At 37.0% G+C, this 273,464-nt stretch overlaps 5 protein-coding genes and 2 pseudogenes across 9 annotated transcripts; 4 read left to right on the plus strand and 3 right to left on the minus strand.

Annotated features, from left to right (window-relative positions):
• Window positions 1–14,489: 14,489 nt before the first annotated feature.
• Window positions 14,490–15,437, minus strand: LOC131407604 (transcriptional adapter 3-like; annotated as a pseudogene).
• A 7,816-nt stretch (window positions 15,438–23,253) lies between these two features.
• Window positions 23,254–144,312, minus strand: LOC131407218 (gastric triacylglycerol lipase-like). The gene is made up of 10 exons (XM_058543467.1): window positions 144,096–144,312; window positions 42,175–42,283; window positions 41,826–41,943; window positions 40,830–41,028; window positions 39,583–39,692; window positions 37,590–37,726; window positions 27,409–27,555; window positions 26,751–26,822; window positions 24,630–24,701; window positions 23,254–24,124 (listed from the first exon to the last, which is right to left on the minus strand). The coding sequence occupies exons 1-10, from the start codon at window positions 144,203–144,205 to the stop codon at window positions 23,891–23,893; spliced, it is 1,308 nt and encodes a 435-aa protein (XP_058399450.1). The 5' UTR covers window positions 144,206–144,312; the 3' UTR covers window positions 23,254–23,890.
• On the plus strand, window positions 73,467–73,930 carry LOC131407220 (transcriptional adapter 3-like; annotated as a pseudogene).
• Window positions 106,933–109,252, minus strand: LOC131407217 (transcription factor 12-like). The gene is given in 2 exon segments (XM_058543466.1): window positions 106,933–109,063; window positions 109,066–109,252. Coding segments are annotated over 2 exon segments (2,040 nt in total). The 5' UTR covers window positions 109,145–109,252; the 3' UTR covers window positions 106,933–107,102.
• Window positions 125,747–137,750, plus strand: LOC131407219 (gastric triacylglycerol lipase). 2 transcript variants are annotated; one of them, XM_058543468.1, is made up of 9 exons: window positions 125,747–125,872; window positions 126,042–126,159; window positions 127,026–127,224; window positions 128,296–128,405; window positions 130,196–130,332; window positions 132,218–132,364; window positions 134,191–134,262; window positions 134,688–134,759; window positions 137,514–137,750. In XM_058543468.1, the coding sequence occupies exons 1-9, from the start codon at window positions 125,768–125,770 to the stop codon at window positions 137,748–137,750; spliced, it is 1,197 nt and encodes a 398-aa protein (XP_058399451.1). In that variant the 5' UTR covers window positions 125,747–125,767. The 2 variants fall into 2 exon arrangements, with proteins under 2 accessions (XP_058399451.1, XP_058399452.1); XM_058543469.1 differs by having other exon boundaries at window positions 127,125–127,224.
• Window positions 144,313–164,350: 20,038 nt separating the features above from the next.
• Window positions 164,351–212,917, plus strand: LOC131407221 (lipase member K). 4 transcript variants are annotated; one of them, XM_058543474.1, is made up of 10 exons: window positions 164,351–164,666; window positions 182,793–182,908; window positions 184,990–185,107; window positions 188,844–189,042; window positions 190,288–190,397; window positions 192,077–192,213; window positions 203,543–203,689; window positions 205,544–205,615; window positions 208,020–208,091; window positions 212,787–212,917. In XM_058543474.1, exons 2-10 carry the CDS (start codon window positions 182,804–182,806, stop codon window positions 212,841–212,843), a joined length of 1,017 nt encoding a protein of 338 aa, XP_058399457.1. In that variant the 5' UTR covers window positions 164,351–164,666; window positions 182,793–182,803; the 3' UTR covers window positions 212,844–212,917. The 4 variants fall into 4 exon arrangements, with proteins under 4 accessions (XP_058399457.1, XP_058399454.1, XP_058399455.1 ...); XM_058543471.1 differs by having other exon boundaries at window positions 212,063–212,856; XM_058543472.1 differs by having other exon boundaries at window positions 188,943–189,042; window positions 212,063–212,856.
• Window positions 212,918–228,448: 15,531 nt separating this feature from the next.
• Window positions 228,449–243,149, plus strand: LIPN (lipase family member N). Its single transcript, XM_058542680.1, has 9 exons — window positions 228,449–228,556; window positions 229,180–229,297; window positions 231,476–231,674; window positions 233,493–233,602; window positions 236,005–236,141; window positions 237,934–238,080; window positions 239,522–239,593; window positions 240,134–240,205; window positions 242,454–243,149. Exons 1-9 carry the CDS (start codon window positions 228,449–228,451, stop codon window positions 242,685–242,687), a joined length of 1,197 nt encoding a protein of 398 aa, XP_058398663.1. The 3' UTR covers window positions 242,688–243,149.
• Window positions 243,150–273,464: the final 30,315 nt, after the last annotated feature.

Raw genomic sequence — 273,464 nt, forward strand, 5'->3', positions numbered from 1 at the left:
TTCTCCATGCGTCATTCTTACCCTGCTAAGCCCCTTATCTCGGGTACCCCTGCTGACCCACATTGTTCTGCCCTTCACCATAGCATTTTCCTGAGTCAAGTAGAGTAAATACCACCTTCCTTTTCCTTCCACACTCAAGTAAATGACCTTTTTGTCTGCTCTTATCATTTAGAGGCCCCTATCTAGTAGGTGAGAATGTGAACTGAGTTCATGCATTTAATCATTCTGAATACTCAATGTGTTCTCTGCCTACTAGATTTAGTTTACCCTTAAGATAAAACTGCATCATTCAGACACTTCCTTCAAGTCTTGCATCCAATGCCATGGTCTCAATGAAACTTTAACCTGAACATCCTATTAAAAATTATAACACAAGTCCTATACCATCTGTCCTCACCATATTTTTCTTCATAGCACATATCACTTTCTAACTGCCTATAGAATTGACTTGTTTCTTTTATTTATTGTCTGTCTCTGCCTACTGGAATTTACCGTCCCTTTGAACAGACTTTGTTTTGTTAAGGCTCTATCCCTGAGACTAGCAGAGCACTCAGCACAGAGTAAGTTCTCAATAAATAACTGTTGGATGAATTAATTAACCAGAGATGGGAGAAATTCTTATTGGGTCACTTCATGCTCACCACATAGGCCACAGCCTTTGTACCTGTTACGGCTATTAAAGGATGACCAGTTTTTAATTGAGCCTCCTCTCTAACTGTGCTGTTTCTACTGTACTCCAGGCCTTTCACTGTCTCTTGTCTGGATTGTTGCATCATTGCTGGCTCACCTTTCCCCAGGTTGGTCTCAGAAACAACCTTTCCTTCATCTCACTAGAAAAGTAAGATTTCTAAATTATAAAATTTAAAATATAAAACTCTTTTTTGCCTCTTTATTGTTTATAGTCTTAGCAGAAAGGATACTTCATGATCCTGCCTTTACTTCCTGTCTCTATGTGTTTCCCATCCAGTGGTGTGCTGGAACTGGTTTGTATCGGCTCTTGAGAACTGATTGTGTGCACTCCTTTCCAATTCTGGGTTCAGTGGCTCCACGGCAGTAGCTTGAAGTCAGTCCTATTAGGAATATTTACACCACAAAAATTGGCAAACTGTACAAATCAGGGTATTTTTCCCCCCTGGAGAAAAAATTGTTAAATATTTTCCAGCACACTGCTATTCCCATCCCAGCAAATACCTAATTCTCACCAGTGCGCTTCAACTCTAGATACATAGGAGAATGATTTCTTAACCCCGACACACTCTCACGAGATTTCTCAACTGAGAAGTTGAAGTTCTCAGTTTACTTTCAGCACTCACATGATTTTTGTATTGTAGTACATATATACACAGTAAAATAAAAATTTAAATGATTTACCATTTGTGTAAAATGGATGTACAGGAAAGACTTGAAAGTTTATCTGGTGACTTCAGATACTTCCTCCTTCATGTCTGCATGCTTTATGGGGTGTCATAACCCCAGTTCGAGAAGAACGGGCTCATAACCAGGTCCTCCTGAACTGACCATAGATACCCGAGAATATTAGGCTCTTTCCCATCTCTTTGGTGGGCTCCTGTTGTTCCCCAGGCTTGAAACTGTCACTTCCTCTGTGAAGTTTTCCTTTCAGTCATTCAGGACAAAAACTTTAAAGTCATCCTTCACTCTTTTTTTGCTCTCACATTGCACATTTAGTCAGGAAATCCTGTTGGCTCTTTTAAAGTAATACATTCATAAATCACCTACTTTTTAAAGAAGACTGACTTTTAGACCAGTTTTAGGGTCACAGCAAAATTGGGAGGAAGGTACAGAGATTTTCTGTATTCCCCAGCACACGCATAGGCTCCCTATTATCAACGTCCCCACCAGATCGGTTCATTTGTTACAATTGATGAACTTACATTGACACATCATAATCATTCAAAGTCCATAGTTTACATTACAGTTCACTCTTGGTGTTGTACATTCTACGAGTTTGAACAAATGTATAATGACATATATCTATCAATATATTATCATACAGAGTATTTTCACTGTCCTAAAAATCCTCTGTGCTCTGCTCATTCATCCCTCCCCTATGCCAACGTCTGGCAATCACTGATCTTTTTACTGTCCCCATAGTTTTGCCTTTTCCAGAGTGTCATATATTTGCAACCATAGAAGTATGAAGTCTTTTCAGATTGGCTGCTGTCATTTAGTAATATGCGTTTCAGTTTCCTCCATGTCTTCATGGCTTGATAGCTCATCTCTTTTTAGTGCTAAATAATATTCCATTGTCTGGATATACTGCGGTTCATTTATCCATTCACCTATTTAAGGACATCTTGGCTGTATCTAAATTTTTACAATTTGCTATAAATGTGTGTGAAGGTTTTTGTGTTGGTATAAGTTTTCAACTCCTTTGTGTAAACATCAAGGAGTGAGATTTCTGGGTTGTGTGGTAAGAGTATGTTTAGTTTCACTAGAAATGGCCAAACTATCTTCTAAAGTGTCTGTGCCATTTTACATTCCCAACAGCAATGAATGAGAGATGCTGTTCCTCCACATCACATCCTCACGATCATTTGTTGTTGATAGTGTTTCAAATTTCGGCCATTCTAATAGGTGTGTAGTGGTATCTCATTGTCGATTTAAACTGCATTTTGCTGATGACATATAATGTGTAGCATTTTTTCATGTACTTATTTGCCATCTGTATATCTTTTTGGTGCAGTATCTGTTAAGGTCTTTGGCCCATTTTTAAATCAGGTTGTTTGTTTCTCATTTTTGAGTCTGAAGACTTCTTCGTACATTTTGGATAACATCCTATACCATATGTGTCATTTGCAAATATTTTCTCGCAGTGTGTTCTTGTCTTCTCATTTCATTGACATTGTGTTTCACAGAGAAGAAATTAATTCTAATGAAGTCAGGTTTATTAATTATTTCTTTCATAGATCATGCCCTTGGTGTTGTATCTAAAGAGTCATCACACACCCAAGGTCATCTATGTTTTCTCTACGTTATCTTCTAGGAGTCTCATATATTTGCTTACTGGACTGTCTCTTCCAAGACTGAATTTCTCAGAATAGAGTCTCGTGCAAGATGTTCAGAAACTGTTTGAGGATGGCAGAAATGTATAGAAAAGATGGAAGAAATCGAAGAGAGACATATGATGTTAATTCTATTTCTGTTTCTTTATCTCCGGCACTTTTGTGTCTGGACTCTCTTACACTCCCATCAGATCCCTAACTGTATTTGTTCTTCTATCTTCTCACCTCCTTCAGTGACTGGGACTGTCATTGGTTATCTCTGTATTGAAGGCTGGGAATGGGGCAAGGAGCTGCAAACTAGAATGGTCAGATGATGTGTCTGGGGAAGATTGGGATAGGGGACAAAAAGTGTGATTTACAGAGCAGAGCTAGTATTTGACCTTCTCCTTCTGACTTATTTCACTTTGCATAATACCCTCAATGTCCATCCATGTTGTCACAAATGGCTGGATTTCATCATTTCTTATGGCTGAGTAGTATTCCATTGTGTATATATACCACATCTTCTTTATCCATTCGTCCCTTGATGGGCACTTAGATTGCTTCCAAGTCTTGGCTATTGTGAATAATGCTGCAATGAACACAGGGGCGCATGAATCCCTACGCATCGCTGTTTTCAAGTTCCCTGGATAAATACCCAGCAGTGGAATAGCTGGATCATATGGCAGCTCCATCCCTGATTTTTTGAGGAATCTCCATACTGTTCTCCACAGTGGCTGCACCAGCCTGCACTCCCACCAGCAGTGCATGAGAGTTCCCTTCTCTCCACATCCTCTCCAACACACGTTGTCTCCCGTCCCATCAACCATAGCCATTCTGACGGGCGTGAGGTGATATCTCACTGTAGTTTTGATTTGCATTTCCCTGATAGTTAATGATTTTGAACATCTTTTCATGTGTCTGTTGGCTATCTGTATATCTTCTTTGGAGAAATGTCTGTTCAGGTCTTTTGCCCATTTTTTAATTGGGTTGTTAGTTTTTTGTTGTTGAGATGCATGAGTTCTTTATATATTTTGGAAGTTAAGTCCTTATCAGATGTATGGTTTGCAAATATCTTCTCCCAACTCTTAGGTTGTCTTTTTGTTTTGTTGATGGTTTCCTTTGCTGTGCAGAAGCATTTTAGTTTGATGTAGTCCCATTTGTTTATTTTTTCTATTGTTTCTCTTGCCCGGTCAGACATGGTGCTTGAAACTATGTTGCTAAGACTGATGTCGAAGAGCGTACTGCCTATGTTTTCTTCTAGAAGTTTCATAGTTTCAGGTCTTACATTCAAGTCTTTAACCCATTTGGAGTTCATTTTTGTGTATGGTGTAAGGTAAGAGTCTACTTTCACTTTTTTGCATGTGGCTGTCCAGTTTTCCGAACACCATTTGTTGAAGAGACTTTCTTTTCTCCATTGTATGCTCTTGGCTCCTTTGTCAAAGATTAGCTGTCCTAAGTAGCGGTTTTTATTAATTTGAAATCCTAATCAACTCTTCTTTTAACTGAAATATCCCTCTGAGACTGAACTACATGACCCATATTCTAATACAGTAAAATCTTATAATTCTAATTTTATTCTGGCTTCATCAATTTATAAGGACTATCCAATATACTTCCATATGTACAAAAGCATGAATTTGAAAGTGGGAAATGAGTGCTCAGAGATCCATAAGCTGATGGGGTACTTGACCTGGCAAGAAAAGCTGAATGCCAGCACATTTCATCTCTGCTTCTAGTTACATATTACATATCATATGCCCTTGCAGTAACTGCTATTGATGTGATTGAGGAAGGGAAATTCAATAACTTGATGTATCACAAATATCTAAATATATTCTTCTCAAGAGTGTAAAGGGACAGTTGTATTTTACTTGCAATTATTTCAGTAACCACCAAATCAGACTAGTCAAAAGGAATGTAGACTGTTTTTTAATTGACTTGGATTTACTGAAGTGCCGAGATGGACAATGAAAGGTATGGAATGCTTTTCAATGTAGATAGATCATGTCTGATAGGTTAAACTGAATTATAGATATCCCAATATGGTTTTTGCTTTTATCGAAACTACATATTTACATAATTTTAAAAAATTGAATAGATGTATAAGATATATTATCCTACCTATTATCTCATTTACATTTTCTGCTCCCTGAAGACAACTGTTTCCATTGTTGGTATTACCAATGTGTAAATAATATGCTTTTACTGATACCGCCTGGTTGATTTTCCAGTATAGAAGATGAGGATTAACTCTCTTGTACCCTCAACCCCTAGCCCAATTGCTTCCATGAGGGTTTTGCCCTATCCCCATCAATTTTTAGTAGGCCAATTGTAAATTATTGGGACCATGTAAATTACACTCCCAGAAAAAACATAAAGTATTCTATGATTACCTTTACATTGTTATACAACTTCCTTTTTTCCGTGAGGTTAATAATTGTTTGGTGCTTTTGTTTATTTGTTTCCTTGCTTAGTTTTCTATGAATCTATCACCAAACTCTCTATTATACATCTATATTCTCTTTAAGTATGGTCAAGCAAGCTGGCTAGTCCATATCTCATATCATATTTCAAAAAGTGAACTCTGTACATGCCACTTTCCCCGCAGTCACCAGCAAGAAAACTTGGTGTTGCTTGAATCTTTCTACCTCAGTGGCAACTTTATTCTTCCTTGTGCTCAGACAAATATCTTGAAGTCATCAGTGACTCTTTTCTTTCACTAATATTTCAGATTCAATCTGTTCACAAATTATGTCAGTTCAACTTTCAAAATATAACCAGAATCTGGCCAATTTCATGACCTCCACTGCTATCACAATGGTCTGATCCATTATTATCTCTCACCTGGATTAATACAAAATGGCCTATTAACTGATCTCCTTGTTTCCACCACTGCTTCCTCATAGCCTGTAAGTGTAGCCACCAGAGTGACTGTGTGAAAAACATAACCACTTCAGGTCCTTCTTCGCTTTGAACTCTGCATCTCACACAGAGTAGAACCAATAATGATTTTTACCCAGCTTTATTGAGATATAAATGTTATATAACATTGTGTACATTTAAGGTATACAACATGTTGATATGATACACTTATATATTACAAAATAATTGCCACCGTGAGTTACACACACATACCACATCTTTATCCATTCATCCATTGATGGACAATTAGGTGTTTCCACATTTTGGCTGTTGCAAATAACGCTGCAGTAAACATGGGAGTGCAGATATCTCTTAGAGATTCTTATTTCATTTCCTTTGGATATATACCCAGAAGTGAGATTGCTGGATCATGTGGTAGTTACTTTTTTACTTTTTTGAGGAAACTTCATAGTGTTTTCCATAGTGGCTGAAACAACTCACATTCCTACCAGCAGTGGGCAAGGATTCCACTTTCTGCACATCCTCATCAACACTTGTTATCTCTTGTCGTTTTGATGATAGCCATTCCAGCAGGTGTGAGGTGATATCCCATTGGAGTTTTGATTTGCATTTCCCTGATGATAAGTGGTGTTGAGCACTTTTTCATGTACCTGTTGGTCATTTGTATGTGTTCTTGGAAAAATACCTATTCGGTTCCTCTGCCCATTTTTTAATTGGATTGTTCAGTTTTAACATTGAGTTGTATGAGTACTTTATATATTTTGGATATAAAGGCAAACGCCTTTTCATTTTGTTGATTATTCCTTTTACCATGCAGAAGCTCTTTATTTTGATGTAGTCCCACTTATTTCTTTTTGCTTTTGTTGCTTGTTCTTTTGGTGTCATATCCAAAAATCACTGCCAAAATCAATGTCAAGAAGCTTTTACCCTATTTTTCTCAGAGGAGTTTTATCACTTCAGTTCTTACGTGATGCCTTTAATTCATTTTAAGTGCATTTCATTTGTTTTAATTTCAGATGTACGCTATTATATTTCACTTTCTGTATAGACTGCATCGTGTTCACCACCAATAGTCTACTTTTTATCCACCACCATACATATGTGCCCTTTTACCACTTTCATCCTTCCCCCCACCCCTTTGGGGTGGCTGTCCAGTTTTCCCAACATCATTTATTGAAGATGCTTTCCTGTCTCCATTGTTTGCTCATGGCTTCTTTGTCAAAGATTAGCCGTCCATAGATGTATGGTTTTATTTCTGGTCTCTCGATTCTGCTCCTTTGATCTCTGTGTCTGTTTTTGTCCCAGTACCATGCTGTTTTGATTACCATAGCTTTGTAGCATGTTTTGAAATCAGAGAGTGTGATACTTACAGCTTTGTTCTTTTTTCTCAGGATTGCCTTGGCTGTTCGGTATCTTTTGTTGTTCCTTGTAAATTTTAGGATTCTTTGCTCTATTTCCACGAAGAATGTCATTAGGATCCTGATTGGGATTGCATTGAATCTGTAGATTGCTTTAGTTAATATGGACATTTTAACTATGTTTATTTTTCCAATCTATGAGCATGGAATATCTTTCCATTTCTTTATGTCTTCTTTGATTTCTTTCAATAATGGCTTATAGTTTTCAGTGTATAGGTCTTTTACCTCCTTGGTTAAATTTCTTCCTAGGTATTTTATTCTTTCTGTTGTGATTGTAAATGGGATTGTATTCTTGATTTCTGTTTCTGCTAGTTCATTGTTAGTGTACAGAAATGCAACTGATTTTTGCATGTTGATTTTGTACCCTACAACTTTATTGTGTTGGTTGATTATTTCTAATAGTTTTTTGGTGGATTCTTTTGGGTTTTCCACTGTAGAATCATGTCATCTGCCAGTAGTGACAGTTTTACTTATTCCTTTCCAATTTGGATGCCTTTAGTTCTTTTTCTTGCCTAATTTCTAGGAATTCTAGTTCTATGTTAAATAAGAGTGTTGAGAGTAGGCATCCTTGTCTCATTCCTGTTCTCAGAGGAATAGCTTTCAGTTTTTCACCACTGAGTATGATGTTGGCTGTGGGTCTGTCATTTATGGCCTTTATTATTTTGAGATACTTTCCTTCTATACTAATTACATTGAGAGTTTTTATAATAAATGATGTGGGATATTGTGTAATGCTTTCTCTTCATCTAATGAGATGAGCATGTGATTTTCACTCTTCATTTTGTTAATATGATGTTTCACATTGGTTGTTCTGTGCATATTGAACCATGCCTGCATCTTTGGAATAAATCCCACTTGATTCTAGTATATGATCCTTTTAATGTATTGTTGTATTTGATTTGCTAATATTTTGTTGATGATTTTTTGAATCTATGTTCATTAGCAATATTGGCCTGTAATTTTCCTTTTTTTGTGTTTTCCTTCTCTGGTTTTGGCGTCAGGGTAATCTTGGCCTCATAAAATGAGTCAGGAAGCATCCTGTCCTCTTAAATTATTTGAAATAGTTTGGGCAGAATAGGAATTAAATCTTCATTGAATGTTTGGTAGAATTCACCAGAGAAGCCATCTTGTCCTGGAATTTTGTTTTTTGGGAGATTTCTGATTACTGTTTCATTCTCTTTACTTTTGATTGGTCTATTCAAATTCTCTATTTCTTCCTGATTCAGTTTTGGGAGGTTGTATGATTCTAAGAATTTGTCCATTTCTCCTAGGTTATCCAATTTGTTGACATGTAGTTTTTCATAGGTTTCTCTTATAATCTTTTGTATTTCTGTGGTGTCCATTGTAATTTATCCTCTTTCATTTCTAACTTTATTTGAGCATTCTCTCTTTTTTTCTTATTTAGTCTGGCTAAGAGTTTATCTATTTTGTTTATCTTCTCAAAGAACCAGCTCTTAGTTTCATTGGCCCTTTCTATTGTTTTTTTAGTTTCTATTTCATTTATTTGTGCTCTGATTTTTATTATTTCCTTCCTTCTACTGGCTTTGGACTTTGTTTATTCTTTTCTTTCTAATTCCTTTAGGTGTACTGCTAGATTGTTTGAGATTTTTCTTGTTTTTTTTGACATAGGCCTGGATTGCTATAAACTCCCCTCTTAGTACTGCTTTTGCTGTATCCCCTAAGTATTGATATGTTGAGTTTTCATTTTCATTTGTCTCTGGGTATTTTTTAATTTCTCCTTTGATTTCCTCACTGATCCAATAGTTGTTCAGTAGCATATTGTTTGGTCTCCACATTATTGTAACTTTCTCAGACTTTTTCTTATAGTTGATTTCTAGTTTCATAGCATTGTGGTTGGAAAAGATGCTTGATATAATTTCAATTCCCTTAAATTTGTTGAGGCTTGCCTTGTTTCCCAACATATGGTCCATCTTTGAGAATGTTCCATGTGCACTTGAGAAGAATGTGTATTCTGCTGTTTTTGGATGGAATGTTCTTTACATATGTATTAAGTCCATATTGTTTAGCGTTTCATTTAAGGTCTCTGCTTCCTTGTTGACTTTCTGTCTGGATGATCTATCCATTGATGTAAGTTGGGTGCTGAGGTCCCCTACTATTATTGTGCTGCTGTCAATTTCTCCATTTAGGACTGTTAACAGTTGCTTTATATTCTTTGATGCTCCTATATTAGGTGCATATATATTAATAGGTGTTGTGTCTTTTGGTGTAATGTCCCTTTTATCACTAAATAATAGCCATCTTTGGCTCTTGTTATCTTTTTTGTCTTGAAGTCAGTTTTGTCTTATATAAGTTTGGCAACACCCGCTTGCTTTGCTTGCCATTTTCTTGGAGTATCATGTTCCATCCCTTCACTCTGAGTCTACATGTGTCTTTAGAGCTGAGATAGGTTTCCCAGAGGCAGCACATTGTTGGGTCTTGCTTTTTAATCCATCCAGCCACTCTATGTCTTTTGATTGGTGAATTCAATCCACTTACATTTAGAGTGATTATTGATATATGAGGGTTTTGTACTGCCATTTTATGTTTTGCTTTCTGGTTGTTCTATATTTCCATCTTTTCTTTTCCTTGTATTTCTCTCTACCATTTAAGTTTGGTATTTTTCTGTGATATTTTTCTCAATTTTCTCTTTATTTATAATTTTTGACTCTGCTCTGAGTTTTTGTTTTGGACTTGGCATGACGTTTGTATAAAAGATCTCACAGACGAAATAGTTCATTTTCTGATAGCCTCTTATCTCAGTTAGCCTATACAGATTCTGTCCTTTTCCTCTTCTTCTATGTTTTGTTGTCTCAAATTATTCTTTTTTGTGTTGTAAGTCTGTGACCAAATTGATGTGGTTATAGTTACTTTTGATATTTTCATTCTCTTTATCATTTATCTTATAATTAAGTGTTTACTATCCTATTCCAATTTAAAGCTGCAATTTTCTGATTCTGTCTATTTGTCTCTTTACTCAAAGCTTTGTAAATTTTTGCCTTTTTGCTTCAGTTAGGAGGTCTCCTTTTGACATTTCTGTAAGGCCGGTCTAGTGGCAATGAATTCCCTCAGCTTTCATTTTTTGGGGAAAGCTTTTATTTCTCTGTCATATCTGAAGGATAATTTTGCTGGATAGACTATTCTTGGCTGATAGTTTTTGTCTTTCAGTAGTTTGAATATATCATTCCACTCTATTCTAGCCTTTAGAGTTTCTGCTGAGAAATCCTCTGAAAAACTGATGGAGGGTCCTTTGTAGGTTATTTTCTTCTCTCTTGCTTCTCTTTTTATGTTTTCTTTGTCATTTGCTTTTGACAGTTTTAATAATATGTGCTTTGGAGAAGGTCTTTTTGCATTGGTGTAATTAAGAGTCATATTAGCTTCATGTACTTGCATGTCCAGTTCCTTTCCCAGGTTTGGGAAGTTCTCAGCTATTATTTCTTTGAATAAGCTGTCTGCTCCTTTCTCCCTCTCTTCTCATTATGCGTTACCTATAATCCTTATGTTACTTTTCCTAATTGAGTCAGATATTTCTCAAAGAATTTTTTCATTTTTTAAAAATCTTTGTTGTTTCTCCTCCACCTGAGGAATTTCTAGGTTTCTATCTTTGAGCTCACTAATTCTCTTCTCCATACAATCTGCTCTATTTTTAATGCTTTCTACATTATTTTTCATTTCATTAATTGTGTTCTTCATCTGCAGAATTTGTTTGTTATTTTTTTAGAGTGTCAATCTCTTTTTGAAGTACTCCTCTGTTCATGAATTTTATTCCTAAGTTCATTGAACTCTTTCTGAGTTTTCTTGTAACTCATTGAGTTTCTTTATGACAGCTATTTTGAATTCTCTGTCAGTTTGATTGTAATCTTCTGTGACTTCAACTTTGGTTTCTGGAGAGTTGTCATTCTCTTTCTGTTCTGCTGTGTTACTGTAGTTCTTCATGGTGTTTGACGGATCGATCCTCTGCTGGTGCATTTGTGGTAGTAACCACCTTTCTTAATTTAGGTACAGCTTTGGTTACTTTTGTTCTGAGCTGCTTCTGGTTGTATTTGAGAGCCTGCACTTTCCATCCTCCACTGCCTCTGCTAGAGACACTGTCAGTGCCCTTCTGTTGCCGCTTGTGCCTCTGAGGTTGCTGGTGCCTTGCTGCTTGTGATGTCACTGAGGTCTCAGGTGTTGCCACCAGGGTCACCAGGCCGTGAGCACTTCTGCTGCTTCCTGGGTTGCCTGGGTCTCATATTCCCCCACTGGCTCTCTATGGGCTCTCCCCCAACTCAGATGCTGCTGCCCCATGCACCACTTCTACTGCTACCCCTAAGTTGTCTGGGGGTGTTGTTTTAATTGATGCCAGGTATGCTGGGTTCACAAGTGTTGCTGTTGCTGCCAGAGTCCGAGAGACCCAGGGACTTGTATGGAGCCCCCACTGCTGGTGGAGCTGATGTCAGGGGTCCTGCCACTGGGGGCTCGGTCACCAGTTCTGCTGTTGTTCCTGAAGCCTCTAGTCATAGTTTCCACCTGTCATCACTGGGAGGGAGCAGGGGCTAAGCTGGGAGAGGTTGTTGTTGCTGCTCCTTCAGGCAACCTCTGGTCTCTGGTGCTAGCCAGTGTGTTTTCAAAACTCAGGTGACGGAGCCCTGACCCAGCTGGGAAAATCTGAGTTTTGTATACTATCCCTGCCGTTGTAAAGACCTGGCCACTGCTGTGAGAGAGAGAGGGAGCACGTGCACTGAATCCACTGGGATACAGGCAGGGAGCAAGTTGCGCCTGTTTTCTCTGCCCTTACAGTGACTGCTTGCAAGCGTGTGGGCTGGATCTACTGAGAGACAGACAGGGAGAAAGCTACACCTCTTTTTTCTGTTCCCACCATGTCCGTTCACAGTCACGTGAGGCACAGAACCCACTGCCTCTGTTCCACTTGCAGTTGCACAAGTCATGGCACCAGCTGTTTCCACTTCAAGCCCTGAATCACTGCTGCTAGGGGAGGGAGAAGGGGCTGCTCTCCTATTTCCTCTGCCTCTTGGGGGTCCAGTCCACCCACCTTCAGAAGTATAGACACATGAATCTCTTATGTGTCCTTTTGTGCTGTGTAGGGAATCCTCTGTCGGTCAACAGATGCCCAGTTGGATGTAACTTAGAGAGGAGTGACAAAGGGAACAACTCAGTCCACATTGATGCTGACGTCACTCTCTTGAGTTAATTTTTGTGAGTGGTATAAGACAGGGGTTCAATTTTATTCATCTGTATGTGAATATCCAGTTTTCCAATCACCATTTATTGAAGAAACTATCCTTTCCCCACTGAGTATTCTTGGCTCCCTTGTCAAATATTAGTTGAGTGTATATGTGAGGGCTTATTTCAGGGCTCTCAATTCTGTTGCATTGATCTACGTGTCTATTTTTTTGCCAGTACTATGTTGTTTTGGTGGTTGTAGCTGTGTAGCATAGTTTGAAATAAGGAAGTGTGATGCCTCCAGCTTTGTTTTTATTTCTCAGGATTGCTTTCACTATTTGGGGTCTTGTGGTTACATAAAAATTTTAGGGCGCCTGCCCGGTGGCATAAAGGTTAAGTTTGCATGCTCTACTTCACAAACTCAGGTCAGGGAGCCCTGATTTGGATCCTGGGAAGGTACCTACACACCGCTTATCAAGCCATGCTGTGGCAGGCATCCCACATATAAAGTAGAGGAAGATGGGCATGGATGTTAGCCCAGAGCCAAGCTTCCTCAGCAAAAAGAGGAGAATTGGAAACAGATGTTAGCTCAGGGCTAATCTTCCTCACAAAGAGAAACAAAATATTTTAGGATTGTTTTTTCTATTTCTGTGGAAAATGCCTTTGAAATTTTTATAAGGATTTCACTGAATATATAAATGGTTTTACCATAGAGTTTTTGTTTTTGTTTATGGTGAGGAAGATTAGCCCTGAGCTAACATCTGTGCCCATCTTCCTCTATTTTGTATATGGGTTGATACCAAGGCATGGCTTGATGAGCGGTGCATAGGTCTGTGCCCAGTATCCGAACCTGTGAACCCTGGGCCGCTGAAGGAGAGCACGCGAACTTAACCACTACACCACTGGTCTGGCCCCCACCATAGAATTTTTAATGACCTAAATCATGCTACACGACCTTGCCTCCAGTTCCCGCTCTGATCTGACATCTGATTCTTCCCCACTGACTCAGTCTATTCAAGTTACACTGGGCACCTAGCATCCTCATGTACTCCAGCTATGCCTCTCTCTCAGGGCTTTGCTCTGGTTCAGGCTTCTCAGAGTCTGGTCCCTGGATCTGTATTATCAGCATCATCTGGGAACTTGTTAGAAAAGCAAATTCTTCAGAGTTTCTCACCCACTGAGCCAGGAACTCTGTGGATGGGGCTTGGAATTCTGTGTTTAACAAGTCATCTAGGTGATCTTGATGTAGGCTAAAACTGTTCCCTCTGCCTAAAATACTTTCTTCTCTAGTGCCTTAGGTTGGGTTCTTTAGAAAATAAAGCTTGAGACAGAGTCTTATCTAACTGATTTGTTCAGGGTGTGCTCACAGGTAAAATCTGCAAGGGAAGAATAAGGAAGTGGATTATTAAAGGGAGGGATATGGGGGTGGGGGAGGTTGACAAAGGAGAAGAGGAAAGTCCTGAAAAGAAGCCACAATCATTGTGGAAACCAAGTAGAGTTTGGGCACTGGGCCAGCAGGGCCTCCACATCCTGGCTGTACAGAGCTAGGTCAAAAGACCTCAAGGAAACCACAGTCCTCTAGCGTTGTCGCCATCTGACAGGGCAGCCACGGGCTGTGGCTTCTGGCAGCCTTGGAAAACAGGTTTTCCTCTTCTCTTCACCTCTTCTCCTCCCCTATGCCAGAGAGGAGGCAGCCTGAGGCAGGAGTGCAGGCAATACATACATAGCTCTGGGGGGTTGCTCCAGTGCTCCTTCAGAGTCCTTCAGGCCTGGTTCATCTTGGTGAGAGTCAGCTTCTTCCACAGGGCAGCCATGGTCCTGTGCAAGGCTCCACGATCTTTGTGTCTGCTCTGCAAACCTGTAGCTTCAGCTCCTGTTGCTCCTTTGCAGCCTCAGCAAGTCAGGCTTCTCAGTGGTTGTGGATGCTCAGGGTCTGATTCAGCAGGCCTGCCGTTTGTGCAGCTAAGGTGATCTTATCCTCTGAGTCCTCTGTGGTCCTGAAACTCCGGCAGGCCCCGAGTGATCAGCTTGCCTTGATGTGGCTCTCCAGGAACTTGGTATATAGCACATGGAAGGGCCTCTTCTGATTGCGAGGAGAGGTGCTGGCTCCCTAGCCCTGGATTCTTTCTCAGATGTGTTAGGAACAAGAGAGTCCTCCTTATGGTAAATAACATTTTCCTCCACCTGGGGCTCTAGGAGGCATTGCATCAGGGTGCCAAAAGGGCACCAGTCTTCTGGCTGCTTACACTGGGCCTCAGACTTCTTCAGCAGGGCATGCACATCTTAGTGTCTAGTTTACTCAGTGGCCCTGCTTCCTTCTTGTCAGCCACTGAGCGGGCCCCTCCATTTCCTCTAGCAGGTCCTCCAGTGCCCAGCACTTGGATATGAGTTTCCCCAGGTATGAGATCCTGTAATGTCTCAGCCTCATCTTTTGGATGTTTCGGTAGCTTCTATAGCATGTACATGTCTTTGCTAGTGATATCAGTACAGTGAGGCTCTACCTAAGCCCAGAATCTGTTGGGGGTATCATTCTTGGAGATCCATGGCATGTGGATGGGGTAATCAGTGAGTTCATATTCCTGGATCTTGGAATAAATGTTTTTGGATTAGAGCTATTCATGGTGGAGACCAGGCCCGGGTCCCACCTTCCCTTCCAGTTTCTGCTTCTTGGGTTTCTCATACTGGGGGAAGCTCAAAGCACATGGCATCCACCTAGTCTCAGGAAGAAATAGCCACCTTTTTTATCCTGCCAGTGTGACAGGATCTGGGTTTCTACCTCCAGCGCCTACAGGCCTTGACTGGCAGAGAGGAGCAGGGTCTCAAGCTCCAGTGGCAGAGTGTCCAACTCCGTGATGCAGATGCCATCATCCTTGGAGTGGGCCAGCACTGCCCCATAGCCGGGATACACCTCCAGGAAGTCCACAGATTTGAAGTTGTGGAATTGCAAGTGTGAGTCTTTCAGCTCACTCATGGCCTAGGCTAAGACACCCTGTGGAGCTTCCCATGATGCCATGAGGATTAAGAGATGATGCCCATCAAAAGCTCAGCTCAGTGCCTGGCACAGAAGAAATGGATAAGTTATAATGTCTGGCTCCACCAGTGGGTTGCTTCAATGCCCCGCCTTCAGGGTCCCAGTCCTCAACAGCTTACTTTCAGGGTCCCCATCCTCTAGGACCCCTCAAGCCCCAGTTCCCTCTATCTCCTCACTGTGTTCTTCTATGACCAGAGACCCTATACCTCAGGCTGCAACTGTTCTCTCTACCATTTAATTATTAATATGAGAACTATAGTCCAGGTGTCTTGAAAATTGCACTAATGGACAAAACCTGAAACAACTTGTTCTAACCGAGGATATAAAGAGACAAGTTAAAGGCAGAAAATTATGACAATGACAAAAGGGAGTCTGAGTTTTGTGTTTGTAAGCACATGTAGGCTATACAGGAATATGTCAGAGAGAGAGAGAACTAGTGCTCATAGAATCCAAGATGCTAGAGCTCTAAGAGATCTTAGACATTATTCTCCTTCATTTTACACATGACAAAATTGAGTCCAGAGAGATTATGTGTATTCTTTTCTTTTTAGTAAGTATCTGTGGAATTAAGTAGTCAAAGAAGCAGAAATAAAAAGAAACCTTTAAGAAATCAACCTTGTTTCACAGTCCCCTGCAAGCTATTGCAAAAATTAATTTGGAGAGAAAGTATTCTTATTTTGGTGGATCAATTAGGTATAATTTAAATTAATTCTATAGTAGAACAGTTGATCTGTGCAATTTAAAAGAACATTCACTGTTTCGAAATGGTCCTCTTTGCTTCAATTTTCCTTGCCAAACCAATGTCCTTTTCTCTTTCTTATGTATAAATATTTGTGTGGCTTGTTTTTAAAAATAAACTTTTATTTACATTTTCAAGCAACTATTATTTGTATGCTTAAAACCCCAAGATGACAAATCAAGTATGGCACGAGTACTCATGTCACAAGGCTGAGCATCTTCTACACTCTAACCTTGGATTTCTAACTCCCCTTGGAAAACCTTTCGTCCTCCTCAGATTCAGCTTGCGTTTATCCAAAGTTCTAGAGTTCACTTGCTCTTTCCTTCAACCTCTGGATTGGGTTATATTTATATCACTCAAATTGTCACTATCCTCACGATTTTCTAAATATTTTTGAAAGAGATATTGCTTAAAAGCATTATAAAATGTATATTCTCTCTGTATTATTGCTTACAACTGCATGTGAGTTTACAATTATCTCAAATAATTTTAATTAAAAATTTATATATATGTACTATTTTATAAAGGAGAAATTAAAAATATTCTCATCTCTTCATTAACTGTTTTACTTTAATAGAAAACACGAACACTTAGATCCATGACAGTGTTTCTTTTCTTTCCTGAGAAATTACAATTGATCCCTGTTATTCGAAGTAGTGATGTTCTATAAAGTCAACAAAAAACACTGAGTTAGCAAATACTGAATTCAGTGATCTTAGGGGGAAATAGAGTTATGTTCCTGTGAACCTCTGGCCACAATATTTTCATCAAATAAGCAATACGTAACCTTGCTTTATGTGTGTGTCTTCTTAAAAACATCTCGTTTAATACACAGTGTTGATTCATTAACTTTGAACTCACATCCGACAGCACTGTAACTCATGTCTCAATGAAGCTTCTCTTAACCCATGCGTTTCTCTGTAAGGCACATCACAGCCTTCTTGTGCTCAGAAACACTAAACAACACTTCAGCATACAACTGAGGGACATTTTAAGGAAGAAAATCATCAGCAAAAAGCACCAAAATGTGAAAAATATGGCACTAAATTGCTAGTGAAAAAGATATTGTTTACAATATGAGAGCTGAAATAAGGCAGAGTGTCACCTTGTTTGACTGCAGCTGAGAACATGCACAACTGGCCACTCTAGTTTTTCGCTGCCCTCTGCATGTCCACAAATGACTATAAAAGCACCATATTGAGTTTGGTGTTATAAATAAATTTTAGCAGGCAAGCAAATTCTCAAATATGGAGTCTAGGTACAATGAGGATTGACTGTGGTTCCTAGCTGTCTAGATTTTTCTTTTTTCCATGTTAATACAATCAAACTTAAGCCATTTACTGACATCTGATAATGTATATAATACTATTTTATATACTATTGGTTCAGTTTGCAGAATTGTTTCCTTTTAGGAATATCTCATAAGCCTTTTCTTTCAATGACATTGCTATATCACTACCTATTCAGTTCCAAAATTATATTCTATCTAAAAAAAACAAAAATCCTGACATGGAGTCTTTTTACTGCTGGGCTTCTGCATCCTCCTTGGGCATGCTTCTTAGCTGTCTCTATGGCATATTTGAGTGGTCCTCTGAAAGCCACCCTTGCTTTGCTCAGGACAGGTTTCTCAGGTTCTTTAGATCTAGGCTTTTTATAAAGCTGTGAAGTAAAATGCAACTTAGAACTCATGAGTCAGTTTGTGCCAGTCGCAGTCTTAAAGTTAAAATATACTAACATTAAACTGAACGATAACGCCACATCACCTCAAAGGATAATTGCAGTGATGAAAAAATAGCTACTACTTATTGAGCCTTCATCGTGAGTGCCAAGGCTTTTACACAAATACAATATTTCAGGTAAGCTTCTCAAAATCCTTTGAGGCAGAATCCTTGATTCATGTATTTGAACCAGTATTCAGGAGCACTACAATAGGGGCCAGTCCTTGTGGCCTAGTGCTTAAGGTCAGTGTGCTCTGCTTCGGTGGCCGGGGTTCTGTTCCAGGCACGGACCTATACCACTTGTCAGTGGCCGTGATGTGGCAGCAGTTCACATACAAAATAGAGCAAGATTGGAAACAGATGTTAGCTCAGGGTGAATCTTCCTCAGCAAAAAAATAAAAAATAAAAAAAGAAGAACACTACAAAGGATGATGGAACCAAGGGGATCTGGATTTCAACCCCTTCTCAGCCATTTATTTCATCTTTGGCTTTTAGTGGGTTACCTGATGTCTATAGTTCTCAGAATTATAATTTATAGTGGTATAATGAAGATTAGTAATAAAAGCTACAAAAGATTCTATTTATAGCAATGACTAGACAAACGTGTGTATGTTTGCACGCAAACCCATATGTTATGTTTGTGGTTTGTGGGTTTGAGGTAGGAGCGGTGAGTTCCTAGTCTCACTATTCTCTACTTCCCTCTGGTAACTCTGCCTGGGAAATTTTTATCTCAGGGGAAATTAGACAAATTGAATGACATACCAGTTTTATTTATGGCTGGGGATTCCTCTATGTTTTTCCATGTAGCAGCTGTTCAGTCATTTTCATTGCTCTAGGAGTGTATTCCATTGTGAGAACACACAACAACCTATTTATCCATTTTATTGTTTATAGCACTTGGTTTATTTCCATCTTGGGATATTGTGAAGAATGTTGCTATGAACATTATTGTAGACAGATTTGGTGTACATATGTTTTGATTTTTGTATATTCCTAGGAGTTGAATTGCTAGGTAATAGGCTGTGTATATGTTCAGCTTTGATAGATATTTCTAGGCTATTCTCCAGAGTGGTCGCCCCATTTTGCTTCCATCAGCAGTGTATGAGAGTTTTGTTTTCCATTTATTGACCAAGTTTGTATTGTCAATTAATTTTATTTGGTTCATTCTAGTGTGTGCTTTAGGGTAATCCTATGTTGCCTGATAGCTAATGAGGCTGAGAACCTTCTTCTGTTTATCAGCTATTTGAATACATGATAAGCAGTGCCTCTTCAAGTCTTTTGCCCACTTAAAATTGGATTGTCTGTATCTTTAAAATCAATTTACGAAAGTTCTTTATGTATGCTGGATATGAGCAATTTATTGGTAATTGAGTGTTATTGGAACCATATATTTCCACACTATGGCTTGCCATTTCATTTTCTTAATGATATATCTTGATAAATAGAAGTTCCTAATTTTAATATAATCTAATTTTCTGATTTTCCCTTTATGATTATGTTTTTTGTGTCAAGAAATCTATGCCTGCTCCAATGGCGTAAAAATATTATATGTTTTCCTCTAGAAGCTTTATTGTTTTGCTTTTCACATTTTACATGTTTTGTCTGCAATTCTCCTGAACAGTTGTGTTCAGGTAAAATACGATTCAAAATTTATATATTTACATTTATATGTATGCAATTGATATATTTTAAGCCCCCAGTTATTTCTCTACAGTGCACTGTCACTTTTGTCAAAATCAGATGACCATACATATGCGGAGCTGCTTCTAGATTCTCTAGTCTGTTCCATTAGAATATTTTTCTATCTTTGCATCAATTTTTCACTGTCTTAATTACTACAATTTTACAATTTTTGATACTAGATAGTATAAATATTCCAATGTTCTTACTCTTTTTTAAACATTTTCTTCGCTATTTTTGACCATTTGCAATTCTATACAAAATTTAGATTCAACCTGCAATTTTCTACAAAAAAAGAAAGCTGTTTAGAATTTTAATTGAGATTGTATGAAATATATAATTCAATTTGGGGAAAACTGACTCCACGAAATTTCTTCTTGTGTTTTAATACTTTAGAGTCAATAGTTAGAAGACTAAACTAAATTAAACTCTGAAAGGTTATTCTACTAATCCATCACTTGCTATCACAATAATATGCTCCTCATACCACCAAATAAAAAAGTACTGAATTACTGAGCTGCTAAATGGGGAAGTAGTGTGTGTGTATAAAGAGAGAATTGAAGTGAGAGGTGTTGTTACAGTAGAGCAGTAACTCATTAGGAGAAAAATCATGGATAATGCCTCCTGGTCTTCCCCTATGTTACTTACAGTATAGTTAATCTTAATAAGAGTTAGGAAAATTAGTGTTTGGGACTATTCAGTTCTATTTGCAGACACATATATTTGCTGAAGAGTTTACTTGGAAAATATCAGGAGCTGGAGACAGTTGCCTCGTGTAGTTTAAAGAGTCTTGGATGGAGAATCAGAAGACCCACCAAGGTTGATTCCAGCTCTTTCATTTAATATCAGCATGACCCTGGTTGAACCATTTAATAATTTAACTGCAGCTTTCTAATCCTTAACTTGTAATTCCTTTCATTTTTCTTACTGATAGTACAAGGGTTTTGTGATAATCAAGTGAGCTATTCTCTGTCTAAATACAGGTGTCAAACAAGAATTTGCTGAGTAAAACAATGAATTAAAGGAAGAATGAAAGGTTATTTTTTTCTACCTTGTCTGAAGATCCCTCAGAATTCCTATAGATTTAATGGGGGACATCCAAATAATTTTTATTTGAGGAAGTTTTTTTTCTTTCTCAAGGCCTTGTATAGAATTTGAAACACATTAGCTCTTATTCTTTTAAAATCTTCTGTCTAGCATATTTTCATCAACATTATACTTCATTGAAACCTGTCCCCTCTCTTCTAGTATTAGGGTATGGGTCTGTCCCATCCAGGCCATGGTTAGCACCTGACATATTTTTAAGCAACCAGCCCAACCTGGCTAGGACACTCTTCAGTAGTTAAATGAATAGTCTCAGGCAAATAGCACTTTTACTGTTGCACCTATAAAGGGGAAGCTAAACTTTTCAAATGGTTAGAGCAGTTCCCCCTTCCCCTCAGAAGACTTCCAGAGGGGGTTGCCTTTATGACAGCTGTGAGATCATAACTGTAAAAGGTCTTATTTAGGACTATTCTCAAAGGTAATCTGACCAATGTTTGGTCCACCTTGGGAACTCTAGGATCTTAATTTGTGTTTTTAATAGAGTTGATTTAATTCATGTACAGAATGAAAAAGAATACTTTTAACTTGGAATTCATAAAGCATAAATGATTTGCTTGACAAAGATTAAATTTGCAATATGGAAGGAAGGTTATATTTTCTTAAGCAGTTTCTATAGATCAAATTTAGATGAATATCAACTTTAAATGTTAGCTATAGAAGTGTGGTTCTAATAGTGACTATGGATTTTTTCTCTATACGACAATGATGAAACCCTGAGCCCAGACTAATGGAAATGTTTCTTACATGTGAAAATATGGTACTTAATTCTCAGAGTCTGGAGGGAGACTCTCTGTGTCTAAACACAAGCCTTGCCACTCACAACTTGTGATATTTTCAGCAAAATTAATTGCTATGGACTGAACTGTGTCCTCCCAAATTCATGTGTTGAAGCCCTAACCCCAATATGATGGTATATGGAGACTGGGCCTTTGGGAGGTAATTAGGTTTAGATGAGATCACAAGGTTTCATGATGAGATTAGTGCCCTTCTAGGAAGAGACCAGGAAGATGTGCTCTCTCTCTTTCTCTCTGTCATGCGATAACACAGCAAGAAGGTGGCTGCCTGCAAACGAGGAAGAAGGACTGTCACCAGGAACTGAATTGATCAGCACCTTGATCTTGGACTACCCAGTCTCCAGAACTGTGAGAATTAAATATCTACTGTTTAAGCTACCCAGTCCATGGCATTTTGTTCCAGAAGCCTAAGAAGACAAGACATTACTATTTCTTCCCATAAAAGTAGGGATTTTTATCTGTTTGGGTCCCAGATGTATCCCACTGTTTGGTATAATGCCTAAAATTTTGTAAGTGCCCCATTAAATATTTGTTAAATGATTGAACTTCTCCAGACTCTCCTCTTCTTTCAATCTCATTTTGCTTTTTCATAATTCTTCTGATTCTTTCAACTTCCTACTCTGATATTCAGCCCACAGTGGCCAAAAATTTATTTATTTTTGCCCCTGATTAGAACATATATGTAAATATTAGAAAATTCTTTGCCTCTCTCTATTGTTTCTCAAAGTTCAATTTTTATATAAACAGTTTCCATCTGTATTATGTCTATAATAAATATTACTCTATTCTTATTTGCTATTTTACAAATCAAAAATGTTATACAAACAAATTTTCTTCATCTTCAAATATTTCTGCTTGAATTGTTGGTGAATTGTATGCAAAGCTGCATTGGAAGGGAATTTCTAGATCTAGAAAGAATTCTAATTCAAGGACAACATTAAAACAGGTCCCCTTAATACTCTGAAACCTTATATCATGGTTACTACTTTCAGAGTATCATCACAATTCTACCAATTACTGTGTGTTAAGTATATAATGTAGGATAGATACTTTCATGATCAGTATTAAGTTGCATCACACAATGTGGCTTTTTTGAGGGTATCTTCATATTTCCTGTGAGAATCTGTAGAAACTAAGACTCTATGCATCATTTTGGAAAGATTTTCACCACCTGAGTTAGTACAATGGCGAACAGTTTGAATTTTGCCAGCAGTATTTTCCAGTCCTTCACATCTGATACCATAAACCGTCTATTCTCCTTTTCTGCTTCCTTTGTGCATTTTTTTGTGGAATGTTCTAAATCTTAATAACTCTACTGTTTGCAATCTCCATGTTTTGCTCTCTTCTTTATCCAGAACTTTAAAAATTTCTGCAATGGGGGAAATGTTGTATATCTGTAACCAATATATCAGTAACCACATATGGCTATTGAGTACTTGAAATGTAGCTAGTGAGACTAAGGAAATGAAGTTTTAATTTATTTTAATTAATCCTGATTTAAATTTAAATAGCCATATGCAGCTACTGGCTACCTGATGCGACAGCACACTAGCATTGATAAATGAAAGAGGCCAAAACATTGTGATAACCTCACATTATTCTTGGGCTTTCAACACAAATGGAGTGACTCAATCCAACAGCATCATATGTTAATGACTCAGATACTTTTAGATCAATGTATGAGTAAACCCTGGAGTCAATAAATAATGTCTTTTCAGCCTTTGACACTTTATATTTATTACTGATTGGCAAACTTCTTGCGGGAACTACTAGTCCTGGGAAGAGCATTTTCCATAATAGAAAAGTGATACTCAAAAATTCCTCCTATTTTCCATACTAGAGAGTACTAATATAATCAGTTTCTTGAAAACAGTGACTGGTCCATATAGATGGTGAGACAAGAGAAGTCCTGGTCTCACTGAATTTCAGCCAAGAGGACTCATTGACAAGGTCTTATTTGGCTTCACTGCCAAAAAGTATGGTAGGCATTTGTATAGACCTTTCTCCAGATACCACACGCCCCAAATGCATACCATACAACTCAGTTTCTGCCTGCATAAATATTTCAGGATTGTTTTATTGCCCATAAGAAGTATGCTTATTCTTTAAAGAGCTCTCTTCTTGTCAAAAATATTAAAATTCTCATGGAGTGAAATCATTCACAAGATGAATGAAATATTTTATAAGTGCTCATTCTTCTTTGGACTAGTGCAAATGATTTAATAATATGATTCTGGCTTAAGAACCAGAAGCCATCTAAACAAAAAAAGACAAGCAAGAAAACTTTTGCATCTAGAAAAGCAAGGGGCCCTCAGAAGAGGTGGAAAAATATGTGTAAAGACAAAGAAAATTTCACCTTCACTGAGATTCATTCATCATTGTGATGATTTCAGTGTAAATCTGATCATAAACATCTAATCCTAATACAAAATCAAGATGATTGTAGGAAGGAATCTTCTTATGGTAAATGAGATTGGAGATTTTTCCTTCCAAATTCTTAACATCTATTGGGTCCGCCAGAATGTCCCGTCCACCACTCCAGATTGCCGTTGGAACCTTCATATCTTCCACATGGTATAACGGAGGAGTGGGCTAAAGGAAAATGAGGAATAGTAATGTGTATGTTACCAGCATATCAAACTATAAATAGTAAATTGACTGTTTTCTTCTCCCATGAAATGATAATGGTTATTACCTATTTATTAAGTCCATAGAAATTATCTATAGAAGCTCAACCTTTGTCAGACAGAAATGGACTATTTTTCAAGCCTTTAAATTGTACCAACCACATGATTTTCACAAACTAGAAACTCTGTGTTCCTTAGGTTCTTTATATGTGAAATGGTGATATTAATAAATATCTGATACATCTCATAAGGTTGTTGTGAAGTTCAAATGACATGATATACGAAGTTGTGCTTTGTATAGTACTGTGGTAAGAATTTATGCTTTATTATTTTGAACCCATTCTTAGGTCTATCTTTATCATCCTCCTTGGAAGTGTAAACTACTGCATAATCTTTTAAAAATAAGTGTTTTCTTATATCTTTAACATATTTTCATTTTTGTCTTTCCAAAAGGGTCAAAGTGACCTTACCTGATTATGGTGTAGAATATTTAGAAATGAATTTCCCCAGTCATAAGCTTGAAATGTACCTTTATTAATAACCTTAAATAAAGATTAAAAAAAATATTACTGATAAAATCTTATAAAATAAATAGAGCTAGAGATTGTTGAGTTTATTGCCTCATTTTACAATATGACCCATTGATTCAGATTCGATGTCCCCCATACATAAGTCCAGTACTCTTTCTACCACAATGCTATGTGCTCCTGGATGTATGCCTACTAAAACATATTCCTGGACAACTAGAAATCAGACAAATTAGCACAAATAACATACTTTTAAGAAAAACATTAAGTACATTTTAAACACATTTTAATAATGTTTAAACTATAGTAACTTATCATGCTATCTATTAAGGAAGCACCTAATAAACCAATGGAAAAAAACTATAATTTTATGGGAATAAATGGGTGTTTGTCAAGTTATTTTAAAACGCTAATTTGTTATATTATTACTCAATTTTTTGGTACAAAGTAAATTTCGGTTTGTAACTATTTAATAACCAAATATTTCAAATTACAAGGATCCAAGTTAATGAAGTCTTACAGCACAAATAAAATTTGCAGAGCCAATTTACCAGCAGTATGAAGACTGCTTCACTGCTTTGTAATCCAATTGACACCAAAACATATTTTCAAACAGATTAAATTAGTTAACATTTGCCTGGAAAATTGATATGCAGAAAAAATTTTATCCTTTATGTAGAATTTTCTTTTTATAAATATTTTCCCATGATACTCCAAGATAAAGTAATTTTTGCAACATAGTAAGAAAGATTTCTGTTGCAAAACAATTGTCTCAGAATTGGAAAGAGTAAGAAATGGGACTTTTGTAGCATTCTAATTGTCAGATATAAGTAATTCCAGGACTCTTTCTCCTACAAAGTAGAGACGCTAGGCAGTGGAAATGTTCCAACTAGGTTTCTGAAAACAAGAAAATGGAATGAAGCATTTCTTCTCAGGAGGTTACACATGTTGCTTTGTTGATTACGGGTCAATGGAGTAAAAAGTTTCATGGCAATGAGGGCACATAGAATCCAAAATTACCACCCATCTATAGATTTCAAATAGTAGATGCCTTGGAATAAGATGCTCTTGCACCCTGTGTATAGGCATCAGCTTACACCTTGGCAAATGGTATTAGCAAGGTGAGGTCATTTTATCCCCAATATTTCGGCTGCCACATGGGAAAGTCTTCTGGATGAGTAGAGAAGAAAATTATCACTATTTACACATATACCTGAAGGGCTCCTAGAATTTCCATCTATGATTAACCCCTGAAGATTGCCAAAATTGATGCTAAATTGACATGAAATACATTTATACCAGTTTTCCACTTTAAACGGAAAAGAAAGCTATCATTTTTGAGGGTAAAAGAAAGAATTCTGCCTTTATCACATTCCCCCTTTGTCCTCACACATGGCGGGCAGTATCTGTCCTTGGCATCAAAGTTCCCGTTTATGTCCTCAAACAGGTATGTAATACATTGGCCTCAAAACAAAAAAGATAGAGAATCACTGAGCCTTACCAAGTAGAAGAGTTTTCAAAAAAAGAGAGAGAGGAAAGGGAGCCATGGAGGGAGGATAGAAAAGAAGGGATGAAAGGAAGAATGGGGAAATGTCTAGGAAATTTGCCATTTATTATTGTCATCTGGTTGGAGATGGCATATGTAAATTATTGCTAATTTTAATGAGACTATGAAAACAAACGACAGAAATGTTATGGATAGGTTTATGAAACATTTTCCTTTTTTGTTAAAAAACTCAAACAGCTGCCTTGATTATGGGATGAAAATGTTGAGTTGTCTCATAAAATAGAAGATGCCAAATTAAAATGAATTTGGAATATCATAGTGGGCATACTTATACTAAAAACTTATGTATTTATCTGAAATTAAAATTTATTTGCTAAACCTGGGAAACCTAAAGAAAAGTCATTTAATTGAAATTTAAAATCTGCAATAAATTATCTTATTCTCCAAAATCATTTTTTAAACTACACCACATGACATAGTCATGATTTTTCCCCACGTTTTTTAAAAGATATTAGAAGCTCAATAAATACTGAGTGATAGAATTTGAAAAGTTATACCTGAGAATAGTGTAAAATATTCTGAACTGATGTTCCTGCTGGAATCTTTGTTAAATATACATCCAGACGATTCTAGAAGAAAGAAAAACAATATACACATTTGTGAATAATTAGTTTCTTTCCAAGAATGAGAATATTTCAAAATAGTAGAACTGTGTTACTTCTGTGAGTCAGACCCCTGTTTAATCAGTTTAGAAGGAAACGTGATTTTGTCCATAGCCAGAGGAATCTAAATCTCTTTGCGTTTTACATGATAATGTTTGATCGAAATATTTGATTGATGTCTTAAACTGAATGATCAGTGCCTAGATAAATAACACTAGATTTATTAAAATGGGGCAGACAGAGGAAAGAGATTGAAACTCTTCACATATGATATTCAGACATGCATTCCTATATGATGTGAAGGTTTATATTTGAATTTTCTACAGAGTCATATAGATTATTTCATCTCAGAAATATTGAACTTTAGAAATTATGTACACAATACATCTTGGATTATAATATAGTTTACCTATATGAATCAAGTTGAGATATATATTTTTTAGGTAAGTTAATTGTCCCTGGGTTTTAATTTTTACCTATCGAGATAATGATATAGCACCACTAACACATCATCAAGAAAAAACATTTATTTTAAATCATTATTGACACATACCTCATTTAGATTTTTTGGATTATATCCTGACACCAATGTGAGTAAATTGTTGCAAATTGTACCAATGACTGCATGGTTGCACACATCCTGACCGATGATTTTATTCATATTTGTATGGGGTAAAAATTCTTTTTCACCAAACAGAATCTGAAAATAACATATTTGAAGGATAATTTTTGATAAAAAATGTGTTTTCTCCAGTAGAAATCAAGAAAGATAGAAGAAATAGGAAATACAAAATTGCAACGTATTATTGAAAAATAAAATGAGTTAGTTCACTGTGATATTCTACACATTTTTCTAATATGAAAAAAGTTGCCAATAAAACAGTATGTGTTAGAAATGGTTTTTATTAATTCAACCAGAATGAACACTTTTGAGAGTAATGAACTTGATCTGACTTCAGATATAGAAAACAGAATTTACTTTAATATAGCTAATGAAAATAAAATTGTATATTTTTTGATGCTGTGCTACATATAAATGGAAAGAAAACACACCCACACTTACAATATATACAGACAGGTAAGCTGGAATAATTTGCTAATTTTACGACATGTCCATTATAACAAAAAGTAGTAAAATGGGATTTATAAAGTGAATTTTAAAAAAAAGAGAAAATAAATTTCCAGAGATAGTTAAGCAGGGAAGAATAAGTGAGTTAGATAAAGCACAATAGACTAAGAGATGGGGGAATAAACTAGCAAGAATAGACTGTGAAGAAAAAAATTATGAATGGTTATCATAAAAAAACATATTTTCTCTGAAATCCTTCAAGGAGAGGATAGCGAAAGTGTATTTGGAGAAGTTAATGAGGTAAAAACAAAGGAAATTATCTTAGACTAGAATTGAATCTGTCTCAGACATGGAGACTAAAAGAGAGGAAGATATAAAATCTGTAGATAAAAATAAAAGAATGAAAGTAAATCAAAAAATAAAGCATAGAATTTTACATAATGTACAATTATATTTACATGTATTTCTAGAAATGGAAAAACTAATCCTGGGTTTACACTATGTCAAAACTTATTGGACCATATATTTAAAATGGGTGCATTTTGTTGCATGAAAATCATTAAATTATGAAAAAATAACATAAAAAATCACAAATATGACAAATATAAAGTTAAAAGGAACATCATATAAGATAGATATTAGAAAGAAAAACCTATAGTACAAAGACACAACCTTTGGATGTTGAGAGAACTACTCTGTATGCATTTTCTTTGAAAGGGGCAAAACTAAATTATGAGTGAAATTATTTTCATAGAAAAGGGCTCTGTCTAGAGTATATCTGGGTAGTAGGTAATGCAAACAAAAATTACTATAATTATAGAGACTTTAAATAGCATAATAATTTGATTTATTTGAAATATTTGTAACATGGCCTGGGAAAATTAGAGAATCCACATTCTTTTCACGCATACAACAAAAATTTACAAAAATTGACCAGGAGTGTGACTTCTTTATTGGGAGCATAAAGACCTCTAAAAAGCCAACCCTCGATAATAGCAATAAGAACTGTCAAAATCAACTGTATGAAAATTCTGAAAATTAAAAGATTGCAACAATCCATAGAGTATATCTTTAATAAAACTCTTGAGTCTTGGCAAAAATAATGAATTGTGAGATGTTTTAGCTTGTGATATTCCTCTGTCCATTTCCCAGCTCTGCAGTTGCTTTGGAAAACAGGAGCCTTGCAACCAATGAAGCTTTGTAGACTAGCAGCTTAGCAGCCACTGGAAGACAATGAATGGGTTTGAAACTCCTCAAAATGCCCCCTGTCCAGTGAACTGTTATTATTTCACCTGTCTGGCAGACCTCAGAAAAACCCTATTCATAGAGCTTGTCTTTATTTGACTCAGATCTTACTAAGTGGGAAAAGCCCTATCCCATTTTTAGAGACCCATAAGACACCATCAAACATGTTAACATAGGCATAATTGGAGTCTAGAAGAGGAGGAGAGAGAGGGGCAGAAAGAATATTTAAAGAAAGAATGGCTAAAAACTTCCAAAATTTGATGAAAAACAATTTTCTTCATATAAAAAAAGGTGAACAAACTCTAAGTAGGATGAATTCTAAAGAGATCCAGAAGAAGACACGTCATGGTCAAATTGTCAAAAGACAAAGACAAAGAACTTTGAATGCAGCAAGAGAAAAGCAACTCATCACCTAAAAGAAATCATCAATACAATTAACAGATGATTTCACATCACAAACAACAGAGGTTAGAAGACAGTAAAATGACATATTTAAAGTTCTAAAAGAAAAAGACAATCAATCACAAATTCTTTATCCAGCAAACCTATACTTCAGAAACAAAGGAGAAATTAAGACATTTCCAAAGTAAGAAAAAATTAAAGAATCAGCCACTAGCAGACCTGATCTACAAGAAACACTAAAAAGAGTCTTCAGACTGAGTGAAAGGACACTAGCCAGTAGCTTGAATTCACATTAATAAATAAAGACAACCAATAAAGGAAAGTACATAGGTATTTATAAAAGATAGTAAAAATGTATTTTTGTTTGTTATTCTTTTTTCCCCCTCTCTGATGTAAAAAGCAATAATTGTAAAAATGTGTTGATGAACCCATATATAATTTATAAATATGTAATTTGTATAAGAATAGAATAGAGGGAGAAGAAATTGAGCTATATGGATCAAAGTGTTTATATCCTACTGAAGTCGTTAGTATTAATCTAAACTAGATTGTTTTAAGATGTAATTTTTAATCCTCAAGGCAATAAAAAAATAACAAAAGATATAGTATAAGAAACAGCAATAGAATTAAATGGTACACAAAAAATATCTATTTAACACAAAAGAAGTCAGTAATGAATAGATAAAGGAACAAAAAGGTATAAGACATATAGAAATCCAATAGGAAAATGGTAGGAATAAATCCTACTTTATCAGACATTACATTAATGTTAAATGGATTAAACACACCAATCAAAAGACAGACATTAGCAAATAGATTTTAAAAAACATGATCCAACTACAGCTTCAATGTAATCTCTGTAGAAATCCCATCTGCCATTTTTGCAAAAATTGGTATGCTGGTCCTAAAATTTATATGGAAATGTAAGGGACACAAAGTAGCAAAAACCATCTTAATAAAGAAGAAAAAGTTTGGAGGACTCACTCTTCCTGGTTTCAAAACTTACTATAAAGGTAAAGTAATCAAGATAGTGTGGTATTGGCTTAAGGATAGACATAGACAAACTAAGTAGAATTGAGAGTCCAGAAATAAACCCATATATATAAATACATATATATCCATATATCCATATATATATATGTATATGTGTACACATATGGTCAACTGATTTTCAACAAAGGTGCAAGGAAATTAAATAAGGAAGGAATATTTTTTGCAAACACCAATGATCTGTGATAATTGGTTGCCCATATCACAAAATGAAATTGGCCTCTTTCCTCATACCATATACAAAAATTAACGTAAAATGGATCACTAACATAAATGTAAGAAGAAAAACTATAAAACTTTTAGAAGAAAAGGAGGACATATTCGTGACCTTGGCTTAGGCAATGATTTTTAAAATATGACACTAAAAGCATAAGGGACAAAAGAAAAATGATAAACTGGACTTTATAAAATTAAAACTTTTGTGCCTCAAGGACTTCATTAAGACAGTTAAAATACAGTACATAGAATGGGAGAAAATATTTGCAAACCATATATCTGAGAAGGGACTTGTATCCAGAATATATAAACTCAACAACAGACAAATAACGACAAATCACCAAAGGATTTAAATAGACATTTTTCCAAAGAAGAGAAATAAATGGCCAATAACCACATGAAACAATGCTTAACATCATTAGCCATAAAGGAAATGCAAATCAAAGCATCAATGATATACCACTTCACACCCACTTGGATGGCTACAATAAAATGACAAGATAATAACAAGTGCTGGCCAGGATGTTGAATGCAGCTACACTGCTGGTGGGAATAAAAAAAAATGATATAGTTATTTTGGAAAACACTTAGGAATTTCTGAAAAATGTTAAACATAGAGTTATCATATGCCCAAGCATTCCATTCCTAGGTATATACCTGATAGAAAGTGAAAACATATGTCCACACAAAAACTTGTAAATGAAGGTTCATTGCAGGATCATTCATAATAGCAAAAAAATGAGAAACAACCCCAATGTCCACTAATAGGTTGGTAAAAGGAAAAACAAAAGTGGTATATCCATACAATGGAATATTATTCTGCCATCAAAAGGGAGTACTGATTTGTGGTACAACGTAGATGAATCTTGAGAACTTTATGCCAAGTGAAAGAAGCCAGACACAGAAGACCACATATTGCATGATTCCATTTATATGAAATTTCTCAAATAGACAAATCTATAGAGAAAGTAGATTAGTGGTGGCCAGGTGCTAGGGAAAGGGGACAATAGCGTGTTTCTTTCTGAGATTATGAAAATGTCCTGGAATCAGATAGTAGTCATAGTTCAAACAAATAAAAATGCATGAAACAAGAGTCTTCAAACACTAAATTTCAGGCAGCACAAGACAGTGATCTCTGAAAAAGGTAAAAAGTGAAACAAACAAATTGAGCCCCAGAGTTGCTCAGCTATTGCCTGAAGAGTATTCTCAGGCTGCAGCACAGGAACCCAGGCAAAGCTGGGCAAGCTATGTGAATTAATGAGGCAGGGTTGAGATTTTGGAGAAAGCCAAGGTGGCTAAAGTTACCATGGAAAAAAAAACAAAGAATGAGACAAAGAGACAGGGAGAGAGAGAGAGACAGAGAGAGATCCAGAGGTCTATGTAGATTCCACCTGGATTCTTCAGCTTAGTATTCATCTGTACATGTATTTGCGGAAACATACTCAAGGCCAGGAAATGAACCACCTGAAAGAGTTGGAGATAACAACCCCTGGAGCTCGAAGGTCTGAAATAGGGCCTGTCCCCACCCACCAGATTTGAAAATCTCATCATTAACCATTTTTAGAGTAATTAGTAGGAAATTGACTCAGAAGAAGGAAAAATTAGACCTAGACTAAAGGCTATTCTGGTTTCTACTAACAAAGCAAAAGAGCAAGCCTCAAAATGAGCAAACTGTTTCCAAGCAAGTTAACTGCATCACACAACAGAAGCTCAAAACGGTTTCTAGGAATATGGAAATATCTAGCATCCAATAAGAAAAACGTCACAACGACTGACAATCAAAAATTACCAGTCACACAAAGAAGCGGGAATTAGGCCCATATGGGGAGAAAAATAAATCAAGAGAAAGACTCAGAACACAGATGATATAATTAGTAGATGAGAATATTAAAAGTTATTTTAACTATATTCCAAATTTCTAAGACAACAGAAGAAAAAATGAGCATGTTAAGCAGAAAAATGGATGGTATGAAAAGACTGAAGTTGAAGTTTTAAAAATTAAACCTAAACTGTCTGAGATGTAAAACACACTGCACAGGATTAGTAGAAAAGGAAATAGTGCAGAAGAAAAGATTATGTAACTTGAAGACATAAAAATAGAAACTAAGCAAAAAGCAACGTGGAGAGAAAAAGTATTGAAAAGAATAAACATGTATCAGTGATGCACGGGACAACTTTAAAAGTCCTAATATACGTATCATTGTAGCCTCTGAAGGAGAGGTGGCCCTAGGAAATATATTTGAAGAAATAATTGCTGAAATTATTAAAGTTTGATTTTCCCAAACTATGTACCCATAGACCCAAAAAGCTTAATGATTTCCAAGCATAAGAAACATGAAAAAAATTATACCAAGGCACATAATAAAAAAAATTGCTTAAAACTAGTAATAAAAGCAAAAAATCTAAAAGTGGTCAGAAAAAAAGACATTACATAATAGAGGAAAAATCATAACAATAACAGACTTCTTGTTTGAAACAATGCAACCCAGGAAACACGGAGCAACTAAATTAGAAATAAACACTCCCGTTAAAAGTAAATACAATTTACTTTGATTGTAAAGTACCAATAAAAAATAGAAAAAACTATAAACCTAGAATTCTATCCCCAGCGAAAATATTTTTGACAAAGGCAAAATAAAATTATTCATAAATTTAAAAAACTGATAATTAATTACCAATATAAAAAATGTTAAAAGAAGTCCTGTAGTAAAAACGAAAATCATGTCAGATGGAAATCAAGTTCTACACAATGAAATGAAGAGCACAAGAAATAGTAAATATACAGGTAAATATAAAAAATGGCTCTTCTTGTTTTTTAATGAAGAAATAATTGAAAAGATAAATTACTGTTTAAAGAAAAATAATAATAATGTATTTTGGTGTTGGTAACATATGTCAACCTAAAAGGTATGACAAAAATATCACAAGTGCCAGGAGATGGGAAATGAGAGTTTACTGTTTTAAGGTTATGATACTATATGTTAAGTAGTAAATATTACTTGCACATAGACTGTGATAAAGAAATACACTATAAACCCAGAAGGAACCTTGAAAAAACAAAACAAAATAAATTGATATACTTAATAAGCCAATAGAGTAGGTAAAATGAAATCATAAAATATACTCAATTAATCCAAAATAAGGCAGAAAAAAAGAGAACAAAGAACAGATTGAGCAAATACAAATCGCAAGTTTTAAACCTAACCATTGTAATAACCATATTAAACTCAAACGGTCTAAACACAATAATTAAAAGGGTTAATAATCATATTAAACTCAAATGATCTGAACACAATAATTAAAAGACAGAGATGGTTAAATAGGATCAGAAAGAAAGGTCCAACTTTGTGCTTCCTAATAGAAACCCACTTTATATATAAAGACAAACAGGTTGAAAAAAAGGACGGAAAAAATATGCCACGATAATATCAGTCAAAAAAGAAATTAGAGTGCCTATATTAACCTTAGACAAAGCAGATTTTAGATCAAAAATATTAACAGAGATAAAGTGGATCATTTAATCACAACATGATCAATTCATCAAGAGAACATAAAAATCCTAAATGTTTATGTACCTAAGAAAGCTTCAAAATGCATGAAACAAAAACTGATAGAACTATAAGGAGAAATATGCAAATCCACAACTACATTTAGAGGTTTCAATACTCCTCCCTCAGGAATGGATATAACAAATATAAAATCAATAAAAATAAAGAAATCTTGACAATATTTTTACCAAGATGACCTAATTGACATTTAAAGAACACTCCACCCCATGGCAGCAGAATGCATATTCCATGTACATTCTTTTCAACACATATGAAATATTTGCCAAGATGGACCGTATTCAGGACTATAAAACAAGTTTCAATGAATTTAAAAGGATTCAGATTATATAAACTATGTTCTCTGGACAAAATAAAATTAGATTATAAATCAATAACAGAAAGATATCTGGAAAACCTCCAAATATTTGGGAACTATATGATACACTTTCAAGTAACCCAAGAGTGAAATAAGATATCAAAAGAGAAGTTGAGGTATTTTAACTTGAATGAAAATGAAATCATAATATATTCAAATTTATTCAATATCTCTAAGGCAGTGCCTAGAAAGAAATTTATAGCCATAAGTACTTAAATCACAAAAGAAGAAAGTTTAAAAAGCAATGATCTAAGAAACCAGGAAAGGAAGAAATTACTAAATCCAAAGTTAGAAAAAAGGAAATGATAAAGATCAAGTGGAAATCAATGAGCATTTAAAAAACACAATAGGGTAAATCAATAAAATCAAAGGCTAGTTCTTTGACAAGATTAATAAAACCAATAAGTCTCTAGCCAGACTGACCAGGGCAAAAAGAGTGATGCAAGAAATTACCAATAACTGGAACAGGAAAAGGGACATCGTACAGATTCTACAGATATTAAAAGAGTAGTAAGGAAATATTATGTATAATGTCATGACAATAAATTCAATAACAGAAAAAATAGGCACATTGTTTCAAGAGAGATTACCAAAGTTTTTTCAAGCATAAATAGATAACCTGTATAGGTTTTAAGCCTATTAAAGAAATTGAATTTGTAGCTAAGCACTCCCAACAGAAAATTCTAGGCTCAGATGATTTTACTGGTGAAATATATCAAATATTGATAAAAGCTAAAATGTCGATTGTACATGATCTCTTCCAGAAAAATGCAGCAAAAGGAATACTTCCCAACTCATTTTATGAGGCCAGCATTATTACTCTGAGACCAAAATTAGAGAAAGAGATCACAAGAAAAGAAACTATAGCCAATAGGCCTTATGAATATAGACGCTAAAATATTTTTAAAAATTTTTGCAAATTGAAGACGTTAATATAGAAACAGTATAATACATCAAGAAAAGGTGTGTTTTCCCCCTAGAATGAAAAATTAGATTAACTTTCAGAAAATCTATCAGTGTAATTCACCCTATTAACAGACTACTAAAGAAAAATCATGGGATCATCTCAACAGATGCAGAAAAAGCATCAAACAAATCCAACATTCATTCCTGATAGACATTCTCAGCAAACTAGGACTAGAAGGTAACTCACTTCAAGTGTGTCTATGAAAAACCTGTACTTAATATCATATAGTGGTGAAAGACACAATGCTTTCCCTCTGAACACAGGAAAGCATGTCTGCTCCTGTTCTTTATATTCAACACTGTTCTGGAGGTGTTAGCCAGTACAATAAGGCACACACACACAAATTACATTTAAAAAGTATCGACACTAAAAAAGTAAGTAAAACTGTCTTTATTCATAGAAAATATCATCCTCCAAATAGAAAACTCTATGAATCTAAAAAAAGCAATTAGAACTAATAAGTGTGTTTAGCAAGGTTGTAGGATATAACATCAATATGTAAAAATCAACTCTCTTCTATATACTAGCAACAAAAGAAATTATTACTTTTTAAAACCCAGGTGAAATTAGAGAACCCTTAAATAAATGGAGAGAGAGACTATTTTCATGAATTGCAAAATTCAAAATCCCAACAAGTTTTTGCTTTGTTTTGTTTGCTTAACAGAAATTGGCAACTAATTTTAAAGTTAAGTGCAGGTTACTATAATAGGAAAATAATTTTTGAAAACAACAGTATAGGTGGAGAACTCACAATTCCTGGCTTCCAGAATTACTGCAAAGATTTTCGTAAGGAAGCAATGTCTAACTAGTCTACTCAACAAAATCAGTGGGATATGCAAGTTACAGATAAGGTTAAGAAAGTCGTCGCTTCTAGACGTCGCTTCTATTTTTAACAACATGCCTAAGCCCAGAATGTTAATTAATACTTTTTATATAAAAGGAAACAAAACAAACACTTTGCAACATTATCTATATTTTTAAGAGTACGTATACAGGTAAATGCATAAAAATACCTCGAAGTATAAACAACAAACTAGTAAAAGTTATACGTTCCCAGGAGAGGGGATGGATGGATGCAAGTATACATATGAAGATATGCTCAATCATTAGTCGTTAGGTAAATGCAAATAAAACCACAGCAAGAAACCACTCCGTACCAATTAGAATAAGTAAAATTTTAACCTGAAAATATCAACTGATGGAAAGGATGCAGAGGAACTGTTACCATCACATTTCGTTGGTGGTGCAAAATGGAACAGCCACTTTGGAAAACTGACATTTCTCGTAAAGTTAAACATACACTGACCATATGATCATTGTTGTTACCATGAACAATACGATTTCCAATAATTTTATTTATCTTTCATTATTTCCTATATTTTCTACAATATTCCTGCACTAAATATATAATTAAAGTAATGACTGCAGGTGTAATGGAGAGACTTTTGTGTAGGCAGAGGCACGATGATGGCAAAAAAAAAAGGAAGTTGAAAGGGGAAAAAACACTTTCAACCTATTGAAATTTCAGTGTGCACAATTAAAAGATCATGATAGTAAACTTGAAAGAGAAACAGAGATTCTGGATTTGCATACAAAGAAACTGCATTAACAATGATTTGTAAAGATAGACAATACATATAAGGAAAAAAGGGAAAAAAACCTTGATGAGCTGGATGATGAAAGGCTGCGCACCATGCAGAATGCAACATCAAGTTGAGGAGAGAGCTACGTTACAGCCAAGCCAGTGAGGGACACTGAGCATTTTAATCCAGCAGGAGGTCGTCAGCATCTGTCTTCTTTAGCTTGGCTTACATTTCCTCATTCTGAAAACTATAAGCATATGCTATAAGGAATCACAAACCTTGAACAGTGTTGGGTGGATGGAAGCAAAAAGGCGCAAAATACTTGTTGTGTATGTAAGAGTGGCAGCTGGAGCCAGTGCAAAATTGATTTTAATCTTTTCAGCCAGTTGTGGGTTTGTTGCAAATGCTGCAAAAGCTGAAAGAAAACAAGAGAAGGGACTAGTTTCCCAGGGTTCTCTCTTGCTTCAAATTCCCATTGTCATTTGGCTAGTCCACCTAACATTATATAATGTGGCTGTTACCTTGGCCATATATCCCAGACTGGTCTCCAGGGATTTCCCTATAACTAGCCCTGCACACTGCCACCAGATTAATTTCTCTAAATCTCATTCAGTTTGTCTGAGAGGTTGCTGATTCCATAGCCTGACATTCAGTGGCCACTACTGTTTTATTTTATTAGTAAAAACTCTGGAAAAAATAAACCATTCCTCCTCCCATTGACCAATTTCTCTTTCACTTTCAGGATTCTAATTGTTACTTAGATGTTTTCCTCTCTGGGCTGTTTCACCTGTTTTTTTCTCTATTGATTACTTGGAATCTGGTTTACGTGTATTGAGGACCTAGATACATCCTCTACTCTTTGGGCCTCTTTTCCAGAGAGGTTGAGAAATCTGTCTTCCAAAAGACCACCTATATTTAAAGTTCAGCTCAACATTCTCTTTTTTGTCATAAAATCTTCCCTGATAAGTATGTTGAAGGAGATGTCTTCTTCCATGGCCACAGGATGACTTTCATGGACCCAGATACTTTTGCCTTCATGGGACTCTTCCTCCACACACACACACACAAATGTAGAACCACATTTTGTGATTGTGTTGAAGTAAAGATAAATATGTTCTAAGATGGATTATATTCATTATTTTTTCTGATTTTAAAAGAAATTAAATATGTTTTTTGATACCTAAATTCTCATGAACCCTAGGAACTTGGCCTCCCATGCCTAATGGGTTAGTCAGCACTCTCCTCTCTGCTCTCTTCTTTCCTGTCCACCTGACTGCCCATTAGCCTTCTGTAAACGCTATTCCTTTTGTGGTGATTCTCCAATAGTGGTTATTTTGCCACCCAAGGGACATTTGTCAATGACTGGAGACATTTTTCTCTGTCACTACTCCAAGGATGGAAGGGGGAGGGTGTGCTACCAGAATCTAGTGGGTAGAGACTGGAGATGCTACTAAGCATCCTTCTACGCACAGGGCAGTCTCCCACAGCAAAAATACGTGGCCAAAATATCAGCAGAGAGATGAGGGTGAGAAACCCTGCCTTAGTAGATTGTGTGCTTTGAGGAAATGAGATTTCTTTAGTATACTATATACATTGCAGATATTGGCCAGCAAAGTATATTTCAAATAGTAGGTACACTGCACAGTTAAACAAATGAATACTTGAATTAATTAAAAATGTTTTCCTGGCAAGTTGAAAGGTTTGGAAGCATCTAGTCTTCATTGGATTTTCAGTATAAAAATTAACAGTGCCTCATACTGCCTAGAGCAATACCTGGCAATCCTCAAAGAAAGCTCACTGGACAGCAGAATGTAACTGCTCAAAGAAGCCAAACTAGCAAGGCTATAGACTCTTCATAAAGAGTGCCAACAGGTCAGCTTTCTAATAAGAAAGCACTACAAGGAAAGGAAAAGAAAAAAAAAATACATGCTCAGTCCTCAGTCTTGGAAATTCCAGTTGCAGATAATCTCAAGTGAATCTAATCCATACATCTTGTTTAAAGTGTGTGGTCTGACTGGAAATATGATGTTAATATATGATGATATCCAGTACTGTTGTTACTTTTAAAAAGATTTATGCCCTTATATACCATAATAAAACAATTATCACTGGCTTTTAAATTTTGTTCCTTTTTGGCTTGTCTGTATGTTCTGAATAATTGTAGTGAATATGTATCACTTCTAAAAATGAAATTATTTTTTTTAAATGTTTCCTTTGTTGTTGTTTTTTAAAAATTATAGCATAATCAGATTTCAGTATCTCTTAGCTTACCAATAAGAGTGCCCTGGGAATGGCCTACATAATAAATTTTCTTTTCTCCTGTGTTCTTCACAATGAAATCAATAGTGGCTGGAAGATCATATTTCACCATTTCATCAAAACTGCATGAAATAAAAATGGATAAAACTGGTTTTAATTCTTTTTAGAAATCAAAAAGTTATTTTCATGTTTTAAATTATGGACTTAAAGAGCCCCTCTAAAGGGAGACCTAGGTAGTAGGAGCTAACATTGATTTAACACTTTCCGTATGTTAGCTGCTACTATGCTACCTGCGTCTAAGCACCACTTTATTCAATGCTCACAAAACACCTTTGAGATAAGTTTGTAACTATGCACATTGTAGAGCTGGGGAAACTGGAAACATGCCTGTGATGCTAGCCAATAGCTGATAGACTAAATTTCAGAGTACTCTTGTTCTAGAGGCCAACTTCTAAGACGCTACATTATATGGCTTTCCTATAAAGGAAATATGAGCAATATACTGTTTAAAATTGGGTAGCAGATGAAATAGTTGTTAGAGTTGCAAAGATGAAAATAGAAAGTTTATTTGTTTTAGCAAATGGACAAGGGCAGATGCTGTTATATTATTCTATGACTCTGTGGCACAGAGCAACCACGTGCTTTTTACCCTTGTCATCTCCTCCCTCCTCCATTTTTTTCTAAAACAGCAAGATTCACACCCAAAGTAAAAAGTAGTGGATGGAGGCTGGCCCCATGGCCTAGTGGTTAAGTTCAGAGCACTCCCCTTTAGTGGCCCGGGTTTGTGGGTTCGGATCCTGAGTGTGGACATACACCACTCATCATCCATGTAGTGGCAGCGACTCATGTACAAAATAGAGGAAGATTAGCATGGAGGTTAGCTCAGGGTGAATCTTCCTTAAGCAAAAGGGTGAGAATTGGCAACAGATGTTAGCTCAGAGCAAGTCTTCCTCAGCAAAAAAAAAAAAAGTAGTGGATGGGTTGGCAATGTGACTATATTTGGAAAGCTGGGGGAAAAACAGGAAATAATGTTTTCACATATTTTCATCTTAATTCTTAGGCACATTAACAACTATATAAAGAAAAATCTGGAGGAATTTTTCCATATAAATCTTTTAAAAATATTACTCAGTAGTTATATATTTTAATGAAATACCTTCATTTCAGTTCTGCAAATGCATTTAAATATTAATAATATAAATAAACACATTTAACCCATTTTTAAGTCAAAATAAAAGAATACAGACTTTTTTCCCTACCTGAAAGCCCAGAATTCTTTGGAATTTGTTTCCAGGTACAAGTGCTTCCTGGACCACCTATTTCCTCTGCTGTTACCCAGCCACACATCATAACCAGCATCTGCCAGAAGGAAGCCCAGGCTTTTGTCGGGAGGATTCAAAATCCAGTTACTGGCAGTTACTAGCAGACCATGCTGTAAATACACAACTGGCTTTTGGACTGAAAAGAAAGCATGGAAAATGTTTTATCACAGGAAAGTCCATTGCAAATCACAGCACAGATTTTCAAACTACCATAATATAGTTAGGACTGTTTGGCTTGTATCCCAAAGAAACGTGCTAACAATTTATTACATTTATTTTGTATGAACAAATATTATTCCATAATCCTCAGGGAAGAAGGATTGCTACATCCTTTTCTTGCCCCAACTCCTCAAGTATAAATTTCCTTAGTGGATGTTTTTAATTTCTAAGATTTTCAAGCTATATTATTTCTAAGTAAAGAGTTTATACTTCATGAAAAGCAAAAGAGATATATCCAGAAACAGGAATGTTTTGGCCCCCCAAAATTCATGTGCAGATTATTAAAGAAAAAAGTTATGCTCCTGAACTTGAACAGCATCTGCATCCTCTGAGTTCTTGGGCAGAAAGGAGGAGTGAACCAGATCTCTGTTGTTACACCATCAAGAGCAATTATGAATACTTCCTTCAGCAAACTGAAGCATCCTGGAGAATAATATGGTTGAAAGTTCTGTGGCTTCTATTCAGGGACTCTGAGTTCCCACCCAGTGCACCAAACAAAATTCATGGGCCAGTATATGCTCCACTTTCTCATCACAGAAGACAATGTAAATCAGGTGTCACTCAGACCCTCAGCTTTATCTCAGAGAGTCAAGGAGGTTCTAGGGTTTTTTATGAGTAACTTAATCTCATCTTCTCTGATTAGAAGGTATTTGACTATAATGTATTTGATTCAGGACTTGCGAGTTTCATTTTTTCCCCTCTTTCCAATCTTACCTAGACGATTAGCATCATTCTTCCCATGAGGAATTCGGTAGAGTGGAAGGATGTAACCATCTGCAGTTATAACTTCATGCATTTCATGTGGGTAACCCCAGTAGGAAATCATCTGACTCTGAATGGAGAAAAGACAAAACATTATCAGCTTCATGAGTTCACTTGGCCATTTTTCTGTTCTTAAAGTAGAATATCTCATTGGTTGGAGTAACATATACTATGTAAAGAGCACTTTCAGATTTTAAGAATAAAAGATATTAAAAGAGTGAATGAAAGTTAAAGTGCCAAAGTCTTTAGAAGTGTTTCTTTTTTTTTTTTTTTTTTTTAATTAGTGATAAGAGTAACTTACAATGTTCATATTGGCTTCAGGGTTCACAGGTTTTTTTCCAAATAAACAAAATGTATTTCCAAACATCTGGATCAAGCACACTGTTGTAAGTAGCCACCACATTTTGAACCTACCAGGGGGAAAAATTATTAGCATAATGCAGCAATGTTAAAAAGTAAAGTCATGTTATTGGCTGCCTTGCTATTTGCTTCACAGATTTTCTGTTTGTCACCTTATCCTCTGGTTCTCCCTGTGTCTTATTGCCTTTTTTATTAGATGGTTTTACAACACTTCTGTTATTCTGGTCATTTCTTTTCAGTTGTGTACGTGATTCTATTTCTCCAAAAGTCCTTTTATCTATCAACCTACACTTGTAGACAGGATGTCAGAGCTGCCATTTACTATCTGTTGTGGATTGAATTGTGTCCGCCCCCTGCCAAAAAAATATGTTGAGATCCTAATCTCCAGTACCTCAGAATGTCACTGCATTTGGAAAGAGGGTTATTGCAGATTAAGTTAAATTAAAATTATGTAAATTAAGATGAAGTAATACTGGAGTAGGATGAGCCCATAATCCTATATGACTGGTGTCCTTATGAGAAGACGGTCATGTGAAGACAGAGATACACAGGGAGAATGCCAGGTGATGATGAAGGCAGAGATTGGAACTATGCAGCTACAAGCCAAGGAGTAGCAGAGATTGCTGGTAAACCACTAGAAGTTAGGAAGAGGCAAAGGAGGGAGGTTTCAGCGGGAGCGTGGCTCTTCAAACACTTTGATTTCAGACTTCTAGCTTCCAGAACTGTTATAATCTTTGGTTATTTTAGCCACCCAGTTTGTGGTACTTTGTTACGACAGTTCTAGGAAACTGATACACCATGTATCAGGAAAGGGAAAGAAAATTAGCACTTGGACTGATCTTCTTTATTGAAATTGTGAATAAAACAAGGCAGTGCATTATTCACTGTCTGTTTTGTATGTGATAACTTCCTCTAATTACCTCAAAAAGGCAGAGAAAGTGTTATTCAAAGATTTACAATAGAGGGAAAGTTTTGTATTATTGCTTTAAAATGTCTAGATTCAAAGATGTCCTATTAAATAGCTCTTTTGTTCACTCACTGTACATGCATACTGCTTAACCAGTGACCACTGCTCTATTTCAAAATTATAGGTGTCCTGATTCCTCTCCATTCCTAGCGCAAAGATCTACACCAAGTCTTCCCTTTTCCCTAGTATATGTTTTTCCTAAGGGATGCCTGCACTAACACTATGCCCACTCTTAACCCCACCTTGGAAATACTTCACGTCTCCCATTTCCAGCCCCTTAATTTTTTCAAAGTTGTAGACTTTTAGCTTCCTCTACTCTCTACGTGAAACCCCTACATCCAAACTATCCTATAGTTTCCACGGCTGCAATCTTCAGCTCTAACCTTGACACACTCATTCAACAACAAAAAATTTTGCCTGAGGGATACATAAAGGAATGGAATGTTCTCTGCCTTCAAGGTGCTAACCACCTAGTGATCCTTCAGCAGTAACAGCTCCTTCTACTTGCTTTCTTACCTCTCCTGCCCAGGCACTTCTCAGTCCCTTCTACTTCTGGTCTACTCAGGGCCTATGTGCTTGCCCTTAAAATCCCATAGGTAAGCTGAAGCTTTAGACCTAGTTAAACAGAAGGATGACTGGGTAACAAGATAGTAACAGAGCATCTTGCTCAGTCCCTGGCTCCCTAGGCATTTGCTGCTCAATAAATGAAAATTAATTATATTATTAGTAGCACTTTTCAAATCCAATGTCTCTGTAATAGCTCCATGCCTTCTAAAGAATAGATAAAATGAAATTAAAAATAACTGACCCAACTATTCCTAAGAAGCCACCTGTCTCTCCTTGATCTTTTCATCAACAATTAAATAATAAAATTCATTCTCACTAGCTGTATGAATCTCATCAGAGGCTCCTTAAGACTTGCCCTAAAGAACCAAAATTAGTGTCTTTTGTTTTGACCAAAGACTATAAAGAGCTCAATTCAAAGCCCTCACACTTTGACTAGAGAAAGCTGAAGAGAAGGCGACAAGTAGGAGTGAGAAGGGGAGAGCAGAAGAGAATAAAAGCTCATATGATACTAGAATATGTGAAGTGTGAGGCACTTAATCTGGTCAACACTGCCAATCTAGCCTTGTTTGATAACTATAAACACCACATGCATTCCATTAATGTTATTTGAATTACTAAAATAAATGAATTTTCCAAAAGACTGCACATACATTGTTAATAAATAATGAATGTTTTCAAACTCTTTAACATTTCCCATTTTCTGATTAGAGTGCAATTCCATCGATATTGATTCGAGAATCACTCAGATTTCATTTCAAGTTAGAAAGTACATGGCTAAGGAGATAGACCCCAGTGGCAATGTGGTCTTCTCCTGTTACACATTCAGGGCATTACTTATCTTATTCCTTTTTTTTCAAATTCCCTGAAATCAAGACCCTAAAAAATAGAAAAAGAGAGAAGAAACTTCCTACAAAAAAATCTTTATATACAATATAATCAAAGTTGTAAATTTTAATGGAGAATTATACTTTACCTAAGATAGAAATAAACATCACATATAAATATATTAATTTTGAAGTATAGTAAATAAACTTTATAATGCAGAGTCATACTCACTGTCACCAAACGTAAATGCTTTCTGCTTTCTGGAAGGTAAAGGAAAAATGTAATTCTCCTTTTCCTACTCTCCCTATATATATATATATGGTGTACACGTGTGTATTTTGGGTGACCTTTCCTAAAAATTTACAGTAGTTACATTTCCAGAGAACTCTTATATTTGCCAATTAGCAAGTCAAGAATTGCATAAGCCCAACTCTTGATAGGATGAGGTTGCAAAATATCCTCAGAGGTTCGTTCTCTTTGATTTGTCAGCTGCTGAATCTCTGCCTCCCCACATCTTCACACATCCTCATTCTCTGCCCACATCCTTATTCTGCCTCCTCACATCCTCATTCTCTGAGTGTTCCAGACTCTAGCTGTCATCAAGTTTTCCCCCAGCACTTGCGTAGGAGCACTTTAACTTGTGAAGATGAGTATTTGTCTTGATACAATGAGCATGACCCACTGGAATAGTTTTCAATATTTGGGGGAAAAAAATTTATCAAAAGCTTTTGATTGTTGTTGGAGCTAGAGTTATAAAATGACTTATACCAAATCTTGCATATGTGAACAAAATGAAGTTTTATTTATTTACTGAAATTTTTATTGTGGTAAAAACACAACATAAGTTCTACATTTTCAACGAAATTTTAAGTGTATGATACAATACAGGGGCAGAACTGGCAAAGTTGGTCTTACCCTCTCCAATGTGTCCAAACATATCTTTTTTTTCTCCAAGAGATGTGCTGCAATCTCTCTTCCAAATGTGTGAACTTATACAAAGTCTTTCTCGTCTGTGAGTGTCTGCCCCAGTCAGCATTCCCCAGGTTTTCCCCAACTGTGGCTGATAGGGGTTGGGGCAGGTGAACCAGCTCCTGCTAGTTCCGTAGCCCTATGGAGCTGTGTCTGCCTATTGTCAGATGCACAGGTGGGTGAGACTTCTCCCAGGTCCTTTGGCATATGGTGCTGGATCCCACAACTCCCACAGAGGTATTTTTATTTATAGAGGGATGTTGCTTTTTAGTTGTTCAAAAAGGGGCCAAAAAGGAGGCACATCTTACACCAACTTCATGCTGACCTCAGTCAGTATTGTTAAGATGTCAGTTTTCCTCATATTTTTCTATATATTCAATGCAATCACAGTAAAAATTTCAATAGACTTTTTGGTAGAAGTTCACAAGCCTATGACAAAATTTATATGGAAAGCAATGGACCTAGGTTATTCAAAGAAAATTTAAGAAGGAAGAACAAGTTGGAGGACTTCTCCCTGGTTTCAATACTTAATCAAGTTACTGTAAAGTTACTATAATCAAGAGAGCCTGGTAAACAAAATGTATCATATGCATACAATGGAATACTAGGCAGTAACACAAATGAGCAAACTGCTATTACATGTAACTACATAGATAAATCTCAGAGTCATTCTGTGGAGTGAAGAAAGAAAAAGTCATCCAAATAAGAAAGGAAGAAGTAAAATTGTCAACATTTGCAGATGACATGATATTATACATGGAAAACCTTTAAGACTCAATCAAAAAACTGTTAGAACTAATAAACAAATTCAGTCAAATTGCAGGATGAAAAATCAATATACAAAAATCTGTTGCATATCTACACACTAATAATGAACTATCAGAAAGGGAAATTAAGAAAGCAGTCCCATTTACAATTGCATCAAAAATAATAAAATACTTAGGAGTAAATTTAACCTAGGAGGTGAAAGACCTGTACACTGAAAACTATAAGACATTGATGAAAGAAATTAAAGAAAACACAAATAAATGGAAAGATATTTCATACTGGTGGATTGGAAGAATTAGTGTTGTTAAAATAGCCATACTACTCAAAGTAACATACAGATTCAATGCAATCCCTATCAAAATTCCAATGGCATTTTTCACAGAAATAGAACAACCCTAATATTTCTGTGGAACCACAAAAGACCACAAATAGCCAAAGCAATCTTGAGAAAAAAAAAAGTAGGAGGCATCACAATTCTTGATTTCAAACTCTATTACAAAGCTATAGTAATCCAAATAGCATGCTATTGGCATAAAAACAGACACATAGATCAATGGAACAGAATAGAGAGCCAAGAAATAAACCCATGAATATATGGTCAACTAATTTATGACAAAGAAATCAATAATATACAATGGGGAATGGACAAGTCTCTTCAATAACCGATGTTGGGAGAATTCAACAGCCTCATGCAAAAGAATGAAACTGGATTACTGTCTTACACCATGCACAAAAATTAACCCAAAACGGATTAAAGACTTGAATGTAAAACCTAAAACCATAAAATTCCTAGAAGAAAACATTAGGTGGTAAGCTCCTTGACACTGGTGTTGGAGATGACTTTTTGGATTTGACACGAGAAGCATAAGCATTAAAAGCAAATCTAAACGAGTGCCTCTCCATCAGACTAGAAAGCTTCTATACAGCAAAGGAAATCATCAACAAAATGAAAAGTCACCCTATGAATGGGAGAAAATTTTTGCAAATCATATATCTGATAAGGGGTTAATATCTGAAATATATAAAGAACTCATACAACTCAACAACAAGAAAACAAACAATCCAATTAAAAAATGGGGAGAGGATGTTGATAGACATTTTTCCAAAGAAGACATACACATGCCCACAGGTATGAAAAGGTGCTCATTAAAAAATTTGATAGAGGTGTCCATGAAAAATGAATCACATTGCAAGAAACAAAAACTACCACCATCACAACAACAACTAGACAACCAACAAATATCACTTTAGATGATGAGTGTGGCAAATTAAAAATGGTCACAAATTATTTGAAGATCTTTTCATTAGGAGATGGAGTCTATTTCGAGTTCTCTTGAATGTGGGATTATCTGTGATTGTTTTGACCAGTAGAATACAACAGAAATAGTTATACCAATTTGGGCCAAGCCTTTAAAATGGTTAAAATCTCCTACCTTGTCTTGCGGATCCTTGAGCCTCCAAGTAAGAAGTTCAACCACCCTGAGCCTGTCCTACTGTAAGGAAGCTCCAACAGGCCACATGGAGAGACCAAGAAGAGAAAGAGGGAGGGGGGGGAGAGAGAGAGAGAGAGAGAGAGAGAGAGAGAGAGAGAGAGACCAGGCCACAGTTATGGGGTGTGAGTTTTCTTCATGTAATAATGAAAATGTTCTAAAATTGATTGTGGTGATGGTTGCACAAACCTGTGAATATACTAAAATCCATTTAACTGTACTCTTTGACTGGATGAATTATATAGCACATGAATTATATCTCAATACAGCTGTTAGTAAAAAAGACTACAAATATGCATCATTTAATTTATAAATATATAGAGCTATTCTAGTTATCTTTTTGTTAATAAATTTTAGCTAAATTCCATTGGGTTAGAGCATATTTTGTGCCTGATTTTAATCTTTTGAAATTTCTTGAGGCATGCTTTATAGACCAACACATGACTAAGTTTTATAAAAGTTCCATGTGTGCAGGGAAAAAAATACATGATCTGCAGTTGTTTTGTGGAACATTCTCCTTATATCAAATACAAGATATTTGATAATAATGCCATTCAGATTTATATTCTTACTTATTTTTTATCTGCTTGTTCTACTATTTAACTTAAAACATCAGTTTACTGCATCCCACCATGATGTGGATTTATCTATCTCTCCTTGTTGTTCTGTCCATTTTGGTTTTATATATATGTTAGTTTGAGTCTTCAGGGAAGCATACATCAAGAACTATAAGTGCAAGAGATTTGTTGGGGAAAATGCCTGTGGAATTTAAAGGAGAGAGAGCAAGAGTAGGCAGGGAGAGCTTTCAGATTTTGATGCAGGTCTGACGTGTTAAACGAGAGAAGGAAAGAAAGAAGATCAAGCATTGAAGTAGGTTGTCTATCTCTGCATAACAAATTTCCCCAAATGCAGCACTAGAGCTGGCCCACTTCTGTTCAAGGCAGGACTCCTCTAATGGCAGTATTTGCTCTGACTTGGCTGACCTTTTCCTAGATCTATGCTGCAATCTGAGACTGTATCTGGGGTAGTCAGCCTCCAGGATGACTCTTGAATAATCCCCAATCTCTACTTCCTGGTATAAACACCGTGGTGTAGTCTTCTCCCCCACTGTAACAGAGTTGGTCTGTGTGACCAAAAGGATATGGCAGAGGTGATAATATGTCACTTTTTGAGAGGTTATAACAGACACTTTGGCTTCTGTCTTAGTCTCTCTCTGTCTGATCATTTGCTTAGGAAAAGCCACCAACCATACTGTGAACAATTCTATGGAAATGCCACTAGACAAGAACCTGAGGATTATTTCCAACAACAATAAATGAATTTAGAATCATATCCTCCAGCGCCAGGCAAGCCTTTAGATGACTAAGTCCCTGGCCAACATCTTGACTGAAAATTCATGAGAAATTCTGACCTAGAAATACCCATCTAAGCCTGCAGCTACTAGAGACTGATGATAACTACAATCTTCTCTGCAAGCTCTCACCCTACCATTGTGCATGGACACCTGCCTCACATCACCAGCATTACAACTGAGACAAATAGATGGTTTGAAGAACCCTTCATCCCTACTGGGCTATAACTCCTCTTGCTGGACCACATGTCTTCACAGATGCTTTCTTCACATTGCTTGGCTTTCTACATTGCATCCCAGGTTGCCCCTTCCATGAATGCTTGACTCACACTCTCCTGGCCCTGACGCCTTTCCATGGGGTCCTCTACCCCTCCACTGAATACTGTAAAATACAAATTAAGAGCGAATTGACAAAAATAGGTTTTTAAAAAATATATTATTTTGTATTTTATTCTTCTCATTGGATTGTACAAACAGATCTAAAACTAAGTTTGCAATAAATGCCACATTATTTATGTATCACTTTTAATTTATGAAGCCTGTTACCATACCATCTCATTTGACCCTCACAAGAACCCAGTGGCAGCAGAGGAAGTCAAGATGTTCATGTAGGCAGACTCTGAATTCACCTCCTCCCACGGTCACAACAGACTTACAACTCTTCTTGGAACAATTACCCCTGAGAGAGAACTGAAAAAGAGGAGCTCCTGCAGCAAATGACAGCCCTGACTGAGGTGGAAGAGGCAGAAATTCCCTTCTGGAGGGGAAAAAAAGCCACCTTTACAACCTTCAGAGCATTGTGGCTGCATGGGAGCAATCCAAAGGTAGGCAGCCTTCCCTGGAGGAGCGGGGCACCTGAGCCAGGGAGCATTGCCACTATAAGCATTTTTTGCACCCTGAAAAACCAAGACAAGTGTCATAATGTCTGGCTTTGCTGGCTACTAACAACAATGGAGAATAGCCCCAGAAAAGCTGGGACAAAAAGAAATTAAAGCTGGCTTCTAAAGGGCACATGCACAAATTCACCCATTTTGGAAAGCAAACTAAAATCACCAGAAGGAAAGCGGCACAGTCCTTTGGTTTAAAGAGACTCACTTGATAGGCTCTGGGTGCATCTCGGTGAGAGGTGAGACCTCTCCAGGAACTGAGACATTGGCAGCAGCCATTTTTGTGACCTGGTGCATGCGTGCTGACACAGACGCTGGCAGACGCCGTTGGAATTCTCCCCTGGCCTGCTAGCCCAGGGTCTGCCCCATCCATTAGAGCACGGACTTAATCAGGCTCAGTCAGGGCAAGCAGCCTGCCCTATGGATGAGCCCCAGCCAACAACAAGCCCTCAGGCAGCTTGTGGGCCTGCATAGGCTAGGTGCCTGGATTCTCTGCAGCCTAGTGAGTGGGTACAACTCTGTGGGGCAGGGTGTGCACGAGGAGTGGGTGGAGTGTGTGGGGCCTCTGTCATGGGGTGACTAGGTCCACTTCAGGGAGTTGGAGCACGTGCATGGGGCAGAATTGTGGTGATGGTGTGAGTGGCCCTGTGGGCAGTGGAGATTGCCAGGCGTAGAAGATTTGTGCTTCTCAAATAGCCACATAGGGGATCAGCCCCACTTTCTAAAGCCTGAAACAATTGGGTGCTCCCATGCCTGAGGCCAGCCCCATTCAGCTGCCATCCTCAAAGAGCTGACAAGGGCCTTATAGGCTGGAGGCCTATAGCAATTGTAAGCCCCTGAGCTTAACAACCAGCCATGCTGGGGACCTACTCCCTCCACAGAAAAAATGCAGCAGGAATGTGCTATTAGACCTTGCAGCCAACTGTGCTGGGGCTCCCCATACTCAATAAAGAGACTGAAGGGTCCACAACAACCACACAGAGCTGAGCACTACAACCAGCTGGCCAGGGGGACTGCTCAGCCTCCCTGGACACCTACAGCAAGAACAATCCTGCCACAACAGAAGGACACACATAGCCCAGATGGGAATCACTCCTAGAACATTTGGAACTGGTGATGAGAGGGGAGCACACTGCTGGGCCGCATAAAGCATCACTTACATAAGGTCACCTCTCCAAGGTCAGGAGACATAGCTGACCTACCTAATACATAGATACAAGCACAGAGAAAGAAGCAAAATGAGGAAGCAAAGGAATATATTCTAAGTAAGGGAACAGGATGAAACCTCAGAAAAAGAATCAAATGAAACAGAAATGAGCAATCTACCTAACAAAGAGTTCAAACAAGGAGTCATAAGGATGCTCACCGATCTTGGGTGAAGAATGGATGAACTCAGTGAGAACATCAACAAAGAAAAGGAAAATATAAAAGGGAATCAATCAGAAATGAAGAATACAATATTGGACACGAAAAATTCACGAGGGGGATTCAAAAGCAGAGTAGATGATACAGAAGAATGGATCAGTGAGCTGGAAGAAAGACTAGAGGAAATCACCCAAGCTGAACAGATAAAAGAAAAAAAAATTAAAAATAGTGAGGACAGTCTAAGGGACCTCTGGGACAATATCAAGCACACTAACATCCATTTTATAGGTGTCCCAGAAAGAGAAGAGAGAGACAAAAGGGCAGAGACTCTATTTGAAGAAATAATAGCCAAAAACTTCCCCAAGCTAAGGAAGGAAACAAACGTCCAGGTACAGGAAGAACAGAGAGCACCAAAAACGATAATCCCAAAGAGGTCCACATCAAGACACATAATAATTAAAATGTCCAGAATTAAAGATAAAGAGAGAATCCTAAAAGCTGAAAGAGAAAGGCAACAAGTTACATACAAAGGAAACCCCATAAGGCTAACAGCTGACTTCTTAGAAGAAATCTTACAGGCTAGAAGAGAGTGGCACGATATATTTAAAGTACTAAAAGGAAAAAAGCTACAGCCAAGAATACTCTACATGACAAAGTTATCATTCAGAATGGAAGGAGAGATAAAGAGTTTCCCAGACAAGCAAAAATTAAAGGAGTTTATCACCAAGAAACCAGTCCTACAATAAATGCTAAAGGGAATTATTTAAGAGGAAAGAGAAGACCATAAATAGGAAAAAATTATCAACTTCCATGATAAAAGGGTAATGGATACAAACACACAAAAAAGAGGTTATATATGATATCAAAAATATAAAATGTGGGAGGAGGGGAGTAAAAGAGTAGAGCTTTTAGAAATAGGTCAAACTAAAGAGACCATCAACTTAAAATAGATTGCTATATACGTAAGTTATTATATATGAACCTTGTGGTAATCACAAACCAGAAACCTAAAATAAATACACAAAAAGCTAACAGAAAGGAACCCAAAAATAATGCTAAAGAAAGCCATCAAACCACAAGGGAAGAGAGCAAGATAAGAAGAAAGAACAGAGAAGAACTACTAAAACACCCAGAAAAAAAAATAACAAAATGGCAGTAAGTACACACTTATTAATAGCTACTTTAAATATCAATGTACTAAATGCTGCAATCAAAAGGTAAAGAGTGGCTGATTGGATGAAAAAACAAGACCCATATATATGCTGCATACAAGAGGCACGCTTCAGACCTGAAGACACTCACAAACTGAAAGTGAAGGAATGGAAAAAGATACACCATGCAAATGGCAAGGAAAAGAAAGATGTGGTTACAATACTTATATCAGACAGAATAGACTTTAAAACAAAAACTGTAATAAGAGACAAAGACAGGCACTACGTAATGATCAAGGGAATAATACAACAAGAGGATGTAACACATGTGACTATCTATGCACCCAACATAGGAGCACCTAAATATATAAAGCAATTATTAACACACAAAAAAGGAGAAATAGACAGTAACACAATAATAGTAGGGGACTTTAACCTTCCACTTCCACCAATGGATAGATCATCCAAACAGAAGATCAATAGGGAAACATTGACCTTAAACGATGCACTAGACCAGATGGACTTAGTAGATATATACAGAACATTCCATCCAAAAACCAAAGAATACACATTGGTTTCAAATGCACATGGAACATTCTCCAGGATTGATCACATATTAGGCCACAAAACAAGTCTCAATACACTTAAGAAGATTGAAATAATACTGAGCATCTTTTCTGAAAACAATGATATGAAACGAGAAATCAACTATACGAAGAAAATCAGAAAAGCAACAAATATGTGTAGATTAAGCAAAATGCTGCTGAACAACGATTGGGTCAATGAAGAAATCAAAGGAGAAATGAAAAAATACCTGGAGGAAAATGAAAATATGACATGCCAGAATTTATGGGGTACAGCAAAAGCACTTCTAAGAGGGAAGTTTGTAGCAATACAGGCCTACTTCAATAAACAAGAAAAATCCAAATAAACAATCTAACAGTGCACCTAAAGGAATTGGAAAAAGAAGAACAAACAAAGCCCAAAATCAGGGAAATAATAAAAATAATAAAAATCAGAGCAGAAATAAATAGAGACTAAAAAAAAAAAAATCAATTAAACCAAGAGCTGGTTCTTTGAAAAGATAAACAAGATTGACAAGCCTTTAACTAGACTCACCAATAAAAAAAAAGAGAGAAGGTTCAAATAAATAAAGTCAGAAATGAAAGAAGAGAAATTACAATGGACACCTCAGAAATACAAAAGATTATAAGATAATACTACTAAAATCTATATACCAACAAATTGGATAATCTAGAAGAAATGGATAAATTCTTAGAATCATATAATCTTACAAAACTGGACCAAGAAGAAATAGAGAATTTGAATAGACCAATTGCCAGTAAGGAGATTGAAACAGTAATCAAAAGCCTCCCTAAAAATAAAAGTCCAGGACCAGATGGCTTCCCTGGTGAATTCTACCAAACATTCAAAGAAGATTTAATGCCCATCCTTCTCAAACTCTTCCAAAAAATTGAAGAGGAGGGGAAGCTTCCTAACTCATTTTATAAAGCCAAAATTACCCTGATACCAAAACCAGACAAGAATAACACAAAAAAGAAAATTGCAGGCCAATATCACTGATGAACATCAAGGCAAAAATCCTCAACAAAATACTAACAAATTGAATACAACAATACATTAAAAAGACCATACACCATGTTCAAGTGGGATTTATTCCAGGGCTGCAGGGATGGTTCAGCATCCACAAATCAATCAACATGACACACCACATTAACAAAATGAAGGATAAAAATTGCATGATAATCTAAATAGATACAGAGGAGGCATTTGACAAGATACAGTATACATTTATGATAAAAACTCTGAATAAAATGGGTATAGAAGGAAAGTATCTCAGGCCATATATGAAAAACCTGCAGCCAATATCATCCTCGATGGTGAAAAACTGAAAACTATCCCTCTAAGTAGAGGAACAAGACAAGCATGCCCACTTTTACCACTCCTATTTAACCTAGTATTGGAAGTCCTAGCCAGAGCAATCAGGCAAGAAAAAGAAATAAAAGGGATCCAAATTGAATGAGAAAAAGTGAAACTGTCACCATTTTCAGATGACATGATTTTATATACAGAAAACCCTAAAGAATCCACCAAAAAACTTTTAGAAATAACAAATCCACCAAAAAACTTTTAGAAATAATAAATGAATATGGTAAAGGTGCAGGATACAAAATCAACATACAAAAATCAGTTGCATTTCTATACACTAACAACAAAGCAGCAGATGATCCCACAGGCTTGAGCTCCTCTCACTGAGTCAAGAATCCCAGGATAAAAGACTTGGATATCTTTCCCCTGTTCCAAGCTATTAGAGTGCAGGAGTGACCCACAGGGGAAAAAAAAAATAAGATTTGCAGGTGAAAAATAAGAAGCAGGAGAGGAGAACAGGTTGCTCAAATTACCATGGGAAATCAGTTAGAAGACAATGAGCAATAATTCTAGATCTTTGTCATTGCCACTAGATCAGTGTTGAAAATCCTCTGAAAGTGGTGGGTCAAGTTCTAATTTTTTTAAAGCTTCAGAATAGAGATGAAGATGCCCTCAGTGAAGTTATCATTGTATGATGCAGCTTAATATTCATGTTGTAAGGTTCCTAACTCGTAGTTATATGGGATTAAATGGGATGCACCAGAAAATTCAGATTTTAACCGTACATTCCACAGCTAAGTAGAAAATTGATAGTGTGATAAAGTAAGTTATGGTTAAAATAAATACAGGAGTTCTGAATATTGACTAAATGTGATTCAGTTTTCATTTTACCTTGAAAGTTCTCCCTTCTGGCCCATAGCTTGTCAGGTCTAAAAAGTCCCTCCTGACGAGGCTTCACAGAGCACAATCAAGCATCGAAATGGAATATTTGCAGAGAGAGAAACATCTCCTGTCTAGAATTTGTAAAGATTCTAGAAATAGCGAGATTCAATCAGAGTAATTCATTGTTAGAGTTGAAGATTTTAATCCAGGTACTTCATAAATGGGTGGATACATCAAGCTGACAAAATAAAATCAATAGAGATACAAGAGTATGTAACCAAATAAACAGCAAGATTGATCATAAATTCTGTGCCTATAATTATCAAACATATTATTTTCAAAAATTCATTAAACATTTATAAAAATTTAAGGAGATTATAAAACAAAAACATGAGCCTTCTTTTTGTGCAAAAACACTATTGCAATCAAATTCCATAGTGAGAGGAAGCTTCACTCTCTCTCTAAAGGTAATTAGCACTAACAGCTAACTGTATCTCTTTTCTTACTTTTAGGTACACATTAGTACATACAGTTTTTGATATATAAATTGGAATATTTTTGCTTAGTTTTCATTAATTTGGATTTTTCATATGAAAATATGTTTTTGGATATTGTATGTAATAAAAACCTACATTTTTTACTACCTAGTTTTATATCGTAGTATAAATATACATATAAATTATTAATATATAACTATTCTTCCATTGATGGACATTGAGATTGATACCTGTCTTTCTACCCTCCTTCAAATTTTCATGTATTTTTGTAGTAAATATCTAGAATTAAAATTGTGAGATCAAAAATATTTAGTTTAAAATTTAAGTAAATTATATAAAACTGTTTTCCTAACATTATACTAGCATTTACCCACATACCAAAAATGTATGAGAGTGCTCTTTTCCCTCACCTCTTTGTTAGCATTATATAAATTTCAATATTTAAACTGTAGAAAATTACTGTATTTTATTAATTCCTTCAAATTTTGGTTTCAGAGATAGAGTAACTTATTTCATCCCAAGTGATGTCATTATAGATATATTTGTATACACACACACATGCACATATCAGAATGCATTTATGTAAAATATCTGTAATTCCTGCTTGACGTCTTCCTTAACTAGATACCCAAATGATTCCCAATATGTTTCTAATTAGTATTATATTCATTTGTCCAATTTCTGTCCTATATTTAAATTAATAATAATATAAATATTTAAATACTTCAATTTCTATTTTCCCCTTTTTCTACCTTAATTAGCTAATAAATAATATTGCCTAAATTTTTCCCCAAGTCCTAATATTTGTGAGTAGAGAAAATGATGGCTACTTGCATGAATATTTTGTAAAATCCACTTAGGTCTGTGACATAGTATAACTTTGACTTTGACTGGTAAGGTATATTCATTCCCTTTTATACGAATATTTTTATATGCTGTCTATTCCTTAAATACTCCATACACTTAAAAAAATGAACGACAGCTAGAAAGAGGTAAATATTAGAAGTTAGGATGGGTGTACATATTCAGAAACATCATAATAAAATTTCTAAAAGCCAAAAGAAAGGAAAAAGTCTTGAAGGCAGCAAGAGGAAAGTGACTCATCACATAAGGGAATCCCCAACAAGATTAACAGCTGACTTATCAGAAACCATTGAAGCTAAAGGCGGTGGGCAGGCATATTCAAGGTCTTGAAAGAAAATAACTATCAACCAAGAATCTTACATTCAGGAAGGCTATCTTTTAAAAATGAAGATGAAATGAAGACACTGCTAAATAAAGAAAAACTGGAAGAATTTGTGGCTAGCAGACCCACATTGCAAGAAATACTAAAGTAAGTTCTTTAGCTTGAAAGCAAGTAAACAAAGGTGAAAATTTAAACCCACAAGATTAGAATATAAAGGTGATTATGTAATTATGAAAGACGGTATAGATGCTCATTTCTTCTTCTTACTTCTCTTAGCTAATTTAAAAATCAATTGCAGGGCCGGGCCTGTGGCATAGGCATTAAAAGTTCGGCATGCTCTGCTTTGGCGGCCCAGGTTTGCGGGTTTGGATCCCGGCGCGGACCTACACCACTCGTCAGCCATGCTGTGGTGGCAACCCACATATAAAGTGGAGGAAGATTGGCACAGATATCAGCTCAGGGCTAATCTTCCTCAAGCAAAAAAGAGGAATATTGGCAACAGATGTTAGCCCAGGGCTAATCTTCCTCAAGAAAAAAATAAAATAAAAAGAAATTGCATAAAACATCATGTTTTTAACTGTATTGATGGGTCTATAACATAGAAATATAATATAGTTAATTTTAGAATTAAGTCTAAATTACAAATAAACAGGAGACAGTTTAATATGATGTGACCGCATAAGACAATGTAGATAGATTGAAACCATTAAAAATGGTGGGGATGGACGAACCATACATGAAAATAATTTATTCTCAGCAATTGTTATTCTAAGACTACTGTATGTGTAATACAAATAGGATAAAGTAAATGATTAATTGTGGGATATTCTATCAACCCTTGTGTTCTTGATAATGAAAATTTTCAATGTAAAAGAAAGGAGATATAGATATAACACCAAAGTGTTTAAGTAAAAACATATGTAATCCTGAATTTTGTATAGAAAAATCTGTATAACTCATGTAGTTATGTTCTGGCTTCTTTAATGGGAATTGGTATTTCAAGACCACAATCTGGACATTAAGTATGCTCATTGCATGCACACACAAACACATACATGCATGTTATTGGATGTTTATTATATATGTTAATATGTTATAATATTATATTGTTGGAGAAACAGCTGATTATATATCTGTGGTGTTAAATGTACAAGATGAGCCTAGTATATCTTGTCATGCCCAATTGGTAGGAAGACTATATAGAGTCTGTCAAAAGCCAAATTGAAGATGCTCCTACTGGCCAAAGACAGGAAGATTTGAGCTTCGAAAAATAATAACAGCAATTTATTAAAATCTACTGATAACTTTTAATTCAAGAGTTCATAATAATATAAAACAAAACCAATAACAAATTGGCCATTTTAAAATTATAATAGGGGAACAATTATCTTGCTAACTGCTAAAAAAAGGGATTGAATCAAGCCTGTGTTTCCTTTCCTATACCTGCACAACTGGACTGGGTTGCCTAAAAATAAATGATGGAAAGAATCTCTTTAACAATTTCCAACTGATAAGTGAAAAAGAAATGCTAGAATTAGAATATCACTGTTTTGTAACCCCCACTACCAATAAATTTATTGATCTAGGCACTAAGTATTAAAGATGAAACAGCTAGACATTAATGTGTTATCAATGAATGAATTACACATTATATATATTCTTCCCAAGAATTAAACCTGGGTCTGATGAAGCCTCTGGATATATCTGGCAAATTGCAAGAAATACGAAGGTTAGAAGAACATATTGAACTGTATCATGATTATGCATTCAAGGAAATCCAGATTGTGAGAAACTCTCCAGGTCAAATGCCCCAAGATTTTCGGCAGACAAATTGTAAGAAGAAAGGGATGAAAAGAGAATTCTGTAGAGTAAAAGAGATTTAAATCTCACAAGTTTAAAAAATGGACAAGGCTAAACTAGAGTCTAGAGATGTACACTGGGTGAAAAAATTAATTAAATCCCACAACAAGTTAAAAAACGGACAAGACTAAACTAAAATATAGTCATATACATTTGGGTGAAAAATCTAAGAAATCTAAGGAAATGATTACTATAAAGCCAGTATAGTGATTACTTTTAGGGGAAGAGAGGAGGTTGAGACTGGATGAGGCTCTTGGAGAAGGTTCTGGGGTATCAGCCAATATTCTATTTCTGATTTAGGTGGTTTTGCAAGAGTGTTTACCTTATAGCAATTTATCAAACTTTTCTTTTGTTCATGTGGTTCTCTGTTTTCTTTTACACTAAGGAGAATAAAAGTATAAAGAGTATAAAAAGAGATTCTCCTTAAGTTGATAAAGTATATCTACCAAATAATTCAGGTAAACATGATACTTAATCGTGAAGTTTAGGAAACATTCTATTTAAAGTAAAGAACAGACAGAAAAGTTTTACCAACAATGTTTTTCAACATTATATGGGAAGTTCTTGACAGTAAAGACAGAAAATAGAATAAGAGCTATAGGATTTTAAAAAAAGGAACAACTGTCTATTTGCCAAACTATGATTTTTTTTAACACAAGTCCCAAGAGGATTTACCGATACTTCTTAGCACCTGTAAGTTCAGCAAACTTGGTAAATATGAGATTACACAAAATAAATCACATTCTAAACACAAACAAAAATATGTAGAGGATGTATTTTTAAATAATATTATTTCCAATGGCAAGAAAAACAATAATAATTCCATGGACAATTATACAAAAGATATATAAGAATGTTATAAAAAAAGAGAGACATTTCTGATAGACCCTAAAAGAACTGAATGACAAGTGAAGAATACAATGTTTATGAGAAGGCTCAATGTCCTGAAAATGTCAATTCTCTGCAAACTGATCTATGTATATATCTCAAAAAATACCCAACAATATTTTTTATAAAATTTGAAAAGAATTCAACTTTTAATTCAAAAGGAAAGAGTCAAGAATACATAAGAGAATTTTGAAAAGAAAGAAGAAAATGGGAGTTCCAATGTACCAGATGTCAAGATTTATTTTAATACCCCAATAATTTGGACAGTACATTATCATCACAGGGATAAACAATGAGGCCAATGGGATCAGACAAGCTATTGATATATCTGATACATATCAGAGATGGCATCAACCAGTGAGAAAGGCTATGCCATTCAATAGATGCAAGATTGATAATTAGTTATCAACATAAGAAAAATAAAATTAGATCTCTACCTCACATCAAACACAAGTTAAATTTCAGATTAAACAAATGAAAAACTGAACACTCATCAGTACCTTTTGCTGTGCTTCCTTTGCTCCAGGCAAAGAAATCCAAAAGCTAGACTCTCAAATCTTTGACCCCCATTTGTCTCTAAACTGGAGAAGAGTGACTACCAATAGTGTCAGACCTGGTTTATACATTAGTTAGCATGCCCTGCAAAGATAGTTTAGCTCTTTACTTTAGCATGTGGTGGTACCTGGCCTTTGAGGTTTCTGTCACATTTGACACAAAAAATGTTCTAACAGCTAACACAGTAATAATGGAATGCATATCAAAATTAAATTTCATTTATTACCAGATTGACAACATCTAGAAAGTCTGGAAATATCTAGTTGACCTTTATACAATACAAAGAAGCAAGCTCATGTGTACAATCTATTGTCTTCATCCTTCTGGTTGCTTGGATAGGGGTGGGACGAAAAGGAGGAGAAGAGTGAGTGGTAGGTATAAAACTTTGGCATCCTTCAGGTTTATTGCCCGGTGTGTATCATGTTCTCCAGTTACTTAAAGAGTAGAGAATATTGTGACCAGAATTAACATGCCTGACTAGAATACTGAAATAGGAAAATACATAGGAAACCATGATATTTTGACATATACATACTATATTTAAGCCCTGTAGATTAATTGCATGTAGAAAAAAGTTGATCTTGCCACATAAAATACCAAGGATTTGATTGCACACTTTTTTTGCTACCACTCTTTAAACAAAGGTCTGTGGGAGTACTCTGTTTTGAAGTAAACCTTACTGGAAATTTAACTTAAAGCTGGAGTTTGAACACATAGTTTATAATATTATACCCATAAGACGCAAAAAAGATACAGCACAGCAAAAGACTACAAATTCCATCCCTACAGAGCCAAGGTGAGGTGCCTAGAGGTGCTAAGCAAGGACAGACTTCCTGTCAGGAAACTGGTCATTCTATGTGTGATTTCTTGATGAGAGAAGAATATTAATTTTTTCAGCAACAGCATGTTGAAAGTGGAAATATTGTATTACCAAGTGCCTTGAATTTGAAGGCAGAACGCGTTTTCCTAAAACAATAAAATTTCTAAAAAATAATCATTCCTGGTCTATTCTATTAGTCTATTCTTTTGTTCGAGTAGACTGAGCTAACATTGTTCATACCAGCCTTCTGGTTCGCCAGGAGCTAAGCTGGCTTTTCAGAATGCGAGTTGAGGCAATAAAATGAAAACTTCCATTGAATTACGTTTTCCCATCCCTTTAATTGGTGTCATGTAATTCTGAGAATTACATTAAAATGAAAATTTTCATTGAAAACTTTCATTGAATCATGTTTTCCCTTTCCTTTAATTTGTGTCATGTAATTCTGAGAATTACATTGAAATGAAAACTGTCATTGAATCATATTTTCCCTTCCCTTTAATTTAGGTCATGTAATTCTGAGAATTACATTAAAATGAAAACGTCTATTGAATCCTATTTTCCCTTCCCTTTAATTTGTGTCATGTGATTCTGAGAATTACTAAGTGAAAAATTTATAAACATTTATTTTTTAAAATATTGATTCTTTTCAGTTCTTTTACCATTTTACATATATGTTGTCTTAGAGCTTCTGTTGATCCTTGTATCTATATTCTATCTATCATTATGACTTCTTACAATTTATGTTGTCTGAGTTTTCAAAATATCATGACATCTCCATTTGAACACAATCAAGTACTGCTATTGTCTTGTCTTGTTTCAAGAATAAAGTTACAGTTATACAAGAAGAGTAAGTTCCAGAGATCTACTTTATAACCTATAGTTAACAATAAGGTATTGTATACTGAAAAATTTGTTAAGAGGGTACATCTCATGTTAAGTGTTCTTACCACATACAAAAAAAATCCCACAATAAAAACAAAAACAAAAAGACAGAGAACCTTTTGGAGGCAATGGATACGTTTATTACCTGGATTGTGGTGATGGTAACACGAATGTATACATATTTCCAAACTCACCAAATTGTAAACATTAATTATGTACAGTTTTTGTATACAGTGATACATCACTAAAGCTGAAGAAAAGAAAAAAAAGAACATTTAAAAATGATAAGTTTGGAGTTTTTTCAGTATGACAAAAGACCATGGGTCAAGAATATCACAGAAATTAGTTAAACATGTGGTTCAGGATGAGAATTCCTGGGTAAATTTGTGAATCCTTGAAACTACAGGTAAGTTTATTAACTCTTTATTTGGATTATTTACTTTAACTCGCTAGTTTTCAAATCATACAAATTGTTCAAAAAGATGTGTTAATATATTTTATCAGAAGGATTGGGATATCTTTTCTGATAAAATTCTAGATTTGGAGAAAAAAGAGATCTCAATTCCAGGACAATAAAAGCGTAGAAATCAAAGTTATTTTGGACCACACAGATCAGTTAGTCCAAAGTACTAATTTACAGATGAAGACATTGAATTGAGGTAAATTGACCTGTCCAACGACTGCTCGTGACTCACAAAGTTAAAACCAGGTTCTAGATTCACTAACTCAGTAGTGTGTTCTTATACACTATTCTGTTAGGCAATATTAAATCTTCCAATCCGTGAGCATTGAATTTTTTCCATTTGTTTAGATCTTCTCTAATTTCTTTCAATTATGTTTTATAGGTTTCCATGTACAAGTCTTATGCTACTTGTGTTAAATTTATTTCTAGATATTTTGTTCCTTTTCATGTTATTATAAATGAAATTATTTAATTTTATTTTTGTATTGTTCATTGCTAGTATATAAAAATACAACTGAATCTTGTTTATTGATCTTGTATCCACAACATTGCTGAACTCGTTTATTAGTTCTAAAAGTTTTTTGTCTGTGGAATCCTTAAGATCTTCTATGCAAGATCATAACATCTACAAACAGAAATAGTTTTATTTCCTCCCTTACAATCTAGATGCCTTTTATCTCTTTTTCTTGTCTGATTTCCCCAGTAAAAACTGCAGCTCAATGTTGAATAGAAGTAGTTGGAGTGGACATCCTTGTCTTGTTCCTGATCTTTTACCATAACATATGATGTTAGCTGTGAGTTTTTTTGTAGATGCCCTTTAACAGTTTGAGGAAGTTCACTTCTATTCCTAGTTTGTTTAACGCTTTTATCACCCAAGGCTGATGGATTTTGTCAAATGCTTTTTCTGCATCTGTTGAGAGGATCATGTGGGTTTGGTCCTTCATTCTATTAATATGGTGAATTGCATTGATTAATTCTGGACTATTAAACAAATCTTGCATTCCTGGAATAAATACCACTTGGTCATGGTGTATAATTCTTTTTATATATTGTTGGATTCAATTTGCTAGTATTTTGCTGAGGGCTTTTGCATCTATATTCCTAAGAGATATTGGCCTGCAGTTTTCTTTTCTTGCAATATCTTTGTCTGGTTTTGGTATCAAGGTAATACTGGCCATATAGAATGAGTCAGAAAGTATGACCTATTCTTCTGTTTTTTAAAGCTTTTGTGAAAAATTAATATCAATTTTTCTTCGAACGTGTGGTACAATTAAACACATTTAGGCCTGTGCTTTTCTTTGTGAGTAGTTTTATTACTAAATCGGTCTCTTCAGTTCTTAATATTTGCCCTTGTTACATTTCAAGAGCTCAATAACTATTGTGGCTAGTGGTCACCATATTAGCACAGAACATTTGCTTAAGCATCTAGCCTAGCACTGTTGAATAGAACTTTCTATAACGATGGAAATTTTCTATCTAATAGACAGATATTTACTTATCATACAATGTATGCATTACATATGTAATACACAAATTTAACTCATCATACAGTAGTACTTAACTAGAGGGCTTGTCTGAGGATTAAATAAGATAATATATATAAAGTTCCTAGTAAATTGCAGGTCACAGAGTAGACACTCAATAAACAGTAGCTATAGTAATGCCAACAGCAACAACAGAAGGAGCAACATAATTGTGTTGTGTCATATCCCCGGTAGACATGTCTGGCGATATTGTTACACAAGACTCCTTGACTGAGCTGTTGAGGCTGCTAGTCTTTAACAATGATCACACAACTGTTACTGATGAGAGCTGTGTGGTGTTGTGCTGAAAGGCTCCTTGTTGTGAAAGATCCTCGGTGTCGCTAGGAACTGGCTAGCAGGCTTCCATCTTGAAAGCTTGGTCATGCATGTCTCTTGTCAAAAATACTGTTCTGTCTGGAGATATTCTGTCCTTAATCTTACGAATATGATATGATTCCTAAGTTTTTTCTGGTGGTTGGGAATGGCATGCTCTGTCGACATATTTTCTTCACAGAATCTGATTTTGTTTTCCTTGTATCTGTAGTCAAGATATGGTTCAATCTTCTATAGGACTTCCATCGGTCTATGCTCACTTTCAGCCATACTATTGCCTCTCTATATCGTGTCAAATGACCAGTTTGAATTCATGTTTTAATGACAGTGTTTAAGTATCATGTAATCTAATCTACAGAATATACAAGGGATTTGAGGAGATTGGTTTTTATAATTTCTAGAATGGATGTTCTATTTCTTAAGTGGAAAGAGAAAGCTATGGATCAGCAACCAAATGTAACTCATTTCCTTCCATTTCCATTTCTCCTTCCCCATGTTCCAAACAACCATTATCTCTTGTCCTCCTACGATCAAATTTCCCCTTTGTTTAAGACATCTAATGGCTTCCGATACACTTAGAAAAGAATCCAAATGCCTGTCTATGGCCCTTAATTTCATTTATTTATTTGTTTATTTAAGTATTAAATGTGAGGCAGTTATTACTTTATAAAAAGACTTATTTTTAAAATTTTATTATAAAATGAATTTTTAATTATGTTTTTAAATTTTATATAAGCTTATGTAAACATAAATTTAAATAGCCACACATGGCTAGTAACTACCATATTGGACAGCACAGGTCTAAGACCAAGTTCACATGGCTAGCAAACACCAGAAGTAGAGATTCAATCCTGAGACTATCTGGCTCCAAATTCATGCTTTTAAAATTAGTTCTAAGTGGGGCAACCTAAAGAATGTTACCATGTTTGCATCATTAGAGCTTTTCAGTTGGTGCTTACAGCTACTTTCTTGTCTACGAGCCTAGAAGACCATGAAATGCTGCTGTTCTGAGTAATCTGCCACTGAAAATTCTATATGCATAGGCAGTGCCACCGACTATAGACACTTTGGTATTAGAACTCCCTGATTATGTCCATCAGGCTAACCAAATGTAGAGGTAGGCAGCAACACTAATAGAGAAATTATTGGTGCTAAATATTTTCTGCTTGTCCCTCCAGATCTCCTCTCCACTATTCTCCACATTAAAAAAAAAAAAAATTCAATCTTTTCAAATTTGTTTAGGTCTATTCAGATTTCCTCTTTCTTCTTGAGTCAGTTTCATTAGTTTGCGTGTTTCTAGGAATTTTTCCAATCTCTTTAAGTTATCTAATTTATTGGTATACAACTGTTCACAGTATTCCTTTATAATGCTTTTTATTTCTATAAGGTTAGGATTTGTGGCCCCTCTTTCATTTCTTATTTCAGTGCAATTCTTTGTCTCTTCACAAAGTACAGATATTATGGAGAAAGAAAAGTTGATGTCTATATAATGCATTGCATTGACATATCAAGATGCACAGTTTGGACAAAGGACACTTGATCTCAATAATAGTCACACTTGATCTGAACTTTCAGTTTTCCCATAATCCTAGAATCTAAGATCAGATGGTACAAAGATAACAGAAAAAAATTGTTTGAGATAGGAGATCTTATCTTTGCAATTTTGTGTACTTTCCATAATCTTTTATTTTGCTTGACTTGGTACATATGTCAGATTCTGAATTTTGTTTGTTTGATTTGTGGATATACACACACAGGCACAGTTTATTTCTGGGAAGACCAAACATGTAAATATCCTCCAAAGATGTTTCTAAATTTCATTCTTAAATAGGAGGGCACTTCTCCAAAGCAGGAGATAGAAAAACATGTTCAATTGTGCAAGGATATCTTAAGCAGTGGGACAGCATCTTTTCTCCTCTTCCTCCTGAATGAGGGATTATGAGCTATTCCTTTCTTCTTAATTTAGTTTGCCTTCATCTCAACATCCTGTGACCTTCTTTTTTTTTTTCTTTCCCTTTTCTCCTTTTCCTCTTCCCTTCTCCTTCCCCAAGAACTGATGGATCAAAGTTGAGAGTTAAGTAGCTCATTTAAATTAAAGGAAAAGATGGCGAGAGGGTGATCTAGGAGAAGAAAAATTACATATATTACTTCTTCTTATCTTCTAATGTTTTTAGTGCCAATAGGTAAAAATGTAAACAAATACAAGTTTTCAAATTGTTTTTTAGAATTATTAACACTTCCCAAACAGGCTTCCATTACCAGCTAGATATGTGCTACTTAACTGTTAAATCAGAAAGTGAATATGTGTGTCGTCCACAGGCAGAATGGGAATGCTAGAGGAGAGCAGAACCCCACAGGGGGAAGGCTCATGGGTGATTCCCCGAGTGATTTTCTTACATTATTAATAACATTTATGTAAACTTTCAATTTGGAATTTAATTACTTACATTAATCTTAATAATGGTTCAGAAAATAAGAAAGGAATTTGGGAATATTTAGTTCTGTTTTGTAAATATACACCATTTTAGACGCATATATGGAAACACCCTTAATAATTTATCTGAAATAATCTCGACAATAAAATAAGTGTAAAGAAAACTTATGGAGAATCAAATACCTGGGTTATATAAGCTTTACCAGTTGTGATGTGTGTGAATTTGAAAGATTCACTTAAAATATTAGCTCTGGTTTCCTTTTGTCTCTAAAACCAGAATCTTAATTACTTACTGTTGACCTTACAGAGATTTGGGGCAACTTAAATAAGATATTATGTAATTTCAATTGATTATCAATAGATCATCATAAATGTTAAAGGATGTGAAATAAAATGAACACAAAACTTATTTCCCTACAAAAAACTTGAAAATATATCACTCCTTTATATATACATATAGGGGAGGAAAACATCTGGTTAAACTCTGAGAAGCTCTTTTCTCCTCACAGGAAAAAAGATATATAACAGGTCAATCACTCCTTTAAAGATTTTCTGCCCATCCTATATTTATGATCACTATGCTTCATTTAAATGAGTCGCCTCTCCTCTAATATTTCCACATGACTACCATTTGAGATGTTCATTAAGCATCCAGCTGACATCAGGTATCAATATCTTTGGTCATATGCCAGCTGAGCCTATTAAGTCAATTAAGTTTCAAAGGAATGAAACATTTCTACTTCCCACTTACAGAGAATAATTACATATAAGAAGATGCAGAGAAACACCTCAGGATGTTGATTTCATGTCCATAGGAAGAACATTCATTTTATTGAGTATTCTTTTCTCAGTTTAAAATGATTTATTGAATGTAGGCTAACAGTATTTAATAAGTGCCTGGGGCTGGTTATATAGAAAAGTGGTTGAAACACACTGTCTCTGTGTCTATGTGGGGGCCGGGGTAACAATTCAGGAAAGTCAATATCAACCTAGACTACCAACATCAACTTTGGGGAAGATCTTGCCATTTCAAAGAGATCATGGGCTCACTCTGGAATTTGGATGATGCAGTTCAATTAGCAACTATTATCTTTGCCTGCCCAAATGATTGTGGAATGGGGCAGGCTATAAATAATGAAAAAATACAGACCATCTCCTATATAACCGGTTCATGTGGAGCACTATTTGGGATTTAAAATACATCTATTATGTCATGTCCTCAAGAAGGGAATTGCACACAAAAGATGGCAAATAGCATACACAGCAATGTAAAGCAGTTAATACTTCCAGGCCCAGATGCTTATCCCAAGTTACAATTACAATAGGATCTAATAAGAGAGAGAACCCTTTTTGGCTAAAGTACTTAGGAAAGGAGAACGTCTTGCATTATAGTAGTCTCTTGATACAGTAGGCTCTTGATCTACAATCTTGTTTTTGAATGAACGAGAGAAATACTGAAATTCTACAACTCTATTCTTAGGATAGCAGAAAGCTGATGAAAGATTTTGAACAGGGGAGTGATAAAATTGGAGAAGGATATTAAAAGATTAATTTGGGATCAATGTGAAGATGCAGTTGGAGCCTAACATACAATTAAGGAGTTTACTGTCATAGTATGTTATAACACTTTGGAATAAGTCCATGTCAAGAAAAATAGAAAGGAAAGACCAAATATAAAATATATTCATTATTTTTTTAATCTCGAAAAGAAGTTGGGTGTGATAAGAAATAAAGAAAAGTATATATCAATGATGAATCTTTGTTACTTGTAAAATGTTGGTATCCAATGGCAGAAGTAAGAAATAGAGATTAAGAATTAAATTTTAGATTTGTTCAGCTAGGTATAAATACATGAAAAATTTCCTATGATTCATTTTTTCTCATTCCAGTATTAAAATTCATGCAAATTTAAAACATATGAATAAACATGGTTGAAATGGAAAGAAAGATTTTGTAATCTCATTACTCAGATTCTTCTGAAATAAGCAAAATTGCAAATAGATTCAACAGAATTTTATCATATTGTTGTCATAGCATCTGTCTATGATACAGCCAGACTTAAAATATTTTAACAACAGAGATGAACATTCTCATCAGAGACTTTAATTGACTCTGGAATGAAGGCCAGAAACATATCAGAACTACCTAGTTTATATTCTGGAACTTGGAATTCTAGACAACACTACCTTTTCTACAGAAAAATCTGCTCATATTGAATTTTGTCATGAAAGGAATGACTTCCTGAGTCAGTCAACCAACAATCTCAAAAGAAGAGTCCTAAGGAAGGTCACACTGCTGAAAATGTTCTACTTGCTGCAGAAATGCAAGCTGTTTCTAATGATTACAATATAGAGATAGAAAACTATTCATTTGAGAATCTTCAAGACCATCTTAATGAGACAGCATGGGCTAAACTTTGTACAGTTAATGACAAGATTCAATATTTGAGTGGATTTGCCAAGAAGAAATGGACTTTACTGAGAGCTAATAGCAGTGAGCTCCAGAAATGTGAACTTTAAGATCAACAACAGTATTTTTTTTGTGATGTAAGGCAGCAAATCTGCTTTTGGCTGAACATGTAAGACTACACAAAGAGGGTGACCAGCCAGAACATCACAGGCACTCATTTTAGTGACCATTTCTACTGGTGTGAGCAATGTGATGCATGATTCTCCTCAAACAGTGATCCCTAGCTCCATAGCACTGTGGCACAGTACTTACAATTCAGTGATGATGAAATGAGTGATCTGGAAGACTTGCATAGCTATGTGGTGAATAAGGAATGCATGTAAATTAATGAAGATACATAAAAACAATGGAGAACGTGATAGTACTGCCTCATAAACAAAAGTAGTTTCAATAAAAGTGAAAATTTCTTTGTATTTCTAGTATGTGGTTTTTGGAATAGACAAATGGTAACAGGCATGTTGTTATGAACTTCCTAAATGTTTTTGTAATGCTTATGATGATTATGGGAAAGGCATTAAAGTATGATGGAATATTGCAAACATTCACATTCACATTTGAAGATCTTTGAATTTAGAGAAAAGGAAAATAATATAGGTTAGCAACTCAGATCTACATAAGGAAAGGAGGATCATCAAAGACGGAATAAGTGAAGGTAAAATAAAAACGTTTTTCTTATTTTTAATTGATCTAACAGATAACAGTTTGTTCAAAATAATAATAGAAACAATGTATTTGATTATGTATGCTTATATATATATGCAACTATATCAATAATCACGGAACATCAATGGTCTAAACGTACCAACAATAAAATGGATAAATAGGTTGTAGTTTGTTCTCACGATGGAATACTCTCCTAGAGCAATGAAAATGACTAAAGAACTGCTACATGCAAATACACAGAGGAATCCCCAGCTATAAATAAAACTGGTATGTCATTCAATTTGTCTATTTTCCCCTGGCATAAAAATTCCCCAGGCAGAGTTACCAGAGGGAAATAGAGAATAGTGATACTAGGAACACACCACTCCTACCTCAAACCCACAAGCCACAAACATAACACACAGGTTTGTGTGCAAACATACACACGTTTGTTGAGTCATTGCTGTACATAGGATCTTTTGTAGCTTTTATTACTAATCTTTATTATGCCCTTATAAATTATAACTCTGAGAACTACGGAGATCAAGTTAACCCATCAAAAGACAAAGTGGAAATAAATGGCTGAGAAAGGATTGAAATCCAGATCCCCTTGGTTCCATCATCCATTGCAGTGCTCTTCTTTTTTTATTTTTTATTTTTTTCTGAGGATGATTCACCCTGAGCTAACATCTGTTGCCAATCTTCCTCTATTTTGTATGTGAGCTGCCACCATAGCATGGCCACTGATGAGTGGTATAGGGCCATGCCCAGAACCAAACCCGGGCCACCCAAGTGGAGCACACTGAACTTAACTACAAGGCCACCGGGGCTAGCCCTCATTGTAGTGCTCTTGAATACTGGTTCAAATACATGAATAAAGATTTCTGCCTCATAGGATTGTGAGAAGATTAACTGAAATAATGTATTTGTGTAAAAGTCTTGGCACTCACAATGAAGGCTCAATAAGTAGTAGCTATTTTTTCATCACTGCAATTATCCTTTGAGGTGATGTGGCGTTATTGCTCAGTTTAATATTAGTATATTTTAACTTGAAGACTGCAACTGGCACAAACTGACTCATGAGTTCTAAGTTGCATTTTACTTCACAGCTTTATAAAAAGCCTAGATCTAAAGAACCTGAGAAACCTGTCCTGAGCAAAGCAAGGGTGGCTTTCAGAGGACCACTCAAATATGCCATAGAGACCGCTAAGCAGCATGCCCAAGGAGGATGCAGAAGCCCAGCAGTAAAAAGACTTCAAGTCAGGATTTTATTTTTTCAGATAGAATATAATTTTGGAACTGAATAGGTATTGATATAGCAATGCCATTGAAAGAAAAGGCTTATGGGCTATTCCTAAAAAGAACTAATTCTGCAAACTGAACCAATAGTACATAAAATAGTATTATATACATTATCAGATGTCAGTAAATGGCTTAAGGTTGAATATATTAACACGGAAAAAAGAAAAATCTAGACAGCTAGGAACTACAGTCAATCCTCATTATACCCAGACTCCATATTTGCGAATTTGCCTGCCTGCTAAAATTTATTTGTAACACCAGACTCAATACGGTGCTTTTATAGTCATTCGTGGACATGCAGAGGGCAGCGAAAAACTAGAGCGGCCAGTTGTGCATGTTCTCAGCTGCAAACAAGGTGACACTCTGCCTTGTCAGCTCTCATGTTGTAAACAATATTTTTTTCAAAATCACTTTAGTGCCATATTTTTCATATTTTTGTGCTTTTTGTTGATGATTTTGCTGTTTAAAACGGCCCTCAGTCATATGGTGAAGTGCTGTCTAGTGTTTCTGAGAACAAGAAAGCTGTGATGTGCCTTACGGAGAAAAGCATGTGCTAGAGAAGCTTCACTGAGACGTGAGTTATCGTGCTGTTGGCCGTGAGTTCAACGTTAATGAATCAACACTGTATATTAAACGAGGTGTTTTTAAGCAGACACACACATAAAACAAGGTTACGTATTGCTTATTTGATGAAAATGTTGTGGCCAGAGGCTCACAGGAACATAAATCTACCTCCCCCTAAGAACAGTGAATTCAGTATTTGCTAATTCAGTGTTTTTGTTGACTTTATAGAACATTACTACCTCGAATAACAGGAATCAACTGTAATTTTTTAGGAAAGAAAAGAAACACTGTCATGGATCTAAGTGTTTGTGTTTTCTATTAAATTATACCAGTTAATAAAGAGACAAGGGTATTTTAAATTTCTCTTTATAAAATAATGTGTATACATAAATTTTCAATTAAACTTTTTTGAGATAATTGTAAATTCACATGCAGTTGTAGCAACAATACAAAGAGAATATACATTTTACAGTGCTTTTAAGTAATATCTCTTTCAGAAATCTTTAGAAAACTGTGAGGACAGTGACAATTTGAGTGATATAAATATAGCCCAATCCAGAGGTTCAAAGAAAGAGCAAGTGAACTTCAGAACTTTGGATGAACGCAAGGTGAATCTGAGGAGGAGGAAAGGTTTTCTAAGAGGAGTTAGAAATCCAAGGTTAGAGTATACCAGATGCTCAGCCTTGTGACATGAGTACACATGCCATACTTGATTCGCCATGTTGGATTTTTAAGCATGAACCAATAATGGTTGCTTAGAAATTTAAATAAAAGTTTATTTTTAAGAATAAGCCACACAAATATTTATATATAGGAAATAGATAAAATGACATTGATATAATCACTGACAAGGAAGATTGAAGCAAAGATGACCATTTCAAAACAGTGAAAGTTCTTTTAAATTGCACAGATCAACTGTTCCACTATAGAATTAATTTAAATTATACCTAATTAATCCATTAAAGTAAGCTATACTTTCTCTTCACACTAATTTTTGCAATAATTGCAGAGGACTGTGAAACAAGGTTGATTTCTTAAAGGTTTCTTTTTATTTCTACATCTTTGAGTGCTTAATTCCACAAGTATTTACTAAAAACAAAAGAATACATATAATCTCTCTGGACTCAATTTTGTCATGTGTAAAATGAAGGCGAATAGTGTCTAAGATCTCTTAGAGCTCTAGCATCTTGGATTCTATGAGCACTGGTTCTCTCTCTCTCTCTCTGACGTATTCCTGTATAGCCTACATGTGCTTACAAACACAAAGCTCAGATTCCTTTTTGGCATTGTCATAATTTTCTGCCTTTAACTTGTCTCTTTATATCCTCAGCTAGAACAAGTTGTTTCAGGTTTTGTCCATTAGTGCAGTTTCCAAGACATCTGGACTACAGTTCTCATATTAAGAATTAAATGATAGGGAGAAGAGCTGCTCCTGAGGTATAAGGTCCCTGGTCATAGGAGAACACAGTGAGGAGGTAATGGGAACCAGGGCTTGAGGGTCCTAGAGGATGGGGACCCTGAATATAGGCTGTTAAGGACAGAGACCCTGAAGGTGGGGCGTTGAGGCATCCCACTGATGAATCCACATATTATAACTGTCCTCCTGTTATAATATATAAGCACCGAGCTTAGCTTTTGATGGGCATCATCTCTTAATCCTCACGGCACCATGGGAAGCTCTACAGGGTGTTTTATGCTAGGCCATGAGTGGGCTGAAGGACTGCCCCTTGCAATTCCACAACTTCAAGTCTGTGGACTACCTTAAGGTGTGTGCTGGCTACAGGGCAGTGCTGGCCCACTCCACAGTTGATGGCATCTGCATCAAGGAGCAGGACATTCTGCCACTGGAGCTTGAGACTCTGTTCCTTTCTGCCAGTTGAGCCCTCCAGGTGCTGGAGGTGGAAACCCAGATACTGACAGACTGGCAGGATAAGAAAGGTGGCTGTTACGGCCTGAAACTAGGTGGAGGCCATGAGCTTTCAGCTTCCCCCAGCATGGGAAACCCAAGAAGCAGAAACTGGATGGGAAGGTGGGACCTGGGCCTGGCCTCCGCCATGGATAGCTCTAATCCAAAAACCTTCAGTCCAGGATCCAAGAATATGAACTTACTGATGATTCCATTCGTATGCCATGGATATCCAAGAATGACACCCCCAATAGATTCTAGGCTTAAGTAGAGCCTCACTGTGCTGATATCCCTAGCAAAGAGATGTACGTGCCACAGAAGCTACTGAAATATCCGAAAGATGAGGCTGAACTTTAGGGGATCTCACATCTATGGAAACTCATATCCAAGTGCGAGGACCTGCTAGAGGAAAAGAATGGGCCCACCCAGTGACTGACAAGAAGGAAGTGGGGCCATTGAGTAAACTAGACACTAAAGATGTGCATGCCCTGCTGAAGAAGTCTGAGGCCCAGCACAAGCAGCTAGAAGACTGTTGCTCTTTTGGCACCCTGATGCAATGCCTCCTGCAGGCCTGGGTGGAGGGAAATGTTGTTTACCCTAAGGAAGACTCTCATATTCCTGACACATCAGGGAAAGAATCTGGAACTGGGCTGCCAGCACCTCTCCCCACAATCATAACACGCCGTTCCCTGTACCACATATCAAGTTCCAGGAGAGGCACATCAAGGAGGAGCTGATCTACCAGGGCCTGCTGGAGTCTCAGGACCACAGAGGACCCAGAGGATAAGATCATTGCTGAGCTGCACAAATGGCAGGCCTGCTGAATCAGACCCTGAGCACCCACAACCGCTGAGAAGCCTGACCTGCTGAGGCTGCAAAGGAAGAGGTGAGTGGCAGAAGCTGAGGCCACAAGTCCACAGGGCAGACACCGAGGTTGTAGATGCCTTTCACAGGATCATGGCTGCCCCATGAAGGAAGCTGACTCCCCCACCAAGATGAACCAGGCCTGAAAGACTCTGAAGGAGCACTGGAACAACCCAGAGCTGCGCATGTATAGCCTGCACTCCTGCCTCAGGTTGCCTCCTCTCTGGCATAAGAGAGGAGAAGAGGCGGGGGGGGGGGGGGGGGCGGAGGAAAACCTGTTTCCTAAGGCTGCCAGAAGCCACAGCCTGTGGCTGCCCTGTCAGATGGCAAAAAGTCTAGAGGACTGTGGCCTTTCTTGAGGTCTTTTGGCCTAGCTCTGTGCAGCCAGGACATGGAGGCCCTGCTGGCCCAGTCCCCAGACTCCGCTTGGTCTCCACAATGACTGTGACTTCTTTTCAGGGCCTTCCTCTTCCCCTTCATCACCATCCCCTACTCCCATATCCCCTCCCTTTATTCATCCCCTTTCTTGTTCTTCCCTTACAGATTTTACCTGTGAGCACAGCCTCAACAAATTGGTTAGATAAGACTCCCTGTCTCAAGCTTTATTTTCTAAAGGCACTTTATTCTTCCTAAGGCACTGGGCAAGAAGTATTTTAGGCAGAGGGAATAACTAGGGCAGCAGTTCTCAAACTTTAGCCTGCATCAAGATCACCTGGAGGATTTGTTAAACACAGAATTCTGAGCCCCATCCACAGAGTTCCTTGTTCAGTAGGTCTAAAGTGGACCCAAGTATTTGCTTTTCTAACAAGTTCCCAGATGATGCTGACAATATGGATCCAGGGACAAGACTTTGAAAAGCCTGAACCAGGGCAAAGCCGTGAGGTAGAGGCATAGCTGGAGTAGATGAGGACACTAGATGGCCAGTGTAACTTAAATAGCCTGAGTCAGTGGGGAAGAATAAGAAGTAAGATCAGAGAGGGAACTAGAGGCAAGGTCATGCAGCATGATTTAGGTCATTAAAAACTCTATGGTAAAACCATCTATAGATTCAGTGCAATCCTTATAAAAATTCCAACGGCATTTTTCGCAGAAATTAAAAAAACAGTCCTAAAATTTTTATGTAACCATAAGACCTGGAATAGTGAAAGCAATTCTAAGAAATAAAAACAAAGCTGGAGGCATCACACTTCCTGATTTCAAACTATGCTACAAAGTTATAGCCACAGAAACAGCACAGCCCTGGCAAAAAAATAGACACATAGATCAATGCAACAGAATCAAGAGCCCAGAAATAATCCCTCACGTATACAGTCAACTAATATTTGACAAGGGAGCCAAGAATACTCAGTGGGGAAAGGATAGTTTCTTCAAGAAATGGTGATGGGAAAACTGGATATTTACATACAAAAGAATGAAACTGGACCCCTGCCTTATACCACTCACAAAACTTAACTCAAGAGAGTGACATCAGCATCAATGTGGACTGACTTGTTCCCTTTGTCTCTCCTAAGTACATCCAATCGGACATCCATTGATCAACACAGGATTCCCTATGCAGCACAAAAGGACGCATAAGAGATCCATGAATCTATACATCTGAAGGTGGACTGGACCCCTAGGAGACAGAGGAACTAGGGGAGCAGCCCCGTCTCCCTCCCCCAGCAGCAGCAATTCAGGGCCCAGAATGGAAACAACTGATGCTGCAGCTCACGCAACTGCAAGTGGAACGGAGACAGTGGGTGCCGTGGCTAGCATGACTGTGAGCAGACGCAGCAGGAACAGAAAAACAGGAGCAGCTTGCTCCCTGTCTGTCTCCCAGTGGATCCAGCCCACATGCCTGTGAACAGTCAGTGTTGGGACAGAGAAAACAGGTGCAGTTTTCCACCTGCCTCTCTCTCAGTGGATTCAGCATGTGCACTCCCTTCCCTCCCCTCCCCGGCAGTGGCCAGGTCTTTCTGACAGTGGGGATAGTATACAAAACTCAGATTCTCCCAGCTGGGTCAGGGTGCCCTGATCTGAGTTTTAAAAATACACTGGCTAGTGCCAGAGACCAAAGGCTGCACGACGGAGCAGGTTCCACAACCTCTCCCTGCTTAGCCCCTGCTCCCCACCCCCCAGTGGTGGCAAGTGGAACCCGTGACCAGAGACTTCAGGAACTACAGCAGAACTGGCGACCCAGACCCCAGTGGCAGAACCCCCCACACCAGCTCCACGAGCAGCAGGGGCTGCATACAAATCTTCTGGTTGCTAGACCCCTGGCAGCAACAGAACCACCTATGAACCCAGCATCCCTGGCAGCAGTGCAACCAGCACCCCCAGACAACCCTGGGGCAACAGCAGAGGTGGTGCATGGGGCAGCAGCATTCAAGCCCATGCAGAGCCCACAGAGAGCCAGTGGGGGAACATGAGACCCGGGCAACCCCAGAAGCAGCAGAAGTGCTCATGGCCTGAAGACCCTGGTGGTGACACCTGAGACAACAATGACATCAAAAACAGCAAGGCATCAGCAACCTCAGAGGCACAAGTGGTAAAAGAAGGCCACTGACAATGCCTCTAGCAGAGGCAATGGAGAGTGGAAAGTGCAGACTCTCAAACCAGAAGCAGCTCAGGACCAAAATAACCAAAGCTGTACCCAAATAAGAAAGGTGGTTAGTACCACAAATGCACCAGCAGAGGATCAATTCATCAAACACCATGAAGAACTATAGTAAAACAGCAGAACAGAAAGAGAATGACAACTCTCCAGAAACCAGACTTGAAGTCATAGAAGATTACAATATAACTGACAGAGAATTAAAAATACCTGTCATAAAGAAACTCAGTGAGTTACAAGAAAACTCAGAACAACAGTTCAATAAGGTCAAGAATAAAATTAATGAACAGAAGGAGTACTTCACCAAAGAGATTGAAATATTAAAAAAAAAAAAAAACAGAAATTTTGGAGATGAATAACACAGTTGATGAGATGAAAAACAATGTAGAAAGAATTAAAAATAGAACAGACTAGGGGCTGGCCCTGTGGCATAGTGAAGTCTGGCATGCTCTGCTTCAGCAGCATGGGTTCATGGGTTCGGATCCCAGGCGCAGACCTACACTATTCCTCAAGCCACGCTGTGGTGGTGACCCACATACAAAATAGGGGAAGACTGGCCCAGATGTTAACTCAAGACTAATCATCCTCAAGCAGAAAAAAAAAAAAAAAAGAGGAAGCTTGGCAACAGATGTTAGTTCAGAGAGAATCTTCCTCACCAAAAAAAAAAAAATAGAGCAGACCATATGGAGGACACAATTAGTGAGCTCAAAGATAGAAACCTAGAAATGATCTAGGTGGAGAAGGGGAGAGAACTAAGATTTTTAAAAAATGAAGAAATTCTTTGAGAAATATCCAACTCAATTAGGAAAAGTAACATAACAATCATAGGTATCCCAGAGAGAGAAGGGAGGGAGAAAGGGGCAGAGGGATTATTCAAAGAAATAATAGCTGAGAACTTCCCAAACCTGGGGAAGAAACTGGGCATAAAAGTACATGAAGCTAATAGAATTCTTAATTACCTCAGTGCAAAAAGACCTCCTCCAAGGCATACAATATTAAAACTGTCAAAAGACAAAGACAAAGTATTAAGAGCGGAAAGAGAGAATAAAGTAATCTACAAAGGAACTCTCATCAGTCTTTTAGCAGATTTCTCAGCAGAAACCCTAAAGGCTAGGAGAGAGTGGAATGATATACTCAAAATACTGAAAGATGAATATTATCAGCCCAAATACTCTATCCAGCAAAATTATCCTTCAGATATGATGGAGAAATAAAAGCTTTCCCAGAAAAACAAAATCTGAGGGAGTTCATAGCCACTAGAACAGATTTACAAGAAATGTTGAAAGGAGCTGTCCTATCTGAAACAAAAAGGCAAAGGTTTACAAAGCTTTGAGCAAGGAGATAGATAGAAAATTGCAGCTCTCTATCAGAATAGGGTAGTAAACAATTATAACATAAAGGATAAAGGGAAAGGAAGCATCAAAAATCAGTATAACAACTTCAATTTGTCACAAACTCACAATATGAAAGAGAATAATTTGTCATAGCAAAAACATAGAAGAGAAAGAGGAAAAGGATGGAAACTGCATAAGATAATGGAGATAAGAGGCTATCAGTAGAAAAAGGAATATCTCATCTATGAGATATTTTATACAAACTTCATGGTAACCACAAAACAAAAAATCAGAGCAGAGTCACAAACCATAAATAAAGAGAAAACTGAGAAAGACATCACAAAAACCCACCAAACTGAAATGGCAGACAGAAACACATAAAAAAAGAAAGAATGGAAACATAGAACACCCAGAAAACAAAAGATAAAATCGCAGTATTAAGCTCTCATATATCAATAATCATTCTAAATGTAAATGAGTTGAATTCACCGATCAAAAGACATAGAGTGGCTGGCTGGATTAAAAAACTAGACTCAACAATATGCTGCCTCCAGGAAACACATCTCAGCTCTAAAGACAAACATAGGCCCAGAGTGAAGGGATGGAAGATGACACTCTAAGCAAATGGCAAGAAAAAGAAAGCAGAGGTAGCCATACTTGTATCAGACAAAATAGACTTCAAAACAAAAAAGATGACATGAGACAAAGATGAGAATTATATAATGATAAAAGGGACATTCCACCAAGAAGACATAACACTTTTTAATATATATGCCCCTAAAACAGGAGCACCAAAGTATATAAGGCAACCAGTAACAGACTTAAAGGGAGAAATTGCTAGCAACACAATAATAGTAGGGAATTTTAACACCCCCTTTATTCCACTAGATAGATCATCCAGACAGAAAGTCAACAAGGAAACAATGGCATTAAATGAAACACTAGACTAGATGGACTTTTATATATATATACACACATATATGTAACATTCTGCACAAAAACAGCAGAATACACATTCTTCTCAAGTGCACGTGGAACATTCTCAAAAATAGACAATATGCTGGGGAAAAAAGCAAGCCTCAATAAATTTAAGAAGCTTGAAATCATATCAAGCATCTTATCCAATCACAATACTATGAAACTAGAAATCAACTCTAAGAAAAAAGCTGGGAAAGTCACAAATATGTGGAGACTAAATAACTTGCTACTGAAAAACCATTGGGTCAATGAAGAAATCAAAATAGAAACCAAAAAAATACCTGGAGACAAATGAAAATGAAATCACCACACACCAAAACTTATGGAATGCAGCAAAAGCAGTACTAAGAGGGAATTTTATAGTACTATAGGCCTACCTCAACAAACAAGAAAAATCTCCAATAAACAATCTTACAGTGTACCTAAAAGAACTAGAAATAGAAAAACAAAGTCCAAAGTCAGTAGAAGGACAGAAATAATAAGAATAATAAGAATCAGAGCAGAAATAAAGAAAATAGAGTCTAAAAAACCATTGAAAAGATCAATGAAACTCAGAGCTGGTTCTTTGAAAAGATAAACAAAATTGACAAACCTTTAGCTAGACTCACAAAGAAAAAAAGAGAGGAGACTCAAATAAATAAAATCAGAAATCAAAGAGGAGAAATTACAACAGACACCACAGAAATATAAAGGATTATAAGAGAATACTATGAAAAGCTATACACCAACAAATTGGATAATCTAGAAGAAACGGATAAATTCTTAGAATCAACCTCTAAAACTGAATCAAGAAGAAATAGAGAATCTGAATACATCAATCACAAGTAAAGAGATTGAAACAGTAACCAAGATCCTCCCAAAAAACAAAACTCTAAGATCAAACAGCTATTTTGGCAAATTCTACCAGACAGTCAAAGAAGATTCAATACCTAACCTTCTCAAACTCTTCTGAAAAATTCAAGAGAGCATGACACTTCCTAACTTATTTAAGAGGCCAATATTACCCTGATACCAAAACCAGACAGGGAAACACAAGAAAGGAAAATTACGGGCTAATATCACTGATGAACATATATGGAAAATTCCGCAACAAAATATTAACAAGCTGAATAATACAATACTTTAAAAGGATCATACACCACGATCAAGTGGGATTTATTCCAGGGATGTAAGGATGGTTCAACATCCACAAATTAATCAGTGTGATACACCACATTAACAAAATGAAGGATACAAATCACACAAGTATCTCAATAGACTAAGAGAAAGCATTTGACAAGATCCAATATCCATTTAGGATAAAAACTCTCAATAAAATGCGTATAGAAGAAAAGTACCTCAATATAATAAAGGCCAGATATGACAAACTCACACAAACATTATATTTAACAGTGAAAAACTATAAGGTATTCCTTGAGATCAAGAACAAGACAAGGATGCCCACTCTTGCCACTCTTATTTAACATACTACTGGAAGTTTTATCCAGACCAATTACACAAGAAAAATAAATAAAAGGGATCCAAATTGGAAAGGAAGAAGTAAAACTGTAACTATTTGCAGATGACATGATTCTATACATAGAAACCCTAAAGAATCCACCAAAAAACTATTAGAAATAATCAACGAATACAGTAAAGTTACATGGTACAAAATCAGCATATAAAAATCTGTTCTGTTTCTGTATACTAACAATGAAATAGTAGAAAGAGAAATCAAGAATACAATCCCATTTACAATCGCAACAAAAAGAATAAAATAAACAGAACAAATTTAACCCAGGAGGTGAAAGAACTATACACAGAAAACTATAAGACATTATTGAAATAAATCAAAGAAGATAAAAACAAATGGAAATATATTCCATGCTCATGGATTGGAGGAATAAATATAGTTAAAATGTCCATATAACCTAAAGTAATCTACAGATTCAATGCAATCCCAATCAGAAACCCAATGACATTTTTCACAGAAATAAAACAAAGAATCCTAAAATTTATTTGGAACAACAAAAATCTCCAAATAGCCAAAGCAAGCCTGAGAAAAAAGAACAAAGTGAGAGTTCTCACACTCCCTGAATTCAAAATATACTACAAAGCTGTAGTAATCAGTACAGCATGGTATTGGCAGAAAAACAGACAAGCAGATCAATGGAACAAAATTAAAAGCCCAGAAATAAAACCACACATCTGTGGACTGCTGATCTTCAACAAAGTAGCCAAGGAGATACAATGGTCTCTTCAATAAATGGTATTGTGAAAACTGGACAGACATATGCAAATGAATGAAAGTAGACCATTATCTTGTGCCATACACAAAAATTAACTCAAAATGGATTATGGACTTGAATGTAAGATCAGAAACCATAAAACTCCTAGAAGAACAGATAGGCAGTCCACTCTTTGACATCGGTCTTAGCAGTATTTTTTGAATACCATGTCTACTCAGGCAAGGGAAATAAAAGAAAAAATACACAAATGGGATTACATCAGACTAAAAAGCTTCTGCAAGGCAAAGTAAACCAAGAACAAAACAAAAAGACAACCCACCAACTGGGAGAAAATATTTGCAAATCATATATCTGACAAGGGGTTAATTTACAAAATATATAAAGAACTCATACAACTCAATAACAAAAAGATGAACAACCCAATCAAAAAATGGAGAAAGGATATGAACAGGCATTTTTCCAAAGAAGATATACAGATGGCCAACAGGCATGTGAAAAGACGTTTGTCATTAATTATTAGAGAAATACAAATCAAAACTACAATGAGATATCACCTCATATCTGTCATAATGGCTTTCATCAAAAAGACAAGAGATAACAAGTTTTGATGAGGATGTGGAGAAAGAGGAATCCTTGTGCACTGTTGATAGGAATATGAAATGTTTCAGCCACTATGGAAAACACAATGAAGATTCCTGAAAAAATTAAAAAGGAGCTACCATATGATCCAGCAATCTCACTTCTGGGTACATATCCAAAGGAAATGAAATCAGAATATCCAAGAGATATCTGCACTCCCATGTTTACTGCAGCATTATTCACAACAGCCAAAATGTGGAAACAACCTAATTGTCCATCAATAGATGAAAAGATAGAGAAGATGTGGTATATCTATACAATGGAATATGATTCAGCCATGGGAAAGAAGGAAATCCTGCCATTGCAACAACATGGATAAAACTCGAGGGCATTATGCTAAGTAAAATAAATCAGACAGAGAAAGACAAATACTATATGATATCATTTATATGTGGAATCTAAAAAGACCAAACTCACAGAAAAAAAATAGAATGGTATTTATCATGGTCTGGGGATTAGGAGAAATGGGGAGATGTGGGTCAAAGAGTAGAAACTTCGACTTAGAAGATGAATCAGTTCTGAGGGTCTAACATACAGATAACATGGTGATATAATTAATAATAATTATTATTAATTAATAATATTGTATTATATACTTTAAAGTTGGTAAGAAAGTAGATCCTAAATGTTTTCACCGTAAAGAGAAATGATGATTACGTGATGTGAAGGAGGTGGTAGCTAATTCAAGGTGGCAATTATTTTGCAATATACAAGTGTATCCTATCAACATGTATACCTTAAACTTTCACAATGTTCTACGTCAATTATATCTCAATAAAGCTGGAGAAAATATCACTATTGGTTCTACTCTGTGCGAGATGGAAAGTTTCAAGCAAAGACCTGAAGTGGTTATGTTTTTGATACAGTCACTTTGGTTGCTACATTTGCAGGTTATAGGGAAGCAGTGGTGGAAACAAGGAGATCAGTTAGGAGGTCATTTTGCACTAACCTAAGAGAGAGATAATAATGGCTTAGACCAGTTTGGTAGCAGTGGAGGTCATGAAATTGGCCAGATTCTGGTTATATTTTGAAAGTTCAGCTGGAATAATTTGTGAACAAATTGAATGTGAAATATAAGTATATTACAAAAAGTATAATATAAAAAAAAAAGAGTCAAGGATGACTCCAAGATGTTTTTATGAGCAAAAGGAAGAACAAAGTTGCCACTAATTGAGGCGGGAAGATTCAAGCAACACCAGGTTTTCTTGCTGTTGACTAGGGTGAGGTGGCATGTAGGGAGTTCCCTTTTCGATATAAGATACGAGATGGCTATTGGAACTTTAAATAGATGTACAGGTGGATATATGATTCTAAAGTTCAGGGGAGAGGTCAAAGCTGAAAACAGAAATTTGGGAGTCATCAGCATGAAGGAAATAATTAAAGCCATGAGAATGGATAAAATCATTTTGGGAGTGAGAGTCAATAAAAAGAGAAGTTCAAAGACTGAGAGCAAGGGTACACTGAGGAACTCTGACAAGGGGATCATTGGACATGATCGAGAACAGGGGGTACTCTGTTGGAATTAGGGAATTAAGCTTTGAAATTCCAAACCTCCTTCTTTGGCTTTTGGACTGCTGACACCAGAATGTATTTTTCCAGCAGGAGATATTCCTTTCTGGTGAATCTTACCATCCCAAAAGAAAAGACTTAAAGACACTCAGAGTCAGAATATGCCCACAATAGAACCCAGTTGAATGGATCACTTTACAGTGAGACAATCAAATGACAAAACATCTATAAGCACACAGAGTTTACAATAAAATTTTTAGTGTCTTACCTTTAAATAGAAACACAGAGCCAAAGATTAACAGCATTTGAGGAAAGTATCTGAGATGAACTGATACAAAAAACCAAAAATAAATAAATAAATAAAAAGGGACTTGGAATAAATAAAGTCAACGAAGGTGATGAATGAAGGAAGGAAGGTCAATGAAAGAAAAAACTATCATTAATACCATGCTTGAGTTGAGAAGATATTTTATACATGAAACAAGGAAAGATTGCCAGAAAAGGGAATTAGCCCAGATAACAATAAAAAGTACTTGTAGAAATCATGCGATAGCAGATATTATAAATTCATGGAAGATTAAAAAAACAAAAAAGCAGGGGAGAATGGGAAAAAGCAAAGAATGGAAATAATAAAAATAGGAGGAAAATTAGAAAATTAGAAGACCAGTACAAGAAGTTTATATTTGCAGAATATAAATTTCAGGGGAAAAAAGGAGAGAATAAAAGAGAGAAGACATTATCAAAGAAAGCATTAAGAAAATTTCCAAGACTGTATGACATGAGTTTGCAGATGCAAACAATCCTCTGAATTGGAAGCAAAATGGATAAAAATAAGTCCAAATCAAGGCACGTTATTATAAAATTTTAGAAATTAGGAGGAAAGGTAAGATACTAAAAGCTTACAGGAAAGAAAACAAATACAAGTAAAATACAAAGGATACATGGTCAGAGTGTCACCAACAACTTTGCAAACTGGAGGACAATAAAACAATGTCTTCAAATTCTGACATAAAATGTTTTACATTCTAAGTCTATACCTAGTCAAATTATCAATCAGGGGTTAGGCTAAAATATAGACATTTTCAGACACAAGCTCTCAAAGAATTTAATTGGTATGTATCTTTCTCTAGGAAGCTACCAGAAAAAGGGACTCTACCAAGAGAAAGGGAACACAAAAAAAAGAAGACATGAGATCAAGAAAAATGGATATTCTGCAAAAGACAGTGTGAAGAAAACTCCCAGGATAATGGAGAATGGAGATTTTTAAATGATTACTGTGGAGCAAACTCAGAAAACAACAAACCTGGATTGAGTAGGAGATATTAGAACTCTAGAAGAGATATTTCCCAGAAGACAAAATTGGTGGACTGCCCAGCTTACTTGACCATACTGAGAGAGAATGAAAATGTATAATGGAGAGTTTGGTGATAGATGCATAGAAAACAAAGCAAGGAAACAAATAAACAAAAGCACTGAACAATTATTAACTTCAAGGAAAAAAGGAAGTTATATAAGAATGTAAAGGTAATCATAAAACACTTCATAGCTTATCTGGGAATATAATTTACATCATCCTAATAATGTACAATTGGTCTACTAAAAATTGATAGGGATAGGGAAAAACCCTCATGGAAGTGATTGGGCTAGGGGCTGGGGATACAAGAGAGTTAATCCTCATCTTCTACAGTGGAAAATCAATCAGACAATATCAGTAAAATCATATTATTTATGGTTTTGTAATGCCAACAATGGAAATAGTTGTCTTGAGGGAGCAGAAAATGGAAGTGAGAAAATGGGTAGGAGAATGATATGTCTTATACATCTATTCAGTTTTTTTTTAATTATGTAAATATATAATTTTGGTACAAGTAAAAACCATAGTGGGATATCAACAACTCAGTTTAACTTTTCAGACATGGTCTGTCTACACTGAAAAGCACTCTGTACCTTTCATTGTCCAACTTGGCTCTTCAGTAAATCCCGGTCAATTTATAAAACAGTCTACATCCCTTCTGACTAGTCTGATTTGGTTGTTGTGGTTACTGAAATAATTACAAGTAAAATACAATTATCCCTTGACATTCTTGAGAAAAATATATTTAGATATTTGTGATAATCAAGTTATTGAATTTCCCCTCCTCAAATCACATCAACAGCAGTTACTGCAAGGGCAAATGATATGTAATATGTAACTAGAAGCAGACATGAAATGTGCTGGCATTCAGCTTCTGTCACCAGGTCAAGTGCCCAGTCAGTTCATGGGCTCTGAGCACTCATCTCCCACTTTCAAAATCATGCTTTTGTACATAGAGAAGTGTATTGGAAAGTCATTATAAACTTATGAAGCCATAATAAAATTAAAATCCCAAGATTTTACTGTAAAAGAATATAGATCATATGGTTCAGTCCTAGAGGGGTATTTCAGTTAAAAGAAGAGTTGATTAGGGTTTCAAATTAATAAAAACCTTTACTTAAACTTTCTCAAACACTGTGAAGGGAAAAATAGAGTCTCCCACAAAATACTTTTAACTGTTTGCCCTTCTCCCTGATCCAATTCAAAAACACTACAAACTGTTTCAGACTTTTTCCTGAATTCTTTTTTTGTTCCTTCTTTCCTTCTTGTTTCCTCACAATTCTTCATCATAAATCTTCATGTCCCAGGATGGCAACACAGGGCCCCCTTTCCTGAAAAGAGATTAAATCTTCTTGATAATGCAATGAGAAAAAGAAGGATGGGAAAATTCATAAATTAATTATCTTATGAAAATAAAGTACTTGTTCTGTTCCTAATAAGGATGTGTTGTAACAAATTCCTATCACTTAGTGAGTAGTTACCACTAAATCAACTTCAAATAACATATTTATACACGTCCACCATCTCCTTTATACTATCCAGAGACTTACTTAAGAATCACATCTTTTAAAAAGTAAAGTCTATATTTCCCTGATACCTTGCTGATTTTCAGCCTGTGTTTACTTATAAAACTACCCTTCTCTCATGTGTCTATCCTGCACCTCCCAAAGAGATAACAGACGAGTGCCTTGGAGAGGACTAGAGCCAGACATTTCCTAGCAGGCTGATATGGGATGAACAAGAGGAAGACAGCAGAACACGGACATCAGTGTTCGCAGGAGGTAAGTCAGATTGTGCAGTGTCATCATTAGAATTTAAGTCTTACGTAGAGTGAAATGAGGAGCCATTGTAATGGTGGTAGCCAAGAGGGACGTGGCCTAATAATGTCTTAGAAAAGATCACTTTGGCTGTGGCATTAGAATGGACTGGAGGAGACACAAGTGGGAGCAAGGAGACTAGTTAAGAGGACACAACCATAATCTATAGGAGACAGTGATGGCTTGCCAAGGTGGATGCAGTGAAGGTGTAAAAAGTAGATGATTGTCCTAGCTAATGGAATAAGACAATAAAACAAAACAAAAAGATTACAGATTGGGAGGGAAGAAATAAAACTCTCTTTGTTCACAGATGACATGATCGCCTATGAAGAAAATCTGAAAGAATAAAAAAAAAACCCTCTCAGAACTAATAAGTAATTATAGCAAGACTGAAGGATACAGTGTTAATATACAAATGTCAATCTCTTTTCTACATACAGTCACCCACCACATAACAACGTTTCAGTCAATGATGGACTGCATATATGACAGTGGTCCAATTAGATTATTACGACATAGCCTAGGTGTGTAGTAGGCCGTGCCATCTAGGTTTGTGTAAGTACACTCTATGATGTTCACACAATGATGAAATTGCTTAACAATGCATTTCTCAGAATGTATCTGTGTTGTTAAGGGACGCATGACTGTGCCAGCAATGAACCAGTGGAATTTGAAATTTAAAAAATGCAATATCATTTGCATTAGCATGCCAAAAATGAAATGTTTAGGTATAAATGTAACAAAATATGTACAAGATCTATATAAGGAACATTACAAAACTGGTGAATGGAAGCAAAGAAGAACTAAAAATGGAGAAATATTCCATGTTCATGAATAAGAAGATGTTGTCAAGATGTCAGATCTTCCCAACTTGATCTATACCTTCAATGCAATCTCAGTCAAAATCACAGAAAGTTATTTTGTGGATATTGGCAAACTGATTCTAAAGTTATATTATATGGAAGGGTAAAAGAGCCAGAGTAGCCAACACAATATTGAAGGAGAAGAACAAAGTTGGAGGTCTGACATTACCCAACTTCAAGACTTACTCTGCTTACTATAAAGCTACAATAATCAAGACAGAGTAGCATTGGTGAAAGAAAAGACAAGCAGATCAATAGAACAAAATAGAGAGCCCAGAAACAGACCTATATAAATATAGTCAACTGATCTTTGACACAAAAGCAAAGTCAATACAATGGGGCAAATATAGTTATTTCAACAAATGGTAGTAGAACAATCGAACATCCACAGGCAAAAAAATAAATCTATAAACAGACGTCATAAATCTAGACAAAACAATTAACTCCAAATTGATCATAAACCTCAATATAAAATGGAAAACTATGAAACTCCTAGAAGATAATAACATAGAGAAAACCTAGATGGCCTTGAGAGGGTCAGAACAGACAGGGAGAAAATATTTGCAAAAGACGTATCTGATAAAGGACAGTTACCCAAAATATACAAAGAATTCTTCAAACGCAACAATAAGAAACAAGCAACGTGATTCAAAAATGGGCCAAAGACCTTAACAGACACTGCAGCAAAGAAGATATACACATGACAAATAAGCATATGAAAAGATGCTCCACATCACATGTCATCAGCAAAATGCAATTTAAAACAACAGTGAGATACCACTACACACCTATTAGAATGACCCAAATCTGGAACACTGACAACATCAAATGCTGGTGAGGATGTGGAGAAACAGGAACTCTCATCATTGCTTCTGGGAATGTAGAATGGCACAGTCATTTTGGAAGACAGTTTGGCAGTTTTTCATGAAACTAAAGGTAGCTCTTACCACATGACGTGGCAATCTCATGCCTTGTTATTTTCCCAAAGGTGTTGAAAAATTATATCCACATAAAAACCTTCACACATGTTTATAGCAGCTTTATTCATAATTGTGAAAATCTGGATACAACCAAGATATCCTTAGTTGGTGAATGGATAAATGAACTGTAATATACCCAGAAAACAGAATATTACTTAGCACTAAAAAGAGATGAGCTAAGAAGCCATGAAGACATGGAGGAAACTTAAATGTGTATTACTAAATGACAGAAGCAAATATGAAAAGACTTCATACTTTTATGATTCCAAATATATGACACTCTGGAAAAAGCACAACTATGGAGATAGTAAAAAGATCAACGATTGTCAGGGGTTGTCATGGGGGAGGGATAAATGAACAGAGCACAGAGGATTTTTAGGACAGTGAAAATACTCTGTATGATAATATAATGATAGATACATGTCATTATACATTTGTTCAAATCCATAGAATGAACAACACCAAGAGAGAACTGTAATGTATACTATAGACTGAGTGATTATGATGTGTGAATGTAGGTTCATCAATTGTAACAAATGAACTACTCTACTCTACATGATTTATGAATGTATTGCTTTAAAAGAGTCAATAGGATTACCTGACAAAATGTGCAACGTGAGAGCAAGAAAAGAGTGAAGGATGACTTTGAAGTTTTCATTCTGAATGACTGAAAGGAAGACTTCACAGAGGAAATGACAATTTCAAGCCTAGGGATCAGCAGGAGCCTACCAAGATGAGAAAGAGCCTAATATTCTCAGGTATCTATGATCAGTTCAGGAGGGCCTGGTTATGAGACCATTCTTCTCAAACTGGGGTACTGACACCCCATAAAGCACGGAGACATGAAGGAGGAAGTATCTGAAGTCACCAGATAAACTTGTAAATCTTTCCTGTACATCTATTTTACACAAATGGTAAATCATTTAAAATTTTATAGTCCATAAATCTATATAGACTATAATGGAAAAGTCATATGAGTGTTAAAGTTAAACTGAGAACATCAATTTCTCAGTTGAGAAATCTTGTCAGGGTGTGTTGGGGTTAAGAAATCATTCCCTTATGTATCTGGAGTTGAAGCGCACTGGTGAGAGTTAGGTATTTGGTGGGATGGGAACAGCGGTGTGCTGGAAGATATTTAACAATTGTGTCTCCAGGAGGAAAAAATGCCATGATTTGTAGGGTTTGCCAGTTTTTTTAGTGTAAATATTCCTAGTAGGACTGATTTCAAGCTACCACCATGGAGTCACTGAACCCAGAATTGGAAAGTGGTACACATAATCAGTTCTCAAGAGCCAATACAAACCAGTTTCGGCGTAGCACTGGATGGGAAACACGTAGAGGCTGGAAGTAAAGGCAGGATCACGGAGTGTCCTTTCTGCTAAGACTATAAACAATAAAGAGGCAAAAAAGAGTTTTATATTTTAAATTTTATAATTTAGAAATCTTACTTTTCTAGCGAGATGAAGGATAGGTTGTATCTGAGACCAATGTGGGGAAAGGTGAGCCAGTAATGAAGCAACAATCCAGACAAGAGACAGTGAAAGGCCTGGAGTAAAGTAGAAACAGCACGGTTAGAGAGGAGGCTCAATTAAAAAATGGTCATCCTTTAATAGCTGTAATAGTTGCAAAGGCTGTGGCCTATGTGGTGAGCATGAAGTGACCCAATAAGAACTTCTCCCATCTCTGATTAATTAATTCATTCAACAATTATTTATTGAGAACTTACTCTGTGCCGGGTGCCCTGCTTGTCTCAGGGATAGAGCATTAACAAAACAGAAAAATTCTGTTCAAAGGGCCATTACATTCCAGTAGGCAGAGACAGACAACAAATAAAAGAAACAAGTAAATTCTATAGGCAGTTAGAAAGTGATATGTGCTATGAAGAAAAATATGGTGAGGACAGATGGTATAGGACTTGTGTTATAATTTTTAATAGGATGTTCAGGTTAAAGTTTCATTGAGACCATAGCATTGGATGCAAGACTTGAAGGAAGTGTCTGAATGACTCAGTTTTATCTTAAGGGTAAACTAAATCTAGTAGGCAGAGAACACATTGAGTATTCAGAATGGTTAAATGCATGAACTCAGTTCACATTCTCACCTACTAGATAGGGTGATAAAAGCAGACAAAAAGGTCATTTACTTGAGTGTGGAAGGAAAAAGGAGGTGGTACTTACTCTGCCTGAGACTCAGGAAAATGCTATGGTGAAGGGCAGAACAATGTGGGTCAGCAGGGGTACCCGAGATAAGGGGCTTAGCAGGGTGATAATGACGCATGGAGAAATCTGAAGGACAAATATTGCCTTTTAAACTCTGGCTAAGATTGTAACTGTGAGAGAGGTTTTCAGGAAAACAGTAGTTCAGATCTAAACTCAAGAATCTCACATGGGCCAGTTAACAGATTTGTCATGAGCCTTTTACATCTTTCCTCTCTCTGTCAATGGTCATATACCAGTTTCTTGTGCAATCGGAAATGAAAATGTCAAGTTATGGAGATTGATTATAGTGTGTGCTCCTCTCCACTGGTATTTGGGGATCCTTGGATCAGATAATTCACATCTTTAGGGACTTCTTAACTTCAGGTCAGAGGCTCCTGCTTCCTTCTCTCCATTGTCCCTTATCTCAGAAATATCAGTTCTCTCCTCCACAGTGGCTTTTCCCCTTAAAATTGGTGAGTATAGAGGATTTCTTATTCATTTAAGAATGAGATCCCTACACAGGTGTAAGGGACATTTCTGCACATTTCATAAGGTAAATATCATTACATTAGCTTTTACAGAAATAGCATTTCTTTCCAAAACCATCAAAAAAGTGAACAAGTTAAATAATTATTTAAAATTTTATGCTAAAAATTACTGACTTAGCTCACTATCATTCTGATTTAGGGCCAAAACATTCTAAAACTCTTATAGATTTTAGGTGTGAGTGAAATGAATACATAGGTAGAAAATGAAGAATGTATAATTTTCAAGCAATCTCAAGCCAGTCAGAAAGAGGCAGCTTAATAGACAGTGAAAGGAGCAATGACCTTTTACTGAGTCAGGAAAACTGGCTTTTCACCCTTTACAAGTAAGAGGTCTTTTTCTGTTCTATGATGACTTACCTGTCGTCAGGACTGTAGAAACTATGACCTTTATTTAGTTCTATATTTTGTTATCCAAGTTCCCTCTATTTTATTCTCTGTCTGTTATTCTAATCAGAGACTAGAATACGTGCCAAAGCAAATATTTCATGAGTCATTTTATAGTTAGAGAGGGGCTCACGGATATATTCATTGAAGTAGCATTTACTGTACCTATCTTATATTCCTAGAGTAATTCTAAAGCTTGCAAGGGAGACATGAATTTACTTGAAACACTGCTTTTCCTTGAGCAATCTAATATGAGAAAATACAGTAAACAACTCATTTATTTTATATCTGACAGCTTTTCCTAAATCAGAATGATAAAACTCATATGATATAATCAATCATATTTGCTTAGTGGACTGCATCTCCTCAGAATAGGGTCTCATGTAAGATGTTCAGAATTATGTGAGAGTGGCAGAAATGTAGAGGAAGGAATGAAGAAATCGGAGAGAGACATATGATGTTAATTCTGCTTCTAATGTTTCTTTATCTCCAGCACTTTTGTGTCTGGACTCTTTCTTACACCCCCATCAGATCCCTAGCTATATTTGTTCCTCTATCTTTCACCTCCTACAGTGACTGGGACTGTCATTGGTTATCTCTGTATTGAAGGCTAAAGATGTGGCGAGGGATCTGCAAACTAGAATGGTCAGATGTTGTGTCTGGGGAAGATTGGGGTAGGGGGCAAAAAAGTGTATTTACAGAGCAGATCTAGTCAAGGATTTCCAGGTCATGGGGTGGGTACAAGAGAAGAGCACCCATAGAGGCTGCAAGGAAGATTCAAACAGAAAGTGTCTGTTAGGCTTAAACTTTCATTTCTACTCCAAGGAAAAAGCAAATCAACTACGTCCTTCTTTCTATCCTTCATGAAATTTGAATTCTGCCAAACCACTCATAGAATTGCCACGGTTTGGAGTTTCAATCTGTCCATTTCTTCTCCATTTCTTCCATTTTTTTTTCTTTTTAGTTTCTAGCATATAGATCTTGCATCTATTTGTTTGAACTTACAGTTAAGCATTTCTGGTTTTGTAGTGTTATTGTAAATGTAATTTAAAAATATTTCCATTTGCTGATTACTGATATATAGAAAGACAATTGATATCATCATATCTTGTGACCTTATTAAACCTACATATTAGTTCTAATAGCTTTTTTGGTAGGTTCTTTGGGATTTTTAATGATGACAATTATCTATAAACAGTGGCAATTTTGCATCTTCCTTTTCAATATATAGGTCATTTTTCTTTTTGGTCTTTCTATATTTCACTAGCAGCGAACTTCTGGTATGTTGAATAGTGGTGGTGAAAGTGGGCATCCTTGCTTTGTTCCAGATCTCAGTAGGAAAGCATTCAGTTTTTCACAATGGAGAATTCACACCTATATCTATGAATATATACACTTGTAAATTAAAAACAAATTTAAGTTTTTAACCTTTAGCCAAATAAAGTAAACCTAGAATCAGAAATTAACTTAAAAACTTTGCAGGCATAATATCTTGCTAGAGATATCAAGACATTGCTATACCAAGATACCAAACAAGGCCATTAACCACTTGTAAAATTAGACTAATGGACTACTATATAATTTAAGTAATCAATTTAGCCTTTCCTGACCAACTGAGTTGGTTTTCTCATTTGTAAATTGAAGATGATACCTACTGGCTATGTCATAGGTTGGCTATAAGATTACACATAATAGAGGAAAGTTTGGAAGATGGTGGCATAGAAGGACCCTGAACTCACCTCCTTCCGTGGACATAACAAATCTGCAACTACATGTGGAACAGTTTCCACTGACGGAGATCTGGAAACTCGATAAAAAGAACCCTCACAACAAGGGACAACACTGACAGAGGTGGAGGAGACAGATACAGCCCTGCTGAGGGAAAAAAAACACACCCTAGCTGCAGCACTTCATGGCCAGGAGTGATCTCAAAGGTCCAGAGCTTTTCCTTGGAGGAGTAGGGGATCTGAGCTCCACATAAGGCACCCTAGCCCTTAGATTCAGCACAACCAAGATGAGATCCCATAATATCTGGCTTTGCTGGATTTGAAAACGAATGGGGAATAAGCCCAGGAAAACTATAGAACTTCAGAGAAAGAAAAACCTGCTCCTAAAGGGCCCACACACATATTCACCCAATCTGGAAACAAGCACTTTTCTGGAAGTTTCTATCTGGAAACAGATAAAAAAGTGCATAGTTGGTAAAAGATACTCACTTGCTAAGCTCAGAACACATCTCAGAGAGGCAGGAGGCAGCTGGGCCCACCCCTCCAGGGACCAAGACACTGGCAGCAGACAATATTGTGACCTAATTCAGTCTTATTGACAGACACTGGCAGCCACCATTGGATTCCTTCCTCTAGCCTGTTAGTGCTGGGGTCTGCCCTACCCACTAGAGCAACCAAGGCAATTAAGTACAGCCAGAACAGCAGGCCATCCCAGGGACTGGCCCTACCCATCAGCAAGCCTGGGGCTAAATTGTGGGCTCATGTAGGTGGGAGCTGTGGGACCTCTCTGGTGGGGCATGTGGGCCCACAACCGTAGGGTGCATGCCATCCGTCTGTAAACAGGCTGCAAGACATATGGGCCTCACAGCAGACTTGTGCCACTGGCCATCACAAACAGCCATACAGGTGATCTGCCCCGCCTTCCAACTCCTGAAAGGATAGAACACTGCCATGCCTGGGGCTGGCTCCACCCATCTACACTCCTGAGACAGCTAGGTACTGCAGGGCAGCATAGCGAGATCTTGCTAGAGGCCTGCCTTGTGCTAAAGAAAGCTGAAAACAAGCACATGCTGCAGGGAGCTGCATGGGAGACCTGCAGCAATTGTGAGCCCCTCAGCCTAGCAACAAGCCACACTGGGGTCCTGATTTGCTTAACAGCAAAACAGCATAGTTGTGTGCTATTAGACTTTGCAGCCAACTGTGCTGGGGCTTGCCCTGCCCAATAAAGTGACCATAGTAGCTGCACATGGCCGAGTTTTACAACCAGCCAGCCCGGAGTCCAGCCTAGCCTACCCATGTACCCACAACAATAGCAACCCTACCACAACAGAAGGGCACATGCAGCCCACACAGTGGACACTCCTGGAGCACTTGACATGGGTGATGAGAGGCGAGCACATTGCTGGGCCCCATAAGGTATCTCTTACAAAAGCCACATTTGCCAGATGAGGACATGTAGCTGATCTACCCAATATATAGATATAGCACAGAGAAGTAGTCAAAATGAGACAATGGAATATGTTCCAAATAAGGTAATAGGACAAATCCTCAGAAAAATAGCTAAATGAAAAAGAGATAAACAATCTACCTGATAATGAGTATAAACTAATAATCATAAGGATGCTCACTGATCTTGGGAGAAGAATAGAAGAACAGGGAGAACTTCAACAAAGAATTAGAAAATATAAAAAACAACCAATCAGAAATGAAGAATACAATGATGGAAATGAAATACTCACTAGAGGGAACCAACAGCAAAGTACAGAGGAATGGATGAGCAATTTGGATGAAAGAGTAGAGGAAATCATCTGAGCTGAACAGAAAAAAGAATGAACACAATATAAGGGACCTCTGGGACAACATCAAGTGTACTAACATCCACATTATAGGTGTCCCAGAAAGAGAAGAGATATACAAAGGAGCAGAGAACTTATTTGAAGAAATAATAACAGAAAACGTCCCTAACTTGGGGAAGGAAACAGACTTCCAGCTACAGGAAGCACAGAGACTACCAAACAAGACGAATTCAAAGAGGCCCACACCAAGACACACTATAATTAAAATGTCAAGAGTTAAAGATAGAGAAATAATCCTAAAAGCTGAAAGAGAAAAGCAATAAGTTACATACAAAGGAAACCCCATATTGCTATCAGCTGGCTTCCCAGCAGAAAACTTACAGGCTAGAAGGGAGTTTATGATATATTCAAAGTGTTTAAAGGGAAAAATCTACATCCAAGAGTACTCTACCCAGCAAGATTATCATACAGAATGGAAGGAGAGATAGAGTTTCCCAGACAAGCAAAAACTAAAGGAGTTTATCACCACTAAACTGGCCTTAGAAGAAATGTTAAGGGGACTCATTTAAATGGAAAATAAAAGACCACAAACAGGAATAAGAAAATTATCAAAGAAAAAATATCACTGGTAAAGACAAATATACAGTAAAGGTAGTGGATCAACCACCTATAAAGCTAATATTGAAGGTCAAAAGACAAAAGTACTAAAATTTTCTATTTCCATGGTAAGAGGTTAAAGGATATACACAAAACAAAGAGGTAAAATATGAATTCAAAAACATAAAATGTTGGGAGAGGGGAGTGAAAGTGTAGAGCTTTTAGTAAGAGGTCAAACTTAGGAAACCATCAACTTAATATAGATTGCTCTTTACATAGGTTATTATATATAAACCTCATGGAAATCACAAACCAAAAACCTATAATAAATACACAAAAAATTAAGAGAAAGGAACCCAAACATAACACTAAAGAAAGCCATAAAATCACAAAGGAAGAGAACAAGAGAAGAAGAAAGGAAAAAAGAAGAACTACAAAAATATCCAGGAAAAAATTAACAAAATGGCAATAAGTACATACTTATCAATAGTTACTTTAAATGTAAATGCACTTAATGCTCCAATCAAAAGATATAGGTTGACTGAATGGATAAAAATACAAGACACAGATATGCAGCATACAAGAGACAAACTTCAGACCTAAAGTCACTTACAAACTGAAAGTGTAGGGATGGAAAATGATACTCCATGAAAATGGAAACAAAAAGAAAGCTGGAGTGGCAATACATATATCAGACAAAATAGACTTTAAAACAAAAGCCATAGCAAGAGACAAAGAAGGGCATTGCATAATGATAAAGAGAACAGTCCAACAAGAAGACATAACATTGGTAAATATCTATGTGCCCAACATAAAAGCACCTAAATACATAAAGCAATTATTAACAAACATAAAAGGAGAAATTGATGGTAACACAATAATAGTAGGGGACTTTAACACTCCACTTAAATCATTGGAAAGATCATCCAAAACAAAGATCAATCAGGAAACTTTGGCCTTAAATGACACATTAGACCAGATGGACTTAGTAGATATATACAGAGCATTTCATCCAAAAGCTGCCGAATACACATTCTTTTCAAATACACTTGGAACATTCTCCAGGATAGATCACACATTAGGTCACAAAAGTAGTCTCTCTCCCTTATTAAGTAGTGGATAATAACAATAACAAACAAACACATAGAGACTGAGATTGGATTGGTGGTTACCAGAGGGGAAGGGGGAGGGACGAGAGCGAAAGGGATAATTCAGCACGTGTGTGTGGTGATGGGTTGTAATTAGTATTTGGGTCGTGAACATGATGTAATCTATGCAAAAATAGAAGTATAATGCTGTACACCTGAAATTTATACAATGTTACTGCAATAAACAAAATATTAAAACAAAAAAAATGGAAACAATAAATTTATTAAGATTATTGTCCAAATAAACTACCCTTTGAAAATAAAAATTAAAAAAAAGAAGTCTCAATAAATTTAAGAAGATTGAAATAATACCAAGCATCTCTTCTGACCACAGTGGTATGAAACTGGAAATCAATACAAGAAGAAAATTGGAAAAGCCGCAAGTAAGTGGAAATTAAACAAAATGCTATTGAACAACTATTGGGTCAATGAAGAAATTAAAGGAGAAATCAAAAAATACCTGGAGACATGTGGCTGGCCAAGTGTCACAGTGTTTAATTTCACTTCCTCCACTTCAGCAGACCGGGGTTTGTGAGTTCAGATCCTGGGTGTGGACATATGCACCACTCATTAAGCTGTGCTGTGGCAGCATCTCATGTATTAATAGAGGAAGATTGGCAGAGCTGTTAGCTCAGGGACAATCCTCTTCAAGCAACAAGAAGAAGATTGGCAGTAGGTGTTAGCTCAAGGCCAATCTCCCTCAACAACAACAACAAAAAAGATAAAGAAAACAAAACAAAACAAAATATCTGGAGACAAATGAAAATGAAAACACAACATACAAAAATTTGGGGAATACAGCAAAGTGGTACTAAGAGGGAAGTTTATAGCAAAACAGGCCTACTTCAAGAAACAAGAAAAAAAAATTCCACTTAAACAATCTAATAATACACCTAAAAGAACTAGAAAAAGAAGAACAAATGAAGCCCACAATCAGTAGAAGAAAGGAAATAATAAAAATCAGAGTGGAAATGAAATAGAGACAGGAAAACAAAAGAAAAAAATCAATGTAACTAAGAGCTTGTTCTTTGAAAAGATAAACAAAATTGGCAAACCTTTAGCTAGACTCATCAGGAAAAAAGAGAGAAGGCTCAAATAAATAAAATCAGAAACAAAAGAGGATAAATTACAATGGACACCACAGAAATACAAAAGATTACCACAGAAATACAAAAGATTATAAAAGAATATTATGAAAAACTGTACAACAACAAACTAGATAATCTAGAAGAAATGAATAAATTCTTAGACTCATACTACCTTCCAAACTGAATCAAGAAGAAATAGAAAATATGAATAGACCGATCACTAGTAAGGAGATTGAAACAGTAATCAAAAACCTCCTAAAAATAAAAGTCAGGACCAGATGACTTCTCTGGTGCATTCTACCAAACATTCAAAGAAGACTTAATACCTATCCTTCTTAAATCTTACAAAAAATTGAAGAGGCAGAGATGCTTCCTAACTCATTCTACAAGGCCAACATTATCCTGATACCCAAACCAGACAAGGACAACACAAAAAAAAGAAAATCACAGGCTAATATCACTGATGAACATAGACGCAAAAATCCTCAATAAAATACCAGCAAATCAAATACAACAATACATTAAAAAGATCAGACACCATGATCAAGTGAGGTTTATTCCAGGGATTCAAGGATGGTTCAACATTGGCAAATCAATCAACATAATACATCATGTTAACAAAATAAAGAATAAAAATTACATGATCATCTCAAAAGATGCAGAGACAGTGTTTGACAATATACAGCATCCATTTATGATAAAACCTTGAATAAAATGGGGATAGTAGGACAGTACTTTGACATAATAAAGGCCTTATATGACAAACGCACAGCTAAAATCATATTCAACAGTGAAAAACTGAAAGCTATCCCTCTAAGACGAGGAGCAAGACAAGGATGCCCACTTTCACCACTCTCATGTAACATAATATTGAAAGTCTTAACCAAACAAATCAGGCAAGAGAAAGAAATAAAAGGAATACAAATTGGAAAGGAAGAAGCAAAACTGTCACTATTTGCAGATGACATGATTTTATATATAGAAAACCATAAAGAATCCACTGAAAAACTATTAGAAATAGTAAACGAATACAGTAAAGTTGTGGGGTACAAAATGAACGTCCGAAAACCAGTTGTTTTTCTATACACTAACAATGAAATAACAGAAAGAGAAATCAAGAATATAATCTGACTTACAATCACAAAAAGCAAATAAAATACCTAGGAATAAATTTAATCAGAAGTGAAAGACGCGTACACTGAAAACTATAAAAAATTGTTGAAAGATATCGAGGATGACAAAAAAATTGAAAGCTATTCTGTGCAAACTGATTAGAATAATTAACATAATTAAAAGGTCCATACTTCCTAAAGCCATCTACAGATTCAATGCAAGCCCCACCAAAGTCCCAATGACATTTTTCATGGAAATAGAACAAAGAATCCTAAAATTTACATGGAACAACAAAAGACCCCAAATAGCCAAAGCAATCCTGAAAAAAAATGTGGAGGTATCACATTCGTTAATTGAAAAATATACTACAAAGCTACAGTAATCAAAACAGCATGGTAGTGGCAGAAAAATAGATACATGGATGAATGGAACAGAGTCAAAAATCCAGAAATAAACCCACACTTCTACAGAGAGCTAATTTTCGACAAAGGAGCCAAGAACTTACAATGCGGAAAGGAAAGTCTCTTCAATAAATGGTGTTGGGAAAACTGGACTGCCACATGCAAATGAATGAAAATAGACCATTATCTTTTGCCATACACAAAAATTAACTCAAGATGGATTAAAGACTTGACTGTAAGACCTGAAACCATAGAACCCCTAGAAGAAAATATAGGCAGTACACTCTTTGACATCGGTCTTAGCAGTATCTTTTTGAATACCATGTCTACTCAGGCAAGGGAAACAAAAGAAAAAATAAATAAATGGGACTACATCAAACTAAAAAGTTTCTGCAAAACAAAGTAAACCAGGAACAAAACGAAAAGACAATCCATCTACTAGGAGAAAATATTTGCAAATCATATATCTGACAAGGGGTTAATTTCCAAAATATATAAAAAACTCATACAACTCAATAACAAAAAAATGAACAATGCAATCAAAAAATGAGGAGAGGATATGAACAGATATTTTTCCAAAGAAGATATACAGATGGCCCACACGCACATGAAAAGATGTTCAACATGACTAATTATTAAGGAAATGTAAATCAAAATTGCAGTGAGATATCACCTTATGCCTGTCAGAATGGCTATAATTAACATGACAAGAAATAACAAGTGTTGGAGAGGATGTGGAGAAAATGGAACCTGCATAAGGGAACCTGGTGGGAACGTAAACTGGTACAGCCATTATGAAAAACAGTATGGAGATTTCTCAAAAAATTAAAAATAGAAATATCATATGATCCAGTCATTCCACTGCTGGGTATTTATCCAAAGAACATGAAACAAATAATTCAAAAGATTTATGCACCCCTATGTTCATCACAACGTTATTCACAATAGCCAAGGCTTGGAAACAACGTAAGTACCCATCAATGGATGACTGGATAAAGAAGATGTGGTATATATGTATATATAATGAAATACTACTCAGTCATAAAAAAAGACCAAATCTGGCCGTTTGTGATTACATCTATGGACTTTGGGGGAATTATGCTAAGCAAAATAAGTCAAACAGAGAAAGCCAAATACCATATGATTTCACTCATAGGTGGAAGATGAAAACAACAACAACAGTGAACAAACACATAGATATAGACATTAGATTGGCGATTACCAGAGGGTGAGAGGGCAGGGCAGAGGGCGAAAGAAGTAAAAGGGCACATGTGTACGGTGATGGACAGTAATTAGTTGTTGGGTAGTGAACATGATGTAGTCTACACAGAAATTGAAATATAATTATGTGTGCCTGAAATTTACATAATGTTATAAACCAATGTTACCTCAATAAAACAAAACAAACTTAAAAACAAAGATTTGAAAAGATTATACATAATAGCACAAGTGAAAGCGCACGTAACATAAAAAGTAGTGTCTAAAGCTAATGGAATCTTAATATACTTTAATCTGTTTGACCTACTCTGTGCATCACATGACACAGCCAAAGACAACTTAGTTCTCATGTTTCTGCCACATACTCAGACACTGATTGAGGCAGTAGATTCTGCCTATAAATTCTTAGTTAGAACATCCAAGAGTTTTCTCTCTCCAAAATAATTTTCCTTAATTCTATCCCAACACCTCTCTCTCTCTTGACCAAAGCCTCCTTGATTTCCTTCCATGACTCTTTACTTGCCTCCATTGTGTTAAGGACTCTTCTAAACTTGTTTTACCCAAGTCGGGTGGCAGGGGAGGAGAGGAACGGACGGACCTCAGTAGGATTAGGGCTAGAACTTGTTGAATCTAAGGGTGAGATTAGCACCCTTATCTCTAGACCTAAGGGATCAGTTCAAGACTAGTTGGCAAGATTAGGAAAATAGTCAGCAACCCAGACTGGTCCATGTCTAGAAATTCTAAAACACACCTATCTTTGTTTCTTTGAAAGAGTCAACAAAGATAATCTGGTTTGCTTTTCAATAATCTATTTTACTGTTTCCTTAAAGATTAGGAATAAAAATATTGTCTCTCCCCTAATCTCAGTCTGCGTGAAGAATGGCACTAAAGCTTGCCAGGTTCGGTGGAGCTACTCTGGTATGTGGCCTTTCTAGAAGCTATTCATTTCAAAGCGAAGTCACTAATAATATAATAACATAAATAAAATACACATTCTCTTCTAGTAAAGCATGGTTTTACATAGACCTAATGTTGCCTTTAAGTGTGAGTATTTGTTGAAAACTCTTTTCTTTCTTTGTATTCACTTAGCCTACCCCTCCACAGTACCATGTGACTGACGGGAAAATCCCAGCTGCACTGTGGATGGGAAAAGGGCTTACAACTTGACCCTAAGGATGCCAGCAATTTACTCTATGAAATCCCTAACCTATTTCAACTTCTGTCTCTGCCTGCTACAATCAATTGGATTTGATCTGGGGACATGGAACACTTCAGAACATTCACTATGAAATGATTGACACAATAAAGAAAACTTTCCTAGATGTAAAGCTCTGGGTTTTATTGAAAAATGAAATTGTTTTTTCTTAATGCTATTATTTATTTTTCATATTCTTTCACAATATTCCTTGTTTTACTGTAATATTTTAGTTCTATGAAAAGAGGTACAGAAATATTCATTACTACATTTATTACCTATTTCATTATTTTTCAATGCTGACATTGAATTCATAACACTTGTAAAATAACCTTTTGCGTCACATTATTTTTTCTATGTGTGGGAAAGATTAGCCCTGAGCTAACATCCATTCCCAATCTCCTTCTTTTTGCTGAGGAAGATTGACCCTGAGCTAACATCTGTGTCCATCTTCCTCTATTTTATGTGGGCCGCCTGCCACAGCGTGGCTTGATGAGTGGTGTGTAGGTCCGAACCCACTATCTGAACCCACGAACCCCAGGCAGCTGAAGCGGAGAGCACGAACTAAATCACTATACCACCAGGCCAGCCCCTGTACCACAATTTTTGCCTATAGGGAATCTTTCTATCATTGTGAGTATTCTTCCCTCTGGTTTTCATTGCCATTCAGTCTCATTCACCATTCATTTATTGAGAACTTTGTAATTTTTATATGAATGATTATTAGACATGACTCAGTCTTATTGATTTTTAACCTTTTTACAAGTTAAGGATAAATTTGAGAATCTAATGGAAAACATAGAGCTACTCACATTAGAAATGCACAGACATACAACAACAAACAATCACATAGATACAGAGATTAGATTGGTGGTTACCAGAGGGGAAGAAGGGAGAAGGGTGGGCGAAAGGAGTAAAAGGGCACATGTGTATGGTGACAGACGGTAATTAGTCTTTGGGTAGTGAACAGGATGTAGTCTACCCAGAAATTGAAATATGATGTGTGCCTGAAATTTATGTAATGTTATAAACCAATGTTACAACAATAAAAAAAACAAATACATAAAACTTAAAAGAAATGCCCAGACATAAATACACACACATTTACACAGGGCCAAGATTATGAACATCTATCCCTTACAATGTCAGGGTCAACTATTCAGAGTAGTAAGGGCCACTCTATGTTTCTTAAAGGAGTTGTAATGACAATTTAATCACTCCCAGTTATAAAGAAACTTTGGAATGTTATGAAGATAATCAAATAACCTCACTTCTTAAGTACCAAGAGTTATCTCATGTATTTGGGAAATGATGCAGGAGATAAGCTAATTCATTTCATATCTAAAATACTAAACACCTGCTGAGTGAAAAGCCCCACACCATGTTCTATAGTGATATAAATATGTGTTCTAACGAAGTTCATCTTCTCGAATAATAGGGCATGCTCTAAGGTCATTAAGAAGCAATGCAAAACAGCAGAGATATATGGGCCAAAATCAGCTTTATTATCAACAAAGTACAACAAGAGGTCAAAAGAAAAAGAGGGATCAGTTGGGCCTGGGAATTTTAGGAACACTCCATTCCCTGCAGCAGAGAAGATTCTCTAAAAATGCCTATTCATTGAATGAAATACATTCTTTTCTATTTGAACTCTGTTCTTGGGACAGTGGGAGTCATTGCAAGTTTTCAAGACAAAAGGTGTTAAGATTGGACTTGAACTTTAGGATTCAAATTGAGTGACAGTTTGGTGATGTATTTGAATAATGGAAGATTTAAGACTAGAATACAAGTTAAGAGTGACAGCAAAAAAAGCCTAGAATAGGATGATGAAGTTAGGAAAGGAAATCAATGAACAACAAAAAAGAGACATCTCAAAGATATAAATAGTAGGACTTGAGGACTGACTGAATTTAAAGACAGAGTAGGTGAGTTTATCAAAACTGATTCTAATATTTTGAGTTTACACATCTATGAAAATATTCCTACACACTGTCAAATAAGAAAAAGTAGAAAGAGAAACATAACAAATTACATTGTAAATCATCTGACTCCTAAGAGATGGTCCTTCAGCTAGAACAGATATTCTTAACATGTGGACTTCAGGGAATCTGCACAAACACTCAAAAATTATATGCAACATTTTGTACATGTATGTATGTAATGCATTGCTGGGGAAAGGGTCCATAGCTTTCCCCATGTTTTTATTTATTTTAATTATTTATTTTTATTTTTTAAAAAAAAGATGGCACATTTATTGCTACATAAATGTTATAAACATATTGTGTTTTCTGTTACAGTGACAGAAAAAATTTTGAACTTCTTGCTGCTGGTTGAAAAGGTTTATCAATAATACCTTGAATTTGACACAGGATACAAATCTGCAATAAACCAAAGATGGAAACTGGAGAACAAGATGAGAAGCAATTCATCTTGACAATTAGCTCTTACAATACTCCATAGGTACTACACGGTATGCTAGAATCCTACTATGGTCTTAAAATGCTATTGTAAATTTCTGATATTAATTAACAGGTTATGGTAAATAACCCTACATTTTTACTACCTAATATAATAAAATAAAGTAAGAAACTTTTTACTGAAAATTTTTCAATTTCAAAAATCTAGAAAGACGGGGCCGGCCCGGTGGCGCAAGCGGTTAAGTGCGCGCGCTCCGCTGCGGCGGCCCGGGGTTCGCTGGTTCGGATCCGCGGCGCGCACCGACGCACTGCTTGGTAAGCCATGCTGTGGCGGCGTCCCATATAAAGTGGAGGAAGATAGGCACAGATGTTAGCCCAGGGCCGTCTTCCTCAGCGAAAAAAAGAGGAGGATTGGCGGATGTTAGCTCAGGGCTGATCTCCTCACAAAAAAAAAAAAAAAAAAAAAAAAAAAATTCTAGAAAGAGTAATATTTAGAATTCAAGAAATTTTCTTACAAGATTATTGTATAAAAGACTAGCTACAGTGAAAAATAAGCCAAAAGTTTTTTTCTTTCTATTTTATGAAGGAAAGTTTTTGGGCATACTGCAAAGTCTAATATAGCGAAAAAGACAACAAGCTCCAAAGAAAAAAGGCCAGGCAGTGGCATATGTTCACTCACACATCATAAGCAACAACTTCTGTTTAGCTGATTAACACTGAAATGAAGAACAAGGCCACAGGTAGAGTCTGATGTAATTGGAGAATATATGCAAATTAAAGTAACCAAAAACTCCACTAAGTTCACAAAAGCCTGATTTGTTAGGAATTATCCTGATTGGAGGATCTGAAGTTCTGTCTTAATTGTTTTTGTTCTTTCAAATTAACAGAAATCTTTAAGTTACATAGTGATTTGTGTCCTTTCTTCTGTGTGCTGATTGCCACTGTTGATATTGGCTATAAGGAATTATTAAGCCAAGACAACCTTGTTTAGCATGTTTTTCTCTTCCAGAGTTGTTGTGGTGGAAGACAGATTTCATGGAAGTTCAAAGTGATTATTATGTCTTAAAAAACAACTCTTAAGGATTAGAGACAGAAGGGTACCTTAATGCACAGTATTGAGATGGACTGACAAGTACTGGTTTCATGCTAATCTGGCTCATCTTGGGATAGGGTAGATGGTTTGCAGTTGATTAAATCACCCATTGAATTCCTCCCCACTGACCAGCCATCCGAATGACAGAGAAATAAAGGCTAGGACAAGGAAACACGGGTGACCATTGCTCTTGTATTCCATTAGGTAATTAGCCTCAGAGTGGTGTGTTCATTTATCATACTACCTGCCTTGGTGTCTACTGGGTTTTGTAATGTTCACCATAATCACAGCCTGAAATCTTTGTATTTTAAATCCATACTGTGCTTACTTACAGCTAACACTTTACAAGTACTATATGTAGTACTTACTGTCTGAAAAACAAAGCAATTTCTAAAAAGTAGATTCTTCCCTTGTAATTTACACTTCTTGCTATTACAAGCTTTACTATGAAACCTAGAAGCTTGAAAAGTCTTGGTTATTATTAGAAATAAAGCAATGTTAATTTTAGGGAAAATCTAGGGGACAAAATTTCCCCTTTTAAAATCTTAGCTAGGCTATGGTCTCAGACGGTCTCTGCTTATCTTTGTAAAGTAAATATGCAAAGCACATAGGGCTACATGGAGGATTCTGGATGTGACCATAAACTATTCAGATTCAGAGACCAAATATAACACCCACAAAGTGAAAATAAAAATGAATGAAACAATGAGAGTGAGAGAAATGCTATACCAAGTAATATTTTCCTATTTCATGGAAAACACTATTCATATGGCAAAGGATAGGAGAGGGCAACAAAAGACTTTTCCCTTCCTTTTTAAGACACTAATAGGTATGCCGGGAATGCTAAGGGCCAATGGTTGTCACTGCTTTGTTCTCTGCACGTGAACAGATTTAACGAATGCTGGCATCAGCTGAGAGTAGATCAGCTTTCCACACTAACTTTTTCCTTTTATATGTAGACCTTACAGTTTCATAACAATAAATAGAATTTGTAGTTACAATGCATTTGTCAATTCAGTTTAGGCACAAGGCAACTTCCACGGTGAATGGAGAGATCGAGACAGTCTTTGATTGTGCAGAAGCGACACACTGCTTGCAACAAAATGATATGTTGCAAACATCTCATGGGCTGGTGTTCTATCTGATGAGCTTTCTAGCTTCACTTCTGATGGAAGTGTCGACCAGTTCCTTTGATCATAGGATTATATTTGAGTTTCTTGCTTCAAGTGTTTTGTTTTTTCTTCTGCCTCCTATCGGGTTTGTGTCTTCAGATAATCTGAGTTGTCCAAGTCCTTATGAGGAGAGGTCACCTTCTATCTAGCCTACTGATAACTCTGGAACTGGCTGATGTTTACATATGACCCATAGGGTTGGTAGTTTCACTAAGCCCAGGATGGGTTCCTGGCAGCGTGGTTGGTGGCTCTGCCCATACGGCAGAAACTTTTTCTTCTTCTCTTCTCTTAAGGCAGGCTGCTTTGGGGTTAAGGTTCCTCTCTCTGACTTGCTGTTCTAGACTAAGGATGACTGCCACAGCCTGATGAAGAATGAGGAGTTTTGTTTGGGGTTTTTCACTCTTTAAATGAAGCTGACACATTCGACCAAGCTCTTTGAATGCCTCATTAATATCTCGCACATGCAAGCGTTCTCTGGCATTGTTAGCCATCCGCCTTTCCTTCTCTCTTTCTATCTTCTGTTCTGGGTTCAAATCCTCATCTTCATTAGTACTGCTTGTTTTGCCTCTAGATGAAACCTTGATATCTTTTTGGGAGGATTCGTCATCTGATTTCATGTCATCTGATGAAGGAGGTTCATGAAAGTTTTCGTCTTTTTCTTTATTTTCAGTCTTGATTTCTGCTGGAACAATAGTTCCAGACTGACTTTGCAAGCCACCTGTATAATTTCCTTGTGTTTTATGGTTCAAGTCTGTGCTTGAAGTAGTGACTGTACTAGACAGGACCGAATGATTGCCATTGAGACTGACAGAGTCTTCTCGATGAGTTCCAACCATTGAAGCAGATCGATTGCTTGTAACAAGGCTTGATCCACCATATTTTGAACTGAGGCTTCCAATTGGTGCACTATGGGATGGTCCCAATAAACTGTGTATATCACTGTGACCAGCAGGCAAACTGGTGGAAGGTCCCACGGCATGGTTCCGCAGCACATGGATAGCATCATCCAGTCTGTCTAAACGATCCTCCATTCGAGACTGCAGGGAGTGAAGTGAGTTTTCATAGCTTGGGGATGAAGGAGCTTGCCCTCCAGGTCTGGGCCATTGACTGGTACCTGTGAGAGGTGAGGGTGATCCAACTGGTGTTGATAGATTTGATGGAAAACTGGTATGGTCAGGAGAATAAATAGATGCCAAAGCCTTTCCAAGTGCATCACCTGTCTGTGAGATTCCAGCAGCATTCCCTCTGGTTCCTAGAATGCTATCTGATCCATTGATGGGAGGAGTGTGTGAGGCAGCAACATAAGGCGAACTGCTGGTACTGCCGCGATGGAAGCTGGACACTGGTGGAAGACTTGTGTTTATGTCTGTTGGTGAACCTGAGTGTGGAGGATAACTCAAGCGGTCATGTGAATGAAGGCTGCCATAACTACTGGATTGAGACATGTGAGAAGTGGAGGTCCCCAGAATTCCACCAAAACCAGGCTGGCTCATCCCATTTGATAAACTCCAAAGGTCAGAAGACTTGTGGGTCCCATCTTGCATAAAGAAAGTGCTAGCAAACATACTGGTTGGTGGCTTGGGAGATGGATAACTAGGAGATTCATGGTTGAAATCATCTGAATTTGGGGATGGTGCATATACAGAAGGCGGCAAACCAGGAGGCACCTTTCTGACTTTCTTTGCTTGCAAAGGATCAAGTGCTGCAGAGTCATGGAGTGGTCTTCTCCTGGAACTTGTGGCAGAGAATGAGTAGTATGGTGTCCCAGGTTTTCCAGAAGAAGACAGCTGTGCTGGGCTTCCAAGCCCTAGATCTTGTCTCAGGAGACTAGATTGACAGCCTGGTAATCTGGTATCTCTGCTATACAGGGAAAATGAACCTCTCTCTGACATTTTTCCCATCAGATTTGAGTTCATGAAATGTGTTGGAGACAAGCCTTCAGGGACCCCTAATTGACTGTCATTCAAGCGATCACTGTAATGAGGGTTGTCTGTAAAACCTCTAGATGAGTCATAAGAGGGGCTTGGTTGACCACTTGTTCCCCAAGATGTTGTACTTCCACGTTCATCCATACCCGATCCACTGAACTGACTGCTTCCCAGTGTCGTTGGTCTGGTTTTCCCACTATTAACAGGGGGGGAAACATCTCACTGAAGTCCAGCAGGTCGCTCAGCTCCTTGTCGGTCCCTATAGCGGCCATGCGCTGCTGCTGGGGATTCATCTTCGGCCACTTCTAGCAGGTCCTGCCGCCCCGTCTCCGCATCCAACCGCCCCGATTAAAGTTCACTTTGGCCGAGAGAGCGGGCTCGGGCTTCCCCTTGCACCGCCCGGCGGCTCGGCTCGCTTTGCCCCGCGCGAGCTCTCGGATCCGGGTGGGAGAGGCGGCTCTCCGGCCTGGCCGCCACTTCCTCCCGGGGCGGGCTGGCGGTCCCCCCGAATAGAACTTGTGGGTCTCCTCAGGCAGACATTTTTTTCCCTCCCCATGTTTTTAAACTGTGCTTGTCACCCAAAGTGATTATGAACCAGAAGATGGTTGTGCAGTGTACACAGGCTTGGCCTAGCTTAACAAGGAAGTGTCCCCCCAGCGAGTTCTTGCTCAATTCTTCTCATATACATTGACTGGTTCAAAGTAGACTGGTGACCTTAAACTTACTGCCAATTCAAAACTGAGCTACAATATGTACGCTGAACCTTCAGTTACTAAGTTGAAAGCCCTTTTGAACTGGAAAGATCTGAATTAAGAATTGTGAAGGCTGGCAATGAATGTGGGAGGAGGCCGAGAAGTACACTACACTGCGTGTGAGAATTTGAAACATCTGTGAGAGGAGAGGTGTTTCTGGAGCAAATTCTTTCTTATTCTCTTGTATTCCATTTAAATGTCAAGGTAGAGTGGTAGTTCTTAGACTTTTTGATCCAACAAACAATTCTTGAAAGTGCTAAGGAATCATGAACCCTATACTTCTCTCACCTCTCCCCTCTTGTCACAACAGATAAAAGAAAAATATCTCAAAATATGAGGGAAGATTATGGCCACTTTTTAGAATATGGGTAATCAATAGGATAGAATAGAGCCCTGAAAACAGGCCCAAATCTTATTAATGATAGAGGTGACACTGCAATTCAGTGGGGGGAAGATTGCTGCAGCAATTAGGCATCTGCATAGAAAAAAATTAACCTTGATCCTTCCTCTCCCCAAATATAAAAATTAAATTGACATGGATCACAAACCTAAATATGAAAGGTAGAACAATAAAGTTTCTAGAGGAAAACATAATTTCATGACCTGGATGTAGGCAGATTTTTCACATGGGACACAAAAGGCACCATCCAAGAATTGAGAAATTGGGTTTCATTAAATTTAATTTTCTTTATACCAAAAGATACCAGTAAGAGACTCAAAGAAGCTACTGAGAAACTAGGAGAAAATATTCACAACACATGCATCTAACAAATGACTGACATCCAAAATATATAGAAAATTCCCGCAAATCAATAATAAAAAGAGACAATTCAATAAAATTGACCAAAAGATTTGAATAAGGACTTCATAAAGAGGATATATAAATGTCCGATAAATCTATGAAAATGTCTTTTTTTATATATCAGGAAAAGGTAAATTAAAACTTCAATGAAATATCACTTCACACCTACCAGAATGGTTAAAAATACAAAGAATGATAATACTAAGTATTGGAGAATGTATAGAAAAATTGGAACTCTCATTTATTGCTGGAAGAGGCATAAATTGGCATAAGTTTTGGGAAAACTCTGTGGCAGGATCTAATAAAGTTAGATGTGTGTGTATCCTAATGACACAGTAATTCCATCCCTAGGAATATGCCCAATAGAAGTGTAAACATATGTGCATCAAAAGACATGTACAGAATGATTATAGCAGCTTTTTTCATAAGTGCCAATAAATTGGAAACAATCCAAATATCTATCAACAGGAGATTGGATGAATTGTACTAAACACATACAATTGAAAACTAGGGAGCTATAAAAAGTACAAACTATTGATATATGAAATAACATGGATGAAGCTCACAGAAATAAAGTTGAGCAAAAGAAGCAAGACACAAAGAATACATACTGTAGAGTTCCATTTACAAGAAGTTTAAAAATGGGCCAAACTAACTCATAGCTGTATAAGTCAGAAAATCAGTCACCTTCTGGGGGTGAGGGAGATATGAACTGGGAAGGAGCACAAGAAAGCCTTATGGGTTGCTGGAACATTCCATATCTTGACCTGGGTGGTGGTTATTCCAGTGTGTACATGTACACAAAGCAATCAAAATGCATACTTCAGATGTGTACATTTTACCCTATGTATATTATGCTTCAATAGAATATAAATTTAAAAACACTCCATCTGTCTTCATCATACTTGGCCTCTTCATAACACTGAAACCAATTAGCCACACTTTTTCGAAACACTCTCCTCTCTTGAGGGGACCAGCTTTGTCTGTTTTCAGCCTACCTGGCCACTCCTTGTCAGTTCCTTTTGCTAGGAATCTTTAGGTCTCTAAGTACTGTACTGCCTCAGAATTCAATCTGGGACCATTTTCTCTTCTCTGTCTACAATCTCTACCTGAGTCACTAGTTTTCAGCTCTCATGAATGCATCAGAATTCATACGAAGGTATTTTTTTTTTTAGATACTAATGTTCAGTTAACCACCCTAAGGCCTTTGATTCAATGGATGGGGGATAGAGTTTAGACATTTGCATTTAAAAATTCCCCAGATGATTCTATTATTTAGCCAAAATTGACATCTACTTCTCTAGGTGATCTCGTCCTGTCCCAAGGTTTAAATACCATCTGCATACTAATCATGTCTACATTTATGTCTTCAATACAGGTATTCTACTTGAAGTCCAGACTCATATGAAAAACGGCCTACTTTCAATTTTCATCTGTGTCAAATATATCAAAAATGAATTTCTTGACTTCCTACCTTCAACCCCCATCTGTTCCCTCCTTAGACTTCTCTATCTATGTAATTGGCATCACCATCCACCCAGCTGGTCAATGCAAAACCTCTGAATCATCCTTGATTCCTCTTTTACCTTGACCCTGACCCCTGCTGAATCTAACGTGTCAGCAAGTTCTATCAGACTAACATCCAGAATATATCTTGAATTAATTCTTATTATCTTCTCTACCGTCATTCTGATCAAAGACTTCACCATCTTTCAACTGGAGTACTGCAAAAGCTCCTAATTGGTGTTCCTATTCCTATTCTTATTCTCATTCTTGCCTCCTTTTTTCCTTTTTTTTTTACACAGCTTCTAGGTTGATTTTTAAAAACATATAACAAGTTAAATCACTTCCAAGCTTAAAACCCTTCAACATTTAAACGAAATCAAAGTTCCTTGTCGTGGACTGAATGAGCCATGTGCTCCGGTCCCGTCTGCTTTTCCAACATCAGCTCAGACCACTCTCTCACGTGCTCTTCGTGCTCCAGCCACACTGGCATCTTTTCTGCTCCTTGAACCTGACAAGTCCTTTTCCACTTCATGGTCTTTGAACTTGCTCTTTCCTCTGCCCGGGATGCTGTTTCACTTGCTCTTCACAGGCTGCTTCCTTCTTTTCCTTCAGGTCTCGGTTTCCTCCTCAGAGAAACCTTCCCTATCCGCCCTATCCTAAGTAGTGTCGTTACTCTCTTTCATATAGTCCTTTGTTTCTTCAAAGCACTTTTCAAACTATATGAAGACTTTTATCAGATTCTTGATGGTCTCTCTGTGCCCTAAAATATAAGCTCCTAAAGGACATGCACCTGGTGTGCCTTAAGACTGTATTTCCAGCTTCTGAGACAGTTTCAAGCATATATTAAACACTCAATAAATATCTGATCAATAGATGAATGAGTCCTTGAGCAATTAGTCAAATTATTCATTTTGAAAAGTAAAAGTACCACTTACTAAATATCTATGCCATGCCTGATGCTAAGTAGATTGTATAAATTATCTTATTTAATTTTTATAAAAAACATCTGAGAGGCAGGCAGTGTTACCCTGATTTTGCAAATGAAGGAAGTGAGAAGTTGAAACTGATCTCAATTCATCCAGGCAATAGATGACAATGCAAGAATGTGAGCTCAGTTCATTTGACCCTAAAGCACATGCATTTAGACATAATGGTATTCTTCCCTCTGTCCTGAAACAAAGATGAAGACATTTCCACACCATATATAGGACAGCATCTGCCAGTGGGCAAGCTGTCATAGCCTTGTGGATCTTGTTTCTTCAGTAAGACCGACACAATCAAGTTGAGCAAAAGAAGCAAGACACAAAGATTACATACTGTAGAGTTCGTGCAGTAGAATACATACTGTAGAACTATTGAAAACACTGTCTTATTTTTACTTCTCTAGCTCTTTCAATCTTCCAAAGCATTTCTCTTGTATTATCTCCTTTGATCTCTATTCATGTGGTCATTCATGTATCTATCCATTATTTAATTCATCATATACAGTCTAAATAGGAAAACAGCTTATATTTAAAACATAGAAAGTGCTAGCACACGGGTACAGGTAAAGACTTAGGACAATGAGTGTTGTCCTAGAATCTATTAACTCTTCAGGGAGAGCCAGAGAATTCCTTACCATGAAGGTGACATTTGAAGTGAATCTTGAATCTTGAGGAAAAGATACCAAGCAACAAAAGGAAATAAGGGTATTGAGTGACGTCAGCATCATGGCGGAGTGAGCTTTCCCGTGAATTCTTCCCCCACAAAATACAACAAAAGTAACAGCCACAGACCAACAACGGAATCCCAGACAGTCAAAAGCTGGAGCGGAGGGATCCACACTGCCGCACATCTGAGAGCGGAACGTGCTGGGCCCCCGGAGGAAGTGGGGAGAGGTAAGGAGAACTCCGCTCCCTCCCCATCAGATCAGCGATCCGGTCCGCGCGGCTCCCAGAGAGGGGGGAGGGACGGCCCTCGGCAGGAAACTGTAGCTCTTCGGGCTCTCTCAGCCAGTGGGAAACTCCCGCACAGAGGGCTCAGAGGAGCCACAGGGCTACCATCAACATCTGAGCAACCCAGAGAGCGGATAAAGAGGGGCAAACGAGAAGCCTCCCACATCAGGGACCCAGAGGGCAAAAGAGAGAGCTCCCCCCTCCCCGCAACCCGGAGTCTGCAGCTCGACCAGATCTAGCGGTCCGAGGCAGACCTGAATAAACTGGACTGGACCCGTGGATCGCAGTGGGGAAAAGAAACAAAACAAAACAAAACAAAACTGCGGATCGCAGCAGAAAAACTGGGGCAGAGCGCAGGGGGCTTAGACTACACAGCCCTTTACCACCACACAGTGGCGGCAGGTGGAAATTGCAACCAGAGACTTCCAGGATGAGGAAAATCCAAACCAACACAGGAACCACAATGCAAAAATATATGAAATCACCAGACCAGAAACAAAATGACAAGCACCCAGAAATCAACCCCAAAGACACAGAAATCCATAAACTAAATGACAGAGATTTCAAAATAGCTATCATAAAAACACTCAACGAAATACGAGACAACACAGACAAACAATTAAATGAGATTAGGAGTTTCTTCACAAAAGAGATTGAAATCATAAAGAAAAACCTATCAGGGCTGATGGAGATGAAGAACACAATGGAGGAGATAAAGGAAAATCTGGAATCTTTAAAGAACAGAGCTGACAATATGGAGGAAAGAATTAGTACTTTAGAGGATAGGAATACAGATATACTCCAGATGGAAGAAGAGAGAGAACTAAGACTAAAAAGAAATGAAGAAAGACTCCGAGAAATATTGGACTCTATTAGAAAATGTAACATAAGAATTATAGGTATTCCTGAGGGAGAGGAGAGGGAAAGAGGAACAGAGAGCCTATTCAAGGAAATAATAGCTGAAAATTTCCCAAATCTGGGGAAGGAGCAGGAAATACCAGTAAGCGAAGCCAACAGGACGCCTATATATATTAACAGACAAAGGCCTTCACCACGACACCTAGTGGTAAGGCTAGCCAGGGTCAACGACAAAGAAACAATATTAAGGGCAGCTAGACAAAAACAAAAAATAACGTACAAAGGAACTCCCATCAGGCTCTCAGCGGATTTCTCAACAGAAACTTTTCAGGCTAGAAGAGACTGGAATGATATATTCAAAATACTAAAAGACAAAAACTTTCAGCCAAGAATACTCTATCCAGCAAAAATATCCTTCAAATATGATGGAGAAATAGTAACTCTCCCAGATAAACAAAAGCTAAGGGAGTTCATGGCCACGAGACCGCCACTACAAGAAATACTCAAGAAGGCCCTCAGGCCTGAAAACAAGAAGAGAAAGGGAACACAAAGCTTGGAGTAAGGAGAAAAGTAGGTAGACAAAATCAGAGAAATAGTAGATCTTTACCGGAATAGGTTAGCAACCACTTAAATACTAAACTCAAAGATCAAAGGAAGAAATTCACCAAAAATAAATTTAACCTCATCACTGTAAACACACAGCCACAACACAAGATAGAATAAGGTATAACAAGAGCAACTTAGAAGGGGAAGAGGAAAGTGACTGAATTGACTTAGTATAAGGAAATAGGAGGCTATCAGATAATGGACTATCTCATACAGAAGATTTTTCGCCCAAACCTCAAGGTAACCACTAAACAAATAATCAAATTAAAACCACATATGATAAACAAAGAGAAAACTAGAAGAATCATAAGACAGAACAACCAAACTGAATTGGCAGTCCAAAACAAATGGGACAAGAAACAAAGGAAATGCAAAAGAACCAGAAAATAAGTGACAAAACAGCAACATTCAACCCTCATATTTCAATAATTACCCTAAATGTAAATGGATTGAACTCTCCAATCAAAAGATACAGAGTGGCAGGATGGATTAAAAAGCAAGACCCAACAATATGCTGCCTTCAGGAAACACATCTTAGCACTAAAGACAAGCACAGGCTCAGAGTGAAAGGATGGAAGACAATACTCCAAACTAATGGCAAACAAAAGAAAGCAGGTGTTGCCATACTCATATCAGACAAAGTAGACTTCAAGATAAAACAGGTTAAGAAAGACAAAGAAGGGAAATATATAATGATAAAAGGGACACTCCATCAAGAAGACATATCACTTATAAATATATATGCACCCAACATAGGAGCACCAATGTACATAAAACAACTATTAACAAACCTAAAAGGAGAAATCAACAACAACACAATAATAGTAGGGGATCTTAACACCCCACTTACAGCAATGGATAGATCATCCAGACAAAAAGTTAATAAAGAAATATTAGACTTAAATGAAAAACTGGACGAGATGGACCTAGTAGACATATACAGAGCACTCCACCCAAAAACAGCTGACTACACATTCTTCTCAAGCGCGCGTGGAACATTCTCTAGGATAGACCATATGTTGGGAAACAAAGCAAGCCTCAATAAATTTAAGAAGATTGAAATCATAACAAACATCTTTTCAGACCATAAGGCTATGAAACTGGAAATGAACCAGGAAAAAAAAACTGGGAAAGTGACAAAAATGTGGAGATTAAACAACATGCTACTGAACAACCAATGGATCATTGATGAAATTAAAGGAGAAATCAAAAACTATCTGGAAACAAACGAAAATGATAACATGCCATATCAAACCATATGGGACGCAGCAAAAGCGGTCCTGAGAGGGAAACTCATAGCGATACAAGCCCACCTTAACAAACAAGAAAAAGCCCTAATAGGCAACCTTAAATTACACCTAACAGAACTAGAAAAAGAAGAACAAACAAAGCCCAAAGCCAGCAGAAGGAGAGAAATAATAAAAATCAGAGCAGAAATAAATGATATTGAGACCAAAAAAACAGTAGAAAGGATTAATGAAACAAAGAGTTGGTTCTTCGAGAAGATAAACAAAATAGACAAACCCTTAGCCAGGCTAACTAAGAAAAAAAGAGAAAAGGCTCAAGTAAATAAAATTAGAAATGAAAGAGGAGAAATTACAACGGATACCATGGAAATACAGAGGATTATAAGAGAATACTATGAGAAATTATATGCCAACAAATTGGACAATCTAGAAGAAATGGATAAATTCTTAGACTTATACAACCTCCCAAAATTGAACCAAGAAGAAATGGAGAATCTGAATAGACCAATCACAAGTAAAGAGATTGAAATAGTAATCAAAAACCTCCCAAAAAATAAAAGTCCAGGACCAGATGGCTTCTCCAGTGAATTTTACCAAACATTCAAAGAAGATTTAATACCCATCCTCCTCAAACTATTCCAAAAAATAGAGGAAGATGGAACACTTCCTGAATCATTCTATGAGGCCAACATCACCCTGATACCGAAACCAGACAAAGACAATACAAAGAAAGAAAATTACAGGCCAATATCGCTGATGAACATTGATGCAAAAATCCTCAACAAAATATTGGCAAACCGAATACAACAATATATTAAAAAGATCATACACCATGATCAAGTGGGATTTATACCAGAGACGCAGGGATGGTTCAACATCTGCAAATCAATCAACGTGATACATCACATCAACAAAACAAAGAATAAAAACCACATGATCATCTCAATAGATGCAGAGAAGGCATTTGACAAGATACAACATCCATTTATGATAAAAACTCTCAATAAAATGGGAATAGAAGGAAAGTACCTCAACATAATAAAGGCCATATATGACAAACCCACAGCTAACATCATACTCAATGGGGAAAGACTGAAAGCCATTCCTCTGAGAACAGGAATGAGGCAGGGCTGCCCACTCTCACCACTCCTGTTCAACATAGTACTGGAGGTTTTGGCCAGAGCAATTAGGCAAGAAAAAGGAATAAAAGGAATCCAAATAGGTAACGAAGAAGTGAAACTCTCACTATTTGCAGATGACATGATTGTATATATAGAAAACCCTAAAGAATCTGTTGGAAAACTGTTAGAAACAATCAACAACTACAGCAAAGTTGCAGGGTACAAAATCAATCTACAAAAATCAGTTGCATTTCTATATGCTAATAATGAACTAACAGAAAGAGAGCTCAAAAAGATAATACCATTTACAATTGCATCAAAAAGAATAAAATACCTAGGAATAAATCTTACCAAGGAGGTGAAGGACCTATACAATGAGAACTACAAGACATTATTGAGGGAAATCTACGATGACATAAAGAAATGGAAAGATATCCCATGCACGTGGATTGGAAGAATAAACATAGTTAAAATGTCTATATTACCTAAAGCAATCTACAGATTCAATGCAATCCCAATCAGAATCCCAATGACATTCTTCACAGAAATAGAAAAAAGAATACTAAAATTTATATGGGGCAACAAAAGACCCCGAATAGCTAAAGAAATCCTAAAGAAAAAGAACAAAGCAGGAGGCATCACAATTCCTGACTTCAAAACATACTACAAAGCAATAGTAATCAAAACAGCATGGTACTGGTACAAAAACAGACACACAGATCAATGGAACAGAATTGAAAGCCCAGAAATAAAACCACACATATACGGACAGCTAATTTTCGACAAAGGTGCTAAGGACATGCAATGGAGAAAGGAAAGTCTCTTCAATAAATGGTGTTGGGAAAACTGGACATCCACATGCAAAAGAATGAAAGTGGACCATGTGCTATCGCCATTCACAAAAATTAACTCAAAATGGATCAAAGACCTGAAGGTGAGACCTGAAACTATAAAACTCATAGAAGAAAATATAGGCAACACACTATTTGACATTGGGTTTAAAGGAATCTTTTCGGATGACATGCCTACCCAGACTAGGGAAACTAAAGAAAAAATAAACAAGTGGGACTTTATCAGACTAAAGAGCTTTTATAAGACAAATGAAACCAGAATCAAGATGAACAAACAACCAACCAGCTGGGAGAGAATATTTGCAAAACATACATCTGACAAGGGGTTGATCTCCATAATATATAAAGAACTCACACAATTGAACAACAAAAAAACAAACAACCCGATCAAAAAATGGGCAGAGGAAATGAACAGACACTTCTCCAAGGAAGATATACAGATGGCCAATAGGCACATGAAAAGATGCTCAACATCACTAATCATCAGGGAAATGCAAATCAAAACAACACTAAGATACCACCTCACACCCGTTAGAATGGCCATAATCACCAAGACAAAAAACAACAAATGTTGGAGAGGATGTGGAGAAACAGGAACCCTCATACACAGCTGGTGGGAATGCAAATTGGTGCAACCTCTATGGAAAACGGTATGGAGATTCCTCAAAGAATTAAAAATAGAGATGCCCTATGATCCAGCCATCCCACTACTGGGAATCTATCCAACGCACCTGAAATCAACAATCCAAAGAGGCTTATGCACCCCTATGTTCATTGCAGCATTATTCACCATAGCCAAGAAGTGGAAGCAACCTAAGTGTCCCTCGACTGACGATTGGATTAAGAAAATGTGGTATATATATACAATGGAATACTACTCAGCCATAAAAAAAGACAAAATCGTCCCATTTGCAACAACATGGATGGGCCTGGAGCGTATTATGTTAAGTGAAATAAGCCAGAAAGAGAAAGACAAACACTGTATGATCTCACTCATATGTGGAATATAAACCAACACATGGACAGAGAAAACTGGACTGTGGTTACCTGGGAAGTGGGGGTGGGGGGCGGGCACAAGGGGTGAAGGGAGTCATATATGGGGTGATGGACAAACAAAAATGTACAACCTAAAATTTCACAATGTTAGAAACCATTAAAATATCAATAAAAATCAAAAAAAAAAAAAAAAAAAGGAAATAAGGGTATTTATGTGATAAACCTACCAGGCAGTTGGGCAGATATTGTTTTCGTTATGTAGTTTATGACATAAACTAAGGCCCAGTGAGTAAGTGATTTTCCTAGAATCACACAACATATGGTTCTATAGGTACAACCATTCCTCCTACCCTTGACCTCTTCTCTCAGCGTTACAGCCTGATTTAAAGATGCTTTCCGCACTAGATTCATGTTTTCATTTGTCTTAATTAAAGCCTCAAGCATTAATTGTATCAGTGGTGTTTGTTAACGTCTATTCCAAAGATCATGGGGTCCAACTAGTTTTCAAGGAACAATTTGTACAACTCTTAAATGACATCTTTTCTTTCAGCTGCTTATAAATGTTTTTCTATTGTTATCAAAATTTCTTATCATCAGCATATGAAATAAGAGATAGTAATCCTCTAATATGTATTTGTATTCTCAGGTATATTGAAACAGCCTCCTCTGTGTTTTACTTCCATTAAATTAATTGCATAATTTTTTTTTATCTCCATCAGGTTGTTTACTATTGCAAAGTGCATATTTGGTATGCCTATGCATAAGTCTTCATAGGTGATTTTGCAATTATTTTTCTTTCTTTAATCATTTTTTCATCAAATACTTATTGATCACGTACTTTGTTCCAGGCAAATGGTAGGCATTGAGGATAGAACAGTGATTGAACAAACTGGAGTCCTTGCACTTAAGGAGCTTACTTAAGGAGTGTGTGCGTGTGTGTGTGTGCGTGTGTGTGTGTGTTAAGTCCAAGTGAAGAGACCTAACAAACAGCCTATCAAACAACAAGTCCTATAACTATAGGGTTCCGTGGTAATGCATACAAGGAGTCCCCGCCCCGATATGGAGAGATGAAGAACAGTGTCAGGGTGGTGTTCCTCGGGGACGAAATGGCTAAGCTGAGACCTAAAGATGAAGGAGAGTTAATAAGGAGAAAGGATAGGAGCAGAGTTAGGGAGGTTAGGGAGACTGTTATGAGTAGAGAAAGCATCATGTTTCCTCACAGGCCTTAGCTTACGTTGCACACTGCAAACTGTCCCCTTTACTAATTTATATGACTACCACAATTACCCCTAGCTATCAGAATTTAAGTTATTTATAAAGAAGCAAGAGTATGTTTGTCTGTTTGGCTGCATGATCATAGCAAGAATCATACACCTTTTTCAGAGACTACTAGGATTTATGTAAGTCCAGACTCTGACTCCAAGTCCTTTTCAATTACAGTAAAAAGCCAAAGAAACACTCCTGCATTCTCTTGTTTAAACATATACCATCGATGACATGAAGAAACACGGTTAATCTGCTCCCCATCTGCTAGTGAAGTAAATTCAAATTGCATTAGAATAGGTAATAAAACCCTCACCTTCCATATTGATCCTTATGAAAATGCATCAACATTTTTTCCTTTTAAAAATGCTATTGTCCGTAAAATCAACAAGAGTTGAGCGAAGGTGAGACATTAGTATCATAAAAATATGTAAATACACGTGGTGTTTGATATATCCTGAATTTTGTCCTAGTTTATTCAAACAGTGCACCTTCATTTAGTTGTATTAAGATGCTTGGTGGAAAGTTGTTGATTTATAGATTGCCATTTTGTTCTTTTTGACAATAATTATTTCTTCACTATTTCTGCTAGATGTTTAAGCCCTAATAAAAAAATGATGATTCCTAAAAATAAATTGCAAACTATTTTAACAAGTTCAAAATAGGATTCTCTTTTTCTTTCACTAGGAGCTACAGATGCTTATGGTGGTTGTAAAGGATCAACTACATTTTATTAAATAGAAATTTTTTAATGGCACAACTCATTTATAAATGTAACCGATCGCATTGTTCAAACTCCAACCAATGATTCTGTTTAATGAAAATGATACGACTCACCTGTTTTTAAAGGGCAGGGCTGAGTTTTGTACGTTAGCTAGACCATTATCAGCTGGCTAGAGACCCTAGTCAAAAACTACGATAAAACAAAAATCCTTGCTGATTACACTCATTTGCAGGAGGTTATCTGACCATCCAGTCAGAATAGTTTATGCTCTGTGTTTTCAAAAACCAAGAGGAAGCCTTTTGTTTTCTTAGGCCTCTTTATCTGAGCCATACTTCCTAATCACGCGCATTACGCTTTTGGTTCAACAGTTTTTACATGTTTAAGCGATCAAGAATCGCTTTTAACATTTCCTAAATCATTTTTAATCATCAAAACTCCTTTGGCCAATATTTGCAATTGTTAAAAGTTTAAGGTGTGAATTCAATACTTTGTGAAATTGTATGCAGTATTTGATTTTTAGGTTTGTCCTTTTACAATCAGATGATGTCCAGATAGTAAGACTTCATGGCAATTTAATCAGTGGATGAGTAATTCTGGCCATTGTTGAAGATTCTGTATATAAGAAGTAAATGTAACATTAACCGAAATACTAAACACCTAGAGAAACATAATCCTAACTGTTTCTGAGGAAACTGTGAGTACAACTTCTACTGAGCAAAATTAATGTTTGAATTATTAGATTCATGTTTTTTCTAACCTAATTGTTACATTTTTTAAAAGCCTAGATATTTGTTGTATGTTCATTTATATAAATGTGTCTTTTTGAATTAGGGCTTATTCTACTAGCATTTATTTTTCTTTTATGTTTTACCTATACATGAAATTCTTAATTATCAGATGACAAATTTGTTTATTAATTTAGTATTTTGTAATGAGTGTCTAATGTGAAAGTCTGATCTCTCTTAATCTCCCTTTTGAGAAGCAATAGACTAGTCCTCTAGCATCAAATATACTGGCTGTATTGATATGCTATATTGAATAATTGCATTTCATCCAAATCAACTTCTGTTGAATTAACCATTATTAATACTGTTGTTAAACTTCACAGGCCACTAATGTACGTCTTGAAATTATAAATCCCTTAAGACAAATTTCGACCAAATTCTGTAAATCTCTGTGGGGATGTGCCGAGTATTTCCTTATAGATGCTGGCCTAGGTCATCCTAAAGAAGAACTGCAGTGGAGAAGAGCATAATCTTTGGAGACAGACTACCTAGTCTCAAATATGGGCTCAGTTGCTGTCTACATACTTGTCGGGAAAGTCCTCTTTTAGCCTTGGCTTGCTCATTGGTAAAATAGGGAACATAATGCTACATACTTTGCAGAGTTATCATGAGAATTAAATGAGATGATAGTAATAATAACTGTATTTATCTAGTGTTTACTAGATGTCTAACATGTTGTTAAGAACTTTACTTCCATTATCTTAATGAATTGTCATAATAACTTCAGGACAAACACTGTTACTGGCCCTATTTTATAGAAGAGGAGACCATCTTAAGGAAGGTAACTCATTTGCACACACGACATGTTAAACACACTGCCCAGCACATAGTGAGCCTTCTGTAAATGTTAATTACTACTTTATCCTAGAACTTGCTATCAGGCATTTGGAGGATATTTATTCTGCCTCTGAACTACTTTGAGCCCGTGTATATGACGGGGTTGTTGGGATGTCCTTTAACTCAAACCATAAGTTGTGTCCTCACTTTACAATTGCAAATTACTTAATGGAGGCAATAGATGGTATAAAATGATGGGTTCCTGAAAGATTTGATCAAAGCCTTCTGGTTTGAATGTTGAAACACTGCTGGTTGGTCTTTATGTACTAGTTTGTTACTTGTACCAGTATGTAAAGACATACTTTAGTTAAAAATTCATTTTTAAGATAAGTGAATTTTATCTTATAAAAAATATTAAAATAAATCTAATACTATGCTAAATAAGAGGCCAAACTATCAGACCAATTGCTGTACAACTACAAAAAGCCTAACAACTTTGATGTTTTACTTTCACTTTTAAATGAAACATTTTTCTTTTCATAAATGATACTATATATACTATACTATATGTACTAAATGCACTGTATTCTTTGTCTTGTTTTTACAATCCATCTGGGATAATTTACCACACAAGCACATGCAAATCTACCTCATTTTTTTCTTTTAAATAATATGCATAGCCTTCCGTCTTATGATTGCACAATAGTTTATAAAATTATGTTCTCTACTCATGGGCATTTAGGTCATCCCCAGGCTTTCCTATTATAAACAATGCTGTAATGAATATATTTGTACATACATTTTTACACACATTTGTGAGGTTACACACATATTTGAGGTTAAATTTCTAAATGTGGAATGGAGGGATATGTATTTTAAATTTTCATAAGCATTGCTCCATTCCTCTTGAAAGACCTCGCAAAAATTCATATTTCTACAAACAGCATTTAAGCGTCTTTTCATCCAACTTTTCCATGTTGTAAATTGTCAAACTTTATTTGATAGATGGAAACTGCTAGAACATTATTGTTTGAATTTACATTTCATTAATTATAAATGCAATTGAGAATATTCGCAAATGTTTTTTTTTAATTTTTTGTTTATTGCAGTAACAATGGTTTATAACATTGTATAAATTTCAGGTGTACATCATTTGTTATACTTCTATTTCTGCATAGATTACATCATGTTCACCACCCAAATACTAATTAAAACCCATCACCACACACATGTGCCGAATTATCACTTTCGCCCTCCTCCCTCCCCCCTTCCCCTCTGGTAACCACCAATCCAATCTCTGTCTCTATGTGTTTGTTTATAGTTGTTATTATCTACTACTTAATGAAGCAAATCATACGGTATTTGACCTGCTCCCTCTGACTTATTTCACTTTGCATCTGGTAAAGTGTTAATCTCCAAAATATATAAGAACTCATGCATCTCAGCAACAAAAAAACTAACAATCCAATTAAAAAATGGGCAAAAGACCTGAACAGACATTTCTCCAAAGAAGATATACAGATGCCCAACAGACACATGAAAAGACGTTCAACATCATTAACTATCAGGGAAATGCAAATCAAAACTACAATGAGATATCGCAAATGTTTTTAAGTCTCAAGGTTTTAGCCTACTTTTCTTTCTATGAAAAGCTTTTTCATGTACTATACCAATTACTATGCATTTGTTGGTCTTTTTCTTGCTGATTTATAAAAGCTAATCAGATGTAAAGGAAATTAATCCTTTGTCATAACAGTTGCAGATATTTGATGATTAACGTATTTTTTATTTTTAATAGATTATAAAAGTCTAACAATTTTGATAGAGCAATTATATGAAAGACTGATCATTTAAACATTAGCACTAATTCAGTCTACTTGAAATTATCATTAAGTTATCTAAGAAGTGCGTTGCTATTTCCTACTGGTAAAACTTTAGTGGGTTGAATTGAAAAATCGCTATGATCTTTTCCAAATCATGACACTAATTTTCCTTTTTGTTGTTAAATATTTGCAAAAAAATATATTGTACTATGCAATACATTCTTAATTTATACTTATCAAGGCCTACCTAAGTAATTTCAATTTGGTAATATCTCAGCAAAAACTTAAAGAGCTACAATTTTCCTGAAATTATATTCACACTCTAGTTATAATAGCATTTTGAGAAGGTGGTGATAGATTTAAATCCACATAATTACCTTAAATCAATAGATATTTCTAGAGTAGCTATTATAAACAATATTAAAAGTATAATGATAGATTTGAATGCACGTTATATTGAGATTGACTCTAGAAGAGTCAAATGACCACGCAATGCTACAGCCCCCTCCACTTGAGACTCTCAGAGTAAGTTGGCAAAAGCCTTAAACATAAAGCATAATAGAATGTGATGTTATGCTAGACAATTAGAAGACTTTTTTTTTTTTATTAATTAAGCTTTGTTCAATATGACTTGAAGACCAAATGGGAAATGTTCTTAAACAAAAGGAATCAGTAGAGTGAAAACATGTTACACATTAAAATGCCTGTGCTGACATACACATGTCCCAGACTATTGCCCAACAGAATATAATCAAACCTAAGCATTTGTCTACTTTGCATGAAGGTGAAATAGGCACAAAATAAGAGCATTATGAAAGTGTAATAGGGTAACTATGGCATGGATTATTCTTCTGTTTCAGGCAGGACCAAAATGTGGTTGTTATTGACACTGGCAAGTTTGATATCTGCGCTTGGAAGTACACATGGTCTCTTTGGAAAATTAAACCCTGAAAGCCCTGAAGTGACTATGAATATTGTAAGTTACCAGGAGGAAAAACCTATAAAACTAAGACAAATTACTGTGATTTAGAATCATAGAGGATTTAAGGTTTTTCATCACCAATTAAAAGTAATTAACAATATCTACTTACTAGATACATATTAAAAGTCAACTAAAACTTAAAGTTTTGGATTTTTGTCATCAGAGTCAGATGATTTCCTATTGGGGATACCCAAGTGAAGAATATGAAGTTGTGACTGAAGACGGTTACATCCTTGAGATTAACAGAATTCCTTATGGGAAGAAAAATTCAGAGAATAAAGGTATAACCTTCTTCTCTTCCTTCTTTTTCCCCTCTTTCTCTTTTCCTCTTTCCCATTCCCTCTTTTTTCCTCCCTCCTTCTCTCTCTTTTCCTCCTTTCATCTCTTCCTTGTTTTTTCCCTCCCCTTGTTCCTCCTTCCGTTTCTTCCTAAGGACTTAATTAGTCTCGCTTATTTTGGAAATGCACCAATAATGAAGCCATATCTCTAGTCTTCAAGAGATCACCATCAAGTCAATGAGATAGATAAAAAAACAGATGGTTTAAATTAAATGTGATATAATAATGATGTTAGAACTGTGCACAGGATATTAAACTGGAAGTCCTGACAAAGGTACCTAACCCAGCTAGAGGAAGTTAAGGAAAGCTTGCCCTCAGAAATAATAACTGAGCTGAGTCCCAGAGGATCAAGAGGAATTAGCCAGGGTGTGTGTTACAGAGGGGAGAATGGGGAAGCAATTAGAAGCTCATTTCCTCAGCAGATAAATGTCCAATTTTTACAAATACTATTAAAAATTTATCTTTCTCACTGTACAAATATTGTGAAGTACAAAGGAATAAAATTAAAGACCACGCATAAATTGACCACTTAAATTAACATCATGCAGAATTTCCTTAGCATACAATTTTGTCAATAACTTTTTGATGTATAATTGGCATACAATAAACTGCACATATTTAAAGTGTACAGTTTGATAAATTTTGTCATCTGAGAAACGATCAATACAATAAGATAACATATTAAAATATATTCTACTCAATCAAGAAAATGTCTTCAATTCTTGTCATATGAAAACCTGTTTCTATCTTCATGTTTTTCTAAGAACAAGGAATGATTTATAAAGCTTTTAAACAATTTTCTTCTTTAGGTCAGAGACCTGTTGTGTTTCTGCAGCATGGTTTGCTCGCATCGGCCACAAACTGGATTTCCAACTTGCCCAACAACAGCCTGGGCTTCCTTCTGGCAGATGCTGGTTATGATGTGTGGCTGGGGAACAGCAGAGGAAATACCTGGGCCAGGAGAAATATATACTATTCACCAGACTCAGTTGAATTCTGGGCTTTCAGGTAAAGAAAAGGGACAATAGAAAATGGGCAATTAGAAATAAACAGTGAGTTTATCATTTTTAAAAATATTACACTCCAAGTAGGAAGAGAAGGAAGTCATTTTTACTCTAATATTTTCTTGGATTCTTCCACACACCTCATTCTAAGGGTAGCTTTTCCTTCAAACTTTCTATGATCTCAGTACCCATTGATAGGAGATTCCCTGAATATGCTCTTCCAAATAGAATGAGCAAAATGACTGAAGCAAGGAAATTCACTGCCCCTAGCAGGTTCTGACAGACACATATATGGATTCAAGAGGATGTTAAACCCAGTTGGGGGTTCAAGAACAGCAACCTGAGTCATCATCAACAGCAAGTGAGGGCAGGGGAGGATGAATCCAGACACCATGGAGAGATTATCGAAGGTTTTCTATCACTGGCCCTCTTCTGCCTTATTCCTGGAAATTGCTTACGGAAGTGGAGAAGAGAAGAGAATTTGGCTGATGATTCTGAGACACAAAAGTGCTCTGAAATTTCTAGGAGCTGAAAGGAAGCCTTTGTGTCCCAAGTATAGTGAGGAAGAGGCAGAGTGAGACGAGAGGAGACTGGAGATGCTGACAAGGGCCAGATGGTGAAGCCTTTAGAGCTCACTCTAAATGTAAGGAGAAGCCACTGAAAAGTTTAAACAGGGGAGTGGCATAATCCTGTTTTCATTTTCAAAATATCATTCTGGCTGATTTGTGAAGAATAAAATAGAAAGGGATAAAGTTCTTATTAAATAACAGTGGAACATCGCATAGAAATGATTATTAAATCTGATATTCAGTTTCAGAGATAGAAATAATCTCCAGCTACAGACACTATCTTGTTTGGTTTAAACTGCTGCTATAATGCTGAGCTTCAGAAATGACGTCAGCTGTTTATAAAAAGCCACCCCAAAGAGCGCCTGACACTCACTAATGATCTACACGCAGCAATGCTTAGAGAATATAGTTCTCTGTTTCTCAAAGGGAGCATTAGCTATAAATATGTTTGACTCTTAGAAGGTATAGCAAGGAAATATATTCAGTTGTTTTCTTTTTTCTTGTAGCTTTGATGAAATGGCTAAATATGACCTCCCATCCACGATCGACTTCATTTTAAAGAAAACTGGACAAGAGAAGCTACACTATGTTGGCCATTCCCAGGGCACCACCATTGGTAGGTAAAAGCAGTCAAGGCAGGTAGCTTCGTTTGTATAGACCCCTTTCCAGTGGTTATGCAGGCATGTTTGTCATTATGATAATTGCTTTCCATTCATTATACAAGGTACTACCTATAGCAAGCCAATGATATAGGGACAATAATTATTCTTATTGTATTTATATCGGAAACAAAACAGGAGGTAAATAAGTTATGCAAAGTAGCACAATTATTATAAATAGGGAAGCTCAGATACCAGCTCAGGCAACCTGACCCCCAAGCCCACGCTCTGAAACATTGTACCACACAGCCTCTGGACAACTTATTCCAGTCATTCAATCATATTGACGGAGCACCCACGATGTGTCCTACTTATCCTCCAGTAGGAGGAGACAGGGGAAATAACAAAGATCAAAAAGTAAAATATAGAGTATGTTAGATAATGGTAATGCTATGGAGAGAAAAATGAATCAAGGAGAGATATAGAGGAGAACTGGAGGGGAACACAGCAATTTTAAATAGAGAACACCACCAAACACTCTCTAAGTAAAGACATGAAGGAGGTCAGGGAGTGAGCCATGTGCATACCTGGAAGACTGATGTTCCAGGAGGAGGGAAGAGCAAGTGCAAAGGATTTCAGTTGTTTCTGCCTTCAAATTTACATCTTCTGTGCGCTGAGAAGTTAGATAATTATCCTTGCGAGAATTGTGTCTAAAATAGGATTAGGTTTAATCTGAGCAAGTTTATACAGAGAAGCCACCTGTCCTGAAAGTGCATGGACCTACTGATACCCACTCAGGCTGCTCGTGTGTGTTATTCTTACTTACTTACTTACTCTGATCTGCAGGCTGTAATCTGTAGAGTTGGGCAACCATATAAAGGATCCCTTATTAAGCACAGTGCCCCCAGAAAAAACATTCTTGAAAAAGAACAGGCTGTATATTATATAGGTGAGGTAGTTGTTTAGTTATTTCGAGCTATTCTTTAGTCTCATCAATATGCCATTATTAACAGTGGGGAAGAGATTGTCTTATGTAGTTCCACTGTACTTAAGTTCTTAAATGAAAATAACAATTTAATTAACTTATTTATTTAACTTAATAACTATTTGATTACATTCCAGTCTACTAATATGCTACTGTTCATAAAGCCATTTAATTACAGACACATTTACTGCACATAGATGTTTGAATTATCTTGGCTACTCATTTGTCAAGCATTTACTATGTGCCAAGTGTCCTGGTAAATAGTTTATATGATTCGCTTTGTTTAGTTCCTCAAAAACCTAATGAAGCATTCACTATTATCCCCATATTTCAGATGGGAAAACTGAGGCTCTTAGAATTTAAGTGACTTGTTGCAAAGCTGGTAAACCACAGAGCCAGGATTCAAATCTCGTTTGGACAGATATCAAACTGGTGCTTTTAACCTTTCCACTTATATACTCTACTTATATTAAACGTTAACTAATTATTTCACTGTGATGAGATGAATTTGAATTCATCAAAACCTATATGTAGTATAAATAACTCTTTTTTTGTCACCATATGATTATCCTAAAGTTGGCCTATTTTCTAAAGTCAGATATAAGAGCTTATTATAATTTTTTTAAAGTTCTAGCCTCAGCTCCCCATAAAGAATCTATGAAAATAAAAGAAATGTACTAAAAAATGATCACTTTGAACCAGCAGAGGTTGCCAGTTTCTCAGGTTGTCTCAGATGGCACTCTTAGTAAGCCCAAAATAATGTCACCTTTGTAAAACACACACACACACATTCTTCACTGCTTCCTTGTTGCTCTGTCTCAGGTTTTATCGCCTTTTCGACCAATCCCAAGCTGGCTGAAAGAATCACAGCCTTTTATGCGTTAGCTCCAGTTGCCACTGTGAAGTACACCAAAAGCCTGATGAACAAACTTGCGCTTATTCCGCCATTCCTCTTCAAGGTACGTGATTCTCCTTGACTGAATGTAAGATACCAAATTGTCCATGGATTTCAAAATGATGGAAAGAGAACAAACACACCTGGTGGACAATCATGTTTATATCCAAGAATGGAAATGTACATGCTTATATTATTTTGTGAACAGCACTGACCATGTCTAAATCCCCATTACAGCCTGTGAGAGTCCCACTTAGTTCTTTGTTCTTCATTTTATGTGGGTTAGCCACACCTAGGAGTGTTTTTGCTCCTTTGTAGATGTTTTATTTACCAAGCACTTCACATAGCTGTGTCAAGGCTATGATTCCATCTCTGAAGCAGGGAAGGGGAAACAAAAACAAAACAAAATAATCAAATATGAAGCCTAAACTACCTAGGCCAAGAAAACGGAGAAGAGGAAGGATAGGAAAGAAAGGGAAGGGAAGGGAAAAGGAGAAAGGGAAAAACAGTGGTTGAGTGAGACAAGGACTTTGAGACCCCTCATCAAAACTCTTGGCTTTCCAAGCCTTTTCCTAAGAGCTACTTCTTCTTTAATGGGGATTTCATAGGGCAGTAGCATAGATTTCAATAAACGATAAATATTGATTGCCTTGTACAGTAGGCATACATGGTAGGGAATTGATAATCTTTACTTTCTCTAATGCTTAATCACCGACTTCTCCCAGCCACTGAAACCAACACATACACACACGTACACAGTTTCCTGAAGAAGAGCAGTTTAGCCACAGGCTATAAAATGTAATGACGCCATTTCCTTTTACAGCTTTGTACTATTCATTTATTTTTACTCTGAATTAACATGTGTCTAAAGTCTAAGAGACCTTATCTACAGTCAAACTACATTTGTAAAATTTTTATTCAAAATGTAAAATTTTGTGATGACCCTGAGTATATTCATTACCTGCAGTGATTCAGAACTTGTTTATTTCCGTGTTGTACTCAGATTTTCTGATAGGCAATGCAGAGAACGGTTAGAAAAAAAGCATTAGACCTCAAGTCAGAGGCTTGGGATCAGGCTTCTAGCTATAATCTACTTCTAATTTGCCCAAGACCCTGACTATTTATCAACCCGATGTTTTCTCATGTATAACACTACACCTTGTAGTGTTTTTGCTCCTTTGTAGATGTTTTATTTACCAAGCACTTTGCACAGCTATGTCAAGGCTGTGATTCCATCTATGAAGCAGGGAAGGGGAAACAAAAACAAAACAAAATAATCAAATATGAAGCCTAAACTACCTAGGCCAAGAAAACTGGGAAGAGGAAGGATAGGAAAAATGGGAAGGGAAGGGAAAAGGAGAAAAAGGAAAACAGTGGTTGAGTGAGGCAAGGACTTTGAGACCCCTCATCAAAAACTCTTGGCTTTCCAAGCCTTTTCCTAAGAGCTCCTTCTTCTTTAAATGGGGATTTAAAGAAGAGTTGGGGCAAATCCTTTTAACTGTTAAACTACCTTGCCTCATTGTCTTTCTAAAGGCTTTGCTGAAAATATGGCTCAGAGTCACCATTTCCTCTTCTGATCTTTTCATGATTGTTACTGAAATCGCATATCTTGGCACTTAATTCTGACAGTCTACCATGTTGTTTTACGATTTTCTTCTATAACTCTTAGTACCCCAACTAGACTGTAACTCTTTGTGTCTTATACTTCTCAGCAGCCAGTACAGTTCTCAATGCAACAACCAATACCCAATATTGATATCTGCCCTGTCGCTTCCTAACTTTCTGGTGGGAATTAAATGAAAGGAAGTATTTGAAATTCCTAAAACAACATATAGAAATATGAAAGTATCATCAGCCCAATCACATCTGTACAAGCAGATTAGACAAATAAATAAGTCTTTTCTGCAACTTGATTTTTATAAACCTCTAATGATGCTTTTATTTTTCAGATTATATTTGGTAACAAAATGTTCTTCCCACACAACTTTTTTGATGAATTTCTTGCAACTGAAGTTTGCACCCGTGAGACATTGAAACTCGTCTGCAGCAATGCTTTATTTATCATTTGTGGATTTGACAACAAGAACTTGAACATGGTTTGTATGCATTGAAATTTCTAATCTGAAAATTTTGAGCAAAATTTTTGATTACTTGTCCTATCACCACTTAGAAATGGTACTTCATATGAACTAGGAGTAGCTTCAGAATTGCATCCATGATATTCAGATTAGCCCAAAAGAAATCACAAATCATTGCTCCCAGTTTTGTCCCCTGCAGCTCCCTTCCATCACCCTAAATGCTCCCTAAAGTAAACAATACATACAAAAAAATAACAAGTCACTGCACACTTCTGACCACCTAAGTAATTGGTGTGACAATTAAAATCTGTGAGATGAGGCATTCAACCATATATTTTGGTAGGCTCCTCTCTAGGAAAAAAATGTCTAGGAACTGAATAAATGTTCTGTTAAATATTTTTAATGCTGATGGTCATTCCCATAAATTTTATAAAACTTACTTTAGAGCAACTATTTATGTTAGATTTTGCCCACATTCTTTTCTGCTGTTTCACTTCCTTTGCATTGAGTTGGGTTTTTAAAATATATATGACAAAATGTGGCATCATAAAGTAGTTAAGAGTATGGATTCAGGTTAAGAGCCTAAATTCAAATCCTATCCTTGAAACTGACTTAAACCTCTCTGTGTTGGTGTCCTTATCCACAAAATGGGAGATTGTGAAGATTAAAGGAGCTAATATATGTGAAGCATATAGAACATAGTACAAAGCATATAGCTCATAGTATGTCATATGTTTTGCTACAAATACTGTTATACATTGACAACTATCCTCACTCAAAATTGTCAATTTAGTTATATCTCCTTGAACTCCCAAGAAAGTCAAGTTCACTGACAAGAAGGTATATTTCTGCCTACAGGTTGCTCATTAAACAGTATTTAGTGAGGCACTATTAAGTGTTGTAGTCACTGGGAACATGGTGGTGAAAAAGACAGATATGGCTCCCGAGATCATGGAAATCAAGGACAGTCAGTTCTCTTTCTCAATGCTGGACATCATCTCTGTGGATATTTTTAAATATATATGAGCAAAGGAAACTTTCCCTACTCTCATTTTGGATGGTAAATAAGAGCCTCCTTTTTCTTTCTTGGAAGGGAGTTTCTCTCCATGGTTCTGGGAATGTTTGTCATTCCACATGTGGAGTATGACAGAGCAGTCTATTCTTATCACACTAAGAAAAGGCAGTACAGATTACTGCATTCCATCAATAAAAGCCTTGTAAGAAAAATAATAGTAAAATAGAGACATGAGGAACATTGGAGAGATACTTCGATCCCCTATGAAGATGGTCAATTTGATTGACTCTATCCACGTGGCATTAAGACCTATTATGAACTAGTCTATACAATCTGAGAAGGTGGTTTCAGTTTGTTGTCTGGGGTCTGTTCAAGGTGGATTAGCGCCCTGAAAAGATAGCAGGATAGCAACAAAATTGATAAATATACTATGTATAGCATTTTATTCACCGCCCTCTGGCAATGGGTAGAGAAGAGTAAAAAGTTGAAAGTTTAGACTCAGAGACCTAGATTAAAGTCTCTGGCTCCACCCTGTTATTATCTGTGTGACATTGGACATTTCTTTAAACTTCTTTGAAACCCAATACCCATTTTGATAAAATGGCGATGATAAACTCTCCTCATTGAGTGGCTACAAATCAAACAGTTTAGCCCATGCAATTGCACTTCACAAGCTCTAAAGTGACACACAACAGTGTGGCTCATATCCTTCCAGTAAATGCTGCCCTTAAACAGTTGACCTGGATCAGAAAAACTTAAACATTAGCTGCTATTGAGAAACCGAATATATGTCTAATTGTGTGCATGCGCATGCGTGTTTGCTTTCTAGAGTCGCTTGGATGTGTATGTATCACATAATCCAGCAGGAACTTCAGTTCAAAACATGCTCCACTGGACCCAGGTATCATTTCTCAAATGCTGTTAAGTTTATTTTGTGGGCTTTAACCCCTGGCACTTTACGTAGAGCACATTTTTAAAAGATTCTGTCCAATGCTCCCGGTAGGAAATTTTTTCTGGCATGTGATTACCAGCTGAAAATAAGTATCAATCCATGTGAATGAAAATCTTGTGAAAACAGTCACTTTGGGTAGCAAAGAAATGAATGATCGTTTGACTTGGCATGCAAGAAAAAGTATTTCAAGCAAAGCTGCATTTAAACTTGCATAAATATCTGGATGATTAAATCATCTTTATTTTTGGAATGGGAAAAGTGTTTTTAAATAATTGTTTAAATTGAAAATAAACTACTCGGAAATATTTGAATTTTATTTTTCACATAGCAAGGAGAGTTTTTATTTCCTTGTGTTCTTAATTTCTCTACATTAGGCTATTGAGTCCGGAAAATTCCAAGGTTTTGACTGGGGAAGCCCAATTCAGAACATGATGCATTATAATCAGGTAAGCTTCTCAAAGATGGAATTAGTCACATTTTGAAAGGCAAAGATATAAAAGGTTGAAGATGAAATTATGGTAACTGTGTGTATATTTTCCAGAGGAATGTTGGCACCCAGATTTAGCCTTAAGGAAATTATAAAGTAGACAATTATTTTCTTGGAATCCCTTCTTCATATCAAACATCACCCCAGTCTCCTATTCTCCCACTGTGCACTCATGCTGCAGTGTCGGTGCTCATTCAAGCTGCCCTCAAAGTACCACACCACTAGAGAAACTTTCTAGAATTTATCACCCCTCACCTCATTAGACAGACTTGCCCTGTATCCCAGACTCCCAGTACAATGTTCTTTCCTTTCCAAAATGCAATTAACTTATATAATAAACCAATAATTCTAACTGTTCATGAGATAAAGCAAGAATCTCTGGTCTTCTTAAACAATACCCTCTCTTTCGTTGACAGCAAGAGAAGTGATTCCACCACATTCCCAGACATAAGAGAAGGATGATGTGCTTGCAGATCAAACCTGGAGATATGTTTCAGCAGCCGGGGGCCTTGTAGTCTAGGCAGACATGTTGAGCACTCCTCCCTCTTGTTGTAGCACCAAGAACCCAGGCTCTGGAGTCCATCCTATCTGGGGTCAATACAAGTTCAGACAGTAATTTCTTCATCTCTCCACCCAGACTCAGGGAGTTATTGACAATATTTAATGGAATAATGACTATAAGCCCTTAGCTCAGGGTAAGCATCAGATTATTGCTGACCAAATTTGACCAAGGGAAGTACTCTGCATTTTTTGTAATCCTCTCCCATTTCTCCTTACCTGACCCCCAATTTTTCCACCCAAATAGTAGCTGAACAATCCTGCAAATTTTCATCTTCCTCCATGATTCAATATTTAGAAGGGATTTCTATCTCTTCATCACAATATCCTATTTGAGGAGAAGATGCCCCTTCCATTTTTTTACATCTTTGAGGTCTTTAAAGAGGTTTTCAGAACACTATCAGATCAAACATTTGTTAAAAACACTTTTTTCCGACCATCACCTCCTCAAACCCCCAAAACACAGACTTGCTTTGAATCTACCTTTCTACTGGACTCTAATACCAGTAATCAGAGGACTCCATCTTGGAGGACCTGGGATACTGAATCCCAAGTCCACCCTCCCTCCAACCAAGCCAATAACAGCTCTGGATGGTCTTCAACTAACTGAGGCAGTGACACTAACTTAAGAGTATTTAATTTAATTTAAGGCACCAACTTAAGAGAAGCTAACATCTAGGAAACTCTTTGAACAAATGGAATATAAGTAAAGTAGGTTTATTATTATGGATATTTTCCACACTTTTCCCTTTTCTCCAAAATACAAGGGACTCTAACAAGGTATTAAAATACCAAGAAAGATTGCATGTGATAAAATATTTTACTATGGCAAGTTGGCCTTTACATAAGGTGAGAATAGAGAAAATTTTAGTATATTGGGTTAGTATTCTTGAGAATATGATCTAAAAGCTAACTAAATTCTCTGTGGACAGTGGGAAAATCGGCAGTGATTCTCTTATTTCCTTGTCCTGCTCTACGAACCTCTTTAAAATCTATGTGTAAATGGTAATTTTCTAGAAATAGGAAATGAAGCTGATGATAGACTTTCTCAGAATTTGAACCAGTATCTAGTATAATCAAGTAAGTATTCAACAAATACAGCTCCTTAAATGAACTGACTGACCATACTGGGAAGTCAACACAAAGCCAAAATAAATGACTCAGGACATTTTGAGGAAAACATACTTTAGAGTGTTTGGGTAGAAACAATCTATTATAGTTATAATCCAATCAAATCCACTTCCGTTAGTTTGAGTTGATGTCTAAGTTTTTAGTTTATAAGAATTGTTATCTAAAGGCTTGCTGTTCAAAGCATGGTCTGAGAGAAGCAGCATCAGCATCATGTGGGAATGCAGAAGCTAGGCTCTTCTGCCAGATGTGCTGAATCAGAACCTTCATTCTAACAAGATTCCTGGGTGATTCACAGGCCTGTTAGAGTTTGAGAAGCACTGATCTAAAACATATTGCATCCACTTTGCTCTGTGGATAAAGGTGACTCTCTCTGAGCAATCATTGTTCAGAATTTCTTCTAAAACTAAGCCATGTCATTTGCGATAACATGGAGGAAACTTGAGGGCATTGTGCTAAGTAAAATAAGTCAGACCAAGGAAGATAAATACTGTATGATCTCACTTACATGTGGAATCTAAAAACAAGCAAATGAACAAACAAACAAACAAAAAAAATCAACTAAGTTCAAAGATACAGAGACCATGTTGCTGGTTGCCAGAGGCAGGGGGTGGAGGGTGGGAAAAATGGGTGAAGGTGATCAAAAGGTACAAACTTTCAGTTATAAAATAAATAAGTCCTAGGGATGTAATGTAGAGCATATTGACTATAGTTAACAGTACTGTATTGTATATTTGAAAGTTGCCAAGAGAGTAGATCTTAAGAAAGTTCTCATCACAAGAAAAAACAAAATTTGTAACTATGTATGGCGATGGATGTTAACTAGACTTATTGTGGCGATCATTTTGCAATATATAGATATATCAAATCATTATGTTGTACACCTTAACATAATGTTTTATCGCCATTATACCTCAATTAAAAAAATATGGTTCAGTTAATATTATAGAATCTACAGGGAATAAGTATTGAGGTTTAAAGTGCAGTTACCTATGAAAACTGTGGTTCTCTCTCTCTTGTGTTTTAGCCCACGCCTCCCAGCTACAATCTGACAGACATGACTGTGCCGATTGCAGTGTGGAGCGGTGGCAATGACTGGCTGGCTGACCCTCAAGATGTTGACCTTTTGCTTCCAAAACTCCCTAATCTCATTTACCACAGGAAGATTCCTCCTTACAATCACTTGGACTTTATCTGGGCAATGGATGCCCCTCAAGAAGTTTACAATGAAATTATTTCTATGATGAAAGAAGATAAAAAATAGTTCTGGATTTAAAGAATTATCCATTTATTTTTCCAAAATACTTTCTTCCCTCACACATAGTTTCCTGTAATGTTTGAAATGTAGTGCTTCTTTCTGTAATTTTGACCTTAGAAATACATCAACATCAACAAACTTTCCATTTGTTGTTTTGAATTTAAAAGAATTTTTAAAAATTTGATTTTCACTTAAAAATGTATCTAGAAACACTTGAAAGAACACATTCCTGGGGAGGTGAAACTTCTCTTCCAATCCTTCCATTGTTTCCTCTAAACTCAACATAGGTTAAGAGCCATCAATCATGAGTGTTGCCAAAAGACAGTCCTGGTATTGAATATTGACACCTCTTGTGGGTGCTTGAGATTGAGTCAATTGCTTTCTATTGTTTACTGTTGCTGAAGCTCAGTCTCTCCATCTGCACAGTGGGGATATCACTTGCTCTTTTGCAGATTTAACTCCATGAAAAGGCAAATTAGGCTATGAACTGAATTGAAGACAGCTCACCTTCACTTCCTAAGGAGAGGACAGCAAGGGTAGGTTAGGAAGCAACAGGCAACCTCTGTTCAGGAAGTTGGGAGGTAAAAGGTGTACTCTCCATGCCTACTGCTATTTTGCCCCTATATCCCTGGACCTTGACCACAAAACACACAATTACTAACCAAAGGATTTCTAAAATCATTGGCACCGCCCTGGCAATCACAGGATCCAGAAACATTCCCACTGGTATTTAAGTCAGAATATATAACTGCCACCAGTTGGTGCCTCCCCTCAAAAAATGACCCCTCCAATCTTCCCAAACTTCTGTTAAGCACAGCCTCACCTGAGAAATTCTATTAACCCTGTAATATTGTGACCCCATATCTTATGCAATTAGGCTTTTTGGATCTCAGTTATTATGCTATGGTAGGGTTTAATGTATGAAATATAAAGGAGATAAAGAGTATCTTGTACCCACATAGTACATAATACATGGTGAGTATTCACAAAATATCCGTAAATATTTTTATTATTTTGTCATGTTCCTTAACCCTTGCTAGAAAGCCTGAAGTTTCTTATTTATTTTTATCCCCTCCCCTTTATTTTTAAAGTGGAAATGAGAAATTGCTGAAAGAAGATTTTTTGGGAGCCTTTATTTCAATATTTCAGTGAACTTTGCAGGCAGCCTTTAACAAACTGAGGTGAAAATCACAGTGACTAGTGACAAATATTCATGGTAATGGAGCCAGTTAACGAGTCAGATGTTTCATCAACTCTGCCTTCTCAAGAAAGAAAATCGTTATATTCTTACAGTCTCCTGTGCTTTTCTAGCTAACTGCCTTTCTTTTAGTCTGCATTTAACAAATATGGGCAGCTTTGAGTTTGGTCTTTGAACACAAGTAAATATATTTCCTCCCACAGCAGCTCTCCTAATATCTCTCATTCTTGAATCTGAACTGTCAACGTATCAGCTGATCTTCAAGGATTTATTTCTCTAGCTACTTCCTTCCTTCCATACTAATTTGAAGCAAATTTGATACATCACATACTTCATCCATGAGTATTTCTGGATGGATTTCTAGAAGATAAGATCTCTTTTTTTTTAACATAACAATACAATTATCACATCTAAAACTTCCTTAATATCATTAAATATCCAGTCAGTGTTCAAATTTCCAATTTTCTCATAAATGTCCATTTTTTTTACACTTTGAATCAGAATCCAAATAAGATCTTCACTTTTTGTTGCTTGATCTGTCTCTTGTCTCTTTAAGTCTATAGTTTACCTCTTTCCTTTCTTTTTATTCCTTTAATTTTTTTTTTTATTGTTGGAGAAACTGTTATTTTTCCTGTAGTTTTAAACCATTGATATTTTGCTGGTTATATTCCAATAGTATCACTTAACATGTTCCTCTCCCATTCATATTTCCCATAAGTCAGGATTTCTTAACCTCAATACTATCGATGTTTTTGGCCAGACAATTTTTTATCATCCTGGGAATTGTAGGATATGTAGCAGCATCTCTGGCCTCTACCCACCAGATACCAGTAGAACACACACATCCCAAGTTGTGACAACCAAAAATGTCTCCAGACATTGCCAAATATCACCTTAGGGGCAAAATTGTCCACCTTCCATACTGAGAACCACTCTTGTAAATTATAGGTAGGTTTGTACTTAATCCTTGATCGGATTAATATTTTTTTGGAAAAACTACTTCATAGGCCATGTTATAAAATGATCCTCATTTTATAATGAGGATCATAATGCCTAGTTGTCCCTCATTTAAGGATGTTGGTGGCCATTTCTTTTCAGTACCTAGATCCAACAGTTCATTAGGGGTAGAGAATGGTGACATTCTAATTTAATCATTTCTTCTTCATTTATTAGCTGGGATACTTCCATAAGAGAAAATTTTCTTCATATACTATTTGGCTACACAAAATGCACAATTCTTTCCCTTAACCACTTTCCAAAATTGATTTTTCTTCTTTTAGTATCATAATAAATTCATGTTTCTATGTATATTTGATGTGTTTCAACTCACTGCAGCTTTTATTCTTATCGATATTAAAATTATCCACTATATTGCTTGTGAGAGCCTCTGTAAATTGGCTCCAAAGTCTTTTTGACAAAACCTGTCATCCTGTATGTTTGCTGTCCTCACTCTGGAATCAATAATTTCTCTAAGTCCTGGCTCCTTTTAGGGTGGTAATCCAAGATCATATTCTACTAGTGAGGGTGATCATTATTCTTGGATTGGTCATTGTTTTTAGGCTTTTTCAATGAAGATAGCTCGGTAATTTTTTCATGATAAAACACATCTGGAGTTCATATTCTTTTTTCTGTCAATTTTTTAAAATTATCAGCTCTTCATCTCTTTCCATGATTTTCCACGTTGATAGCTGTGAACACATAATGCTTGAACTTTTGCAGTAGCATCTTAAATAGTCCTTTTTCTAGTCTCTGTGATTAACATTCCAAACTAATTCCTAAGATCCTCTCTATTCTTCAACTTCTTAAGTTCAAATTCTTCAACCTGCCATCTAAAATCCTCGTAAATCTAGAGTTGCTTATCTGTACTATCTCTTCTCCAGCTACTTTAACTAGTAGCCTTCCTTCCAATCAAACTATCTCTTCACTGCACCTCAAATATAGCTCTTAACTTGTACCATCATATTATCGCTCACATTCCCCACCAAAATTCTTTCTAACTTATTTTGGAGTTGTAAGTAGGTATCTGTATCTGAGCATAATTCACACAAAGTCTAATATATAGAAACAAAGAATTGTGCTGCAATATAAAACCTACTAGAAATACCATCGCTTATATTTTTTAAATCATGATATTTTAAAATTCAAAGGATCTAAGCAATTACTTAGTCTAATCTCATCATTTTCCAAGTGAGCATATTAAAGTTCAGCGAGATTGAGTGCTTTGATAAAGGTCATACAATTGTCGGGGCTGGAATCCACATAACCTAGTCAAAATACTCTTCTCTTTTTGCTGCACAAAGCCAATACATATAGCTCTGTTATACTGCCAAATCAAATATTTCTAGAGTTATCTGAGGGAGAAAATGGGGGGATGCTGAGGATTTTATGAAGCCTTACTCAAAGTAATACTGAGTATGAGTTCCTGGGCTTTACACAGATCTCTGGCGAAAGAAAAATGCCAGTTGAATGTGAGCTTTCTCTGCAAGCATGAGAGGAAAAACAGTGAGAAGTAGCTGGATAGACATTAGAATGAGAAAGAAGGAATGGAGGCAAGAAAGAAGTAAAGAAAAGAAGATATTGAATGTACGGGAAAGGATTTGAGTTTCCAGACACAAACCTCGTCTGCTTTGCCATGTCTTCGTCCTAGCCCTACTCAAAGAGATCAGATTGTAAAGGCCAAATATAATCTAAGCCAAATAGGGAAAAGCATTTAAAGCATACAAGTAAGATGCCACTCTAGAATTTTCTTTTGAAAGTAACACTCAGGTAAACAAATGAAAGTATAGATGAGATAACTATCTGCTCGGTTGACGCACCCTAATAAGTAGTTTTCAGATGGGTTACTGATAATAGCAGTGAGTCCAAAACCTCATCACGGATATTAAATTATAGCTAAAATAAACCGTAAAACAATTCAAGGCACATAACAAGGTGATGTCATAACAGGGTCTACAGTAAGTATGGATATATGGGAACCTAAAACTAAGTGTATTCTAGTCGATTTGAAAGTAGAGAAGAATATATACTTTTTCAATAAAGAAGCATAACAAAATTGTTAGAAACATGAACTAGGAAGTCAGAGTAACCTGAGTTCAAGTTCTAGATCAATGATTTATCATATGGGGAAAGTTGTTATCTTCCTGAGCCTCAGTTTCCTCCAGTGGAAATAATAAGAGTATCTACCTCATAGGGTTGTTGTGAGGATTTCCAGGTTCATTTATTGAACCAACATCTATTGAGTGCCTTCTCTATGCCAGACATTCTATTATAATTAGTGTATTCATGGTAGCATTCAGTTAATATTACCTATCATTATTTTTATAGCTCCAAGGCACTGTCTATTAAGATCATTTTTTCTTTGCTCTTACGTATCAGACAATCTTCTTATAGTAACTTGGCCTCAAGATAGACTAACCCACTAAGTGGGAAGTTCGTAGAACAGCCAATGTCAGTGCCTGGCCTACCAAATAGCAGGTATTTAGACACAATGGCCTCCATCTAATTATTTCATTTTAATATTATACATTATAGCACTTAATGAATTATATTTCTCTGAGTTTTAACCCTCCTGTGTAATTATTTCAATGTCATTTCCAAGACTGAAAAGCATCTGAAAAATTCTCTCTTCTTCCTGTATTCATTTCGTTTGCCTGCTCCTTCTTCCCAGGTTCTCATCTCATCTATCATATCATCCAGTTGGCTTTCCAAACCAGGGCTTCTTAACTTGGCACGTCTTTGAGCTTAACATTTAAGCGAAACATTTATGCTTTTTCAAAGCTCCTCGATTCAAAGTCTCCCTTCAAGTCCCAACAATCCACTGCTCTTTATTGAAGTGAATACAATTCATGTATGCCAGTAGACTCAGTAGCACCAGATATCTAGCTTACTATTATATTCTTCAATTTATGTCACTGTAGCAATGTCCGTACTTATTAAGTGCAGAGGTGTGACGTTAAGAATATTTACAGGGAATAAGGTGGCTCTGTTTGCGAATCATTATTTCTTTATCTTAAATAGGTTAGATCAAGTTGTGGAACAGTAAAGAATATTGTGTGTGTGAGTATATATGTATGTAGCTCATTGTGTGTGTGTATATATATGTATGTAAGTATAAATATATATATTTACAAATATATGGTTATATATTTTATATGTGTATAAATATATATTTTATACATAATATACTATGCATATACATCTACAAAGAAAATTATATGTATATTTATAGACACACATATACTACTCACTGAGAATGTTTGTACACAAACACAGGCACATAGTCAAAAAAATAATTACTTTTCCTTGAGTAAATATTCTGCCAAACCATTTTAATCATCTACGTATTACTATACTCTTTCTGAGAGCTTCAAAATTCTCATTCTAGTGAACTTAGGATTCTGTGTTTCACATTTTCATTTTGAAGTATCTTATAGCATATATTTACTATTCTTCAGAATTGTAAAAGCTGCTTGAATTCAAAACAGGTCAAATCGACAAAGGAGATACAAGATTAGAAGATCTGCAAATGGTTTGGCTCTAAAGCAAATTCAAACCGAAAAAGAGGTGGCAAGGTATGGGAAATTATATCCTAGAGTTATTTTATATCAATTCTGCCAAATGCATGTCAAAGTAGTGATACAGAGGAGAAGTCAAGATGGCGGCGTAGGCAGACTCTGACCTCACCTCCTCGGGTGGACACAGCCAATTTACAACTACTCGTGGAAAAATTACACCTGAGACAGAACTGAAAACTGGATAAGAGGAACTACTGCAACAACGGACAATCCTAACTGAGGTAGAAGAGGCAGAGACTCCCTTCTGGAGAGGAAAAACGCTGCCTTCACAAGCGGCAGCACCTCACCACCGCCGGGGAGCAGCCTACAGGTACACAGCTCTCCCTGGAGGCGCGGGGCCCTGAGCCGGGGAGCACACCCACTGTGGGCATTTTGTGGACCCAGCACAATCGAGACCAGTGGCATAATATCTGACTTTGCCTGCTACTAAAACATTGGGGAGTATCCCCAGAAAAGCTGGTTCACAAAGAAATTAAAACCGCCTCTTAAGGGGCCCACGCGCAAACTCACCCATTTCAGAAAGCAACCTAAAATCACCAGAAAGAAAGGTGCACAGTGCTTTGGTGAAAAGAGACTCACCTAATAGGACCTGAGTGCATCTTGGTGAGAGGTGAGACCTCTCCAGGGACTGGGACATTGGCGGCAGCCATTGTTGTGGCCTGGTGTGGGCGTGCTGACACAGACGCCATTGGAGTTCTCCCTGAGGCCTGCTAGCCCAGGGTCTGCCCCACCCACTAGAGCACCGATTTAATCCAGCTCAGTCAGGGCAGGCAGCCCACCCTAGAGACTGGCCCCACCCAACAACAAACCCTCAGGCAACTTGTGGGCCTGCATAGATTGGTGACTGGATTCTCTGCAGCCTGGCAACTGAGCCGACTTCAGTAGAGCAGGGCATACACAAGGAGCAGGTGGAGAGTGTGAGGCAGTAGTGGAGTGTGTGGGGCTCCCGCCGTGGAGAGACTGGGTCCTCTTCGGGAGGTTGGGGTGCATACACGGGGCAGGACTGTGTTGACTGTGTGTGTGGACCTGTGGGCGGCAGGGCATGTCAGCTGCAGAAGACTTGTGGTTCTCAAAGACCCACATAGGGGGTTTGCCCCACCTTCCAAAGCCTGAAACAATTGGGTGCTCCCATGCCTGAGGCCAGCCCCACCCAGCTGCAATCCTCAGAGAGCTGATAAGAGACCTAATAGGCTAGAGGCTTACAGCAATTGTAAGGCCCTGAGCCTAACAACCTGCCACGCTGGGGGCTGGGGGCGTACTCACTTAAAAGAAATACTGCAACACAAATGTGGTATTAGAACTTGCAGCCAACTGTGCTGGGGCTCCCCACACCTGATAAAGAGACTGAAGGGCCCACAACAACTACAAGCAGCTGAGCATTACAACAGCTGGCCAAGAGCATAACTCGGCCTCCCTGGGAGCATACAGGGAGAGCAAACAGGCCACAACAGAAGGACACACGTAGCCCACATAGGGGTCACCCCTGGAACATTGAGAACTGAAGGAAGCACACGGCAGGCCTCCTAAGCCATCACTTACATAAGGTCACCTATCCAAGAGCAGGAGACGTACCTAATACGTAGTCACAAGCATAGGGGAAGAAGCAAAATGAGGAGGCAAAGGAATACATTCCCAGTAAGGGAACAGGACAAAACCCCAGAAAAGGAACTAAGTGAAACAGAAATGAGCAACCTACCCGACAGAGAGTTCAAACAAAGAGTGTTAAGGATGCTCACTGATGTGGGGAGAAGAATAGATGAACTCAGTGAGAATGTCAGCAAAGAAATGGAAGATATAAAAAAGAACCAATCAGAAATGAAGAATACAATACTGGAAATGAAAAATTCACTAGAGGGACTCAAAAGCAGAGTAGAGGATACAGAAGAACGGATCTGTGAGCTGGACAAAAGACTAGAAGAAATTACCCAAGCTGAACAGGTAAAAGAGAAAAGAATTAAAAAGAGTGAGGACAGTCTAAGGGACCTCTGGGACAACATCAATCGCACTAACATCCGTGTTATAGGTGTCCCGGAAGGAGAAGAGCGAGACAAAGGAGCAGAGAATCTATTTCAAGAAATAATAGATGAAAACTTCCCTAACCTAAGGAAGGAAACAGACATCCAGGTACAGGAAGCACAGAGAGCCCCAAACAAGATAAACCCAAAGAGGCCCACACCAAGACATATCATAATCAAAATGTCCAGAATTAAAGAGAGAATCCTAAAAGCCGCAAGAGAAAGTCAAGTTACATACAAAGGAAACCCCATAAGGCTATCAGCTGACTTCTCAGCAGAAACCTTACAGGCTAGAAGAGAATGGCATGATATATTTCAAGTGCTAAAAGGAAAAAACTTACAGCCAAGAATACTCTACCCAGCAAGGTTATCATTCGAAATGGAAGGAGAGATCAAAAATTTCCCAGACAAGCAAAAATTAAAGGAGTTTGTCACCAAGAAACCAGTGCTACAAGAAATGTTAAAGGGACTGATTTAAGGGGAAAAAGAAGACCACAAATAGGAAAAATTATCAATTTCCATGATAAGAGGGTAATGGATACAAATGCACAAAAAAGAGGTTAGATATGATATCAAAAACATAAAAGGAGGGAGGAGGGGAGTTAAAGAGTATAGCTTTCAGACAGAGGTCAAACTAAAGAGACCATCAATTCTGTATAGAAGAAGGAAGGAACAGAGAAGGACTACTAAAACACTGAGAAAAAAAAAAGTTAAAAAATGGCAGTAAGTACATACTTATCAATAGCTACTTTAAACGTCAATGGACTAAATGCTCCAATTAAAAGGCATAGGGTGGCTGATTGGATAAAAATCAAGACCCATATATATGCTGCATACAAGAGACACACTTCATACCTAAAGACACTCACAAACTGAAAGTGAAGGGATGGAAAAAGATACTCCATGCAAATGGCAATGAAAAGAAAGCTGGGGTGGCAGTACTCATATGAGACAAAATACACTTTAAAACAAAAACTGTAAAAAGAGACAAAGAAGGTCATTACATAATGATCAAGGGAACAATCCAACAAGAGGATATAACACTTGTAAATATCTACGCACCCAATGTAGGTGCACCTAAATATATAAAGCAATTATTAACAGACATAAAAAGAGAAATAGACATTAACACAATAATAGTAGGGGACTTTAACACTCCACTTACACTAACGGATAGATCATCCAAACAGAAGATCAACAAGAAAACATTGGCCTTAAATGATACACTAGAACAGATGGACATAGTAGATATATATACAGAATATTCCATCCAAAAACCAAAGAATACACGTTCTTTTCAAATGCACATGAAACATTCTCTAGGATTGATCACATATTAGGCCACAAAACAAGTCTCCATAAATTTAAGAAGACTGAAATAATACCAAGCAACTTTTCTGACCACAACGGTATGAAACTAGAAATCAACTATAGGAAGAAAATCAGAAAAGCCACAAATACGTGGAGATGAAACAAAATGCTACTGAACAACGACTGGGTCAACGAAGAAATCAAAGAAGAAATCAAAAAATACCTGGAGACAAATGAAAATGAAAATACGACATGCCAGAATTTATGGGATACAGCAAAAGCAGTTCTAAGAGGGAAGTTTACAGCAATACAGGCCTATCTCAACAAACAAGAAAAATCTCAAATAAACAATCTAACAATGCACCTAAAGGAACTGGAAAAAGAAGAACAAACCAAGCCCAAAATCAGTAGAAGAAGGGAAATAATAAAAATCAGAGCAGAAATAAATGAAATAGAGACCAAAAAAACAGTAGAAAAAATTAATAAAACCAAGAGCTGGTTCTTTGAAAAGATAAACAAAATTGACAAACCTTTAGCTAGACTCACCAAGAAAAAAAGAGAGAAGGCACAAATAAGTAAAATCAGAAATGAAAGAGGAGAAATTACAACAGACACCTCAGAAATACAAAAGACTATAAGAGAATACTATGAAAGGCTATATGCCAACCAATTCGTCAATCTGGAAGAAATGGATAAATTCTTAGAATCATACAACCTTCCAAAACTGGATCAAGAAGAAGTAGATAATTTGAACAGACCAATCACCAGTAAGGAGATTGAAACAGTAATCAAAAACCTCCCCAAAAATAAAAGTCCAGGACCAGATGGCTTCCCTGGTGAATTCTACCAAACATTCAAAGAAGACTTAATACCTATCCTTCTCAAACTCTTCCAAAAAATTGAGGAGGGGGGAAAGCTCCCTAACTCATTCTATGAAGCCAACATTACCCTGATACCAAAACCAGACAAGGACAACACAAAAAAAAAGAAAACTACAGGCCAATATCACTGATGAACATTGATGCAAAAATCCTCAGCATAATACTAGCAAATCGCATACAACAATACATTAAAAAGATTATACACCATGATCAAGTGGGCTTTATTCCAGGTATGCAGGGATGGTTTAACATTCGCAAATCAATCAACGTGATACACCACATTAATAAAATGAAGAATAAAAATCACATGATCATCTCAATAGATGCAGACAAAGCATTTGAGAAGATACAGCATCCATTTATGATAAAACTCTGAATAAAATGGGTATAGAAGGAAAGTACCTCAACATAATAAAGACCATATATGAGAAACCCACAGCTAATATCATCCTTAATGGTGAAAAACAGAAAGCTATCCCTCCAAGAACAGGAACCAGACAAGGATGCCCACTCTCACCACTCCTATTTAACATAGTAATGGAAGTCCTAGCCAGAGCAATCAGGCAAGAGAAAGAAATAAAAGGGATCCAAATTGGAAAGGAAGAAGTGAAACTGTCACTATTTGCAGATGACATGATTTTATATATAGAAAACCCTAAAGAATCCACCAGAAAACTTTTAGAAGTAACAAACAAATACGGTAAAGTTGCAGGATACAAAATCAACATACAAAAATCAGTTGCATTTCTATACACTAACAACGAAGTAACAGAAAGAGAAATTAAGAATACCATCCCATTTACAATTGCAACAAAAAGAATAAAATACCTAGGAATAAACTTAACCAAAGAGGTGAAAGAGCTGTACACGGAAAACTATAAAACATTGCTGAAAGAAATTGAAGAAGACACAAGGAAATGGAAAGATATTCTGTGCTCTTGGATTGGAAGAATTAACATAGTTAAGATGTCCATACTTCCTAAAGCAATCTATAGATTCAATGCAATCTCTATCAAAGTTCCAACAACATTTTTCACAGAAATAGAACAAAGAATCCTAAAATTTTTTTGGAACAAAAAAAGACCCCGAATAAGTAAAGGAATCCTGAGAAAAAAGAAAAAAGCTGGAGGTATCACACTCCTTGATTTCAAAATATACTACAAAGCTATAGTAACCAAAACAGCATGGTACTGGCACAAAAACAGACACACAGATCAATGGAATAGAATCGAAAGCCCAGAAATAAACCCACACATCTATGGACAGCTAATCTTTGACAAAGGAGCCAAGAACATACAATGGAGAAAAGAAAGTCTCTTCAACAAATGGTGTTGGGAAAACTGGACAGTCACATGCAAAAAAATGAAAGTAGACCCTTACCTTACACCATACACAAAAATTAAAATGGATTAAAGACTTGAATGTAAGATCTGAAACTATGAAACTTCTAGAAGAAAACACAGGCAGTACACTCTTCGACATCTGTCTTAGCAACATATTTTCAAGCACCATGTCTGAACGGGCAAGAGAAACAAAAGAAAAAATAAACAAATGGGACTACACCAACTAAAAAGCTTCTGCACAGCAAAGGAAACCATCAACAAAACGAAAAGACAACCTAACAATTGGGAGAAGATATTTGCAAACCATACACCTGATAAGGGCTTAATCTCCAAAATATACAAAGAACTGATGCATCTCAACAACAAAAAACTAATAACCCAATTAAAAAATGGGCAAAAGACCTGAACAGACATTTCTCCAAAGAAGATATACAGATGGCCAATAGGCACATGAAAAGATGTTCAAAATCATTAACTATCGGGGAAATGCAAATCAAAACTACAATGAGATATCACCTCACGCCCGTCAGAATGGCTATAATTAACAAGACAGGAAACAACATGTGTTGGAGAGGATGTGGAGAGAAGGGAACTCTCATACACCGCTGGTGGGAGTGCAAACTGGTGAAGCCACTATGGAAAACAGTATGGAGATTCCTCAAAAAATCAAGGATAGAACTACCATATGATCCAGCTATTCCACTGCTGGGTATTTATCCAGGGAACTTGAAAACACCAATGCTTAAAGATACATGCACCCCTGTGTTCATTGCAGTGTTATTCACAATAGCCAAGACTTGGAAGCAACCTAAGTGCCCATCAAGGGACGAATGGATAAAGAAGATGTGGTATATATACACAATGGAATACTACTCAGCCATAAGAAATGATGAAATCCAGCCATTTGTGACAACATGGATGGACATTGAGGGTATTATGCAAAGTGAAATAAGTCAGAGGGAGAAGGTCAAATACTGTATGATTTCCTTCATCAAGTAGTAGATAACAACAATAATAAACAAACACATAGAGACAGAGGTTGGATTGGTGGTTACCAGAGGGGAAGGGGGGAGGGAGGAGGGCAAAAGGGATAATTCGGCACATGTGTGTGGTGATGGGTTGTAATTAGTATTTGGGTGGTGAACATGATGTAATCTATGCAGAAATAGAAGTATAATGATTTACACCTTTATTTTATTTTATTTATACAATGTCATTTATTTATTTTATTTATACAATGTTATAAACCAACGTTACTGCAATAAACAAAAAATTAAAAAAATAAAATAATAAAATAAAATAAAAATCACACAAAAAAATCTGCACAGGTTCAAAAAAAATAAATAAATAAAAAATAAATAAAATACATGTATAGAAACTCAGAGATGAAAGTATTTTTCACTCGCTAAACAGTGCTATGATTAGAAAAATGTATTCTTTTCCTAAGCATTGTAAAAACTTACCCAGGAACTTAAAATCACTAGAAATACTGTATCTTGAAGATTATCTTTTTCTAATCTGTCTTTGGAGAATTAATCTTTGTAAATCAAAAATGTTAGACATCTATTCCAACAACTCAAAATGTTCAAAAAGTGTCAGAAGCACCTCAGGATTTTCTTTAAATTCTCATGTACTGTACATCCACTGTTGACTTTTATTTTTACATTTCAATAAATATAATCAGAACAAATGTAACACAGAAAAAGGAAAAAAAAAAAAAACAGTAGTGATACAAAATGGGGCTAATCTTACCAAACAGGCCAAAATTGATCTATTTGGTTAAAAATTTTTAAAAAGCTTCTTGATCTATTAAATCTGCACTGCTTGTGAAAAATATTCACATTCATTTAACAAGCTTAAATTATATAGACTGTATTATATTGATATGCATTTAACAAATATTTATATTTAATAAATATTTATCAAGCTAGACACTGTTCTAGGCACAGGAACAAAAGACAAATCCTTGCCCTCATAGAGTTTACATTTTAGTGGTGAAGATTGATAACAAAATATAAACAAATATGTATTATGTCATCAGGTATTAATAATCACTGATAATAAAAATATAGCATCTAGGAGAGTAGGAACAACACAAGGCACTATGTTAAATAGAACGATCAGGAAAGGCCCATTTGATAGGTGATACCTGAGTAGAGAACTGACTAAAGTGAGAGAGATCCAATTTATTTGAGTGCTCTGGTCCAGCAGCTCTCAACTATCATAGATATGCATAGTGTTGCAAGCCAGCAAAGTAGTCTGCCACAATTTCCCTGATGCTGGAAAGACAGGAAACTCCTGGGTCAGAGACAAACGACGCTATTACTCGTAGCACAGCAGACCTCATGGCCTGCACATCCCCCTTGTTCTTCAAGTCCCATTCAGATCATGGGAAAGTAGACCCAGGTGGACATTGCACAGACAGTGAGTCTATGTCGCAGTGAGAAACCCCAAGCTTAGGAAACCCCATTCTTATAAAGGGGACTGCTAGCAAACTTGTCCAATCTCTGCCCCAGACAGAGACATTTTCTTTATTATACTGGTCAGGAACAAACTTGCCGTCTGTCCTAGAAAGAGATACGTCCTTGAAAAGATAGTATGGAACAAAAACTGATCTGACAAGTACAGAAATATCTTGGAGAACAGTCTCCCAACATCAACCAGCAGCATGCATCAGAATCACCTGGAAGATTTATTGAAACACGAAATGCCCGGGCTAACCCCCAGTGTTCCTGATTCGGTAGGTCTGGGGTGAGTCTAAGAATTTGCATTTCAAATAAGTTCCCAGGTGTACTGATACTGCTGGTCTGGAATCCCTACTTTGGAAATCAGTGTTTTAAGTCTACTAAAACGACCACATTTTGTTGTGCTGTTGTTGATTTGCTTTTATTGGGCTATGCTTTATAATTAGAAACTCACAATTCTAAATTACTTATACCTATTGTGATCTTTTATTTCATTGAATCTAGTAAATAGGATACCTCTTTTAGAGACAATTCTCGTATCTTATAATGTGATTCAGCTTACTGACTTTTAGACTTCCACTCCAGACAAACCTCAGCTATTATCAACTTCAGTTTATCCAGATATGAAACAAAGGAGACAGTTGAAATAATAAAGAACAAAATCCCGCTTATGATATTATCTTGATAATCTTAACGATAACCTTGTGCCTAATGTTGATATTAATGATATTGCAGTCTATAGCTACAAAATGCACTGATTAAAGCATAGACGTTGACATCATTTAACGAGTGCTGATAATTTTCCATTATAACATACTCTTGGTTACTTCAGCTGTAAAAAGGATTTTGAACTCAAAATTGAGTTTTAAATGACCTAATAATATTAGATATTTCAGATTACAAACAGATCCAGAAATCTATGACATTAATAGAGAAATATGCCTTGTGGCTATATCAGAATTGCTGCAAATCTAGCAGTGTTTTGTTTTTACAGATCTAAAATTTAACTGTTCTATGAAATTAATTCTATACGTGGTTAAACAGGGACATGCAGCTTATCCTTATGAGAAAAACACTTTCTGTTATTTAAAATAATGTTTTCATATTCTCATCTATTTTGACAAAGAAATTTTATAGTAACTATGAAGTTACCCAAATTTGCCACTAGAGGGATTTGGAAATTTGCTTGATTTTTCCTCTTAATCCAGAGCATTTACTCTCTTTAATTAACAGATGGTGCTTGTGCTCATTTCACTTAGAATGTGAAGTCCCTGTGCTAAAAATTCTGGGAAATTTATCTAAAAAACAAAAAAAGAAGAAATAAAGTCTTAGAGAAGTTCACAAACAAAAGGTAGGGAAAACTAGCACTCTGCTAAATAGTTTATGGATGTCTTCACAATTCCCACAAAAATACTACAAAATTGGTAATATTACACCAATTTTACAAAGCAAGGATGCTAAAGATAAATTGTGTGTGCAAAATCTCATGGCAAATAGTGGAACCAGGATTTGAACTCAGGTCTTCCTAACTCCAAAACCTGTTTGTCCAATATCCCACACCAACAAATCAAGTCTTAATACAAATAAATCTTTCACGTGATCCCATGCTACCTAGTACATTTTTACTTTTGTTACTGCTCTTACCTCTTTGTTTTATACAGTAGGTATGTGTGATACGTTTTTATCACTGCTTCTAGATTTGTAAACCCTGTAAATTCAGGAAACCCATGTTGCTTCTCATTATATCGTCTTTACTGCATGGCACAGGCAGACACACAGGAGCTCTTGTTCCATTACAGTCGTGAAATGCTTAATGATGGAGGTACGTTCTGAGAAATGCATGGCTAGGCTATTTCGTCGTTGTGAGAACATCATAGAGTATACTTACGCAAATCTAGATACTATAGCTTACTACACACCTAGGGTGTATGGTACTAATCTTACGGGACCACCATCGCAAATGTGGTCCATCATCAACCAAAATGTCGTAATGTGGCACAGAACTATATTGAAGCTTATTATTATGGGCCTCTGTAATTAATGTCATTACTAATTTTTTATTAACAAATAATTTAATGATTAATTATTTTTCTCCATGTAGCTAATCTGATTTCTTTAATGTGCCAGATTCTCTTAAAATCACATATAAATAGCAAACACACTTGGGATTGGCTTAATCATTCCAAAACATATTCATAAACTTAACGTAAAATTTATCATTCCCTGAGTTTGATTTACTTCATCATCTTATTAGTTGTTTCTGTTTAAAACTTTTATTTTTGAAGTTTTTAAACACAAAAATTGAGAAAATAGTATAGCCTAAAAATACCTATCTTCCAGCCTAAATATTATTAGTATATGGTCAATTTTGTTTCATCTATACCCCACCACAACCATCAATAGATTGTTCTAAATAAACTTTCAGCCATCACACCATTTCATCTAGAAATATTTTATTATGTAGCTTTAAAACATAAGAAAATTTAAAAACATAACCACAATATAAATATCATTCCTAAAAATCATGCAAATCAAAAATTCCTTAATATTATCAAATATCTAGGCAACATTTATATTTCCATGATTGTTTCATAAATGTGTTTTTTACTATTAGTTTGTCAAAATCAGGACATAAATACTCAAATACATTATACTTCGTTTATAGGTATCTTAAGACTCTGTCTATACCAGTTCTTTCTTCTTGTTTTCTCATTTCTTCCTTGCCATATATTTATTGATGATGTAGGGGAGGAGGTTCTTTTGGCTGGTCCGATTATCAAAATGACACGAGGCTGATTAATAGGAGAAAAATAAATTTAATCATATATGTACAATGGTCCCACAAAGACGATGAGAACCAAGGACAAATTGGGCAGTTGAGGCTTGTACGCTATTCTGAGTTAAGGAATGGGATGGGGGCCTGGGGCTTCAAAGGGGAGGAGGGTAACTCACACGACAATAAAAAGAGCAGATGTTTGGTAATTACATGTTTGTCCTGCCACACATATAGGTCATTCAAATAAAAAATTATCTCTTGGTAATAGCTCTCTTTCTGGGCCAGGCCTCCTATTCAAATTCTTCAGATAGTTGAGAGAGATAAAAGTTTGTTGTGTTTTTTTCTTGAGTTAGCTGGGTCTTGATTGCTTTCTTCTCAAAGTAGGCAGCATGCCAAAGCGGCAAATTTTGTTCCCCTACAGTGATATTCTCCAATCCCAATAATGTAGTCCATCCTTGAGAATACTTTATATTGATTCTTTTTTGCCAAGTACAATTCATTTTCTCTAAGATATAAGGTCTATCCAATTTATATCCACATTTTAATTTTTAATGTTTATCTTTTTTCCCAAAATGGCCACATTAAACTCAATCTATGCAAGTACTATATTCCTAATAAAATTCCACTCCCCAGTCCCTTCTCCTCATCATCTCCTCCCATATAACTTCAATACAATAAAGCTCCCATTCTCAACCTCACATTAGAGCTGGAATACCTAAGGCTTAGTTTTGTGACTCCATCTCTCCTGATTGGATCCAACATAAAGAGGCTCTCACAATTACTAGCTTTTGATTTAACCAACAGAGGGCTTAATTCCTAAATCAGAATCAAGTCTATTTTTGTGTTTCTCTTGAAAAAATCTTTTCCCATCATGATGTGACAGACTGTAATATTAGTAATACACTCATGTATTTAAGAAGCTGTTGCCATTCCCTGAATTTCCACCCTCCTATCAAAATACCAAGGTATTACTTCAAGAATAATTAGTATGTGATCGGAAGGTTTTTCTTCCTGGACTTGTTTGGTTACTCTTTTGTCCATGTCAGGATTTGATTTCATTTATATCACTTCCAAATGAGCTAACTATCTTTATTAACAATTAAAAGTTCTCCCTGGAATCTCTGTTATATCCCATGAATAAACAGCATGGTGGACTCAGAAAGACAAATCCGTCCAGAGGAGCTCTGATCATCAAGGACATAGTAAAGTGGTTGCTTCAGAAGCAGATACCTGCCACTTGTTCTGCAGAAAGACACCAGCACAAAGTCATTCTTATGTGTTCCCAAAGTATTATGGTAAATGTTCTCATTCAAAAGTATCCCTTGGACTCTATCTGTGAATGGTCCAAGATATAGCTCTTCCTGTACTTGAAGGCTGCACCCAATACCTGGCACAATTAGCGAATTCATTTAGGCTGATTATTGAGCATCTAATTTAGAAAACTGCACTGTCACTCTGAAATGATTGAGATGGTAAAAAATAAAAAAACCCAAATGGCACAGCCAAATGTTTGAGCTCTTAATAAAACAATCTTGACCATTAAAATCGTATAAACTACTTATTTATCTTAAAGTCTTGGTTAGTTTATATAGAAGATATATACATGAGCTGATGAGAAGATTTTCTCCCCACTGTTTGTTGTTAATCTTTTTTTTTTCTTTATTGCAAGGCAGAATAGTATAACATAGGCTTTAGAGCTGGGTCTGAATCCAGATTCCAATTCATGACTGTTGTTGAAGGGGAGCAGAATTTATCACCCCAAAATATGCCTAAAATTGGCATAAAAATTATTTTAGGCTGATTATTTTGAGGAAAGAGCAGCTAGAAAAAGCTCTGAAAACTGAGTAGAAATTACCCTTTTATAAGAGACATTTACATTTATAAGGGAAATCTCTCTGTAACAGAAGGGGAAGGATGACTCTAAATCTCTAGAAATTATTTATCATTGGAGAAGACAACAACTTAAATCTGCATAAAAACCTTACCCTGTTTACTGTGCTTTTCCTGGTCACCTCCCATAACTGCCCATCCCCCAACATCTGCTTTTATCTTTAGCTGGAGATAGTGTTTAAGGTGGTGGCGTGGGCCAATTCAGGAAGTTACTCAGTCTTTCTAGGCCTCTCCCATGTATATGGGAGGTATACATGTTATTAAACTTCTGTTTGTTTTTCTCCTGTTAATCTGCCTTTTATTACGGAGGTATCTCAGCCAAGAACCTAGAAAGGTAGGGGGAAATTATTTTTCCTCCCTCTCAGTGTTGATTTTGAATAGATTTTCTATCATCTCCAGATCTGAGAATGTTTTACACTGATTCTTTCTTGCTAAGTGTAATGTTCTTGCTGTGGAATCACAAGACCTACCCCACTTATTTTCCCATTTTAGCCTTGAGCACGTATCTTTTTTCTCCATCAATTGTATGATATTATCTTTATTATATATTATGCAATATATTATACATTTTTTTTGCTATTTCTTCATTGTTCTTGGCTATCTGTTCTGCTTTATAAATCTATGGTCAATTCTTATACTATGCCGTGCTTTTTAACTTCTAAAAGCTTTAAAACCCATTTTAAAATATAGTTGGGTAAGTCCCTATCTTGTAACTCTGATATGAATATTCTTAAATAGTCTTACATACATGTTCTTAAATAAATAGTCTTGCCCTATTGTTCTTAGTAGAATTTACATTTTCAGCAAGTTTGCAAAAAATTCACTGGGATTTTGATTAAAATTGCATTAAGCCTTTTCAATAATTCTCAAAGAATTGATTTTTTTTCAAGCAGAAACTTTTCATTCAAAATATTGTATGTCTGAACTTTTCTTATTCAAGTTGACTTCTATGTTCCCTTGGTAAAATTTTGTAGTTTCCTATATATAGGTCAAGATATTCCTAGGAATTTTGTGATATTGTTGCTAGCATGAATTAGACTTTAGTCTAGTATGTATCTAACTAGTTATTTCTGGTGTATAGCTGTGGCTGTCAACAGAAGAGTTACAAAATCACTTCTGGGTTTTTTTTTTCAAACTGTACTTACTTCACCTCAGGGATTCTGATACATCTTCTAGGAGAAAGTCCCCCCCTACACACCTTACTTATGATTGAACTTATCACCCTACAGGATTGGAGGGGAGAATAAGGTTAAGTTGAACTGAAGTAAAACAAAGCTATTGAGTTCATTGGGAGTTTTGTTTGTTTGTTTTGTGTTTTTTTGCATAGAATCATTTTATTATTTTTCTTATTACTTCTAAGAGTTTTCTTTTGCATTGAACTCTTTGTTTTCTAAAAAGTCAAGCATTTCCTTGAAGAGGAAAAGAAAATTGACTCTATTTATCAATCAGCAGCAAATCTAATTTGTGCAAAAAAAAAAACCATGCCAAATGCTTCAGAAACACACAGACCTGAAAACTGAACTTGGCCTTTGGTCAGTCAAGTTTGAGTAGGAAGTAGCACTTGATGGTCAAGTTAGTTGAGCTAAGCTGAAAACAGAGCAACAAAAGAAATAAGAATATATATTTTCATTAACCTTATTAACAGTCTGTCCTTTTGAATATAGGCATCATGTAAGAGAAAATATGACTGCTGAGGTAGAGTGTGGAGGCAGGAATAAACCTAAGTTCTGAAAAAAACGGTCAAACCAGCATTTCTGCACAACTGTAGCTTTTTCTGTCCTCACAAATCACGTGCACATGGAAACTTTACATTGACCAAGGATGTACAGATAAATTGTCATCTTGAAGTTGGAGGAGGCAGAGAGAGAGGCTTTAATATCTGATCTGCTCCTTGGAGACAGTGTCAATAGTCCTCTACCTAAAATAAGAAAATTGTCTCTTTGCATTTTCATAAAGCCAGTAGTTCCTACGCTTAATAATGGATTGTCTCTGAATGCTAATTTCCAAATTGTTCATTTGGAACTTGCAACATATTTTACTATGAAAACGATGCTTTACATCAGAGCTTCTCAGACTTTAGTATACATCACAATCTCTTGGAGAACTTGGTAAAACACAGAGACTCAGTTCCAGAGATGCTGATTCATTACGTCTAGAGGGAGGCCCAAGGAAATTGCACTTTTAACAAGCTCCCAGGGATGCTGGTGCTCCTTGGACCATAGGAGCACTGTCGGTTATGATAATACCCACAAATACACACACACACATGCTCAGACACTGCCACATGGGGCCTCTCTTCCCTCACATACAACTGCGGGCAACAATCAAGGGAGATGGCAGAGACCCTGACAGTGGTGTTGCTGCTAGTTTGACAAAAAAAGGTTTTGGCAATGGGAGAGAATTAAGAAATGCAGATTGGACTCAGCCATAAAAAAAAGACTAAATCGTCCCATTGACAATAACGTGGATAGAACTTGAGGGTATGGTGTTAAGCGAAATAAGCCAGACAGAGAAAGACAAACACCATATGATTTCACTCATATATGGAAGATCAACAAACACTTGGATAAAGAGAACAGATTATTGGTTACTAGAGGGGAAGAGGTGGGAGGGTGGGCAAAAAGGGTAAAGGGGCATCTATGTACGGTGAGAGATAAAATTTAGATTATTGGTGGTGAGCACAATGCAGTCTATACAGAAGTTGACATATAATAATGTACACCTGAAATTATACAATGTTATAAACCGATATGACCTCAATAAAATAATTTAAAGAAAAAGAATTGCAGACTGGGTGGAGGAGGTATCAGCAGTTGCCTTACTGAAGGACTAGGTAGGAGAAGGGGAAGCCTGTGGGATTGAGCTCCTTTTGGTGACTAGTCTCATCAGGTCCCATGGGAACAGGACAGTGAGGGAATATGTCCACCAATCACAACTTCCGGGCAAATGGAGTGGATCTAGTGGGAAGTGAAAATATGGGATTTAAGAACATTGGCTTCCCAGAGTACTCCTTCTCCCTATTCTTGTCAAGTCATGATGATATCATCTTTTCCGACCATATTTAAACATGTAATCAAGACCCTTCCTAAAGAGGAAAAGGGACTGACATTTATTTAATACCTACTAAACATCAAGCACAATCCTAGGCACATTTCATGCATCATCACATTGACTTTTTGTCCTCATTTTATAAATGAGAGCCTGCTGAGCAAAGAGCAGGCGCACAGCTCCCACCTTGCTTGGGTGAGTGGCTTTAAATAAATTACTTAACTTCTCCAAGCAGTTTTTTTCATCTGTAAATGAAAGCGATCATTCATACTTTGTAGGATTGTGGTGAGGATTAAAATATACAGGTAAAAACCTTAGCTCAGTGCCTGGCCCATAGTTGATGCTCAATAAATGGTAGCTACATCATCATAATTGTACTCATTATCAAAAACGAGCAAACAAACAAACAAATGCCAGAGGAACTTGCTAAAGCCACAGAGTCAAAATTCAAATCTAGGCACTTTTTCCCAACCTCCTTGCTTCCACACTAGCCTTGCTAGTCAAAGTCTGGTCCAAGTTCTAGTAACATTTTGGTATCATATAGGAGCTTGTTAGAAACAGAGACTCTCAGACTCCATCCTGACTAACAGAATCAGAATCTGCATTTTACAAGATCCCCAGGTGATTTGTATGCACCTTAAAGTTTGAGAAGCACAACTCGAAGGTACTTGTGCTTTTATTTATTTGTCTGGTAAAGCCTTATGCTGAGTTAAATCGATGTTGAAAATTAGCCATGTGCCCACTTGCCTGTGTCTAGAATGTAAGTTCAACAAGGGTAAGGATTTTTATCTGTTCAAGGCTGGATCTCCACTGCCTGGGAAAATACCTCATAGACAGTAGGAGCTCGGCAAATATATCTATTAAGTAAATAAATCTATATTTCAGAACATATAGATTGTGTCTACAGAGGGCTATGTGAACTATGAGACCTATAGCAAAATATCAAATACCTGTATAATAGGGCACTCAGTCATTTGGTGCTCTATGAATTAAATGTCTTGATGAGCGGTTAAATGTCATGTTATTTATCCTTCATCTGCTAGTTCTCTAAGCATGTTATAATCTCCCTGAATTTTAGTTTCCTCATCTGTAAAATGAACGTTATAATATTTACCAAATAGAGTTTAGGTGATAACTAAAGTTAATGGGTTACCAGCCTCAGGACCCTTTCCCAATAGCTGTGGCCTCTTAAAGCCCCTACATAATCAAAAGAAAAGACCTTTGGGGCTTGCAGAATCCTAGGTGATTTCACTTCATGATGTGCCAAAGCACGTGAGTATTTTAATCATAGGTAAATCTGATTCATAAAGAAAATATTTACAAAGATTTTATGATTTCTGCATTATAATAAACTATATTTCATTGATTTCAAAGTGCATTTTTGTACATTTTGAAAGCTCTTTACAGTTGATGATGTCTTACAAATATAATTGACATTGTCTTTCTTTCGTAGGAGTACATAATATAATGAGTGGTACGTTTTACAAATGAGGGCATCTTAGATTCAACAAAATACTCAGATCTTCTTCAGTCTTTTCAAAATTAACACCCTCTACCTAGGAAAATCCACATGCCTTAATGAATTACTGTAGTCATTAGCAGAGGGAGTAAGTTTTGATGTTTGTCTTGTCCGCGGGCCTTGTTTCCCTCTGACTCATAATCTCCAGTATATTCCAGCCATTCAGGATACCAGGTGCATGTACAGACAGGCACATTCAGAAGGTATTCAGTGCATAGAATTGGAGGATTACATTCCCTAAAATAGAGATCCTAAACCTCACAGATAGCCTAGGTCCCTACCAACAGGCCCATAAAAATGCAAACCTCAGGGGATGGTACACCAAAGCAATAAATCGAAACAATAGAAGTCATTATGCAAACATCGGGGAATTTAACCTCCTTGAGGACACAATGCCAAATTCCTGGTTCAGACTTAAAGGCATAGATTTTTTTTTTAAGTCTTAAGCAAAATTGAGCAGAAGATACAGAAATTTCTCATATACCATCTGCTCCTACACATGCACAGCTTCCCTTATTGTCGACATCCCCCACCAATGTGGTACGTTTGTTATAATTGATGAGCCTACATTCATACATCATAATCACCCAAAGTCCATGGTTTATATTACTGTTTATTTGTGGTGTTGTGCATTCTATGGGTTTAGACAAACATATAATGACCTGTTTCACACAGAGGATAGTTATAGTATCATACAGAGTAATTTCATTGCCCTAAAAATCCTGTAGCCATAGATTTTTTTGTTTGTTTGTTTTAATTTTTTGTTTATTGCAGTAACATTGGTTTATAACATTGTATAAATTTCAGGTGTACATCATTATACTTCTATTTCTGCATAGATTACATCATGTTCACCACCCAAATACTAATTACAACCCATCACCACACACATGTGCCGAATTATCCTTTTTGCCCTCCTCCCTCCCCCCTTACCCTCTGGTAACCACCAATCCAATCTCTGTCTCTATGTGTTTGTTTATTGTTGTTCTTATCTACTATTTAATGAAGGAAATCATACGGTATTTGACCTTCTCCCTCTGACTTATTTCACTTTGCTTAATACCCTCAATGTCCATCCATGCTGTCACATAGATTTTAAAATGTATTTGGAGTGGGGACCCAGCTCCACTCCACTCTAAATGTTTCATTCCCTTTAAGACCTTCCTAACACTAGAACACCAGCAGCTGGGTAAATACCTTGGCCACCAGTATCAGTATCTGCCCACAGCACGGGTAAAGCAGGGATTACTCTGTTCTTTTCCTCTGCCCTCATACCCTGGAGGTCTTAGGAATCTTGATGGAAGGAGGAGAAGTGGTCTTCCTGGAAGAACACCTACCCCTTCAGAGTGATAAGGCAGGAGGAGAAGCAAAAGAGCAGGATGGGCCCTGCCCCCTTTGAGGGCCCTAAAGCCACCACAGGACTAAGATGGGGGAGGGAAAGCACCTTTGTCCTGCTATTTCATGATCTAGGGGTTGAGATACAAGTTTAAAGAAGACTTCCAAAAGCACAAATGTTAATGTAAAAGTAAATATGTAAACAGAGTTGGATTTCTGTTCAATGAGTTGAATCATAGATGAAATGAATAGAGAAATGACAGACTAACAGAGATATTTGCAACATCACAGCTTGCGAACTAAATAGGTAGAGAAATAGGTACCCTCAGCACTGTTGATGGGAGCACACAGCCTATTCTAGAACAATCTGGCAGCATATTGTAAAATTGAACAACCGTATGACCTATGACCAAAAGATCTCATTCCTAGAAATATGTCTCAAAGAAATTCTCACATAATTCCATAATGGGAAGCATAAATGCTGAAGTTTGTAACAGTAGAGAATTTGAGGAAATGAAATGGTCTATTCCTGGGGGACAGAACATTTAAAAGGTGGATATTTTGAAAATCTATGGGACAGTAAGAAGAAACAAACCATATGTACATGCTGGAACATGCTGTTTTCTCACAGGAGGGGCTGACTTGATAGATGTGTGACATGTGCAACAGCACAGGCCCTGTGCTTAGGAGGGCCTCATACTTTGTTTACAACCCTGCTGTCGTCATCTTGAAATTCTTTGTAACTTTTTAACAAGGGGCCCTGCATCCTTATTTTACACTGGCCCTCACACAGTACGGAGCCCGACCTGTTATAGTGCAGAGTAAGAAAAATAGGGACAAGAATGAGATTTATTATAAAATACCATATGATCATCCAGTAGAATAATTGTCAGAATTTTTCATATGGTATTTTATAATAAATCTCATTCTTGTCCCTAATAACTATCTACCTTAAAGTGATATGTTATAATGATATTTTAGAATAAAATGGAGGTTGAATGTGTGGGAATGGGGATCAGGGACAAAAGTTAAAGCTAAACTAGTTAAGAATAAACAAAAGAGTAGAGGGCCCTTATATGGATGAATGACTCATTCACTATAAAATCTCCAAACTACAATGATTTGGATTTGCTTTGGGTAAAGGATGCACTGCAGAAAAATTTTTGGTAAAATTGTTCAATATCAACTATGCAATACTTGAAACCTCCACTTTTCCATTTCTTTAGCCCAAGAATATCTGATTTCCTAGCATAGATTAGATTCCAGTTGTTTATATGTTGCCAGTACATATCCTATCTTTCCAGTTGGTTTTGATTTTCTTTCAGAGACACAAAATGGCATGCTAGGAGAATATATTACTTTGTGAGTGGAATAATTGCCTGTGAAAAACATAAGGATATAAGACTATTTTAATAAAGCAAATAAATCCATAAAAAATTTTAAATTTAATTAAAATTTTAATTAAACTATTATGGTAACAGAAGCAAAACCAATTCCAACTACAATTTTGAGTCAAATTGACCCCAATCTAATTATAAATAGACACAATCCAAAGAAACTTGAAGTTTTTTAAATCAACCTAATGCCACTAACTTCTAGCCACCTGACTGAAATGCAAGTTCTGATACAAGTGTGTTTGCAGCCATGTCCTATGCTTTGAGTGGACGTGGACATGCCTGAACCCATGAGGAAAATTCAGGAATTAATTCAGAAATACTCTTCTTGCTCTTCAGATGAATTTTAAGCATATAAAACATTAGTTTGGGAATCATTTTAGAAGTTTTGTAGGTTTAATTTAACCGAATTAGACCTGCACCCTCATAATTATGAAAACAGAAAATAGAAATCTATGCAGTTCTAAAATTCCTTACAGGTTATCTAACAGCAAATCTGTACCCAGTGCAGACACAGGAGCTGCTTAGGGAGTAGGAAAGAGACTGGTTAGAGAGAAGGAAAAAAGTGTTTTTGCCTTTAGCTAGCTGGAGATCTTGAATGAGACACTGTCTTTCTAGGTTTCAGTTGAAAGAATTGGATACATTTTCCGCATTTCCTGCTAATTCTAACACCCAATTTACATAACAAGGTAGAGGAAATTTAGGAAAGCCAAAGCAGTCATTGGGAATGAATAGCATTACAGGTGTTGCAGTTGGAGGATGTGGGGGATTAGGCATTTTATAGAAATGCTTGTATGACTAGGTCATTACATCCATCCTTGGGTGAAAATTATTTTCTGAATAGATAGTTTATATTCTACTGAGAAGCTTCCAATTCATCTAACCCTTGAGACACAGAACTTGGGGACTGGCTTGGCAGGAGCAGGGATTTTAGTCCATTAACACTCTTTTTTCATCACTGGCTAAGAATTCACCCACGAGGTTGCATGGGCGGCATCTGTCATATTTGAAACCATAATTAATCTGCATCCTGTTGAGAAATTTCTGGTTGCAACATCTCCTGGGCTGTTTCGAACAGAGCATGCGCCACTGACAGCTGCCTGTGGAAGGAGCTGGAATCAACCTGAAGCTCCCAGCCCTGGAAGACAGACCCCCAGAGACGACAGAGATTGGGTAATGACTATTGATCTGTTTGCAGAGCCTGGGTCATGGTATTTCAATGAGACATGGGAAATACTTGGAGGTACAGGACTTTACATGTTGGTGAGGAACATTGTGTTTTGATTCTATTAGGTTAAGCAAGAGATAACAAGAGTATAATGTGACAACTCCAGATGGATAAGATACATTGCAGAGTTTTCTAGGCAGGTTGCGATGAGTTTTCCCTTTCAGAAAGCTGTAGCATTTAGAAAGCAGACGTCACTATATTTGAATCTTATTGAGAGGAGGTATCATAAATCTACATCTGGGAAAGCCAAGTGACAGATACTTTTATGGATTTGAGAGAACTTTCTTTTGACTTGTGGACCTAGAGTTTTGGATAATGTTTTAAAAACTGGTTAGCATTTTCAAAAAGCCTTTTATTGTCTCATTTCAATGGCCTTGAGTGTGAATAGTCTTTCTTGCGAGCAAGGTCATCCACAGGAAATTGTGGGGCTAAGTGATTGGCAGGAGTCAGTGTCCTAAGTGACAGTCCTGCTTATGAAAATTATGAATACCCTTCTCGTACTTTGTGAAGGACACATCATTCTCCTTTTCTGCTGTTTTGTGATAAATAGCCTTACTGGGTGAGGAGTGAAAATGTGGTTCATATTAATGTGGGTGTTATTTAAGAGTAACATGCTCCTCCAACCCTCATAATTGCAGACCTGCATTCAAGGCTGGGGAGATGAGGATGAGTCAACCTGATGGACTAACATCACCCCAGACATTGAGAGATTAAATGATTGTCCTTTAATTCTCTATATAAAAGCCAAACAGTTGTTTTTTCTTTGTTTTTTACACTATACTTATTCTTTATTTTCTGTTTGTAGAAATAAGAAAGAAGTTGTTACCAGACTTTTTTACGTCTGAAAAAAGAAATGAGTTCAAATATATAACACTTTAGTACACTTAACACTTCAGACTGGAAATATGATAGTGTAGAACTAAATTTAGAGATGGGAATATGATGTTAAAGGAGTCATTTTACTCTAATACAGCTTGCTTTAATGTCCCTTCACTGGCCTATCCTATGTCTCTGACTTTGTAAAAGAATTGGGGGAAAAATTTCTTTCACAGCTTCTCCTTTGTTATCTATCTCATTTTTAAAATTTTGAAGCAACAGTTTTTCAGAGTTCAAGTCCTTTCTCCTTAATATTGTAGAAGAACCATGAAAATATAGTGCCCTCTAGATGTTTGCTATTTATTTTTCTTTTCTTTGTTGGGCGTTTTATCTCCCTTTCATCCTAAAACTCTTTTCTCTTCTGCTGCCTCTGGACTTGGAGCACAGAGCAATTGGCCTCTCAATTCTATTTGAAGATCCTATCAAAATTGACTAGTCCTTCTTTGTTTTACACAAAGGTGCTTAATCCTCAAATCTGGAAATTTGTAGGCCTGGATATCCTGTTGTGTAATGATTTCTTTGCCAGCCCCAGCGGTCTAGTCATTAAGATTTGGGGCTCTCACCACCCTTCTATTGGTTGTCACGCTGTGGCGGCTGCATTTGCTGTGATGCTAAAAGCTATGCCACCAGCATTTCAAATACCAGTAGAGTCACCCATAGTGGACAGGTTTCAGCAGAGCCTCCAAACTAAGACAGACTGGGACCACCTACTTCAGAAAAAAATTGACTGTGAAAACCCTATGAATAGCAGCTGAGCATTGTCTGATATAGCATCAAAAGGTGAGAGGATGGCTCAAAAAGACCAGACGGGGTTCCGCTCTGCTGCATACAGGTCACTGGGAGTGGGGATTGACTTGACAGACACTAACAGCAAATAATTGCCTTCCATTCACTTGTTAATAATCTCCTTACTCTTCCTGGTTCGTTAAAGTCTTTCACTCCGTGTGTGGAGGAATTCAGAAAACAGAAAATCAATTTAGATCTTGATTCCGATTAACTTTGCTACTGATAGTTGTGTAACCTTGTGAGTCACTACTCTTTGGTAAGAGATAAGAATATCGGAGTATGTGAAAGAGGCTGAGTGAGGTAAGGCAAGACAGAATCTAAATATTTGTAAACCTCCCAATCAATTTTAGATTGAACATGTCAGATCAAAAGGGAAAATGTGGCAGACACCAAAATGTTTTAATTGGCAGACAACAGTCTTTTAGCAAACTCAGTCATTTGTATTACTGCCAAAAATCCCATAATAAATAAAAACTGCAGGAACTGCTGAAACAGTTATTACAAGGTGGAAACCCTAAAACTTGTGGACTTTGCCTCAGAAGAAGATTCTTAGGGCCCTTAGAGGTCATTGAATTTAAATTTATACCTAATTATTTCTAAATGTCTCAAGTTTATTTTTATTATGAGAGGAATTTAATCTAATAAAGCCATTGAGGAAAATATATAACCAATAAGTAAATTAGTAGAAGAGGGAAAATTTTTATTCCCAGTATCCAAATATAATCATTACCATTTTGGAGTAATCCTTCCAGTCTTTTTGAAGATCATACTTTTTTAGTTTGTTTATTCTTTTGAGATAATTTAAAAATAAAATTGTAATTATATCTGTAAGTTGCTTATTCGTTTTTGCTTCTATAGCCCCAAATAAATTTCACAAAACTCCATAAATAAACACAAATTTTTAGGCTGATAAATAAAAATTTTTATTATAATTTTAAATAGTTGCAAGGGATGCACCTTAAGGCACATTGTAAATATTGACAGTTTAAAATGAAATTGTTACACAATTTTTTCAATATACCCAATAGAATAGTGACTTGATACCTAATATCATCCATTAAAAAAAAAATCTCTTTTTTAATGGATTGAAATTTTATATCTTTTGCTTTTTCCTTGAATTCATATTCCCATTCCACTTTTTATACAGATATTTTATGTATTTCCATAAAAATATATCCAAACATAATGTATTTGTATGCCTAAAAAGTCTTTCATTGATCAATTCATTCTTCTCTGCAACTAAAAAGTAGATATACTGCATTGAAATTTAAGTTGTTTTCATTTCTTCTGACCATAAGGTTTCATTTTCTTTTAATTTCTTAATTATTTATATTGTCATTTTTATTAGTATACAGTTGGTCAAAGGATCATAAATATATTAAAAGTTTAATGAATAATTAAGAATTAAAATCAAATTTTATTAGCAATGAATCTCTTAATGACATGAATAGACCTTTTCCTTTAATTCATACACCCAGAGATGATGATGATTATTATTTTTTTTTAATCTTTATTTTTCCTTCATTTTTGAAGATATTTTACTGGAGATAGAACTCTTAAGTTGGCAGTTTGGCTTGTTATTCCTTTTAGTACTTTTGTTTTATTTTTTTTTAGGAAGATTGGCCCTGCGCTAACATCTGTTGCCAATCTTCCTCTGTTTTTTCTTTTTTCTTCCCAAAGCCCTGTGCATAGTTGTGTATTATAGTTATAGAGTTGTAGCTCTTCTATGTGGGACACCGCCTCAGCATGGCTTGATGAGCGGTGAGTAGGTCCACACCCAGGATCCAAACCTGCAAACCCCAGGCCACCAAAACAGAATGCGCAAACTTAACCGCTACGCCACGGGGCCGGCCACAGATGATTATTATTTATTGACAGATGAGACAAAATTCAGCATCAATTCTTTTCGGTTTATTCAACAGATACAAGTGCTGAAAAATCGTATTTACATAATGTCATTCAATTTTGAACTCTTTCTGAAGCTCTGGGTCACAAATTACATAGTGATGCATACACAAAAATTATTTTTAATGATCTACCTCCTAAAACTCAAGTAAATCCTTTTTCAATTTTTTGAAAGCAAAGAATTAGAAACAAACCAATTTGCAGAGGTTAATTGCACTTAGAAAAGGATTGTTACTTTATTAACAATACATTTCCTAATACCAGTGCCAACATTGTCAAGTGTTTCTTTGTTAGGGGTCTCAGACTTTTTTACAGCCTGGGACAATTCACCATAGCAAGACTCAGGAGAAGAGAGAGACCTTCTCTTCGTAAAATAGAGTTAGAAAAGGAGAACCTGCTTGAAGCTAGAAATTCTCAGGTCATATCAACTTTAGGAAAGAGTATATGTGGGAGTCAAAGATCTAGAATTTGATGTTTTTAAAAATTATGTGCCTGTGTATTTCTTGGAAAGTCATTGCATACCCTAGTATGAAGACTAATGGGACATATAGTTCTTCCTCACAACAGTTTTTCCCCATTTGGCATAACATTATAAGTATATCTTCATGTTATTATGTAGTCTTCATTAACATTTTAGTGGCTTTATCTACAATATTTAATTATCTAATATATTTAATTCACATTATAGTTTATTTAAGCATCCCTTTATAATAAAAAATCTGTTTTTAATTTTTATGTACTGCAAATAACAAGCATGAAAGCAATTTTGTACAAAAAGATCCCCCCTATCTTCAAATTGAGAATGTGTCCATTTAGTATAAATTTATTGAGTGGAATTTCTGGGACATGATATGGATGTTCCTAAAAACTCTTCATAAATATAGCGATACTGTTTACCAAATAAGTTGCACTAATTTCTGCCTGCACTAGTAATCATTGAGAACACCTGGTTTTCAACATAGTTTCCGTTTCTTTTTAATTGAGTTATAATTATATTCAGTAAATCAGCACAGATCTTAAGTGTACAGTTTGATGAGTCTTAACAATCATCCTGGTCAAGATTTAGAGTCTACCATCACCCTAGAAGTTTCCTCTTGTACATTTCCAGTCAACCCCACCACCAAGCAAACACTACTGTGATTTCTATTTCAACAGATTCATTTTACCTCTTCTTCATCCTTGTAAAAATGGAATTATAGATTAAGCATTCTTTTGTGTCTGGCTTCTTTCATTCCAAATAATGTTTGTGAGACTTATCTATGTTGTTGCATGTGTCAGTGAGTTCCATTGCATAACTATGACACAATTGTGTATCCCCTCTACTCTTGATGGACATTTGGGTTATATCCAATAATTTGCTATTATAAATAAAGCGTCAATGAACAATCTTGCAAACAAGTCTTTATATAAACCTATATATTCTTTTATTTTCAGCAACTATCTAAAAATGGAATTGCAGTCTCACAGGGTTATAAGAAACTGCCAGAATTTTTAACAGTTATAATATTACAAACTCCCATCAGCAACATATGAGAGATCCAGCTGCTCCTCATCCTCTCCAATATTTGGTGGTTTTGATCTTTTTAACGTTAGTCAATCTAGTAGGTATGCAGTAGTAGCTCATGAAGGTTTTAATTTACGTTTTTCTGATGACTAACAAAATTGAGCATCTTTTCATGTGTTTATTGACCCTTCACATATCCTCTTTTGTGAAGTGTCTGTCCAAGTATCTTGTCCATTTTCTAATTTAATTGTATGTCTTATTATTTATTTCTTGATATATCCTAGATATGACTACTTTATCAGATAGCTATTGAAATATTTTCATTTTGTCTGTGATTTGCCTTATTACTTTCTTAATCATGTTTTTGATGACTGGAAGTTTTTTATTTTAATCGTCTTGTTTATCATATTTTTTCTTTTATAATTAGTTGTCTATCCCAAATTTGTAAAGATATTATCTTATGTTTTCTGCTAAGAGCTTTATGGTTTAGTTTTTACTTTTAGTTTTGTAATGTAGCTCAAGTGTATTTTTGTGTCTGGTTTGAGAAATGTATCAAGGTTTTTTTTTTTTTCCAAATTGATATCCAATTGTTCCAGCAGAAATAATTGTTGAAAAGATTTTCCATTTCTAGCTGCATTGCATTGGAGCCTATGTCAAAAATTACTAGATTACAGGGGCTGGCCCCGTGGCCTAGTGGTTACGTTTGGTGCGCTCTGCTTCAGTGGCCCGGGTTCAGTTCTCAGATGTGGACCTACACCAATAGGCAGCCATGCTGTAGTGGCGACCCACATACAAAATAGAGGAAGATTGGCACACATGTTAGCCCAGGGTGAATCTTCCTCAAGCAAAAAGAGGAAGATTGGCAACAGATATTAGCTCAGGGCAAAGCTCCCCCCCCACCCAAAATCACTAGATTGCATATAATTTGGTCTATTTCTGTACTATAGTCTTTTCATGGATCTTTTTCAATCCTTTTCCCAATGCTACATTGTCCTAATTATTGAAGCTACAGTACCCTTAAAATCATGTAATGTAAGCTCTCAAACTTTATTATTCTTTTTCAAGATAGTTCAGGCTATTATAGGGTCTTTATATTTCCATATAAATTTTAAAATCTACTTGTCGGTTTTTATTAAAAAGTAGGCTGAGATTTTCATTGGAATTTAATCAATCTATAGTTCACTTCGAGAAGTGGCAAGTCAACAGTATTGAGTCTTTTATGTATAAACAAGGTATATCTCTCCATTTCTTTAGATCTCTTTATGTTTTGTAATTTTCAGTATGATAATCTGCCTGGTCTTTTGTTCAATTTATTTCTTATTGTTTTTCTTTTTTATGCTATTTAACTCATATTTTTAAAATTTTATTTTCTAAGCATTTTCATTAGCATAAAGTATTGATGTTGGCCTTGTATCCTGATACTTTTCCGAGTTCAGTTATTAGATCGAGTAATTTTTGTGCAGATTAGTTAGGATTTTCTAAATGCACCATCATACCATATGCAAATAAATTCAGTTTCACTTCTGCTTTCCCACTTTTACGCATTTTTGTTTTGTGTTGGTTTGCTTTTGCTTTTTGCTTTATTCAATAGCACCTGCAGCACCATGCTGAATAGAAGTGATAAGAGCAGATAACCTTTCTGTTGTCTCATTCTTAAGGTGAAAGTATTTAATATTTTGCCATTGATTATAATTATAGCTGGAGAATTTTTCATACAAGTCCTTCAACTGATTGAAGAATTTCCTTCCTATTTCTATTTTGCTGAGAATTTTTTCTTAGGAAGAGGTGCTGAGTTTTGTCAAACATATGTTCCAATTTCAAAACTGATCATCTTTTATTTGCTAATTTGATTAATTTCCATATTATTCTAATAGTCTTCGCTACCAAATTATCCACCCAGAAGATTAAGAACAATTTCTCAGGAGGGAGAGTACTCCAGTAATGTTGACCTTGAAATCTTTCAGTTAAAATCATAATTTTTGCCACTTTTTAAATAGATAAGAAATGTACAATACATTTTAGTAATATTTTCAGCTAAAAAGAGTTAAAACCAGCAATGACAACAACAATAAATGGTAACAGAGCAAGTAAGTTTCATTTACCTACTTACCATTCTCACATTTATTCAGCAAATCCATACTGTAGACCTACCATGTGCTGTATGTTAATGGCCTAAATTCCCATAAATGGTGAACAGATATTTGCTATGAGTACAGTGCCGCTTCCTCAGATATTCTTTGTAGCAGTCATATCCTGATTATCCTAGACAATGTGTTTTTTCCAGACTCCACACTGTGAATCATTTGAGCCAAAGTTTGTTTTCCTCTTTTCATTAACACACAGCACCTGTTCAGCCTAATTACAGCCTTCGTGGGTATCTAAAACTGATTTATCTGTGCCATTTCCACTTACTCTTCTGTTTATTTGTCTCAGAGATAATAGTCCTATTTAGAAGCACTTTAAAACCAAAATGCTGATGTGATTCTTCCTGCTACAGAGAAAAAGTAGGGAGGAAGAAAGAAAGAGAGAGAAGGAAAAAGAAGGAGGAGGGAGGGAGTGAAGAAGAGAGAGAGGGACAAAGAGACTAAGAGAGAAAATCTTTGAGGTGGTGCACTACAATGGCCAGAAATTTCTCTTTCCCTTGAATAAAGAAGTTGAGCCATTTTTTACCGGAGGGCCAGGTATGAGGAAGCTGGAAAGATAACCAACTTCTTTTGAATAAGATTTTCAGCCTGTAACTGTTTACATTAAATTACTGAAAATTCCATGAAATGTAGTCATGCTGATAGTCATTAAAAGAGATGAAACGAGAGGCCACCCGGTGGCGCAGCAGTTAAGTGTGCGCGCTCCACTTCCGCAGCCCGGGGTTCGCAGGTTTGGACCACAGGCACACACTTGATGCACCGCTTGTCAAGCCATGCTGTGGCAGCCTCCCATATAAAGTAGAGGAAGATGGGCACAGATGTTAGCCCAGGGCCAGTCTTCCTCAGAAAAAAAAAAAAAGGAGGATTGGCATGGATGTTAGCTCAGAGCTAATCTCCCTCACAAAAAAAGAAAAAAAAGAAATGAAATGATACAAGGAATACTCCACCACCTATATCAAGTATTATCTGAGGGTACTGGTTAAAAATGCAGCTCTTGTGGGCCGCCCCGTGGCTTAGCGGTTAGGTGCGCGCGCTCCGCTGCTGGCGGCCCGGGTTCGGATCCTGGGCGCGCACCAACGCACTGCTTCTCCGGCCATGTTGAGGCCGTGTCCCACATGCAGCAACTGGAAGGATGTGCAGCTGTGACATGCAACTATCTACTGGGGCTTTGGGGGGAAAAAATAAATAAAAATAAAATCTTTAAAAAAAAAAAATGCAGCTCTTGAGTCTTATACTTTACCTTATAATGAGAATCTCTGAGAGATAGAGCTGAAGATTCTAGTATGTTTAACAATTCCCCCAGAGTTTCTGAGGTTTGAGGAAGGAAGTGAATGGAAGTAACCTGGTAAGGATATTGGGCAATTGTAGTTGCTTCTTTTCTTGTTTTCAGTAACTTTATTGAGGTATAACTTGTGTATTGTGATAATGTAATTACCCATTATGAGTATACAAGTCAAGAGTTTGGACAAATAAATAAACCCATGTAAGACCCATAAAATCAATCTTGATATTAAACATTTTCATCACCCTAGAAAGTTCCTTTATGTCACTTTGCCCCCGCCCCATCCCTAGCCCCAACTCACCCTTGATCTGATTTCTATCACTATATATTGGTATTAATTTTTTTCTAAGATTTGATATAAATATAATCATACTATACATTGTCTTTTGTGTCTGCCTTCCTTTGCTCAGAGTAATGTTTTTGAGGTTTATCCATGTGGTTACATGTATCAGTAGTTGGTTCCCTTTTCATTGCTGAGTACTATTTCATTGGATGGCTATACCACTATCTGTTTATCCATTCTATTATTGACGGACGTTCAGGTTATGTCCGTTTAGAGTCTATTATGAATTAAGGTACTATGAATATTTGTTTACAAGTCTTTATGTAGACATATGTTTTCATCATGTGGTTACTGTATGCTGTATATTTAACTCTACAAGACTCTATAAGATGATACCTAATTGTTTTATCTAATGTTTACCATTTTTCACTTCCACCAGCAATGCACAAGAGTTTCAGTTGTTCAACTTCCTTGCCAACAACTGGTCTTTTTAGTTCTAGCTATTAGAGTGAGTATGAAGAGCTATCTCATTGTAGTTTTAATTTGCATTTCCCTGATCACTAAAGATAAGAAGCACCTTTTTGTGTACTTATTAGTCATTTGTATATATTCTTTCATAAAGTGTTTGTTCAAGGCTTTTGTCCATTTTATTATTGGCTGCTTGATTTCTTATTGAACTTTAAGAGATCCTTATATATTCTGGATAAAATGTTTTTGTCAGATACTTCTTTTACAAATATTTTCTCTAAGTCTATGGCTCAACTTTTAAATTTTTTAGTGGTGTCTTTTCAGCAGTACACGATTTTAATTTTGATGAAATGCAATTTATCATTGTTTTCCTTTAAAGTTTTTTATGTCCTGAGGCATCTTTGCCTACCCCAAGGTCACAAAGATTTTCTGTGTTTTCTTCCAAACTTTTACAGTTTTAGCTTTTTATATTTAGACCCATGAATTACTTTTATCTTTTGTGAATTAGAAGTCAAGATTATTTTTTTTTCTGTGCATGGTCTAGCACTGGTTTTGAAAATATGACTCCTTTCCATTGAATTACTTTGAAAGCTTTGTCTAAAATCAATTGACCATTTGTATATGTGTCTATTTGTGGACTAATTATTGTATTCCATTGAACTATATATTTATCCTCATGACACTACCACATAGTCAGTCTTGATTATTGTAGCTTTATAGTAAGTCTTGAAATCAGGTAGTATAATCATCCAACTTTATTACTTTTTCAAACATATTTTGGATATTTAGGTCATTTTAAATAGATTATAAATTTATGTTGGCATCATAAAATGAATTGGGAAGAACTTCTTCCTTAAACATTAAATAGGATATTAACCAATGAAACTGTTAGAGCCTGGAATTTTTGTTAGTGTGTGGAAATGCTTTTGAAAACAGATTCAATTTCTTTAGCAGATAATAGAGCTAATCAAATGTTCTATTTCTCCTTGAAACAGTTTCTAAAGTTGTGTTTTTCAAAGAATGTGTTCAGTTGATCTAATTTATCAAATTTATTGGCATGTAGTTTTCATCATATTCCCTTATTATCATTTTATTGTTTGTAATATCTTTAACAAAAAAGAGAAAATTTGAACAAAGTTTTGGAAAAGAGTTTGAAAAAAATTTGAAAAAAGAACATCATTATTTAGTAATAGATTGGAGATAGAGTTTGAGGAAATCAGAATATGAGAAAATTTCTAAGTTTTCAGCTTTCAAGGTTAGGGAAAAAAAGAGTCTAGAGTTGAGAAGATGAAAGATGAGTTGAGAAAGGAAAAAGAGTATAATTTCATTTGTGGGTATGTTGGACTAAAGGTTTCAAAAAGTAATGAAAGTGGGTATGTCCTGAACACCCAGGGAAATATGGGGTTAGAGCTCAGACAAGTGGTCAGGGAAGGATGTATGGATTTGGATTTCTTTCTCACCTAGGGAATATATGAAAGCATGTGGTTGGGGAGAGATACCTGAGAGGATGAGTATGGGGAGAAAAAAAGTGAGCAGTGGGCAGAATACATGATGCCATTGGATCAAGGAGAATGGGGACAGCTAGTGGATGTGGCTAGAGAATGGTGGAGCTGGGAATCAGACACCAGAAGTGAAGACAGTGATAGGCTATTGGGAAGAAAGTGGGAGAGTTCCTACAGGTTTTTTTTTTTTTTGAGGAAGATCAGCCCTGAGCTAACATCCATGCCAATCCTCCTCTTTTTGCTGAGGAAGACGGGCCCTGAGCTAACATCTATTGCCAATCCTCCTCCTTTTTTTTTCCCCCTTTTCTCCCCAAAGCCCCAGTAGATAGCTGTACGTCAAAGTTACACATCCCTCTAGTTGCTGTCTGTGGGACGCGCCTCAGCATGGCCGGACAAGCGGTGCCTCGGTGTGTGCCTGGGATCTGAACCCGGGCCGCCAGGAGCAGAGCGGGCGCAGTTAACCGCTAAGCCACAGGGCTGGCCCCGAGATCCTACAGGGTTTAATAGTGCGATTTGTCTGTTTTGTTATCCAGTTCATTTAAAAGAAAAACACAGGGAAAAGCTCTCAAAGTCTCTGCTAAGTACCTTACTATGAACATGAGATTCCTTTGGAATGGCTCCTCTCCCATCCAGATCTTTTCATTCAAGGGATGACAAAGGAGAGATTGGGCTTGGTCTTTAACTCCATTTGAATGAATTTAGAAACACAGCAAAAGGCATTCACTTTCTGCTCTTGAATCTTTCTAAAATTAAGATGCATGTTGCCTTATACTCTTCCATTTTATAATTCTTTATAATTTAAATGTGCTGCCTTTAACATTATCTCCTGGACCCTCACGGCAACCTTATGAGGTACCCGCATAGGGCATGTATGTTCAGCCATGTTGTTTTCCCAGATAAGTCAAGAAAAGCCCAAACTAGAAGTCTTCTGTCTTCACACTCTTCAAGTACCTCTCAGTCCTACACTGTAATGGAGAAGAGGATAGTAAGCTTTCCCTGCTCTGTGCACAGTTAGAGAAATAATGATGTATTATCTGATTGCATAACAAAAATAAGCAAATACATACTTGCCGTAAACTTTCTGCTAATATCTCACTGGGAAATGCAAAGACGCACAGCTCAAATTCCATTTGTATTTACTGGGAGCATTGTTTACCAACAACTGAACGAGGGGAAATTGCTCAAACATAGCCATTTTTAAGCCAGGAGGTGAAAAAACAACACCCAGATTGTCCAAAAGTGTTATTTCATGTGTAATTCTTTCTTTTTTAAACTTTTCTCCCTTTTTTTCTCTCTTTCAGGGCAGGGAGTATGCTCTTCCAGTGTATTATTTAGCCTGGTTACAATCATATAGATAACAATGGTTCATTATAAACATGGATCTTTTATCCTTTTATCCAAATATTTGTCTATGATATGATTGCTTTCTTCCTCCCACCCACTCTCTTCCTACATTTCTTTTTCATCCTTCTGAGCTCATTAGTCAATAACAGATGAAACAAAGAAGTAAGCCATCATTGATTATAGGGAAGATGTGGTTTCATATCTTTTACTATATTAGACCTGGTGTACATATATATATATATGATTTTCATCCCAATTGTCACAACTCTCTTGGTCTGTGACAATGTCACACATTTTATTTACATGTTATTGTGCATGTTCACAACAGCTTTGTCTTGTGTGTTTTATTTGGTTGCCAAGCAACTTGCATACACAGGATGGTTTAATATTTCTAGGCCCCATCCCATTTTCGATGTTGTACTGATAAGAATTTTATTCTCAAATCTATTAAGACAAAATTGCTCTTCTGTTCTATCTTCTGAGTTACACTGTGCCCAAACGTTCTAATATCTATTAATACTTTGAGAAAATTTCAGTATAGGATAGTTTTATAAGAGGAAGTAAGACTCAGTGAAAAGAACATGGAGTAAAATAGATCTTTTTCACATCCTAAATTGACATTTTCTACCAGTGGAAAAATAATAATGATGATGATTAAGCATATAGATGTTAAATCCATGGTATAAAAATTATAGGTTAAATAGGTAAGGTACTCTATATAGTAAGAAATGAGAATAGAAGTTTTAAGGTACTCTATATAGTAAGAAATGAGAATAGAAGTTTTAAGCAAACAAATTGTTAACTGCTCTTATATGTTCCTATTTGAGAATAGATATTGGTACAAAATAACCTGTCATTCATTCATAACTCAATTCAAAGAATTATACCATATCTAGCAGGAGCAAGGCTAGAGACATGAAAGATATGAGAGCTGTAAATACTGGCAGAGTATAAAATGTGGTTCTTGCCTTTAAGAAGCTTATGGATGAGTTTGACAGCCAAGACACACACACATCTGAAACAATCACTGAATAATAGAAAGTATGTTATTATAATAGCTACCATTTATGGAGTGTTAAGCATTGTTAGATGTTTCTTGACATTAGTTGTCATCTTATTTATCATTTTTCATTATTTATCATCTTAAGCTAACCCTACAAGGTAACTATTATTATCTCCATGATACAGATAAAAAAACTAAGTTTCATGGAGGTTAAGTCAACTAGCAAAAGTCACACAGCTAATAATAATAACGGTGATAGCCAACACTTATGGAGTGCCTGTAATATGCAGCTTCAGTGGGACACATTAACGGATTTTAGAGCACAGGAGCTGTGGCTGATGGCTAGTTCTGCTCCCTGTGGTTGGGATCTGAGAGATGCATTCTCATGGCCACCAAATCCTCTAAATGTCAGAGTCAGAATTTTAATTCAAAATTTTTGGCAAAGCACTCAGGGACTCATCATTACCTTTGTCTTGCCATTGAGAAGACTGAGATTCATCAGAGAGCCATAGATAGAAACTGGCCTTTATGAGTTTTCAGAACCAAAGCTTGTTTAGAGCTACCAGTGGGGTCTTTTACCTGCATATTCTGGCCAAATCTCACCTCCATTTCTACAACATAGTTAAGAATTGGAGTGTGGATTCATTGAGATTGCTATCCAAGCATTGCCATAAGCCCTGGTTAAATGTCTGCTTGATAAGCCTGACAGTAACTATAGTGGGGCAATGAGAAAAGTGGAATGAAGGCCTCTATTATTTCTGGTATTCTTTTGTGGAGAAATTTGTATCCTTGATTTCATCATCAATGTACCTGGCAGTGAAAAATGCATTACTTATGAGAGTTCTCTATATAATCCACATGTGTTTCATGTAAAATATTTAATCCCAATGTGAAACAGAAAATGTAGCAATATTCTTTTGAAAGTGTCATATTTCCCCCTCACTGGAGTAGCTAGAGGGAAAGACAGAAGATAACCATTAGAGAAGGGAGATTTTGAACAATGGAAGAGAGTCTTACAAATGATCACATTCCTGGTATTATCTTTTTACAGCCAAATTTGGTTAAAGCTACAGCAGCTCTCACCAGTCATGGAGGGCATCTGTCTGCAAAAAAGTTTTCAAAGATTAGGTTCCATTTTTTGGCTACTTGTGTCATTTTAGCCCTCCCTTCATTATACAGATTTTTTTTTTTTGGTACAATGAATAGAAAAATAAATAAAAATATAAAAGCAGCATTTCCCAACTGTGTTCCTTAGAAAATTTGGGTCATAGTATGTTTAATTGGTATTATTCAATACCATTTTATTATTTATTTTATTATTCAAATTTTATTATTCAAATAAAATTCTAAGAGCAAATAAGACTGCAGAAAAGTAGATTAAACAAAATTAAACAGAGTCTTGATTACAGGACTATACTGAGCCTTAATTATGATATTGTTAAGTTAAGACTTTCCAAGCAAGTCATGTCTGTAGAATTTATATGTACTTATTTTATTTATATATACATATATAGTCTATGACTCTCCAAGGAAGTAATATATAAATCAATTTATATATATAGTTTAAAATACATAGATATTTATATATTCTAACATATTTTCCTGTGAGCTCTTTCTACAAATAGCATCTTATGGGAGTCATGTTTTATAAGAAAGCAGTGTGAAATGCTGATTTAGAATGATAGATCAATATAATCTATATAGATTATATATATGAAAATATATAATAAATACATCCTATATTGCTTTAGTCGGGGTACTTGAAGCTAAAGGTCTCACTGTTAAGGACTGAGACTCCTCTGGAATTTATAATGTCTGCTCTCTTCTTAGTCTAACTTCCTTACATGCATTACTGTGAACCAGCAGGATGTCAATTTGGGACATATTCACCATGGAGCTAGCATAGAAACAGGGCAAAGAAGTAAGAGGCCTGCTGGAGTATCATTAAGGACAGGTGCTTGAATCAGGCAGACTTCTCCAACAATTATAGTTAATATTGTGAGCCTCAGATAGGGCATAGCAGGTAAACACACCCCTGGAAAATGCAGGTATGCACAGCCCTGGTGAGAGGTGCCTGAAGAAAACCTGTTTGGTTAGGACATGCCACTCCTTACAAAATGGAACACAGAGACTCCTCTTGTCTGGACATTTCACCCTCCATACCCAGATCCATTATACAAAGGAATGAAACAGAGGCAGCTGAATGGGCTCTATGTCATGGCTGCAAAGCACAACCTTCATGGCTAGTACATTCTTGTGTCATCCCTTGGGACTAGACTCCAGCTCTTCCTATGAGCAGCACACAGTGCTAGCCACCTAGCCCTCCTCCCCTGCACCATTACAAGCCCCACAGCATCTCCAGCTTGCCCATTTCAGAAGAGAGCTGGATCTGCTCTAACGCAGGGGCCCCAGGTTCACTTGCCAGTGATTGCAACTGAGAGGCCTCAAATGCTAATCACTCAGCAGAAACTAGAGCAACTAAATTGTACATGCCATGAGAGAAAAGACTAATTTTTAAAAATTTCCCTATTACCATCCCATAAAATCCAGTCCTGAATTAAGGAGATACTCAACTCCCAAAGCTTACTGTCAGAGAGGACCAGTGAAGCGGGGTGAAATGAAACCAGACAAGAAAGGCATAACACAAAATAGTGAGTCACAGTGGCATATTCCTTAAGATTAAATGACATACTCATTAATTCTTTCACCCATCTATTCGACAAACATTTATAGGAATCTCCATGATAAGTCTCAGAGGGACAGAAATGAGAATGAAAGTTTCTCAAGGAGTCCAGTCTGTCCAACTGTTTTTCACATGCTGGAATGCATATGAATTACTGGGAATGATGGTTTAAAATGCAGATCCCTGGTCACACCTCCATAGATTCTCCTTAGGTCTGGCTGGGGCAGGTTCTAAGAGTCTTCATTGTATTCTATGGAGATTATGATGCCTGCATCTATGGGATACATGGAACACTAACCAGGCACCTAGCAGCCAGAGGGCCCTAGTAAGTCTATTCTGAATGGACTGAGTGGTTAAGAGCATAATGCTTAGGAGCATTTCCTTCAGACTCAGGCGACCTGAGTTCAGATTCTGGCTCCATTACTATCTATTTGACCTCAGGCAAATGACTTGAACTCTTTAAGACCCAGTTTCATTTGAAATAAAATAGGGATAATATTTCTTATCCCATGGGATTATTTTGAGAATAAAATGAGATAATGTGTGTCTGCCACATTACTTGGCACATAATAGGTGCTCAATGCATAGTTCTAACAGTAATAATAATTATTGCTGTCAGTGGTGTTATTATTATCACTACCATAGTAATTCACCACAATTAAGCTATATTAATCAATATTAGTTATGTATAAATTTAATATAAAATTACATATTTACTACATAATTCACATATTATTAATCATATTAATTGTAGTATAGATTAATTACATTAATACTTATAATCAGCAGAGATTATGACTTTCATAAATCCAAGAGAGGAATTCATGGAATTTTCTATAATGGAATAGTGAAGGCATCCTCTGAAAAATCCTTCCATTTCCTACAGGGTGAGATTTACCATCTCTCTTACATATTAATTTGATATAATATCAATGTAGAATCTTTGCAATGTAGAATTGTAACACTTTGACTAGGAAGGAGAAAAGAAAAAGAAGGATGTGGGGGAAGTGGTGTTGAAAACACAGAGAAGGGAGAGAAGTGACTGCTCTGCTTTGTATAGCCCATAATATACCCACACCAGCCTGGTGTGGGCAAATGCTTGATCCTGTGGGATGGGCATATGCTTTGGAGCTAAATTTACTTTGGCTTAAATTTTGTCTTTATCACTTCCTAGAAGAAAACAGAACAGGTTAGCAGATAGAGTGTGTTTTCTAACACAATTTGAAGATCTTCATCATGTAAAGACGGTAGTAAATGGGAGGTCTTCTGTAAAATGTCCCCCTCTGTCATTTTTGCAGTTGTTGTTTATTTGTCTGTTGTTGTTTTTAAACTTACATAGTTTCAAAGACAAAAGAAGACTATACATCCTTTTTCCCCCATAATTTTCACAATTTTCTATTTGAAAAGTAACTCCTTTCTTAGGATAAAGTAATATTAAATATAGAAAATTTAGAAAATATGGAAAATCTTTTAAAAATGAGATAATAATCACCCAAATATTCACTATCTAGATGTAACCATAATTAAAATTTGGTGCTTAGTCTTTTTTACCTTTATAATTTTTTTATCACTGAGCTCAAAAGATATGCACAATTTACATTGTTTTCCCTTAATATCACATTACAGGAATTTCACATATCACACATAAACGTAATACTTGGTGGCTGAATAATTCCATTCTTCCTCACCTATAATTTACCAACCTCATATTGTGGAAAAATTCACTATGTTAAGAGGTACAATAAGGAACAATTTTATACATGATACTTACATAAATATTATTTTTCTTTTGGATAGACTCTTGGAAATAGAATTACTGAGCGAAGTGTATGAATATTTTAAAATTTGCAAGACATGTTAATAAATTTCTTTCCATACAGGTTGTGCCAATGCTCACTCCATTATCAGAATAAAAGTACTAATTTAACTGATAACTAGATATATTAAATGTGCTTTGACTAATATATTGGCCATTATATTTCTTTTTCTGCAAATTATACATTCGCTTCTTTTGTCCAATTAGCTATTGAACACTTAATTGATGTTGGTTTCTTCCTTTCTTCTTTCCTTCCTTTCTTCTTTTTTTCCTTCCTTTCTTTCTTTTCTTATTAAAAAGTGAAATTTCAGATTTTTCAGGGGGTAGTCTTGAATAATTAAGTATATTACTTGTTCAAGCACAACCTAGAAGCATGTTTCTACTCCCTCCTGCAGTAGTGTTATAGAAAGATTACACCAATTTTCACTTTTAGAATTCTCTTTGATGACAAATATATTAATATTTCCTTTTCCAGGCAGACCCAAAATGTGGCAGCTTTTAGCATCAGCATGCTGGATGCTTCTTCTTGGACCTGTATATGGTTATCACAAGAGAGGAAGCATCACAAATCCTGAAGCCAATATGAATATTGTAAGTCATTCATTAAGGGAAAAAAATTAAGATAAGAGGTTATTAATTTATCATCATTTTAGATATAATTGGGGTGCCTGTCTAGTTTTCAACAATTCTAAACTGAGTCTGTGCGTCCTCCTCTGTTCTTGGTATGGCTAACTAATCTAAGAGTTGAAGGACCTGACCCAAGCTTGGGCAGTAATGTTCCCTCTCCTGACAGTTTGAGCTACCATCTGATGGTGGTTTCCTGAAGAGCAGGTTCATGGGTTCATACTGATCATCTCTATAGAGTATCCTTGAGTTCTTTCTGAAGCTTTTTCTAGAGCAGTTTTTTTTTTTTTATTTGTGAGCTATAGCAGTGTACTTTTTTAGTTTAGTAAACCAGAATTGATTTTGGTTGCTTATAAATAAAAGTATCTTAACATGAAGGAATTCATACCAGAAGAGGAATGGAATAGAATGGAATGGAAAAGAGTACAATGGAATAGTGCTAAGCAAAGAAAAAAACAATAAAACAAAACCAAAACAAAAGTGAATGACAAATCTCCACTATAGGCTTCATTGCAATGGGATATTCCATATTCCTGTATACATTGTGCACCATTGATGTCCTCACCCAGACCCAAGTTGGTATTAGAACTTTAAGAGTGTAACTGTCAAAGTTTTTTAATGAGCATCTCTTCTTGTTCCTCTCTCCAAAGTGTCCAGCTGGTACCCCTAACTTCCTACCACACTGCTGAACTCACAGTCCAAGAATATATGTCCTCAAATTCAAATTTTCTTCTTCTTCCCATATTCACACACATTTTCTTTCTGCCTGGTATGGGTGCTTTTTGGCTCTTAATTATTCTATAATGATAATAACAATAATAAACATTTATAGAGCACTTACTTTGTGGCAGGCACTGTTCTAGATACTTTATGTATAATCCTCACAGCAAATCTGTGAAGAAATACTATTATTATCTTTATTTTATAGTGGAGAAAAATGAGGCACAAAAGGATTAAGTAACTTGTACAAAGTTACATAGCTAATAAGAGGAAGAGCTGGCATTCAATACCATACAGTTTATCTCTAGAGTGTGGACTCATAACCACTGCTTTCTATAGCCCCATAATATGGAGACACCTCTTGTGTGCCTGGCACGGGCAAACGCCTAATCCTGCAGAGAAGGCATATGCTTTGGAGCTAAACTTACTTTTGCTTAAATTTTGTACCTATCTCTTCCTAGTGTACAATCTTGGAAAGATTATTAATCTTCCTAAAATTCAGTTTTCTCAACTGTAAAATGGGTACAATTCTATCTCAAAGGCCTGTTGCAAGGATTAATAAAACAGAGGATATAAACCATCACCTATGCAGAAGATGACCATTAAATAGTAGTTCCCCTCTTCCTTGTGTATCTGTGGATGGGGTATATTCCGTTTACCACTCTAGATCTACTCTCTATTATTTACACCTTTCTCTTTGCCCAAGAGAGACTGACCTGTCAGAACTAGGTTAACAAGCTCCCTTGACCTTCCATTTTAAGTTCAGTTCAGCCACTGGAAATATTGAGCAGGAGATCAGAAGGAGGGAAGAGAGCGAGATCAGCTGATTTATTGCCCTGGCTCCCTCCAAATGGTCACCTTATGCAGGCTGTTTCCTTCTGCTAAAGGTCACAGCTCCTCTCAGGGTGGCCCTCTCTACTTGACTTTCTCATTCTGGGTCTGGTAACCACTTCCTTCCACCTCCTGTCAAATTGAAAGTTGGTAACAGGTCACTTGTTACTAGCCACAGGGTACTGTATAGTCCTCTGGGGTTTCCCTCATTAGACAACCATATAATTTTTTGTCAAACATTCTGAGAGTGAACTAAGGTGCATTAATAATACCAAGCCAAGCAAGGCAGGATGTATGGTCACCCACTTTGCCTTACCCATGCCTTTGCATGTATCCTCCTTCTAAAAAGCCTCCTCAAGTTACCTGATTTTCCTACTACAGTCTGTCCCAATACATAGATGAACTGTTGGTTGTGACTTCAAGTACTGTGTTCAATGTATGTATAAAAATCAAGAGATAACATCATGAAGGCATACATTTTCTTTTCCTTCTTTCAGAGCCAGATTATTTCCCACTGGGGTTATCCTTATGAAGAGTATGATGTTGTGACAAAAGATGGTTATGTCCTCGGAATTTACAGGATTCCTCATGGAAGAGGATGTGCAAGGAGAACAGGTAGAATTTATTTTGTAATGCAAGGAATAATGCCTAAAGCAGAGATTCCTACATGTGCTGATTGACAGCATCAGGGCAGCTTTTCTTCTGAAATAGATCCTAGTCTCTTCCCTTAGAGGAGGAAACTTGTCACCTCCACCTCTAATAATCCATTTCATTTGTATAACACTTGGAGTTTTTAAAGCATTTTCCTATACACTATTAAGTTTTTCCTTTTCTCCATCACTTTGTCCTCCTTCCAAACAAACATAAAAACAAAAGAAAACTTGACCTTACTCTAGAAATACCACTTTCCAGGCTTAAAAACCAGACACCTAGGAGTAATTTTTGATACTTTCTTCTCTCTCACCACCTATATCCAGCCAATCACCAAGATCTACCAATTTTGCCTTCTAAATTTCTCTCTCATCTGAAAAGTTCTCAACTTCACTATTGCTCAAGTCCTGGCTTTGACATCATCATCATCTTTTGCTTCAGCTACTAAAATAACTTTCAGTTATTTCACTTATAATTAGTTCTCTACCCAAGTCAGTGGGATTTTATTTTTTTAAGTAAATATGACTTTATTAGTTCTATACCTAAAGTTAAATGACAGCCATTTCTAGCTCCCTATGTAACCATGGGCCCATTTAGAGCCAGTTCGAACAGACCCCATCTCTTATCAACAAAGTGATTAAGGATTGTCTTTCAGAAAAACTGCAAAGTCATGTAGCCAGGGAATGCACAAAAGAAGAAATTGTGACCTGAAACAACCTCAGAACCAAAGATCCTCCTTCTACAGAACCCAAGGCCTGGGACGTGACCAGAAATTGAAAGCTGGACTCTTATCAGAAGCAAGGGGTCCCTTATTCAGGAAGATTCAGTGTTGAAATTCTTTCCCCACTTCATGCAAAATATTTAGAACCTCATCATAAATGTTTAAAACCTTACCGTAAATACCTGAAGCCGACTAATCAAAACCTGTCCCACCAGCATCTGCGCGTGCCAACCTGTTCTCCCTAACCTTTTAAATCTCATCCCGAATCCTGAATCAGGGAGACAGTTCTGAGTGCACATGCCCCCTGTCTCCCTGGAGATCAATCTTGCAGAATAAAAGCTGATTTCTCCCCTCAAAGGCTGGTGCCATAATTAATTGGCTTGTTTATGCGCATCAGGCAGAGAACCCCAATTTTGTGTGGTAACACCTAAAATACAGTTTAATATCTGTAGAGGGATCTGTTACCAAGCAAGGGTTCTCTCCACCTGTGCACACAAAAGCCGATACTGTGGTATACCAGTCTTGGAGGGAAGAAAGTTTATTATGCAATTGATTGGTAAGAAGACAGAGGGCAGGCTCTCAACTCTGTCTCCCCAATCCAGGGTATGGGGTAAGGTTTAAGGAATCAGGGAGGGCAGGCTGATATGTGGAAGCACTGGCAGGATGAGTTTCCATTGGCAGATCAAAATATTCTCTTCTGCAAATACTCCTGGCTGGCTCCCTGCCTCTGAAAAGTAGCTTTAACATTCTGTTGTTAGGATGAGGTCAGCACAGTAAACAAGGGTAAAGTCATTGCCTTCTCTATTGATAAGAGTTTCTAGCAATTTAGTCATCCTCTCCTACCTGGTACAGAGAGGAAGGCGCCCTTACAAATGGAGGTTTCTCTTATAAATGTAAATTTCCCTTACAAATGTGTAACTTCTATTAGGTTTTCAGAGCTTTTCCCTGTGTCTGCTATTTCTTAAAAGTAATAAGCCTAAAATAATTCTTGTGTCAAAAAGGCATATTTTGGGGTGACAAATTCTGTTCCTAGTCATGTGGCTACAGATCCACTTGGCAAGAACTGTTTGCTTTCTTTTCTTATTTCTTAGCTCCTTTTATTCTTTGGAGTGTTGTATAACAAAACTTCTCAATATCAGAAAGGTTAACCATTTAAAGAGAAAATCTAGAATTGTAAAAAAAGAGGGAGATGGAACGGTGTTGAAGATTTTACAGAACCAACTTCCCCCCAAATAACTCCATTACCTTTATAAATACTCATGAGAACTTTGTTTTCCCAAACTTTTCTCTTATCATTCCTGCCAGGTAGCTGCCAAAATGTTACCTCCCAAGGGAGGTCGTCTGCCTACCACAAGACATGCCAATAGTCAAGAGGCAAGGAGGTAGGAGAGAAAGGACCCCCTTTTCTCTTTTCTGTAATATAAAGTTGGGCTTTTTTCTTACAACTTGCTAGCAAGGGGGTAGATGACTGACTAATGTCCAAAAGAACCATCTTAAGGGGGACACAGAATCTTGAAGCAGTTATATAGGCCACTGGGTTAGAGGGGAGGAGGTTAAGAAATGTTGAACCCCCTGGTGTTGCACACTCAGAATTACCACACTAGATCTTTCAGTTGTCATGGATATCAGCACAGATTCTCTGTCCAGAGGCCATCACCTTCCTAGAGAACTCAAAAGAACAAAGTTATCATCTTATTGCAGCTGGGAGGGGCCATAAAATCTACAGAGCCTGAAAATCCCTGGAGACAGACCCTTATTTATCTAGGCAAACTAAAGCAAAGAGTCAAAGGGGCTGGTGAGTCAGGGTTATTCATAGTTCCAACATGGCTTTCTTTTCTACGATATGGCTTCCCTTATGACAACCTTGTGTTAAGCCGGTATCAAAAATGAGTGAGATGGAAAGCTGTCTCTACAATGAGAAGCTGCCTGAGGGCTCAGATGAGAGATGATGAGAGACGGGCTCTGGGCTATGAATGCTCTTTGGCAGTAATTTAGCAGAATTAGTAACACCTCTTCTTTCTGTTTTCTCAAAAGGTACATAAATGGACATAGACTCTTAGTTCCTTGATTCCAGATGGCTGAAGGCTCTCTGAGAGTCCAGTCTAGCCTACCCAATCTCAGGAAGCTGATCTAGTCCCAAAAGTGACCTGAGGGACAGTCCTGAGGTACCCACACAGCATCACAAACCATTTATAAAGACAGGAAAACCCTGGTCACTTCTCTCTCTCCTCTGTGTTTTCAACACCATTTCCCCACTTCCTTCTTTTTTTTTCTTCTCTTTCTTAGCCAAATTATTCCAATTCTACATTACAAATAGGATTTTTGTTTCAAATTAACAATTTTACATTGCATAACACTTCATTTAAAACTTTGCATTTTGCTTTCTGACCATACAAATTAAATTAAGCAGTGTGTGTAAAATCTAGCATGGTGCCTGGCATTCAGTAAACATTCACCCAGTGACACTTTTATTCTTTTTATTATTATTTTGGGAAAAACTTACTTTTGTAATCAGATGCTTCTTGAGAAATACAACATTATTAATATGAATAATAATAATAGAGAAAATTTATTGTGCTGAACAGTCATTTATGTATTTTAATTCTAATTTAATTCTTATGACTAGACGATGTGATTATATTTGTTAATATTCCCTATTGTAAAGATAAGTTAACTGAGGCACAAAGGGGTTATTACATAGCAGAATACATTTTGAACCAGACAATCTGACTCCAGCACCTACAGAACAACATAATGCACTATATATAATCCCAATTTTACAAAGAGAAAAACAAGACATAGAGAAGATAATTAACTTGCCCAAGTAAGTAGTTCAGAAGGGACTAGAACCCAGGTTTACCTGGCGCCAAATTTCATCTTGTAACCTCTCTTCTATGCTACAGGAAGTCAGGAAAGAGAATTTTCTTGTAGACACTAAGGAAATTCAGACACAAAATTCTTGTTGCCTGTGTTTTGCAGCTCCAAAGCCTGTTGTGTATTTGCAACATGGTTTAGTTGCATCTGCCAGTAACTGGATTTGCAATCTGCCAAACAACAGCTTGGCTTTCCTTCTGGCAGATAGTGGTTATGATGTGTGGATGGGGAACAGCCGGGGAAATACCTGGTCCAGAAAACACTTGACATTTTCACCAAAATCACCAGAATTCTGGGCTTTCAGGTAAGGAGATAAACCTACTAATGAATAAAGTGTGTGCTTTGCTCATTTATATGGATGAACACCCTTTGATTTTTCCCTTTCTGTCCAAATGCACCCAATGGAATCCACAAGAAAGAAAGAAATATTTTTTCCTCTATCGAGGCTTTCTTCACAAGCTCTGAAGAAATGCACTGTTATTATTGCAGTTATTTGTTTAAAAAATCCCGCTTGCTGGTATGTGTGTGTATGCAAAACATATATGCAAAAAAAAATAAAAATACAGAAGTCAACTTTAGAAAGGTTAATTCCAGGACTGTCACTTTGTCAATGTGGAATCCCAAAGGAAATTTATATGGTACCCTTACTATAGAGGAAAAATGAAAGTGATCAAGAAATGGAACCAGAAACAAGGTTCTGGTTGAAAATCCTGAGAACCAGACATTCATAATAAACCAAGACAGAGCCTAGTCCTCATGCATAGATGACACTCAAATGTTTATTCACTGAATAGTGAAGGAACTCTGCCCTCCATAGGCTGGCGGTGCTGAACACTGTTCCTGGCAGTAAGGAATAAGCCTGAACACAAAGTATCAGAGCAGAGTTGCCAGCAGCAGCCCCTGGGGGCACTGTCTGCCCTAGAAGTCAGGCCAGCTTGGTCACAGCAACAAACCTCTGCACTTGCATCAGATCAGAGCTAAGAACCATGCCTTGAAGGTCACTAAAGCCATTTGTTCCTTGGCCTCATTCCTGCCTTATTTCTGGAAGCCATTTGGCATTTCCTAATTCCACATCCCAGTGCAGTAGTGTCATCACAATATTGCAAATAACATGATGATTCCCTAGGTGAATGTTTTCCCAACTACACACAGGAAAGAAACGCCTGAGGTGATTGAAAAATATGCCTCTTCCCTGGAAATTCTGATTTGGTCTGTCTGGGCTGATGTCTGCAAATCTGGTTGCTTTATTGTGTTTTTTAAATAAACATTCCAGGTAATTTTTCTTTTCAAGGGAATTTGGTATAGAATTAAGAGAAAAGCCTCTGTGGGTGTTTGCAAGTCAGATTTTTCTGATTCTAGTTTCTTAACAATGTTACTCTTGCAATCAAGGTAAGATTCTCAAATGTTGCACAGATGCATAATATCATATATTTATTCTAGTCTTACATTTAACAAAAGCTAAGTATTTATATCTGCAATGAATATGTTAAAAATATTGCAAGCCTAACAATGATATATTTTTTCCAATTTTGTTGTCTTTCTTTGGCAGTTTGGATGAGATGGCTAAATATGACCTTCCAGCCACAATCAATTTTATCGTAGAGAAAACTGGACAGGAGCGACTCTACTATGTGGGCCACTCCCAAGGCACCACCATTGGTGTGTTTGGGGCAGGCGTGATCTGAGAGTGTCAGGGGATCTTCTTCCATATTCATGAAAGGGATCAAGATTTCTCCCCTCTGTGCAGTCTCTAGCTTGGGAACTTGAGTTGGCAAGTAAAGTGAGGATGTCAATAGGGATTTTTCCCCCAGGACTGAATTTGGAGATTGCTGGATGAGGCTGAAGGAAAGAGAAGTATTTATTTATTCATTTGTGTACCCAGAAAACATTTGTCAGACACTGAGTTAGTTGCTGGAGAACCAGAGATAAATATGGTATGCATCTTTCCCTTAAAGAGCTCACAGTCTAGGGAGGGACACCAAAAAGAAAGCAGATAATTACAAATCTCAGTGATTATATGCCACAATCAGTGTTACTTTTAGTTCCCAATAGATGTCGGAGTAGGGTAGTCTATGTGGATGGGGCCACGTTGGCAGTGCCATGAGGCACTTCACTTCCTTCACAGCTCTCAATTCAGCTAGAGATATCGACAATACCAACAGCATTTCCACCAGTCTATTTTCTGTCTTAATTCTAATCAGATTTCTAGTGTAAGTTTCTATGTCCCTGTACTATAGTATGCATCTTACATGCATTCTCTCATTGGAAACTACAGACATTTAAGAGCATTATCACCCGTATTTTATAAGTGGCTGAACTTAGAAATCCTGTCCAATGGTAATAATGCCAAATAACACTTTAAGTGTTATACATACAGACAGTCCCCAACTTAACGATTGTTCAACTTACAGTTTTTCAACTTTATGATGGTGCGAAAGCAATATGCATTCAGTAGAAACCATACTTTGAATTTTGATCTTTTCCTGGGCTAGTGATATGCAGTACAATCCTCTCTGGTGATGCTGGGCAGCAGCAGGGAGCCACAGCTCCCAGTCAGCCACGCGATCATGAGGGTGAACAATCGATACACTTACAATGATTCTGTATCCATACAACCATTCCGTTTTTCACTTTTAGTGCAGTATTCAATAAATTACTTGAGATATCCACCACTTTATTATAAAATAGGCTTTGTGTTGGATGATTTTGCCCAACTGTAGGCTAATGTAAATGTTCTGCGCACGTCTAAGGTAGGCTAGGCTAAGCTATGATGTTCAGTAGGTTAGATGTATTAAATGCTTTTCCAACTTACAATATTTTCAACTTACAATGGGTATATCGGGACATAACCTTATCGTAAGTCAAGGAAGATCTGTATATAACTTAACCTTCAAAGAATCGTCCCATATGGATTCTATTTTCCAAATTTACAGATAGAGAAAACTGAAACTCATGCAGGGGAGATAACTTGCCTAAATTTTCACACAGCTAGTGAATGGGAAGCCAAGATTATAGCCCAGTTTTGTCTGATACTAAAGACTATGGTCAAGCTAGAATGGCCCTTGGAGTTTACCTATATATGCTCTGCAATGGATGCTTGAACATTTTCTGCAACCTTCTCTATAAGTAGACTTGTAGTCTTCAGGGGAAGGAAACTCACTTTATTCTGCACTGGCCAATTCCATGCTTGAGAAATTTGAAAATCCTTCCCTAAAAATGGTATTTACTCTGAGTTTTTTGATTCTTTGTTTTGTGTTTAATATAACTACTTTTGCTATAATTTAAAATAAATTAAGAATTGTTTTAAATCTATATACTAGTATCTTCTTCTATTTCAGCTTTCATAGCATTCTCTACAAATCCAGAGCTGGCTAAGAGGATTAAGATATTTTTTGCATTGGCTCCAGTCGTCACAGTGAAATATACTAAAAGTCCTATGAAAAAATTAACAATTCTTTCCAGAAAAGTCATCAAGGTATGTAAATTCCTCAAGTTTAAATCTGCAGTAACTATAACAGCTCTATTTCCACTGATTTCGAAAGAAGAGAATCTGATGCAAATGACATTTTACAAACTTCTGAGAATATAACGGATGCTCAAGGGATCCATGTGAGTTTACTGATGTACAATTCTACCAATAGGGTTTAGAGAGCTGACACTGATGCCATTCTGTCCTGTTGTCTTCATCTATGTCTAGAGGCTTCTCTACTGTGTCATTCCTCAATCACAGATAAAGCAAGACCTGATTTGATTGATTGATTTGTTTAATCTAGTAGGTTAAATTTCTCTCCAATGCTCTCTAGTTTTTCAGGGGCAGTATAGTGTAGTAGTTGAGATCACAGCATGGTGCCAGATGGCATGGGTATGAATCCTCGCTAGCTGGGTGAATTTAATCAAGACTTTAAGTGTTCTGGGAATCATTTTTTTCGTTTATAAAGTAGAGATAACAATAGTCTCTACTTTTAGAGATGCTGTGACGATTAAGTGAGTTCATACATGTAAATCCTCTAGAGACAGGTCTTGCACATTGTATGCCTTTAATAAATGTCAGCTACCATTATTACTGTCCTGATTTTCATAGAACATACTTCCCCCATCACTAAAAGTCCAACCTTGCTCAATTGCCCACACTTCACAGATTGTCAGTCTGTCAACTCCTCAAAACCTAGGCGTATCCTAGACCTCAGATTCTTTCTGCTAGCTGACAGCTAAGTAAGTTGATAATTTACTCAGTCAAGGAGAATTGGTCTATGTGGGTTGGTGTGTTTTCTTGTTGCATATTAACACGGATTTCTCCCATGGCAGACTGGAGGTGATAATATTGTTCAGTGATTTCAGTGAAAGCATATGAAAGTGAAACAATTTTTATAGAAGCCAGGGATTCTGGTTGGTGAGAGACAAGAAAAGTAGCCCATAGTGATTCAATTCCATACCTATACAACCCAGAAAGACAGTAGCAGGAAAGCTATCAGAACAACATGGAAAATGCTCACACTTCCCTCTTAGTACTTGGGTCTCTTACACTATACAGATTTCATTCCAGCCTGGTCCCACAATATTGGGTGAACAATATTGGACCTCTTGTTAAATTATTTCAGTATTCCACACAGTTAAGAGATATTTTGAGATGGTGGAATCTTTCCATTCTCCCCAATTTGCACAGCTCTACTTCAACCTTCCATATATTTTGACATGCCTGTGGTATAGCGCAGTTCAGTTCAATTCTCCGAAGAGATATCTAGGAGCTACTATTTCAAAAGCATAGCATCAGGAAACAGCTATGTCTATAAAGAGACTTTTCGGCCAATTGGTATGACTGAAAATGAGAGTGTATGTGAGAGTGGTGGAAGACTCAACTAGGGAGAGAGTAGGGGACAGTTAATGGAAAGCAATTAAGTCATGTTAAGGAATTTAGATTTGTTCTGGTGGTGATGGGAAGCCTTTGAAGAATGTGAAGCAGAGAAATGGATTGATTAGATTTGTATTTTTGGAACTACTGCCTTAAAACGGCTGTAACTCCAATAGAGGAGGTACACATATGGCCCACTAATTTCTAATAGAAATTCTGGCATCATCTTGATGATAGAGCAAAGAAATTGCTAGACAAATTCAGAGAAAAGTGAAAATGTTTCTAATTGTTGGAATCACAGAAGACCTCTTGGATGAAATGGCATTTGAGTTTGGGCTTAAAGACAAGATTTCAATACACAGGGTGCTGTAGAAAGTCTTTCCAAACCAAGAGGGAAATATGATCAACATTGCAATGGCGAAGTTCAAGCCATGGGAAACCTCATGGAACTGACTTTATTAGGGCTTTAAATTTGTGAAGATGAGTATGAGAAAGAATATTGGAAATGTAGGAGTAGATTATGAAAACATTTGAATGCCAAGTTAATAAATTTGGAATTTATTCTATAGGTAATGGATGACCATGGAAGGTATTTGCACAAAAAAATGACATGCATAATGCTCTTTTTTGGAAAGATTCTCCTGGTAACCAAATGAAAGTAGGTGGGAGTAAATGCCATCAAGAGGGGCTAAATATGAGGGGAATTGTTATGGGATTATTGTTACAGTTCAGCTGGCAGATATTGGGAAACTGAAGCAGAGTTGTGCAAAAAGAAGATACAATCTACAGGATTTAACCATGAAATGATAGACAGCCTTATAGACATGGTATAAACTTTGAGAATGCAGGGCTTTCTCTTCTCTCCTATTAGCTAAATGTTTTCAGACATGTTGGAGAATGACTTCCTCTTTCACTGGAGAGATCATGGACTGAGATGAGCCTTTTAATATCTCTGATTAGAGAATTCTTTTTATTGATACTATCAGTTCTTTCCTATCCCTCCTTCAATTCAATTCAATTCAATTCAATTCACATTAGACACTGACATAAGGGCTTGAGTCAGACAGAATCAAGTTTACATTCTGCCTCTGCTTCCTGCCCTTTGTGACCTTGGGCAAGTTATTTAACTATTCTAAGCCTCAGTTTTCACGCTTATAAAATTGGTAGAATTTGAAGTTCTGATGTCAGCAAGATGGCATGTTAGGAGTTTCCAACACTTGTCTCTCCCACAAAAACAACAAAAACAATAAATAAACAACTGTGAGCTGACAGAAATAGCTCTGGGAAAGCCCCAGACTATAACAAAGTAGCAGCAGAAACCCTGGGGAGCTCAAAAACCAAGGATGGCTGCACAGAAAAGCACAGACAGCATTTTACCTGCACCACCCTATCCCACAATATAGAGCAGCTCAGCACCAAGAGGGATCCTCTCAGAGGGATTTTATCCCATAGGAGAAAGGAGAGCGGAAAACCCCCACAGGGCTCATTATTACTGTGGACACTTGCAGCTTTTGCTATCAAGGATCCTCACAGTCTTCAACAGTGCTGAACCCAGCTGAAGAGCTGCTTGGAATCCTCATTGCTGTATCTCCTCCCCAGGGGTGGAGCTGTCACTGAGGTGAGACCTGTTCCCAGTGGCCCCAGTTGCTTCTATGCCCTACACTCTGGGATCAAGATATCACAGTGCCTTGCCATGTGTGGAACTGGAGCTGCCACTCCATTGCCCCCTACCTCCTGGGTCCCAAGTTATGGCTTTGATTGACCATTACCAGGGTCACACTGCTGCTACTCTGTGCTCTGGCCCTTGCGTCCTGAGTTAGACCTTGACCCAGCATCACTAGGGCCAAGCTGCTCTGCATCTGCCCCTTGGAGCCAGAGTTGGGACTTTGATCTGCCATTCCTAAGGCATGCTTCTGCTTCATCCTGCCACCTGGGCCCAAGCCACCCTCTCATCCCTAGGTCCATTCTGCTGCTGACTGTCCCAACCTCTCCTCCACCCCAGGGCTTGTGTCACTACAGAAAACACCAGAGACCCAGACTCCAGGTCCATAGGAGATCTGCACATGCCTGCATCTCAGACACTGGCATCACCACCACAGCAAGTGCAGCTGTGCCCTGGCCTAGGTGCCATGGTAGTTCTGAACTCAGAATGCTGGCTTTGCTACTGCTGAGTACCAGTACACCAGACCTGGCACCAAGAAAGATACCCTCAGCTAGAGCTTTGTTTCACGGGCAAAAAGGAACAGAGGATATCAACAGCCTTTGTCACTGAAGAATACAATAACTCTAGCCACTACTACCACCTGCAGGACCTCCATAGTCTTGGCCAGTGAAGATCCCCACAGTCTTCACTACTGTTGGAACTGGTGGAGCTGCACAGAGGCTACCACTGGGATCTCCCTGGAACCAAGACACTACACCCTATGAGCTGGTGCCATCACAACCACCTTCAGGTGAAAGTCTTTCCCACTGAAGCCAGTTTGAAAAGGCTGGCAGAGGTGAATGCTCCCTCAAACATGCAGATATCAACACAAAGCTGTTAGAAACACAAAAACAAAGAAACATGACACCACCAAAGGAATGCAATAATTTTCTAGGAACTGAACCCAAAGAAATGGAGATCTATGAGTTACCTGAAAAAAAATTCAAAATAATTATTTTAAGAAAGCTCAGCAAGATTCAAGGAAACACAGATAGACAACTCAATGAACTAGGAGAAGGATGCATGAATGAATGAGAAATTCAACAAAGAGATAGAGATCATAAGAAAGAACCAAACAAATTCTAGAGCTAAAGAATAAAATGAATGAAATAAAAAATGGATGAGAGCTTCAACAGCAGTCTCAGTCAAGAAGACAGAATCTCAATCAAGAAGACAGAATCTGTCAACTTGAAGACAGACCTCTTGATATTGTCTAGTCAGAGGAGAAAAAAGAAATAAGAATGAAAAAGAGTGAAGAAAGCCTATGTAAATTATGGGACACCACAAACAAAACAATATTTCCATTATGGGAGTTCCAGAAAGAAAAGAGAGGAAGAAAGGGGAATAAAGCTTACTTAAAGAAAAAACAGCTGAAAACTTCCCAAATCTGGGTAGATATGGTCATCCAGGTACATGAAACTCAGAAAACCCCAAAGGTTCAATCCAAAGAGATCTTCTCCAAGACACATAAAATCAAACTCTCAAAAATTGAAGATAAAACAGAATTTTGAAAACAGCAAGAGGAAAAAGACTCATCACATATAAGGGAATCCCAATAAAGCTATCAGCAGATTTATCAGCAGAGATCTTGCAAGCCAGGAGAGCAAGGGATGATATATTTAAAGTGCTCAAAGAAAAATACTGCCAACCAAGAATACTTTACCCAGCAAAATCGTCCTTCAGAAATAAAGGAGAGATAAATACTTTCCCAGACAAACAAAAGCTGAGGGAATTTTTCACCACTAGACCTGCCTGAAAGAAATGCTACAGGGAGTTCTTCAAGCTGAAACAAAAGTATGCTAATCAGTGACATGAAAACTTAAGAAAATATATAATTCAGCGGCAAAGGTAAATATATAGTCAAATTCAAAATACTCTAATACTGCAATGGTGGTGTGTAAACCACTTTGAACTCTAGTGTGTAGGTTAAAAGATAAAAGTGTTAAAAATAACTATAGCTACAATATTCTATTAATGGATACATAATATAAAAAGATGTAAATTGTGACATCAACAACATAAAATGTGAGGGGGCATAAGTAAATGTGTAGAACTTTTTTATGCAATTGAAGTTAAGTATTTTCAGTTTGAAATAGACTGGTAAAATTATAAGACGTATTATAAAAGCCTCATGGTAATCACAAAGCAAAAACTTATAATAGTTATAAAAATGATAAAGAGAAAAGAATCAACGACTACAACCACTAAAAAAAAATCATCAATTCACAAAGAAAGACTGCAAAAGAGGAAGAAAGGAACAGAGGAATGGCAAAACCATCAGAATACAGCAAAACAGCGATAGTAAGTCCTTACTTATCAATAATTACTCTAAATGTAAATGGTTTAAATACTCCAATTAAAGGACATAGTGATTGAATGAATTAAAAACAAGACTCAACTATATGCTGCCTACAAGAGGCTCAATCAACTTCAAGGACACACATAGGCTCAAAATGAAGGGATGGAAAAAAGTATTCCATACAAATGGAAACCAAAACAGCAAGGGTAGATATACTTATATCAGACAACATAAACTTTAAGTCAAAAATGGTTAACAAGAGACAAACTAGATCATCATATAATGATAAAAGGGTCAATTCATCAAAAGGATATAACAATTGTAAATACATATGTACCCAATATTAGACTACCTAAATATATTAAACAATTATTAATAGATCTGAAGACAGAAACAGACATCAATGCAATAACTGTAGGAGATTTCAATACTCCACTTTCAACAATGGACAGATCATCCAGAGAGAAAATCAACAAGGGAGTAATAGACTTGAACTTAACTTTAGACCTGAACTTAACTTTAGACTAATGGACCTAACAGGCATATGCAAATATTCCATCCAACTGCAACAGAGTACAATTCTTCTTAAGCGCACTTGGAATATTTTTCAGGATAGATCATACATTAGGTCACAAAAAAGTCTTAACAAATTTAAGAAGATTGAAAAGACACCAAGTATCTTTCCTGAATACAATAGTATGAAACTAGAAATCAATAACAGGAGAAAATCTGGAATATTTACAAATATGTGTAAAATAAACAACATACTCCTGAACAACTAATGGGTCAAAGAAGAAATCAAAAAATATCTTGAGACAAACAAAAATGGAAACATAGCATACCAAAACTGTGCGATGCAATTCTAAGAGGGAAATTTATAACAATAGATGCCTCCATTAAGAAAATAAACAACCTAATCTTATACCTCAAAGAACTACAAAAAGAACAAACTAAGCCCGAAGTTAGCAGAAGGAAGGAAATAATAAATATTAAAGCAGAAATAAATTAAATAGACTAGAAATACAATAGGAAAGATCAATTAAACAGAGAGTTGGTTTCTTTGAAAAGATAAACAAAATTGACAAACCTTAGCTAAAGTAACTAACGAAAAAGACAGAAGGCTCAAATAAATAAAATTACAAATGAAAGAGGAAACATTACAATTGATACTATAGATATACGGAGCGTCACGGGACTGCTATGAATAATTATACATGAAAGAATTAGATGATTTATGAGAAATGTCATTCCTAGAAACATATAATTTACCAAGACTGAATTATGAAGTAAGAGAAAATCTGAACAGACAAATAATGACCAGAGGGATTGAATCAGTAATCAAAAATCTCTCAAAAAATAAAATCCCAGGACCAGATGGCTTCATTGGAAGAAGTAAAATTATCTGTTTGCAGATGACATGATCTTATATTTAAAAAACACCCTAAAGATTCCACCAAAACACTTCAGAACTAATGAAAGAATTCATAAAAGTTGTGGGATATAAAATCAACATAGAAAAATCAGATATGTTTCTACACTCTAACAAACTATCTGAAAGAGAAATTAAGAAAGCAATTCCACTTACAATAGCATCAAAAACAACAAAATATATAGGAATACGTTTAACCAAGGAGGTGAAAGACCTGTATACTGAAAACTATAAGACATTAATGAAAGAAATCGAAAAAGACACAAATAGATGGAAAGATATTCCACGTTCATGGATTGGAAGAATCAATATTATGCTAAAATATCCATACTACCCAAAATGATCTACAGATTCAATGCAATCCTTATCAAAATTCCAATGGCATTTTTCATAGAAATAGAAAAAACTATCCTAAAATTTTTTTAGAACCAAAAAGACCCCGAATAGCTAAACCAAACTTGAGAAAGAAGGATAAAGGTGGAGGCATCACACTTCCTGATTTCAAACTATATTACAAAGCTATAGTGATCATACAGTATGGTACTGGCATGAAAACAGTCATATAGAAGTGTGGAACAGAATTGAGAGCCCAGAAATAAACTCATGCTTATGGTCAACTAATCTTTGACGAGGGCACCATGAAAAAACAGTGGAGAAATGATAGTCTCTTCAATAAATTGTATTGGGATAACTGGACAGCCACATGCAAAAGAAAGAAACTGGACCCCTATGTTACACCACTCACAAAAATTAACTTGAAATGGATTAAAGACTTTAATGTTAAGACTTGAAACCATAAAACTCCTGGAAGAAAACACATGGGAAAAGCTCCTAGACATTGGTCTTGCCAATGATTTTTTGTATAAGACACCAAAAGCAGAGGCAGTAAAACCAAAAATAAACAAGTGGACTAACTAAAAAGCTTCTGCACAGCAAAGGAAACAATAAATATATTGAAAAGGCAACCTATCTAACGGGAGAAAATATATACAAATCATGTATCTGATAAGAGGTTAATGTCAAAAATATGTAAAGAACTCTTACAACTCAGTAGCAAAAAAGCAAGTGATCCAATTAAAAAATGGGCAAAGGACCAGAATACACATTTTTCCAAAGAAGACAGATAGATGGCCAACAGGTACATAAAAAGGTGCTTAACATCACTAACCATCAGGGAAACACAAATCAAAACCACAATAAGATATCACCTCACACCTATTAGAATGGCTATTATCAAAAAGAAAAGAAAGAACAAATGTTGGCAAGGGCATGGAGAAAGGAAACCATTATACACTTTCAGTGGAAATGTAAATTCGTACAGCCCTTATGGAGAACAGTAGAGAGGTTCCTCAACAAATTAAAACGGAAAAATTAAAAAGAACATAAAAAAGCCAAAAGAAAAGAAGGAAATACTGCCACTTGTGACAACATGGGTGAACCTGGAGGACATAATGCTAAATGAAATAAGCCAGGCAGAGAAAGATAGATAACGTACCGAATCACCTATATGTGGAATCTAATTTTTTAAAGCCAATTTCATAGAAACAGAGAATAGAATGGTGGTTGCCAGGGGCTGAAGGAGGGGGAAATAAGGATTTCCCTATTTCCTTCCTAATGTAGGTCAAAGGGTACAAACTTTCATTTATAAGACATTTAATGTCTTGTGGTGTCAATTATTCCTCAATAAAGTTGTAAATAAATAAACAAACAACCCAGGTAGAATTTGTCAAGTTCTTTGAGAGATTCACCGAGATAATATATGTTTAAGCATTGTACCTGGCTTATAGAAGGTGCTCAATAAATATTATCTAGTATTATTAATTGAGTTTATTTTAGATTCAAAGGCTCAGCACATGGTGTTTCAGATCTCCTGTTTATTTATCCTTTCTTCCCCTCCCATCCCTTGTTCTACCCCTGAGCATTTATGCCTTGGTGTTCTTTCTCTGTTTTTTCTGACCTATAGCTTGCCTTGACCCTTTGCGTTTTTTATGCTATATACAATAATAAGGATTGTTGGTATTGCCTCCAATTCTTAAAAGAAGAACCTGAGGCTTAGAGATGCTAAGCAGCCTGTTCCAAATCACCCAGCTAATGGGTGGCAGAGTCTCAACAGGCCATCCATGGTCAGTGCTCTTTCTTGTATGTTGCCATTTCCTCAACTTTTCAATGTCAAGCTAAAGAAGTTAGTCCTGGATCTTTATGCAGCCGTGCACAAGGGTGCCCAGCACAGCAAACTGTTGAGGGCTGAATCCAGCAAGCCATGGGCCCTGGCACGGGGCCATGTGCCCAGAAGAAGGGGTACCATTTCTAATTCTAACAAAGGTACCAAAAGAGCTAACAGAAAAAACCTATCTCCATGCTGTTATGTGACAAACATGCGGCCTCCAGAACCAACTTGGAATTACATCTACAAGTCAACATGTTTGCCACTCTGCAAGTGGGTGTTATATGGCTGGCTGGCCTGTATTACTGTCCTCTCTTCTAAGTTAGGGTAAAGAAGCAATTATTCATCCTTGGGTAAATGTATGGTAGTTTTGCTGAGTCACTCATGTATGGATATAGAGATGAAGTGAAATCAGAGACTGTCATGCTAGTTCACCCTGTATTTGGGAAAGCCAACTATCAGAACAAAGAACAAGGTAGGTGTAAACTCTTGTGGTAGATGTAAACTATTCTTTCACATCATATTGTCACGGTTGATTACTTCTATGAACTTCCTTTCACATGGATTTTCTGCCAAGTGTGGATGACGAAGATATTGATAAATGAAAACTAAAAATATTCATTGATTAAAATCAGATCTTACCTTCTACTTTAATTACTTATTCATGTGGTGATCTATTTAGGTCATCACACCCGAGAACACAGAATAGATGTCAACATTCTTTTAAAAGACAAGTTCATTCTGTCTCCTGCTGCTACTATTAAATTATCACACAGAAAGTTACACAAGAAGAGTTACAATTTGATAGGTGGATTAATTAAATTATCTGATATATTGTCCAAGGGTCTTAGTGATTGTGACAAAATGAATGAGTGGCCAGAAGGAATTAGATAATGTTTGCAATGGTTAATTATTGCTTTGCAGACCTAAAGAAGTATGATTTGAACTAGTTTAACATATTGTAGCTTCTCTCTCCCTCCTTCCTTCCATCCATTCCTCCCTCCCACTCTCTGGCATGAAGGGGTATATGAAGTCATAGTATATCTTATATTCCATAAATATTCCATGGCATATCAAATATTTCATGGAATATCAAATATTCCATTAAATGCAGTTAATATTTGACCATATGAGATAACCATTTTTCAAACTCAGAATTCAACAAATTATACCTAGTAGGAATTTACTGAATCTAGTTTACCAAAGATAGTATAAAATCTTGTGGTACATTAGTACAATAAAAATAAATGCTACTTATTGTCCTTTAGTTGTAATTGCCAGTTAATAAAGGATTCCAGGAAAAAGATATGCCAGTTTTTTACCATAAATGGCTGTTTCCAAAAGTTTTAAGAAGTAAAACAAAAATATTTTCACCTTTACATCTAGTTTATTATCCTAAGATTATAAAACTAGTTATTGTGAAACAAAGGCAAGAATGGACTTATACGCACAGGGATTACATATGAATTTATGTTATAATTTGAAGGATTCCTAAAATTCAAAAGATAAGTCCCACTCACTAGCCACATTGCCTGAAATTTCACTAGTAGAGATTTATTTCTTTGAGTTAGTCTTTTGCCTCTAGAACGAGTTCGTTAAAAGATTCTGGAACAAATGTCTCATTAAGTCTGTATCAGTCACTAATTATAATAATAGTTATTGGTTTGGGAAATGTTTACTAGGTTCCAGAAACTATACTAGGTGCCTTTTATTTTATTTATTTTTTTTAGTGAGGACAATTGGCCCTGAGTTAATACGTGTGCCAATCGTCCTCTATTTTGTATGTGGGACAACACCACAGCATGGCTTAATGAGCGTTGTGTATGTCTACACCCAGGATCCAGGCCTTCAAACTCTGGGCCGCCGAAGCAGAGAATGTGAACTTAACCATTACACCGCCAGACCAGCCCCTGCTGGGTGCTTTTTAAACATGACCTGCTGTCTTCACAACAGTCCTAATTAGTAGATATTAATTTTCCATTTTGTAGTTGAGAAAATTCAGGGTAATAGAAATTAAATACATTCCTACGGTACATGAGACACAGTCCAGAAGCAAGCCAAAGTATGCCTGACTCCAAAGTCTTACTAATTTCCTACGGGGACTGGTTTCTCAGGGGGCATTCCAAAAAATACCCCAAGTAAAGGGTCTTGGGAAAAGACGTCAAAAGGCGGCTTGGGAGGGACACAAAGTTGGGTTGGGAGAACTACAAAGACAAAATTTAACATGCATCTTGGTTTCCCTGAGGACTAGTACTCATCAGATGTTGCCTTCCATCCAGTCCTCGTCTGAATTGCCATTCATTCTCCACTCTTGACATCCGCATCCATGAAATTTGATGATGTCTTAAATCAATCTTGCAGGTGTTATTTGGTGAAAAGATGTTCTATCCTCATACATTTTTTGACCACTTCATTGCCACCAAGGTGTGCAACCGGAAGCTATTTCGTCATATTTGCAGCAAGTTCCTGTTTACTTTAAGTGGATTCGATCAAAAAAACTTAAACATGGTACGTGTAAGCAGACAGATCCAGGAAAGCAATTGTTTTGTTGCACAGAGGTGAGAAGAGTTCATTCTGAATTGCGTGGAAACCACATGTCAAGGTCTCCTTATTGTCTCCTGGAATGTAATTATATGTTCACGGCTTCCAACCAAGGCTGAGAATCCGCCTGCTTTAGTCAGAGGACTTGAGAAGAAGGTTTTGCCACTGAAAATTCTCACCAACACTTGCTGTTGGCCGAAGTGCCACCATTGAAATGTCCTTCACTTAGATTAAGGCTATGGTTTTGAAATTTAACTTGCAGTGCCTGAGCCCTATCTCAGACTTACTGAAGTAGAATTTCAGGGAGAGAGCCCAGGCATTTGTATTTTTTTAAACCAGTTTTCCACTTTCATAAGTGATTTGGCAAAAGTCATTTTGTGAACCACCTACTTTTTTAATCCAAAGGGATAAAGGGGTGGCTCTTCAATGATAGCCACATATTCACTGTTCAAGGGATGTGTTGAGCTTCTTGTTGAGTCCCTTCCAACTTAACTGAGATCCTTTCCTTTCTTAGTTACAATTAGCTGACTGGAAAAGTGGGATGGGGAAAGAGAGGAAGCTACTGTTTACTCCTCAGCTACAGAGGAGATATGTTTGAAACCAGAGGTGGGACAAAGCCGAAGATGATCTTTGTTTATCTCCCAGAGCCTCATCTCCCTCTGTCAGTGGAAAGCATTGATTAACACTTTCTTTGCTTTCAAGCAAGATTTGTAAAATGCTGTTTATACAAAGCATGACTTAGCCACTGCCTTTTCACATTCCTTTCTCACTTTCTCAATTTACTAGGGAAACTATGCTTGCCTATCACTTAGATGGAAACATATCATGTAGGCAGAGGTAAGTAAAAACACCTTTAAGTGAACTCAAGAATTTCAAAAGCACCCTCTTGACATGACCTAACAGTTTGCTAGAGACAGACTTCACAAAATGACACTCTTGAACATTCATTGGGGGCCCTCACTGTACATTTATATAGTCAGATTGCCTTTTTTCTCACTGTTGGAGACTGGACTGTGGAATATTACAGTGCCTGCAAGGATGTTTATTTTAGTGGAGCATAACGAGGGATGCATAGTAGTGTTGGTGGAACTTTGGAAAAATATGCATGTCTAGAACTCAACCCTAGAGATTTTGATATTAATTCATAGATTTGGGTAGATCATAAGTAGTTCTATTTTTTTAAAGCTCCAAGATATTTCTGATGCCCACTTTGGTAGAAAAATAACTCTTTTGTATGTTAAAAAAAAATGCAATTGAAAATATGACAAAGTTAAGGTTTTATTAATCCAGAAGAAATCTAAGTGTTAATGGAGGTTAACACTTAATGGAGTACATCCCACAAATTTTCAAAGAGCCCTGTAGAATATTTACCACATTTTGAAAATCACAAAGCAAAAGGAAACATTCAGATCTGTTCCCAATGTCTTATGATGAACAACTTTCTTGGAATGTCCTTTGAGACTTAACACAGGGTGAAGGAGAAGGTCACTGGGGCTTTTAGCCCTTGACCTCCTATACTCTTGGACCTGTCTGAGGTGAGGCTGGAAAGAAAAGGTGCATTACCTCTGTCTTTGACCAGTGGGATGCCCTTTGTGGGCTTTATAAAGACACTGCCCAGGACATTAAGAATAGAGCTAAGAGAAGAGAAGTTCTTAAAGATGGGCTTCTTTGGTTAATACGTCTTCATAGTAAGGTATGTTGTTTATTGCAAAAAAAAAAAAAAAGAGAGAGAGAGATAGAGAGAGAAAAAATATTCAGATTTACTTGTGGTGTGATTATATGATTAGCCTCCAGATGAGAAATAATCTCTTTACTTTGCAGAGTCGCTTGGATGTTTATTTGGCACAGAGCCCCGCGGGAACATCTGTTCAGAATATGTTGCACTGGGTCCAGGTATGTGCTCCCTATTCCTGATATGACGCACACATGTCTCTGCAGGATCCCCAAGGAGTTCTCCCAGAGGGCTCACTGCAGGGTTTTGCAGGCACTTGCCCTGTCAGGTTGATGTTTCTGTAATGAGCATCAACTCATGTTGAGTTACTTTACTTTCTTTTGTTTTCCGTGTACTCAGTGTCTGATATTTGGGTCTGGCTCGAGATATTCTGACTAAATTCTGATCCTTAAATTACCCAAAACTGCCTTTTCTAGAGAAAGCTCATATTTCCTCTTTTGGGAAATCATCAGCTTTAATAGAGCTTTATATAACAGGGTACAGGTTATTCCAGATCTGCTCATCCTTCAATTGTCATATGGGCCATTTCAGAATGTGAAAGTAACACTTTATTCAGAGCCAATTAAATGTTAGGGAGGGATTAAAACAGATTAGTGGTTTCTGATTTTGCCCTCAGTTTAAGTTTGTTTTTTTTTTTGTTGTTGTTACTATTTTACTCAATGTTTGGCAAGCTCAGAGACAAGTCAAATTCAATTGGTATAAATTTCTGAGCAAAGGATGAGTGTGTGTGTGTGTGTGTGTGTGTGTGTGTGTGTGTGTAGACAGAGAGACACAGAGAGAGAGAGAAAAGATCTTCCCAAAGTTTTAATGTATCTGAGATCTCTAAGAATTTGCATTTTAACCTATGCTCTAATAAATTTGTTCCCTGCTTTAAAGTTGAGACTCACTGCTATAGATAGCCTGAAACACCAGTTGAGGATTTCTGAAATTCTTTGAAGAGTTCCACCCCCAGGAGATAAGCTTTCAAGTTCATATGGGAAGAAAGATATTCAGGACATAGGGCCTCCTACTGGTGAGGAGACAGATAGACTCTCTGATGGGCATGGCCTTCCAGGTAATACAACTTCAATTTCACATTTATTGAGCACTTACTATGTGTTCCTCCTGCTGTTCATATATATGATTTCATTGAGTCTCATTGAATTCTCATAACTATGTTTCAACGAAGGCATTGATATCCCCATTCTACAAAGGTCATAGCCAATTCCCTACACATCTCACAGCTGACTCCTCTTAAAGAGAACTCTTCTCCTTTGACAGAAAGTCCTCTTCAGGATAGAAATAAGTAAGCAGAAGAAGATAAAATATTTCGTCATAAGTTATATAGACAGCCAAGGCAAGGATGATGATGATGATTACGATGATGGTAGTAACATTAGTAAAAAGAGTGATTTGTTGAGCATTCTTAAGTGCTACGTGATTTTTACACATTACCCTATTTAATCTTCACAACCCTATGAGGAGAATGTTACTGTCATTCTCATTTCACAGGTGAGAAAACAAGTTTAGAGAAGATAAATATCTTGCCCTGGATGACTGATTCAGTAATCCATTAAGCCTGGATTCAAACCAGCTCTGTTTGATGCTAAAACTCAAGTTCCTAACTAATACACTCTATTGCTTCCCATTGCTGAAAACCTGCAGAAATTCAATAGCAGCAGACTACTGCCTCTGTAAATATAAACCATGATCAGAATAATTTTAAACTAAAAATCAGGATTAAATCAATGAGTGTGAAAAAATATCTGAAATTCAAGTGAAGAAAAAACCCTTGGAATAGTCTGAGAATAATTTAATAAAGTGCTCGAGGTAAGTGTGAAAATTATCTGCCTCTTCAATCCAGCATGGGTGGCAAATAGGAAAAGGAACCCCAAGGTATTTGAATGTTTCTATTCTAATATCTGATGTCTAAAAATTAAAATGCAAAAATGAGCATATGTGGTATCTCAGCCTGTGGCCACATTACTGACAACATGGCAGGCTGCTTGGCCCTGCAGACGGGTGACAAACAGCAGCGCCACACTTCACACAGAAAGCTCTGAGGGTGTTCTGTGAGTGAGCATTCCTTTCAATAGTAACAAAAATGTTTCAGAATAGCGAATATATTCATAACATCCTAGACCATCTGACAAGAATAACAATGTATAAAGTTATTTAATAGTAATAGCTGTCATTTTTTAATGTAGGAGATGCATAGGTAGTGCCTTATTAAAAAAATTATAAAAATTCTGGAAACCAAGATATCCAAGAATAATCCAATTTAGGATCTTTTGAAAAATTTCTTTGTATAGCATTGTAACATGTAAAGGCATCATCGTCTGAGGATTATCACTGGAAAAGTATAAGGGGATGTAAAAGATTGTCAGTCAGTTCCACGGATTAGTATCAATTTTTATCATTTTTATTATTTGGCTTATTAATCTTTATTGAATTTTAGTTCATGTACCTAAAGAGTGGGGCATAATGTCAATTCTTTTTGTATATTTCTTGTTTACTGTCTTTAAATGTACATTGTTTTCTTATATCATTTTAATGTTAGTGTTTATTATTTTTATTTTATTGTAGGCTGCTAATTCTGGTCTGTTCCAAGCTTTTGATTGGGGAAACCCTGATCAGAACATGATGCACTTCCACCAGGTACTACAATAACAATAATCATCAGTTGCATACTGCAAATGAACTAGTAAAAGTAGTATCCACTCCTTAAGCACCTAGGCCCCATTCACTATGCGAGATATTTTATATAGATTAGATGCTATTTATTGGGTTCTTACCATGTGCCATATCATTATTTTTGATCCTCGCAGTGACTTTGAAAGCTAAATATTATTGTTTCCATTTTTCCAGGTGCGCAAAGAGGTTAGGTAAATTGTCAAAATTATTTAACTAGTGAAGAACCAGAATATGACCCAGGGGTTCTTGGATCTTAAGTCCATTCTTCTACTACACTTATTCCTTCTCAAAAAACAGAAACATTCATCATTTAAGACCGTATTTGAAAGAGAGAATTAAAGATACATAATCTTTGTTTCTAGAGCATATTCTCTGACTTCTTAGCCATAAAATGAACTAACAATGTTCTAATAGTCATTTGGGATGTCATTTTTTTTAAAAAAAATGATACATGGATCATTAAAGATATACAGACCGAAATATCACCTTTAGGAAGAAACAGTGCTATCTGCCAAAAAATTTTGTGTCAAGATAATTCTTGACATTATCTATGAAAACTTTGGAGCAAAAATTCTGTATAAAAGAAGAGTATGTATTGTTGTTGTTGTTATTGTTACTTTTTTCTAGTGTATAAGGAAATCCAATGATGATTTTGGCTTCTTGTTGATAGACTGAGCTCTAATTAAATGAGTAGTCATCTGAGACTCATGGATTGTATCAGAGATACAAGGATGTGCAAATTTGGAAATTTTTTAAAAAGCAAATTTTCTGTGCCATCATAATAACTACAATAGTGAAAATGCTAACTTCAACTGGTGTGAAAAATCTGATTTTTCTTCTAAATTGCTATAATTATAGGTGTGTGTGGGTGTGTGTGTCCACATACACAGACTCCACACTATGTCAAAGTACTAATTACTCTCATAAATAACTGACTCTGTATCCCAGCAATGGCATACAGTTGCTTTAGCAAAAGCTTTTTAGATGATGACCTTACCCTGTAAGACTCAGATACCTACTTGCATGAGAATTGAGTCACAGGTATTAGCTTTATCACTGTGCTTGCAGAGTCTATCAAAATACGTGGTGATTCAGGTTCAATTATGAATTTTTTGCTTGACACTTTGGGGGAAAAAAGGAAAACCCAAAACAAACTGAGAGTGAACTATACACATGTTTAAAAAGCAATAACCTTAGTCACAGCTATATGTCATAACCCCATAAATTAGACAGATGTAATTACCAATGTACTCACCAATCCTTTGTTACTAAGAAAGTAAAAAACATTTCTTGGCCAAAAGCCACCATACATCATTTGGATCCTGATCTTGATTTTCACTTTTTTTTCTGTGTGTGTGTGAAGGAGATCAGCCCTGAGCTAGCATCCGATGCCAATTTTCCCCTTTTTGCTGAGGAAGATTGGGCATTGGCCCTGGGCTAACATCCGTGCCCATCTTCCTCTATTTTATATGGGCCACCACCACAGCATGGCTTGACAAGCGATGCACTGGTGCACACCAGTGCAGGATCCGGGCCTGAGAACTCCAGGCCGCTGAAACAGAGCATGAACACTTCACTGCTACCCACCAGTCCGGTCCCTTGATTTTCACTTTTGCTTTGCTGTCTTCTAGGCTCCCCCTTTCATGCTTAGCAGGGTATTAAATCATTGCAGTAAAGGTATTCTGATTTCAGGGACTCCTCAGAACCATTTTGTGCATTAAAGCTTGCTGCCTGTATATTGTGTTGTTTTTCTATTCTTTATCTCTCTCTGTCTTTGCATTTAAATATTTACACTTTGTATTATTCTACTGAGAAAACTATAGAGTCAGGAAAGCATGCCTCTTCCTTCATCAATTGCACTTTGCTTTTGGGGCCCTGCACCAAGCTTTCCTGAGCCCATCTTCCCCTGGCACACACTACTGGTCGTGCTAATCTGCCCTCATTTCCTTCTCTTCCTTTCGCGTTGCCTTCGCATAGCTACACATTCTCATTTACCACTTGCTCCTAAGCCCAGGTCCAAGGCTTCTCAATATTATAGGAGAGGGTGATATACATGAGATATTTAGTAATGCAAAGACCCAGTAATGCACCAACCCATCAACTGACAGTAACATCTGGAATGACTATACCAATGTGCTCTGCCCCAATGTCACCCTGCTAAGAGAATATAAGGTGCAGTCACCAAGTCAGGGGTCTCCCCCAGGCCCATTTCTAGTCCTCTGAGAAACCTCTCCCTGGCCAGGGTTACTGTTTCCTAAGGATCTACACCTTTGTCCATGGTACCTTTCCTTCCTAATCTTGCTGCTAAAATTAACTACTGTATATTAATCTGCTTGGGCTGCCATAAAAAATTACCATAGACTGAGTGGCTTCAAGAACAAAAATTTCTCACAGTTCTGGAAGCTGGAAGTCCAAGATCAGCATTCTAGCATGGTTGGGTTCTAGTGAGGGCTCTCTTCCTCGCTTGTAGACAACCACCTCTTCAGTGTGTGCTTACATAGTCTTTACTCTATGTGTGAGAGCTTGGAGAGAGAGATCTCTCTCTCCTTCTTATAAGGCCACCAATCCTATTGGATTAAAACTCAACCTTTATGATTTGTTTACCCTTAAATTGCCTCCTAAAAGCCTCATCTCCAAATGTAATCACATTAAGAGATAGGGTTTCAACACACAAATTTGAGGGGAACAGAATTTAGTCCATAGACTATGGTAACAGTCAAGACTCTTTTCTTTGTAAGTAGCAGAAAGTAAATTCTATTTTAGGTTAAAAAATATATACACTGTTTTACTGAACAAAAAAGGGTAATGGTGGGGCCGGCCCCGTGGTTAAGTTTGGCACACTCCACTTCAGCGGTGCAGGTTTGGTTCCCAGGCATGGACCTACACCACTCATTGGTGGCCATGCTGTGTCAGTGACCCACATATAAAATAGAGGATGATTCGCACAAATGTTAGCTCAGGGTGAATCTTCCTCAAGCAAAAAGAGGAAGATTGGCAACAGATGTTAGCTCAGGGCGAAACTTCCTTAGCAAAAAAAAAAAAAAAGTGTAGCAGTAAACTCACAAGAGCCTGGAACTTGTCATCCTGGCTCTCTCTACTTCCCTCTCACTCTTTCTTAATTGAGCTTGCATATGCTGTTTCCATTCTTAGACAATTTCCATGGTAGTAGTAAGATGGTGACTGGATGTATATACTTAGCTCATACAGTTTTTTTAACTGCAAATCCAAAGAAAAAACCAATAGCTCTGGCAAAAGGTTCCAGAGAGAACTCTGGCCCAGTTTTAGTCAAATGCCCATCTCACACAATCACTGTGACCAGAAGAGTGAAGGACTAATTGGCCAGGCCTGGTCACCCTGGACCACTGGGGATTGGGATTTGTTGAATCAACATAAGAAAGATTGTGCTACCAGAAAAAAGAGGGAAGGGAAAATTTGCCGGGAGATTAGCACCATAGCCACTCTATTTCTCTATAACAGTCTGGCTCCTTTTAAACATCATTTTTCAAATGCCTTTTTTTGTGCATTGGTGTCAATGCTCCCTGAAGAGTCTGTTCAAGTGTCAGTAATTCCCCTGAACCCATATTTATGCATATGAGAAGGGGTATTTATATTTATCCTGTTCAATTCTTCCAATCCAAGTACTACTAGAAAGATGGTCCCCCATAGAAATAAGAGCCCTCTTCCTCTAGGATCCTTTCCCCTACTTTCCCAAAAGTGCAAATTAAAACTATAATGGTTGTCTTTTTTATTCATAATTCATATTATTGCACAAAAGTACTTTCAAGTATTTCTAACATTTTAATGTTTATATGTCATTAAATTGCACATTTTTAGCGTTTGAAGAAACTTCTTAGCAACTGAGTGTTAATGTTACTTGTATAATGTGATTTTCTGTGGAAACTCTTTTTTCTCTCTCCATCTCTAATTATATTTAGCTTACACCTCCCTTGTACAACGTTACTAAGATGGAAGTTCCAACAGCAGTGTGGAGTGGTGGACAGGACCTTGTGTCTGATCCCAAGGACGTTGAGAATTTACTCCCTAAAATTACCAAGCTTATTTATTACAAGTTGATTCCGCACTACAACCATGTGGATTTTTACCTTGGACAGGACGCACCCCAGGAAATTTACCAAGACCTAATTAGATTGATGGAGGAATGTTTGCAAAATTAAATATACTTTCCTTTCTCTAAGCAAGTAGGTTTTCATAATGTGGTGCACAGACCCTAAGGTGACCCCTCCAAATATTTTCTCCTCTTCGTGTCCATGCATTTGTGTAATCCTCTCCCCTTGAGAGTTGAAGGGACCTGAGACTTGCTTCTAGCCAACAGAATTGACAAAGGTGATGGGATGGCACATCTTTGGTTGATTATGTTTATGGCAAAGGTGATGGGATGTCACTTCCTGATGACATTCTATTATATAAGAATCCATCTTAGCAGACTGGAGCAGGAGATTCTCCTTGTTGGCTTGATGAAGTAACCAGATATGTTGAGGAAGCCCACCCGAGAAGGAACCGTGTGTGGCTTTTAGGTTCTGCAGGTGGCTTCCAGCCGTTAACCTGCAAAAAACCAGGACTCTCGGTCATATAGCTACAAGGAAATGAATTCTGCCTAAAATCTGAATGAGCTTGGAAGTCCATTCTTCCCTAGTACAGCCTCCACTTGAGAAAGCAGCCTGTGAACACCTGGATTGCAGCCTGGTGAGACCCTGAGCAGAGACCCAGCTTCGCCATGCCCGACCTACTAACTCACAGAAACAATGAGATAATAAATATATATTGTTTTAAACTGCTAAGTTTGTGGTAATTTGTTATCAGCAATAGTAAACTACTAATACTATTAATAGTAATAAACTATTATTATTATTTTGTCTCTTTGGTTAGAAGCTTGAGAGACCCTCTTCCTTATTTCCTCTTGTCTTATTTCCCTTGACCTGATGAACTTCCTTGAACATTTCTTGTTTTTCAGATCTGCTAGTGATTGATTCTCTCAGTCTTTGTCTGAAAAAGGCTTTATTTTACCTTCATTTCTGTTTTTTTTATTGTGGTAAGGACACAGCATGAGATCTACCTTCTTAATAGAGTTTTAAGTGTATAGTACAGTATTGTTAAGTATAGGCACTATGTTGTACAGAAGATCTCTAGAACTTTTTCTTTTTGCATCACTGAAACTTGAGCAACTTCCCATTTCCTCCTCTCCCAGCCCCTGGCAACCACCGTTCTATTCTCTCCTTCCATGAGTTTGACTACTTTAGATATCTCATATAAGCAGAGTTATGCAGTATTTGTTCTATGACTGGCTTATTTCACTTAGCATAATTTCCTTCAGGTTCATCTATGTTGTTGCATATGGCAGAATGTCTTTCTTTTTTAAGGCTGATTGTATTCCATTGTATGTATATACTGCATTTTCTTTATCCATTTGTCCATCAATGAACCTTTAGGTTGCTTCCACATTTTAGCTATTGTGAATAATGTTGGATGAACCTGGGAGTGCATATACCTTTTCAAGATCTTGATTTCAGTTCTTTTGGATATATGCCCAGAGTGGTATTGCTGGATTATACAGTAGATGCATTTTTATTTTTATTTATTTATTTTTATTTTACTGAGGTCATAATGGTTTATAACATTGTGAAATTTCAGCTGTACACTATTATTTATCAGTTTCTGTATAGATTGCATCATGTTCAACACCAATAGTCTTATTTTTATCTGTCACCATATATATGTGCCCCTTTACCCCTTTTGCCCACCACCCAACCACCTTCCCCTCTGGGTACCACTAATCTATTCTCTTTGTCCGTGTGATTTTTTATCTTCCACATATGAGTGAAATCATGCAGTGTTTGTCTTTATCTCTCTGTCTTATTTTGCTTACCATAATACCCTCAAGGTCCATCCACATTGTTGCAAATGGGACGATTTTGTCTTTTTTATGGCTGAGTAGTATTCCATTGTATATATATACCACATCTCCTTTGTCCACTCATAAGTTGATGGGCACTTGTGTTGCTTTCATTTCTTGGCTATTGTGAATAGTGCTGCAATGAACATAGGGGTGCATAAGTCCCTTTGAATTGTTGATTTCGAGTTCTTTGGAAAAATACCCAGTAGTGGGATAGCTGGATCATAGGGTATTTCTATTTTTAATTTTTTGAGAAATCTCTATACTGTTTTCCATAGCGGCTGCACCAATTTGCATTCCCACCAGCAGTGTATGAGGGTTCCCTTTTCTCCACAACCTCTCCAACACTTGTTATTTTTTGTCTTGGTAATTATAGCCATTCTGACAGGTGTAAGGTGATATCTCATTGTAGTTTTGATTTGCATTTCCCTAATAAATAGTGATGTTGAACATCTTTTCATGTGCCTGTTGGCCATTTGTATATCTTCCTTGGAAAAATGTCTGTTCATTTCCTCTGACCATTTTTTGATCAAGTTGTTTGTTTTTTTTGCTGTTGAGTTGCATGAGTTCTTTATACATTTTGGAGATTAACCCCTGTTGGATATATGATTTGCAAGTATTTTCTTCCAGTTAGTGGGTTGTCTTTTCATTTTGTTCACAGTTTCCTTTGCCTTGCAGAAGCTCTTTAGTCTAATGTAGTCCCATTTGTTTATGTTTTCTTTTGTTTCCCATGCCTGAATAGACATGGTATTTGAAAAGATGCTGCTAAGACCCATGCCAAAGAGTGTACTGCCTATATTTTCTTCTAAGTTTTATGGTTTCACGTCTTACCTTCAAATATTTAATCCATTTTGAGTTAATTTTTGTGTATGGTGTAAGATAGTGTTCTACTTTCATTCTTTTGCATGTGGCTGTCCAGTTTTCCCAACCCCGTTTATTGAAGAGAATTTCCTTTCTCCATTGTATGTTCTTGGCTCCTCTGTTGAAGATTAGCTGTCCATAGATGTGTGGGTTTATTTCTGGGCTCTCAATTCTGTTCCATTGATCTTTGTGCTAGTACCATGCTATTTTGATTACTATAGCTTTGTAGTATATGTTGAATTCAGGGGTTATGATGCTGCCAGTTTTGTTCTTTTTTCTTGGGATTCCTTTGGCTATTTGAGGTCTTTTTGTTGTTCCATATAAATTTTAGGATTCTTTGTTCTATTTGCATGAGGAATGTCATTGGGATTCTAATTGGGATTGCATTGAATCAGTATATTGCTTTAGGTAATATGGACATTTTAACTGTGTTTATTCTTCCAATCCATGTGCATGGAATATCTTTCCATTTCTTTATGTCATCTGATTTCTTTCAATAATGTCTTAGAGTTTTCAGTGTATAGGTCTTTCAGTTCCTTGGTTAAATTTATTCCTAGATATTTTATTCTCTCTACTGCAATTGTAAATGGGATTATATTCTTGAGTTCTCTTTCTGCTAGTTCGTTATTAAAGTATAGAAATACAACTGATTTTTGTAAGTAGATTTTGTACCCTGCAACTTTGCTGTAGTTGTTGATTATTTCTAATAGTTTTCTGATGGATTCTTAGGGTTTTCTATATATAGAATCACTATATATAGTGAGAGTTTCACTTCTTACTTACCAAGTTGGATACATTTTATTTCTTTTTATTACCTAGTTGCTCTGGCCAAAACCTTCAGTACCATGTTGAATAAGAGTGGCAATAGTGGACACTCTTGCTTGTTGCTATTCTCAGAGGGATGGCTTTCAGTTTCCCACCATTGAGTATGATGTTGGCTGTGGGTTTGTCATATTTGGCCTTTATTATGTGAGGTACTTTTCTTCTATACCCATTTTATTGAGAGTTTTTATCATAAATCCTTGTTGGATCATGTCAAATGCTTTCTTTGCATCTATTGAGATGATCATGTGATTTTTATTCCTCATTTTGTTAATGTGGTGTATCACATTGACTTATTTGCAAATGTTGAACCTTCCCTGCATCCCTGGTATAAATCCCACTTGATCATGGTGCATAGTCCTTTTAACGTACTGCTGTGTTCATTTTGCCAATATTTTGTTGAAGATTTTTGCACCTATGTTCATCAGCGATAATGGCCTGTAATTTTCCTTCTTTGTGTTGTCCTTGTCTGGCTTTGGGATCAGGATGATGTTGGCCTTATAGGATGAGTTAGGAAGTGTTCTGTCTTCTTCTCTTTTTTGGAATAGTTTGAGAAGGATAGGTATTAAATCTCTTCTGAATGTTTGGTAGAATTCTCCAGAGAAGCAATTTGTATCAGGTTGTATCAGTCTAAGAATTTATCCATTTCCTGTAAGTTGTCCAATTTGTTGGCATATAGTTTTTCACAGTATTCTCTTATAATCCTTTGTATTTCTGTGGTATTCATTGTAATTTCTCCTCTTTTAATACTAATTTTATTTACTTGAGCCTTCTCTCTTTTTTTCTGAGTGAGTCTGGCTAAGGGTTTGTCAAATTTTTTATCTTCTCAAAAACCCATCTCTTAGTTTCATTGATCCTTTCTACTGTTTTTTGGTTTCTATTTCATTTATTTCTGCTCTAATTTTTATTATTTCCCTCCTTCTGCTGGCATTGGGCTTTGTTTGTTCTTCTTTTTCTAATTCTGTTAGGTGTGGTTTAAGATTACTTATTTGAGATTTTTCATGTTTGTTAAGGTGGGCGTGTATTGCTATGAATTTCCCTCTTAGGACCACTTTTGCTGCATCCCAAAAGAGTTGGTATGATGTGTTTTCATTTTCATTTGTCTCCAGATATTTTTTTATTTCTCCTTTGATTTCTTCATTGATCAATTGGTTGTTTAGTAGCATTTTGTTTTGTTCCATATATTTGTGACTTTCCCAGGTTTTTTCTTGTAGTTGATTTCTAGTTTCATAGTATTATGGTTGGAAAAATGCTTGATATGATTTCAATCTTCCTAAATTTATTGAAGCTTGCCTTGTTTCACATCACATGGTCTATCTTTCAGAATGTTCTATGTGCACTTGAGAAAAATGTGTATTATGCTATTTTTGTATGTAGTGTTCTATATATATCCATTAAGTCCGTCTGGTCTAGTTTTTCATTTAATTCACTATTTCCTTGTTGAACTTCTGTCTGGATGATCTATCCATTGATGTTAGTGGGGTGTTAAGGTCCCCTACTATTATTGTGTTTCTGTTAATATCTCCTTTTAGGTTTGTTAATGGTTGCTTTATGTACTTGGGTGCTCCTATTTTGGTTGCAAATATATTTATAAGGGTTATGTCTTCTTAGTGGAGTGTCCCTTTTTTGATTATATATTGCCCCTGTTTGTCTCTCATTACCTGTTTTATCTTGAAGTCTACTTTGTCTAAGTACGGCAACACCAGCTTTCTTTTGTTTGCCATTTGCTTGAAGTATCATCTTCCATCCCTTCACTTTGAGCCTGTATTTGTCTTTAGAGCTGAGATGTGTTTCCTGGAGGCAGCATATTGTTGGGTCTTGTTTTTTAATCCATCCAGCCACTCTGTGCCTTTTGATTGGAAAATTCATCCATTTACATTATAATTAATTTTTTGTGTGTGTGAGGAAGATCAGCCCTAAGCTAACATCCGATGCCAATCCTCCTCTGTTTTGCTGAAGAAGATTGGCCCTGGGCTAACATCAGTGCCCATCTTCCTGTACCTTATATGCGACGCCGCCACAGGCGGCGGTGGGTTGGTGCGATCCGGAACCTGCGAACCCTCGGCCACCAAAGCAGAGCATGCGCACTTAACCGCTGTGCCACTGGGCCAGCTCCTAGAGTGATTATTGATATGTGAGAGCTTAATACTGCCATTTTATCTCTTGTTTACTGGTTGTTCTATATTTCCCTTGTTTCTTATACTGTGTATTTCTGACTGCCATTTCAGTTTGGTGATTTTCTATGATAGTTTTCTCTTTATTTATCATTTGTATCTCTGTTCTGATTTTTTTGTTTAGTGGTTACCATGAGGTTTGTGTAAGAGTTTTCCTAGATGAGACAGTCCATTTTCTGATAGCCTCTTATATCCTTAGCCTAAGCAAGTTCCATCCCTTACCTCTTCCTTATCTAAGTTATTGTTGTCACAACTTATTCTGTTTTGTGTTGCGAGTTTCTGATTAAAATGAAGTGTTTATAGTTATTTTTGATTCTTTCCCTCTTTTTATCTTTAATGTTATAATTGTTTGCTAACTTGTCCTGATAAAGGGCTGCAATTTTCTGATTTTGTCTGTCTATTTATCTCCTTGCTCAAGGCTTTGTAAACCTTTTCTTTTTTGTTTCAGGTAAGAGGGCCTTCATGATCATTTCTTGTAGGTGGGGATCTTGTGGTGATGAACTGCCTCAGCTTTTGTTTATCTGGGAAATTTTTTATTTCTCCATTGTATCTAAAATATAATTTCACTGGATAGAGTATTCTTGGCTGAAAGTTTTGGTCTTTCACTGTTTTGAATATATCATTCCACTCTCTCCTGTAAGATTTCTGCTGATAAATCCACTGAAAGCTTGATAAGTGTTCTTTTGTAGGTTATTTTATTCTGCCTTGCTGCCCTTAATATTTTTTCTTTGTCATTGACTGTTGCCAGTTTTACTAATATATGCCTTGGAGAAGGTCTCTTTGCATTAATGTAATTAGGAGTTCTATTAGCTTCATTTACTTGTAATTCCAGCTCCTTCCTCAGGTTTGGAAAGTTCTCAACTATTATTTCTTTGAACAAGATTTCTGCTCCTTTCTCCCTCTCTTCTTCTTCTGGAATACTTATAATCCTTATGTTGCATTTCCTAATTGAGTCTGATATTTCTCAGAGAATTTCTTCATTTCTTTTTAGTCTTAGTTCTCTCTCCTCCTCCACCTGAAGCATTTCTATAATTCTCTCCTCTAAATTAGTAATTCTGTCCTCCATAATGTCAGTTCTGTTTAAGGACTCTAGATTGATTTTTATCTCATTCATTGTGTTCTTCCTTTCTCCAGCATTTCTGGTTTTGTTTTGTTTTGTTTTTGTGAGGAACATTGGCCCTGAGCTAACATCTGTGGCAACCCCCCTCTATTTTTTGTATTTGGATTGCTGCCACAGCATGGCTTGATGAGTGGTGTAGGTCTGTACCTGGGATCTGATCCCACGAACCCAGGCTACCAAAGCAGAGTGCATGGAACCTAACCTCTACACCACCAGGCCAACCTCTGTTGGTTTTTTAAATTGTTAGAGTTTCAATGTCTTTTGTGAAGAATTCCTTCTGCTTGTTAATTTTATTCCTGAGTTCATTGAACTCTCTTTCTGTATTTTCTTGTAACTCGTTGAGTTTCTTTATAATAATTATTTTGAATTCTCTCTCATTTAGATTGTCAATTTCTGTGACTTCAGGATTGTTTTCTTGAGACGTCATTTTCCTTCTGCTAGGGAGTGTTGATACATTTCTTCACATTGTTTGATGGAGTGGAGCTTTGCTGGCACATAGTGGTAGTATCTGGTCACATTTTCCACTGCCACCACTCGGGGGTGCAGGACCTGTGTTTTCTGAACCCGCCATGTCTGATGGGAGTTGTGCCCATCTGTTAGAAGCTGTGCTGACAGGGTCCATCTGCATTTGCCTGCTGGCCACCACTGCTTCACACATGCAGGCTCAGGTGCTCTGGTGTAGATCTGCTGCCCTGGCCAACCTGGCTGAGCTGGTGCACCAGGTGAGAGGGAGAGGGAGGGGCACTTTCTTTTGCACATGTGATCCAGCACAATCCCGCTGTGCACTCACTGGCAGTTCACCTGGGTTGCTGGGCTTGCTGGGGGCTCCCTCATGGTGTCTGAGCCACCTAGGTGTAGAGCATTCCTGTGGCCTGGGAAACAACTCTGAGAGTGAAAGCATTCCCTGTGGAGGCCTGCCTTTTCCCCCATCTCCTCTTAGAGTCACATACTGGCTGCTGTGTGAGGTCCCACACCCTAGATCGCTGCTGCTGTGGAGGGGGAGGAGATCCGCTTATCTCCTTCCACTGCTTCCCAGGGATCCAGTCCCCTCACCTTCAGACATATGGCTGCATGGATCTCTCAGACATCCTATTGTGCTGTTTGGATGTCCTCTTTTGGTTAATGAACATCCTTTTCATTTTATCTTAGGGGGGAGAGACTAAGGGAACAGCTCACTCCTCCATAATGCTGATGTCACTCCTATTTTTAATTTTTTGAGGAAACTCCATGCTGCTGTCCATAGCAGCTGCACCATTTTATATTCCTGCCAACAGCATATAAGTGTTCAAATTTCTCTTTCCTCACCAACACTTGATATGAGTAAGCAGAGTCAGAGAGTTTAAGTGACCTGCCCAAGGTGTATGAGTTAGTGAGTAAAATAAGGTTAGAACTACATTTCCTGAATGATGATCCAATGTAGTAATTCTGCTACTCATTTTTTTCCTGCAGAAGCTTTACTGCTTTCTCCCTAATCCTTAATTATGAGCTTTTCCACTGATCCCTCTTCCCTATTACTCCTTTAAAAGGTGTTTTCACCATGAAATACCACTGTACCAGAACTTAACATGACTCTCTGCTGTTCATTTTATTCCATCAAATCCTAACTCTTCTATTTATCTTTCAGAGTTTCCCATAATCTGACTTCACCTGCTTTTCCAGTTACATTTGCCTCTTCTTCCTTAACCAAATGCACATCTTTCTTTCCAGCATGCTTTGTATACTTAAGTCTTCCCACACGTCTTTCTCATTCTCATTGACAGAATTTGCCCATACTGTTTGCTTTAAACTGAATGGAATTTAATTAAAATTAAGTCAAAACATTGCATTTCTTAATCAAATAGGATTTTCTTGTTTTTATTGCTACATCTAAAAATATTATTTTTTAATTCACATTTTTTTTTTCATTCAGAGTCTCAAGGTACATCACCATCACTCCCATCAATCATATCAATTTAATACTTTTGGTTTGATTTTGTATTACATTTTTAGGAATCTGAACACTGGCAGCTTCCAGAGGGGAGAAAACTTTAACATGGAACCATTTTCCCATTCCACCATAAGCCTACTTTGTGCAGGACCTGCAGTCAGAAGTTTCCTTAGTGATAGAGTGCCTTTGTAATCCCTGCAAAAGGAGTTTCTGAACAACCCCTCAAAGTTACAAGTCATTAATTTAAAAAATTTACCCTAGTTTCTGAACAACCCCTCAAAGTTACAAGTCATTAATTTAAAAAATTTACCCTATACCTCTTATGTGTTAGAGGCTGAAGTTACAAAGGGAAACAAGGAAAACATGGTCCTTACCCTTATGATTTATATTGAGTTTAAAATATGATGAGGAATTTTATCCCAATGAGGGTAGTAATAAAAATAACTAATATTATTTGACACTTTTTAACTTATTTAGCATTTATCAAAGATGTGGCCTAAGTTATTTATCCCTGCCCACATCTCTGCGATACAGGTGCTATGCATAGCCTATTTTAAAGAAGATCACTGATGCTCAGAAGACTTAAATACTAGCTCAGCTCAAATATTTAAGAATTAGAAGCAAATCCATGTCTTGAGCCCAGAGTTATCCAAATCCAAAGTCAAGCTCTTAATACTTCCCTTTGTTGTCTCCCTAAAGATATGGATGAGGAAGCCCAGGATAGATTATCTTGGTCAGGGAAGCTCCTGCTTGTTAGAGAATTCTTGGGGCTCTGTACACTGGGCAAGGTGAGAATTTAATACAGATTTAAAGTAAACAGAGAGACTAAAGCAAACTCTATGTCACCAGAGCTACAGAGGAGTGGCTGAACCAGCAACAGGGGCAGGGGATCGGTCATACCATGACAGAATAGGAATGTGGGTGAGTATGTAAAACAGGCTACCCAAGTTCTAAGTCAAAACCAGGTTGGCAAAGAGGAAGGCCAGGTCTGCCAACCTGGTTGGTATTCATCTGACAAATCTGTTGACTGGTGTGTTACAATGACTTTTCCACAGCTGCAACACTTTAAGGAAGCAGCTTAAGGGAGTCATCCACTTGAATCTTACCCAGTGTAATTCCTCTCAATGAAGCCCTGCCCTGCAACATTGGAGAATTACCCAACCCTCAACAGAATACTCTTCCCTTCCAAATTTAATAGAATCAGAGATTTTGAGAAGTCACTATCTTCTGTAAGAAAAGCACTTTCCTTTGTCTTCATACCTGAGATTTCTAACTCAGAAGAGTTAGATCCCGGAAACTGTCAAACTTGTAAATGATTTTAAATGATGATGTAATCATTTTAATGACATTTTCTCTATAAGTAAATGTTAAGTCATAAAAACAAGTTTAAGTAATAGTTTGGTATTTGTTATTGGAATAAAGTCAATGTAATAAGTTGTCTTTCTAGATTTACTGAGCTCAAGAATACTGACGGATATGGTGCTTTTGATAAAGGATTGTAGCTAAATATTTGTGCACATGTCTTTTTTGCTGGACAATAAGACTCAAAGCTCAGTTGGGGAGCAGAGGCCAAGCACTTGAGAAGAAATGTTTGATGATTCGAGTAGTAGGAAGTTTGGTAGGCAGATATTCAATTCAGGTCTAATATATATGTGATGTAAAGGTATTTATTTGAGATGAGTACTATATGAAAAAAAAAGAATCTGATTGAAGAAATGTTTCAAAAAAAAAAAAGAAAAAGGAAAAAAACAAGGATAAGAAGGATAATACAGAGCTGCACTCTCCAATACACAGCCACTAGTTGGATGTGACTATTAAGCACTTGAAATGTGTTTAGTCCTAATGAAGATATGCTGTCATCAGATTTCCAAGACTTAGTGCAAAAAAAAAAAGAATGGAAAATCTCTCATTAATAATAATATTGATAATATTTTGAGATAATATTTTAGATCTATTGGTTTAATGGAATATAATACAAAAATTGATTTCACCTGCTTTTTTATACTTTAAAAAAATGTGACTAGGGCCGGCCCCATGGCTTAGTGGTTAAGTGCGCACGCTCTGCTGCTGGCGGCCGGGGTTCGGATCCCGGGCACGCACCGACGCACTGCTTCTCCGGCGATGCTGAGGCCGCATCCCACGTACAGCAACTAGAAGGATGTGCAGCTATGACATACAACTATCTACTGGGGCTTTGGGGGGAAAAATTAAAAAAATAAAGTGACTATAAGAAAATTTAAATTATATATGTAGTTCATATTACTTTTCTATTGGACTGCACTGGTATAGAGAAGAGAGTAAGGTAACTCTCTCCTAAGAAATCTGGTTATTTGTAGAAAAACTTGAATAATTTTGCTTTTATAAGTCTTTTTAAATGTATGGAGAAATGAGAGAATATAGATTGTGTGAAAGATATCAGATTGTGTCATAGTGGTCACCAAGTTTAAAAATAATTTGGAGGTTCAATAGTAGAAAAACTACTATTGAATAGCAATTTTTTATTGTTTTAGTGTGCTGTGCAATTTATGAATAATGGTGGACTTATTTCAATTTAGTACAAAAACAAAACAAGATTGATTTTTCCTATGAATTTACTTTCTCCAGTTAAATGTACTATAAAACAATGTTAAGAATGATGTCTTGAAACATACTCAAAAGCAGAGATCCAGTAGAACTTATAGCCAAGCTGGTAGCCTATCAAAGTACAACATCTGACACAAAGTAAATAATAAATAATTTAGAACTTTCTAGTATTATTAATAATAACATTATTATTATTCCTCAGTAACTAAACAATGTTCTCTGGACTTCTAGATTCATCCATTCATTTATTTATTCTCTCACTCAGCAAATATTTTTGATGTTGATGGTGTTTAGGAGAGGGATGAAATCAAGATATTGCAATTCTAAAAGCCATCTACCCATTTTCAGAGGTGCTGGGGCGATTTGAAGTTGATTTAACAGTAATTTAAGACAATAGAAAATTCACTCGGGAAAGAAACAGGAGCATATGTCAAAACAGCCAATGTTAACTCTTTGCACATTCCAATCATCATTTATTTACCTACTCAAATTGATGAGACTGTATCTAAAACTTGATCCAACTTGAATTTCTGGCTAAGTGTTGTGTGTGTGTGTGTGTTTTTTTTAAAAAAATCTGCATTTGAATATACCTCTTGCAGGAATTGAAATACAAAATGAGCTGCAGAGAATACCATACATAAACTCTGCCCATTAAGTAAGCAGTTAGGCAGGTAAACCTGCTTGGAGGAATAGATGGTATAAATTTCCTCCTATTCGACAGCATGGCCCTTGTTCTTCATTCTCACAAAGCTTTGGGCTTTGCCAACAATACAGTCCTGATCCTCTCACTCCAGGATGTTAACATCAAGGGCAACTGCCTGCACTTTTGGTAATAACTTCTCTTGAAACGTAAGTGATCTTTCCCTTGAGCATTTTGGATTGGGATGAGTGTATGTTAAATTTGCTTATTATGGCCTCTTTTCAACATTTCAGTCAGTTATGATGGATAGAATTTTTTATTCGTCATTTCTCTCTTCTGCCTCTTTATCATATCCATACTGTGTTTGAAGATGTGTGTAGTACAGTGGAGCTGAAATGGAGATTCATTGACACTAACACTAAATAGAACATGCTCCGCTCTAATGTGTAATCTCAAAAACAACATTGATTCTTATAGATATCTTGAACATTGCTATCTTTGCTTTATGGGTAAAGAAATAAAATTTTAAAATGCAGTTTAAAATGCCTTTCCCAAAGCAATAGTGTGCAAATTAATCATTTTACACACACACACAATACATGCTTATGGCTTTACTGAGTTCTGTTTGAATTTTAGGATACATAATGGATTAATAAATTATCTAGTTAGCAAGAGACAAATTCTGTGTTTCTATTTGTGCAAAGTCTTTTACTCCAGGGCAAAATTTGTCTCAAGGGTGTAAGGTTTCCAATCAGTTTTTTCCAAAACTCTCATTAGTTTCTGTTTTGTTGGTTACAACCTAATCTTTTTAACTATGAGTTGTTTTCGAGGGAAGACTATGGCCACTTGAATACAAAGTCATGTGTTAAGAAAAATACAAATTCTCTTCTTTAAGGAGAAAGAAGCAATCAAACAAAAAAAAATGTGACATTGTAATAGCAAATGTATTTTGAATTAGAATATTGGAAGGAAAAGAACAATCATTTTCACAGATAGACAGCAAGTTCAACCATGTATTTTCAGCCATCTTGATATTTGAATAGACAGCTATCATTAAACATATTAAACTGTAATATGATCCTTGAATTAAGATATCAGAAATACCACAGGGCATCTGAAAGGTCACCCCTTAATCTACATTTTTCCCAAGATCCCTTTCCAGTTATAATATCATCTAGTTTATGGAAAAAAAGGGGGGGGGGAATTTGAACTTCTAGAGAGCAGGAGCTGTCATTTTTTATTTCACAGCTCCAAGGAAGATGTTTCAATGTATTTCATTTTAATTCATTTCAACGTATTGATACTGACTAAAATAACAAGCTTGAATAAGAAGAGTGATGAAAATATTGTGGAAAAGCTTAGCTTCCTTTATTTGATATGGTTTAGTATTTGTACAAGCAAAAGAATTGGAAGAATTCCCCACATTATTCAGATAATCTTCCAAGCTGAAGAAGGAATATGAGAAGGCAATAGTGTGGAAATTCTTCTGAGATTTGCACAAGTCTACAACCTGTAAAGGCTTGAAAAGTTTAACTATATTCACTTTGTTGCCACATGAAGTCATGACAACAAGTCAACATTAATAATAATAACATTGTGCTTCCTATAACTCTCCAAAGAGTCCGCTGAAGCTCTTTCAGAAGAGATTTTTCAAGTCACAATCCATGAGAGATTCCAGGCAAGTCCACACACTTCTGCCATTGTACTGTCAATCCGGGCAAAGCATAGTTGAGTCTTTCATCAAGGACTGAATGAGTATGGAATGGTACATAGTCTTTCCACCTATTCCAGCAAGCTGAGTGCTTCCTTTCACCGCACATTTGTTTAATTGGCATGAAATTTCCAATTTAAGTGGAACAAATCTTAGGATTTGGACAAACATGAATAATATTGTTTTTTGAAAGGGTTTGAGAATAAGTTCGAATTATCATGCTAGGTAGCAACTTAGCTTTCCCTACCCCTCTTCACGCTGGGAAATGAAAGAAATTCAGTCACTGCTAGTGTTCTATAGGTATACAAAGTGAAATAGAAAATTGATGCATATATGCCTCCACAATCTATTATTTCAGGTGGGATTTAGAGCTAAATTGTCTTCATTCTCCTCAGGCCTATGTTTCTACCTTGTTTAAGGTAGTGGTTAAATGGTTGCTGCTACAATGGTTGACGCCAAAGTAGACAGCAGGCCGAATCTCTTTGGCCTATGGGTCAATTTCCTCTGCCGCTCTGCTGGTTCCAAACCCCTTCTGGCCTCGAGAGTCAGGAGTCAGGATGGCCTCATTATCTCAATTTAGTTACAATCACATCCCTACGCACTACATGGTTGACATCAGTACTTTCACATACATTGCTCACAGAAATGCTATGGCATTGAGAAGGTAGATATTACTATCTCTGATGTTGTCCATTAGGATCCTGAGTACATTGTACTTCCCTATTTGATGCACTGGTTTAAAAATGTTGCTGAACCCTCCCAACAGTGACAGACACTCAGTGGAAACATGAAAGATTCAGTCAAACTGGTTATTTGACTTCATGTAGACCATGATTTCCCAATCTGGAAGTGCATCATGGCACCTGATGTGCTGGGAAGTTGCCCTAGGTGTGTATCACAGTTCTCAGTTTCCTCATTTCCACAGGCCTCCTGTTTCTTCTCTCTCTAGCTTCTAACTGTCACTGCAACCATATCTTGTTCTTCAGTCTGAAGTCACATCCAAAAGTTCAGAAGTTCCTAATCAATAAGAAGCCTCTGGAGCAGGGGAAGCTCATCTAACTAGGTAAGATCAAGATTTATCACAACCACAAAGCAAGTCGGGAGTGGTAGTCAGGTGTAGGCTCTGCAGTGAGTCTGCCTGCATTCCTGTCCTAGCTCTGTCACCTGTTGGTTCTGTAACCTACAGCAGATCTTAAATCTCTTCAAGCTTTTGTTTTTTTCATTGATAAAATGAGGATAATAAAAGTACCTACTTCATGGAGTTTCTTTGAGGTTTAAATAAAATACATGAAACATTTAGAACAGTGCCTTGTGGAAGATAAGCACTCAATAGATATTAGCTATTATTAGTTTCAGAACTGTTTTAAATTGTATAACATTTACAAATATAAAATTACCTTCAAGCAGATAGCAAATATATGAAAAGCTCTTTAACTTTAAAAGTAAATTCTGAATTTCTAGAAGTCAGTCATTAATTAGTTACAGTAAAGGCTCTCTGATATTACTCTCTTGCTCATAGATTGAGAAAAATAGTGAAAGAGCTTACACTGTGCTTTGTGCTTTATATATCACCTAATCCTCCCTACAACCCTATAAGGTAGGTTACATATTATTATTATTATTATTATTATTATTATTATTATTATTATTATTATTATTTTGCTGAGGAAGATTTGCCCTGAACTAAGATCTGTGCAAATCCTCCTCTATTTTGTATGTGGGTCACTGCCACAGCATGGCTGATGGGTGGTCTAGGTCTATGTCCAGGATCTGAACCTATGAACCTGGGCTGCTGAAGTGGAACACACCAAACTTAACCACTACACCACAGGGCCTGGCTCCCATATTATCTTAATTCCCCCAAAAGGGAAACCAAGAGACAAGCTACTACATAACTTGCCCAAGGTCAGAAATCTTGTTGGTGGTGAAGCTGGACTTCTAACTCAGGCCGTTGGACTGGAGCACTCAAACGATGAGCACTCTACACTGTGGTGATGTTGGCCTGTGTTTGAAGAGATATGGTTTTCAGCCATGCCAAGGAAGAGAGTTTGCACATTTAAATGTGCAAAATTTGCCTTTGAGTGTTCACAAGAGAAATAGTCACGTCATTGGACACTGATCGAAAGCTTATATGTTTGACTGAAGCTTCATTGTTCATTGTTCTTGTTTGTTGTGGGGGATGCTGGGCTGGACTAGAGGAAAACTCCATTTTTAGCTTTTACCATGGTATGGAAACTTGTCCTCTGAATCTTTAGGTATTCTGGCAACTCACAAGTGAGCAAAGACTTAAAATAATTGAAAAACTTTGGTTAAAATAAAACAAAAAAATAAGCCTCTGTACTAGATTAAATTCATTTCATTTTAAGAACTAGACAAGGTCAAGGCAGTTTCTATGTGAAAAAATAGATTAATAGTATTTATAGTCAGCTTACTGTATTTGCTTCTTTCCATATTCTCAGCTTTCTAGGGGTGTTAGTTAAGTTTTTATTAGGGTGTTATTTTCATTTCATTAATCAACTTTGATGTATAAAATTAAGCTGTGATTATTAAATGTTTTATGTCAGGCATTCTCATGATGTGGCTGTTTTTAACAACAACCTGTTTGATTTGTGGAACGTTAAATGCTGGTGGATTCTTTAATTTGGAAAATGAAGTGAATCCTGAAGTGTGGATGAATATTGTAAGTCATGGAAAATTCCAAAGACTATCAAAAGAGCAGATTAATGGGTGGTGAGATTATTAAAGATTCTGTTATAGCAGAAAATATCTAATAAGAAAACAGATAAAACAGGTGATTTTTAACATTTGTCCAAGAGTCAAGCTAGATAGATCTGCTCTTTTGGCTTAATAAATGATACTTTTTAGTAATGAAAAGCGGAATTGTATTTTTTATAGACAACCTCCCCTTTTAAATTTATATTTTTAGAACATTAAGAATTTATATTTTAAGTGATCTGGATGATATATATGACTGCCTTCTACCAGACTATGGTTTTATTATCTTCAAACCAAGAGGGGTCCAAAAGACAATTAACTTGAAAAAAGAGTTTTGTCAGAAGAATGGGTCAATGCTAAATATTATCTCCACCCACCCCACCCAAAAACAGTTTGCCAATAGCAGACATTTTCTAATATTCTACTTATTTTTTATCGACATTTTACGTAGTAAATTAATTTTACAGTTACCTGGGGCTACAGATTTCAGATAATTCACCCCAATAAGCACACATCAGATGCATTTTTCTAGTTCCTTTTGAACCTTCAGAGAAGATGTTTACCTATGCCTGTATTTTCACTGGGCAGAGTGAAATCATCACCTATAATGGCTATCCCAGCGAGGAGTATGAAGTCACCACTCAAGATGGGTACATACTCAGTGTCAACAGAATTCCCCATGGGCGAAGAGATGCTAAGAGCACAGGTACAAGATGCATCTCTCCTGAGAAAGTGGACTGTGTATGACTGAAATTTACTGCTGGCTATTCATTGAGAGTGACTGATTAATCAAAATTGGTTTGAATTCTGGATTAGTCTTTTTTTTTTAATTGCGGTAACATTGGTTTATAACATTGTATAAATTTCAGGTATGCACCATTATACTTCTATTTCTGCATAGATTACATCATGTTCACCACACAAATACTCTTTAAATGATTAATACGAAGTCTCATTCTTTTCCAATTCTCTGAAGACAGACAAGAATCTAAAAATACAAAGGGCAAGACTGATCTTGCTGGCTACAACCAGGCTTGCTTGTTAGTCTGTACATGCAAAGGCGGAGACTATGTCTTGTTAGCTCATTACTGATCTCTCATGTGGAAAATTGCTGTATCCCAGGAAAGTGGATTTTTACACTGTTGGAAAGAAATTTGCTGGATTGTATGAGTTGGCTGTGGAGTACCCCCAAAGAGTCTCTCCTGCCCCCACTAGAATCAATAGGCCTCCCTCTGTAGGGTAAAAAATCAAATTAAATGACAGTGGCATTTCTGAAACTTTTTCCAGGAAAGAAAACTTTAACATTCACATATGCTTTGACCTGAGGGACAGGTGGTTTGTGGAATGAAAGAGCATGGTGTTAATAAGGCTTGAATCCTAAAATGAGGAGCCAGCAATGCAAAAGCAGAAGAATTACACTCTTTAAAAGGGGAAATATAGCTGAAAAGCCTCTGAAGAGGGAGAGAGAAGAGGACGCAAAATATCTGGAAAGGCTTGGTGGCAAATCATTTACCGTGTTCATTCTACTTCATCTCTCCCAGCATCCACATTCAGAAGCAACTAAAATCATGGTGTTACACATTTTCTCCCTCTAAGAAAGAAATTTGTAATTTAGAGTTTTGGAATGAAAAATGGGAGTGGGACATGGGGAAGGTTTCCTGAATGAATTTCAGATAAATAACAAGTAAGTTTTGCATATAAGTCCTACTTTAGGATATACTGACATGAAAAAGTTATTTGTTGTTTATCTAAAATTCAAATTTAATAGGGCATCCTAAGTCTTTTGGTTAATCTTTGTTTTCATTTTTTGCTAAATCTGGCAACACCAAGCATGGGGGAAAAGGAGCTATGAAATATAAAAGGAGAAGGCTTTTACAGGAAAGGTTTTGCTTAAAGAGGAAAAATTTGGAGAAGATTTAGAATTTTAAAAAAACATTTGTTAAGTGTATTGTTGTAAAAGCTTTACATTAATTTAAATCAGTTAAACCTCCCAGGAACGCTATGATGTCACTACTAATAATAGTTATCGTTTTACAGATGATGAAACTGAGGCAAAGCAGATTATGTAACAGGCTCAATGTCACACAAATAGCAAGTGACAGAACCAGGATTCAAATCCAGGCAGCCTGAATCCAGAGCCTGCACTCCGAACCATGAAATTATAGTGCCTTTTCTGAACCTTCCACTCGGGTTCTTCCAAGCTCCCTGAATACTCTTTCCTTCGGGAATTTGAGAGATGGCAGAGGGATGTTAAGCTGCTTTTACAATTATAGTTTTCAAATGCTCTCCAATGGGCAGAGGCTGGGGATTTGGTTAGAAGCTTGACGAAGAACTGGTGATTGTCCATTTACACTCACCTCCTCTTCCTCCCTGGAAGAGGCATAGGACTCCATTAAATGTGGTCACTTCCATGTCTTTGCAAGTCAAACCCAGGAGGTGTGTAAATGTGAATACATAGATCAGAGAAGTTACCAGCACACGTTTTAGCATGAAACAGAACTGGGCTTGAGTCCTGGCTCTGTAGCTTGGTAGCTTGATGACCCCTTGGGAAAGTTACTTAACTACCTTAAGGTTCAGTTTTCACCTCTGTAAAGTGAGGAACTTCAAAATAGTAGCTACTTTATAGAGTTATGGTAAGAATTTAATAAGATCATGCGTGTCAATCAGTCAGCATAATATCAGGCACAACGTATGTGATCAAGAAACTTGTTATGTGATTATAATGCCCTATACTAATGACAAGGGGGAAAGTGAATCCTGTTTTTGGTTTTTGCTTTTTCCAGTGGCGTGTGAGTGTGTTTCTGCCGTGTTCCTGAGATGTTCTATTTATCATAAATTAATCTCTTGTTCTCTCTCTCTCTCCCCCGTTCCTCCCTCCCTCCAGGTCCCCGGCCAGTAGTGTATATGCAGCATGCGCTGTTTGCAGACAACGCCTCCTGGCTTGAGAATTATGCCAATGGCAGCCTTGGATTTCTTCTAGCAGATGCGGGTTACGACGTATGGATGGGAAACAGTCGAGGGAACACTTGGTCAAGAAGACACAAAACACTCTCAGCGTCTGAAGAAGAATTCTGGGCCTTTAGGTAAACTGTATCTATGAGAAGTCCTGAGGAAAGTTGGAGACAATTTCTTTAGATATAATAGTGTGGATGATATTGATAATAATGTGTGATACTTAGAGTCATAGAGCTCCTTGTAGTTTCTACTAACATCTCAAAAGGGAGAAATAGCAAGAAGCTTTGATTTGCACTGATTCTCCCACAGCCTAATTATATCATTTTGACAAGATCATTTTAACATACAGTTCTATCCAATACTGTACTTTATAAGTATGTCCCGAGGGACAGCTCAGGAAATTCCTGTGACCAATGCATGCACTCATTCAACCAATGTTTATTGAGTACCGACTATACGCACTGTTCTAGGCCCTGAGCATTCAAGAGGGAACTAAGTCCCTGCCTTCAAGAAGCTTATGTTCATTCTAGTGATGCTATTTCAAGTCTTTTCTCTTGGGCAGACAGTTTTGCAAAGTTGATGTGTATCAAGTACTATATTTTACTTAGAGAAACTGTGGCTGAGACAATATAAAACACCATTTTCAAAAAAACTCCCATATGGGCTCTTTCAAACCTTGTTAGTGAGCAGTGGAGTGAATCTTTTGATGTGCTGATTGCTTCTTTTGGTGACAGTGCTCTCTGCTGTCACCAGAGGATAAGCTGATGCCTGCAATGGACATCCTTTCTCAGCCTAAGCTCCCTGTAGGTTTGCAAGCCTGGTGCTGGAACAGAATCGTATCAGGAAATATTCAGTCCTCACTGACAAGTTCAGAGGAGAGGAAGGGTGGAATAGATTGCTAGGGTTAGAGGTTTTGGGCAGGGGCAAGCATCAGGAAATATTTTGTGTCCTCGGTCTTTGGCTGGGAGCTTGGAGCTCGTTTACTTGAAGGCATCACAACAATTCTCTTATATTTGGGAGTACCAGTCTAGAGATTTCCTCACATGTTCTTTTAACAAACAGGCCTCTAGCTCAAGGTATACCTGAGTCAACTATATGTTGACTAGGCCTTTTTGTTCTCTTGTATTCATGTTGGCTGAACTGGTACTATAGGATTTTGGTATATATTGATTATATCTCTTATGGACAGAACTATTGATGATAGCAACATCTGATTCAGGGCCTACTAGCAACCAGAATCATTCCCTTAATATTATCCAACCCCTACAGCAGCCCTGCTTTATAGCAGGCACTATCATGTTAATTTCAGAGATGAGGAAACTTAACTCAGAGCATTTAAGCAACTTAAAGAAAGTTACTGAATCATGATTTACAACCAGTTCTGTTTCCAAAGCTGGATATTAAATGGTCCTAAGAGTCTTGACGTCCCCTGGGAGAGTCTGAAGTAGAGTCAGGCAAACCAGACGGGGAAAGGGCAGCAAAAGAAACACAAAGGAAAGGAATGAAGAGGAGGAATGATAGGACTGAAATTTAGATGGGGTGCACAAGTCTTGAAATCATTCCTGTTACTAGAAAGTAACACATATATAAATGCAACAAAAACTACAATAGGAGGAGGGAGGGGGATGAAAAGGATAATTAGGCACATGTGTGTGGTGATGGATTGTAATTAGTATTTGTATGGTGAACATGAGAACATGATGTAATCCATGCAGCAAGAGGAGGATAATGATGTACACCTGAAATTTATACAATGTTATAAACCAATGTTACTGCAACTTAAAAAAACACTACAATAGGATACGTGTAATTGGATAAATAATGAAATACACATCAAATAAATGGACAGCACAGAATTCTGTGTGTAAAAAATAAGTGGGCAAATGTTCTGAGTTTCAAACTTAGTTTTAAACTAAGTGTTTATAAGCCCCTGTTTTATTTTGCAGTTTTGATGAAATGGCCAAGTATGATCTCCCAGGAATAATAGACTTCATTGTAAACAAAACTGGTCAGGAGAAGTTGTATTTCGTTGGACATTCACTTGGCACTACGATAGGTATGTTTACTAGGCTCAACGTTTTACAAGGGTCAGAGTCTTACAAGAGTTCACCTTTAAATTCAGACTGAGTAACTGCTATTGATAATGCCCTTAATTCTCTGTCCTCTGCTAGGCACATAACCCCTAGTGCCCCAAGTGGCTGTGAACCTGAATTCCAGAGACTGTCAGTATGTAGTGCAAATCTGCCCTCCGTTTCTGGTCACAACAGCACATTTGTAAGGGTGATGTAATTTCCCAAGCATATCATGTGCCCCAAATCCAAAGAAGCATTTCCAAAAAGTAAGTTTCTAGATCCCCTCTGAGCTGAAAAAGTAAAGCCTAATGCCACGAAATATCCCTGAAGAGTGATAAGTATGCATCAAGCGTTCTTTCCTCACAACCTACGCAGGGTTTAAAAAAAATAAAAGAGAGGGGCTTATACTTATATTTGAACAAATTGAAAAGATATGATCACTTTTTTGGAGTTGAAATACAAAAGCTTCCTATAATACACCAACTGGGCTTATCTATTCAGCATGTGATTTAATATTTATGGAATAGCAATTAAATGTATACACTGTGTAGAAATATTTTTAAAAGTCTAAGACCCCGCTCTTTTAAAATGTACTTCTTAATTATTTCCTAGATCTTTTGGAAAGAAATTAATAATCTAGCTCCAAATAAAAATTTACAGAAATCCCTACCTTTAAAAATGTGAATCCGTTAGTGATCTTCCACGAAAATTTCCTATTTTAAGAGATTAGTTATGTGAAAATGCAATATTTTAGTTTGGGTGAAACAGTACAAGACACTAAATATTCTTACTGTGGTCTCATTATCAACAGCAAGTATGTATTTATCAGTGCTCTGTACTGATAGGCAGCTGACAAGTTTGGAACAGGCAGTGAGCACCGGAAAGCATATTCTAAAAGAACATCAAAGAACTAAGAGGAGACTCCTCCAAAAAACTGCCACTAACAGACAAATAATTATAATATCACAGCTAACACTTATTGAGCATTTACCATGTTTATGACCCTATGTTCAGGACCTTTCCCACAATACCTCTCTCTAAGCTTTGGAACAATCCTACCACTATTATTTCCATCTCATGAAAGAGAAAACAGAAGTTCAAAGAAATTAAGTGGATTGCTCAAAGTCTCTTAGCACATAAGAGACAGAATGCAGATTCAAACCAGGTCAGTTTGATTTCACTAACGGGGTGCTTGGGTACTGTGGAGAAACTGTAACGAGAAGGAATGACGATTAAGGTCAAGAGAAGTGAGTAGGACTTAGATACACTCTTATATCTGATCTGCAAAAAAACGTAGAAAATTTGATAATCAGTGTTCTGTGTTGCATTAGGGCATGAAATTTTTCAGTGAGCACTATTTGCATTTTGGGCAGAGCAATTTTTGTCATGTAGGAGGGACCCAATCTTTGCATGGCCTCTAGCAGTTCAGGCCCCAGCCCGCTAAATGACAACAGGACTCTGCACTCAGTATGGTTACTAAAAAACTCACCTCCATGCATTTCCAGACACTTTCTGGGGGAAGTATTATGTTAATACCAAGTCAGTTCTTCTCTTTCTGGCCAAGACGGTTTCAATGTTTCAACAAGAATTTCAGCAAAAAAAAAAAAAAAACCCTCTGCTATGGCTAAGCGCGCGAGCGCGCGCGCACGCGCGCGCACACACACGCACACACAGTGGAGGGGGCCCAGGAAGGCACCTTGGGGAACCAAAACACACAGATACACCACATAGCCTGTGTGCTGCTGATCTCCACCCTCATCGTCACAGGGCTAGAAATGGGTGCAATACTTTTGCTGAAAGATCAGAGCAAATGGAGACACCTGGTCCTTACTGAGACCACAGTGGACCAGGGGAAAGCTCTTTCCCTCTTGGGAAGATTCTGAAGAATTGGTAAGCATCCAGTGAAGCACTGGGAGCAATGAAATCTCATTCCGTTATGAGAAAGAAAAACCGTGGAATGACTGGATGATACTGCAGAAAGAACCGATTGGTTTACCTCCCATGAACTAGTTATTTACTTCTGGAGGCTCTTTGACTGATTCTGGAATCTCAGAGTTGGGGGTAAAATGACAACATTGCCAGCGTTTACCCCATGATTGGCAAGTGAGGTTGTCCACAGTTCGATGAGCAGTAATTGATTCAGCTGCTTATCCGTCAATTCCCCCAACCAAGTTAAATTGTCCAGAATAAGGGGAAAATGGAGACTTGAGAGTAGAGAGGACCGAAGGCAGATTATCTTTGCAGAACAGCTCAAAAGAGTTTCCAAGTTCATCCCCTAGATCATTGCAACAGAAGGATTAAAATGAAGAGTCCCACTTCTGTTAGTAGAATCAATGCCTAAGTATTTCTAATTTTTACAAGATTGTCTTGTCTCCTGTTCTCTCAGGGTTTGTAGCCTTTTCCACCATGCCTGAACTGGCACAAAGAATCAAAATGAATTTCGCCTTGGGTCCTGTGATCTCATTCAAATATCCCACGGGCATTTTTACCAGTTTTTTCCTACTTCCAAATTCCATAATCAAGGTAGGCTCCTCCTTTCACCAAAATGTATCTGAGGATCTCATTTTGGATCATAGATCCTTATTATTTTAAAATCTATTATGAAGTAAAAGGGAAATTTAGATGAAATCTGTAGAAGCCAAATTCTGCAACCGTGTGCTTGCATGTGTGTGTGCCCATGTGCATTGTGAGTGTACCACATTGTCTACGGTTCCCATATACACTTTATTACACTCAGTCATTAGCAGAACTGAGTATATATCAGAATCTCTAGCTGAGCTGAGCTCTATGTGTGTATAAGGCCTGTATAAGGTCCTGGTTCCATTCTTGTTCTACTGGGAAGGTCAATGAAATTACAATGTCCACATGGAAGAAGTTTTTTGAGTTACATTTGATTACTGACATCCTTGATTTTGATGTTAGGTAAGCTTGAATAATATACCGCTTCCCATGTGGGAGCTTGTTCTAATTTACTAAAGCTAAGATTCTAAAGCCTAAATGTGTTACAGCTCACTTATTCATTCAAATATTTATTGATTGTTTTCCAAGGGTTGGAAAAGTAATTTTATTGCCAATTGTGGGTTCGGGATTTTATCCAATGAAAGGGTTTTTTTCCCCACTTTGCTTTTTGTTTCTCTAAAAATTTCACTGCCACAATGAACATAGTATTTTACCAAGATTGCCCTTTAAATTTGGGGTGAAGGATAAAATGTATTTGAGCCAAAATGAAGTCAAGGAGATCCCAATCACCTACTGTGATTAGGGTATCACAGTAATTCATATCCAAGATGAAGCCCTGGTTTGGCGTGGAGTGGTGCAAATGAAAAGAGTATATATATGTATATCTGTGACCTAACACAAGGAAGAATTTCTGTAGGGCCTAATGATTGCTTTGATTCTGGTTTTATTGTATTGTTTACTGTAAGCTCAAATGATATAACTTTCCTTTTATGTGGTTGCCAGTTCTGCTTCAAGGTGTTTGACATCAGTTAGTTTTAAATGTGTTCTGTATTTGGGCAAAGTTGAGCAGACAAACCAGCTAAGTTAAATTCAGAGATGGACACATCTATCTCTAAATACACCAGTTTTGCATATGTATTGCTCTGCCTACATAGGTTGCGTCCAAGACAAATACTGGTCCTGGTTATCTCAGTTTTATATCTCCTACTGTCAAGTTTCCTAACACTTTAAGTCCCATTCCCAACCCTTCCCATTATTTCATAACATCTGTTGCCCCCAGAAGCTCCAGGCTTCCCACCAGAGACCCCCTCCCAAGCTTACTTTCCCAAGTCCTAGAAGTTTTAACCATGCTGCCTTCCATGACATCATAAATTTTTGTCTGTCGAGTGGCACCCTCCTTTTAGTACACCATTCTCTAATTTTCAGCTTCAGAGCTGGATAATCTGGCACACTACTAGAAAGATGATGTGTACATGAATACTAGAGAAGACTCTGCTTTTTCTTCCCACTCAAGGAAATATTTGACCTTATGGAGAAACTGTTCTATTTTTCTTTCCAATTAATGAGAAATAAGAAATATTGGACATCAATGACTGGACAGAATACAGGGTAGCTTCACGATGGAGGAGATAATTTGGGGTTGAGGGTCCTTACTGCAATCTCTTTGTAAATTATGTTTGACGATCTTCCCTGGGTAGAGCTGGATTCATAATTAATAACTTTTCCTGAATTATTTGACCAAAATAGCAAACACAAATACAAATATATCCCCAAGAATCCTCACTCCTGGGATGAAGGGAATGTCAAGAAGTCAGAAAATGGTTCTTCAAAAGATAATTATTTTTTATTTTTACAGGGTATGTTTGGTACCAAAGGTTTGTTTTTAGAAGCTAAGACAAGGAAGGTACCTTCTACAAAAATCTGCAACAATAAAATACTCTGGGTGATATGTAACGAGTTTATGTCCTTATGGGGTGGATCCAACAAGAAAAATATGAATGTGGTATGTATAATGATTATGAGACCATTTGATGTTTTAAGGACTTACAGCTTTCCTTTGATTCATTTTGATGAATCAATTATACTGCGTAAATTCATGTGATATTCTAAATGCTGAAAGGTGAGGATTTGCTATGCTAGAAGATTAGGTATTGAATAGACCATGAATGTGAGGACTGAGGAAGGGAAAAGACAACTTCATCCTTCCATCCCTGGTCAAACTTAGAAGAATTGATGTTCCACAATGAGTGGTAGTTTCAAGTGTTCGTAATCAGCCACCACTTAACTACAGTTAATTTGAATTTACAATTAATACAGTGCATTCAAAAATAAAATCCGAGAAAAGATGAGAAGCACATACAAGCATTTAACTCATTTCGTGTGTGCCTTTGCTTGTTGACCTCACTTTGGCCTCAAATAAAACTCACCACTTACCCTGAAAAATACAAGACAGAATGGAATAGAGATGGAATCCCTTTACTATGAAGAAGCAGCAGTCCTGTTTTATCAACTCTTTGTTTCCTGTTATTGAGAATTCAATGAGGAGGAGGAGGAATTTACATTTGCAGACTAGTGTGGCTGAATAGTTATCTCTGCTATTCCAAATGGCAGCCTATACGACTGTTATAGTGAAGGTAGTCCCAAGATAATTTACTCCACCAGCCCACCCCACCCCTGTTCTTTAAGAGGCTAAGTTGTGTTAGACTGAAAACCATGAGGCACCATTGTTCAAAGCCTGCTTATTCAAAAGTAAAGATTGTTAGTAATTTCCTTGATTAGTTTCATTATATTCTGAGACAGAAGTATGACTGCTGCAGTATCCCTATAATTTTTCATCTCTGTAATGTTTACAAAGATTGAAGTACAGTGCATATGGAAGTCATTGGTTTTCAGCTTTTCTCTTGCAATATTTTATTTTGTCCTCACAAGAGCCCAGCAAGTTGGTAGTATGATTTTTAGTAGGTTCATTTAATAGACGAAAAAACAGAAACTCAGCGATGTTAAATAACTTGCTCAAAGTCACAAAGCTTATAATTAGCAAAGTTAGGGCCTGAAATTCAGGTTTTCTGATCTCCTGATCTGTGACAGTGCACGTCCGTGCACGTGCACTCACCCCCAACCCCCACCCCCACTTGCAATAGCACCTTTCCCAGTTGCTTTGCTCCATGATGTCCATTGTTGCTTCTTCTACTTCAAAATAAGCAAGTTATCCCACAGCTTCAGAGCTGGTTCAGGTTTGCTCTGAAGCAACCCATGCAACTAGTCAGTTCACTCACATGCAAGTGTCTGATGTGAATTTCTATTAATCTAGATGATTCTGTCCCACCATTTTCAACACCCCAACATTTGTTTATTAATGCTTAGCATAATTGTTCTCTGCTTCTGAAAGGCATAATTTATTTCATCGGGAGATTATTGCTGTAACGTGTTTTATTTCCCTTCAGAGTCGAATGGATGTGTACATGTCACATGCTCCCACTGGATCGTCAGTACAGAACATCCTGCACATAAAGCAGGTAGTGTCTTTGTCATGGAAAACCACTCCAATCCTGGCTTTCATTATATATGAAAGGACAGAGTTAACAGGCCTTCTCTAAGAAACTTAGCAGCTGGCTTCCATTTTGTCCTTGTCACCATCTTTATGCTTTGATTTCCCTGGATTTTAAGAGAAAGGACAAAGTATGATGCAGACCAAGTAGGCAACATAAATGAGCGCCATCTTAAGTCAGAGCTTGTAAAATAGGCTTTGAGATGAAGCAAGAGGTAAATTGGGAAAGCCTCAAGAGAGCTGAGTCTTTCCCAGAGAGAGAAGCATCTGAGATTTGACTTCCCCTAATGAGTGTGGGTTTTCCGTTAGCTCTTCCTTCCACCCAAAGGAGACCATTGCTTCCCTCCAGTTTACCATGCTTTTCATAGTGGCAAAAATGTATTTATATACTTCAGGTGGATCCAAAAGCCTTATTTTCTCCCCAGTGTACAGTGTTTTTCTAAGATTTGCTGTTAGCAATGATGATTCTTACTCTGAATATACTTTTCCTAAAAAACATTTATTTCAGCTTTACCGATCTGATGAATTCAGAGCTTATGACTGGGGAAGTGAAGCCACGAACATGCATCACTACAATCAGGTGAGCTACTCAGAATGACCTGAGAAGGGTGGTTTTGAGAAATTATAATAAAAAATTATTTGAAAATCAGGGTAATCCTACCTGGAAATTGGTGGCATTCACACTGAAAGAGCTTTTTAAAAAATATCTAATTTTAGGGCCGGCCCCGTGGCTTAGCGGTTAAGTGCCCGCGCTCCGCTACTGGAGGCCAGGGTTGGGATCCAGGGCGCGCACCGACGCACCGCTTGTCCGGCCGTGCTGAGGCCGCATCCCACATACAGCAACTAGAATAGAGATTTGTTGTTTATTTTTTTCTCGTCCTCTTCTAAACAGCAAATGTTAAAGTGGTTATCTTCGAGAGGGGAAGAAAGGAGGAGGGAAGTAGACGGGCATGAAGGAAGAAAGGGGGCTCTCATTTTGGATTTTACATACTTCTCTTTTCTTCCATTATTTTTAATGAGTATATTTATATATTGTTTACATTTACAGGAAAATGAAACAAAAAAATCAAACACACACTTAAGACCATTATAATCAAGTTTTTTTTTTCCAGCTTTATTGAGGTATAACTGACAGAAAAAACTGTAAGATTAAGTGTACATTGTGATGACATGTATGTGAGAGCGTAAATGTCCTTAGAATTTATCATGGTTCACTGGTCCTACTCAGCTCCAGGCCAATTCTGTTTTGTTTGTTTGTGATTTTAAATATTTTGAAGATAATTTTATTACATTCTAGTCCTAACAGTTTGCCCTCTCCTTAAGTTCCCAGCACAATCTCTATTCTCACTTTGTGTTTTATCGAGAATAAGGGGATGAACCCATATAAGCACCGGAAGGGTAGGGATCTCTTCTGTTTTGTTCACCTATATTTTCTGACCTGGAAGAGTACTTGGCTTTAATGGGCCCTTAATACTTATTTGTTGCATGAATGAAATTTCTTAACTTCCCTCTTATCTACCTTAAAATGTCTCTGTCCTTTTGATTCTCTCCTTCCTTTCTCTCTCAGAAAATGAAGGTCCTCTGATTTTCCAAGTTAGCCTGGTCTTGTGTCTTTGACCCCATCTCTTCTCATCTCCTCTTCCCTCTGGCTCCTTTTATTATCTTAAATGAGCTCCTGTCTCTTACAAAAAGCAAAAAAACCTTCCCTCAACCCATAAAGTCTATCAAATCATGATCTATCATTCTGTTTTTATTAACATTTTTTAATATTTAAAAGGGCTGAGTATCCTTCTTCCCCTCTTCCACTCACTCCTGAACTCTGGAAAATATAGTTTTGGTCTTCATCTTTCTATTATAGCTATTCTATTTAAAATCACCAGTGGCTTTTAATTGCCGAATTCAATTGCCTATTCTCACCTTCAGAAATATGTTAGCTAGTTACCACAGTCTCCTTTTAACTCACTCCTCTAACTTGGACTTCCTTAATGCAATGATCTCTGGTTTTTTTCCTTCCTTTTTGATTGCTCTTTTTGTTCTCGACTGTAGCTGTTCTCCTTCTACCACCACCCTCAAATTGTCAGCATTCTCCCAAGATTCTTCACAACTCTCTCCCTTTTTTGGAGAATTTAGCTATCCCCATCGCTTCAGTTATCCCCTTCCATGGACATCTATATTGCTTGTCTAGATTTTTTCAAGACCTCCAAGGAACACCATTCTCAAGTCGCCCCATAAACTGATGCCCATTCAGTCATCCTAAGACAGAGCTCTGAGAAATGACCTTGCCTTGTCCCTGAAACTTCTGAAAGATGTCAAATACCTTAGCCTGGCATTCAGACCTTAACTGTTTGTCTCCAATCTTATTTTCTATTGTATTCCCTCCCATATTTTGTTCTTTGGGTGCACGGGAGAGCTTGCAATTCCATGGCATACACAGCTCTTCCTGCCTGCTGAGAAGCCCGCCTACCCTCATCTCTGTCTGTCAAAATCCAACTATACCTCAAGAGTCATTTCAAATGACTCCTTTTCATGCGAAGCCCCAAGTTGGAAATAATTTCTTCTTTGTCTTCACTTCCATTGTATTTTGGGAGTGTTTTATGGCATTTAACATACCCTACTTTGTATACAAATGTTTGTTTAGCCATCTTGCCTTGCTCCTCACAAACTCCTTGAAGATAGGGACCATTGTGTGCTTTCTTCCTATTTCCCTCGTTGCCTAACAGAGCTATGGTCATTATAGGTATCCATTTGGCAGCCTCTCTACTTATTTGAATTTAGTTGTTGCTATGAGGAACTTCCTCTCATGAATGCCCTTTCTTTCTCTTCCATAGAGTCGTCCCCCACTATATGACTTGACTGCCATGAAAGTGCCTACTGCTATTTGGGCTGGTGGACATGATGTCCTAGTAACAGTCCAGGATGTGGCCAGGACACTTCTCCAAATCAGGAATCTCCGTTACTTCAAACTATTGCCAGATTGGAACCACTTTGATTTCATCTGGGGCCTCGACGCTGCTCAACGGGTATATAGTAAAATTATAGATTTGATGAAGGCATATCCCTAACTGCAATACATCTACTTTTCAGTTAAAAGTTGCTCTCAAGTCCTTAAGACACTTTGGGGAAAATACTAAAGAGCAGTGAGGATACTCCTGCATCCTCTCCTTGTTGCTGTTGGTGTTGTTGAGGTGTTCCCTTATCACAGCATCCCAACTAGGAATGATTTCAACTGTGCTGCTCTTTCTCTAAGAAATGCCCACATCTGAAATCTCAGAATCTCTTCCTCTCAATCAGGGCTAGGGCCTCTTTTTCATCCAAGGTAACCTAGTAAGGTCTTCTCTACTAAATGTACACTTGGAAGAGGAGTTAAAAGAGGCTTCTTTCTTTCCTATTTCAAGTACAGGCATACCTCATTTTATTGTGCTTTATTTTATTGGGCTTCACAGATACTGCGTTTTTCACCAGACCCTCCACAAGCAAAAAAGTTATGACTCGCTGAAGGCTCAGATGATGGTTAGCATATTTTAGAAACAAAGTATTTTTTAATTAGGGTATGTACATTGTTTTTTTTAGACATAATGCTATAGCACACTTCATAGCCTACAGTATAGTGTAAATATAACTTTTATACTGCACCGGGAAATCAAAAAATTTGTGTGACTTTTTTATTGCGATATTCACTTTATCTGAATTGGTCTGAAATCAATCCTGCAATATATCCAAGGTATGCCTATATATATAGTGGCTTCATGCAAATGATACCTGCTCCCCAACCCCATTTTCAAAGGATTGAACATAAGCATAGGAGTGCTGGCCTAGAGAGAAAGATCTTTCAAGGCAGCCACTTGGGCATGTATTTTGAGTGGCTATTATGTTGTGGCTTGCTTAAAATCACAATTAGGTCCTTAAGACCTAATTGTCATTATGGTCATTATGGTCATCTATAAACAAGCCATCAAATAAGGCCTGACCCACATCAAGTGTGAAAAAAAACAGCAGAATGGAGAACTAATATAATTTAAGTATTCCAGGTGCTTGTTTTACTGTTAAAAGCTAAAAAAAAAAAAAAAGGAGACAAAATTGGGAATGTCTAGAATAAGCTGGATTAATAATTATTAAAATTACTTGCTATAGGTCACTGTCTGAAAAAAACATTAAATTAATCAAGTTTTCTGATAGCAAGTTAGAGCTCATTGACAGTAGGCGACAGTCTTAAGTTATAACACACGAGAAATAATTCCCTCTTGTTTTGCTCTAAAGATAAACTAAACTGATCAGCCATTATGTCTTCATTATCAAAGTTGAATTTATGCTACTGTGTTTGTACCCAAGTGACAGTTAAAGCAGCCTAATTTAGAACCAGTAAGGGAGGCACTAGGAAGATCCAAAGTCTTGCTCTATTTCAGTCTCTTAATGATGCCAGACGTTGATTCTAGGATTTAGTACAGAGTTCCAAGAGTAGCATGAAGTTTTAATGTCAGTTCCTGTATTCCTGAATGCTGTGAATGTGGAAAAGTCCTGTACTATCTATGAAGATGTAATTAATGAAAAACTGTTTATGATCCTCAAGGAATCATAATAAATTACACATATACATACTTTCAACAGTTTATTTTAACTTAAAGTGAGTAAATGTAAATTAGTTCACTAGTATTTGCAGGTAGGACCAAGGTCTTTTGGATGTTGGGTACCACATAGTCACTCTTCAATAAATAATCAGTAATTCATTACTTCTAACTTTTAGTTTTAGTGTCTTTAAAATGGGATGAGAATTTTAAAGCACTTGGGAAGCAATTTTAAGTGCAAATCTTTCTATATTTTTATAATTTTTATTTACCAAGACTAGACTACCTAATTTCATCACAGTTTTTAGTGACTAAATTTTATTGAGCTTTTCCAAAGAGTACAACGTAGTTTTCATACAAGCAATACGTTCTTTTTTTAGTCACATTTAATCAAATTAACCTCAAATCATTAAATAACTTAACTGATGTAATGAGTAGAACAGGCATAAATAAGTCTGAGGACAAATATCTAACTCTCAGTAAGCATACAGCTCAACAGGAAGGAGTAGAAGGATGCGGCTGTACTAGATTAGCCCACTAGTGATGAACATTTAGGCATTGGGCATTAGTTAATATGTTCACAGAGAGAAAGGGCATTAGTTAATATAAGAATCTGCTTAAGTGGAGGTCAGTTAAGAGAACTCCTATGGCATATGTCTTATTTGGCTATTGCTACAACAATGCTGTGAAACAAACAATTGTGAACAACTCAATGGCTTACAACAGCAAATATTTATTTTTCATGCTCACAGGGTGGCTCTGCTTTAGACTGAGATCACCTGGACTTGGCTCAAAGCTATGCGTTGGGTCCAGGTCTGCCCTACAGGTCTCTCTGTTCTGGGACTGGCAGCTATCAGGATTATGTTCTTTATACGAGAGACTGCAAGAGCACAAGAGGGCCAGCTAAATCACACCAGCATATTCAACCCTCTGCTTGCTTCACGTCTATTAGCATGCCTTTGGCTAATGCAGATCACGTGACCAAGCCTGACTACAGTGGGGTGAGGTGGTCTGCTTCACCTATAGTGGGAGGCCACAAACCACATGGCAAAGAATAAGGATATAAAATGCTATAATACAGGAGTGCAGAATTGGGGAAAATAATACATTCTACACACACAGGCACAAATTCAAAAGGTAAAAATAGAGAAGAAAATAAAAAGTAAATCTCCCTCCTTCCCCCAACTCCTGGTCATACAGTCTCCCCTTCAAAGACAACTAACTCCTACCAATGTTTTAGTGTATTCTTCTACAGACTATACCATGCACTTTCAAATAGATCCATAGATATTCATTTAGTTTTTTCACCTAAATGTACCATTCTATACATACTTTCCCACATCTTACTTTGATCACTTAATATATCTTGGAGATGACTCCCTATCAGCACATATGGAATGTTATTAAAGGCTACATGGAAATCTATATTAACAGAGATTTAGATGGATTAAGATCTCTTGTAATTACACACAGTGCTGTAAACCATATTGTACATAGTGCTGTAAAACATAAACAATATCACTTTAGACTTTATAAGATATCATTTATACCTATAGGATAAATATCTTTGAACCAGAATTGATAGTTCATAGAGCAACTAGAATTTTAATTTGGATGAAAATATTTTTAACTTTGCTGGGTGACATAAAAACCCCACCTCTGCCAATCTTCTGTTTGAAACATGCCACCATCTTAGAAACTGAGCAGATAAACACAGTTATAATGTCTATGTTCGAACCATACTAGTGACCATTGATAACAACTTTTGTATGACATCCACATGCAGGTTAAGTTTTCTAGCAGAAGGGGTCAAACAGAGTTTGTTGCTCTCTCTCAATGAGGCCCAATGTTCATGACGCCGTGTCTCCTGTAAGAGTTAAAGAATGGAAAGTTATTGCTGTGTCCTTCTCAAAATGAGAAATATGGGAGAAAAATGACAATACCTCCTGAGAATGCCTGGCAAATGCAAAGCAGTTCTTGTAGGCAGTCGCCCTCTGGTCTCAGGCATAGTGTAGTCAGCAAGGTAGAACCTTTGCACCTCAGTGTATGTGGCCATCTGTTAGGGGCTTCCATTTGAAGATAGTGAATACAGCTTTATTACTATAATGCTGCCATAAACAGAACTCTCATAATTCACACTTGGAATAATTAGAAATGTATTATTTCTAGGTTTAAACTCTCAAAGATTTTGCACTCTATTTTCTAAGAGATCCCCAGTATCATAATTTCTTGTTTACTTGCTTTAGCCCTTCCCCCAGGTGAGAAGCTCCCAGATGGCAGACACTATCTATGTCTGACTATATTCTCAAACCTTACATAGTCTCAGCCTGCACACAGCTGTTGCTCAAACATAATTTGTTAACAGAATAAAAGTGTTAAAGAACAAAATTATTAGAATGGATTCCAAATATTAAAAAAGTTACTTACTTAGTAGTAAGAATGACTTCAGTAGCAGAAAATCTACTAGTTTCAATCACTGTTCCAAAAACGTTATCTTAAAGCAGACTGACTATGAAAGCTCAGAGAGATGATAACGGATTTTCTTTTCAAGCTGATTTGCATTAGTCTTTTATTTGTGTTTAGAGGCATCTTTGCATGGGGCCATCTGCAGGTCTTTGTGAACAGTGAGATAGATTGGGCAAAAAATAAATAAGTTGTTATCCTATTTGATATGTAAATCTAATTCAGTTACAGTTTTTAGTGTATAGCATGGGGCATGGCAAAGTTTAAAAGTTCAAAGGAGAGTTGAGATTCTTTTAAGGTCCTGTGTAGAAACTTCTCTTATTTCTTTAGTTTTATCGGTTGCTGTGGCAATGAGGAGGGTATGGATTTGGCAGGAGGACCTGCAACTTCTTTGTGAAAGCTTCATGACCATCCTGGGCATGTACTAGACACTCCTATCTCTCTAAGTACTTCACATAAGAAATCCAGGAAACTCTCCTTAGTTTCTTCCAGGCAAGCAATCTCTTCCTATAATCTTACCCAGGGCTATAGGGTACGTGGGTTCTTGGACCCACAATAGAACACATACATGCAATCATCCTCACTGCAGCAGAAATCAATTGTACAGCCTCTACAGATCAACTTCATTTTATAATGACAGGGAGGCTTCATAGTTCAGCATGCAGTGCCATCTTTTCAGGCTTATTTTTTGAGGTGTTTAACTATTCCATAAAAAACTGACAAATGGGAGCACCGTGAGTTTAAGCTAGAGATGGAAGCAGAGACCAGACTAGGTGGTGTCTAGTGTTAAAGGTTTTTATTTCTTCACCCTAAGAGCCATGAGAAGCCACTGAAAGATTTTACGTAAAGGAAACTCAATCCCTGTATTTTGAAAAGATCACTCTAGCTGCTGTGTAGAGAATGGATTGGAAGGGACCAACAAAGGATTCTGGGAAAATCTGTAAATCTAACCAAGTCACCTGAGGCAGGCTGTGCCCCTCCTACAGTGTTCTCCAAAAGAAATGATTCCTGGAGCCAGCTCAGTAATAGTGCCCCGTTCTGCTGGCAAATCCACAAGCTGCTGACTCCTGGAGCCATTCTCCCCCCAAACTAGCATTCATCAATTTAAGGTACATGTAATAATGGGAGACAGTGATCACTATGAAAACCACGCAGTAGTATAGAAAAATATACGTGATATAATGTTATGTAAATAAAAATGGTACAGTTCTATGATTTTAAATATATACACATATAAAAACAATTATATACCTTACCTTTATTAACTATAATACTGAAACAATATAGTGTGTCAGAGTAGTAACATGATGAGTGACTTATATCATTCTTTTAAATGTTTTATATAGTAATAATATAACTGCTACAACAAACTGTTGAAAAAGATAATTCAAAAAATAACTTCAGGTACACATGAAATCAAATGTAAAGAAAAAAGCTACAGGGATCAAACTTTCTAAATTCAAGATATATTACAAAGCTACAGTAATTAAAACAGTATGGTACTAGCATAAAGACAGATATAGACCAATGGAACAGAATAGAGAGCTCGGAAATAAATCCATGCGTGTAGAATCAATTGATCTTTGACAAGGGTGCCAAGAATACACAATGGAGAAAGGATAGTCTCTTCAAAAAATGGTGTTGGGGAAATATCCACATGCAAAATAATGAAATTAGACCTTATCTTATACCATATGCGAAAAACAACTCAAAATGGATTAACAACTTAAATCTGAGACCTGAAACTATAAATTTCCTAGAAGAAAACACAGGAGAAAACCTTTATGACATTGATCTTGGCAATGATTTCATGGATATGACACCAAAAACACAGGCAACAAAAGCAAAATTAGAGACGTGAAACTGTGTCAAACCAAAAAGTTTCTGCACAGCAAATGAAACAACAGAGTCAAAAAGTAACCTACAGATTGAGAGAAAATATTTGCAAACTATATATCTGAGAAGGGGTTAATTTCCAAAATATATAAGAAATTCCTACAACTCAAAGGCAAAAAAACCAGTAACCCGATTAGAAAATAGGCTAAAGACTTGAATAGACATTTCTCCAAAGAAGACATGTAAATGGCCAACAGATATATGAAAAGATGCTCAACATCACCAACCATCAGGGAAATGCAAATCAAAACCACAATGAGATATCACCTCACACCTGTTGGGATGGCTATTATCATGAAAACAAAAGACAACACGTGTTGACAAGGAAGTGGAGAAATTGGAACCCTTGTACACTGTTAGTGGAATACAAAATGGTGCAGCCGCTATGGAAAGCAGCATGGAGGTTCCTCAAAAAATTAAAAATAGAACTAACATATGGTTCAACAATCCCACTTCTAGATATTTATCCAAAAGAATTGGAATCAGAATCTCAAAGAGAGATTAGCACTCCCATGTTCATTGCAGATCTATTCACAATAGCCAACATATAGAAACAACCTAAATGTCTATCAACAGATGAATGGATAAAAAAAAATGTGATACACACACACAAATACACACATAAACACAATGGAATATTATTCAGCTTTCAAAAAGAAGGAAATTATGCCACGTTCAATAATGTGGATGAAACTTTAGGACATTATGCTAAGTGAAATAAGACAGTCACAGAAGGACAAATAATGCATGATCCCACTTACATGAAGAATCTAAAATCGTCAAATTCATAGATGCTGAGACTAGAGCGATGATTGCCAAGAGCTGAGGATAGAGGGCAATGAGGAGTTACTAATGAATAGGTATAAAGTTTCACTTACACAAGATGAATAAGTCTAGAGATCTGCTGTACAACATTGTGCCTATAGATAAGAACACTGTATTGTACGCTTAAAAATCTGTTTAGAGGGTAGATCTCATGTTAAGTGTTCTCACTACAATAAAAAATTATCAAGCTATACACATATAATGTGTGCATTTTTCCTGTTATGTATGTTATATTTCAATAAAAAGTATTTTTTAAAACTCTAAGTTTTTCTGCTTTAAATCAATAAGCTAAGAAGTACAGAAGAAAAGAATGCCCCACTCTTACCAATACCACTACTTTTTATACTTTAGCTCTGCATATGCTAGCAAATATATTTAGTAATAGCTTATTCTTTGCTAAGAGTTCTATATGAATGAATATTTCATTTAAAACTTATAGCCCTATGAGATAGTACTATAGTCATCTTCATTTTACAGATGAGAAAACTGAGGCACAGAGAAAAATGAGGCAAAAAAGCCAAATTTGCCTAAGATTGCACAAGTGAAGCAATCATGATTTTCAACCAGGAAATCTGACATCCAAACACTCACACAGCAGCATATACCTGTAAAAGTGTGCTCAAATGGTATATGTATGACCATGAGATACCATGGCAAAAGTTCATATTTGTATTACCCTATGCCAAAATTACTTGGAAAATTAAGGCAGGAGATGGGAAAATGATTTTTTGTTGTTGTTGCAAACTCTAATGTCAAGGTGAGATTAGTAGATAAAACTACCATATGATCCAGCAATCTCACTTCTGGGTATATATTCAAAGGAAATGAAATCACTATCTTGAAGAGATACCTGCACCCTCATGTTCATTGCAGCATTATTCACAATAGTGAAGACATGAAAGTAACCTAAGGATGAATGTAAAGAAAATGAGGTTCACAATGGAATAATATTCAGTCAGAAAAAAGAAGAAAATTCTGCTATTTGAGACAACAAGGTGGATGGACCCTAAGTGTGTTATGCTAAGTGAAATAAGACAGAGAAAGATAGTGTATTATCTCACTTATATGTGGAATCTAAAAACCTCAAACTCATAGAAACAGAGAGTAGAATGGTGCTTGTCAGGGGCTGAGGGGTGAGGGAAATGGAGAGATGTTGGTCAAAGGGTACAAACTTTCAGTTATAAGATGAATAAGTCCTGGGGATTTAATATACAGCACGTGACTATAACTAACAATACTGTATTGTGTACTTGAAAGTTGCTACCAGAGTAGAGCTTTTGTCACCCACTAGGTGTCTCAAGAAACTCAAAGGTGGATTTGGAAGGATTGTACAACCTGGCCACTCTGGAAGGGCCCATGCTCAGTTCTGGCAAAATGAGAGCAATCTCTGGTGACTAGTCAGGGGTCAAACTCCATCTGGAGATTGAATCTCATCTGGAGTGCACTGAGTCTGTCTAGGTGTCAAATCCCCTCTGGAGATTGAATCCCATCTGGAGTGATGAGGTGGGGGTTTGAGGCCCCTTGAGGTCACTGAGTCTGTCTTTGTGCTGTGTCTGTGATCAGAGGAGGGGTCCCCTTGGATGGAGTTAAGCCCTTCTGGAGCTGCTTAGCCTGTTTTTTGTTTGTTTGTGTGTCTTTGTCGAGGATGCTCGTCATAGCATTTTTGTCAAGGACGTTCGACATCAATCTTATTTTTCCACGCTCTGGCTTTTATGGACTCCTAGGTTGTTTTTTTTTCCTTACTCCCCTATCAGTGGTCGCTGGGTGCAATCCAGCCTCCACCCATTTTATTTTCCCTTTAAGGATTTAGTTACATGGCCTGGGTCTAGTTTCAGTCTATTAGGGTGCTAAACATCCTCTGGGCACAAGCTTGTGACACCTGTGTCCCCACTAACAGTTACAAGTAGCTCCCGGGAGGTTGGAAACAGACCATAAGAGAAGGTGCTAGAATATGGCAGGAGCAAGCTCCATCCTGGAGGAGAGCCCATTCGGCTGCATCCTCCAGAAATGGGAGGTTTTCGGGTATTCCCCATTGACCCACGAGCAGATGATCTTTTTATGTAACGTCACCTGGCCACAATATTCACCGGAAGATGGGGAAAAATGGCCAGAAAATGGGACCCTAAATGTTAGCACCATACTACAATTAGATCTATTTTGCAAAAGGACAAGGAAATGGGAAGAAATCCCGCATGTCTAGTGCTTCATGGCACTATATCTAAATGAAGGGTTCAAAGTTGAATCTAAGACTTCACAAATACTTCCCACATTACAAGATCTTTCTGAGGAGGAGGACCTGCTCCTCCAAATCAGGAAACATGGGACTAAGGAAAGCCCACTTCAGAGTCCACCTTGCTCAGATACTCCAGCTTCGGCGCCACTGCTAGACCAGCTGGTGAGCCAGAAGAGACCCCCACCTTATTCCTCTACCTCACCTCTGTTTAATCTGGAGGCTGTAACAGGGCCAAACGCTTTAGTGTCCCCCTAGAACAATCCCTCTACAGGGAATTGGACTCTCCAACAAAGACCCTTCATCCTCTTCTTCCAGATAGTACGACTAGATTAGGAACCAGTTACAAACCCGGGATATATCCACTAAGACAGGTACCTGATGGTGAAGGGAGATTTTTTAATGTGCGCGTCCCCTTTTCCACCTCTGATCTGTATAATTGGAAGGGACACACTAAAGGATTGAGGACTGACCCAGAGAAATTCATAAACCTGATAAAGGTATTCTTCTCCACTCATAATCCAACCTGGGCAGATATTCAAAGCCTGTTAACTACACTCCTCATGGCTGAGGAAAATTCATCTGTTCTGTTAAAAGCTAGGGAACACGCAGATGATGAATATGACCCAGGATCAGACATTCACAGGCCTAGTGAACAGGCTGTGCCAGGGACTGACCCTGGGTGGAATCCCAATGATCCTGATGATCAGGAAAAGCTAGGATATTTTTGGGGTTCGCTTTTGAAAGCCATGAAAATAGTAAGCCAGCCACCCCTTAACTGGTCTAAATTAAGAGATGTCCAACATGGCCCTGAGGAAAAGCCCTCCGCCTATTTTTCAGAGGCTGCAGGACTGCCTCAGGTGATATACAAATTGGGACCCCAAGGCCCAGGGCAGTACAGTGCTTCTTAATACCTGTTTCATATCTCAAAGTGCTCCAGACATCCGTAGGAAAAATCCAAAAGTTGGCTATAGGTCCTGATACTAATTCTGCACAATAGAGGCTGCATGTAGGGTGTACAATAACTGGCATGAAGCTGAGAATGAAAAGAAAGACAAGAAAATGAAAAGGCAAGCTGCCCTGTTAGCTATGTGTGACCCTCCAGTCTACTCAAGGTAACTCAAGGGAGAGAAAGAAGACACCATGGGTGAGTAACCCTGGCCCCCACCGAGGGACTGGAAAGCCACCAACAAAGTTGGGGGCTAACCAGTATGCGGACTGCAAAGAGGAAGGGTGCTGGTGGCAGGCTTGTCCAAACTGTCCCCATAGAGGGAAGGGATTGAACAAGACCAACCCATGGCAAATTCCCTTGACTACAGATGAGATGTGATAGGGCCGTGGGGCTCCTCAGTTGGCTCCAGGCAACCAAATCCTCATCTCCCCTGAGGAGCCCCGGGTGACGTTAACAGTGGGAGAAGAGCATGTTGAATTCTTGCTCAATACTGGAGCTACATTCTCAGTGCTGAATACCCAAAAGGGAAACCTTTCAAAGAGAAAGTGTGACATAAAAGGAGTATCAGGTAAAGGAGATACCAAAAGGTTTCTGGACCCCTTGACCTGTGAAGTGGGATCAAAATTACTGAAGCTTTCCTTTCTGTATGTACCAGAATGCCCTGTTCTCCTTCTAGGGAGGGATATACTATCTAAGTTAGGGGCCTCAATAAGCTGGGAACAAGATAAAATAGAGATCCAAGTGCCCAAAAGTCGAGGAGTTGAACTTATGGCCCTATTACAGGATACATCAGCCCCTGAGAAGGAAGAAATTCCCCTCAATGTTTTAAGCTGAGTTAACTCAAAAGTATGGGCACAAGGACAGGTGGGGCGAGCAGCCAGTGCCACACCAGTAAAGGTAAAATTGAAGCAGATAGATCACTGGCCCTGGGTAAAACAATACCCCTTGGAGCCAGAAGCCATAAGAGAAATCCTTCCTGTAGTTAATAGGCTTTTAAAACAGGGATTGATCAGGCCATGTATATCCCCATGGAACACTCCCATTTTACCTATTAAAAAACCAGGAACAGGAGAATATAGATTTGTTCAGGACCTTAGGGCTGTCAACGAGGCTGTCCGAGACATACATCCTGTAGTGCCTAATCCATACATCCTGCTAGTTAACCTCCCTGGGGACAGCAGGTTCTATAAAGTACTGGATTTAAAAGATGCTTTTTTCTGCATCCCATTGGATCCTGAGTCCCAGGAGATATTTGCCTTTGAATGGAAGGACCCAGACTCCCACCAGAAGCAACAGTATTGCTGGACTGTCTTATCCCAAGTGTTCAAAAACTCTCCCACTACCTTTGGGGAAATCCTAGACCAAGATTTAAGGGAACTAAAATTAAAACAGTACTGTGTTACAGTATGTGGATGATATCCTTATAGCCAGCCCTACTAAGGTGATCTCTGATAGAAACATTATAATTATGTTGAACTTTTTAGCCGTTAAGGAATATAAAGTGTCTAAAAGGAAGGCACAAATATCTAAAGAGACTGTAACATACTTGGGGTTCATTATTTCAAGGGGACAACACAGCCTTCCCCAGAAGAGGAAAATGGTAATATGCCAACTTGCTCCACCAAAAACGCATAGGCAGCTACAAGGATTCTTGGGGATGGCTGGGTTTTGCCACATTTGGACCCCTAATTTTGGATTAATTGCTAAACCTCTCTATGATAAACTACAGGGGCCAGAAATGGACCCCTTTGAATGGGATAAGCTATGTGACCAAGCTTTCAATAAGCTTAAAAACTTGCTAATGGAAGCAACTGCACTGGCCTTACCAGACCTGAGCAAAGATTTTGTTTGCTATATGTTTATGAAAGACAGGGAATAGCTATGGGAGTGCTAACCCAAATATTGGGACCCCTTAAAAGAGTGGTAGCCTAGTTCTCAAAACAGCTAGACACTGTGGCAAAAGCATGGCCCTTATGCTTGAGAGCTTTAGCTGCCACCTGCCTCTTAATCAAGAAAGCAGAAAAACTGACTTTGGGCCAACCTATGACAGTGTGGACCCCCCATCAAGCCTCTAGCCTACGAGAGACTAGAGAACACCTATAGCTATCGCAGAATGGAATACTACAATATCAAGCCATGCTGCTAGATTCCCATCAGATTTCCTTAAAGCTCTGTCATACCTTAAACCCAGCTACCCTGCTTCCTGATTCCAGTGGGCCTATTACCCATGCTTGCCCAGAAGTGATAATCAGGTTTACTCTAGCCACAGAGATCTCCAGAGTGAACCATTGCCTAATGCAGAGGAAGTATGGTTTGTAGATGGGAGCAGCTTCATGAATAATAAACAAAGAAGAGCAGGTTATGCAGTAGTGTCTCTGCATGAAACCATAGAGGCTAATAGGCTGACACCACTCACCTTGGCCCAAAAGACAGAAATAATTGCATTAACCAGAGCTTTGGAATTGGGAAAAGAAAAAATAATAATAATATACACAGTAGATGAGTAATGACCGGCTACCACCCCAGGCTCTGCCCTGAATTCTAACCAACCCCATACCATTTAGGCACAGTATGCTTCCAAGGAGGTTGCACGTTCCTGGGGAGCAGGACTAGGTCCATCAGAGAAATGGGCAACCCAGTATCTAGACTATCAAGAGCTGATGAAATCTAGAGGGGGAAGTATGCCCAGATCCTAAACATGTAGAGGCTATAAAATTACAGATTGTTGTTACAAACAACTCAGGGCTCTGCCTCTGGTGATCCACAAACCTATTTGAGATTAGCTGGAAATTCTACTCCTCTACTAGTCCCTATAATAACACCCACACTCAGCAGGAAGCAGTCACAGAGGATGGACCTTCAACATGTGCCCCTCAAGAATGAGAAGCAGGATAAAACTAGAGGGGGAGATTTGTCTCCGAGTAGGTACCTCAAGAAACTCAAAGGTGGGTTTGGAAGCAATTAACTGTTTTTCCAAGTTGTTTCTTTTCTTTTTGTATGTGAAAGAGATATAACCATCAGCCACCCTGAAACTGACCAAGCGAGAAACTCAAGGGAGATGTAACCAGCAACCATCCTGAAACTCACCACAAGAGCTATGCCCAGGACCTTTGCCTTATTTTTAACGCAAAGATCTCTCCAGAAGGATCTTTGGCCTCATTATGTGGACACATGTTCTCCAACTGAGCCTGTGCAAGTGAATACCTGTCTCTCCCTTTTGAATATTCATTCCCCAACTGAAATAAAAGTTCCTGCTTCCCTTTGCTCTGGGATGCCATGACTTTGGAAATGATTCCTCATAGCCTCCTATTTGCTGCAAATGCACTTTACTTTGTGAGACAACTTCCACTGTCATAGAGTCTTATTTAACTCACCAGGAGGTGAGCCTACTTGGTTCAGTAACGCTTTAATGTTCTCACGCTAACAACAACAAAATGATAATTATGTGAGTTGAAGAATGCGTTAACTAACCTTATTTATGGTAAACACTTCACAATATATACGCGTATTAAATCATCGGATTGTACACCTTAAACTTACATAATGCTATATGTCAATTATATCTCAATAAAGCTGGAAAAAAATTGAGATGAGAAGATTGCTAGTCATGTTAATAAAAACACATTTTTCACTATTTTGTCTGAAATATCAGGATTACTTCCAAGTAGGCGTAGAGTCGAGCAATCCTTCACTGATGAGGAACTCGACTAAAACCACCACCACAATTAAGATATAGAACTGTCCATTACCACAAAAATTCCCCTCGTGCTATCCATTTATGGTCAACAACCACCTCCACCTCTCCCCAACCCTCCTTAAATATAACCCCTGGCAACCACTAATCTGTTCTCCATCTCTGTAATGTTGTGTAAGTGGAATTATGCAGTATATGACCTTTTGATATTGGCTTTCTTCACTCAGCATAATGCTCTTGAGATACATCCAAATTGTTAATGTGTATCAAGTTTGTTCCTTCTTATTGCTGAGTAGTATCCTATGGAATGGATCTACCACAGTTTGTTTAACCATTTACCCAGTGAAAGACATCCGGATTGTTTCTAAGTTTTGGTTTTATCTTCTAACTTTTCAGTGCTTAACAAGATGACTTGAAAATAGAAAATAATAAATTTGGATTCATTAATTTGATTTAATTAATTCAATTATTTCAATAAATTTGGATTCTTTAATTTGAATTAATTGCTAGTCCAACTCAAAGCTGAATTCTGTGCTGATGTCATCTCCATCTGTGTACTATACAAAGGGGAAATGTCAGTTTCTCTAAAAGTTTCCATTGACTTGACTTCACAATCCTTCACTCATATCTTGATCTGACATTTAGAAATTGCAAAATGATGTGATTCTCATTACATTTTAGAGCTCTAATGTGATTTAAGAAGTGCTTTTGGTAGAGTGAAAATAGACTGCTAGTATTCTGGATAGATTATGAAATATTTCCCCTACCCAGTGACAAAGTGTGACAGGGCTTTAGTCCCTTCAAAACTTCCATCGGCATCATCACATCTCCCACAGAGTCAATGCAAATGGAAATAATAATAATAATAATAACAATAATACTGTGCAATCATTAAAAATATTATGTAAAGTATAAACAGAAGCACCAATTTTTTTTCTGTACCTCCTACCTTTGTTTGCCATTTTAATTTGTGTGCACATTGCTTTCCTAACCAAACCAGTCAACTCCGCTGACAAAGTTAATTTATTTGGGATACTATGTACCTTTGATAAGCTTCATCAAAATAAGGAATTTATAAAAAACACCTTCCATGCCATGCCACCACCCCCCCACCAGGAAAAGATTTCTGGAAACTCTACCAAAGGTAATGAACACCTGGTCCCGGACAGTGTCAAAGCATGCTATCAACAGCGTGGGGTGGAGAAGCTCTGAACATCAAAAACAGAAGCCAACAAATCCGCACTGGGGTGGAGCAAAGGAAAAATTACTAACCACATACTCTACAAGACTTGTCACAAGGATATGTGGAAACTGCACATGTTTATATGTTATAACGAAAGAATACTATTCATATTCTAAAAATAATGTTAGCGCTACCTAAATAGCTACAATAGGTATAGCCAAAGGTTAGCATAAGGGAAGCCATCTTGTAGAGGGGAACCATGTAGAAATTATAAATGACCCTGATCCACAAGACACCTCCTTTGCTTGCCAGAAATGCTTTAGCTTGCACATAGCCTGGATAAGTACGCACCTGCTTGTTAGAAACACGCATGCCCTGCTACTTCCTTAGCCTTGGCTTATACATAGACCTCCCTATTGCGATAAGGCAGTAACTTTGTTCTTTAAGTTTTCCCAGGAATGTAATGACCTTCAGAAAGGAGCCCTATGCTGGCATCTGTCACCAGTGACAAGAAAAAGGGATGATCTGGCATCTCAAGGACTACAACACCAAATGGTCACATTCCAAGACCCCCATGCTTTTCAGCCTGTTTATAACTGCTTCAAAATTTTGTAGTTTTAAGGTGGTTCTTTAGGACACTAGTCTACCATTTTCCCCCTTGAAAGCAACCTGTAATAAAAAGACGCTTTCTCTCCTACCACCTTGCCTCTGGACTGTTGGCTGGTCTTTGCGGCGCGTAGAGGACCCCTTTTTGGCGGTGACAATAATACATGTTCATGATAGAAAATTAGGAAAATTCAAATGTTATGAAAATTGTTTAATACTAAGTAGCTTCTAAACTCTAGTTTTGTATTAGCACATTTTTGAGGAAGTCTGGCAAGTAGTTGGTACTCAGGAAACCTTCCTAATGCTAAAGATGCCATCAAGGGAAAACCTAAAGTGCTGGCAATGATGAAGCTCCCATCCCAAATGCTTCTTGGGAAAATTTCTGGTAACATCCCTGAAGAAAAACTATCTTCACCATGAAGAGTTCTTTGATCCTCCCCATTCTCACTCCATTCCATCCTCACCTAGTCCTGTCTACCTGCAAGCTGAAAGGATCATCTCCCTATTTGAACTCTGTAGCACTTTATCATTCCCTTTCCTAAAAACCTAGCCTTTTCCTACCTTGTATTGTGCTGATTTGTCATCATTTACCAGAGAGAGACCACATGAGTGCAGGAACCTACCTTTACCTCTCAGCAAGCCTGCAAGAAGACTTGGACATAGCCAACGTCCACCCGATAAATGATACCCCACAGATTTTCCATTGGAGATTTGCATTCTTCCTGAATGAGAAGGAAGGTCTTTCTCCCTGTCTTGCTGGCTCACCCTCTATCCATGTACAGAACCAACTGTCAAAGAGGCAGAAAGGGAATTGTGTCACATTCCATAAAGGAGGCCTCATGCAGAACTAAGTGAGGAGCAGAGTCGTCCCTAAATGTCCTGATTCTTCCCTGCTTGAAGTGGAGTGGTGTTCTACTAAGGCAATATTTCCCAAACTTTTGTCATTCACATTCCTCGTTCACAGTGTTTGCCATATCTGCATGTCACCTATAGTATTGCTTATTTAAAAGTCTCAAAATCAACTCACCTATTTAACTTGAACATCTTTTTAAAAGAAACTTGCTGCAGCTGCTATAAACGAGAGGAAAAAGTATTTGTCAAAACTTGAAGGTGACCATGAACAAAATAACAATAGAAAGCAGATAATTGATAATAAAATAGATAGACACCATGACTAGTCAGGGCACTTGAGTTTCAGAACTGCCTTCTTTTTATTAAATGTGTGCTCTTTGTTTGAAAGGGAGATTAGTAAGTACTAGAAAAAAAGACATAGCCGAAGTTAGACTTTCTCCTTGATGCATTCAGACGATTGAAAGAAATTTGATAGAGAGACTATGGTAGGATGAATAATGGCCCCCCAAAGATGCCCGTGTCCTAATCCCAGAAATCTGTGAATATGTTACTTATATGGCACAAAAGACTTTGCAGATGTGATTAAGTTAGGAAACTTGTGATAGGGAGTTTATTCTGGGTTTTCTGGGTGGGCCCAATGTAGTCACAAGGGTCCTTATAAGAGGGAGGCAAAAAGGTCAAAGTTAGAAAAAGGAAATATGAAGACGGAATAACCAGAAGTTAGAGTGATATGCTTGGAACCAAGGAATGCAGGCAGCCTCTAGAAGTTGCAAAAGGCAAGGAAACAGATTCTCCTCCAATGTCTCCAGAAAGAATGCAGCCCTACCAGCACCTTGATTTTAAGCCACTGAGTTTGTGGCAATAGGAAACTAATACGGAGACTAACACTCACACCGTGTGATTCAATGCTATTCAGTACCACGGCCATATATCAGCTAAAATCGTCCATAGCCCTAGTGGGGTATACCCTACACTAGGGAAAACACTGCCTAATGAACCTCACTAGGTCATCAGGGAAAATGGTAGCCATCGATTGCAGCAACTGCAGAGGAATTTAGGCCTGAGGCGGGGAAGCCGGGTGCTGAGATGATGGCTGATTACAGGGCAAGCTCCGTGTGGTCGGTGTCCTGCTTCTTCCTTGCTTCAGCCTTCCTTTATCCTGCAGCATCCCAGCTGAGGAGACGTCATTCCTGAATCAGCCCTCCTTCAGGACTCTGCCCTGAGGTAGGTCATAGCTGTGCTTCCTTCTGCTTCTAAATTGCACTGCCTTTCTCTTAGATTAAAATAGGTTTGAGAATATTTTCTTGAGTTAATAAAAAGATTTACTGTGTTTTCTCTCATTGAAAAAGTAAAATCTGTTTATTATATACATTTTAAAAAATAGAGAGAAGCTAACAAAGAAAATAATAAATAACCAATATCCTCACCACTTGCTTAATATTTTGATAGATTTCTCTCTGGTTGGTGTTTCTATTGATGTCTGTAACTTAAAGAACATTCAATAAGGGGCCGGCCTGATGGTGTAGTGGTTAAGTTTGTGCACTCCACTTTGGCAGCGGGGGGGTCACAGGTTTGGACCTACACACCACTCATCAAGCCATGGTAGGGAGGCATCCCACATACAAAATAGAGGAAGATGGGCACAGATGTTAGCTCAGGGCTAACCATTCTCAGCAAAAAGAGGAAGATTGGCAATGGATATTAGCTGAGGGCCAATCTTCCTCATCAAAATATATATATAGTTAGATATACAGATATTCAATTAATGCTATTTAGTAGCCTTCATCTTCCCTGTTAAAATGTATTATGAACACTTTTGCTTTACCTATAATATTATGCATACAATATTTTTGTAATGACTAAATAGTATTCTGTTGTAAAGATGAACTAGAATTTATGTAACCATTTCACTCATATAGCTATTTATGCTGTTTCCAATTTTCTCTCTGTTCCTTATAAATATTGTTGTTAACCACTGATGGATCCTAGAAGTAAATTTCTGAATTAAGAATATTTAATTTATTTATACATATTGCCAAATTTCCCATCAGAGAGTTTACATTGAAGAAAAGGAATAATTCTAAAAGGAATTAATTGCAAGTTTGAGTGAATAAAAAATAAGAGAATAAATAGTAGCATTTTTTGGAAAAGAGTGAGAAGAATCTTTTTATTTCATATTTCGTATGTTAAGCAAGAGAATATGCTTGCCTTTGCCTTGACTTGACCACCTACTGTGGGAAGAGGGCAGAAAGAGATGCTCTGGAAATGGAATAACTTCATAAAAGGGAAATAAAAAATGTGAGGAAACTTTTTCCTAGGGCTATTTAGCTGAATTTATAAATACTTCTAGTGCCTGTCTTTTCAGGCTGCAGAAATGTGTAGCGGATGGACAATCCTCATTATGGCAAAATGTGGAAAGTCTTTTCTAAGTCTTCACGTATTTCAGAAAAGTCTCATGGTACACACTCAGCCAACAATAGATTTGATGATTTAATCAACAGAACAATCAAACTGTGTAGCCTCAAAGTAAATTTCTGCTTTGGCTGCCTACATGGATTGTTAGATGGAGAAGTTCCAAATTACTCATGTGCTAAGTGTTGTCATGGCAAAGCCCAGAGCAGCCAGAGCAGCCGAGCACCAGGCCAGGCAGCTTTGCCTAAACCTTGTCCTGCAGACTCTAACTGCCAAAGAGCGTAGTCTGTTGTCAAGATTGCCTGTTCCAAGCTCCTTATGTGTTTTAACTGAGACGTGAGGTAGACAATTTCCAAGTAAACAGCTTTATTTTTAGCCTCCACCTCAAGCCTACTAATTGATTTTAATCCTAATAATAACAACAACAACAATAAATGGCAACAACATATTAAGTAGCTTCTAGGCACCACGCACTATGCTGTGCACCTCACACATTCATTTTACTCAGGCTTTACAACAGTGCTGCAAGGAAGGTATTATTATCATGAATTTATAGGTAAGAAAAGAGAAAATCAGAAAATTGTCCAAGGGCCTACAGGTGGCGAGAGGCAGTGTTGGGATATGAACCCAGGTCTGTCAGATTCCACTATTCTCTATCGTCTCTTGTAGCTTTTGGAGGTGGGACTCCATGTTAGATGTCCCTGTGGCTTGAGGCTTCCATTGGTTATTTCCAAGCTCCATAACTAAACCTACTCATCCCCATGCTTATCCCCTTAATGGCTTTGGGAAAAAATTTTAAAGGAACCCAATGACAGCTCGAGTCATTTATGATCCTCAATTGTTCCATCATGCACTAGGTATACTACAAGCTTGAAAGAGCAGGGAAAAAAATTTTTTTCTTCTGTATTTTTAAAAGCATTGTTTTAAAATTGTTTATGAAGTTTATGGATTTATTTGTTGTTTGTTTTGATCTATTTTGTTTGGTCTGTATTAATGTGATTAAGGATAGGCTGGATATTCCCTGTTGGAAATACGTAATAGGCATATTGCAAACCATCAAATAAACATCTCCAGGCGGGAACCCTTGGGGAAAATCTTCTAGAAATTTATATATGTCAACATTAGTGACAGGACAAAGTAGGTGACCAGATGCTATGTTCTGGAAATGCAGAGAATCCCAAAAGCAAGAATGCACAGAAAGGAGAGGCGACCTCTCAATACAGAGACACTTACCATTTAATTCTTTTAAAGGATGACAGTAGATGTTGCTAGAATGTCACCTGAGTGCTAGCAAGGTGATAGAAGTGGCTTCTCTTTATCCTACTTCTCTCCTCTTTGTTCCCCACTGCTGCTTGCTTGCCTTAGCCCCCATCATGCTGGAGCTGGTCTTAAACTTTTAGACAAGTTGTTTCCCTCTTCCAGGCCTGAGCTTCCTCATCTGTAAAATAAACTAGCTGATCTGCCAGATCTTTGTCAATCTCAATATGTTATACAGTAGTCCCCCTTTATCCGCTGGGGATACATTCCCAGTGGATGCCTGAAACCGCAGAGAGTGCTGACCCCTATATACACTACTTTTTTTCCTATATTGTACATACATATTTGAGGTGCAACAGCAAAACTAGCACAAATTTCTTTTTCCTTTGTCACAATTTCACGGATAGAACATTCATTCTTACCGGAGATCTTAGCAACCTCAGCATATGATTTTTTTCTTTCCTTATTAAGTCAAGAACTTTCACCTTGTCACTTAAAGGAAGCACTTTATGGCTTTTCTGGCATATCTGAATTCCTAGCATCACTACTCTTGTGCTTTGGAGCCATTATTAAGTAAAATAATAGTTACTTGAACACAAGCCCTGCCATACCCTGACAGTGGATGAGACGGGTACTAAGTGTCTAACAGGCAGGTAGCGTATACAGCATGGATATGCTGGACAAAGGGATGATTCACACCCCAGGTGGGATGGAGTAGGACGGCATGTGATTTCATCATGGTACTCAGAACAGTATGCAATTTAAAACTTGTGAATTGTTTATTTCTGGAATTTTCCGTTTAATATTTTCAGACAACGCATGACGGAGGGTAAGTGAAATTGCGGGAAGCGAAACCGAGGGTGAGGGGGAACTACTGTACTCTCATAAACGTGATCACTTTAAAAATCAGGGCAGATGAAAGCAGAGTTCAACAACCATGCGCTTCTGCACCCCACCAGCCAGGGAAATCCCAGTGCCTGCCACGTTAGTGTCTTTGGTTGACCCCTCCCATGGTTTAGTTCCCCTCTGTCTCCATAAAGATTTGTGGTGCTTCATGCTGCTCTCTGTCTGACCCTAGACCCTAAATTTGGATCCACCCAAGCCTGATTCTCCCCTCAAGTGCTCCAGGACTAAAATAAGCCCCAGCCATTTCTCTACTGTCCACATCAAAATTTCCAAAATCTTAAAATAATATAAGTATTATTATATAATATAAGACAATATAAGTAGATATTTTCTAATTTTTAAAAGGACCTAGATATAATGTCAGAGGAGAGAGAGATGATATAATGTCAGAGGAGAGAGATCACCATGTTGCCCAGTGACTTTAAAACATTTTTAGAAGCAAAAAATCTTTTCAAACAAAAGCTATTATACAAGGCTCGAACATACGTAAAATAAATGAGTAGCAGATGGCTGGTATAAATTTATCATATAAAATTCAAATTTATAACCTTCACCCATTATGAAGTGATAAGGATGAAGCTACTTTGTTGATCCCCAGAATTAGAAGTTATTACAAGCAACAGTACCCTGGTTGTTCAGTCTTGGCTTACGCATTAGTGGTCTATTTTGTTTGGTTTTTTGATATAATGAAATCTGCAGAAAAGTAATTGAAGTCATAATTGTTTTTAAACAATTAAGGAGCTTTAAATAGTTTCAATTCTCTTCTATTATACAAGATAGCAGAGGAAGTTTTATTCTCAGGCTCTAACCCGGGTTAATGAATATGTGGTCACTGATGCTGTGAATTTGATATTCAACATATGCATTTGAGATTACATGTGATGCAAAGTTATTTAAACCGGTAAATTTATATTTGAAAACAAAATTTAATTCATATGTTGGCAGACCTCTTGGAGCCCTTCTGCAAAAACTAGGATTCCACAAAACACTGTTTGAAAACCAGTGATCTGATTCCAAATGAATTTTATAGATCCCAAGGCCTACAAGGAAGTGATCTTCCTACAGTTACCAAAGGACCCCAGACCCTGACTCCTACTCCAGTGCTCCTTCCACTTCACTTGAATGCCTCTTTAACCAAGTTCTTTTTTTATTAGTGAAACTTCAGGCCTTATGACAAAATGAAGTGCAGAAATTTCTCATAATTAAGGGAAGAAAGATGTTTGGAAACAAAGTAATAGGTTTAGGTAGCTCCTAAAGGTCTTATCTACCTTCTTGGATAATTTAATCATACACCTAATTACTATTGGGTTTATTTATCCACATAAATTTACTCACAAGTCTTAGGTAGTTTCAAGTTCAACATTTACATTTCTTCACCTGCTGGTTTATAACAGATGTAAAAGTTCTAAGACCCTCCTTTTCTCTAATGCTATTCTCACATTGCCTTAAGCCTGCAATCACTAGCCCAGAGCCCCTGCTCCAGAAACCAGGAACTCTGGAGCTGAGCATCAGAAGGAGTCAAGATTTGATACTCAGTCCAGGGCTATTTGGAGACAGAGGCAAGTTTGATGCCCTAATTTTCCTTTTGGTTTAATGTGCACATGAAGAACTATCCCTCCTTTGGGCCACCGTCACATTTCTAGCCAAGTTTCATGTCACCTGGATGCCGGATTGACTGTATACAGATGTCACCAAGTCCCTGGGGTTAGAAGGGACCTCAGAGACACTCTGATCTCTGTTCTCCCCTTTCTTTCACCAAAATGCACTCCACCAGGGAGAAACTTTGTCTAGCTAGCTCTCTGGTCTTTCTTTAACTAATTCTGCCATCACAAATATCTTCCTTCATGATTTGCAAACATATATTCAATTTTTGTCAGTTCATTTCAAATTTTGTTTCTTCTTTGACATGCTCTCTGAGAAACTATTTTGATGACAAATATAATGAATCTATTAAGAGCTGAAATAATTGAAATGCCAAGACCTAAAGACGTCAAAGGAAATATTTGTTTTTTCTCCCAATTGCTAAATGTACTTAAGAAAATTATTTTGCTATCATCGAAGCAATTTTGTAAGTTCAGGCCCTTCACTGCTGTTCTCATACCTATTTTATCTGTGAGACTGAGTGATCCTGGATGCTAAACATCTCAATAAACCATGGAAAGTCCAGTTTATCACAGTATTTGCAAAATGCCTTTATGGGTGGCATTGGGTGATCCATGGCGTTTTCCACTTGGCATCATGCAGACCAAATCCATGTTATCTTATTCTGTAGGCCTTGCTATATTTGTTTGCTAAATGCAACCCAAGTTTATGATACTTAATTAATGTTTAAGTCCACTTTGAGATGAAAGAAAAGCGAACCAACCTGAACTATCATTAGCAGTCATAGAAATGAGTCACCTGCATGTGAGTTTCTTCAACCTCTGTGTTTTCTCATACATTTTTAAACCTCAAAGTGGTCATGATTACTAGAATCATCATTTTACTATATTTTTTTGATGCTGGTGAATACAGGGAAAGCTTTAACCCTAAAAGCCCCGGTCTTATTTCACTGTCTGGGATTAAACTCCTCTCTGAGGAAGGAATCAACCTGGAACAATTTGCCTCACAGGGATTAGAGCTCCTCTCCCTGCGGGCAAGAAGTCTGTGAGTGTGCACAGCAGCGGCCCCCTCCCCCGCCCCCGCCCAGCTCATCCTTAGAATCTTTTGTTCATCTGATAAAAATACAAATTCCTGGGCCCCAAACATGGAGACTCTGCTTTAGTTGGTCTAGGGTGGGAACTGGAATCAGCATCATCAATCAGATGATGCTCAGTCTGATTTTCTTGAATATGAGAGGTAAAGTTAGGGTTTAAAACTTCGGCTCCACCAGGCCTGATAAAATCCAGAGCTTTAAAAAGAACATACAATTAGTATGTACATTTCTTGTCCAAAGGATTAAACAAGCTGTTCTAGATTTGGTGAGAATAAAATATTTTAGTCGTGGAGAATAGGGAGCATCTCATAGAAATGACAATGAGAAAAGGTCACAATTGTTCTCACCTGGAAAACAGACAGCTACTAAATCATGATGACAAGCTCATATGCAAACAACTTTTGGAGGATTTATCAATAGACACAAAAAGCCGAGAATTTTAAACACTGATTTAAAAAACACATTCATATACGTTTTCTGAGGAGTATATATTTTTTTTTCAAACCTATATTCATGTACTGAGTTGACTCTAGGCCAAGATTTCTCAACCACAGCAATGACATTTGGAGTTAGGAAATTCTTCATTGTGGGGCTGTCCCACCCATTGTAGGATGGTTAGCAGCATCCCTGGCCTCCACCACTAGGTGCCAGTAGCATTCCCCTAGTGCTGACACCCACATTGGCTCCAGACATTGCTGCAAGTTCTCTGGGGTCGAAATCTTTCCCTGTTGAGAAACATTGCTCCAGGAAAAGCATGTAAGCTCTCTGGGTCTTTAGGACTTTGTAATATAAGATGAAAGAGTAAAGATAGCATTCATAGCAGTGGAATCAGAAAAGACTATATAATAAGTGATACTGGTAAAATTAAATAACTACCTAGGAAAAAAAATAATCCAGATTCAATACCTACCCATATTGAAAAATAAAATTTGAGTGGTTTAGAGATCTAAATGAAAAAAATTGTAAAAATATTGAAAAAATATATAGAATATACTTTTTTAAGCTTGGGGTAAAGAAAATCTATCTAAAAACACTTAGAAAACCCAGAAACCAAAAAAGAAAACCTCAAGAAACTTAACTCTATAACATTTTAATACTTCTGTATGATGAAATAATAACTAAAAAAGGCACCATAATCAACATTTTAAAAAGGGAAAGAGAAAATATGCATGACAAACTGAAGATCAATATCCATAAAAAATAAAAAGCCTGACAAATCGTTTAAAAAAATTCAGAGACGGGCCTGTCTGGTGGCGTAGTGGTTAGGTTCTTGCACTTCACTTCAGTGGCCCTGGGTTCGCTGGTTCAGATCCCAGGTGCAGACATACACACCACTCATCAAGCCAAGCTGTGGTGGCGTCCCACAATCAAAACAGAGGAAAATTGGCACAGATGTTAGCTCAGTGACAATCCTCCTCAAGCAAAAAGAGGAAGATTGGCAATAGATGTGAGCTCAGGGCCAATCTTCCTCACCAAAAAAAAAAAAAAATTCATAGAAAATAGGCTAAAAATTTGAAAAGGCAATTCATAAAGGAAAATCAAATAGCCAAAACACATTAAAAATTCTCAATTTCATTATAAATCAGGAAAATGCAAACTAAAATTATCATGAGATATCATCTTGGTCCCATCAGATTGGCAAAATTAAAAAGATTTATGAAATGCAGAACTGATGAAGGAAGATGTGGAGAAACAATCATGCTCATGCCCTATTGGGAGGACCTAGATTGGTTCAATCTTTTGGGGTCAATTTAGCAGTAGCTTAAAGGAAAATGGTACTAAAAATGTAGACTGCATTACCTTTGATCCAGTATTCCACATCTATAAATCTATCCTATAAAAATACTCTCATGCGTACACACAATATGTGTGTACAAGGGTAGTTGCTATGGTATTGTTTGTAATAACTAAACATTACAAAACAAGTAGGGGCCATCAACAAGAAATGGTGGGTCCATCATCATATCTTGATGTGTACAATGTGGCTTTATGCAGTAGTTAAATAGAATGAGATAGATGTAAAATATTGAAATGGAAAGGTCTTTTCTATGACAGGAAGTTTCAAACCTGTATATAAATATGTAAATATACACATGTATTTTATGTAAATAATTTTTTAAATCATGTAAATAAAGTTATATGTTTGTGTATGTACAAGTATGTGTATACGTAAACAAATAATAAATGTCTCAAAGGATACACATCAAACTATTAATGAGAATTAATTCCCAGAAGAAAAGTAAGATGTACATCTCATTCTACATGCTTCACAGTGTTTGAAGTTTTACCACGAATATATATTCTACATATTACATAATTTTTAAATAAAAGTAAGGAAGTTGAACTAAACGATTTCAGAAGTCTGATTTCAGCTCTAACAAATTATGACACAAGTAATCCTGGTTTAGAAATAAATCTGAAAACTTAAGCCAGCAAGCTTGTGCCCATATCATGGGATCCTTCAAGAAAGAGAATAAAAACAGAAAAGAATGATTATTCTTTAAGCACCCACTACGTGCTTATTCCATTTGTATACCTTTTCCCATTTTATCCTGATAGCATCTTATTTTTACTGAGGCTCTGAGACGTTAGGTGGTTCGGCAAAGATCACAGGGCCAGGAAGGTATGGAGTCAGGATTCACACTTGGACCATCCGCAGGGGACATGATTGCTGCTCTCTACATCAGATGTTTCACAGTTTCACTAGTTGACGGAGAAACTCTGGTTTATTTTATAAATGTCAGGTCAGAGAGCAGAGGGCCATGGCGGAGGAGCAACTCCACAGTAGCATAACCATCATGACCTGTATGAAGCAAAATTGCTGAGATGTGCTCGGTGCTCACTCTGCACCAGGCACGGAACTCATATCTCACTTAACTCTCACAGCAGCCCTAGGAGGAAGGTACTATTACTGTTCACATATTGCAGATAAGAACACTGAGGCTCAGCAAGGGTAGGAAAGTTGCCCAAAGTCACATATATAGCAAGTAGTGGAGCTCTTGGACTCTACAGCTTATCTTCTTAATTACTATATACACTGAATAGTGTACAAATTATTTGCACCTAGCTGGACTTTGGAAATGAAGAACTTAAAACTATAAGATGTTAGCTGTTTAAGTAATTCCTAGGCAAAAACTAGGAGTCAGAGATAAGGTTGCTTTCTTACTTGTAACTGAAATGGCTTGCAATACTTCAGCACTGGAGTGCAGCGTAGGAAGAATAATCAAGGGAAGACACCAAGACTGCCCAATGAAGAGGCTGTGCTCTGGGGCTCCAGCTCCTTGGAGAGCCTCATTGCTCTTTGAGGACAGGACAGTGTTTTATGTCTGTATCCTTGTTGCCTAAGCATTGGAAAGTCTTCAACGTCAAAACTATTTTCATAAACTAAGATGTTATTTACCTTCTCAATGCATTTTCACAAGTGTGCAGAGCCTACATGATGTGTGATGACATCATCACTGATGTTAAAGGGACCAAAATGGCAGCTTAGGAGACATCAGCCTCCATCCCCCTACAAAGATCAACCATAAAACAGATATCCACAAACAAAAACAGCTCTGAAGTCCACCTAAGAAACTTCAGCAACACAGTGTAACAGATAACCTGAGAATAACCACACAAAAAGGAAGGGAAGACAGCTGCACTTTGCCTGCATCATCCCATCCCCCAGGCCAGCACTGTTCAGTGTCAAGAGGGAACTCCCCAGTCAGAAAGAATTCCCCTTGTTGCAGAGGAAGAGCAAGGTAAGTGATGCACTTCCCCGACCTTTCAGTGTGCCACATGAAAGATCTGCTTCAGTTTCACCCCACTCGGGTTGGCAAAGCTGAGACATATAGAGACAGCTAGGAACAAAGAAGAGCAGGGGTCGCCAGGAAGAGCTACATAGTGAGTTCCCAGTGACCTGCTCTGCAGACAAACCCAGCAACTTTCACCACAGTCACCACAGACCCCCTGCAGATTTTATCAGCTTTCACTCCACAGGTATTCATGTTCACTAACACCAGCCACCTGAGTCCCTCCTCATCCCTCCCCGCTTGCCGCATCACCACAGCTCGGGCCTCTACAGCTGCGTGGGCACAAGATGCCAGATTAGATCCCCATGGCTGACCCTCATTGCCATGCACACACCTAGAGCTAGTCCCTCCAGCTGTGCACTTGCACACCACCAGCCTGATGCCCGTCACTGACTTTCACTGCTGTGCACATACCCAGGGGGAGACTTTGTAGCCACAGGAGAGCACACTGATAGCCAAGGACCCTGCAGCTGCCAGTGTGCCCACAGTTGGGCCCGGCCCTTGCTGCCTGCCCTGGCCCTCACCACTGTGGGTGTGTCTGCAACCAGCCCTTGCCACTACAGAGGCACCTGCAGCTGGCCTCCACCACTGAGTGTGTGCACAACAGTGGCTCCAGCCACCACTGTTGCCTATCCTGATCCCTAGCCTCGGAACCTGGAGGCACTACTGAGGACTCCAAAGCCGTTTCAGCCACTGAAGACCCCTGCAGCACTCACCAAGAACCACATAGTTGCCAAAAATTTATTAATGGATATACAATATAAAAAGATGTAAAGCATGACATCAACAACATACAAGGGGATTGAGTAAAAGGGTAGAGTTGTATACAAAGTTAAATTGTTATCAGTGTAAAACAGACTGTTATATCTATAAGATTTTTTTTTTTTGAGGAAGATTGGCCCTGAGCTACCATCTGTTGCCAGCCAATCTTCCTCCGTTTTTTCCTTTTCTCCCCAAAGCCCCAGTAGATAGTTGTATGTCATAGTTGTACATCCTTCTAGTTGGTCTGTGTCGGATGCCACCTCAGCGTGGTTTGATGAGTGGTGCGTAGGTCCGCACCCTGGATCCAAACCACCAAACCCTGGGCTGCCAAAGCAGAGTGCATGAACTTAACTGCTATGCCACCAGGCCCCCTATAAGATGTTTTATGTAAGCCTTGTGGTAACCACAGAGCAAAAACCTGCGGTCAATTCACAATAGAAGAGATAAAGAGAAGGGACTCAAAGCATACCACTACAGAAAGCCATAAATTAACAAAGGAAGGCTTAAGAGATGAAGACAATAAGAAGAGAACTACAAAATAGCCAGAAAACAATTAACAAAATGGCAATAGTAAGTCCTTACCTGTCAATAATTACTCCAAATGTAAATGAATTGATTCTGCAATCAAAAGCATAGAGTAGCTGGTTGGATAAAAAAAAAAAAAGACTCAATTATACACTGCTTCCAAGAGACTCACTTCAGCTTTAAGGACACACATAGGCTCAAAGTGAAGGGATGGGAAAAGATATTCTATGCAAGTAGAAACCAAAGAGAGCAGCAATGGCTGTACTTAACATCAGATAAAATAGACTTTAAGCCACAAATGGTAACAAGAGACAAAGAAGGTCATTATATAATGATAAAAGGGTCAATTCATCAAGAAGACATAACAATTATAAATATATATGCATCCAACATTGGAGCACCTATATATATTAAGCAAATACTAACAGATCTGAAGAGAGAAATAGACAACAATACAATAATAGTAGGGGACTTCAATACCCCACTTTCAATAATGGATAGATCATCCAGACAGAAAATCAACAAGGAAATGTTGGACTTGAACGATACTTTAGACCAAATGGACCTAACAGACATACATAGAACATTCCATCCAATAGCAGAGGAATACACATTCTTTGCAAGTGCACATGGAACATTCTCTGGGATAGATCATATGATGGGTCACAAAACAAGTCTTATCAAGTTTAAGAAGACTGACATCATATCAAGTATGTTTTCTGACCACAATAGTATGAAATTAGAAATCAATAACAGGAGAAAAGCTGGAAAATTCACAAACGTGGAAATTAAGCAACACACTCCTGAACGACCCAATGCATCAAAGAAGAAATTAAAAGGGAAATCAAAAAATATCTTGAAACAAATAAAAATGGAAACATGACATACTAAAACCTACGGAATTCTGCAAAAGCAGTTCTAAGACGGAAATTTATAGCAAGAAATGCCTCTGTTAAGAAAAAAGAAAGATCTCAAATAACCTAATTTTACACCACAAGGAACTAGAAAAAGAAGAACACAGTTAACTCCCAAGTTAGCAGAAAGAAAGAAATAAAGATCAGAACAGGAATAAGTGAAACAGCAATGAGAAAAACAATAGAAAAGATCAATGTAACTAAGAACTCATTTTTTGAAAAGATAAACAAAATCGACACATCTCTAGCTAGACTGCCTAAGGAAAAAAGAAAGATGGCTCAAATAAATAAGATCAGAAATGAAAGATGAGACATTACAACTGATACCACAGAAATACTAAGGATCATAAAAAAACTACCATGAACAATTATATGCCAACAAATTGGATAACTTAAAAGAAATAAATTCCTAGAAATATCACTGATGTTAATGGAATACTACTGTATATTCTTGAATTTTCTAGCATTTCCTAAAGCGGTAGGGTGTGAAAATTTGTCTTTTTAGAAATTAACTCACCTAAAACAGTTATACCTTCTATAATCCAAGCCTCAATGTTGCGCAACTGTTATTTTAAAATCCTGTAGTTTTCCTTGTGTTTAAGCATAAGCATTAAGTACATTCTGTTGTCTTGTTTTGCAATAGTATTTAAAATTATTCCCAAAACTATGAAATTTTTAAATTTAACTACAACTTATTCTAGAATTTAATAACTTTATTCCAAATTAAAATTTTATATTATTCTTAAAAAAAATAAAGAACCATCACATGTTGATTAATGTAGCTGAGAGATATTTATTGGTGTCAAAAGGAGAATCAGAAATTTTCAGGCATGTATGACAAACCAAAAGACCATTTGCCTGAAGGCCTGGAGTCTCCTGTGAGGTAACATATTGAGAGAAGAAAGAGCAGGCCATGAGTTTATCTCAGTACGAAAATTTGTCATTTTATTGTAGAGTGATTCTGACAAGAACATTGACTTGAACTTTCAGATAGATTCCATGGCATAGCCCCCACTGGACTCAAGGCTTCAGTTTATAAAACCTGAAAGAATTGTTTTAATAAAACTCAGTTCAGCTTGGGGGAAAGCAGCACTAACTCGAGAACCCTTTAACCTACATGCCATCAGAAAAGAGGAATTCTCTCCCGGTTTCAGGGGGACTTTTTTGTTTTGCTTTTTTTTTACTCTTTTGTTACGAGGTTGTTTTGTTTTGTTTTGTATTGTTTTTGTCCTATTTTGTTTGTTTTAACTGTTTCAATTTTTATACCTTTTACACACAGTACACCTATGGGTAAGGCTGCATGTTGATTCT

This window comes from Diceros bicornis, chromosome 6, assembly GCF_020826845.1.
Source record: "Diceros bicornis minor isolate mBicDic1 chromosome 6, mDicBic1.mat.cur, whole genome shotgun sequence".
Lineage (NCBI taxonomy): Eukaryota > Metazoa > Chordata > Mammalia > Perissodactyla > Rhinocerotidae > Diceros > Diceros bicornis.

Bases quoted from the DNA above. Each gene is read 5' to 3' on its own strand.
- LOC131407219 (XM_058543468.1), top strand. From the start codon at position 125,768: ATGTGGTTGTTATTGACACTGGCAAGTTTGATATCTGCGCTTGGAAGT. The intron at 125,873-126,041 runs GTAAGTTACCAG...TTTTGTCATCAG, and splicing joins CTGAAGTGACTATGAATATT to AGTCAGATGATTTCCTATTG. The intron at 127,225-128,295 runs GTAAAGAAAAGG...TTTTTCTTGTAG, and splicing joins GTTGAATTCTGGGCTTTCAG to CTTTGATGAAATGGCTAAAT.
- LOC131407218 (XM_058543467.1), bottom strand. From the start codon at position 144,205: ATGGCGTCTGTGTCAGCACGCCCACACCAGGCCACAACAATGGCTGCC. The intron at 42,284-144,095 runs GTGAGTCTCTTT...TCCCCCTGGTAG, and splicing joins ATGCACTCAGGTCCTATTAG to GTTCAAAATGTGGTGGCTAC. The intron at 39,693-40,829 runs GTAGGGAAAAAA...TATTTCATGCAG, and splicing joins AAAGAATTCTGGGCTTTCAG to TTTTGATGAAATGGTGAAAT.
- LOC131407221 (XM_058543471.1), top strand. From the start codon at position 182,804: ATGTGGCAGCTTTTAGCATCAGCATGCTGGATGCTTCTTCTTGGACCT. The intron at 185,108-188,843 runs GTAGAATTTATT...TGTGTTTTGCAG, and splicing joins AGGATGTGCAAGGAGAACAG to CTCCAAAGCCTGTTGTGTAT. The intron at 208,092-212,062 runs GTACTACAATAA...AATTATATTTAG, and splicing joins ACATGATGCACTTCCACCAG to CTTACACCTCCCTTGTACAA.
- LIPN (XM_058542680.1), top strand. From the start codon at position 228,449: ATGATGTGGCTGTTTTTAACAACAACCTGTTTGATTTGTGGAACGTTA. The intron at 233,603-236,004 runs GTATGTTTACTA...CTGTTCTCTCAG, and splicing joins TTCACTTGGCACTACGATAG to GGTTTGTAGCCTTTTCCACC. The intron at 238,081-239,521 runs GTATGTATAATG...ATTTCCCTTCAG, and splicing joins ACAAGAAAAATATGAATGTG to AGTCGAATGGATGTGTACAT.